Source organism: Salmo trutta, chromosome 1 (genome assembly GCF_901001165.1).
Source record: "Salmo trutta chromosome 1, fSalTru1.1, whole genome shotgun sequence".
In the NCBI taxonomy this organism is placed as follows: domain Eukaryota; kingdom Metazoa; phylum Chordata; class Actinopteri; order Salmoniformes; family Salmonidae; genus Salmo; species Salmo trutta.
In genome coordinates, this window is record NC_042957.1 from 18,548,955 (window position 1) to 18,837,312 (window position 288,358).

At 43.4% G+C, this 288,358-nt stretch overlaps 6 protein-coding genes, 1 long non-coding RNA gene and 2 other non-coding genes across 17 annotated transcripts in view; 5 read left to right on the forward strand and 4 right to left on the reverse strand.

Annotated features, from left to right (window-relative positions):
• The first annotated feature begins 6,050 nt into the window (after window positions 1-6,050).
• Window positions 6,051-9,909, forward strand: LOC115175511 (uncharacterized). The gene is made up of 2 exons (XR_003872055.1): window positions 6,051-7,124; window positions 7,235-9,909. It is a non-coding gene; the product is annotated as an uncharacterized LOC115175511 (long non-coding RNA).
• A 12,468-nt stretch (window positions 9,910-22,377) lies between these two features.
• wtap (WT1 associated protein) lies at window positions 22,378-35,874 on the forward strand. 3 transcript variants are annotated; one of them, XM_029734909.1, is made up of 8 exons: window positions 22,378-22,693; window positions 23,475-23,512; window positions 23,619-23,674; window positions 25,275-25,333; window positions 25,520-25,647; window positions 30,734-30,912; window positions 34,139-34,293; window positions 34,692-35,874. In XM_029734909.1, exons 2-8 carry the CDS (start codon window positions 23,483-23,485, stop codon window positions 35,330-35,332), a joined length of 1,248 nt encoding a protein of 415 aa, XP_029590769.1. In that variant the 5' UTR covers window positions 22,378-22,693; window positions 23,475-23,482; the 3' UTR covers window positions 35,333-35,874. The 3 variants fall into 3 exon arrangements, with proteins under 3 accessions (XP_029590769.1, XP_029590936.1, XP_029590858.1); XM_029734998.1 differs by having other exon boundaries at window positions 22,380-22,507; window positions 34,692-35,332; XM_029735076.1 differs by lacking the exon at window positions 23,475-23,512.
• LOC115147543 (small nucleolar RNA SNORA22) lies at window positions 34,383-34,517 on the forward strand. Its single transcript, XR_003866390.1, has one exon. It is a non-coding gene; the product is annotated as a small nucleolar RNA SNORA22 (small nucleolar RNA).
• Window positions 35,875-36,867: 993 nt separating the features above from the next.
• Window positions 36,868-43,113, forward strand: acat2 (acetyl-CoA acetyltransferase 2). The gene is made up of 9 exons (XM_029735327.1): window positions 36,868-37,112; window positions 37,790-37,924; window positions 39,626-39,807; window positions 39,965-40,082; window positions 40,618-40,761; window positions 40,980-41,102; window positions 41,865-42,019; window positions 42,131-42,241; window positions 42,327-43,113. Exons 1-9 carry the CDS (start codon window positions 37,064-37,066, stop codon window positions 42,495-42,497), a joined length of 1,188 nt encoding a protein of 395 aa, XP_029591187.1. The 5' UTR covers window positions 36,868-37,063; the 3' UTR covers window positions 42,498-43,113.
• Window positions 43,114-43,196: 83 nt separating this feature from the next.
• tcp1 (t-complex 1) lies at window positions 43,197-54,678 on the reverse strand. Its single transcript, XM_029735198.1, has 12 exons — window positions 54,541-54,678; window positions 53,673-53,758; window positions 53,437-53,565; window positions 52,929-53,026; window positions 50,191-50,301; window positions 46,546-46,727; window positions 45,851-45,977; window positions 45,343-45,518; window positions 45,044-45,167; window positions 44,636-44,828; window positions 44,243-44,406; window positions 43,197-43,628 (listed from the first exon to the last, which is right to left on the reverse strand). Exons 1-12 carry the CDS (start codon window positions 54,611-54,613, stop codon window positions 43,415-43,417), a joined length of 1,677 nt encoding a protein of 558 aa, XP_029591058.1. The 5' UTR covers window positions 54,614-54,678; the 3' UTR covers window positions 43,197-43,414.
• Window positions 53,926-54,066, reverse strand: LOC115147548 (small nucleolar RNA SNORA29). Its single transcript, XR_003866391.1, has one exon. It is a non-coding gene; the product is annotated as a small nucleolar RNA SNORA29 (small nucleolar RNA).
• A 1,162-nt stretch (window positions 54,679-55,840) lies between the features above and the next one.
• LOC115175843 (pleckstrin homology domain-containing family G member 1) lies at window positions 55,841-173,864 on the reverse strand. Of its 3 annotated transcripts, none has more exons than XM_029735440.1 (17): window positions 173,666-173,864; window positions 90,530-91,065; window positions 83,968-84,068; window positions 83,221-83,290; window positions 74,491-74,537; window positions 70,265-70,415; window positions 69,778-69,909; window positions 68,521-68,703; window positions 68,293-68,388; window positions 67,481-67,567; window positions 67,004-67,037; window positions 66,796-66,888; window positions 66,628-66,686; window positions 65,058-65,249; window positions 64,756-64,878; window positions 62,711-64,604; window positions 55,841-59,374 (listed from the first exon to the last, which is right to left on the reverse strand). In XM_029735440.1, exons 1-17 carry the CDS (start codon window positions 173,745-173,747, stop codon window positions 58,350-58,352), a joined length of 4,905 nt encoding a protein of 1,634 aa, XP_029591300.1. In that variant the 5' UTR covers window positions 173,748-173,864; the 3' UTR covers window positions 55,841-58,349. The 3 variants fall into 3 exon arrangements, with proteins under 3 accessions (XP_029591300.1, XP_029591473.1, XP_029591388.1); XM_029735613.1 differs by lacking the exon at window positions 173,666-173,864 and adding an exon at window positions 126,004-126,359; XM_029735528.1 differs by lacking the exon at window positions 173,666-173,864 and adding an exon at window positions 112,065-112,573.
• Window positions 173,865-219,975: 46,111 nt separating this feature from the next.
• Window positions 219,976-223,777, reverse strand: LOC115175989 (osteopetrosis-associated transmembrane protein 1). 4 transcript variants are annotated; one of them, XM_029735974.1, is made up of 7 exons: window positions 223,671-223,770; window positions 223,302-223,502; window positions 222,640-222,754; window positions 222,282-222,379; window positions 222,023-222,136; window positions 220,623-220,788; window positions 219,976-220,175 (listed from the first exon to the last, which is right to left on the reverse strand). In XM_029735974.1, the coding sequence occupies exons 1-7, from the start codon at window positions 223,683-223,685 to the stop codon at window positions 220,120-220,122; spliced, it is 765 nt and encodes a 254-aa protein (XP_029591834.1). In that variant the 5' UTR covers window positions 223,686-223,770; the 3' UTR covers window positions 219,976-220,119. The 4 variants fall into 4 exon arrangements, with proteins under 4 accessions (XP_029591834.1, XP_029591763.1, XP_029591678.1 ...); XM_029735903.1 differs by having other exon boundaries at window positions 223,717-223,745; XM_029735818.1 differs by having other exon boundaries at window positions 222,023-222,133; window positions 223,302-223,777.
• Window positions 223,778-277,641: 53,864 nt separating this feature from the next.
• LOC115176185 (nuclear receptor subfamily 2 group E member 1) overlaps window positions 277,642-288,358 on the forward strand; it is an 11,076-nt gene continuing 359 nt past the window's right edge. The window contains exons 1-9 of one of the 2 annotated variants that reach the window (XM_029736082.1): window positions 277,642-278,328; window positions 280,843-280,988; window positions 283,244-283,331; window positions 283,598-283,833; window positions 284,234-284,380; window positions 284,612-284,708; window positions 284,879-285,028; window positions 285,487-285,595; window positions 287,911-288,358. The exon at window positions 287,911-288,358 is cut by the window's right edge and continues 359 nt beyond it. In XM_029736082.1, the coding sequence (XP_029591942.1) occupies window positions 278,271-278,328; window positions 280,843-280,988; window positions 283,244-283,331; window positions 283,598-283,833; window positions 284,234-284,380; window positions 284,612-284,708; window positions 284,879-285,028; window positions 285,487-285,595; window positions 287,911-288,073 (1,194 nt within the window). In that variant the 5' untranslated portion in view covers window positions 277,642-278,270 and the 3' untranslated portion in view covers window positions 288,074-288,358. The remainder of the gene's footprint in view (window positions 278,329-280,842; window positions 280,989-283,243; window positions 283,332-283,597; window positions 283,834-284,233; window positions 284,381-284,611; window positions 284,709-284,878; window positions 285,029-285,486; window positions 285,596-287,910) is intronic. The other variant, XM_029736158.1, reaches the window with a different exon arrangement.

Consider the following 288,358-nt stretch of genomic DNA (forward strand, 5'->3'; position numbering starts at 1 on the left):
TTGTTATTATCATGAGCTTCTGAGATAAATACTCTGGTACGTCATTTGATTGGTCCATGCCAGGAGAAGCCCTAAAGTATGGTTACAAACTGTTTTCTTGATATAGTTAAACCACAGGTTTGGCAGCAGCCTCTTTCTTTGACAAGTTTATTGTTTTTGGAAGCAATTGTTACACATCTTAGTCCTCTAAACATTGGCGATCACAATCATGATGTTCGACGATGTTTCTGCGAGGAAATCGGTAAAGTTATTAAAATATTTACACTGCCTTGACAGTCAGAGGTCAGAGCGATGCCTCTTAATTTGTTCCTTTAGGGTTTCCATGGCAACCACAAGGGTAACAATCAGAGAGGAACAATGAGGGCCTAAGATGACCTGGGAATCAAACCCTAAACATTCTTCGAACAGAGCATAATGTTCACCTGTTGATGATCCCTCTGACGCTACTCCCTCTGTTCTTCTTATTATCCAGCAGCTGTAAAATAGATGTCTTCTTCTGTTTCTTTCCTTTTTCTCTCAGATGAATGAGAGGAGACGTGCTCACTGGGGGCTTCTCTTTCCGTTCTCTGCCTCATCACCTCTCTTCATCTCTTCAGCTAATTCCTCTTTTCTTTATCTGGACTCTAAAAACAACCATTATTCTGTTTCAGGGGGCTGACACCTTAGGCGAGTTAGATGATAGTTATTTTATTTAAATGGACCAACCTATTTAAAGTAAGTGAAGCCAGAGCAGCAGTTATTCACTTTAAGCTTTTTCAACATTGTTACTGTCAAACTTGATCTAATCTAACTCACCATTGATCTGTCCAATGGTTTATAATGTTTGGCAATGTGGCTCCATATCCAATGTCACACCGAAGGATGGCAGAATTAAAGTGAACACAGCCAAATGATTTGCACAGTGTGCTATAACTGTGCCAGTTATAGCTAGAAAGATGAAAAGTCACTTGAAAACATAAAGGCAGTTTTCCAAGAGCAAGGAGTTACTCGTTTCCCTCAGTCCTGAAGTGGGAAAAACTTCCCCTACAGAAATTGGTGAAAAGCAGTTGCAGAACAAAACACAGGCACCCATTTCATTCTCAGTATGGGACCATGAGATGGAAGAGGGTTCAGTATTCTCTCTCTCTTTCTCTCTCTTTCCACACTTCATCGGTGAAAGAGTGCACGGGAGAGGGGATATAAACGTGGGTTAAATGTGTTACAGGTGGAATATGTGCGTTATTCTATAGGAATTCCTGGATGCCCCTGGGCAAGTGACTGTTTCACTGCTACGGTCTCAAAGTATCAACCAGAAGTGTTGGTAGAGAGTGTTGATGAGGGCTTGGTTTGGGAAAAAAGAAAGAAGTCAAATTCAAGAGCGTCTGCATTCCCTCTGGCAATTGATCCTGTTATAATTGATTGATACCATATTACAGTATCGTTAATCAGAGAGCGAAGTGATTCACCTGGTTTTCCAGATCTCCCTCTGTCTAAAGTCATTTCACAGATGGTGTTCCACCGCAGTCCCGTGAACTGCAGTCCAGAGGCCAGTGACGGAAGGGCTAGATATTTACAGAGTGTGATTGAAACAGGATCAACTAGTGGTCTCTATTTCAGGAATACAATACAGGATTATCTCAATATGAACATCACCAGAGAGGTCAGGTCTCCAACAAACCACCCTGATTCTGATTGTTCAACCACATAATGGAACAAGTGACATCATGTCCAGGTAAGCACTTGCAGGAATTTGACCTTGGCTACTATTCACTTCCTTCACACAGTGTATAAATGCTTGAACTGTCACGCCCTGATCTGTTTCACCTGTCCTTGTTCTTGTCTCCACACCCCTCCAGGTGTCGCCCATCTTCCCCACTTATCCCCTGGGTATTTATACCTGTGTTTTCTGTTTGTCTGTTGCCAGTTCGTCTTGTTTGTTCAAGTCAACCAGCGTTTTGTCTCAGCTCCTGCTTTTCCTTAGTCTCTCTTTTTCCTCATCCTCCTGGTTTTGACCTTTGCCTGTCCTAACCTTGGCCCCACTGCTCTGGATTATCGACCCCTGCCTGCCTTGACATGTCGTTTGCCTGCCCCTGTTGCAATTAACATTGTTACTTCAACACAGTCTGCACTTGGTTTTACCTGAAACCTGATATGAACAGCAGTATTGGCAAGGTTACAGGATTATCTCTCCTCCATCCCTCTCTGCCTCTGCCTCCTACTCCCTTAATGTCTGTCTGTCTCTCCATCTTTATCTTGCATCATCTAATGTTATTACCATCCCAAGTCTAAGATTCTGCATGTTGCTGGTGAAGCCGTATTGTTTGGGAAAATCAGACACACAGACAGAGAAAATTGCATAAGCAAAGAAAACATCTGGAGTGATGGGTGATTGGGCTGCAAAGAAAACATCTGGAGTGATGGGTGGTTGGGTTGCAAAGAAGTCAGTCTTGTGGTTACACCATGAACAGACACCATTAGTTGTTATTTATGCCTTCCACTGGGACACACTAACAGTATGACCATATCTTTAGACCATGAGATTGCACCGAGGGAAACACGCACACACACACAGACACACGCACACACACAGGCGCACACACACACACACAAGGTGTCAGACTCACAGAGAGACAGATAGCTAGATACAGTAAGACCCCTCCTTGTCTTTCCCACGATCGGTTTGCTCTCCTGCTGATATTTGGCACTTGAGTGTAGGTGACTTGGGGCCACAGGAGCATCATCCGTTCCAAACACACACACACAGACACATGGTTACACACACTTTTACACATACATGCATAGAGGCACACTCACGTGCACAAATACATGTGTTTACTCAATGGGTGAACACTAATGCTTAGATTCAGGATACATAAAGCCTGTCTAGTATTATGACTCTGTGGGATCTGAGGGATTGAGGGATTGAAAATATGTATTTCTATCCTCCTCTTGGCAATTGCATCACAATACTAAATCTAGACAACAACAAAAAAACACATCTTGAAAAGCCATTTAACAAAACCAGGGAAGTCAAACATGGAAAAAATTCAAGTTCACTTCTCCAAGAGTTGCTTCCAAAGCAATATATTACCTAATGTCTTATTAATAACGGAGCACTAAAAACATCCTACATGTCAGGACCAAAACATTTTGTGAAAGAACAGGTCCTACTCTAGTCTGGCCGATAGGTTGACTCCCGCAGGCTGATAGGTTGACTCCCGCAGGCCGATAGGCGAACGGAAAAGTAATATGGTGGCCAGAGAACGAAAGCTCAAAGCGGGGGGGACGCACAGAGAGCCCAGTTCAATTGGTTGTGTCAGATCAACTTGACGTAGAACCTCGACAAGAGAGAGGACAATTAAGCCCCTTGTCATCTGCGACATCCCCCACCGCAACAAACAAACACACACATATGTATGCACACAAACTCTCCCACACTCTGGTTCGAATAACTTTTGGTAATTACAGTATGTTGGTAATTAGAGTTACAGATGTAGGATCTTAATTTGAGAAGTTTCTCACAGCAGGAAAATAATCCTGCTGCAATAGGAAATGTGAATTATAGTGTGGATTATAATTAATGGACATTTTTGTACAGGTTGATAAATGTTTAGTTAGGGCAAATCAAGTCTGACATTTTACTACCTTTAGAAACCTTTTTAAACCTTTAATACACTACAAGTTTGCATTTCCTGCTGTACAGGAAATGTCCTGCAACAACAGGGTGATCAAATGAAGATCCTACATCTGTAACAAGGTGATGTAATCCTGATAACAACAACACTCTCTCCACCGAAGTGGAGGAGCCCTGTATGTTGTTATGGTGCTTCTAGCAGCCAGGAGGACTGCTAAAATTCACTGTGTGTGAGAGCAATCAAGGCATCTCGTGTGTGTGTGTGTGTGTGTGTGTGTGTGTGTGTGTGTGTGTGTGTGTGTGTGTGTGTGTGTGTGCGTGTGTGCGTGCGTGCGTGCATGTTTCTCCCAACTTCCATTCCATAGTTCCGTTAGCGAGGAATCGTTCATGTGTGGCGTAACCCCTTTGGAGAAGTGTGGCTGCCGTACTCTGGTTGTGAAAACGCTGCCGTTTGTATGTGGGGCTGAGGTCATCCATGTGATGCCATGAAGAGTTAGACTGAAAAACACAGAGAGGGAGGGAGAGAGAGAGGGAGGGAGGAAGAGGGAGTGAGAGAGGGGGGGTAGGGAGGGAGGGGGAGAAGGGGATGGAGGAAGGGAAAGAGAGAGATTGAGAAGGAGACAGAGAGAGAGGGAGAGACTGCTAGCAGCTAATTAAGTGTTAAGCCGATATTTCCTCACCAAATAAAGGCTGTCATTAGGTTTGTCGGTTATTCAGGGGATTTGGTAATTATGAGAATGTGTGACCTTAAATTGACATAGTTAATTAAAAACCTATCCAAACCTTAATCCCAGCCCACACTAGTGGTTGAGCCATAGGTGAGGGGGAGGAGTGAGGAGGATTTGGTGTTATACACCAGATCAAACAGGAAGTACCAGTGATGCACTCATTACGGTAGTGGTCCGATGAATCAGACACAAGGCTACAAAACTGTTTTGCTATTACAGACTGGGATATGTTCCGGGATTCATCCAATAGCATTGAGGAGTTTACCACATCAGTCGCAGGCTTCATCAATAAGTTCATAGATGATGTCGTCCCCACAGTGACTATACGAACGTATCCAAACAAAAAACATGGATTACAGTCAATATCCTTGCTGGGCTAAAGGCTAGAGCTACCGCTTACAAGGAACGGGACATGGAGGCATAAAAGAAAGCCCGCTACGACCTTCGACAAGACATCAAACATGCAAAAGGACAATATAGGAGGAAGGTGGAATCCTAATGCACCGGCTCCGACGCTCGTCGTATGTGGCAGGGCTTGGAGATGATAACGGATTACAAAGGGAAACCCAGCTGATCTGGCTCTCTGTGGCCGATGTGAGTAAAACGTATAAACAGGTTAACTCTCGCAAGGCCGCCGGGCCAGACGGTATACGAGGGCGCATTCTCAAAGCGTGTGCTGACCTGTTGGCAAGAGTCTTCACCAACACTTTCAATCTCTCCTTCTCCCAGTCTGTAATACCAACATGTTCCCAGCACAAATTTGATCATATGAGACTCGAATTGATAAAAAAAATGTAATAACTTAAGACTTGACTTGGAGCTTTATGACTCAGGACTCGACTTTGACTTGAGACTGATGACTTGAAATTATTTGGCCAGGTTTTGTAACACTTTGTCATTCATTTTGTGTCACAGAAACTCTGAGGATTACTCTACACGCAGCCAGAGACAGTAGCCGCAGCATCGCTCTAGCAAAACAAACGTGTAACAGCAGATTGGCTGGTGAAATGCACACTCGACCCTCTGATTGGACCAGCAAACTGTCAATCAACACAAGAGCTAGAAAACAGATTGCCGATTTGCTGTACAGCTATTGGATCGGGTGCAGCGCAAATTGTAGGGAGATAGGATTTCCACAATAATGCAATCAAGCTCGATAGACCACCCGAGAGGTGGGGCAAGTACTGGATTTAGCAGAGTAGCGTGAGGCTGCCACTACCTCCGGCATCAGAGGATAGGAGACACCAAACAGATATATTAAACAATGATCTTTATTAAATACACAGATTTAAGACAGCGTGTATGAAATGTTAGATGACCTACTAAATTCCTGCAGTCTCTGTAACCCAATCCCAAGTGCTGCAATGACCTGAAGGTGTAAGGTTGTGTGCCTTACACCAATTGTTTTAACTCTGCACTGTTGGGAAGAGCTCGTAAGCATTTCACGATAAAGTCTACACCCGTTGTATTCGGCACATTTGACAAATCCAATTTTTTGTGATCTGCACCTTTTCATAGCGGCACAATACTGAGAGAACCCCAATAATCCAAATCCTAGTGAGAGATAAAGTAGGTGAGGTTAAGTTACGTTAAAAAAAATTAGAGAAATAAAAAGGAGAGAAAGAAAGTGGGTGAGTGTAAAAGACAGAGAGAGTGACAGAAGGGGGACAGAGAGAGTGACAGAGGGGTACAGAGAGAGTGACAAAGGGGGGACAGAGAGAGTGGCAGAGGGGGGACAGAGAGAGGCAAACATGCTTTGAGGGGTTATTTTTAAGGTTCTTCACCACAGTTTCCTGGCTGCAGTACAACTAAAGCATCTGGATCTGTATACGATAGGGCAACGGCCATGGAAAATCCCAATGGCTGAGAGTCTTCTCTCCCTCTTTTCCTCTCTCTCCCTCTCGCTCTTTCTCTCTGACCTCCAACCTCTGACCCCCACACCATGCCCCATCCTTGTCTACAATTTCCCCCTCTCACTTTATTACAACCTCTTTATTTAAAAAAAAAAACCTGACCTTTAACCTTTGATCTATGACCCCAGCCAACACTGTCCTGGCCTCGCCCATCGCTCCATTCTTTCTCACCTAACACCCCTGTCTCCTCTACACCACAGCAACGCCCAACAGTACATACAATACAATATTCCGTATTTTCTACCATTGCACCTATCAAAAGCTGGTTCCAATTACAAAGCTACAGTCCACTCCTCTCATTTTTAGTTAGCTTTTCTCTGTTGCGAGGGGATTTCATCCCCGCTTTTTATTCTATGCAATCTGGTCCTCATCTCTAATGGGACCCCTGAGGGCCAGACCACAGGTGAGTGAGGAGAGGGGAGACTAGCCAAGGGTCTTCCAACTCCCAAAGCCTTCCCCAGGGTCCTCTCAAAGACTCCCACCGAGGCTTCTGTTAGAAAACCGATCCTGCTTTTTCTACGGACAGGAGGTAAAAAAGTTACAGTCTGGGCATACAGAGTATTGACCTCATCCTTCTCTCTTTCTCCCTCAGTTTTCCATCCATCCATGGCCTGGTCCTGGACCACTAGTCCGTTCTGGTTCAGACAGTGTGTGAGATATTACATGCAGATGAATCTGTCTCAGGGGCTCAAGGAATTATAGTGCAAAAAGTCCAAATACAGTCCTGCATGCAGAGTTTAAATAACCAAGGGCTAGGGAGGGCTGGGCAGCCCTAGAACAATTGGAAGTACCAATGTGCCACCCAATGTCCTGTCCCTTCTGTGTGGACATTATGCAGTAGTTGGTGTCATCAATTGAGGGCACAAACAGGTAACACAAGTGTCACTGATTATGTTCCCGTAGCCTATATGTTATTATTGGCCTTTGCAGTTCTTTTGGTTTGCTGTCTCTTTTCTGACTCCTTATTTGTTTCACTGTAGTTCCCTCCCCCTTGTTGGTCACCATTGCAGCCAGCACACCTAGGAGAGCTGCCATACCTGAGCCTGATGAGCTAAACGACCCTGTGAACCATATAAAAGGAGCTCCCGCCGTGACTTTTGCCACGGCTGGGTGAGAGGACGCCTCCGTGCCACGGAGCCACAACTGAGACATGCTGCCACCTGGCAGGGGCTGGAGGATAGAGTCGAGCGAGGAGTTATATGATGCACAATGCCTGCTATTGATCAGATAAGCGGCGGTCAATTTCCTGGAGTGTTTGACTGTTTCCGAGAGAATGCTTCCCCTCTTGACCCCTGCTCTGTTCTTCCCCTCTTGACCTCTGCTCTGTTCTTCCCCTCTTGACCCCTGCTCTGAGATCTTCCCACATTTGCAAATTCTTATTGTGTCAGAGGAGGTGTCAGAAACAGACGTGGGCGCTCCCACAGCCCACTGCTATAGTACATGAAGACTCTAATGACCTTGAATGTAAATGTATAGTACGCTATATAGCCAACCACCAGACCTTATGGCATGGATGGAAGCCAGATTTGACAGTTATATTTGAGTTTGCATACCTAACACACTGGCTCTCTTTCAGAATGACCTGCGTGCCAGTAAATTCAACTCTTTCTTTGATCCTTGGAGCAGGTGGTTTGAAAACTTATGTTCCATCCCTCTTCCCAATCCCCTCAGTCCACAATCATTTGTTTTCAACCAGTTCAGTAAAACCATATGTTTATTTTATGGCTGTCAAACCGGCACCTCAGTGGACAACTATTGGTCAGAGGAAAGGGAAAACAATAACATTTATTGATGTTTCATGTCGTGAGAGGCAGGGATGGTTCACTTGCAGACAGGTTTCATTTTTTTATCTACATATGAGAAGAAATTACTTGACTAGCTCTGAATAAAATCCTGCTTTTGGGAGTGTATCGTCAAGAGTCATACTATCATGCCCAGACTATAGGTGCTGCATGAATGGATCATCCTGCCACATAGAAATGCTCATACTCGGACAGGAAATACAGTCTTCTCCACATGCCAGTATAATATGGCATCTTGGGAACATTTATAATATCCTGTCTCCAGGCGTCTTCCAAATTCTCCCCGTGTTTTCCTCTCCAAACTGTTTTCTTCCCCTACATCCTGAGGTCCATGCCAGGGAGGATCTGCTGACTCTTACCAAAGGACCTGAGAAGGCAGCCAAATCCTGCCTGAAAAACTTCTTTCATCCTCTTGATTAAATCCAAGGGAATTATTTCTTAAAATCCAACAGGCTTGATTGCCAAAATGAATAATACAGAGAGAGCGAGGGGGAGGGAGGGATGCCCCAGAGAGGAAGGACAGGAAAGAGAGGAGAGCGGGAGAGAACTCTTTTTCTCTCTCTCCTTCCTTGCAACAGATTTCTTCTCCACCTTGAGTGTTTAGGGCAACTAGCTCTCACAGTCTGATGTCAGAATCAAACGTTCATCCATGTTACTCAAAGTCAAATTTCGAAGTTGTTGCAAACATCACATTTCAAAGTGTTTAAGGTTCAATTCAGTCATTGACTCAGATTTGTTAGGGTTAAGTTTAGGCATTAACTCTGAATGGTTAAGGTAAGGGTTAAGGGTTGGGATAGTTAAAGAAAAAAAATCTCCAACAACTTTCTATCGGTGGATTTGAACTTGGAATCAGAGGCAGATGCTTGTGGGGGAGGCAGATGCTTACAGCTATCAGCCACGATTTGTATTTTATATTTCTTCCTTTCTTTTTTAGGGCTGACAAGGGAGAGAGGAGCCATTTGGACACATCCTTCAGAATATTTCAATGGAGTCATTGATTTCAGTGTGGATTTGTCAAGCTTGGACAGAACCCATGTAAACCCAAACAACCTCTGGGCTGCAGCAATTCATCATATTCACAGCTGAAATGATGTCCACCATCGCCCCGATTTTATTTCAATGGAGTATTTGTAACTGCCTGTTACATAACTGAGAATAAATGGTTTACAGGCTCTCTCTCTCCCTCTCTCTATCGCACACGCTAACTGAAGCTAGTTTTCCAGGTATGAATATTGTCCATGGGGAATCCAACCAATAACAGACAACTAAAGTTGATGAAGTCCACCCATCCCTCCATGGTTCTTCTCCTGTGCTTAGAGTTCTTGAAGGCCATGATAAATAAAGCAACCCTCTTGGGCTAAGCAGCAAGAAGAGGCAGGTAGCCAGTCACCTAAGCCCAGCAGCAATCAAGCAAGAGCCCAACACCCTCCTCCATACAATAACCTCCGTTCTCCCAGGTCCTTGGCTCCTCATACACAGACGGGGAGCTCCATCTCTGGGCACTCAGAACCAGGCGTGAGGCCCAAACGGGTGCCCTGTCTTCAGCTCCAAATGACCACCGCCCCTCTTTCATGCCAGGAACAGTAGAGCAACGGAGCTGGAAAGTCTTACCCTCCTCTTGTTGACGCTCCAGTTTAAACAGTTTTCCACTCAAACAGAGCTGATGGCAGCTTGTCGAGGACATAGTGAATGGTACTCCATCTTTGGGACAAGTAAGGGCAGCTTTGTGTCCCTTTAGCTTTGCTCAGCTCAGTAATGTGCTGAGAAAGACACAAGGCAATGGAAATTATTGAGGAGTTTCTGTAATTCCCTGGTAAACTACACTGAATAAAAATATAAATGCATCACGTAAAGTGTTGGTCCCATGTTTCATAAACCAAAATAAAAGATGCCAGAAATGTTCCATATGCATAAAAAGCTCATCTCTCTCAAATGTTGTGCACAACATTGTTTACATCCCTGTTAGTGAGAATTTGTCCTTTGCCAAGATAATCCATCCACATGACAGGTGTGGCATATCAAGAAGCTGATTAAACAGCATGATCATTACACAGGTGCACCTTGTGCTGGAGACAATAAAAGGCCACTCTAAAATGTGCAGTTCTGTCACACAGATGTCTCAAGTTTTGAGGGAGTGTGCAATTGGCATGCTGACTGCAGGAATGTCCACCAGAGTTGTTGCCAGAGAATTGAAAGTTAATTTCTCTACAATAAGCCGGCTCCAACGTTGTTTTAGAGAATTTGGCAGTACGTCCAACCGGCCTCACAAACTCAGACCAAGTGTAAACACGCCAGCTCAGGACCTCCACATCCGGCTTCTTCACCTGCTGGATCATCTGAGACCAGACACATGGACAGCTGATGAAACTGTGGGTTTGCACATCTGCACAAACTGTCAGAAACCGTCTCAGGGAAGCTCATCTGCGTGCTCGTCATCCTCACCAGGGTCTTGACCTGACTGCAGTTTGGCATCGTAACTGACTAGCGGACAAATGCTGACCTTCGATTGCCACTGGCACGCTGGAGAAGTGTGCTGGTCACGGATGAATCCCAGTTTCAACTGTACCGGGCAGATGGCAGACAGCGTGTATGGTGAGCAGTTTGCTGATGTCAACGTTGTGAACAGAGGTAGCGGTGGGGTTATGGTATTGGCAGGTATAAGCTACAGACAATGAACACAATTGCATTTTAACGATGGCAATTTGAATGCACAGAGATAACGTGACGAGATCCTGAGGCCCATTGTCGTGCTATTCATCCGCCGCCATTACCTCATGTTTCAGCATGATAATGCACAGCCCCATGTCGCAAGGATCTATACACAATTCTTGGAAGCTGAAGATTTCCCAGTTCTTCCATGGCCTGCATACTCAGCAGACATGTCACCCATTGAGCATGTTTGGGATGCTCTGGATCGACCTGTACGACAGCGTATTCCAGTTCCTGCCAATATCCAGCAACTTCGCACAGCCGAAGAGGAGGGGACAACATTCCACAGGCCACAATCAACAGCCTGATCAACTCGCGCTGCAGGAGGTAAATGGTGGTCACACCAGACGCTGACTGGTTTTCTGATCCAGTATCTGTGACCAACAGATGCATATCTGTATTCCCAGTCATGTTAAATCCATAGATTAGGGCCTAATGCATTTATTTCAATTGCCGGATTACCTTATATGAACTGTAACTCAGTAAAATCTTTGAAATTGTTGCATGTTGCGTATATATTTTTGTTCAGTGTATATACTGCATGAGATGGACCATTAGCATGAACAGCTGCTCTTTCACCTAGTCATACCACAGTCTGTATTTTTTTTAATTTAACCTTTATTTAACTAGGCAAGTCAGTAAAGAACAAATTCCTATTTACAATGACGGCCTAGGAACAGTGGGTTAACTGCCTTATTCAGGGGCAGAACAACAGATTATTTACCTAGCCAGCTCGGGCATTTGATCTAGCAACCTTTCGGTTACTGGCCCAACGCTCTAACCACTAGGCTACCTGTACACACATAGAAAGACAATTATAATTTGTAAAATGTGTAAAATGTGTGCGTGTGTGTACGTGTGTGTGTGTACGTGTGTATGTGTGCCTGCGTGTCCGATATAGAGACAACCCTCTCGTAGCATGACGCACATGGGGGAGTACAATGTATATATTTGTTAATGAAGTTACTCTCCTATATCTCCACTCTAAGTATTTAGAAATGTTTTCTAAGAAAGAAAGACAATATAAGCAAACGGAGCAATCCAGTTTGTTGGAGTAAGGTACCACTGTCAGAAAGCATTGACAAATAGTGCCACCTGTTGGTGAATAGAGATGACAGAAGTCATGATTCTCAGAGGAGAAGAGGCATCTTTTACAGTTAGTTAGTCAAGAATGACAAGGTCAGACAAACTGTCCTTTCAAAACAAGCCGGCGCTATGGGACACACAATACATGGCGAAAAGTATGTGGACACCTGCTCGTCGAACATCTCATTCCAAAACCATGGGCATTAATATGGAGTTGGTCCCCCTTTTACTGCTATAACAGCCTCCACTCTTCTGAGAAGGCTTTCCACTAGATGTTGGAACATTGCTGCGGGAACTTGCCACCATTCAGCCAAAAGAGCATTAGTGAGTTCGGGCACTGATGTTTGGCGATTAGGCCTGGCTTGCAGTCGTCATTCCAATTCAACTCAAAGGTGTTCAATGGGGTTGAGGTCAGGGCTGTGTACAGGCCAGTGCAGTTCTTCCACACTGATCTCAACAAATCATTTCTGTATGGACTTCGCCTTGTGCACGGGGGCATTGTCATGCTGAAACAGGAAAGGGCCTTCCCCAAACTGTTTCCACAAAGTTGGAAGCACAGAATCGTCTAGAATGTCATTGTATGCTGTAGCGTTTAAGATTTCCCTTCACTGGAACTAAGGGGCCTAGCCCGAACCATGAAAAACAGCCCCAGACCATTATTCTTTCTCCACCAAACTTTACAATTGGCACTATGCATTCGGGCAGGTAGCGTTCTCCTGGCATCTGCCAAACCCAGATTCGTCCGTCGGACTGCCAGATAGTAAAGCGTGATTCATCACTCCAGAGAACGTGTTTCTAATGGCGGCGAGCTTTACAAACAGTTCTTGTGCTGACATTGCTTCCAGAGGCAGTTTGGAACTCGGTAGTGAGCGTTCCAACTGAAGACAGATGATTTCTACACGCTATGCGCTTCCCTCGGTGGTCACGTTCTGTGAGCTTGTGTGGCTTACCACTTTGCGGCTGAGCCGTTGTTGCTCCTAGACGTTTCCACTTCACAATAAAGCACTTACAGTTGACCAGGGAAGTTCTAGCATGGCAGAAATTTGACGAACTGACTTGTTGGAAAGGGCTGACCCCATTCAGTCGACTGATCGATTGTTTGGTTGATTGGTCCATTGTTTGGTTGACAGGCTGCTGGTCGACCGAGATTTCTTTAGTCGAGCAGTCGCACATGTTTTTTTTTTTCATGGTGCACAAGACACCTGTCTGATTCGCGCCTGTCTCAGTGGACTAATCCATTGTGGAGGCCATAGTGATGGCACAGTCCATCACTCTGAGATGTGATACTGAAATTGTATATGGTTATATTATGTAAAAATGATGGTGCAACACTAATAAATCTAACATTATTTTATAACAAATGCGGTTCTCCCACGTTGGATATGGTCGCTGTCCGCGGTTCTGAAACAATCTTCAGTGTGCCGTAGAATTGACGCCTTTCCCTATGTTGCTATGTGCATAATAGCAAAGTTAACCAGCATATTGGGATTGAGAACAATGCAGCGTAGGCAGCAGCCGCAGAGATGAGGAAACAACCCTTGCCTTGAACCTAATTGTCTAAGAAAATTAAGGAGAGAGGAATCCCCAACTTAATTTGATCTATAATCAATAGCCTAACTGTTAAATGTGCCTGGCTTTATAAATGATCCATATATATCTGCAGAAAAAAGACAAATCTTGCTTCTGTTGCCTGTTTGAGTGTTTGTTTAATAGCCTACTGATTCCGTCAGCACCAAGCCTCATGCAACGGCAAAATGTCAGATTAAGTAATTTCACAGCTTTAGCTGTTTTTAATCTTTGCTCTGCTGTAATAAAAGCTTTTTTTTAAATCTGGTATTAATTATAATTTATTTAGTGTTGTTTACACTGTTCCAAACAGGCTGAAAAATGATATTGTAATCTAACAGCACCTGTTCGTCACACATAATATGAACGCAGCTCTTGCTCCTTACCTTTTTTTTCTTGGTTTCCTTCTTATTGTTATTATTCCAATTATTATTATGATCATCATTATAATATCAAGTAGTGTCGCTATCATTAATAGACTTTGTATAGTAGGTTTGTATAACCACCATTGAGCTTTAGGCCTAAGAGAGCGTCCTGTTTAGTCTTAATACCGTAACTTACTTAGACCTATATTTCAATATATTGGCTACTGTATCAATCAATCAATCACTCATGCCTTCATGCCATCACATGAAGGCATGAGACATTCATACTTTGAAATTGTTGTTTTAAAATTAAATAAGAAAGGAAGCTTTGAATAATTAGCCTAAACAATAACTAAACCGCAATTCATGAATACATGCAACTGTTTTTAGTCTGCTGTCATAGAGGCTTTATATATCTTATGTAAAGGCTTTATACATACAGGGTTGAGAGAATAGGGAATGTTTTTCCGAAACAAATTAGGGATTTCGGTAACAGAACTTTCCAGTCAGAAACAAGTAAGAAACTAAATGGCTGACATGATGTTGCAGCTTCAGCACAGACAGAGCAATAAACACTTACTGTGCTGTGGTGACTTTTCGCTGCAGTAGGGAGGAGAGCAAGACAACATGCGCCAGTCACACAGTGTGTCTTAATTATTTAATCAAACAGTGTGCTTAAAGCATCAGTCAAGCTCAGTTGATTAGTTGATTTATTATATGGAAAAATAAATTTCAACATTTTGACGATTCTTGGGGACAGCCCTGGGTGGCACCCTATGACGGTGCCACGTTGAAAGTCACTGAGCTCTTCAGTACGGGCCATTCTACTGCCAATGTTTGTCTATGGAGATTGCATGGTTGTGTGCTCGATTTTAGAAACCTGTCAGCAACAGGTATGGCTAAAATAGTCAAATCTATTCATTTGAAGGGGTGTCCACATACTTTGGCCCTTTGGTGTATTTTGGGTTACCTGTTGAAAGTATAGCACGTTACTGGTGAACTTAGCTGACTGCTGTTATGGTAATTGAGCCCAGACATCAAATAGGATGAAATTATGGATTCTATATTTTATGATTAATAAAAAAGTGAATTGTATCCATATGGCTTGGATAGTATTTCCTTCAGTAGAATATGAAAATGGTTTCCGAACGAGCTTTCTTGCCAGTGAATATCAATCATTATGGACTTTTCAAAAGCCAAGAGGCGTTTCCCCAGACCCGGTGTGTGTGGATGTCTGAGTTTAAATTAAAACAATAAGCAGCTCCACTTTACTGACCATCAGTTATACTCTATAGCTCTCAATATTCTTTGATCAATTGTTTTCATTTGTGGCTTTTTTTCACACCTTTCAACATCAGGACAGTGGCTATCTCAATCTTGCGGAATATTTGTACACAGACATACAAACAGCTTGGTAGTGTGACATTGTGTACGCTGATTAACTATGTTGGTATTAAAGGTCAAATAGGGGGTGCTTGAATGTGTCTTATTTCACTGCACGTATAAGTGGATAATGGAAATGTATTTTTAGCATATCCTAACTGTCCCTGAGACAGCTTTGGAGAGTGGGGTCACGGCCAGGGATCAGCCATTGACGGCGACCCTGGAGCAATTAGGGTTAAGTGCCTTGCTCAAGAGCAGATCGACAGATTTTTCACCTTGTCGGCTCGTGGATTCGAACTAACAACATTTCGGTTACTGGCCCAACACTAATAGCTAGGCTACCTGCAACCTAGACACTACATGTGAGTTACACTGACCTTCAAACAAAAACAACAAGCAGATACAACTCAAATTAAATATTTTATCATATTACATCAAACACATTTGCCTAATATTGGTGCACCAGTCAGACAAAAAGCTATGCAGACTAAAAATGCTCTCTGGTTATTACACTGAAAAAAAATGTACGCAACAATTTCTACGATTTTACTGAGTTACAATTCATATAAGGAAATCAGTCTATTGAAATGAATTCATTTGGCCCTAATCTATGGATAACACATGACTGGGAATACAGATAAGGTATCTGTGACCAAAGGGGATAAAAAAGGTAGGGGCATGGATCAGAAAACCAGTCAGTATCTGGTGTGACCACCATTTGCCTCATGCAGCGTGCCACATCTACTTCACATAAAGTTGATCAGGCTGTTGATTGTGGCCTGTAGAATGTTGCACCCACCATACATCATGTCTGCAATGGTCATGTTAGGTGAAATGTGTATATTTTGGGATGTGAACACTCAGTGTGCTTGACCTGACAAAGATCCAATAAAGTGGTGAATTGGGAGCCTTAACAGTGTGTGCGCCTTCTTGTCCTATACTAGTATTCTTATTAGCCCAGCGTCTATGTTTTTAAGGATGTGCTTATGACCACAACTTTTCTGTGGAATGTTGTCCCACTCCTCTTCAATGGCTGTGCGAAGTTGCTGGATATGGACGAGATCTGGAACACGCTGTCATACACGTCGGCCCAGAGTATCCCAAACATGCTAAATTTGTGAAATTTCTGGTGAGAATGCAAGCCATGAAAGAACTGGGACATTTTCCGCTTCCAAGAATTGTGTACAAATCCTTGCAACATGGGGCCTTGATTATCATGCTGAAACGTGAGGTGATGGCGGCAGATGTATGGCACGACAATGGGCCTCAGGATCTCGTCGCGGTATCTCTGTGCATTCAAATTGCCATTGATAAAATGCAATTGTGTTCATTGTCCGTAGATTATGCCTGCCCATACCCTAACCCCACCGTCACCATGGGGGACTCTGTTTACAACATTGATGTCAGCAAACCGCTCACCCACACATGCTGCCTGCCATCTGCCTGGTACAGTTGAAACCGGGATTCACAAAACGTTTGAAATACAATTATAAACTGGGTGGTTCAATCCCTGAATGCTGATTGGCTGGCATCCATGGTATATCAGACCGTATACCACGAGTATGACAAAACATTTATTTTGGTATCGTCGGATGGGGCCACAGTGTCTCCTGACCCCTCCTGTCTCAGCCTCCAGTATTTATGCTGCAGTATGTCGGGGGGCTAGGGTCAGTCTGTTATATCTGGAGTATTTCTCCTGTCTTATCCGGTGTCCTGTGTGAATTTAAGTATGCTCTCTCTAATTCTCTCTTTCTTTCTTTCTCTCTCTCGGAGGACCTGAACCCTAGGACCATGCCTCAGGACTACCTGACATGATGACTCCTTGCTGTCCCCAGTCCACCTGGCCGTGCTGCTGCTCCAGTTTCAACTGTTCTGCCTGCGGCTATGGAACCCTGACCTGTTCACCGGACGTGCTACCTGTCCCAGACCTGCTGTTTTCAACTCTATAGAGACAGCAGGAGCGGTAGAGATACTCTCAATGATCGGCTATGAAAAGCCAACTGACATTTACTCTTGAGGTGCTGACTTGTTGCACCATCGACAACTGTGATTATTATTATTTGACCATGCTGGTCATTTATGAACATTTGAACATCTTGGCCATGTTCTGTTATAATCTCCACCCGGCACAGCCAGAAGAGGACTGGCCACCCCTCATAGCCTGGTTCCTCTCTAGGTTTCTTCCTAGGTTTTGGCCTTTCTAGGGAGTTTTTCATAGCCACCGTGCTTCTACACCTGCATTGCTTGCTGTTTGGGGTTTTAGGCTGGGTTTCTGTACAGCACTTTGAGATATCAGCTGATGTAAGAAAGGCTATATAAATACATTTAATTTGATTCGATTTTTACTGCTCTAATTACATTGGTAAACAGTTTATAATAGCAATAAGGCATCTTGGGGGTTTGTGATATATGGCCAATATACCACAGCTAAGGGCTGTGTCCAGGCATCTGCGTTGCGCACAATTATATTTAAGGTGAACCAGGAAAAAACAATAAACAACACAACGAACAAAAAGTCTTGCAGGCTTCTAACAGCTATACAAAAACAAGATCCCACAACTGAAGGTGGGGAAAAGGGCTGCCTAAGTATGATTCCCAATCAGAGACAACGATAGACAACTGCCTCTGATTAGGAACCATACTCGGCCAAACACAAAGAAATAGAAAACATAGAATAGAACACTGAAATACAGAATCTAGAATGCCCACCCAAATCACACCCTGACCTAACCAAAATAGAGAAATAAAAGGGCTCTCTATGGTCAGGGCGTGACACCTCGGGCCTGATCGTTTAAATATATCATTGTTTTTTTTTAAACCTTTATATTTATTTTTATTTATTTTTATTTCACCGTTATTTAACCAGGTAGGCAAGCTAGTTGAGAACAAGTTCTCATTTGCAACTGTGACCTGGCCAAGATAAAGCATAGCAATTCGACACATACAACAACACAGAGTTACACATGGAATAAACAAAATATACAGTCAATAATACAGTAGAACAAAAGAAAACAAAAAGTCTATATACAGTGAGTGCAAATTAGGTAAGTTAAGGCAATAAATAGGCCATGGTGGCAAAGTAATTACAATATAGCAATTAAACACTGGAATGATAGATGTGCAGAAGATGAATGTGCAAGTAGAGATACTTGGGTGCAAAGGAGCAAGATAAATAAATAAATAAATAAATACAGTATGGGGATGAGGTAGGTATATAGATGGGCTGTTTACAGATGGGCTATGTACAGGTGCAGTGATCTGTGAGCTGCTCTGACAGCTGGTGCTTAAAGCTAGTGAGGGAGATATGAGTCTCCAGCTTCAGATATTTTTGCAGTTCGTTCCAGTCATTGGCAGCAGAGAACTGGAAGGAAAGACGACCAAAGGAGGAATTGGCTTTGGGGTGACCAGTGAGATATACCTGCTGGAGCGCGTGCTACGAGTGGGTGCTGCTATGGTGACCAGTGAGCTGAGATAAGGCAGGGCTTTACCTAGCAGAGACTTGTAGATAACCTGTAGCCAGTGGGTTTGGCGACGAGTATGAAGCGAGGGCCAGCCAACGAGAGCGTACAGGTCGCAGTGGTGGGTAGTATATGGGGCTTTGGTGACAAAACGGATGGCACTGTGATAGACTGCATCCAATTTATTACACAAGCAGGTGGTGTTTTTTCATTGTTTTGCCCACCAAGCAAGCAGTTTTTGTTTTGTTTTTTCTTTACCCAAGTTGCATTTTTCACGTTTACTTACCAAACTAGTCCATAATAGAACTTTACAGGTTAACTCGTGGCAATAACTGGTTGACACTTTTTTTTTTAATACTGTGTAATGCTACTTTTATTCTAGCTTTCAAATGATACTTCAACACATCTAACATTCCAGCTACCTGGCTGATGGCATAGGCACATAAAGCATAAAGTAGTGAATCATGCGAAGTTCCCCCGTTTTCTGAAGATGTTGAAACGCTATCTGGTTAGTTCAAAACATGAAACATGTTTGCTCAAAATGGTTTGCATGGATAGTAATTAAAATGGATGATATTCTGAGGTGATATTCTAAGCTAGCCTAGCATCTCTGCTAGTATGTGAACATACTCTTTGATGTGAACTCGTCCCGCCCCTTCTTCAGCACTGTTGGGTTGTGAGCAGAGAGCTTTGATTCGCTGCTGCGACGCCATATCCATACCAAAGATTTTTATAACTAAACCAAGATAGAAACGACAGGCTATGGTGCCTGTCGTTTCCAATGGGAACAAACATAGTGAACCCCACCTATGTGAAGAGCACGTGTGCAATAACTCAATTCGCCTTTGCACTTCTTCTAAACACAATTTTTTGTAAACTTTTGCAAAGGGTAAAATCTACAAAGCTTAGTCTGTTCATAACATACTGTTCTTGCTATTGAGATCAAATGTTTTATTGATTAGAAAATGTGAAGAATGTCGGCCAAAATCCATCTCGTTCAATCTTCTCCCACTGTCGGCCAGTGGGCTTCCTCTCACTACCATATTCGGTGAAATATTTGTCTCATTGTTCTGTGGCGAATTCGAATAGCAAGAACTTTAATGCGCCAACAATTCTACATCGCAAGCATTGCCAAGGCAGCTTCACAAGGGAGATCCATTATTTTTCTGCCACCCCACTTTAAACCGGGCAGATTCTTCTTCTTTAGGATTTGGATGGCAGATCGCATCCAACTTAAGTGCATACACCGCCACCTACTGTACTGGTGTGTGAGGCCATTCACAGCCTACCTACATTAAATTCTTGATATGGTAATACAAAATTGGGAAAAATAAAAATTGCCCTGCCAACAGTTAGCCCTCTCTCTAAGCACATATTCTTCCCATCACTCTCTCTTGGTCTCTGCCTACTCAGGAATCCGCTCAGTATTTCTCACCCTGTAACCAACATCCTCTACCACTTTCTTCACTGCTTCAGCATCCAACACTTTCTGTACTACTCTAACCCTTGCAACCTCAACTTGCCTTTCTCTCACCGGACACCTCCGATCTCCAGCCCTATGGGCACCCCCACAACTAAATACACACAACTTTCTCCACCAATACTACATATTCCTTCGTCTCATGCCCTTCTGCATACCTCTCACATCTAGGAATCTCCCTCCTACACACTGCTACAACATGTCCATAAACTTGACACCTAAAATATCGTAGTATTTTCGGAACAAAAGTTCTCATGGGATATCTTACACTTCCTAACTTGACCTTGTCAGGCAAAGATTCTACATCAAAACTCAGCAGGACGGACAATACCTTCTCTGTTTCTACACGCTCTCCCCCGGATATCCATCACACCAAACGGTTGACATCACAGACACCGGGAATCTTCCATTTCAACTGATCCTCCTCAACACTTAATGCCAGCCCGTGATCACTCCATTCCACAGCACCTTGCTCCGGAGAGCAAACCATGCCACATTTCTTGTCCCTAATCGCGTGATCCTGAGCGCCCACTCCCTCTGGACTGAAGAAACACAAATCATCACCAATCCACTCAGAGTTACTCCCACCAACTCAACATTCCCCAACCTCTTCTCCATCCAACCTGACACCACATATACAAAATGTAAGGATCCATTATCTCCATAAACCTCACTCTCACTGGGTCAGTATCATCCTTTTCATCCTCTGGACGAGGCCCAAACTTGGCTGTCCTCACCGCAGATACTACATCCATACTCTCGCCAGGTTCCATCTCTGAGCTACTAGAGCACGTATCCCTCTTTTTGCACTTGATGCCGACCCACCTCACCACACCGCTTCCCTCTACAGTACACCCAGCTCCTTTTCGGCGGTCATAACTGCACCTGCCACTACAATTTGTTAACTTGGAGTAATTTGGGGTGGCAGGTAGCCTAGTGGTTAGAGCGTTGGGCCAGTAACCGAAAGGTTGCTGGATTGAATCCCCAAGCTGTCATTCTGCCCCTGAACAATGCACTGTTCCCCGGTAGGCCGTCAATGTAAATAAAAATGTATTCTTAACTGACTTCCACCTGGGGCGGCAGGTAGCCTAGTGGTTAGACTCTAACCACTGCCTTGTTCAGGGGCAGAACAACAGATTTTTACCTAGCAATCTTTCAGTTACTGGCCCAACGCTCTAACCGTTAGAGCGTTTGGCCAGTAACTGAAAGGTTGCTAGGTAAAAATCTGTTGTTCTGCCCCTGAACAAGGAAGTTAACCCACTGTTCCTAGGCTGTCATTGTAAATAAGAATTTGTTCTTAACTTTTCTCCTCCTTTCTCCTTCGCCAGAGCTTCCAGAAGGCTTCTGCAATCCTCCATTCCATTTTTATTCATAATATGTACCATTTTTTTCCTTTTTTCCTTGTCCGCCATCTTCTTTCATGACCCACACCTCCGTTTCTATTATTTCCCTTCTTACCAATTTTGCTGGTGTAATTAGTTTAAAAAAAAAAAATCTGATATGCCTACTTGTGTCTTTGAAAATACATTTAAAAAATACATGCAAAAAGTTCAATGAAGCCTATGCATTTTTTGTAAAAATGTATGGACAGTGTTGAATATATGCTACGTCATAAAAGGAGATTAGGCTATATTGAAGTGCCCCTTGCCTCAAATATCCTGTTTTGTCATTTTAGTACTGTGCACAAGCTGCTAAGTAGAAACGATAGGCATAAATGCAAAATATCTTGCCTATAGAGTAAGATGATGGCAAGGTATTCATTCAATTTTTCTTGAATGTGGGGTAATTTGTCACATGAACATATTCAAACCCCCAGTATTTGGGAAACAGATCAGGGGTGGGCGCCTGGGAGGCCAACCCTCTTGGAGAACTACTATACCTCTAGGCAGGATTTTCTATGGTCAAATTTTAAAGGGATAGCTTACCCAAATGAATTACATATTTACATGTTGGTTTCTTATGGACAAAGAAAGACTGCAATCCATTCTATGGTTAGCCACTGCCACCAGCAATTAATATTAGCATTTTCTAACCAATAAACAATGTAATTCAATGTTCCCCAGTTAGCAAAAACTAAATGTCATGCCCAAATAATCTAAAATGAACTTCAAACCAAGTCGTCGAGTTTTGAGTGTGTATTCAACTTTAAAAGAATCTTGAAAACACTTGACCTGTGATGTTTTAACATGTTTATTCAATTCTGGTCATGGGCCTAAACCATGTGAAAATATGTAGAATTTCAGGAAATGTGCTTTAAAACAGATTGTTAAGGTGGGGGTGAGGGCCCCCTGGCTAAGGGTGGAGCCATTGACGATATGAAATCACACTCCAAGCTACTCCATTTTCAAAAGTTGGCAGCCCTTAACTAAGAAATTAGCAAATTCAGATTGTAAATTGCATATAGGTAGGTGGGCGTTCAATACATTTGGGTTTCGAATATTAAAGCAAACGCGTAAGTGTTCATTCGCAGCAGGGTTTTGCGCGAAAGAAAAAGGAATGTTCATTTGTGGACGGGGATAGGAGTCGTCTTTCTCCGCCATTTTGTGACAACAAGAAACGGAAAACATAGCTAGCAAAGAACCGACCACAGGTAATTAGCTAGCTGAACATTTGGGGGGAAAACATAATTTAAGCCGATGCATATTGACATTTATTTGAGGTCATAATTAAAAGTAGGCAACACTTCCTTGTAGACTGAATCCAAAAGTGGCTCGTAACGTGACGCTGGTCAATGCGAGGTGTTAATTGTATTTCTATTAAAAAACATTAACATGCTCGCTATTCCGTTAACGTTCAGCTAGCTAGCTAACTTTTAGCTAACAGTTGGATAGCCATTGTATATTTATCCTGCTAACCCGATACTTTAAAAGGACACATAGCTACATATTAACAGTTTTAATAGAATTGTGGTTTTTAGTTAGCTAACCTTGAATTAGCTAACGATAACACATTAAGAGATCAGCCAGCTAGCGTTACGTTTTGTTGATTTGCACTACTGTTACATGGATGCATGACGGCTAACGTTAGAGCTAAAGCAAGCAAAGAATGCATCAGACAGGCATATGCAAATTCAGATATTTGTATTATTTCAACTTGCTAACAACTGTACCTAGTTAGTTGGTGTATTGTATGGTAGCAGTAGCTAACTTAACTAGCTAGCTAATCGTGTTCACACTGAAAGTGAAACTGCCAACCCACGGTGCCGTAGCGGTGTGCGCCTCAAAGGAACTGCGAAAAGAAAGTTGTCCGAATATTTGCAAGATATGCTGTAGCTAGCAGTTCATTCGACCTCAAGTATCATTATTGAACCGAACGTCTTGCTTTTGAAGCTTCCGCTGAATTAATTGCTACTGCTTTCACTTTCCTTTCAGAGTTCAGAATGACGAATGAAGAACCCCTTCCAAAGAAGGTGTGAGAGAGAGTCTATTAGGAAACCAAGTGTCTCAGTATTGATCATGTTATGCAGCTAAAGACTTCTACTTGCTGACTAGAGTATTCCCATCTTCCTCATTCAGGTTCGCCTCAGTGAATCTGACATGAAGACCCTGACCCGAGAGGAACTGTGTGTGAGGTAAATGGATAACACTACTGTAGATGGAGGATGGGACAATTCTGTTTGGATATGAGGACAAGTGTGTTCAATGTTAGGCAGGACAATAGAACAAGTCAAAATTCACCCAAGGCTGAAAATGGCAAAAGAACGTTGGCTAAACTGCAACACTAACGCGAGCCCATAGCAAATGAATGTATTCGAATGTTCGCAGAGCCTGTTTTGGCTGGCACAACTACAATCTGTTCTTTGGATGAAACTGATAAAATAACAACTTGTGTAGAAAGTAACATCTGCACCTTGATGGTGCCAAGTGTGCTTATGTCTGCATAACGAGTAAGTAGGAGGAAAAATGGCAACTTCTGACTATTTCTGGTCTAGCGTTTGATGACAGAATACACTGCCCAGCCTTACATAATTAGAAAGAGGAGATTATCATGATTAAAATAGTGGCTGACTTGAAAACATCTAAATATACACATTGCGAGATATTTGGCAAAATATACCAGCATGCCTCTCCATAGGAAAACATTGGGGGGGAGCTCAGCGTTCCAAGGGCAAAAGGTATTTTGGGTCTAGCATTTGACAATGGAATACACTGCCCAGCCTTACATAATTAGAAAGAGGAGATTCTCATGATTAAAATGGTATCCAATTATAAAAAATCTAAATATACACATTGTGAGATATTTGGCGAAATAGACAGACATTCCTATATTTCCCTTTAGGAAACAATGGGACGACCTCAGTTCCATGAGTAATTTTTTTGTTGCTTACCTTTTAACTACAAACATCGTGGGCAGCTCTCCATTGCCAACAATAGCAAAGCAGGCATTGTGACGTAGAACAATTCGCCTTTCCTTCCAGTTCTCTGCTGCCAATGACTGGAACGAACTGCAAAAATCACTGAAGCTGGAGACTCATATCTCCCTCACTAGCTTTAAGCACCAGCTGTCTGAACAGCTCACAGATCACTGCACCTGTACATGGCCAACCTGTAAATAGCCCACCTAACTACCTCATCCCCATACTGTATTTATTTATTTATCTTGCTCCTTTGCACCCCAGTATATCTACTTGCACATTCATCTTCTGCACATCTACCATTCCAGTGTTTAATTGCTATATTGTAATTACTTCGCCACCATGGCCTATTTATTGCCTTACCTACCTCATTTGCACATACTGTATATAGACTTTTTCTACAGTATTATTGACTGTTTGTTTATTCCATGTGTAACTCTGTGTTGTTGTATGTTTCGAACTGCTTTGCTTTATCTTGGCCAGGTCGCAGTTGCAAATGAGAATTTGTTCTCAACTAGCCCACCTGGTTAAATAAAGGTGAAATTAAAATATTAAATAAAAAATAAGCTGGGAATAGAACGTTCGGAAGGGGAGTTAGTGCCACGGTGCTCAATAGAACTAATAGGATCTGGCAGGGTGAAAAAGATCCTAAAATAAGGCCTGTTTTTTTGTGATTACTTCAATACTACGGCAGGCAGCTGGGGCATTTGGTAATATTATAAAACTGGGCTCCACAGCGGATGCAATGAACTAGTTTTTGTCTGATAAAAGCATTGTTAAAAATGTAATGTGTTCATGTCTATTATTTGTCCTTTAGGTGGAAACAACATGAAGCCTATGTCCAGGTCCTGGAGGTGAAATATGCTGATCTGAATTGTAAGCGATCCACAAATGTTGGCCTCCTCCAACATTTCATCAAGTCATCATTCGATACCAAACTTTGGGGGGTACAAATCCACACTATTGAAGTTGATTTTTGTTATGGTATTGATGACTTGGCTCCTTTTCAGTTGACACATGATGGTGAGGTTAACTGTTATTTCTGTCCTTTCACTGTCTCAGCGAATGATGTGACGGGGCTGAAGGAGTCTGAGGAGAAGCTGAAGCAGCAGCAGCAGGAGGCGTCACGCAGGGAGAACATCCTGGTCATGCGGCTCGCCACTAAGGAGCAGGAAATGCAAGAGTGTACAGTACGTATCCCACTGCAATACGTCCTGTTGTTTTCCCAAATGAGCAGACTGCAGGATATGTAGTCCTTCCCCTTGGCCCTCCATTTACACGTTCATGCATGCCTCCGCCATACATTGCATTCCCAAAGTAATCAGATCCCTTTACTTTTTCCACATTTTAATACGTTAAAGCCTTATTCAAAAATGTATTTAAAAAAAATCCTCATCAATCTACACACAATATCCCATAATGACAAAGTGAAAACAGGTTTTTAGACATTTCTGCAAATGTATTTAAAAATAAAAGACAGAAATGCCTTGATATGAGACTTGAAATTGAGCTCATGTGCATCCTGTTTCCATTGATCATCCTTGATGTTTCTACTACTTGATTGGAGTCCACCTGTGGTAAATTCAATTGATTGGACATGATTCGGAAAGGCACACGCCTGTCTATATAAGCTCCCACAGTTGACAGTGCATGTCAGAGCAAAAACCAAGCCATGAGGTTGAAGGAATTGTCCATAGAGCTCCGAGACAGGATTGTGTCGAGGCACCGATCTGGGGAAGGGTACCAAAAATGTCTGCAGCATTGAAGGTCCCCAAGAACACAGTGGCCTCCATTCTTAAATGGAAGTAAGTTTGGAACCTCCCAGACTCTTCCAAGAGCTGGCCGCCCTGCCAAACTGAGCAATCTGTGGAGAAGGGCCTTGGTCGGTGAGGTGACCAAGAACCCGATGGTCACTGACAGAGTTCCTCTGTGGAGATGGCAGAACCTTCCAGAAGGACAACCATCTCTGCAGCACTCCACCAATCAGGCCTTTTATGGTAGAGTGGCAAGACGGAAGCCACTTCTCAGTAAAAGGCACATGACAGCCCGCTTGGAGTTTACCAAAAGGCAACTAAAGGACTCTCAGACCATGAGAAACTAGATTCTCTGGTCTGATTTAACTCTTTGGCCTGAATGCCAAGTGTCACGTCTGGAGGAAACCTGTCACCATCCCTACGGTGATGCATGGTGGTGGCAGAATCATGGTGGTGGCAGAATCATGTTTTTCAGCGGCAGGGACTGGGAGACTAGTCAGGATCGAGGAAAAGATGAACGGAGAAAAGTACAGAGATTTTTGATGAAAACCTGCTCCAGAGCGCTCAGTACCTCAGACTGGGGCGAAGGTTCACCTTCCAAGAGGACAACAACCCTAAGCACACAGCCAAGACAACACAGGAGTGGCTTCGGGACAAGTCTCTGAATGTCCTTGAGTGGCCCAGCCAGAGCTTGAACCTGAACCCGATTTGAACATATCCGGAGAGACCTGAAAATAGCTGTGCAGCAACGCTCCCCATCCAACCTGACAGAGCTTGAGAGGATCTGCAGAGAAGAATGGAAGAAACTCCCCAAATATAGGTGTGTTAAGCTTGTGTCATTTCCAAGAAGACTTGAGGTTGTAATCGTTGCCAAAGGTGCTTTAAAGTATTGAGTAAAGGGTCTGAATACTTATGTAAATGTGATATTTCAGATGTATTTTTTATAAATATGCAAACATTTATAACCTGTTGTTTCTTTGTCATTATGGGGTACTGCTAAAAACCGCTCCTCGCTTATAGGAAAAAAACTACCACTCCATTCATTCAAATGACCATTTAACCAACACCCATCTATTTTTATGACTACCTGGACCAACCATCTGGTTTTGAAGGATTGAAACCAAACCATATGATTTGAATGACAAGTATTTTAATTAACATGAAAAGGTGACTGTAAGAAGCGCTCAACATTTTAAATAGGCTACATGTCGTAATAAACAGCATATAAACACTAAATGGGTCAGGAGCGAAGGAAGAAATTTATTATTTAGGCTAGATTATTAAACTGTTATATCAAGGTTATAGCCTGCAGAGCAGCCAGCAGCGGCGTACCCTCTGAGCTTGCAGAGCCACTGGAGATGCAAACACCCTTCGGGCCACTCTTGCCAGGCTGGGCAGGGATGCAGATGTTTATTTTTTAATATATAGATGGGTAGGTAGGCCTAAAGGCTTTTAGCTAAAATAACCCTATCAAAATGGAAAGCTCCTTGAAAGAGGTAATATGTCAGGCCTATTGGGCCAAAATCAATGATGGCCTATTGTATAGATAATAGAACAAAAATGATCAGATTATTTTTGTTTGTTGTTGCTACAATGACCCACCTTCCTTTCTCTTATCATGTGAACGTAGTACACCATGCTTTTGGCATACGCAACTTTTCAGATTCCACAATGATTCTTTAGTTGTGAACACTACATCGCCACACTCCCTCACTTGGTCCTCCATCCTTGTAAGTCACCTTGATTTTGCACTGGTGTGTTTTATCAGTTTCATTATGAAAATATTTAGCTAACTCCATGACAGTAGCTTAAGCAAGGGGCTATAGCAGCACACAAGTGGCCTACAAATGCATGTTGGGACGGGCATGCCTTGAGCTTGTGAAGAGAGCGGCATTTAAGCGGGCGAGAAGGCCTTTGGCAAACTTGCTCTGCGCTCCAGTTAAATTAATTCACTGCTAGTTTAAGCTTTAAATATAGAAAGATATACAGTATATGGACAATGTGACGCCTTGGCAGAGCTCTGTCTCTGACTAACAGAACAGTGGCTCACCCAACAGCTTTACAGCAGCATATGCCATCCATTTTGTCCATCAACTGGGGTCAATCAAACTGACTCGACCAGTTGGGTGCATAAAATGTTAAGTTGATCAAATCAAATTTTATTGGTCACATACACATATTTAGCAGATGTTATTGCTGGTGTAGCGAAATGCTTGTGTTCCTAGCTCCAACAGTGCCGTAGTATCTAACAATGCACACATCTAAGAGTTATGGTGCACAAGATGAGTCCAGTAATCAATCCAAAGCTGTCTTTTAAACTAGTCTAACAAGGTGTCTTGAAGTCAAGCATTTTCAGTAATGATTTACAAAGGTATATGAGTATTGTGTAAGCATGATATTGTTTTCAGCTACAGTAATGGTCACTGTGATGTTATAGCTCTGTTAGGAGCCACATTCATTGCCTCTTATGCAGGGGTGAAAGTAAGGTGGTCCGGTATTGCATTCTGGAAAAATAAATAGTGGGGCTATGCCGTACCGGTAAAATGTGAGCTTATCACAATTAATACAACGTGCCCCAAAAAAACTATAGGCTACTACACCATTATTTGACACTACTGCATGTCCGCCACATGAAACAGTGAAATGTCTGGAAACCGGGTGGTATACACTCCAAATTGTGTTGTGGTTTGAGGAGAATGCTTACATTTTGCCAAGGCGGAGATGAGTGGCTGAGACACTTGTGGACATTGCGGGCTGATCAGTAGCCGAGACCAAGGCGAGCGGACAACAGTGGATGCATCAATTCAGGCTACAAGTGTAGGCGTAATGACAATTGCAGAATGTCATTACAATACACGTAGGTGTTTTGCAGTGGTGGAAAAAGTACCCAATTGTCATGACTCAAGTAACAGTCACCCAGTAAAATACTACTTGAGTAAAAGTGAAAAAATATTTGCTTTAAAATGTACTTAGGTATCTAAAGTAAATATAATCGCTAAAATATACTTAAGTACTAAAAGTAGAAGTATAAATCATTTAAAATTCCTTATATTAAGCAAACCAGACGGCACGATTTTTCATTTTTAAATTTACGGATAGCCAGGGCACACTTCAACACTCAGACATCATTTACAAACAAAGCATTTCAGGCTACAAGTGTAGTACGGAGAAAAAAATGTATGCATTCACTACTGTAAGTCAGTCTGGATAAGAGTGTCTGCTAAATGACTAAAATGTTTAGTGAGTCTGCCAAGTCAGAGGCAGTAGGGAGGACCAGGGATGTTCTCTTGATAAGTGTGTGAATTAGACAATTTTCCTGTCCTGCTAATCATTCAAAATGTAATGAGTACTGTTGGGAGTCAGGGAAAATATAAGGAGTAAAAAGTACCTTATTTGGATTAGAAATGTCGTCAAGTAAAGTTGACAAAATTATAAGTAGTAAAGTACAGATACGCCCAAAAACGACTTTAGTACTTTAAAGTATTTTTACTACTGGTGTTTTGTGACTGTCTCTTTCCATTTGTCAAATTGTGGATGCACTGCTAGGGTTTGGATGCTAAAATCAGTATGTAAGAAAGGGATGTACGTGGGTAACCTACAGGAGCGCCTTTGTTAAGTGATTGTTTGACAATCCGGTGAAAACATAATGACTTGTTGTTTATGCCACATTAAAAGGCATAGGCGGCATGTCCATAAGGCTAGGGGAAGCTTCCCCTAAAGTAAATTGAATGAAATTGCCAAAATTAAATATCCTAAAAGCTGACTCCTGTCTTTACAGAAATAAAATCATTCAAAATAGGCTACTACACCAGAAAGCATGATTTCGCCACAGGGGATCTTTATTTATTTATTTTTTCTTCATTTTTTGCATAGCCTACAGTTGGAAAGGCCCGCAGTTTGGGCAGCGTGTGCTGCAAATACCAAATAGATTGTTGAGTGAAAAGCAGAAAGAACCAGTCAAGCATCACAATATTTAAAAATACAATCGTGGAAAAACTGTTTGCTGTAAAGAGATGACAATGAAAAGACTCCAATCTGGTTTTTTTTAGTTATCAAAATGCTTAACTTAATTGAGCGAACAGTAGCCTATCTTATTGGTAACAGCGGAGAACATCGGTCATATCCCCGGTGAGTGTGCACGTTCACTGTCTATCATTGGGTCAGTGCCACTTGTTTGTTTTTGGACAATTTCCTCCTCCAGGTTAGATGGACGTCATATTGTATTTGTCTCCCATTTTTCGTAGGCCAATTATATGGATCCGACATCGTTTTTTAAAATCTGTTTGTCAGTGTCAGCATTTTAGGATACCCTGTAATTTTTGTTGTATTTATTTTTTTAAATGCGTGCGCGCACTTGGGTGTCACTTACCGATAAGAAATGACATCTACTTTCACCCCTGCTCTTTTGTAAATTCAGTCAATGTAATTTTATTGGGAACTTGTACAAACCTAAGGATGGATTTTCTAAATGGAGTTTGTGCTTGTGCCTTTTATTGACACCTGTCTCTTTTTCAACCTGCAGACCCAGATCCAGTACCTCAAGCAAGTCCAGCAGCCCAGTGCAGCCCAACTGCGGTCGTCCATGGTAGACCCGGCCATAAACTTATTTTTCCTCAAAATGAAGGGTGAACTGGAACAGACTAAAGACAAACTGGAGCAGGCCCAAAATGAACTGAGTGCCTGGAAATTTACACCAGATAGGTAAAGACGATCAAAATAACTCTTCCCCCCCCCCAAAAAAGCCAAGACCTCCTCACACCCCCCACCCCCACTGCAGGCATGCAGGAATCATGGTGGGGGGGGGGCAAGGCTGAGAAATGCTGTACTCACCACAAGACTCAAACTTTACCAAAAACTCAAACCCAACCCAAACACACACAAAAAACTGCCATCCATGTTTTGTGTACTCTTGTACTATCCCCCAGCTACATATCACATAATCTAAACTGAATGAAAAAGGCAGTATGGTCAGGTGACACTTGTTTCAGCTCTATCTCCCCCCTCACCGTCCAGGGGCCCTGAAGGAGTCGGAACTGTTCCTGAAGAGGTGGTCACGTCCGAGACGGATATGCCCCCCCTCCCCCTCTCAGCCGAAGCCAGACAGTTGCCTTATTAAATGTGGGGTTATGGTGGCGAATGAGGCAGTCTTGAGCAATCTGCCGAAGCAGCGAGAGCACCCCTAGCCTAAATCACCAATTGAACATTTGAAAGACAATGCCCCGCTAGCTAAAGACATTTTAACTGTGGAAAACAGCTCACTCATACCTGCTAGTGCTCCTGAGACTCTAAGACTCTTGGACAGATTGTAGAATACAATGAAAATACTGTGGGGAAAGTTCTAGAATAAGCTGTAAGACTTTGGAAGGAGGGGCCAGTAGAATGTTTAAGAATCTGGGGAAGGAGCCAGACCCTTAGTCCAGAAGTGACTATGGTTGAGGCGTGGGCGAGCGAGGGTCCGATCGCCTGTGTCTGATCATGCCCCGCATACTGGTAGAGTGTATTTACATGTTTTATTTTGTGAGTTTCATATGCTGCGGTTTCATTTACTTTCCTCTTTTGGTTCTCTGATGTGCTCTTGTGCTCGCTGCAGTGTGTCAACAGCCATTTGCTCTGTTAGATTTGGTGCCCTTGAAAAAATAACTGGTAGGCTACGATGATTCCAAATTGTTTTTTCTAAAACATATACACACTGTAGTTGGTGCTTGAGTGTTATTTTCTCATAGTGATTACAATTGTGTGAAACAAGTAATGTTACAACTTCATGAGAATATACAGTACCAGTCACAAGTTTGGACACCTACTCATGCCAGGGTTTTTCTTTATTTGTACTATTTTCTACATTGTAGAATAATATTGAAGACATCCAAACTATGAAATAACACATATTGAATCATCTAGTAACCAAAAAAGTGTTAAACAAAAATAATATATTATTCTTCAAAGTAGCCACCTTTTGCCTTGACAGCTTTGCACACTTTTGGCATCCTCTCACTGTATATGTCATTTGCCATAAAGGATCGCATAAGTAGGGCTGGGAATTGCTCACGATAAGATGTTATCACGGTACTTGGATGCAGATATGATATGTATTGCAATTCTCACAAATAATAGTGAAGACATCAAAACTATGAAATAACACACATGGAATCATGTAGTAACCAAAAAAGTGTTAAACAAATCAATGTATGTTATGTTTTGAGATTCTTCAAAGTAGCCACCCTTTGCCTTGATGACAGCTTTGCACACTACTTTGGCTACTTTGAAGAATCTAAAATATATATTTTGTTTAACACTTTTTTGGTTACTACATGATTCCATATGTGTTTTGATGTACAATGTAAAAAATTAAGAAAAACCCTTGAATGAGTAGGTGTCTAAACTTTTGACTGGTACTGTATTTATTCAGTGCAATATATTGTTATTTGTGTAATTTGTTGTTCACCTCACTTTCCCCCCCCCTAGCCAATTACCTTTTTGAGCTTTTTTTAATGTTTGGGGTGGGGGGATTCAATTCCTGTTAACATTCTAGGGATGATATGAATTGTTTGTCATAGTAATCTATGGGCAGTCTGCAATTCATTGATTTGATTTTTCAATTTCAAACAGCAGCACAACTAGGTAAACAGCCTATATCCAGCCTTGGATATCTGGCCATCAATATAGGCTAGTTACAACACTCGTACAGTTAAAATTACAAGCGCCACCCCCCCAAAAAAGAATGCACATGAGTTATAAGCATTTGTCTTCAGTTTTCTTTGCAGTATCCATTGATGTGCTTTGAATTATTGTTCCGGTAATGTATAATGCCTTGTATTGGATAAAGAGTTAAAGTAAAGATTGCGGTTGGGTGGGAACAACTGGTAAAATTGCAAGGATCTGAGGTGTGGTTGCTGAAGAAGCAATGATGATGTATGATTCAGTGGAAGTAACATTACATTTGCTAATGGCAAGCAAATATAGTTGATAGCCCTTTAACTATTCAGGTAGCAACCAAAGTAACAAGATTGAGGACTATAAAAACATACAATCGGCTGTTCCTTCAGTTTCTGCTAAAGGCTCGCACCAAATGTGGATCTAGCATTCGTCTGCTGATCGTTCAGCGCGCTGTGTTTTAGGGACCGTCCGCTGTAGATGTCTGACTGACAAACATTTTTCACCTGATTCTACATGTAAAATCAGTGTGCACTCTGTTCGCAAATTGCGTTGAGGTGCTAAGTATTCTCAGCCAGCAAACGCTATTGGTGTGTCTGAGCCCTAAGTACTATAGAAAAAATTTAATGTTTTGTCGTGGTTACTACATTTATATCTCCGGTGACCTTGACCAAAGTGCTGACTAACTCATTGGTTGATTGTGACAGACTGGGATTTTTGATGGTGTCGTTTGCTGTTGAAAGTACAATTGGGTGTGTAGAAACCAAAAGTATGGTTGCTGAAATTGGGTACTTTAACTTGGTGGGTCGTCATCCTGCTGGGCAGTGTAGGCCTGCTTCTAGTAGTAGAATGTGCATAGGGGTACTCAAAAGGTAAAGGTACTGTATGCTACTTTATAAGAATGTTGCTGTTTTATCATCTATGGGGACTTTGCTGGTATCCTTTGCTGAGCCCAAAACTGTCTCCGGTATCTTCAATTGTACTCTTTTTGGAAATGGAAACTTGCTGTATGGATGGACCAAATTCATAGTGTTAGTGGTGTTCCAGGTCTTCTTATTTGCAGTTGTGCTGGTGTACATCTGATTTAAATGTTGTTCCTGTAACGCTTAACATCTCTCTAATTTGATCATCTGTGGCTCATGACTGCAAAAATGACAACCTGGAACAACACCTGGTTGGGTCACTGGACTGATTGGGCTGTCCCTGTCCTTGCCTGTGGGCGGTGTTTGGCTGGGCCCTGGTTCATTTTGTGATTTGAGGCCTGTCTACCTTGCAGCCAGACGGGGAAGAAGCTCATGGCCAAGTGCCGGATGCTGATCCAGGAGAACCAGGAGCTGGGGAGGCAGCTGTCCCAAGGACGTATTGCCCAGCTGGAGGCAGAGCTGGCCCTGCAGAAGAAGTACAGTGAGGAGCTGAAGAGCAGCCAGGATGGTGAGAACACATAGCCCACCTCCATCTACCGTCAAATAGCATCTGCATTTATATTTTACCATAATGGTTAAGCTTGAAATGTAACATTTCAGCACAGCGAAGACCCATGTGTGCTTTGTAGCTCCCCTGGTTATTAAACTGTGCTACATTAAAGTGTGGTCTGTAACCTCTGCATTGGAGGAGCTGTATTCTCCTCCAAATGTATTCAGCAGACCAGTACAGCATTTCTTAGACATGTTTCTAATATTCAATTAAACCAAATGTATTTTCCCCCTGGCAAAAAAATATAACTGTTTGCCAACATTTAACTGGTGCTCTTTGTCTTGATCCTGACTGTGTTCTATCTCCCTGTATTCTGACCAGTGACTTCATCTGATGTTTGTTTCTGTCCCTCCCAGAGTTGAACGACTTCATCATCCAGCTGGATGAGGAGGTGGAGGGCATGCAGAGCACCATCCTGGTCCTCCAGCAGCAGCTCAGGGAGACCCGTCTGCAGCTCTCCCAGAACCCAGCTCAGGCTGCCTCTGATGGGGCAGGGCCCAGCAGGACTTCACCCTCCAGCTCCTCTGCCGAGCCCCCCAGCCAGGCCGAGCAGACCTTCACCCCCTCCGTCCAGCCAGGGAAAGACTGCGAGAGGGTCTCCAACGGACCTAGCAACTGTAGCTCGTCCTCCCAGAGGGGCGCAGCGGCCACCCCCAGCCTGTACCGCGAGGTCAGCAGCACAGAGGAAGACTTTCCTCCGTCTCCCATGGTCTCCAGCCCCGGCGAGGGCGAGACAAAACTCTCCAACCACTCAGAGGCGGCGGGGGGCCTGACTAGTGACGGTGCAGGGGGTTTCGGGAGCCAGCTGAGCGCAGGGTACGAGAGCGTGGACTCTCCTACTGGCAGCGAGACGTCCCTGACGCAGCACTCGAATGACACAGACTCCAACACCGACCCCCATGAGGAAAAGGCTGTTCCGGTCGTCAAGGGCAACAGGACTGCAGGGTTGCGGCACGCTCAGAACGGCCTGGACTCAAACGGGGGCACAGTTTTGTAATGTACTTTATAATAACACGTATGTCTTTCTTTTTATATGAGACCCAAACAAAAACAATGAACACATAGTCGGTAACAGTACTGTTGTCCAGAATTTGTGTATTTTGTTTCCCCCCCTCTTTCCTTTGCCTATTGTGATACCTCTGCCACAACTTAAAGAAAATAATTGCATTGCTAAACCGGAACATTACGTGATATATATGTAGATTTGAATTTAGTTTTTTGTATGATTCAAGATGGATATTATTTTTCTTCCATCTCTTGTTTGAACTCATGACAAACTCAAATTGTCACATCTAGTGGTGTATTCATGTTCAATAAGTCAAACCACAGTTCACTTTAGGAGCTTTGCAAGGATTTCATCTTTTAGATGTTGACCTGTGTTTTGTTTTAAACTCAGTTTGTAAGTTTCCATCCTTGGCAAAATAATGTTTCAGTTTGACTTGTGTAGTTTCTACGCAATGTACCTTGTTGAATTCATTATTCTGGAATCCATCCTTTTCATGTACTGACCAATATCAATAAAGACTTAAATATGACCATGATTGGATTTTTCTTGTTTTTCAACGTAGGTACTGTTAAGCCTTTCTCAATTGAATTGAAAGTGTACAAAACATTTAAGAACACCTTGCTAATATTGAGTTGCACCCCCCCTCTCAATTTGTCTCGGCATGGACTCTACAAGGTGTTGAAAGTATTCCACAGTGATGCTGGCCCATGTTGACTCCATTGCTTCCCACAGCTGTCAAGTTGGCTGGATGTCCTTTGGGTTGAGGACCATTCTTGATACAGGCGGGAAACTGTTGTGCATGAAAAACCCAGCAGTGTTGCAGTTCTTGACACAAACCAGTGCACCTGGCACCTACTACCATATCCCATTCAAAGGCTCTTAAATATTGTTCTTGCTCATTCACCCTCTGAATGGGCACACACAATCCATGTCTTGTCTCAAGGCTTAAAAATCCTCCTTTAACCTGTTTCCTCCCCTTCATCTACACTGACTGAAGTGGATTTAACGTGACATCAATAAGGGGTCATAGCTTTCACCTGGTCATGGAAAGCGTAGGTGTTCATAATGTTTCGTACACTCTTTCCTGAATTGTAGGGAAGCAGAGAAGCTACAGCTAAGTTCCTACAATTTTACACATTTTGTTATGGAGCGAAGAGAAAAATGTGCAGTTTTATAGCTATTCTAAAAAAATTGCCATGTGGCTGAGATTTTAGCATTTTTAAAACAAATTTCCTGCTATTCTACACATTTTGCCATGAGGCTAAGAGAAAATGTTGCATTTTTACAGCTAATTTCCTGTAATATTAATTTGTTTTGCCATGGTTTATGACGTGAGCATATGCTCTCTGGGGAAAGCAATGTCTGTCTGTACACCATGCTGGCATCAGGGGGTGTGTGGTACGCCATTGATGCCAGCATGGTGTACAGACTGAGCTATAGACAGACATTGCTTCACAGCTTGTGTGGCTGCCAAGATCATGTCTGAAGTCCTCCTAGCCATTGGGTGGTGCTTTCGTCAAATATATGTCCCTGCTACTGCCAGGGATCTTCGTACTGGTTGCCGAAGGAGGATCTCTTTTGTCATTAAAATGAATCAACATGCTTGAGTCCATTTACAAGTTCAGTGTTTCAGACAGATAGCAACCCGGCCACTAACACGGAAGACACAAGAGACCGAGCAGCACACAGTGAAATCTGAAGGATTACCAACTAGCTGTCAATATGAACACTGAGTCTGTTGTCATCGTTTCTGCTGCAAGGACCCCCATTGGTAAATAAGTACTGAATCTGTCTGATTCCACACTAAGGCAATATTTTTCAACATAGCTGGCTACCTGTATCAATAAGAATTGCCTGTATGTATATTTATTTGTTGCATTCCTTATCACACGAGATTGGTTTTGTAGCGATGCTGACGTTCCTTGAACGATCGTGCACATATTTCCAGTCCTGGTTTTGACAATGTTCTTATTTGTTCAACAATATGTTTTAATGTTATTGAACCTATGAATTGAACAGACCATTACTGTCGTTCATTATCGCGAGCTACCTCCTGACGAGGATTTTCAATGGATTCGCTTATACTGAAGCTTGATTGGTTGCCTCACCCTCTGCCCAGATTCTCGAAACAGCGATTGGCTGTTGGTCATAGTACCATGGACCTGCAGCTACAGTATTGGCGATAGGCTGGATGGGGTTGGGCGTATTTTAGTTGGACGTGTCTTTGCAACCTTGAATCAATCAATACATTTGTTGATGGTAATGTCTGTTATCTTGTTGTCTGATGTAATGCAGTGGGAGAGTGCTGTCACACCATGGAATCAGTACCAATGGCCAAGTGCATTTCTCAAAACCCAGCTACCCGTTATAAAGCAATCAATGCCCTGCTCTTTTTGTGGATACTGAATATAACGTTAGTTCTCACAACTTTATTCTCCTGTTTCACAGGGTCTTTCAATGGTTCTCTGTCAACCGTGCCCCTCCAAGATCTGTGCTCTGTGGTGATCAAGGATGTCCTGAAGAGAGCCAACCTGAAGCCCGAGGCAGTGTCTGAAGTCATCATGGGGCATGTTCTGACAGCAGGTGAAGAACACCTGGAATGGAACCCTGTCCGTTTATTATAGCTGCTTATCAGCGCTGACCTGCTAGCTACTTAGTTAATAGTCCCATGTAGCTCAGTTGGTAGAGCATGGTGCTTGCAGCGCCAGGGTTGTGGGTTCGATTGCCACAGGGGACCAGTATGATAAAGTACAAAAATGTATACTCTCACTACTGTAAATTGCTCTGGATAAGAGTGTCTCCTAAATGACACATTTAAAAAATGTAATTAGTTTGAAAGGGCAGAATTAAGTAATATTCATAACAACAATGCTGTGTCATGTGAACTAGTGCAGTGGTTCCCAAACTTTTTCGGTTACTGTACCACCAATGGAATTTAGCTCTGCCCGGAGTTCCTCTAAAGTACCCCCTCATGTACATCTTCCCAGTAAGTCTATGGTCTCATGAGTCTTCTCAATTACCCCCTGTGGATGGGCCAAGTACCCCCAGGGGTTCTAAACGTCCCTTTTTCAGGACCCTGTCTTTCAAAGATAATTTGTAAAAATCCAAATAACTTCACAGATCTTCATTGTAAAGGGTTTAAACACTGTTTCCCATGCTTGTTCAATGAACCATAAACAATTAATGAACATGCACCTGTGGAACGGTCGTTAAGACACTAACAGCTTACAAACGGTAGGCAATTAAGGTCACAGTTATGAAAACTTAGGACACTAAAGAGGCCTTTTTACTGACTCTGAAAAACACCAAAAGAAAGATGCCCAGGGTCCCTGCTCATCTGCGTGATGAGCAGGGAGGCATGCTGCAAGGAGGCATGAGGACTGCAGATGTATTGGATGGGCAATAAATTGCAATGTCCGTACTGTGAGACGCCTAAGACAGTGCTACAGGGAGACAGGACGGACAGCTGATCATCCTCGCAGTGGCAGACCACGTGTAACAACAACTGCACAGGATCGGTACATCCGAACATCACACCTGCGGGATAGGTACAGGATGGCAACAACAACTGTCCGAGTTACACTAGGAACGCACAATCGCTCCATCAGTGCTCAGACTGTCCGCAATAGGCTGAGAGGGGCTGGACTGAGGGCTTGTAGGCCTGTTGTAAGACACGTCCTCACCAGACATCACCAGCAACAACGTCGCCTATGTGCACAAACCCACCGTCGCTGGACCAGACAGGACTGGCAAAAAGTGCTCTAAACTGACGAGTCACGGTTTTGTCTCACCAGGGGTGATGGTTGGATTCGCTTTTATCGTTGAAGGAATGAGCGTTACACCGAGGCCTGTACTCTGGAGTGGGATCGATTTGGAGGTGGAGGGTCCGTCATGGTCTGGGGCGGTGTGTCACAGCATCATCGGACTGAGCTTGTTGTCATTGCAGGCAATCTCAAAGCTGTGCGTTACAGGGAAGACATCCTCCTCCCTCATGTGGTACCCTTCCTGCAGGCTCATCCTGACATGACCCTCCAGCATGACAATGCCACCAGCCATACTGCTCATTCTGTGTGTGATTTCCGGCAAGACAGGAATGTCAGTGTTCTGCCATGGCCAGCGAAGAGCCCAGATCTCAATCCCATTGAGCACGTCTGGGACCTGTTGGATCGGAGGGTGAGGGCTAGTGAACTAGTGTACTAGCCATTGTAAGCCTCTGATATCTCTCTTGCAATCATTTGCTTCTCACGCTCCCAATCCTTTCCTCTGCTCTTCTCTCCTCCCTAGGTCATGGGCAGAACCCAGCCCGACAGGCCAGCGTTGCGGCAGGCATCCCCTACCCAGTGCCTGCCTGGAGCTGCCAGATGGTGTGTGGATCTGGGCTGAAGGCAGTGTGTCTGGGCGTTCAGTCCATCCAGACTGGAGAGTCAACCGTGGTGGTGGCTGGAGGCATGGAGAGCATGAGCCGGGTAAGATGGAGGGAGCAGGCATGGGGGGAGAAGGAGGGATATGAGAGATGATGGAGAGGGAGGGGGGTGTAAGTGAGAGAAAGATGGGGTGAAATCAATACCATTCTACCAAATGTCCCCATTAATCTGCGATTACTCTTTCCCCTTTGACTCCCAGGCTCCCCACACAGTGCAGATGCGGGCTGGAGTAAAGATGGGCGACACCACCATGCAGGATTCTATCATCGCTGATGGACTGACTGATGCTTTCCACTGCTACCACATGGGCATCACAGGTCAGGGGACCAGAGTCAGAGTTATTGATATCAATGTGTAATGGGAGTTTCCAGGTGAAACAAAAGGAGAGCAGTCGCTGATATCAATCACATATCAATCCGGTTGCACCTTTTGGAGACAGGCCCTTTATATTCTAATCAGACAGTAGCAAGTGTTACCTTAACACCAGACCGAGAGGCTTGTAGGAAGTCAAAATACATTGATGTTGTCAGCTGCTACAGAATCAGTGTTTCACAGAATCGGTGTCCTTGTGTCCTTGTACCTCCCGTCTGGCGCCAATCACTATCAACAGATATGAGTTTAATTCATGGTCTAGTGACCATCAACCTGTCACAAACAGAACACTGGAAATCAGGTGTATTACAGAAAGGAAAATATGCTAAACATTGTGTTAATGACTCTTAACTGAATATGAACTTTATTCATCTTAAATATTCCCATTACAAAATGTACTGATATTTTTCAGTTCAATAAGGAGGAACATTGGGGTGTCTTCATCCAGTAGAGAATGTTGTCTTCATTTTCTGGATGTAGCTGAGAATGTGGCTAAGCAGTGGGGTGTGAGTCGCGAGGCTCAGGACCAGTTTGCCGCCCAATCCCAGAACAGGACCGAGGCTGCCCAGAAAGCAGGACATTTCGATCAGGAGATTGTTCCGGTCATGGTGCCGTCCAGAAAAGGCAAGGAATCTGTTGTGCTTGTTTATGAACCCCCTGAGACCTCGTGTGCTCAAATCACTTACTGCTAGGTGTATGACCCAATGTTTCTTATATTGCTAACCACCATTCCTTAGAAGTGAATTAGATGACCAACACCTATTATTTCTCTGCTTTATTAAATGATTATTACAAAATGTAGATGTTTCATGAACTATATTGTAACATTCTGCTCTCCTCAGGCCCAGTGGAGGTGAAAGCAGATGAGTTTCCTCGCCATGGCAGCAACATGGAAGCCATGACTAAACTCAGGCCCTGCTTCCTAAAGGACGGCAGCGGCACCGTCACCCCCGGCAACGCATCAGGTACGCAGGGGGCACTCATCCTTGACGTACGGTGATGTCACTGATCTCAACTCAATTAGCCTTTGGAAGGTGTGGGAGATAAGCAGTTGTGCTGAAGGGGAAAGAACATAAATATTTTGGCTATAGGAAGAGAAGAAGACATCTGGTTCTGATAGAGCAACAGGCCACGGTGGGAGGCATAGCGACCTGACAACCAGACTTGAGTTATGCAGAAAGGGCCCCAAATACTCAAGATAGCCAGACAAAGAAGTACAGAGGAAAGGATGAGCATACACTGCATGCATTATTTTTGTACCACATGAGGAGGCCCTGCTAGCATTATAACCTATACAGCGGTCAGATGTGGGCGTTAACAAGCAACAACTGATATGGAGAGATAATGGTAAAGAACGGTCAAGGGAAGCTATTTTCATATAGAGGGAGGGGACTCTATACATTATGCAAAGACAGAATCCTATAAAGATAGGACTCTGTAATATGAGAATTGTCTATTTCATGGAGGGGCTCGGCTCTGTTACTCTGTATTAAAGTCTATATTGAATTCACAAGTTCTTGTAAGAGTATTATGTTCTTAAGACGATTTTCCACGACAAAGGTTACCAGTTGACCATTCCAATTACATTATTTTGTCTGCTGTTTCTCCTGGCATAGTGATCTAGATTCTACATGGTCATGACCTTGAAATGTTTCAGGTGGGATACACAAGAGTTGCATACCGCCAAACTTTTTTTGTGTTATATTAATTGCCATGTATTCCCTCAGGTATAAATGATGGAGTTGCAGCAACTGTTCTAATGAGCCAATCAGAAGCTCAGAAGCGAGGCCTCAAGCCAATGGCCAGAATCACCTCCTGGGCTCAAGCCGGTCTCGACCCGGCAATCATGGGAACTGGGCCTATCCCAGCCATTAGGAAAGCGGTGAGAACCAATCAGAGACCAGTTAGCAAATGTTCAGATGTGTATAACTCTAGTATGACTGTAGTGTATAATCCTTCTCATTTTAAAGAGTTTTCACTGATTCGTTACCAGGTTGCGAAGGCCGGTTGGCAGCTGGATCAAGTGGACCTGTTTGAGATAAATGAAGCATTCGCTGCCCAGTCCATCGCTGTAGTGAAAGAGCTTGGACTCAACCCAGATAAGGTAACTTGATGAACCATTATTTAAACACTATTGTTTAGGGCAAACAGTTGAATTCCACCACATCTTTGGTCTCTCCCCTATGCAGGTGAATGTGAGTGGGGGTGCCATCTCCCTGGGACACCCCATAGGCATGTCTGGCTGCCGGGTTCTGGTGACCCTACTGCACGCGCTCCAGAGGACTGGGGGTCAGAGGGGTGTGGCTTCTCTCTGCATTGGAGGAGGGATGGGCATTGCCATGTGTGTAGAAAGGGTGTGACTGAATACAAGTACAGTGATGCTGCATTCAGGATCACCTTATTGGTCCTAAAGGGAACATTTGGAATGCTTTATTACACAACTTGTTTCAGAGTAGTGTGAATGGTGGTTGTATTAGATTGGTAATTCATTTGTCACTTCGCTGAAAATTGTGATTTGTGAATGCAATTAGGTGAGGAAAGCATCAAAGGTCTCTATTGTGCACCATCCAATACTGGTCCTTCATTTTCCATAGCATATGTATTGGAACATAAGGTTTTGAAGCAAAAGTCTTTCTGCCTGTGTGAACCTAGTAAATGGGCAACATATGCTAGTCTTCTTTCCATCAAATAACTCAACTGCTAAACAAAGATTTACATGACTGGACTTGTTCACACCCAACCTAATGAGAATTCAGCCTTCCAACATTCCTATTTGTCCTGTTTTTTCTCTCACGGAATGACAGCAATGTACCTTAATGCTCTATGAACTGTAGAACGTGTGGTTTAAGACAGCAGCCTTTCTTAAATATACAAGTGCCCTGAGACAGTAAGCTTGCAGTACTTTAGTGTATCCTGTTGTAGGTATGAATGTACTATTTACCTGTCCACTTTCCAATATAGAATAGATGAACTGAACTTGTGCTTTTTCAAAATTATGTATAGTTTGATTTGCTATGACGACTACATAAAACAAACTTATGACAATACAGACCAGAATAATAGACCATCAGGGTTTATTCGTGAGTGTCCAACAGAATCAGTTACAGTTCCCAGATTAACAGGTTACCACATGGGAACAAGCAAAGTGCACAACCTATGACAGAACAGCCAAGAGCTTATATGTATAAATACAGAGAAAGCCAAGCAGACCAGAACCACATTTTGCATCTAAGAAACCCAGGGCAGATTCCAGAACTGGAACCAGTTACAGGAATGTCTACCCGTCCATCTGTCCTGATGCAACGGCGTCCTGGTACGAAGGACCACCCTCCTTCTGGTCTGGGAACAACTTGATGAGGTCATCGATACGGAGGATAGTGATGGCAGCCTCTGTGGCGAACTTGAGGCTCTTGGTCTTCACCATGGTGGGCTCGTACACACCAGCCTGCTTGTTGTCCCTGGGTTTACCATTCACCAGGTCCAGACCAATCCTTCAGGGGAAAAGATGAGAAACACATATGTCACAGCCACACCAATGTAGAGCTGGGCTCCAACCCCGTTCCTGGAGAGCTACCAACCCTAATCTAGTGCACCAGACTAATAATGAGCTGGTTGATAATCTGAATCAGGTTAGTTCCAACTGGGGTTGGAACAAAACCCTTCAGGAGGGTAGCTCCCCAGGAACAGGGTTTGAAAGCTGGGATGCAGAGCTACTGCATTGAAAACTGCTGAACTGCAGGCACTTCTACAACTGAAGCTCATTGGGTTCACAACATGTTAAGGTGTGATGAACTGATACCAACGCAGAATGCGCAAACCATTGTGACGTTAAAAATGTCCAGGCCAGAGTAGTGGCATTACAGCTCAGGGGAAAAACTGCAGTCTCCACTCTGGGCCAGCATGCTTTCTCCCACGCGTATCACTGCATACACCACTGATCAGGTATAGCAGCAAATTTAAAATGGGAATGTTATGCATCCTTGTAGTAAAACTTGATCAAATGGGTCTCAAGCTCAATGGCATCTAAAAAAAAATAACATTCACTTAATGGCATCAACACGAACACGCATGTTGAAATTCATATCTAGTGATGTAGCACACTGACCATTTGAGGTTTTTGCGTTCGGGGTTGACCTGGGCCTCGTTGTGGAAGGCTCGGAGCTTGGCGACCAGGTCAGTAGAGTCCTGAGCAGCGTTCACAGCCAGGGTCTTGGGAATGACCAGGAGGGAGCGGGCAAACTCTGCTATAGCCAGCTGCTCACGAGAACCCTGAGAATGGACAAGACATTCACAGATCACACAAAACAATAGACACACCCCCCCCCCCAATCATTTAGTACACTTCACATCTTAAATTTCCCCCCAAAAAACAAGGCTTTTCCCAGATGGAAACAAGACATGAAACTTGATGGGCTTCAAAAGAAACAATACCTCTGATCCCATCTAGACAATCAGGACAGAGATAAGGAAGCAGTGATTCCCAGGTTTATTTCCTTACCATACTAGTGGCATAGTTCTCGAGGTAGATGGACAGGGCTGCCTCCACAGCACCACCTCCTGGTACAACAGACTTGGACTCCAGCACCCTCTTAACCACACACAGAGCATCATGCAGGGACCGCTCCATCTCATCACACATGAAGTCATTGGCCCCACGCAGGATGATGGAGGCGCAGGTACGGGCCTTGGTACTAAGAAGAACAGAGGGAGAGAGGGGAAGAGGAAGGAGGAGAAAAGGAAAAGATGGAGATGTGAATAGTAACAAGGGATAAGGAGAGAAAAAAGAACAGAATGTTACAAATAAATTATGTGCTAAAGCAAAACATTGGTAAAGATATGTAAGAAGGTTGTACATGAGCACAAAATGACTGTAGATGAGAATAAGACGACTTCAGTTCGTTCTTACTTTTTGACCAGGATGAGCTCATCGTCACACACACGCTCCTGCACCACCTCCTCACAGTGGCCCAACATGGCTGTCTCAAACGTCTCCTCTCCCTCCAGGTTAGACAGGGATGGGCAGATGGTGGCTGAGGGACAAACAGAACTACTCAATTATGGGTAACAAGTTAACTGGAAACAAACATGGTTGCTTTCAGAAAATAGTTTCAATCACTCACTGAAAAAGAGAACAGTTTTAGAACTTGTGTTGACCTGAACGGTTATGACACATTTATCAAAAGGTAAACATAACCTGTAGCTTACCTCCCGTTGCCTTGGCGATGCGTTTGAGGTCCCGCTTGAGGACCCTCCTGATAGCCATGGCTCCCACGTCCACAAAGTACTTGAGGCACATGTCGTCGATGCCCCCAGTTGTCAGGATGACGTTAGCACCAGACGCCAGAATCTTCTGAATCCTCTCTTTGGTGATGTCAGACTCCCTGGAACAGCAAAATCAACATGAAGACATTGTGTGGCTCTTGTATAAACCCTGTGTATGTCTCAACAAGCCATGATGACATGAACAAATCACCCTGTCTTTAGAAAATAACTGTTGTCCAGCCCAAAGTAGTCGTATTACAGCTCAGGGAAGAGCTGCAGCCTGAACTCTGGGGCAGAATTATTTCTCCCACGCGTATCACTGCTAACACCACTGAACAAGTATAGCAGCAAATTTAAATGGGAATAGTCTTACATTGTCATGCATGTGGCAAGACGATTTTAAAACAGTAGGTCTCGTACAAATAGCCTCTGTGTGGCATGTCCAACACACCTCTGTCTGATCTGGTCTAGTTTCTCTGGGTCATTGATGAGGACCTGGACTCCCATCTTCATCTTGGTCTTCTGCAGGCTGAAGTCCAGACACGCCACCTTGGCGTTGGTCAAACGCTTCACCATGCCTACGGGGGGGGGGGGCAGACCCAGTCATTTAGCAGACAATTGAACAAGACAGAATCTTAACCCTGGTCAAGATAAACCTATCCCCACACAATAACTGATTCCCCTTGCTGATCAGGGTATGTGAAATGTACAGATGGAAATCTATTTTACATAGAGCAAACCTGCCTCTGACAGAGAGTGAGGAATCATGTCAGCTGCTCTATTCATGACATTTCCATCTGCAATATTAGCCTACTACTGAACATGTCCCAAGGAAGGATTAACCTACTACAATAAAAACATTCAATAACACGAGATCTTTATATTATAAATCTGCCTAACAAGCAAATCTAGTCATGGTGGCATGTGTGGCCAGAAAAATAGTGCCACAGTTCATACAAGAAGCACTGCAACCATTACTTCTCAAAGCCAGCTTTCTGTCTCCCACGCGTATCACTGCATACGCAACAAGAACAAGCATAGCAGCAAATTTAAATGGGAGTCTGTCAATTGCATCAGATGGTCATTTCATGGTTGTACTATTATGGAATTGGCGCAGACACCATCAACAATGTTTTACACCTGTACCTTGAGACCCTACAGTGCAATTGAGTGCGTATCCATTGACCAGATAGCTCTCCTTCTGGCTGCGTCCATGGGCTTTGAGCACGTTAACCGAGTTGATGGGGTACCTCGCCACACCCTTCTGATCCACAAACTTCACTGCCAGAGTAGCGTCCACCACCATGTTGGCAAAGAAGTCTGCATCACTGAGGGGGTCACCGGTCAAGGATTCAAGCTTTTCTATAGGATGGAAGTAGAATTTCACAGCTTTCAATGGTAGTTCCTGCCGGACTACATTGCAGACGCATGCCAGATCCTACGAAGCCTGGATAGGTTAACCTGTCTGGGCTAGGGGGCAGTATTGAGAATTTTGGAAAAATATGTTCCCATTTTTAACTGCCTCCTACACCAACTCAGAAGCTAGAATATGCATATTATTGTTCAGGTTTGGATAGAAAACACTCTGAATTTTCTAAAACTGTTTGAATGGTGTCTGTGAGTATAACAGAACTCCTATGGCAGGCAAAAACCTGACAAGGTTTCAAGCAGGAAGTACCCTGTCTGACAAGGAGTCGTGCGTCTTGCATCTTTTTATTGAAAAGTAAGGATCTTAGCTGTAACGTGACAATTCCCAGGGCTCCAATAGGCTCTCAGAGCCCGCGAAATAACTGAAGGTTTACGAGGGAGCCTCAGGTTGAAACAGATTATCGCCTTTTGTAAGTGGATGCTCAGAGGACCTTTGAATGATGCGCGTGCATGAGTCGCTTCTGAGGAGAAATTTTATTCGGCTGTTTAGGCTCAATGCATACTCCCGGTCGGAATATTATCACTTCTCTACGACATAAATGGCATAAAAATTGGTTTTAAACAGCGGTTGACATGCTTCGAAGTACGGTAATGGAATATTTAGACATTTTTGACACGCCAATGCGCCATGCGCGAGACCGGGAAGAAGCATTCTAGAACTCACGAACAAAACGTCGCTGTTTGGATATAACGATGGATTATTTGGGACCAAACCTACATTTGTTATTGAAGTAGAAGTCCTGGCAGTGTATTCTGATGAAGAACAAGCAAGGTAAGAACATTTTTCTTATAGGAAATGTGATTTTGGTGGAGGCTGACCTGGGTGGGTATCTAAATAGCTAGCCCTGTAATGCCGGGCTATGTACTTAGATTATTGCAAAATGTGCTTCATCCGAAAAGCTATTTTAAAAATCGGACATATCGAGTGCATAGAGGAGTAATGTATCTATAATTCTTAAAATGATTGTTATGCTTTTTGTGAACGTTTATCGTGAGTAATTTAGCAAACTGTTAGTAAATTCAACGGAAGTTTGCCGGGGGTTATGCGTTTTCTGAACGTCACATGCTAATGCAAAAAGCTGTTTTTTGATATAAATATGAACTTGATTGAACAGACATGCATGTATTGTATAACACAATGTCCTAGGTGTGTCATCTGATGAAGATCATCAAAGGTTAGTGCTGCATTTAGCTGTGGTTTGGGTTTATGTGACATGATATGCTAGCTTGAAAAATGGCTGTCTGATTTTTTCTGGCTGGGCACTCTGCTGACATAATCTAATGTTTTGCTTTCGTTGTAAAGCCTTTTTGAAATCGGACAGTGGGGTTAGATTAACGAGATTCTTGTCTTTAAATAGCTGTAAAATAGTCATATGTTTGAGAAATTGAAGTAATAGTATTTCTAACGATTCAAAAATCGCGCCACTGGAATTTCAGTAGCTGTTACGTAGGTGGGACGAAATCGTCCCACATACCCCAGACAGGTTAACATATCAGCTAACCACATATATAGCAATCTGATGCATGATTGCACAGTAGATGACGTGGCATGCAACCATTGGTTGATGCAATGCCTAGGCATCTACTCTGCCAGAAACTCAACCAAAGCTACCAGGACATGAAGCTCAAGACACCATATAATTATTAGAAATAAAATAGTTACGTGTCGCAAAATTATTTTGGACGGTATTAGTCGATACTTTGACTCCAACTATCAATTTGTAAAAAATGTTTGTTGTTGCTAGATAGCGTTAGTCGGCTGTACCAAACTCAGTTTTTTTTTTATCCTATAGCTTGCTCATCATCTTTTTAAAACTACAATATGTAACTTTTTGGGCGACCTGACCAAATGCACATAGAAACGTGAGTTATAAATCTGTCACTCTCATTGAAAGGAAGTCTAAGAAGTGGTAGATCTGTTCCATGTGGGCCACTTCTATGCTTCCCGTTCTTAAGTTTAGTTTTTGCATACCAGCTTCAAACAATATTTTTAGTTATGAAAATACATTTCATAGCAGTTTAGATGATAAAATTATTCTCTACACTTGCTTGTCATCACAGAAACTAGGGATAACATATACACACACGACAAAACACATTGTGAATAGACTTGATACGGGTAGCTTCCAGCTTTAATTGTAGGCCAAATTTCCTTGCCAGCTTACAGCTGAAGCAAACATCAATTCACTACCCTAGTACTTTGTGATAATATGGTAACTATCACACACAAAAAAAATGCTGATTTCAAAGCAGACTGTCACCAAAAATGTGTATTAATTCACGTAGTCTCCCTTGCCACCAAAACCCATTCACTTCGTCTGGTTTCCACTAGATTCCATAGCCAAATTCTGCCTCATGAATGAAGTCACATTTCTTAGAGACAGCGCACACACTTTCATAAGAGATTGCTTCTCTTAAAATAAAATATATTCTTAGCAGTTGCCAATAAAATAAGTCCCGAATGGAAGGGATTGTTTGTCATCTGTAGCCCCATGAAATCAACTAAAACAAGCTCAATTACTCACCCCTATTGAATAATATGCATTGACCTGTATTGTGAAGAAACTTAATTTACCCAGTTTATCAATAGAGATTTACCATTCAAATACATTACCGTTGTTTTAGGTGTTAGATGATTGTACAATTGATTCAATTAATGCATACATGGCTGCCTAAAAAGTGAAAAAACTATTCCCAAATGTAATGACATCAAACTCAGACAACCAATGACTGAACAGAGCAATAGCTGGGTGGTTCTGTCTGGATCAAGTGCCATTCTGTGACAGGTTAATACAAAAAAAATGGTTGTATTGTTTTGGGATCAAATATTGTGATACTAAACCTGGTATCGAAGTCAAAATTGTGGTATCTTGAGAGTAAACCAACATGTTTCCTGCACTTATTTTCATGATTGATCAAAACTTATTTTATGCTCTCGTCTCTTCAGCCAACACACTGATCTATATGTTTGGAATACAAATCGTGAGAATTGCAATACATATCATATCCGCATCCAAGTACTGGGATAACATCTTATCGTGAGCAATTCCCAGCCCTACTTATGCGATCCTTTATAGCAAATGACATATACAGTGAGAGGATGCCAAAAGTGTGCAAAGCTGTCAAGGCAAAAGGTGGCTACTTTGAAGAATAATATATATTTTTGTTTAACACTTTTTTGGTTACTACATGATTCCATATGTGTTATTTCATAGTTTGGATGTCTTCAATATTATTCTACAACGTCGAAAATAGTAAAAATAAACAAAAACCCTTGAATGAGTAGATGACCAAACTTTTGACTGGTACTGTACATAGGAAGGGGAGGTTTCATGTTAGTCAGTGAGCAGGAAGAAAGGATACACTCCGATAATCTTGGAGGACATGGAGGTCTTGGCTGCGTTGACCAGACACTCCCTTCCCAGGTCATCTGTTGCGATGGTCAGGTTCTCATTGATGTAGCGTACTGCCTCCCTGGTGGGAATGAAAGATATGTTAACCTCTATGGGAACAGGGTGTCCGTAGTGCTAGTTAGCTAACGTGCGCTAATGTGATTAGCATGACGTAAGTAACAAGAACATTTCCCAGGACATACATGTCTTATGAGGGCAGAAAGCTTAAATTCTTGTTAATCTAACTGCACTGTTAAATTTACAGTAGCTATTACAGCGAAAAAATACCATGCTATTATTTGAGGAGAGTGCACAAAAACAAGAAACTTATCACGTCAACTGGTTTGATACATTCACCTCTGAAGGTAAATCAACTTTCAGTCATCCTGAGGGTACCATAGATAAAATGTAGCATAGTTTTGTTTGATAAAATCCATTTTATATTCAAATGTAGGAACTGGGTTCTACAGTTTGAACCCCTGCTGTGTTCAGCACATTTGGGCAGACTTGATACAACATTTTGAACAGCAATGCAATGGTTCATTGGATCAGTCTAAAACTGCTGCCATCTAGTAGCCAAAAACTAAACTGCACCTAGATTCCAAAGTGATATGTCCTTTCACTTGCATTTCAAAGATGAAGAAAAAAAATATGATATCACATGTTTTTTCTTTGTATCATCTTTTACCAGATGTGTTATATTCTCCTACATTCATTTCACATTTCCACAAACTTCAAAGTGTTTCCTTCCAAATAGTATCAAGAATATGCATATTCTTGCTTCAGGTTCTAAGCTACAGGCAGTTAGATTTGGGTGTTATCTTTGGCAAAAAAAAAAAATACAACTTTTTTTTAAAGGGGCCGATCCTTAAATTAAGAGCTCTGTTTACAGAACCAGGAATTTCACAGTTCAGCTTTATTCAGCCTTGTATTGGAGAACTTTCAGAAGATTAGAATCAATCAGATCTGTCAATAGCAACAAATAACCTTCCACTATCCACAGAAACACCGCTCTCGTCAACCCCCAACTTGTTTACGCATTAGTGCTATAATTGCTAGCTACAGTTGTGTGTTATTGAAGACGTTCTTATTGAAAGAAACAAGCGGTGACTCCTTCCAAAACAACCACTAGAGTTAATTTATGCTTTGGTTGACACATTCATTCTGGAGACAGTTAACTTTTTAAGGTATAGGGGGCAGTATTTTCATTTTCAGATGAAAAGTGTGCCCAGAGTAAACTGCCTAATACTCGAGCCCAGAGTCAAATATTTGCATATTATTAGTAGATTTGGATAGAAAACACTGAAGTTTCTAAAACTGTTAGAAGGATGTCTATGAGTATAACAGAACTCATATGGCAGGCAAAAACCTGACAAAAATCCAACATGGAAGTGGGAAATCTGAGAATTGTAGTTCTTTTGAATCCCTATCAAAATTACAGTGTCTGTGGGGTCACGTTGCACTTCCTAAGGCTTCCATTGGCTGTCAACAGCCTTTAGAAACAAGTTTCATCCTTCTGTTACTGGGCAGAAAATAAGAGCTCAGTCAATGAGTGGACTGCCTGGGACCAGTGAGTTTACTGCGCGGGCACGTTTGGCGCGCTGCTCCTTTTTCCTCTGTAATAATACGCTATTGTCCGGTTGGAATATTATCGACGTTTTATGTTAAAAAGACCCTAAGGATTGATTCTAAACAACGTTTGACATGTTTCTACGAACGGTAATGGAACTATTTGACTTTGTGTCTGGATTTACGCTCACGCCTTAGAATAGTGATCTGAACGCACAATCAAAACGGAGGTATTTGGACATAAATATGGAGTATTTCGAACAAAAATAACATTTCTTGTGGAAGTAGGAGTCCTGGGAGTGCATTCTGACGAAGATCAGCAAAGGTAATAGAATATTTATAATACTAATTCGGAGTTTAGCTGACCCCAGAACTTGGCGGGTATCTGTATAGCTTGCTTTGATGGTTGAGCTATGTACTCAGAATATTGAAAAATGTGCTTTCTCCGTAAAGCTATTTTAAAACCTGACACATCGGTTGCATTAAGAAGTATATCTATAATTCTTTCAATAACTGTTGTAAATTTTATCAACGTTTATGATGAGTATTTTTGTTAATTGATGTGCTCATTCACCGGAAGTTTTGGTGGGAATACATTTTCTGAACATCACTCGCCAATGTAAAATTGGGTTTTTGGATATAAATATGAACTTTATTGAGGAAAACATACATGTATTGTGTAACATGAAGTCCTATGAGTGCCATCTGATGAAGATAAAAGGTTAGTGAATATTTTAGCTGTATTTTTGGTTTTTGTGATGCATGTCCTTGCTTGGAAAATGGCTGTGTGGTTTTTCTTGTGAAGTTTATGTCCTAACATAATCTAATTTTATGCTTTCGCCGTAAAGCCTTTTTGAAATCGGACAATTAACGAGAAGTTTATCTTTAAAATGGTGTAAAATAGTTGATTGTTTGAGAAAATGAAATTATGAGATTTCTGCTGTTTTGTATTTCGCACTATGCTATTTCACTGGCTGTTGATAGTGTGTCCCACCTAGCCCATAGAAGTTAACAGGCAACACAAAAGCAAACAACCCTGTACTTGTAAACAAAGTAATGAACCAGGAGTGGAGGGGAAAAAGGATCTCAAAAGGCTGATAATATTCAAAACAATTGGATAGACTGTGGCAAGATTCTTACTTGCAGGCCAGGCGGTATCCACTGATGACTGAAGTGGGATGGATCTTCTGCTTCACCAGTTCATCTGCGCTCTTCAGCAGCTCTGCTGCAATGATCACCTTGAAAACAAAGGAAAGAACGATATGAATAAGCCAGGGACGATAATTTAATGAATAAGATCAATTTTTTTTTATATATAAATGTGCCGTTATTTCATATAGAGGTGGCAGAATGGAGGCCGTCCAACCCCTTCAGACAATGACGGACAGTCTCTCTATCCTGTTAGCATAGCCGAACATCTGTAAAGGAGGCAGATGGGCGGTACTAAAAACAGGAAGCAGGTAATTTGAACCATTAGTGTGAATAGGCAGGTTCAGGCCAACCTCCACCAATTATGTTTACTTGATCAAATTGAAATCTAACATTTTAAAAGAGTCTTTCAGGTAGGAATATATCAGACAACATTCTGGTCAGTGGCCACAGCTCCTTTCCCTTGACCTCTGTTCTTAGCAGCTGTTGAAGTACTCACCACTGAAGTTGTCCCATCCCCAACCTCCTTGTCTTGCAGCTCAGCCAGTTCACACAGCACCTTGGCTGCTGGGTGCTCCACCTCCAGCAGCTTCAGGATGGTAGCCCCATCGTTGGTGATAGTCACGTCCTAAACATTAGAGCATTTGTAAGAACTTCTTCCGTCAATCTGAATGGTACACAGGCCATATCCAATGAGACTGATGGCGGTGACTATAATTGGCCACAAGTATTTACCCCGATGTCATCCACCAACATCTTGTCCAGCCCGACAGGGCCAAGGGAACTCTTGACGATGTTGGCAATGGATGATGCGGCCATGACTGCAGAAGAGACGTGGGTACACAATCAAAGCTTATTCCCTTGCCACAAAAAGTATCTAACGTTACACTAGCTCTGGTATTAGCTAGCTAACTATTACAAATAACTACCAACAATTAATTTTATCAATCTAGAAACAATAGCACAATTCCGAAACTGTTCAAACTGATAGAAATTGTTCTGTCAGTTCTATTAGGAGGGGTGGACGAAGCCAGCCGCTCCGTCAAGACAATGACAGTGTTCTCTCTCTCCCATTAGCATAGCCGTTCATTCTGGGATGGATTAATGAACGGTACTGAAAAATGGGAAACGCCTAGGAACTATTTTTTGGGGGAAAATTATGTTGCGCACAGGGATAGGTAGCTGGTAGCGTTAGCTAGCTAACTGCGTTTGCAAGTCAATAACTAACGTTAGCGACTCCCTAACACCAATGACATATGCGTATTAGTAAGCTAACGTTAGCTAGCTAATATAGCAACTTAGCAAGCCTAACTAGCACGAATTAACTATAATATACTGTTAGATAATGTAGTTAATATTGATTTATTATACATGTTTTTATACGAATGTGGGCAACACAATATGCTTAGGTAGCTAGATGATTAACGTTATATATCTTGCAAGTTTAGGAAAAGGGAGGCGAAACGACGCATATTTTTTTCCCCGCACGTGCTGCGGAGTGCTAGTTAGCTAACCACTGAACTCCGTCTGCCACTCTCCCGCAGACACCGATTAAAACACCAATGGCATAAACTGCGACACAAGCGATAACAAAATAGCTCACCATTTTGAGAACGAACGGACTCGCCGGTCGTTCTCGTGCCGAACACGTTTAACGCTCCATCCATTAACGACATCTTGGACAAGCTAAAGAGACAGAAGAAAGGAAACGAAGTAATGAACTATGGGTAAACCGGTGGGGAACCTGGGCTTCTGGGTAAAGATTAAGAACCGAGAATAGACGAGAACGTTCCAGAAGATTAAACTTAAAAAAAAAAAATGGCATCAGACAAAAATAATTTTCATTACGAAACCAATGTATGCGTAATACTGTATATAGCGATATACATTTATCACTTTTTAATTCAACTGCTATATGATGAAATACATTTCCCAGCATTCAAAGATCCTTGTTCCTTTTTGTGGGTGTCTTGCTCATGGTCGGCGGGTGCCCCCTACTGGTTGGCTGTGCATATGACACTCACTTTGGACCACTGATGCCACAGATGTTATCAATTTGTTGAACAGAGAACTGTCAAATCCTATTTTAAAGACTGAGGGAGAGCTTGTTCAATTGTCCATTTGTCCAAGGTCTTCACAGCGCACTTATAGTGTTGGTGGCGATTGCTGTGCAATTGTTGTTGTAATTGTTAAATAATAGTGATGCATTTGATTTGTAATCAGTAGCCTAGAATGTTTTATTTAACCTTTATTTAACTAGAAGTAATGACAGTCTTGTGTTCTCAAGTGGCACAGCATTCTACGGCAATGCATCTCAGTGCAAGAGGTGTCACTAGTCCCTGGTTCAAATCTAGGCTGTATCACATCTAGCTGTGATTGGGAGTCCCATAGGGCGGCGCACAAGTGGTCCGGGTTTGGCTGAGATAGGTAGGCCGTCATTGTAAATAAGAATTTGTTCTTAACTGACTTGCCTAGTTAAATAAAGGTTAAATTAGAAAAAAATGTAGCAGCTCACTTTGGTAGGTGTTGTAGCACTTTCTTGTAGTCTCAAGCATTTTCCATACCAAAAACAAGTACAGCAAGTCACCAGTAAGTTTTCTATATCAGTTGATTCTGCAGGGGGGTTCATCCACTTTGAACTCATCCTAAAACCCTAATGAGGCACAACATAACCAGCTGTAATTTTTATACAATCTGTAGTTCTCTCAGCTAACAGTAGTCTTTGTTTACTGACTTGTTTTACTGTATTGCTTAGGCCTATATGGATGTCTATATCATTGGTCAGTTGATGCTCTGAATAGCTCTCATGCAACCTGGTGTATGAATTTATATTATCCATCATGGGTTTTTCAGTCATGGGTAGCTCACAAGTGTATTTGATCAGTGAATAATTGTTCAACAAGTCACGGAAATCCACATTGTCTTTTATTTATTACCTCAAATACATTTGTTTTATCGAGCAATGCCAACTAGCAGTTTAAAAAAATTACAGTACACTTAACTTAAACATGAAATCATCATATAGCAAACCTATGGCATACAAGAATAACTCTCCTAAAATGTACATCTTTACAAAGTGTTTACAAATCAAATGTAAAAAAAAAATAATAATTAAAAGTGCAAGAGTCAATTCAATTTCAATGAAGGTTGACAATCCCCACCAGTGAAACACGAGAAACAAAATATACAATGAATAAAAGAAACATACTTCATATTTTTAAGTTGTTTTGGATACATTTACATTGATATGAACAGTAGGCCATGATATTGTGCATTCCAACTTTTCATTTATTATTTTGATAAGGAAAATATAATCAAACAGTGCGTAAAACAAAACTACGTTTTTTTGTAACATTCACAGTAAACAAATGAACCAAATTTTATCCTAGTGTCCCGAAATTCATCAAGAAGCCAACCTTTTAATAAATAAACGTTATTATTCTAATTTACAAACTGGCTGTGGCGTTTCATAATAGCGATGTGTGGGGGTCAAGAATAGTTTTTTGTTGTTGTAAATAAACAAGACATTGTAAGTTGGAGACGTTGATGAGATCAAACATGAGACAAATTCTCAATAAGTGTGGATCCTCACTACTGAAACTGTAAAGTGACGTCCGAGTTAAAACAAAAAGTAAACTCAATGTATGTGACAATCTATCCTAACATGACATTATTGTGAATATTGTAATGAATCAGGATGATTGGATGATATTCAGGCATAACGTGTTTAGAAAGGGAGTGGGAGGGGTGGGGTGCTGATCAGTAGGTGAGGGGTGTCCCATGAAATAAACAAAAAATCTGACCCGAAATTCTGTGAGGTTGAAGAGAAATGTACATCAAAACACAGTACTGCACTCATTCAACGCTCTCCTCCATGGTCCCTCTTAGAAACAACGTTTTAAAATGAATAAGATAAAATAACATTTTAGGTTCTTCCTATTAAGATGCACTATGCCACTCAACCTACGTAGTGTATGCAGAAGACTAAAATATACTTATTACCATTTTCAGACGCACAGATTCAAAATAAATAGATAACTCCTATCGCGGCTGCTTATTGAATATCAGCACACTTTTCTCTTGATTTTAAGATTTTTCTGTTTAAAGCGTGATCCCCTAGTCATAACCAAGGCGTTTGAGCAGGTTGAGAAAACCCAATCATTATATTAAGACTGGTATAGGCTATCTACTGCTTTACATCACCACAGCCCAATGTAAAATATACTCAACCTAATGAACAGCAAGGTTCTATGTGTGGAGGCTCCATGTTTAAAAAGGCATGTGGATCCTCTTTATATTATTGCTGATAAACTGTCCATACCTAGCCTATAATCCTGAGCTAATTGCAAATTCATTAAGCTGCTTGCACAGATTGTGTTAAATTGGTTGTCACTGTATTATGCACAGTTAAAACAGTACCACTGACAACTAGTCACATAGGATCATCCCTCTGATAAGGGGTAAGCTCAGCTATAGGAAGTCAAATACGCTAAAACAACCTTTAAAAAGTAACTCAAACAAAGGTTGAAAACCTTAATTAGGTGGTTAACTAAAATGACATGGTGTTCAAAAGAGCAAATTACAGCAACATAACTCAAATTCAGCCAGTGCCATTTCCTCATCAAGAGATGCTAGCAGACTGCAGCAGTGTACCAGATTACATTTTTGGGATGTCAGTATTTTTGTTGAAGGGGGAACGGTTAGAATTAATGGATAGTTATCTATTTCTTACTATTTATAACAGAAATTAGCAGAAATATCTGTACAGTATATGGAATACTCATTTCCACCATCTCTAAAAGATGGTCTGTATGCTTCCCTTTAAATTGTTAAGTCCATACACTCTGCGCCACTTGCCACACTGTTGTACTCAGCAGTATCATCCACAGTTTGCTAAAATGATAACTTTGACCGTTTCATAGTTATATTTCAACTTATCTAAAATAGATACGGAAGTCAATCTGCTTGACATGGAAGATTGTAAGGAAGTGCTGTGGCGGTGGAGTGCCTCTGTAGTACTAATATGTTCCTGTACATGTATGTTGCCATGACTACTCAAGTGCAGTATTTGGCATGTTGTTTTGTGATATGTTGAAATTTGACCATGTGACTTTGGCAAAGCTGCAGTATTGCATGTAGCGTGTGACGTTGTACCGGTGAATCAGGCAAAAATGCATATTGGAACTTTTTTGTCCTGAAGACTCTGGCAAAGCTAAAGACCTGTGTCGTGTGTAGTGTTGTGCGTACAGTAGTGTGTTGAATTTACCATTTAGTGTGTCATTCCTTGTCAACAAAACTCCAGCTGTTTAGTGTTATTTGTTGTTATGATGAGACAGGCAAAGCTACAGACCTGCTTAAACTACATCTACTAGTATGTTCATATGGTGGTGTGTTATGGGTGGTCATGGCAACTCAGGCGAAGCTACTGGAGCTGAGGCATTGGAACTTCTCTCTGAGTGACTGGACGATGTTGGGCTGGTTCTGCTGTGCCGGCTGCTCCGCCCAGAGGTACTCCTGCAGACGCTCCCGGTCCGTCAGCCCACAGGAGGACCTCGACGGGGTGCAGGGCAGACTCTGGGTCTGGGCTGGCCCTCTGGAGCCACCACCACCACCGTTGTTACGCTGCCCAGAGCAGTCCTGATCCCGCTCACTCTCATCCTCAGAGCGGATCTCCACGTAATCGTCGTCATCATCGTCTCCCTTGTCCTTGAAGTTGGCCAGGTAGTTCTGGGTGGCTGTGAGCATGCTCAGTGCAGAGGCACGGTTCAGGACCACCACCTGCTGACCGTCTTGCAGGGTGAGGTCAGAGTGACCGTGACCGCAACTGGACCGCTCTGGGAGACTGCTCTGCCGACCGGCCCGGCCCAGACTACTGAGACCATGGAGTCTCTCTGAGGAACTCTGGACCACAGCCGGGCCACGGTTGGACCCGGTAAGGTCATTCTCCTTCTCCTGCTGCCGGTCGCCCAGTGAGCAGATAGACTGGCAGCGGCTGGTAGGTGGTTTAGAGGAGGACGAGGATGAGGAGGCGGAGTTAAAGGAGGTGTGTCGTTTAATAGAACTGTACACATGCTCCTCATTCTCACTGGGGGCGGAGACACAAGAGCTCCACCGCTGGGTGGGTGAGGTCTCTGGGGAGGGAGGTAGGATCTTTAGGGTGGGGACGGAGCAGGCTGCTGTGAGCCTGCTCTGGGGGGTGGAGGACCGTATCTCCGACACAAAGCTGGCCAGCTCCCCGTTGCTGTAGGTGGAGAGGAGCCAGTCATCCTCAAGCCCTAGGCCCAGGGAGGAGCAGGTCTCAGGCAGGGATGGGGAGGAGGCCAGCCCTGGGTGGGCATGGTGCGAGCCAGGAGGGCCCGGGCTGCTGGAGCCCTGACCTGGAGGGTCTTTAAACATCACCTGGTCATACAGCTGGGAGTACTCGGCTATCCTCGCACCTGAGAGAGAAAGAGAGAGAGAGGATAAGGAGACAGAGGGAGAAAGTGACCTTAATAAAATACACAGAATTCATGTCTAGTCCTTTTATTAACCAAACACAGTCAGGTCCAACATTATTGGCACCCTTGATAAAGATGAGCAAAAAAGATAGTATAAAATTGGGAAATACATTGCTCAGAAAAATAGATTTTGTTCAACAAGTAAAAAAAAACAATTCTAAAAATGATTGAGTGGTTAGAGCGTTGGGCTAGTAACCGAAAGGTTGCAAGTTTGAATCCCCGAGCTGACAAGGTACAAATCTGTCCCTGAACAAGGCAGTTAACCCACTGTTCCTAGGCTGTCATTGAAAATAAGAATTTGTTCTTAACTGACTTGCCTAGTTAAAGGTAAAATAAATACATATGTGGTCAATTAACCACTTTGTGGATTTTGATTAGTGCTTGGGGTTATTTGTCTTGCTGGAAGATCCACTTGTGGCCACTGAAGTGTCAGCTTCCTGGCAGAGGCAACCGGGTTTTTGGCTAAAATGTCCTGGTACTAAAGTTCTTGATGCTGTAGACCTTAACAAGGGCACCATGACCATTGGAAGCAAATGGCGATCTTGAATCCCATTAACAACCTGTGGTTTGAATTGAAGAGGGCAGTCCATAAGCTACCAAGCTTGCTAGGACAGAACAGATACAACTTCAATTAGCACTGTGGTGTGAAGTGACAGGTGTCAAAGCCTTTGAGCCCAACAATGGCAGGAGAGTCTCACAGCCTACCCCACCCAAATCCAGAGGCATTTGAAGCTCCCTCCCGCTGTTCAGAGACCATCCCCTGGCATTTTCTACAAGGAATCTGCCTCCGGAAAAAAGCTTCTCCAAAGTGGGTGTGACACCTACTCCCGTTGCCTGCTGCACTGCTGCTTAGATGCCACCTGATGATCTGTTCATCGTCTGCCCTGGCCTGTCTCCCTGTCTGGTACAGGTACCCCCACCACACTCCCCCCTCTCTCCCGAGCTTTCGCTCAGCTCCAGCACACACGCACTGTTGGGGTGAGTGACTCTGAACTTACAATGGCTAGCCACAAGCTGTTATATTGTTTTCTTGTGCTTTATGCTATTTGCCTTATGACTCCTGCATGCTTTGTTGACTATGAACTTGCTTGTTTACCCAACCGTGGCACAGACTGTTACACAGACTCTTGGCCTCCCATCCTGTTCTAACCACCGCTTTGTATTCATGTTACCTGATGAAATTGCTGTACAATATGATCTTGTTGCCATCTAATGCACATTCAAATGTCATAAATCATCACTGCAGAGCTCTCCCTGTTCTCTGCCGTGCCCTGATAATATACTGCTCAAAAAAATAAAGGGAACACTTAAACAACACATCCTAGATCTGAATGAAAGAAATAATCTTATTAAATACTTTTTTCTTTACATAGTTGAATGTGCTGACAACAAAATCACACAAAAATAATCAATGGAAATCTAATTTATCAACCCATGGAGGTCTGGATTTGGAGTCACACTCAAAATTAAAGTGGAAAACCACACTACAGGCTGATCCAACTTTGATAATGTCCTTAAAACAAGTCAAAATGAGGCTCAGTAGTGTGTGTGGCCTCCACGTGCCGGTATGACCTCCCTACAACACCTGGACATGCTCCTGATGAGGTGGCGGATGGTCTCCTGAGGGATCTCCTCCCAGACCTGGACTAAAGCATCCGCCAACTCCTGGACAGTCTGTGGTGCAACGTGGCGTTGGTGGATGGAGCGAGACATGATGTCCCAGATGTGCTCAATTGGATTCAGGTCTGGGGAACGGGCGGGCCAGTCCATAGCATCAATGCCTTCCTCTTGCAGGAACTGCTGACACACTCCAGCCACATGAGGTCTAGCATTGTCTTGCATTTGGAGGAGCCCAGGGCCAACCACACCAGCATATGGTCTCACAAGGGGTCTGAGGATCTCATCTCGGTACCTAATGGCAGTCAGGCTACCTCTGGCGAGCACATGGAGGGCTGTGCAGCCCCCCAAAGAAATGCCACCCCACACCATGACTGACCCACCGCCAAACCGGTCATGCTGGAGGATGTTGCAGGCAGCTGAACGTTCTCCACGGCGTCTCCAGACTCTGTCACGTCTGTCATGTGCTCAGTGTGAACCTGCTTTCATCTGTGAAGAGCACAGGGCGCCAGTGGCGAATTTGCCAATCTTGGTGTTCTCTGGCAAATGCCAAACTTCCTGCACGGTGTTGGGCTGTAAGCACAACCCCCACCTGTGGACGTCGGGCCCTCATACCACCCTCATGGAGTCTGTTTCTGACCGTTTGAGCAGACACATGCACATTTGTGGCCTGCTGGAAGTCATTTTGCAGGGCTCTGGCAGTGCTTCTCCTGCTCCTCCTTGCACAAAGGCGGAGGTAGCGTTCCTGCTGCTGGGTTGTTGCCCTCCTACGGCCTCCTCCACGTCTCCTGATGTACTGGCCTGTCTCCTGGTAGCGCCTCCATGCTCTGGAGGCACTACCAGGATGCTCCATGTTTTGGTCAAAAGTGACCAAAACATCAGCCAGGAAGCATAGGAACTGAGAAGTGGTCTGTGGTCCCCACCTGCAGAACCACTCCTTTATTGGGGGTGTCTTGCTAATTGCCTATAATTTCCACCTGTTGTCTATTCCATTTGCACAACAGCATGTGAAATTTATTGTCAATCAGTGTTGCTTCCTAAGTGGACAGTTTGATTTCACAGAAGTGTGATTGACTTGGAGTTACATTGTGTTGTTTAAGTGTTCCCTTTATTTTTTTGAGCAGTGTATTAAAAAAATGTAATCCCAGCCCCCGTCCCCGCAGGAGGCCTTTTGGTAGGCCGTCATTGTAAATAAGAATTTGTTCTTAACTGACTTACCTAGTTAAATAAAGGTTAAAAATATATAAAACATTTAAAAAATAATAATAAATATTAAGGATCTGGAAATATTCTGTATGGAACAATGGTCTAAGATCCCTCCCAATGTGGTCTCCAATCTCCTAAAAAAACAGTTTAGAAAATGTCTCAGTGTCGTTATCTTGGCGAGGGTAGGGAGTACTGGAAACAGGCTGCCAAACCTTTACACCCCTATCTTTTTTTATTACTTGTTAAACAAAATCTATTTCTCTGAGCAATTGTGTTAGTATAAAATAATGTATTTTCTATTTAAATTTTGCATGCAATATAGCTCAGTATTTGTATTAATTATATACAGTCTTTTTTGCTCATCTTTATCAAGGGTGCCAATAATTATGGCCCTGAATGTAGTTAGCTGTACATATCATGACTGTATAAGCAACTACTGAATATGTTTGTTACCTATGGCAGCGCCGCCTTGCTTCTTATCCTCCAAAATGGCTGCCAGGTCTTTCTGCTTCTTCTCCAGGTCTTTCTGCTGCTTCTTCTCCTCCCTGTTGCGTCCTCCTGACCCCATGTCGCCGGGGTCCATGCTCTTCATGCGGAGCAGCTGGTTGGCCTTCTTGATCTTCTGGCTGTATTGGCGAGCCATCAAGAACACACGGTTCTTGGTCTTGTCCATGAGCTCCTGGGAGAAGCTGTCCACTGAGTCCCCTGGAAGGAGAGAAGAGGAGGCCAGGGGGGAGTCCAGACCCCCCAGCCCGGCCAGCTCTCCAGGGAACAGGCTGTGGAGGTCCCTGATGGAGGGGTCCCTCTGGGTGGGGTCCCGTTGGGGCAGATCCCCCAGCTCATCATCATCCTCCAGACGGAAGCTGCCACTGCTGAGGCGGGCCAGTCTGTTACGGATGGTCTTGACTGTCCCGGAAGGGGCAGGGTCTGGGATGGCAGGGAGGGGGAGGGACGGGGGAGTGAGGGGAGAGGGGGAGGGATAATGATCTTCATCTTCAAAGGTAGCCTCTCTGAGCAGCTCTGGGAAGTTGAGGATGGGGATGGTGAATTGGTGAGGGGGGGTCACAGTGGGAGGGTTGAGATTGCGGGCTGGGGGGCTCTTGGTGGGGGAGCTGTGTTTTTGGGAGCTGTTCTTTTTGGGGCTGCTCTTGACCGACGAGGTCTTGAGGGCCTCACTGGCACTCACGGGAAACGCGGCGGGAAGGCGGTCCGCTTTCTTCTCGTTCTTCTTGATGTAGTTTTCCAAATCGTTCCATATCTCGTCCACCTGCTCCGACATCTGGTCACCGGTGTGGGAACGTTGGGAGAACGTTTCCGAGGCGGATGAGGAGTAGTAGTCCGGTTCGGAGGTCCCGTGGACTGGATGGGAGTTATCCTCCGTCCACTCGTCCGCCCCAAAATGTAGGCTCTCCTCGGACACGAAGCCCCCCAGGCTCTCACAGCCCGTCAGGTCAGGCTCAGAGGCAGACGGCAACAGACTGTCCCTCTCCTGTGCAGGTATGTCCCTATCCCTGTCACCCTTGGCTGGGGGCTGCCTAAAGCAGATAGTATCATAGATGTTCTCCTCCTCCACAATCTTCAGGGCACACGTCCCAAATGGCACCCCCTCCTGGGTGGTGGAGGAGTGGTTACTGTCAGACAAGCAGTCTGGCTCCATAATACTCCCAGTGACCCCTGTGTTTAGAGCCCCAGGGTCCTGTGTGTCTCTAGGGGCCTCTCTTTGGGCCACACGACCCTCCTGCTCCCTTCTGATCAGCCCCATGCTCTTCAGGTCCTCATAGCTGATGTTGTCGTAAATGTTCTCCATGTCGTCTATCGTCAGCTGCTCGGCCGACGACGATCCCGAGATGTCATTGCTGGACGATTCGCCGTGGATCATCCCTTCCTGGTCATCATCCTGACCAGGGGGGCTTTGTCGGCCACCAGTCTGTTTCTCCCCCACGCTGCTGGCTCTCCGCAGCATTCTGCTGTCCCCGGTGGATGGGGGGTCTATCTGCACCGTGGGCACCTGCTCCATGTGCCAGCTGCAGGGTCGTCCCTGGGTCTTGCTGGGAGACGATGTGACCTCTAACCTAACAGGAAGTGGTTCTGGTTCTTGCCCGCCGGGCTCGGTGGGGACAAACATCTGGTAGATGTCCTCGTCCTCCTCGTCGGGGTTCATGGTGCGCTGACGCGTAGGGAACATGGCTCTGCGGACACGGTGGTCCGCCCAGATGTTCCCCACCGTCTGGGGGTCACCCCCTGGGACCAGCATGGAGGGGACATGGGTGTCCGGAGGTTCCTCTGTCACACGGGGCGTCCTGAGGAGAGGAGGGTGGTGAGCTCCCTGAAGAGATTTGTTAGCCCTCTGGAGAGGAGAGATGGAGGGAGGGGAAATTACATTATTTTGTAAATGTGCAAATGTAGATGTACTAGCGATAACTTTATTAAATTTGCATTAAGTCCTGTACACAACTATTCCTACTAGTCATTCACATCACACTGTTAGGGTCAGTCACCTGTAGGTCTGAGGCGCTCATGTTGAAGGTCTTCCATTGGTCGATGCTGCTGTCCATAGACGCCTGTTGGTTCAACTTCTTCCTGCTAGACTTCTCTGGGACTCGCAGCCTCTTTCCCCCACCCTGCACACAGTTAGAAAATTGTGTAATTAACATGACTTTACCTATCTAATCCCTTCTTACCTGCAAAAAGGCTAGAGCAAGGGGCTAAGGATCGACATCAAATCAGGCAAATCTGATAAACTTGAATGAGATGTTCAGAGGTCAAACGGATGCATTGTGGGTAGGTAGGAGAGACTCACCAGGCCACTGTCATCCTCATCGTCGGCATCCTGCTGGTGTGGCTCCTCCCCGTCCTCCCTGTCGCTATGGTCAAAATGGTCGCCAGGGTCCAGGGACTCCTGTGATTGGTTGACCAGGCTGCGGCTGCGACCAATAGTCCCCAGAGCCAGCTGGGACACGGGGGAGAGCAGGGTGGCACCCAGACTCGTCCGCTACAGAGAGAGGATGATAAGCCAGAGAGTGTTAAATGTGTGCTTGATTGAGGAGTGTAGCAACCATTGAAAATAACACCTAAACTATCTGAAAATGTTACTCTATTATGGGGATATAATCATAGAATTAGGAATGATAATACTAAAATGGACATGAACCTTCTTATGACAGAATAAAAGTTCAGCCTTTTTGGTAAGGGAGCTGGTCAACCATGGTCAGCCAGTGCTGTGATAAGATATAGCGTAAAACAATGAATTTGAAGATTATCTGCACTGTATGTTTGTTAGCTAGCTAGCCAACCAGTTTAAGTTGAATGATTCCATAAATGTTTCAAATTAACTGCCAATATGCCAACATTCCATACAAACAACGCAGTCAATCCACAGCCATTCACTGGCTGAAATCTGTTGATGATAGGACTTAGACAAGTTGTAAATTCAAAAAACAGCTTTCCAAAAAAACACACATTTACAGTCTGTTTACATATATTTTAGAGACTATTTATACATAAATGTATATAAAATCAGTGTAAACTATTTATAATTACATGACAATATTTTAGGTTTACAATAATTGTGTTACACAGTTTCTGATATCACATGCCGAACACACCGCTCGCGTCACATTGCTAAATACATTTACATGTTATTCTATCATTGCATCCAAACTGCTCGCCAGCGTCTGCGTAGCCAGGCGCTAAAATAGAACTATTTGTGGCGCTTGATGTGCTGCAAGTCTCGCCTCTCCCATCTCCTCATTGGTTTTTAGGAGCATACTGTATACCCACGTGGGTGATAGAAAGATGAACTGAGGTCCACACTCCAATCCATTTGGTGGTGGTAATGCACCTTAAAGTTGGTTGCCAACAGCCATATAAAGTCCGAAGAAGAAGAAGAACAAAAAGATGAAGACTGGAGGAGGAGAGATTACTAGAAACGAACTAGGTTTACCCTTTTATCTGTGGATTAATTGTAATTAAAAGAACCTTGCATTTCAGGTAAAATAACAACAATGTTTATATCCCAGCACAAATTAGCTAGCAACAGCAAGTTAATATAGTTAATAAATTAATATAGTTGGTTCAGAGTTCGTTTTGATATTTCAACATGCATGTCCTGATCGCGTCTGATATGGATGGACAAAATCAATATGCGTGCGAGGGCACGTGTGTGTGCCCGGTCTAGACAGCATGTTAAGACAGCGATTTCTCCTTGACCACAACGGCACCCATTATCATACCATTCTGGAACTTTTGATTGTTCATGACATAGCCCCTCTATTCATTTAAGAGGATCTATATGGATATAACACTGTTTCTTTGTGTAATTGTAGCATTGTGTCACCATCCATAAATGACTAATGTGGGTTTAAGCTGACCTTTGAGCCATCTTCCTTGACACCATGTTTAGCGTTCTTCAGTAACTTGGACAGAGGCTCTGAGGAGAGACAGACAAGACATGAGAGACAGACAAGAAACTGGCCCAGTCCATTGGCATCAGCACTGATCATTTACAGTACCTTGTTCCTGTCCCTCCTGTTTCTCACCTGACTTCCTGCGGACCCGTCGAGGGGTGGAGCCCTCCTTGGTGTGGGGACTCCTCTTGTCCCCGTCGGGACTGTAGTGGAACCCTGGGTGGTCTGGAGAGGACAGAGGAGAGGGGGAATGTTATCAAACACCCAAATAAACTCCAACAAACTTAATGATCTGACAATCGTCACAAGAGGCTTCAACCAATATCAAATGGATACTTACGCATAACATCCATCTCCAAAATGGCCTGCTTGGCCTAAAAAACAGATAAAAAACACTAAAGTAAGCGCCATATTACAGAATTCAGCAAGCCTATAATTGAAGTTGAAGATATGGGGCTACCAGCCACTAGATGGCGCCAGACAGTAGTCTTTTCCAACAGAACCGGACTACTTTACAAGCATCAAGTTTAACGAGAGATCCCTTTCATGTAATTACTATGAACCCTCTCAAGGATTTCCCCCAGACAAAACCATAATTTTCCATTTGAACCAGAGCCAAAGAGAGGTGGAGAGAAGAAAGATAGAGAGAGAAAAATGGAGAGAGAGAGAAAGTGAAAGAGAGAAAGGAGGAGAGGAAGACCAAGCGAGAGGGGTGATCGAAAATGAAAGAGGGAGAGTGAGACCATTCCACCTCCTCCCACTCAAGGTTGTGTTAATGTCATTAGCGAGGACACACATTGCTTGCTCCGTGTCTCACCTTGGCTGGGATTTTAGCCGGGTGGTTTTCAAGTATGAGTCTCTTCAGGTGTAGGATCCACATGCGTTTGTCCTGCTGAGACTTGGCCTGGGGGCGGAACAGAGCACAACAGAGAGGATACAAGGAGAGAGACATTAAACTAGACTTTACATTTTGAATCCTTAGTTGCTACATTCATTTTGGTACTTATAAATGAATGATATATATCCATTGATTCTTGAAGAATATAACTTCTAAATGCCTCACAAGCTTAGTTCAACAGTCGGACCCCATTAGAACACAATATATAAGCTTGTTTTATTCCAATGTTTGTAAACAACAAATGTAAACAAAACACTGTATAGCCTCCAAACATGGTTAAAACTATTCATTTTATATAATGGATGGTCAGTCCTTACATCCATAGGTCTGTCTATGAATTTGAGAGTGGTTCCATTTCTCCAGGCCCATCCCTTAGCTTTTTAGCAAAACAGGAGCGGGGAGAAATTGTTTCAATTAAGGATTCTAGCTTGAAACAAAGTATATGATGACTATGATAAACCCATAACAACAATGGGATATGCCCTTCCACTCTTATGTGTTGTTACATAAAACAGATTATGGTGGTGTTTGAAGTCCCTTCCAAAACACTTATGTTGAGAAACAACAAGCCCTTCTCATTCACCATTAACAATTCAACATGTCTGGGCACGTAGGAGTGGTGGGCTTGGCAAAGCACAGGTGGGATAGCACAGGCTACTTTTACTCTATGCTGTAAAATCAACTGTTGAATATGCTGTAATTTTGGTTTGTGGGGTGTAGTTTTACTTTACCAGTACGGTGTGCTGTAGTTTGGGGTTCTTGTAGTGGAACACACTGAAGCTAAGTGGCTCCTTCGGAATGATTTCCACCAACATCAGGTTACAACACTATAATGACGGAGACATGGTTAGTACTATGGTTAGTCTCACTTTGGGTTAGAAGTATAAAGACTGCTACACCTTAGGAAGTTTTGGGAGGTATTTTCTGTCAAATATTTTAGCATTAGTGTTGTGACTGACCAGTATGTGGGCTTTGTAGGTGAAGGCCTCCTCGCGTTTCTTGGTGACCAGCAGCAGTTTGTCGAACAGAAAGAGTGTGCGCTCGTTCTTGGCCCGCTGCAGACGGAATGTCCCCTCCAGAACCAGCTCCCCGTAGCCAATCAGATCAGGCCCCTTCCAGTTGGTCAGCAGACTCTGGATCTCCTGAGAGAGGGGGAGGGAAGAGAGGGAGGAGGAAGAGGAGAGGGAGAGAGTGAGTGAGAGGAGGGAGAGTGAGTGAGAGGAGTGAGTGAGTGAGAGGAGTGAGTGAGTGAGAGGAGTGAGTGAGTGAGAGGAGTGAGTGAGTGAGAGGAGTGAGTGAGTGAGAGGAGTGAGTGAGAGAGTGAGTGAGTGAGTGAGTGAGTGAGTGAGTGAGTGAGTGAGTGAGAGGAGTGAGTGAGAGGAGTGAGTGAGAGGAGTGAGTGAGTGAGTGAGTGAGAGGAGTGAGTGAGTGAGAGGAGTGAGTGAGTGAGAGGAGTGAGTGAGTGAGAGGAGTGAGTGAGTGAGTGAGAGGAGTGAGTGAGTGAGTGAGTGAAAGAGTGGAGTGAGTGAGTGAGTGAGTGAGTGAGTGAGTGGGAGGACAGGGGCAAGAGGTCAGCTAAGCACTCTTCCTCAGATCCTAAGTAAATACTTCCACACACATTCCTTCACTCATCTGATCATCCTCCTCCCCACTGAATAAAGCTACTTTCTCTTTTATCTGCCGGCTGTGTTATGCAAGGCCATCATTAGCCCTGGAAAACAATGTCTTGCATAACCTAGCGGAGACAGACGGAGTCTACGTCCCAAATGGAACACTATTCCCTATATAGTGCACTACTTTGGACCAGGGCCCATAGGGCTTTAATAAAAAGTAGTGCACTATGTAGAGAATAGCATGCCATTTGGGAAGCAGCCTAGACTGGTGAAAGCTAGGGAAACAATGGGAGGATATGTGGACAGCCACTAATGTCACAGTCTAATTCAAACCACTGAGATGCAGACTATTCCAAATGTACTTTGTTGGAGCAGAATAAATGTGTGTGTTCGCCAACTTGTAACATGACAGGTGTGTGTGTGTATGTGTGTTCGCCAACTTGTAACATGACAGGTGTGTGTGTGTTTTTGTACCTGCTCTACATAAGTCTATTGCCATGACCAGACTATAGTAAAAATCCATATGCAGGTATGTGTGAGCATGTGTGCCTATGTGCATGTGTATATGTGTGTGAGCATGTTAATTTGCAAGTGTAGTCTTACCTGCAGCCTGACGGCGTGTTCGTGTTTCCTCTTCATGTCGTTGATGTGCCAGGCCACTCTCTGCATGGTGTCTATGGCCTCCTGCACCACCTCATATGTCTCTGTGTCCTTCTCCAGGTGGTTGGCTATCTCCTACAGGGGACAGAAAATACACCCAGTGTTAGAGTGGGTCATGTACATGGATAGCTGTACATTAGACTGGGTACCATCTGTTTCTGCAGTAGCCAGCTATGTTGGCCCAGTATTTCTTGGCAGTAGGGTTAGCTTGTTCAAAAATAGACTGGTGGCTAACTTCACATACAGTATATTACAGTACACACAGTTCTTCGTGGTCTGAGTGTTAGGCTTATGTGGGGTTTTGCTAGTGTGATGTAGGTGTCTGTGTGTGTGTGTGTGTGTGTGTGTGTGTGTGTGTGTGTGTGTGTGTGTGTGTGTGTGTGTGTGTGTGTGTGTGTGTGTGTGTGTGTGTGTTAGGCGTATTACTGACGTGCAGCAGTAGGTGGTACTTGAGGATCCTCTGCACTGGCTTGAGCAGGTAGGAGCCCAGAGGCAGGGAGTGTCTCAGAGATTCCTGACGCTCCCGGAAAAACTTAGCCAACGCCTTATTTCTCATACACTCAGTCAACACAGCCACTGACCTGCAGAGAGAGCGATGGAGGGAGAGAAGGAAAAAGAAAATCTGATATTAATCCTAGGAAAAAATGACAGATATTGTAGCCCAATTAAAATACAGAATGACAGATCCCACACACACAGTCCTGTCTAAGGGAACAGTGCAAGGTCACGTAAAGGCCCATGTAAGGGCAGAGTGTTTGTAAGTAGATGGATTGTGTCGAGGCACAGATCTGGGGAAGGTTGCCAAAAAACCTCTGCAGCATTGAAGGTCCCCAAGAAGACAGTGGCCTTAATCATTCTTAAATGGAAGACGTTTGGAAAAACCAAGACTCTTCCTAGAGCCAGCCAAACTGAGCAATCGGGGGAGAAGGGCCTTGGTCAGGTAGGTGACCAAGAACCGATGATCACTCTGACAGAGCTCCAGAGTTTCTGTGTGGAGATGGGAGAACCTTCCAAAAGGACAACCATCTCTGCAGCACTCCACCAATCAGGCCATTATGGTAGAGTGGCCAGACGGAAGCCGCCACTCAGTAAAAAGGCACATGACAGCCAGCTTGGAGTTTGTCAAAAGACACCTAAAGGACTCTCAGACCATGAGAAACAAGATTCTCTGGTCTGATGAAACCAATATTGAAACCTGGCAGCATCATCGTGTGGGGATGTTTTTCAGCGGCAGTGACTGGAAGACTTGTCAGGATCGAGGGAAAGATGAACGATGTACAGAGAGATCATTGATGAAAACCTGCTCCAGAGCGCTCCGGACCTCCGATTGGGCCGAAGGTTCACCTTCCAACAGGACAATAAACCTAAGCACACAGCCAAGACCACACAGGAGTGGCTTCAGGACAAGTCTCAATGTCCTTGAGTGGCCCAGCCAGAGCACAGACCTGAACATGATCGAACATCTCTGGGGAGACCTGACAATAGCTGTGCAGAGACACTCCCCATCCAACCTGACAGAGCTTGAGAGGATCTGCAGAGAAGAATGGGATAAACTCTCCAAATACAGGTGTGCCAAGCTTGTAGCGCCATACCCAAGAAGACTCGAGGCTGTAATCGCTGCCAAATGTGCTTCAACAAAGAACTGAGTAAAGGGTATGAATACTTACGTAAATGTGTTTTTTTTTCTTTCATAAATTTGCAAAAATGTAAAAAAAAAAAATGTTTTTATGGGGTATTGTGTGTAGATTGATGAGGGGGGAAAACGATTTCATCCATTTTAGAATAAGGCTGTAACGTAACACAATGTGGGAAAAGTCAAGGGGTCTAGGGCCTCCCAAGTGGCGCAGTGGTCTAAGGCTGTGCCACTAGAGATTCTGGGTTAGAGTCCAGGCTCTGTCGCAGCTGGCCGTGACCGGGAGACCCATGGGGCGGCTCACAATTGGCCCAGCGTAGTCCGGGTTAGGGGAGGGTTTGGCAGCGATGTCCTTGTGGCACCAGCGACTCCTGTGGCGGGCCAGGCACAATGCATGCTGACACGGTCACCAGGTACACAGTGTTTCCTCTGACACATTGGTGTGGCTGGCTTCCAAGTTAAGCGGGCATTGTGTCAAGAAGCAGTGCGGCTTGGTTGGGTTGTGTTTCGGAGGACGCACGACTCTCGACCTTCGTCTCTCCCGAGTCCATATGGGAGTTGCAGCGATAAGACAAGACTGTAACTACCAATTGGATACCATGAAATCAGGGAGAGAAAAAAAGTCAAGGGGTCTGAATGCTTTCCGAATGCACTGTATGTACGTGTGTGTGTGTGTGTGTGTGTGTGTGTGTGTGTGTGTGTGTGTGTGTGTGTGTGTGTGTGTGTGTGTGTGTGTCAACCACCATCTCACACAGCTGGTGACCCTAGCTGACGACTGGTGACCCTAGCACGACTGGTGACCCTAGCACGACTGGTGACCCTAGCACGACTGGTGACCCTAGCACGACTGACACACACACACACACACACACACACAATTACAGTAGGAACCGAGGCTGTAGATGTCTCTCCGTCATTCTGAGCTCTCAGGTTGGGTTTCTCAGAGATAACAATGTGAGGCCTGTGTGGAGCTGCACTGGAATGTGGACACACACACTATATTTAACTACTTAAATAATCACTTGTCAGTAGTAGCATGTAAAGTGTGTGTTTCATCACAATGCTAAAACAACACTTCAGACATGTCGCAGCCATTGGTGTACGGCTTGTAATGTGTCACAACCATTGTGAAACGCACTTCTCATTAGGCTTCATTGTGAAGAATTGTCTCACATTTTCGGCCCCAAGACACACCTTTCCTATGACAAGACGTCGGTCACACAAGGTGAAATAAAACATTAAAGCCATAATAATAATACCCATCTGTCAGAATAGTGGCTGTAACTCTGTCAACAGGCTCCCTTTCAAATAAATAACTAAATGGAGAGGGAGAGGCAGACAGACTCCTGTAGGGTTTGGATGTATATCAGGGCTACTCAGAGAGAGACCATGGGGCATTAACTGGCAGTGAGGCAGACAGACTCCTGTAGGGTTTGGATGTATATCAGGGCTACCCAGAGAGAGACCCTGGGGCATTAACTGGCAGTGAGGCAGACAGACTCCTGTAGGGTTGGGATGTATATCAGGGCTACCCAGAGAGAGACCCTGGGGCATTAACTGGCAGTGAGGCAGACAGACTCCTGTAGGGTTTGGATGTATATCAGGGCTACCCAGAGAGAGACCATGGGGCATTAACTGGCAGTGAGGCAGACAGACTCCTGTAGGGTTTGGATGTATATCAGGGCTACCCAGAGAGAGACCATGGGGCATTAACTGGCAGTGAGGCAGACAGACTCCTGTAGGGTTGGGATGTATATCAGGGCTACCCAGAGAGAGACCCTGGGGCATTAACTGGCAGTGAGGCAGACAGACTCCTGTTGGGTTGGGATGTATATCAGGGCTACCCAGAGAGAGACCCTGGGGCATTAACTGGCAGTGAGGCAGACAGACTCCTGTAGGGTTTGGATGTAAATCAGGGCTACCCAGAAAGAGAGGCTGGGGTACTGTAGCTCTATAAAGACAGTACAAAGATATACGACACTTTGAGAATTAAGAACGTGAACGTGAGATTCACCTGTATGCAAATCCAGATCACAAGGAGGAAGATTATACTTCTATATATGTTCATACTACACAGACTGTCAAACACGCACCAGAGGACGTTGGTGGGAAGAGCTATAGGAGGACGGGTTCATTGTAATGGCTGGAATGGAATTAATGGAATGGAGTCAAATGTGGTTTCCATATGTTTGATACCGTTCCATTTATTTCATTACAGCCATTACAAATTAGCCTGTCCTCCTATAGCCCCTACCACCAGCATCCTCTGACACACACTCACACACAATGAGTGGGGCAGACTACACTGAGTATACAAAACATAAAGTCCTGCTCTTTCCATGAAAGACTGACCAGGTGAATCCAGGTAAAAGCTATGATCCCTTATTGATGTCACTTGTTAAATTCACTTCAATCAGTGTAGATGAAGGGGAGGATACGGGTTAAAGAAGGATTTCTAAACCTTGAGACAAGACATGGACTGTGTATGTGTGCCATTCAAAGGGTGAATGGGCAAGACAAAATATTTAAGTTCCTTTGAACGGGGTATGGAAGTGAGTGCCTGACGCACCGGCTTGAGTCAAGAACTGCAACACTGCTGGGTTTTTCATGCTCAACAGTTTCCTGTGTGTATCAAGAATGGTCCTCAACCCAAAGGACATCCAGCCAACTTGACACAACTGTGGGAAGCATTGTCAATACGGACCAGCATCCCTGTGGAACGCTTGACACCTTGTAGTTCATGCCCTGACGAATTGAGGCTGTTCTGAAGGAAAAAGTGTGTGCAACTCAATATTAGGAAGGTGTTCCTAATGTTTTGTACACAGTGTTACATGTAGATAACTTTGTTAGAAAGAATACTATATTTCCCTTGACAGAGTGATGCACAATGTCAAATATTGCTGAACTTATCCCACAAGTAGAATACAACTTTGTCCACACAAATATAGACAATAGCCTTTGGTTTTACCACACAAGTAGCATAAAATAATCTTGTCTCAGAAGTCATAGTTGGGGTTGCTTACCTTGGATAGTTGGTGCAGTACTGAGTATAAATGTGGAACTCTTCACTCTGGGAAAGAAAGACAAAATAATTACATTGTTACATTAGCATCAGTCCCTGATCAAATAATTACATTCATGTTACATTGGCATCAGTACCTGAAATCACTCATACCAGTAGCAGCAGCAGAGGAAATAAACTATCCAACCTAAATTCCTCTATTGACTAGAGAATTTTTAGAACCTTGTAAAATGTGTGCCAACAGGGAAGAGTGAGAGTGAGTTTCCAGTAAATGGAGTGTTTGTGTCAAGGGGAAGGGGGGAGGTTACACTGGGTGAGTCAGTGGTCAAGCTTTCCTGAGGATAGAATAAGGAGGCCCCTCACATCAGTTAAAAGGCAGAGAATGAAAGTGAACCTTGATTATCAGTATCCATGTCTTAAAGCTTCAATCAGCAGTTGAAACGGTAACAAAGCGGTCTCTCTGCCCCTGTTTCGGTAAAAAGCTGAGGGACGGGGCTGGAGAAATGTAACCACTCTCAAATTCATAGTTCTCAACTTCTCAGCTATGGATGCAAGGACTGACCATCCATGATATCACATTTATAGTTTTAACCATGTTTTGAGGCTATACAAGTGTTTGTTTACATTTATTTTGTTTACAAACATTGGAGTAAAACAAGCATATATTTTGGTTTCTGATGGGGTACGACAGTTGAACTAAGCTCATGAGGACTTTATAAGTTATATCTTGAAGAATCAGTGGGTACATATCCTTAATTTATGAGTACCAAAATGTATGTAGCAACTTCTGATTGACCCTTTAAAGGCAATGTTGAGTGCTATATGCTGTAGACACTGATTTCCCCATCCCCACCCCTTTAATTTGTCCATTTCCACCTCTCATGCCTCCCTGCACTTCAAAGACATCAGAGGCAGCATGACTTATCAAAGCTGGAATGAACCTTGCTCTCCTCCCTATCCATTTTTCTCTACCTCCATCACGCTGAATGTCTCTGTCTCTTCTGGTCACGCTCTTTCACTCTTGATCACAGTCTCTCACTACTTATGCCATTACATATCTTCTATCACCTCTCCATACCTCCCTCTCTCATGTTCCGTCTCTAGCCCTCTAGCTTTCATATCCCTCTCCATCTCCTCCTTTCTTTGTCATCCCCCTCCACTTGTTGTCGATCATTCACATGACCCTGGAGTTGCGTAACTGATAATAGCCCTGATCCTGATTGTGTTCATCATGTGTCCATAAATACTCTGGGTTAGGCCAGAAACAGGAAGTGAACAGTTATCACAGGAAACAGCATCATAAACACAGAGGACAGATGACTGGAGAGCTGTCTGGTTCCTGTGGCTCTGCACATAAACACTCATACTCTACAAACACATATACCGTACACACTCGAGAACAAGAACAAGTGATGCCATCAACACACACGGGCATGTGACATACAGTCACAAAGGTACAATTATAGAAATATAGCAGAGGCCACACCCTTCTATTCATACCAAAAATAACTCACATGCACGCGCCCACACACATGTATGAGGACACCCTTTCAAATTTGTGGATTCGGCAATTTCAGCAACACCCGTTGCTGACAGGTGTATAAAACCGAGCACACAGCCATGCAATGCAATCTCCATAGCCAAACATTGGTAGTAGAATGGCCTTACTGAAGAGCTCAGTGACTTTCAACGTGGCACCGTCATAGGATGCAACCTATGCTACAAGTCAGTTCATCACATTTCTGTGTGAAGTGGAAACGTCTAGGGGCAACAAAGGCTCAGCCGCGAAGTGGTAAGCCACACAAGCTCACAGAAAGGGACCGGCGAGTGCTGAAGTGCGTAAAAATCATCTCACTGAGTTCCAAATGGCCTCTGGAAGCAACGTCAGCACAATAACTGTTTGTCGGCAGCTTCATGAAATGGGTTTTACTGGCCGAGCAGCCGCACACAAGCTTAAGATCAACATGCGCAATGCCAAGCGTTGGCTCGATAGGTGTAAAGCTCGCCGCCGTTGGACTCTGGAGCAGTGGAAACACGTTCTCTGGAGTGATGAATCACGCTTCACCATTTGGCAGTCTGAAGAACAAATCTGCGTTCGGTAGATGCCAGGAGAACGCTACCTGTCTGAATGCATAGTGCAAACTGTAAAGTTCGGTGGAGGAGGAATAATGGTCTGGGGCTGTTTTCCATGGTTCGGGCTAGGCCCCTTAGTTCCAGTGAAAGGAAATCTTAAAACGCTACAGCATACAAAGACATTCTAGATGATTCTGTGCTTCCAACATTGTGGCAACAGTTTGGAGAAGGCCCTGTCCTGTTTCAGCATGACAATGCCCCCATGCAAAAAAGCGAGGTCCATACAGAAATGATTTGTCGTGATTGGCGTGGAAGAACTTGACTGGCCTGCACACAGCCCTGACCTCAACCCCATTGAACACCTATCGGATGAATTGGAACGCCTACTGCGAGCCAGGGCTAATCGCCCAACATCAGTGACCGACCTCACTAATGCTCATGGCTGAATGGAAGCAAGTCCCCGCAGAAATGTTCCAACATCTAGTGGAAAGCCTTCCCAGAAGAGTGGAGACTGTTATAGCAGGAATGGGGGGGACCAACTCCATATTAATGCCCATGATTTTGGAATGAGATGTTTGAAAAGGCAGGTGTACACACACTTTTAGTGTACATACATACATACTAAAGTACACGTGTAAACACACACACACAAACACTGCCTGGAGGTTCTCCGTGGGAAAAACAGTAAATTGAAGAGCAGGCTTCTCTTTAGTCTCCAGCAGTCTGCCACCAGAGAGCCAGCTAAACACAACCAGATGTCCCACCAATACGCACACACTCCTAATACACACACACACACACACACACTCTCTCCCCATCCTAACATGCACTCTGTGACCCAAAAACCAGCAAACCAAAGTCACAGAAATAGAACAGATCTATAAAATATTGCCCTTGTAAAAGTAAATGAGCTCATCCACTACATATATACATATATATATGCTGAGCATGCACCCTTGTGGGGCCCCAGTGTTGAGGGTCAGCGAAGTGGAGATGTTGTTTCCTTTCCTTGTTTCCTTCACCCCCTGGGGTCGGCCCATCAGAAAGTCCAGGACCCAATTGCACAGGGCGGGGTTGAGACCCAGGGCCTCCAGCTTAATGATGAGCTTGGATGGTCTATGGTGTTGAATGCTGAGCTGTAGTCAATGAACAACATTCTAACATAAGTAGTCCTCTTGTCCAGATGTGTGCAGTGTGATGGCGATTGCGTCGTCTGTGGACCTGTTGGGGCGGTATGCAAACTGAAGTGGGTCTTGAGTGGCAGGTAAGGTGGAGGTGATATGATCCTTGACTAGTCTCTCGAAGCACTTCATGATGACAGAAGTGAGTGCTACGGGGCGATAGTCATTTATTTCAGTTACCTTTGCCTTCTTGGGTACAGGAACAATGGTGGCCATCTTGAAGCATGTGGGGATAGCAGACTGGGATAGGGAGCGATTGAATATGTCCGTAAACACAACAGCCTGCTCTGAGGACGCGGCTAGGGATGCGGTCTGGGCCAGCAGCCCTGTGAGGGTTAACACGTTTAAATGTCTTACTCAAGTCGGCTAAAGAGAAGGAGAGAGGGGGCCCGCAGTTCTTGTTAGCGGGCAGTGTCGGTGGCACTGAAATTATCCTCAAAGCAGGCAAAGAAGCTGTTTAGTTTGTCTGGAAGCAATTCATCGTTGTCCGTGACGTGGCTAGTTTTCTTTTTGTAGTCCGTAATTGCCTGTAGACCCTGCCACATACGTCTCGTCTGAGCCGTTGAATTGCAACTCCACTTTGTCCCATTTCGCTTGTTTGATTGCCTTGCAGAGAGAATAACTACACCGTTAATAACTACACTGCCATATTCCCAGTCCTCTTTCCATGGTTAAATACGGTGGTTCGCGCTTTCAGTGTTGCACAACACTGGGTACAACATCTCCAATGCACTTCCTTATAAAGTCACTTAGAGTCAGCGTATAGATCGATGTTATTCTCTGAGGCTGCCCGGAACATTTCCCAGTCCTGAAGCATGGATTCCAATTGGTCAGACCAGCGTTGAATGGTTCCAGTCACGGTTACATCCTGTTTGAGTTTCTGCCTATAGGACGGTAGGAGGGAGGGCCTTGTATGCATCGCAGAAGTTAGAGTAGCTGTGCCGCTGTGGTATCCGCTTGAGGAGGTATATATACAGCTGTGACGATAAATGACGAGAATTCTCTTGGGAGATAATATGGTTGGCATTTGATTGTAAGGAATTCTAGGTCAGGTGAACAGAAGGACTTGAGTTCTTGTATGTTATGGTTACACCATGAGTCGTTAATAATGAAGCATACACCCCGCCATTCTTCTTCCCGAGAGATGTTTATTTCTGTCGGTGCGACACAAACCCGGTGGCTATACCGACTCAGACAACATATCCGGAGAGAGCCATGTTTCCGTGAAACAGAGAATGTTACAATCTCTGATGTCTCTCTGGAAGGCAACCCTTGCCCTAATTTCATCCACCTTGGTGTCTAGAGACTGGACATCGGTGAGGAGTATACAAGTGTGGTTCCCACCGTGAAGCATGGAGCTGGAGATGTGATGGTACTTTGCTGGTGACTGTCAGTAATTTATTTATGATTCAATGCTAACTTAACCAGCATGGCTACCACAGCATTCTGCAGCGATATGCCATCCCATCTGGTTTGTGCTTAGTGGGACTATCATTTGTTTTTCAACAGGACAATCACCCAAAACACACCTCCAGGCTGTGTAAGGGCTATTTGACCAAGAAAGAGAGTGATGGAGTGCTGCATCAGATGACCTTGCCTCCACAATCACCCAACCTCGACCCAATTGAGATGGTTTTGAATGAATTGGACCGCAGAGTGAAGGAAAAGCAGCCAACAAGTGCTCAACATATGTGGGATCTCCTTCAAGACTGTTAGAAAAGCATTCCTCATGAAGCTGGTTAAGAGAATACCAAGAGTGTGCAAAGCTGTCATCAAGGGGAAGGGTGGCTACTTTGAAGAATCTAAAATATATTTAGATTTCTTTAACACGTTTTTGCTTACTACATGATTCCATGTGTGTTATTTCATAGTTTTGATGTCTTCACTATTATTCTACAATGTAGAAAATAGTAAAAAGAAAGAAAAAGAAAGAAAAACCCTTGAGTGTCCAAACTTTTGACTGGTGTGCGCACATGCACGCACGCGCACACACACCATCCAAAGTATATCCAGCACATTGGGTCCTCCTGATTGAGTCCAAAACCACAGCAGGCATTTACACAGTATGTATATACATGCTATTTAGCAGACGCTTTTATCCAAAGCGACTTAGTCATGCGTGCATACATTTTACGTATTGGGTGTTCCCGGGAATCGAACCCACTACCCTGGCGTGTCAAGTGCCATGCTCTACCAACTGAGCTACAAAGGACCATAGTAGAAACCCTGACATCAGAGACCTGGCCGTGTGGTGCCAGGACAACAACCTCTCCCTCAACCTGATCAAGACAAAGGAGATGATTGTGGAATACAGGAAAAGTGTCCACAATCAGAGGAGCAGGTTGAGAGCTTCAAGTTCCTTGGTGTCCACATCACCAACAAACTATCATGGTCCAAACACAATAAGACAGTCGTGAAGAGGGCACGACAAAACCTATTCCCACTCAAGAGACTGAAAAGATTTGGCATAGGTCCTCAGATCCTCAAAAAGTTCTACAGCTGCACCATCGAGAGCATCCTGACTGGTTGCATCACTGCCTGGTATGGCAACTGCTCGGCCTCCGACCCTCCGACCGCAAGGCACTACAGAGGGTAGTGTGTATGGCCCAGTACGTCACTGGGGCCAAGCTTCCTGCCATCCAGGACCTCTATAGCAGGTGGTGTCAGAGGAAGGCCCTAAAATTTTCAAAGACTCCAGCCACCCTAGTCATAGACAGTTCTCTCTGCTGCCGCACGGCAAAAAGTGACCAAAACATCAGCCAGGAAGCATAGGAACTGAGAAGTGGTCTGTGGTCCCCACCTGCAGAACCACTCCTTTATTGGGGGTGTCTTGCTAATTGCCTATAATTTCCACCTGTTGTCTATTCCATTTGTACAACAGCATGTGAAATTTATTGTCAATCAGTGTTGCTTCCTAAGTGGACAGTTTGATTTCTCAGAAGTGTGATTGACTTAGAGTTACATTGTGTTGTTTAAGTGTTCCCTATATTTTTTTGAGCAGTGTATATTCCCATTTTAAACAGATTCTTACACTGAAAAGGTATTTTCTAAATTAGATTCAAATATCCATGTGACGTTGTTACATTCAAAAGATATACCATGACATTTCTAATTATTAATTAAATAAAACAAAAACCTTTCCAATGTAGTTATGACAAGCATGGTGCACCATATAAAAAAAGGTAGCCTTCACTTGTGTAGCTTGTTGTTTATCTTGGCCAAAAAGGCTCAAGATAAATGTGTAGCAAGTGGAGTGAGAGTTCACTAATGCAAGACTGAATCAAATCTTAGTGAAATGAGAAGGAGTAGGCTATAACATGCAACCAACCAGTATAGCTGTTGTTTTATCTAAATGGGGTTGGGGAGAAAGCACAGCATGTGGCCTCAATTAGCCTGGCTAGCTATAGCTGGCTGGCTTTGCTATTTAGCTAGCTTCTCTAGGCTACTCCAGTCAAGACAGGCACTGTTATATGGGATGATAAATAACATTGTGGTTGCTCAAGTTAGCTATTCTTGGCTGTAGCCGAGTCGCCTTGGCATCTCTCCTTCCGTCTGCTCGCTACACACACATGTATTTCGAATATGCAACAACAATTCAGGATACTATTCGAACAGTGAAATTGTTTAAAACCCCCCATCCCTAATTAATAGTGAAGTTTAGATCATCTCAGAACAGCAAGGCAGAGACTGAACCTGAGGATTTCTGCTGAGCTACCATAGATTTAGATTTATATATAGTACATCTCCAGACTGTGCTGCTCATCATTATTATGATAGGACTAAACCATTATGGGATGTTATATAGTAATTGGTTTTGCTTCTGTATCGACCGGCTGGCATGCTGAGGGGTCTAGACTGGAGAGAGGAGCTAAGGGTTAGGAGATCAGCTAAACGTTGAAGTGGACTGAAGAGGAAAGATTCTTTTCTACCAGATGATAAAACATTATGTTCTTGTTTTAATTGTGCAACAGTGGTGCAGTCAGCATGTAGGGACCCATAAAGACTAGGCTGCTTACTCAACACATTTCACTGAAAGCAGGGTAAGGAACATAAGGACAGATAGACGATTACCTCCAAGAGGAGGAGGGAGGGAGGGATTTCTGGTATGTTTTTTCACTCCTTCAAACGCTTTGCCGAGTTGTGACTAAGTTGGGGGGGGGGGGGGGGGGGGGGATTGTATGCAACGAACAAATGTTTACAGGCAGTTGTCTGGCTACTGACCCAACACCAATTCATGACCCGCACACACACACACACTACAATAATCAGGGAACGTTTCTAAATGCATGCAACCTCTATTTTATGGTCACGTAACAGTGATGGCACACACTACTTTGGATAACTGCAATCAAAAGAGTGCATGATTGAAATTGTACTAAATATGTAAGTAAATACACATTTAACATATGTGTAAAGTGACTGTGATAAGGCCACCTACAAACCACGGAGGCCCTTGATTCATTACTAGTGTATTGTAAAATATACTAAAGAAAAATATAAAACGCAACATGTTAATTCGGCTTCATGTTTCATGAGCTGAAATAAAAAGATCCCAGAAATGTTCCATATGCACAAAAAACGTCTTTCTCTCAAATGTTGTGCACAAATTTGTTAACATCCCTGTTAGTGAGGATTGGATGGATTATCAAGAAGCTGATTAAACAGCATGATCATTGCACAGGTGCACCTTGTGCTAGGGACAATAAAAGGCCACACTAAAATGTGCAGTTTGTCACACAACACAATGTTGTCGCAAGATTGCGGGAGCGTGCAATTGGCATGCTGACTGCAGGAATGTCCACCAGAGTTGTTGCCAATCAATTTTGAATTCAGACTGTAAAGCAACAACATGTGGAATATGTCAAGGGGTATGAATACTTTTGAAGTGATTTATTGTGGTATGGGGATGATGAATATGTGGAGCATGGACTGGGTACAACTTCAACAAGAGCTACTATCGTACACACTGGCACAGACCACAGTGAAATGACTAGTGTGTTTGTGCATGTCCAGACTGATAAACTCTGTTTACAGACAGATTACTGTGTACTTATTGTGGTATTGGTAAAGATACGTCTGTTGAGTAAGTGTTAGTATGCAGTTATCATGAAAGAGAATGATTTAATGTAGAAAAGAAGACCAAACACAGTTATAGACACACACACACACACACACACACACACACACACACACACACACACACACGAGAAGAGAATCGTTTTTTTCTCAGTTGTTGAAGTTCTACCATTAGCCCTCACCAGTAAATGGTGATTATACATTTTGCCGGCCCTTAAATTTCCTCAGAAATTGTGCTTCTCTGTCAGTATGACTAAGTATGATTACAATTTTGGTTAGTTTGTAACCTAAATAATGTTGTGTGTGTTACATGTTTTGGAGTGTTTTATGTTCTGAACCAGCTGTTCAGGCAGGCTTCAACAAGAAAGAAAAAGATGAGAAAAGAAGAGAAAGAGACTTACCTTGGCTACGAAACACTCTGCAATGGCCACAGGGTCCGAATTACACTTTTCCAGGTCATGAAGCAGATCTCTGTAAACCCCAAAAATGATCACATCAGCATATCAGTACTTTAACCACTTGCACACCACACACTTAATTCAATCATTGGCATACAAACTGAGAGTTACCTTGGTACACACTTATCAAACTGCTCCCCATCGCTCTTTGTTATAAACAACAAAAATGTTCAGGGACAAATATAACTTGGGACACAGTATTAGGTCCTAGGGTACTCTGCTTACAACAAAAAGTAACTTCTGTGAATTGAAATGGGTTGTGTGTGTGTGTCCCTAATTCTTATTGGTTGATGGATACATGGTCAACTGGTGTAGCCATTGTTACAAGTCTAGGGAATGAGGTCATTGTAACTGTAAGGAGTTTGTGTCAAACCAAACTCCCTCACTATGTGAATTCTCTCTAGGTTTTTCTCTCCCTCCCTGTGTTGCTGTATGTCTTTATGTGACAGCTGACAGTCTGAGTGACTAGGCTTCCAGCAGGCCTGGTGGTTTTGAACATACACTCCTCAGATGGACAAAACAACATGGACACATAATGTTGATTGGTCACTGGCCCCCCACACATCGACAGGTGAGACAAACTATCCTCATTCTGTAGATTCCTTGGATACTGCAGTCTGTATTTGTTTTGGGTGTGTGTGTGTATTTCTGTGTGTATTTCTGTGTGTGTGTATGTCTGTGTGCGTTTACCTATTGAAGTGGTAGATGTCTCGGATGTTCCCGAATAGAGAGCCTCTCTCCTCTGAGCTCAGTGCTAGGCAAGACTGGTTACTGATACACTCCAGGTAATCCTACAGAGAGAGAGAAAAAAATGTTTTTTGAGAAACAATGTATGTGACTTCATGCAATTGTACTTTTGACTTCTAAATTTATGGTTTTTGAAATACATTGCCAATTACAGAATATATTTCATGCCAATAAAGCATATTGAGTTAAGTGAAAGTGAGCGAGAGCAACAGACAGAGAGAGAGAGAGAGAGAGAGAGAAAACAAGAGGCAGCGACACAGACAGACAGACAGACAGACAGACAGACAGACAGACAGACAGACAGACAGACAGACAGACAGACAGACAGACAGACAGACAGACAGACAGACAGACAGACAGACAGACAGACAGACAGACAGACAGACAGAGAGAGAGAGACAGACAGAGAGAGAGAGAAAGAGAGCGTGGTCAGTTATGACACCCACATCAAAGTGTTTTGAGGAATATCTCATCAACAGTCATGCGAGAGGGACAGTATGACTGACATGCTCCCTGGCGTCATTCTACCAACCCCCCACCAACACGCACTCTGAACACACACACTATGAAAACACTCTCCACTTATAAATACACACAGCATCGTAAACACTTTGAGACCACATACACTTATCACACTTATTCAGCACACATTCAATCTGCTTTAGATGAAGAGCATTCCTGTCTAGTAAAACAACTGGGCCCACAGCCCACTTCTCCCTGACTTCAGTCCAGTCTTAACCTGTCTACTTAACTAGAGACTATTCAGTGGGTACTCCTCTTTGTCCAGATGGCTGTTTGACCAGCACAGCAAAATGTCTAAGGGCCTACAGTATTCACAGATGGACAGTGTCCAAAGCTAATAGGATAGGATACACTGGTGAGAGGCTTGTAGAGAACTGTTTAAGGAACTGAGGCTGTGTCTGTTCAGACAGTATCTTATCCCACCATCTAAGCCATCAGTCATGACATGTTCAGCTACCAATAGTGATTATATGCCTCAGCTTTCTCTCCACGCGTACACAGACACGGTAGCGCACGCACGCGCACACACACACGCACACGCACACACACACACACACACACACATACACACACACACACACACACACAGTCTATCCCTCATCTTGTTTCTCTTCTCGTCTCCGCTCATTGACAGATGGGATAAGTACATTCTCTCACACTGACACCATCTACAACTGAAGTCGGAAGGTTACATATACTTAGGTTGGAGTCAGTAAAACTCGTTTTTCAACCACTCCACAAACTTCTTGTTAACAAACTATAGTTTTGGCAAGTCGGTTCGGACATCTACTTTGTGCATGACACAAGTCATTTTTCCAACAGTTGTTTACAGACAGATTATTTCATTTATAATTCACTGTATCACAATTCCAGTGGGTCAGAAGTGTACATACACCAAGTTGACTGTGCCTTTAAACAGCTTGGAAAATTCCAGAAAATGAAGTCATGGCTTTAGAAGCTTCTGATAGGCTAATTGACATAATTTGAGTCAATTGGAGGTGTACCTGTGGATGTATTTCAAGGCCTACCTTCAAACTTAGTTCCTCTTTCCTTGACATCATGGGAAAATCAAAAGAAATTAGACAAGTCTGGCCGTCATAATGCTCAGTGAGGAGACGCATTCTGTCTCCTAGAGATGAACGTACTTTGATGCGAAAAGTGCAAATCAGAACAACAGCAAAGGACCTTGTGAAGATGCTGGAGGAAACAGGTACAAAAGTATCTATATCCACAGTAAAACGAGTCCGATATCGACATAACCTGAAAGGCCGCTCAGCAAGGAAGAAGCCACTGCTCCAAAACCACCATAAAAAAGCCAGACTACGGTTTGCAACTGCACATGGCGACAAAGGTCATACTTTTTGGAGGAATGTCCTCTGGTCTGATGAAACAAAAATAGAACTGTTTGGCCATAATGACCATCATTATGTTTGGAGGAAAAAGGGGGAGGCCTAAAAGCCGAAAAACACCATCCCAACCGTGAAGCACGGGAGTGGCAGAATCATGTTGTTGGGGTGCTTTGCTGCAGGAGGGACTGGTGCACTTCACAAAATAGATGGCATCATGAGGGAGGAAGATTATGTGGATATATTGAAGCAACATCTCAAGACATCAGTCAGGAAGTTAAAGCTTGGTTGCAAATGGGTCTTCCAAATGGACTATGATCCCAAACATACTTCCAAAGTTGTGGCAAAATGGCTTAAGGATAACAAAGTCAAGGTATTGGAGTGGCCATCACAAATACCTGACCTCAATCCTATAGGAAATTTGTGGGCAGAACTGAAATAGCATGTGCGAGCAAGGAGGCCTACAAACCTGACTCAGTTACACCAGCTCTGTCAGGAGGAATGGGCCACAATTCACCCAACTTATTGTGTGAAGCTTGTGGAAGCCTACCCAAAAGGTTTGACCAAAATTAAACAATTTAAAGGCAAAGCTACCAAATACTAATTGAATGTATGTAAACTTCTGACCCACTGGGAATGCGATGAAAGAAATAAAAGCTGAAATAAATAATTCACTCTATTATTCTGACATTTCACATTCTTAAAATAAAGTGGTGATCCTGACTGACCTAAAACAGGGAATTTTTACGAGGATTAAATGTCAGGAATTGTGAAAAACTGAGTTTAAATGTATTTGGCTAAGGTGCATGTAAACTTCCGACTTCAACTGTTTATCTGCAGGCTACACAAAGTAGCCAACCTGCGTCTCACCCCCCCTCCCTCTCTCTAACACACACAACACTCTTAGATTGTTTGCTGTTTGGTGAGGTCATCCTCTCCCAGAGGGGGAACTCTGACTGAACCATTGTGTAAAATAGAAGCAGGGGTCAAGGTTCTGATGTAAGAGGAGATAGTTTGGAGGATTTAGGGGTGAAAGGGCAGATATGGGGGTTTCAGGGCAATGGTTTAGGTCCAGGTTTGGAGGTAAGAGTTGGGTTAGAGATATGGCTTTAAGTTAGGATAATGGTGGTCGGCGGAGTCACGGTACGGGACCAGGGTTATGTTTAGGGTTGGGGTTGTTGGCCATGGTTAAGGTGTAAGGTGAGACTTTATTAGCCATGTGACCTGCCCTGACCCAGTCAATCAACACAGCCTAATCTGAGCCTGATCACACACACAAGTGTTAAACCCCACCCCTTCTGGTCCCCACAAGGATAGCAAAACCAAACACGCACATCTTGAAACACACACAATTCCAAAACACACGCACACACACCTCCAGCTATGATTCTCAAACATTTGAGACTCTATATAAACTGAATTTGAAGATTGCCCATGGTACACATTAAGACATACACACTTTCTCTCAATTTCTCTAAATCTAACATACACCGACACCCAGTCTCCTGACTCCAACGCCCACATGAAAACCAGTTCACTAGGACATGCCAACTCCTCCATATTCCATTTCTGGAATCCCATAAGCCTCTGCTGAGAATTCCCAGAGGCGCTGTGATTTTTCCTGGTCAACATCGATGTGTCCCATGTCCGGGACTAGAGCAGGGGGAATGGGATAAAAGATGTTCCCCATGTCCGGGACTGGAGCAGGAGGAATGGGATGAAACATGTCCCATGTCCGAGACTGGAGCAGGAGGAATGGGATAAAAGATGTTCCCCATGTCCGGGACTGGAGCAGGAGGAATGGGATAAAAGATGTTCCCCATGTCCGGGACTGGAGCAGGGGGAATGGGATAAAAGATGTTCCCCATGTCCGAGACTGGAGCAGGGGGAATGGGATGAAACGTGTCCCATGTCCGGGACTGGAGCAGGAGGAATGGGATGAAACGTGTCCCATGTCCGGGACTGGAGCAGGAGGAATGGGTTTCTCCAGGTTTCTCTGTAAGTTCGTATGGAGAAGCCTGATATGCTGATTAAAACACAGTTATTCAGCTAGGGAAGGACAATCACAGTTTACAAACACACCATATATAGGGTGCATCTACCATGCACTACTCACATACAGTTACAGTGCATCTGGAACGTATTCCGACCCCTTGACTTTAAAAAAAAAAAAATTACATTACTGCCTTATTCTAAAATGTATTGAATAGTTTTTTTCACCTCATCAATTTACACACAATACCCCATAATGACAAAGCAAAAAAACTGTTTAGACATTTTTGCAAATGTATTAAAAATAAAAAACTGAAAAAGCACATTTGCATAAGTATTCAGACCCTTTACTCAGTACTTTGTTGAAGCACATCAGCCTTAAGTCTTCTTGTGTATGACGCTACAAGCTTGGCACACCTGTATTTGGACAGTTTCTCCCATTCTTCTCTGCAGAGCTTCTCAAGCTTGGTCAGGTTGGATGGGGAGCGTTGCTGCTCCGACACAATCCTGTCTCGGAGCTCTACGGACAATTCCTTCGACCTCATTGCTTGGCCTTCGACCCCATGGCTCTGACATGCACTGTCAACTGTGGGACCTTATATAGACAGGTGTGTGCCTTTCCAGATCCATGTCCAATCAATTGAGTTTACCACAAGTTGTAGAAACATCTCAAGGATGATCAATGGAAACAGGATGCACCTGAGCTCAATATCAAGTCTCATAGCAAAGGGTCTGAACACTTATGCAAATAAGGTATCTGTTTTGATTTGTAATACATTTGCAAACATTTCTAAAAACCTGTTTTCACTTTGTCATTATGGGGTATTGTGTGTAGATTGATGATGGGATGCACTGTACATATACATGCATCATGTGCCCCACACACAAACCACTGCACACATCAATGCACATACCAATACAAACACACTGCTTGTGCAGGCCACATCACCGTCCGTCGTTGACAGATGGAGCGCAGGTGAGCCCACAGGAGTCTGGTTAAATATTTGTGTTTGGGCCGTCACCCCCTCTAACCCTGCGGAAAGCACCACGCAAGGGATTCTGGGTAACGGGTGGAGGGTGACAGCTCTGATGCCGAGTGGCCACGGTGGATAGTAGCACTATACTGTACATTGGTGGTGGTGGTGAATATGATGGTGAATGAGTGCGATGTGTTACACCCACTTAATGTGAAGTGATATGGGACCTGCTGACAAGCGCTAGATATAGAAGGGCAGTCTGCTCTGAATGTAATCCACTGATGATGAATAGCATAAGTGTTGGAAGTCTTGACAGAGATTGACATTAATAAGGGGGGAGAAAGGGATAAATTATGGTTCTGTCTAAAAGTGTAGTGGAAGAGTGGGTGTCCGGCCGCATAGATCTGATAAGGGGGTCTTGTTGACTAGTTGAGTTAGGGGGTCCAGGTCTAAGGGGAGTCTACGTCTTTAAAGTGAGCTCTGCTCAGTGTTTAGCTAACCTACTTTAGAAATTGTTATTGCAGCTCTAAATCCCTCTTCCTACAGCACCGCTCTCCCATTCCTATTCTCCTCACCCTGAACGGAGCGAGGAGGGACATCCATCTTGGTCCCTGTGACAGGGTGGGAGGGGTGAGGAAACGGTTTCTCCGACAACTAACTCACCCACCCCCTCTCTCTCTTTCTGAAAGGACCAGTTTCCTGCTGGTTGGGACCTCTGATGACAATTATTCCGCCCAAATCAACTTCTCCTGTATATGGGTGTTGTCTATGAACACTCTATGGACACTCATCTTGACCCCCGTTCTTTCTTACACAGGTCCTGACTGGTATGATGCTGTTCAGTAATATACTACTATCTGTCCATCTCTGTTCATCTCCGGTCCTCCAACAGTCCCAACAGGGTTTCATCTCCGGTCCTCCAGCAGTCCCAACAAGGTTTCAACTCCGGTCCTCCAACAGTCCCAACAGGGTTTCATCTCCGGTCCTCCAGCAGTCCCAACAGGGTTTCATCTCCGGTCCTCCAACAGTCCCAACAGGGTTTCATCTCCGGTCCTCCAACAGTCCCAACAGGGTATCATCTCCGGTCCTCCAACAGTCCCAACAGGGTTTCATCTCCGGTCCTCCAACAGTCCCAACAGGGTATCATCTCCGGTCCTCCAACAGTCCCAACAGGGTTTCATCTCCAGTCCTCCAGCAGTCCCAACAGGGTTTCATCTCCAGTCCTCCAACAGTCCCAACAGGGTTTAATCTCCAGTCCTCCAACAGTCCCAACAGGGTTTCATCTCCGGTCCTCCAACAGTCCCAACATAACACATTGTTGTTGTAGCCCTGGGCAAACTCACCTGATTCAACTCACTGAGGGCTTGATGATTAGTTGACAAGTTGAATCAGGTGTGCTTGTCTGGGGCTACAACAACAATATGTATTGTTGGGGGTACTGGAGGACTGGAGTAGGGAAACACTGCATGCGCTGTCCTACTGTTTGCATCTCACCTAACAGTCTGAAAATATACCCCTGTGCTGTATGTAGGTGCAGTAATAGCTGGTGTCTCCCCAGTGGTGTTGTGTGGTACCATGTTCCTCACAGTACTGGACAGACTCCTGTAAGAAGGATAAGTACTATGTATGTGTCTCCCCAGTGGTGCTGTGTGGTACCATGCTCCTTACCTGTACGATGCTCTGCAGGTCCAGTACGTAGGTCCTCTCAGTGTCCATTATCTCCTGAACCACCCTGTCCACATACTGCACCCTGGGCCCCGGGGAGCTCCTCTCCCCAGCCTTGGTGTCTGACTGGGGGGTCTGGGCAGACACCAGTCTAACAGTCCCTTTTCCTGCATCTGTTCCTCCAATATTCCTCTCCTCCTCATCCCCACATCCCAGCTGCCTGGCTGGAACCAGCTCCAACCGGATTGCCCCGGAGTCCCGGTCAGGAGCGGGGTGACAGTGAGGGGAGGGGCCTAAGGTGGAGCGGCTGCCCAGTGAGCAGTGGCTGTCCCTGGAGGAGGCGGAGGAAGAGGTGGAGCCGTAGCTGATTGGGCGCTCAGCACTGTCTGGGGAGGAGTCCATGCTGTGGGCGGAGCAGTAGCGTAGAGGGGTGTGGTGGATGTCGGTGTGGCGAAAGCGGCCCGGAACGCCCACTGAGCTCAGGACCGAGCCGGCATCCGGAATCTCTGGGAGAGGAGGGAGGGCATCCGTGTAATCGTCTGAAAGAAGGAGGCGAGAGAGGGAGAGAAAAGGAAGTGTGAGAACTGAGACCTTTATCCTTGTCCTCTTATCAAGTTCAGAGTAAACATTGTTAATACTCACAAAACAGGAAGATGCTTAAACGCCTCAACCATCCTAATAAAAAAACAAAAAGTGAACCCCTTTATGTTCCCACAGTGTCCCTATCTGGATTCCAAGTGGCAAGCTTGCCAGGCCACAGTTTAACTAGACACTGGAAGCCACTCTCTCGCTCGTCTATCTCTCTCTCTCTCTCTTTTGTCTGTCTCTTGCTGTGTGCCTCTCTCGCTGTGTGCCTCTCTCGCTGTCTCTCTCAGCAGAAAGGCCAAAGTAGAAAACCCACACCTTGTTCATGTCCCCTGATCGGTTTAGGATTCCAACTGAAAAATGGGCCATACCACAGGCGTGAGAGTGTGGTGTCCAGCCTAACTGAAACTGACCACAACCATGTCCTCAACTCACACCATGGCCAGAAGGCTTTGAACACACACAAAAATAAGCACTCTACCAAGCCATGATGACCACACTAAGTAATTTACAGAGAGACACCAGAGAGAGAGACAGAGAGAGAGAGTGAGTAAGTGAAATAGGTATGAATCCCAAACCACCGCCTCGCCCCTACCAACTCGCCCTTGAGGGCCCTCTTATCACGTGTTGCTGACGAACATGAAATTCAAATGAACAAATCCTCTGTCATTTTACAAAATATAAACCTCAGTTACAGTTAAACATTTAATTTGGGAGGTATTTCATATTTTACATGTGTCAAGTCTCACCATCAGACATAAACAAATGCATGTGTCATATAAATTGGCACGCCGCTCCAATGTTTTGGGTGAAATTGCGCAAACTCAACAATAACGCGGTGCCTTATGGGATTCCAATTCGCTATGAAGTCGGCAGCATTAAAGGCTCAGTTGAAGTAACTGACGGTGGGGCTAATTAGCCCCTACACCCTAGATAATTTTCACTCCCTCAGCTTTGGGACACTTGTGCAAATGGCGCAAATGGAGGGCCAAGGGGGTGATTTTACAGTACTCTACTTTTCTTTACTGTTCTGTACTGTTTTCTACTGTACTGTACATCTTGCAAAACAAACGTCTATGATTGGTTCAGATTTGGTCTTGCCATGGCGGACTGACCAAATTGAAACAATTTTTCAAAGTCCATGGATGTCCGTTGTTGGTTGGTGCTCAGTGGTTGAGGATGCTTGTTACAGTAAATGGAAAGAGGTTAGGTGGTAGGAGTCAGTAAGAGCTGGGAGAGGTGACATTACATGGAGAGAGAAGAGAGAGAGAGCATGATTGTCCAGACTGTGAAAACTTCCATTGTAGCCAAATCAATTTCAGTAATTCCGACATGGTAACAGAAGTTACCAGAGTTTTACCAGAGTTTTAATCAAACTTGATATCAGTAAAAAAAAAATGTAAAAAAAAATGATACAACTAATTAGCAGGTCTATACCTGTACTTGTTATGTGGGTTTTTGGTAAGGGAATTAATGATTTGCCTTAAACTTACAGAAGGCAAATCATTCCTCCAAAACTAAATATAAGTGTTGATCTTAGTTGTGTTTTGATGTATTTCTAATACCTTTTAAGACTTTTCTGGTAGATGTTTCCTAAGACCCCTTTTCCATCTTATTCAACATTTTTGGGATGGAAAATGGTTGAAAAATGTATACAGTGCATTCGGAAAGTATTCAGACCCCTTGACTTTTTCCACATTTTGTTATATTATATCCTTATTCTAAAAGTGATTAAAAGTTTTTTTCCCTCATCAATCTACACACACCACCCCATAATGACTAAGCAAAAAACGTTACCATTCTTGCAAATGTATAAAAAATAAATAATGAAATAATGAAATAAATAATGAAATATCACATTTACATAAATATTCGCACCCTTTACTCAGTACTTTGTTGAAGCACCTTTGGCAGCGATTAAAGCCTCGAGTCTTCTTGGGTATGACGCTACAAGCTTGGCACACCTGTATTTGGGGAGTTTTTACCATTCCTCTCTGCAGATCCTCTCAAGCTCTGTCAGGTTGGATGGGGAGGATTGCTGCGCAGCTATTTTCAGGTCTATCCAGATATGTTAAAACCGGGTTCAAGTCCGGGCTCTGGCTGGGTCACTCAAGGACATTCAGAGACTTGTGCCGAAGCCACTCCTGTGTTGTCTTGGTTGTGTGCTTAGGGTCATTGTCCTAAGGTCCTGAACACTCTGGAGCAGGTTTTCATCAAGGATCTCTCTGTACTTTGCTCAGTTCACCTTTCCCTCGATCCTGACTAGTCTCCCAGTCCCTGCTACTGAAAAACATCCCCACAACATGATGCTTCCACCACCATGCTTCACCACCGTAGGGATGGTGCCAGGTTTCCTTCAGACGTGATGCTTGGCATTCAGGCCAAAGATTTCAATCTTGTTTTCACATTAGACCAGAGCATCTTGTTTCTCATGGTCTGAGATTCCTTTAGGTGCCTTTTGGCAAACTCCAAGCAGGCTGTCATGTGCCTTTTACTGAGGAGTGTTTGGAACACTCCTGTGCCTTTTACTGAGGAGAGTTTGGAACCTTCAAGACTCTTCCTGGAGCTGGCCGCCCGGCCAAACTGAGCAATCGGGGGAGAAGGGAAACACACACAAAGGCCTGATTGGTGCTGCAGAGATGGGAGAACCTTCCAGAAAGACAACCATCTCCACAGAGGAACTCTGGAGCTCTGTCAGAGTGACCATCAGGTTTTTGGTCACCTCTCTGACCAAAGCCCTTCTCCCCCGATTGCTCAGTTTGGCCGGGCGGCCAGCTCTAGGAAGAGTCTTGGAGGTTCCAAACTTCTTCCATTTAAGAATGATGGAGGCCACTGTATTCTTGGGGACCTTCAATGCGGCAGACAAGTTTTGATACCCTTCCCCAGATCTGTGCCTTGACACAATCCTGTCTCGGAGCTCTACAGACAATTCCTTGGACCTCATGGTTTGGTTTTTGCTCTGACATGCACTGTCAACTGTGGGACTTATGTAATGTGCATTCTCCCTACTTCCACTCATGCTACAACCAGAACTGCAGCTGCAATGAATGAGTATAGTAAAGTAAACTTATTAGCAGCTTGTGTCTAATATCAAGGAATATTTCACTTTCTCTGGTCATAGGAGAAACAACATGAATTGGTGCATGAGGCAGAAATAATGCAGTGACTTGAGTTTCACCATCAGCTGGGAGACTGTGTCCCCTTTTCTCAGCAGAGGGAGAGCGAGCAGAGAGATGGTGAGTCAGGTGAGAGGCAACCTCAACGCTTCTCCACTCCACGGTACTTACACCCATGAGATTGGAAGAACTCGCAGTGTGTTTCGTGTGTGTGTTTCTTACATGCATTTGGTTTATCACCCCTGAGATAAGGCTAACTGAGCTAATGGTTTTAGTGGGACTCCTTATAGCCATTAGAGCTATTAGACATGGGCCAGCAACATTCACACAAAGAAACCATGTGTTTCTACCCCTAGTGAAAACCAAACAACAGACGAAGACTTACTTACTTCTGTTTACCCAGCCCTTCCCCTGCACCTACCAGACCCCCTGTTCGGGACACACCTAACCTGTTACACGCGCGCTTGCACACTGCACACCCAAACTCTGTGTGAGTAACAGTGGTAAAATGTGACTAGAACAAGTAGAGAGAGTGAGTGAGGTGGGCAGGGGGGTTGGGGTTATCTTCAGCCCAGATTATGTTCAACCTGATCTGTGTAAATTATCTCTAATTACAGGCCTAAAGCCTCAGAGTTGGTACTGTTTCTCCAGTTGCGTGTGCATGTCTAAGTCTATGTGTCTAAGTCTGTGTGTCTGTGTCTGTGTGTCTGTGTGTGTGTGTTTAAGGATTAGACTGGGTTTTAGTGCTGCGAGCTCTACCTTTCCTGACAGAACAGCAACACAGTGAACCAGTGGCTCTCAGAGTCTGGCTTACATTTAGGCTAACTCAATAAGAACACAAAGCCCAGGCCTACATTTTTTTGCAAATTTATTGAAAATGAAAGAGAAATATCTCATTTACATAAGTATTCACACCCCTGAGTCAATACATGTTAGAATCACGTTTGGCAGCGATTACAGCTGTGAGTCTTTCTGGGAAAGTCTCTAAGAGCTGTGCACACCTGAATTGTACAATATAACACATATGGAATCATGTAGTAACCAAAAGAAAGTGTTAAACAATTCAAAATATATTTTATGAGATTCTTCAAATAGCCACCCTTTGCCATGATGATAGCTTTGCACACTCTTGGCATTCTCTCAACCAGCTTCATGAGGTAGTCACCTGGAATGCATTTCAATTAACAGGTGTAATTTGTGGAATTTCTTTCCTTCGTAATGCGTTTGAGCCAATCAGTTGTGTTGTGACAGGGTAGGGGGTATACAGAAGATGGCCCTATTTGGTAAAAGACAAAGTTCATATTATGGCTGTGGCAAGAACAGCTCAAATAAGCAAAGAGAATACGACAGTCCATCATTACTTTAAGACATGAAGGTTAGTCAATATGGAACATTGCGTGAACTTTGAAAGTTTCTTCAAGTGCAGTCACAAAAACCATTAAGCGCTATGATGAAACTGGCTCTCATGAGGACCGCCACAGGAAAGGAAGATCCAGAGTTACCTCTGCTGCAGAGGATAAGTTCATTAGAGGTACCAGCCTCAGAAATTTCAGCACAAATAAATGCTTCACTGAGTTCAAGTAAGACATCTCAATATCAACTGTTCAGAGGAGACAACGTAAATCAGGTCTTCGTTGTCGTATTGCTGCAAAGAAACCCCTACTAAAGGACAACAATAATAAGAAGAGACTTGCATGGGCCAAGAAACACGAGCAATGGACATAAGACCGGTGGAAATGTGTCCTTTGGTCTTGAGTCCAAATTGGAGATTTTTGGTTCCAACCACCGCCTTTGTGAAATGCAGTGTGGGTGAACGGATGATCTCCGCATGTGTATTTCCCACCATAAAGCATGGAGGAGGTTGTGTGATAGTGTGGGGGTGCTTTGCTAGTGACACTGTCTGTGATTTATTTAGAATTCAAGCCAAACTTAACTAGCATGGCTACCACAGCATTCTGCAGCGATACGCCATCCCATCTGTTTTTTTAGCTTAGTGGGACTATCATTTGTTTTTCAACAGGACAATGACCCAACACACCTCCAGACTGTGTAAGGGCTATTTGACCAGGAAGGAGAGTGATGGAGTGCTGCATCAGATGACCTGGCCTCCACAATCCCCAGACATCAACCCAATTGAGATGGTTTGGGATGAGTTGGACCGCAGAGTGAAGGAAAATGATCAGCATATGTGGGAACTCCTTCAAGACTGTTGAAAAAAGCATTCCAGGTGAAGCTTGTTGAGAGAATGCCAAGAGTGTGCAAAGCTGTCATCAAGGCAAAAGGTGGCTGTTTAACACTTTTTTTTAACTACATGATTCCATGTGTGTTATTTCATAGTTTGTCTTCACTATTATTTTACAATGTAGAAAATAGTAAAAAAAATAAAGAAAAACCCTTGAATGAGTAGGTGTTCTAAAACTTTTGACAGGCAGTGTATATTTGGCCTTGTGTTTTAGGTTACTGTCCTGCTGAAAGGTGAATTTGTCTCCCTGTGTCTGTTGGAAAGCATACTGAACCAGGTTTTCCTCTAGGATTTAACCTGTGCTTAGCTTTATTAAATGCATTTTTATCTATATAAACCCCATAGTCCTTGCCGATGACAAGCATACCCATAACCTGATGCAGCCGCCACCATGCTTGAAAATATGAAGAGTGGTACTCAGTGATGTGTTGTGTTATATTTGCCCGAAACATAGCACTTTGTATTCACAACAAAGTTAATTTCTTTTCAGTTTTACTTTAGTCCCTTATTGCAAACAGGACGCATATTTTGGAATAGTTTTATTCTGTACAGGTTTCCTTCTTTTCACATTTAGGAAAAGTTTTATTCTGTACAGGCTTCCTTCTTTTCACTCTGTCAATTAGGTTAGTATTGTGGAGTAACTACAATGTTGTTGATCCATCCTCATTGTTCTCCTATCACAGCCATTAAACTCTGTAACTGTTTTAAAATCACCATTGGCCTTAAGTTGAAATCCCCGAGTGGTTTCCTCCCGCTCAGGCAACTGAGTTAGGAAGGACACCTGTATCTTTGTAGTGATTGGGTGTATTGATAGACCATCCAAAATGTAATGAATAACTTCACCATGCTCAAAGAGATATTCAATGTCTGCTTTGTATTTTATTTCAACCCATCTACCAATAGGTGCCCTTCTTTGCAAGGCATTGGAAAACCTCCCTGGTCTTTGTGGTTGAATCTGTGTTTGAAATTCACTGCTCGACTGAGGGACGTTACAGATAATCGTGTGTGTGTGTGGGGTACAGAGATAAGGTAGTCATTCAAAAATCCTGTTAATCACTATTGTTGCACACAGTTAGTCCATATTATGTGACTTGTTAAGCAAATGTTTACTCTTGAACTTATTTAGGCTTGCCATAACAAAGGGGTTGAATACTTATTGACTCAAGACATTTCAGCTTTAAATTAGTTTGTTGAAATTTCTAAAATACATAATTCTACTTTGACATTATGGGGTATTGTGTGTAGGCCAGTGACACAAAATCTCAATTTAATCCATTTCAAATTCAGGCTGTAACACAACAAAATGTGGACAAAGTCAAGGGGTGTGAATACTTTCTGAAGGCACTGTTACAAGTCTACTTCAGTCACACACTTTATGGCCAGCTGAAGTGCCCTTCACCCGGGAGAGGTCAACAAACAACCGTGAGATCTGTGATTCCCCATCATTCAGAATCTTCACAGCCTCATGTGCTCCATCAACAAGTGGTGAAGCTTCATAACACATAGCACAATGAAACTTAATGTTATAGCATAATATACATTTAGTTCATCTCAATAGACCCTATATACACAATATATTTACTCTATTGCACATCATCCTGTAAAATGCCTCATTTCTTCATACTGTATATACAGGCACAATTCATAACGTAGCTTAGTGTGTTCATAGTGTAGTCCATAGTTTTTTGCTGTGTGTTGTGTACATACTGGATTGTGTTGATTCTGTGTCTCTATCTTGTCAGTATATTCTGTTTGTCTGTCCATATATTCTGTTTGTTTACTGTCTGTATATTCTGTTTACTGTCTGTCCGTATATTCTGTTTGTTTACTGTCAGTATATTCTGTTTGTCTGTCCATATATTCTGTTTGTTTACTGTCTGTCCATATATTCTGTTTGTTTACTGTCTGTCCGTATATTCTGTTTGTTTACTGTCTGTATATTCTGTTTACTGTCTGTCCGTATATTCTGTTTGTTTACTGTCTGTATATTCTGTTTACTGTCTGTCCGTATATTCTGTTTGTTTACTGTCTGTATATTCTGTTTACTGTCTGTCCATATATTCTGTTTGTTTACTGTCTGTCCATATATTCTGTTTGTTTACTGTCTGTCCATATATTCTGTTTGTTTACTGTCTGTCCGTATATTCTGTTTGTTTACTGTCTGTATATTCTGTTTACTGTCTGTCCGTATATTCTGTTTGTTTACTGTCTGTATATTCTGTTTACTGTCTGTCCGTATATTCTGTTTGTTTACTGTCTGTATATTCTGTTTACTGTCTGTCCGTATATTCTGTTTGTTTACTGTCTGTATATTCTGTTTACTGTCTGTCCGTATATTCTGTTTGTTTACTGTCTGTATATTCTGTTTACTGTCTGTCCGTATATTCTGTTTGTTTACTGTCTGTATATTCTGTTTACTGTCTGTCCGTATATTCTGTTTGTTTACTGTCTGTATATTCTGTTTACTGTCTGTCCGTATATTCTGTTTGTTGTGGCAGCACCATTTCACGAGTCAAATTCCTGTACATGCAAATGTATTTGGCGAATATAGGTGATTCTGAAGGATGACTGACAGTCAGATGTCCTATGGCTGCTGTATGAGACTTATGTGCCTTCGTAGTCAGCAGATGACACAGATAGAATCAGGTCTGTATAGGGTGTATAGAGCAGCTGCAGCCCTCTATCTTTTCTATCTCTCCCTTTTCTCTCTCCCCCCTCTATCACAATACAGCCTGAGTCAGCTTCCATCCGTCAGATCTCTCACTACATAAAGGACCCCCCCAACACACACACACTCTATGCACACCTCATCCTCTCTACCTACCACCATGATCCCACCCGCCAAAATAACAAACATCCACAAGCAGCTCCCGCATTCATATCTAATCTATCAAATCTGTCTGAGCCCAAGGAAAGGAGAGAGAAAGAAAGTTAAGATGGAGAGACAAAATAGAGAAGAAAGAGGGGAAGGATAAAAAAGAAGAGGGAGAAATGGAGGGAGCCCTTCCCCCTTTCCCCAATACCCTTGTTGAGTGCTACTGCTTAGAGACTCAGTCTAAAACATGACGTAATTTAATTCAGCTCCATTCAGGACAATGGCCTGGCCTGTGAGCTCTAGACCTCCCCTACTTCTCCCTTGTTTTCTTTCTCCCCGTGTCCCTCTCCTCTTTTCTTCCTCACTTTTCTCACCCTCTTCCTTTCTCCATCTGACTTTTTCCCCCTCTCCCCATCTCTCACTCCCTCCCTCCATTCATTAATTCATTACTTTCCTCCTTCCTACCTCATTTCCCCCAACTCATAAATATAACTGTCACCTCTTCAGGTCTTCCATGTCAGTGATATCCATAGAGACATGATGTTTAGGAAGTCATATAATGGCTCCCCTAACAGCTTTGCCAAGTCCAACATTCCCTATAAGTAGCCCTGCAGATTCCAGAGGGATTCTGAGGGTCATTCCGAACCACTCCAAGCATATACTTTCCCATATTAAAATATACACACACGGCAGAGCATATATACTTACAGACTAGGGCACATAGAATGCAGAGAACATGAGTGGGCCAAGCCTAGTTCACTTTCTCAAATCTCTAGATGTTCACCCACACTAACAGTTCTCTTACACTGGTAAACAACATGTCAATCACAACTGTTACTTGAAATCTTAAGTCCATAAACTTTATATGAGCTATATGACAGATAAACAGTTCTGATATTGATATGAAGTGCTAAATGGGTGCTGTGGGAGCCGTAAGAGTGCCATGAACAGACCTCTCCTCTCATAGCTTGGTCATCAGAGGTTAAAGGGGATTTCACCCGGATCTTATCAAGGTGAATCCACGATGTGCTGTCCTATCATACCAAGGAGTCAGTCTATACATAGAGCTACTATATATATAGAACGGGACAACAGAGAAAGTAGAGAGAATCTGGGACTGGGTTCTTAATCAAGTCAGAATAAATTCCAGCCCTTCTCTCACCAAGGGGCCAAATGTGGTTTCTTCACCCCAGAGAGGAGCACCTCTGACTGGGCAGGGTCTGACCACACATTCCCCTTCCATCAACCTTGTGTGTTCTTGTTTTCCGCATGGACAATAGAGAAGAACAACAGTGCCAACTGGTAGCAGTGTCTATGCCACACAATTGTTTACTGCCCTCTACTCATTGCACTAAATCTGTGGTGACAGTCAATCATAATGGATGGTGTCTGACATGTCTGCAATAACAGAGTTAAACACAAACAAAAACAAGTAACAACAACATCCAAGTACAAATAGTGGAGTGTGTGGAGTGTGTATTGGGCCTGGGAGGAGGGGCAGAGGACACTCATAGGGACATGAGTAGCTGTAATAGGCCAAAGGCGTTGCCGTGAGTTTACAGCAGTCTCTCCGCCTTTGCAACGTTATGGTAACAGTTTTAAATGTGATTAAATCAGATAAGGACTAACCCAAGAGGGAGAGAACACGAGACAGAGAAAAAAAGAGTAAAAAAAAATCTGTCACAAATGCCACCCTTCCTTTCGTTCCCTCCTTTTCCCCCCACTGTTTGGAGTCCTCTCTTGAAAGTTTAACTTAGTGTTGCACTATTAGACTTATCTACAACCTATCAGGATATTTAGGCTAGTATGGATCTAATAAACACCTCGGAGTGGATCCACTCTTCTCTCTCTGGCTCTGAAATATTGTCCTCCAAGTGTCTCTCTCTCTCTCTCTGATAGAGATGCAGGGCTGATCTTCACCGACGTTTAACAACTTAAAGTGTCACTCAGGATTTCACACTGCAGCCCAATGAATGCAAAAGGAACTGAAGGAATAGAGAGAGTAGGAGAGAGAATACCCGACACACACCTGCCATGAGTGGGCCATACATTACAGAACAGACGTTAGACATAGAAAGAAAAAGAGAGCGGAAAAGAGAGATAGAGAGAATCATAGAGAACTTCAGAGATTGCATGTGTGTTCATGAACACTCGCATGCTTGTGTGTCAGAGTGGGTAAAAAAAAAGAACATTCCACACTTAATGCTTTGGCTCTGCATGAGCATGCTGCAACAACAACAACATCTGCACGACAGTATTTCAACCTGAAGAGGGCCTGTCATGACTAAACACTGGAGATGATACTGATCATAAACCACTGTCTCTCTGGCACAGAGACAACAAGGTAAACTCATTAGATCTCAGTACAGGCAGCCAAGCAAGCCATGCACGTGCACACACATATTGATGGTGGGTGGAAACACACACAAGGCTCAAATCAAAATCAAATCATGATTCCTGCTTACAAGAAAAAACTAAAAACAGGAAGTACAAGAATACGAAAGTGGTCCAATGAAGTGGATGCTAAGCTACAGGACTGGAATATGTTCCAGGTTTCACCCGATAATATTGAAGCATTTACAACATCAGTCACCGGCTTCATTAAGTGGTGTTGGAAGGGCCAGTAGGAGGCATTCTTTACAAAAAAAACGAAAGAAAAGAATATCCCAATGCCCCGGGGGCAGTGATTGGGGTCATTGCCGTGTGTAGAATGTAGTCTTTTGGTTGGATGTTAAAACGGGTGTCCTGACTCTCTGTGGTCACTAAATGATCCCATGGCACTTATTGTAAGTGTAATAAGGGTGTTAACCCTGGTGTCCTGGCTAAATTCTCAATCTGGCCCTCATATGATCACAGTCACCTAATCATCCCCAGCTTCGAATTTGGCTCATTCATCCCCTTCCTCTCCCCTGTAACTATTCCCCAGGTCGTTGTGGTAAATGAGAATGTGTTCAGTCAACTTACCTGGTTAAATAAATAAAATACTAACTTATAAGTGTGTCGTCCCCACAGTGACCGTACGTGCATATTCCAAACAGAAGCCATGGATTACAGGCAACATCCACACCGAGCTAAAAGGCTAAAGCTGCGGCATTCAAGGAGCCGGACACTAATCCGGACGCTTGTAAAAATTACGCTACGACCTCCAACGAGCCATCAAAACAGCCAAAGCGTCAATACAGGACTAAGATTGAATCCTACTACGCCGGCTCTGACGCTTGTCGGATGTGACAGGGCTTGTAAACTATCACGGATTACAAAGAGAAACCCAGGCACGAGCTGCCCACAGGGATGATTAAATAACTGTGGGCAATATACAGTGCATTCGGATAGTATTCAGACTAGGGATGCACGATATATTGGTGAACATATTGGAATCGGACGATATTAGCTAAAAATGCCAACATTGGTATCGGCCCGATATTTAGTTTAACAGCAATGTGCAAAACCGATGTCAAAGCTGACGTGCATACCTATATAACGTAGGTACATGACATAATGATGCCACATAAAATGTTGTGCTACACGTGCAACAGAGCATTCCTAACCTACCACACAATGTCTGCTGTGTGGATCGAGCAATCAACAAGTCGAGCAGTCATTTGAAAGAGTAAGAAAATTTCAGCGAGGTAACTCAAAGTGGAATTCTTTGGAATTCTTTGCCCTTGACAATCAATCGTTCTCTGTCATGGGTGATGTTGGCTTTCGCCTACCGGAGTTACCCATGAATAGAGTCACTGCTATTTGCTTCACTCCATACTATGGAACGCCGTTTGGGTCTTCGCGTGTCAAAAACGATACGTCAAATAACACTATTTGACGAGTCAAATAAGCTTTTAATTTGACATGTCAAATTTGACAGTTCTATTATAGAATGTTGTGTGTTCTGAATTTGCACGTGCAAGCCAAGCGCCACCACTATCAGTAGCACTGTCAAAGCTGTACAAAAAAAGCCTGCAGACAAGCAAAAACCGGCCACGAACGATGTGTTTACAATACCACATTGATAATAAAGCATTATTTCGTCGACAGCAACTTCTGGGGGTAGCTAGCTTTAGCTTGGTACCTAGCTAGCACCAATACAACCAGCCTGAAAACAATGACCAGTAGAAACTGCAGTCATTTTCATTATTCTTAGCAATGATTTAGGAATCCTTGTAAGTATTAGCTAGGTAGGCATTTGTTCGCCTATTGAAATTGAACTTCAGTTCATGAAAATAAATAGCTAGCCAGCTACTTAACCCTGTTACCCAAAGCTAATGTTGTAAGCAGCCAGCTAGCTTTATCTGGCTAGTGAGGCTCTACCGGACCAGGTTATGTGTTGTGAAGCTAGCCACAATAAGGATTAGGCACAATAGTGGAATTTGCGGTTTGCCTTCAAAATAAATGTACCTCCTTTGAAAGTGATGCAGGAGGTTACAATTGGTGGAATCATGCCATATTTAGACTAGATCATGTTAAACAAGGTTGGAATGAGAAGCAATGAAATGGGGTATCAGTCTACTCGTTGACACAGACAGAACACAACTGTGAAGAGTTTATGCAAATATTAGCGTTGTAGCTCTTGTTGCGGGACTGTGACTGTGTGAAATCACCTCCCCATGTATGTATTGACATTCATATTGCAGTGTACAGCTTTACCTAAGGATTGGGGATCAATGAAAGGGCGTATCAGTCTACTCAATACCCAATATATTTTTCCCAACGTCCTCCTCAGAATTATCAGACTCCAAAGCATCCACGCAGTATTGTTTTTCCTCAGGAATAGTGTTCAATACCTATAGGTTGACAATAAATGTGGCTTAATTCACAGTTGTTTCAGAGTTCCACAATAAGAGCTACGACACTAATGTTCTCTGGGTGTCACTGAGGAGACTGATACCCCATGTCATTGATCTACAACCCATAGGTAAGGCTGTACAGTGAAATAAGTATGCACCCAATGCAATTCTAAAAGTATAATACATCCAGTGTTGACAAATTGTCTTTTGTTGATGTTGATTTTTAGTTTTTTATATAACATTCCAACCTAGTTTAGCTTGATCTATTCATTTATGGAATTTTTCTACTATTTGTATTCATTTGCATCACTGTCAATTACATACTTTTATTTTGAAGGATAACAACAAAGTCCACTATTGTGGCTAATCCTTATTGTGGCAAGCTTCACAGATGGGCCCAACCACCATTAATCAAATAAGAACGGTCTTATAAATTAGGGTTATTTCAGATGATGGCACCTAGCTATGAAGTTATCTAGCTAACTATATAGCTACTGAAACAGATGTCGTTTTGCAATGTTTTGGGAAAGAACATTGTTTGCATCCATGAGCTAGCTAGCTTTTCTTTAATGACAGGCACTGTAGGTGCACGAGACAACTTTACCAGCATCATAGCATATGTATCGATGAATCGTTGTGACATATGACATACGAGTGATAGTGTAATCAATGTGTAATAACTGCGTAAAAAATGTATGAATGCATTAAATAATTATGTGACGTGCAGTCATATTCAGGTCCTGATTGGTCAACAAGCTTATTTGACACGTCAAATAGACCCAAACGGCATTCCAAGTAAGTGAAAGAAATAGGTTTTGATTATGTTTTACTGGTAATGGGGACATACGTAAATGCCAACAAAATAACTTTTTGGTCGTGTGTGTGTGTGTGTGTAACCTTTGCTTAACTAGGCAAGTCAGTTAAGAACAAATTCTTATTTACAATGACAGCCTACCCCGGCCAAACCCAGACGACGCTGGGCCAAATTGTGCGCCGCCATATAAGACTCCCAATCACGGCTGGATGTGATACAGCCTGGATTCGAACCAGGGACTGTAGTGCAGTGCCTTAGACCGCTGCATCCATGTGGGTGTGTTAACTATTTAACTGTACTAGAATGCTTAAAATGCCGCAACATTTTGAAATATTGTTTTTTTTTAGCGATGAAAATATGGGATATCGGTATCGGCCAAAAATGTAATATCGATGGATCACTAATTCAGACCCCTTGACTTATTACACATTGTTACGTTACAGCTTTATTCTGAAATGGATTCAATGCCTTTTACTGAGGAGTGGCTTCTGTCTGGCCCCTCTACCATAACAGCCTGATTGGTGGAGTGCTGCATAGATGGTTATCCTTCTGGAAGGTTTTGCCATCTCCACAGAGGAACTCTGGAGCTCTGTCAGGGTAACCATTGGTTCTTGACCAAGGCCTTTCACCCCAGATTGCTCAGTTTGGCCGGGCAGCCAGTTCTAGGAAGAGTCTTGGTGGTTCCAAACTTCTTCCATTTAAGAATGATGGAGGGCACTGTGTTCTTGGGGACCTTCAATGGTGCAGAAATGTTTTGGTACCCTTCCCCAGATCTGTGCCGACACAATCCTGTCTCTGAGCTCTACGGACAATTCCTTTGAGCTCATGGCTTGGTTTTTGCTCTGACACGCAATATCAACTGTGGGACCTTATATAGACAGGTGTGTGCCTTTCCAAATCATGTCCAATCAATTGAATTTACCACAGGTGGACTCCAATCAAGTTGTAAAAACATCTCACGGATGCACCCAAGCTCAATTTGGAGCCTCATAACAAAGGGTCTGAATTTCAGTTTTTATTTTTAATACATTTTTTTTTTTATTTTACAAACCTGTTTTCGCTTTGTCATTATGGGGTATTGTGTGCAGATTGATAAGGGAAAACATTTATTTAATCCATTTTTAGAATAAGATTGTAACGTAACCAAATGTGTAAAAAGTCAAGGGGGCTAAATACTTTCTGAATGCACTGTATAGTGTGTATAACAACAGATGAACACCTCGTATCTTAGTAGTGTCTATAACATGAAAATAATAGTATGGACACATTAGTGTAGTGTTAATTCTGTGTTATTAAAACAGTGGGGGAGGGCTCAGAGGGGGGGGGTGGTATAGGTGAAAGTAGAGAGAGCTGCTGTATTCAGACAGACACACACACAAACACCTTTGGGACACCAACAAGCCCCCTGGCGCACACTCTCGCCCTTCCTATGACTATGTGACATACTGGGCTTATTCTCAAAAGTGATTGGATCTCACCACCACACAGAAATCCACACCATAGGAACTGAAATCGTTGCGTTCCTATCCTATCCCTCCCTCTCATCAAGCCTGACAGATTTTCACTTCTCTCTCTCACTAGTATGTATCCCTTACAACTTCCCACATTATTAATGTCTGCATCTGTCCCACTAGCCTGTGCTTGCCGTCCACAGCCTCCCTCGGTCTCCCTACCTCTCTTTTAACAATAGAGTTCGACCGATTAATCGGAATGGCCGATTAATTAGGATCGATTTCAAGTTTTCATAACAATCGGTAATTTTTTTTATTTTTTAATACCTTTATTTAACTAGGCAAGTCAGATTAAGAACACATTCTTATTTCAATGACGGCCTAGGAACGGGGGTTAACTGCCTTGTTCAGGGGCAGAACAACAGAGTTTTACCTTGTCACCACAGGGATTCGTTTTTGCAACCTTCCGGTTACTAGTCCAACGCTCTAACCACCTGCCTTACATTGCACTCCACGAGGAGCCTGCTTGGCAGGCTGACTACCTGTTACGCGAAGGCAGCAAGAAGCCAAGGTAAGTTGCTAGCTAGCATTAAACTTATATAAAAAACTATCAATCTTAACATAATCACTAGTTAAACTAGTAATATAATCAACCATGTGTAGTTATCTAACGTGTCCTGCGTTGCATATAATCGATGTGGTGCCTGTTAATTTCTCATCCAATCACAACCTACTTCAACAAACGGGTGATTTAACAAGCGAATTTGCGAAAAAAGCACTGTCGTTGCACCAATGTACCTAACCATAAACATCAATGCCTTTCTTTAAAATCAATACACAAGTATATATTTTTAAACCTGCATATTTAGTTAATATTGTCTGCTAACATGAATTTCTTATAACTAGGGGAGTTGTGTCACTTCTCTTGCGTTCCGTACAAGCAGTCAGGGTATATACAGCAGTTTGGGCCGCCTGGCTCATTGCGAACTGTGAAGTCCATTTATTCCTAACAAAGGCAGTAATTCATTTGCCAGAATTGTACATAATTATGACATAATATTGAAGGTTGTGTAATGTAACAGGAATATTTAGACTTAGGGATGCCCCCCATTAGATAAAATACGGAACGGTTCCGTATTTCACTGAAATAATAAACGTTTCGTTTTCGAAATTATAGTTTCCGGATTCAACCGTATTAATGACCAAAGGCTCGTATGTGTGTGTTATTATATTATAATTAAGTCTATGATTTGATATTTGATAGAGCAGTCTGACTGAGCGATGGTAGGCAGCAGAAGGCTCGTAAGCATTCATTCAAACAGCACCTTTGTGCGTTTGCCAGCAGCTCTTCGCAATTCTTCAAGCATTGCGCTGTTTATGACTTCAAGCCTATCAACCCCTGAGATTAGGCTGGTGTAACCGATGTGAAATGGCTAGCTAGTTAGCCAGGTGCGCGCTAATAGCATTTCAAACGTCACTCGCTCTGAGACTTGGGAGTGGTTGTTCCCCTTGCTCTACATGGGTAACGCTGCTTTGAGGGTGGCTGTTGTCGATATGTTCCTGGTTCGAGCCCAGGTAGGAGCGAGGAGAGGGACGGAAGCTATACTGTTACACTGGCAATACTAAAGTGCCTATAAGAACATCCAATAGTCAAAGTTATATGAAATACAAATCGTATAGAGAGAAATAGTCCTATAATTCCTATAATAACTACAACCTAAAACTTCTTACCTGGAATATTGAAGACTCATTTTAAAAGGAACCACCAGCTTTCATATGTTCTCATGTTCTGAGCAAGGAACTTAAACGTTAGCTTTTTTTACATGGCACATATTGCACTTTTACTTTCTTCACAAAAACACTTTGTTTTTGCATTATTTAAACCAAAAATTGAATATGTTTCATTATTTATTTGAGGCTAAATTGATAGTATTTATGTATTATATTAAGTTAAAAAATAAGTGTTCATTCAGTATTGTTGTAATTGTCATTATTACAAATAAATAAATAAATACCGGCCGATTAAATCGGTACCGGCTTTTTTTTGTTGGTACTCCAGTAATCGGTATTGAAAAATCATAATCGGTCGACCTCTATTCAACAATACACACACCAATAGACATGAGAGCTTTTGAGGGTGAAAGGGGAAGATATTGATTTGTTTTGTTTGAGCAATTTCCCCCAAATTGACCTCCCACCCTCCCACCATGCTCCCTCCCCCATCCCTACCCCAGCACGGCTAGCTAAGTATGGGGGCAGATGTCCTACTGAGCTGGGGTAGGTTGGTGATGTATTGTCCACTAAGCCTCTCAATAGTAATTATGCCCCCCTCTAGCCCCCCTGCCTCAACCCCTCGCGCCCTTCCTGCCAACCCTGAGGGCTCTAATTTGGGTCATGGGCTGCAGAATGGCATTTCAGCACTACCCAAACAGCTACTTTGTCAAACAGACAGACAGGCAGGTACGGAGAGGAAACCAACACACACCAACTAACAAAAGGCCCTCAGATACCAGGAGTGCAGAGATGGAGAAATTAAATAACACACCATTTAAAAAGAGAGTCAACATAGCCCAATGGTGTACAGTGGAGGGTATACGGCATTGCATATACTCACTTCTTAATCCCCACGATGCGTATCAAAGTAGGGTGGTGGTGGAATAGGCCGTATCAATTAATAAGGTTAATGGAACAGATCAGAATGTTTAGCTTAAAATGTTAATAAACTATTATTTCTTCACATTGTAAGAGCAGCAAATAGGCACACGGCCAGTGGGCCTTCGCGCAAATGTTACAAAATGCAATTGCGGGAAAATACCATGCACATACAAGCCGTTTCACAGACAGAGATGGAAATATCCGTTAGAAGTTTAGAAAGAGGGAAAATCTAAAGATGCAGCAACTATTATGGGTTGATATATGACTAGGATAATGTCTTTGGCTGCCAGACAATGAAAGAACAGGACAGCGTATACATGAAAGCCTTTATAAAATAATTTCCGCCACGTTTCTATGGTGGTATTTTGGCTATAGGTTACTTTGAAGCAAGGCAAGACATGCCTCATAATATGAAGTAAAATGTCCAGGTTTCAAACAATGAAGAAACGGGAAAAATATAGTGATGCTAATGATAGACCTAACCATCTTCTGGTAGATGGAAAGGCTTTCCCAGAAACCATCTCTATTAAATGTTAAGAAGCTACAAAGTAGCCTATGCCTACCTGGCAGAATGATACCATGATTATTTGCATCAATCCAGTGACCATTTATTTTGCAAACTCCATCTCATGTGTGCTACAGAAACAATGCTAACCACACAACATTGCTAGGTGCCTGCAGCACAGTTTAATTAAAGGGTAACTACATGAAAAATAAAAATGTCTTACATTTTTCCCAGACCTCAAAAGTCTCCCCGATGTGGTTCACGCATTGTTGTGGACTTAGAACACCCAATTTGGTTGTTTTTAAAAACCTCTGAATTTATGACTTAACTGACAGCCTAATGTATCTGTTTCAATTGTAGGCCTACTATTAGCCTACTTGCACAGTACAGGTTGGGTTGGCCTTCCCTTCGCCGGGCGAGCCGGTTAGGATTTTATTTTGCTAAATTAGAGTACCCACTTCTCCAGGCACTACACCACTGACATAGCAAATTCATGGCCCATGCGAAAAATAAACTCTACATAGAAACATTGCATGGAAATAAATCCGTGTCAATTTAGCAAACAGACACTTTTACACAGAAAACATTATTTGAGTATAAACTTCTGTCAACAGCCTCAGTGAGAAGCTTCCTCCATTGACTGATAGGAAAGTATCTATACCGGATATGCAGTTGAAGTCGAAAGTTTACATATACTTAGGTTGGAGTCATTAAAACTCGTTTTTCAACCACTCCACAAATTTCTTGTTAACAAACTATAGTTTTGGCAAGTCGGTTCGGACATCTACTTTGTGCATGACACAAGTATATTTTTCCAACAGTTGTTTACAGACAGATTATTTCACTATATCACAATTCCAGTGGGTCAGAAGTTTACATACACTAAATTGACTGTGCCTTTAAACAGCTTGGAAAATTCCAGAAATGTATGTCATGGCTTTAGAAGCTTCTGGTAGACTAATTGACATCATTTGAGTCAATTGGAGGTGTACCTGTGGATGTATTTCAAGGCCTACCTTCAAACTCAGTGCCTCTTTGCTTGACATCATGGGAAAATCAAAAGAAATCAGCCAAGACCTCAGATTTGTTTTTTAGACCTCCACAAGTCTGGTTCATCCTTGGGAGCAATTTCCAAATGACTGAAGGTACCACGTTCATCTGTACAAACAATAGTACGCAAGTATAAACACCATGGGACCATGCAGCAGTCAAACCGCTCAGGAAGGAGACGCATTCTGTCTCCTAGAGATGAACGTACTTTGGTGCGAAAAGTGCAAATCAATCCCAGAACAACAGCAAAGGACCCTGTGAAGATGCTGGAGGAAACGGGTACAAAAGTATCTATATCCACAGTAAAACGAGTCCTATGTTGACATAACCTGAAAGGCCGCTCAGCAAGGAAGAAGCCACTGCTCCAAAACCGCCATAAAAAAGCCATGGTGTGTCTGGTACAAACCTGACTCAGTTATACCAGCTCTGTCAGGAGGCATGGGCCAAAATGCTTGTGGAAGGCTACCCAAAACGTTTGACCCAAGTTAAACAATTTAAAGGCAATACACTCAATTAGTATTTGGTAGCATGTAAACTTCTGACCCACTGGGAATGTGATGGAAGAAATAAAAGCTAAAATAAATCACTCTCTCTACTATTATTCTGACATTTCAAATTATTAAAATAAAGTGGTGATCCTAACTAAACTAAGACAGGGATTTTTTACTAGGATTAAATGTCAGGAATTGAGAAAAACTGAGTTTAAATGTATTTGGCAAAGGTGTATGTAAACTTCCGAATTCAACTGTATCTCCACCTCTCAAATCAGTGAGAATAGGCTCTACCCACGAACAACGTCTGTGGGGGAGAAATTACAGGAGAGGAACTATGGATGATCTGAATTTTAAATAATTACTCGTAATCTGCAATGGAGTAACAACAATATCAAGGACCAACAACCCTGTGAAAAAGCAAACATGTTCCATTCAACTGCCTCAGCAGGAAAACTAGAAAACACTGTTCACAGCACAGGGGAGAGAACCATTCGACAAAGAGGTCACACATACTTCACACAACAGTGTCAGCAGGGAGAAGATATCACACCAACACACAAAAGGAGCCAACACACAACCACAACTGACAGCAATACGAGGGCTAGATACAACACACAACTAACTAACAAACAAGCAAGGACGACAAAAGCACACAACACAAGTTTCATTCAAATGACCTTTACCAGACGCAAGAAATACATGTGGAACTAAAACAGAGCCAGCTCTTACATCCATGTGAATAAAAACTTGAACAGGAGTACTCATTCCCACCAGACACACCATCAAGGCATTCACCTTCAAAGACTTTCAATATACCACAAGGCCCCCAGTTTACCACACAAACATTTTTTATATGAAAGATAAAGAAATATAAACTCTGCTGCACCTTTGACTGCAGATCAAACACCTGAGCCATTTTTTTACCATACAGAACCAACTGATGTTAAACCTTTACAGTTGAAAGAGCTCTCAAATGGCCTAGGACATAAAACAGTCTACATTAGAAATACCTGAAATAAATTCTGCTTACCAGTTGGCATAATGGCTTTGAATTTCCTTTAGCAAAAATAACAGAGGAGTGAATGGTTTGAAAGAAAACAGTCCAGGAAAATTCACATATCCACAGGGAGCAGACTTTTCTGAGCGCAGTATTCCCAGTTCCCGCAGCCAGCAGAATTCCCACAGCACACCTCACATTCTCTCAGTCAGCCCGATAAATGTCCTTCTTCAGGGAGCAAGCGTGCAGTCCGCTGCTCCCAACACACTCACTCTGCCACCTATCACAGACAGACTTCTCACTGGTGTAGCAGCTGAACACTTTTGCTGTCCTTTTCTTTCTCTCCGATGCTCTGTATAGCTTTCTCTCTCTTTCTCCTTCGCTGGCTTGGTAAAACGGTCTCTCATTGGGCTCTCGGTCGCTCTTTCAGACAGCCTACATTTCTCTTTCTCTCTCTCTAGTGGTAGCACATACACTCTGTATATGTCTGTATATCTCTGTGTGTGCATCAGACTGAATGGCCTTTGCACTCCCCTGTTCCCTCCCCACTGGGCTTCCCCTCCCCCTGACTCCTCCCCTCTCTCCCACAGCAAATTACAAGGACCTGAGTTCCACAGTAAGTGCCATCTCCAGGGCCGGCACCAGGTATAAGTGACATTAGCGGTCGCTTAGGGCCCTGGCCGCTAGGGGGCCCGTGACCACCAAAATGTTTTGGGGAACTCAGTCGGGGTCTCAATTGTCACTGCTGAGAGTTAGACTAGTAGAATATACAAGGTGCAATTTCAAAATGGGGTTGTGAATCAGCAGTTTCTCTCTTGATATGTCAGTAACTGACAGTGACTCAATTAGCCCATCTCAAGATTTTATTTTGGAGATTGGTTAAGTTAGTCTAGCCAGCTATATAAACTTGTAGTAATCATGGTTGAAGTATCAAAATCGGGCACGTACCAATGGGGGGGGGCTATATTTTTTTGTCAGTGGGCATTGCGTATACTCAGTTCTTAATCCCGACTGATGCGTATCAAAGTAGAATAGTGAACAACATTGGTAGGATTGGAAAGACGTTTCAACTTATATCTACCAGTAAATGCCAACTAAGACAACAATGGGTATGCAGGCCAGGCATTCAAAAAGTTTGGTCCGAAGTCTTGGTTGAAACTTTGCGATGCGCAATGCAGTCATCATGCGATGTTTGATTGAACATTTCTTTCCCAACAAACCTTCCCAATAAATGTTGACTGCAAAGTAGACCTACATGGCAGAATGATATCATGATGATTTGTATCAAAATCGGGAGGGCATTCAATGTAGGCCTACATTGTACAGCACTGCACAGAAACACCGCTACCCCTATAATGCGATTTCAGTGACAACAGAAACTGTATTTGAATTCCATAATTTAGAATTTGTATTAGGATACTGTATTTGAATGTAATATTTTTTTTATTTGTAATGCAAAAAATTGAATCCAGAAATGTAACTTGTATTTCATGATCTGAAACTGAATATTGCATTCAGTTCTAAAATTCTATTTAATTGAATATTCAAGTTCAATATCTATAAATTCATTTTCAATATGGTAGATATTGCATACATTTTCTGTGTATCAAGTTTACATACTATAATTTCAAGTGTATCCAAGTTTCAGACATGTATATTCAACTTCTCAGATGCATTCAGATTCAGTCTTTTAATTCAGTTCTCTAAATTCAGATTCAAAACCAGAGACAACATCCTGGTACTTTGACAGTCAGGAAAGGTAGAGGAAAACAGATAAAATCAAACGCTTACTGTGGTAACAGAATCTTCTGTTAGTATCTGAAGCCAATGTGGCATGTTTCATTTATTTTCTTACACTGAATTTGACTCTAGCATTTGAGCCATTCTGGCTATTAGCTATTATGACCCCATTCCTGAAAGCTAAGTCTCTCTGGAGCATGGACATTCCCCGCTATGATGATCACAGGCTGCGTTAGAAATTAGTGTCACAAAAAATATATATATACTGCTCAAAAAAATAAAGGGAACACTTAAACAACACATCCTAGATCTGAATGAAAGAAATAATCTTATCAAATACTTTTTTCTTTACATAGTTGAATGTGCTGGCAACAAAATCACACAAAAATAATCAATGGAAATCCAATTTATCAACCCATGGAGGTCTGGATTTGGAGTCACACTCAAAATTAAAGTGGAAAACCACACTACAGGCTGATCCAACTTTGATGTAATGTCCTTAAAACAAGTCAAAATGAGGCTCAGTAGTGTGTGTGGCCTCCACGTGCCTGTATGACCTCCCTACAACGCCTGGGCATGCTCCTGATGAGGTGGCGGATGGTCTCCTGAGGGATCTCCTCCCAGACCTGGACTACAGCATCCGCCAACTCCTGGACAGTCTGTGGTGCAACATGGCGTTGGTGGATGGAGCGAGACATGATATCCCAGATGTGCTCAATTGGATTCAGGTCTGGGGAACGGGCAGGCCAGTCCATAGTATCAATGCCTTCCTCTTGCAGGAACTGCTGACATACTCCAGCCACATGAGGTCTAGCATTGTCTTGCATTAGGAGGAACCCAGGGCCAACCGCACCAGCATATGGTCTCACAAGGGGTCTGAGGATCTCATCTCGGTACCTAATGGCAGTCAGGCTACCTCTGGCGAGCACATGGAGGGCTGTGCGGCCCCTGAAAGAAACGCCATCCCACACCATGACTGACTCACCGCCAAACCGGTCATGCTGGAGGATGTTGCAGGCAGCAGAACGTTCTCCACAGCGTCTCCAGACTCTGTAAAGTCTGTCACGTGCTCAGTGTGAACCTGCTTTCATCTGTGAAGAGCACAGGGCGCCAGTGGCGAATTTGCCAATCTTGGTGTTCTCTGGCAAATGCCAAACGTCCTGCACGGTGTTTGGCTGTAAGCACAACCCCCACCTGTGGACGTCGGGCCCTCATACCACCCTCATGGAGTCTGTTTCTGACCGTTTGAGCAGACACATGCACATTTGTGGCCTGCTGGAGGTCATTTTCCAGGGCTCTGGCAGTGCTTCTCCTGCTCCTCCTTGCACAAAGGCGGAGGTAGCGGTCCTGCTGCTGGGTTGTTGCCCTCCTACGGCCTCCTCCACGTCTCCTGATGTACTGGCCTGTCTCCTGGTAGCGCCTCCATGCTCTGGACACTACGCTGACAGACACAGCAAACCTTCTTGCCACAGCTCGCATTGATGTGCCATCCTGGATGAGCTGCACTACCTGAGCCACTTGTGTGGGTTGTAGACTCCGTCTCACGCTACCACTAGAGTGAAAGCACCGCCAGCATTCAAAGTGACCAAAACATCAGCCAGGAAGCATAGGAACTGAGAAGTGGTCTGTGGTCCCCACCTGCAGAACCACTCCTTTATTGGGAGTGTCTTGCTAATTGCCTATAATTTCCACCTGTTGTCTATTCCATTTGCACAACAGCATGTGAAATTTATTGTCAATCATTGTTGCTTCCTAAGTGGACAGTTTGATTTCACAGAAGTGTGATTGACTTGGAGTTACATTGTGTTGTTTAAGTGTTCCCTTTATTTTTTTGAGCAGTGTATTTGGACCCATAAGAATATAGGTTAAAATGCCCCTTCATAGCCCTTCTAAGGATAGTCTTTCCACTCCCTGTTTAATCTTGCACTTGTGACTGACTGGGTTCAAACCAACAAGACTGTGTTAGCCCATTTAGCTAAAGCCTATAGAGAAAAGTACATGAAGTTCATGTAAAGGACGGCACGCTGCTTGCTTAACGATTACAGTTCAAACTCAGGACATCTGCCTCGCAAACACACGTGACAGCCCTCCTGAAGCGTTCCAACCCATCATGTTATTAAAAAAGGCCTTCTTCAATTGTGCAAGGGGCAACACTTCAGAGTTTCACAGATCCCATCTGCTACACTAACACAAGTCTTCAAGATCCAGCAAGGTTACTCGCATGGTTTGGTGATCCATGCTTATGTGATGAGAACCTTGCCTGAGACCTGAAGACATGTTAGTTTGACATGTTTTATTTTGTCTTAAACATAGTCTAGGTTCAAGTCTCCGGCAAGGGTAGTCATTATAAGGCTAACATGTGACTGACTGGGTTAAGACTGTTAGTCTGTTGAGCTAAAGCCTAGGCATTGGTCCTGTGACTTGGATGGGTCTCATCAAAGAGGAGGTCAAAGGGGGGTGAAATGTATCAGGTGGTTTGTTGACCATGCTCGTGTGATGAGTAACTCTTAGAGCTCGGAGCTTAAGAAATTCACTGTTTCCTGCAATTATGACGCTGTGCATATGACTAACAAACTCATCTAATAAAACTTATCTGAGACCTGAAAAGTTACATAGTGTGGTGCACAGGAGACCACAGGAGACCCATCAGTCAAACTAACACGTCTTCATGTCTCAGCCAAGGATGCTCATCTCAGACCTATATCCATCCTGCCCTGCCTTTCTAAAGTCTTTGAAAGCCAAGTTAACAAACAGATCACCGACCATTTCGAATCCCACCGTACCTTCTCAGCTATGCAATCTGGTTTGCGAGCTGGTCATGGGTGCACCTCAGCCACGCTCAAGGTCCTAAACGGTATCATAACCGCCATCGATAAAAGACAGTACTGTGCAGCCTTCTTCATCGACCTGGCCAAGGCTTTCGACACATTCAATCACCGCATTCTTATCGGCTGACTCAATAGCCTTGGTTTCTCAAATGACTGCCTCGCCTGGTTCACTAACTACTTCTCAGATAGAGTTCAGTGTGTCAAATCGGACGGCCTGTTGTCCGGACCTCTGGCAGTCTCTATGGGGGTGCCACATGGTTCAATTCTCGGGCCGACTCTTTTCTCTGTATATATCAATTATATCGCTCTTGTTGCTGGTGATTCTCTGATCCACCTCTACGCAGACGACACCATTCTGTATACATCTGGCCCTTCTTTGGACACTGTTAACAAACCTCCAAACGAGCTTCAATGCCATTCAACACTCCTTCCGTGGCCTCCAACTGCTCTTTAATGCTAGTAAAACTAAATGCATGCTCTTCAACCGATTGCTGCCCGCACCCACCCGCCCGGCTAGCATCACTACTCTGGACGGTTCTGACTTAGAATATGTGGACAACTACAAATACCTAGGTGTCTGGTTAGACTGTAAACCCTCCTTCCAGACTCACATTAAGCATCTCCAATCCAAAATTAAATATAGAACCGGCTTCCTATTTCACAACCAAGCCTCCTTCACTCATGCTGCCAAACATACCCTCGTAAAACTGACTATCCTACCGATCCTTGACTTCGGCGATGTCATTTACAAAATAGCCTCCAACACTCTACTCAGCAAATTGGATGTACTCTATCACATTGCCATCCATTTTGTCACTAAAGCACCATATGCTACCCACCACTGCGACCTGTATGGTCTCGTTGGCTGGCCCTCGCTGCATTTCCGTTGCCAAACCCACTGGCTCCAGGTCATATATAAGTCTTTGCTAGGTAAAGCCCCGCCTTATCTCAGCTCACTGGTCACCATAGCAACACCCACCCGTAGCACGTGCCCCAGCAGGTATATTTCACTGGTCATCCCCAAAGCCAACACCTCCTTTGGCCGCCTTTTCTTCCAGTTCTCTGCTGCCAATGACTGGAGCGAATTGCAAAAGTCACTGAAGCTGGAGACTTATATCTCCCTCACAAACTTTAAACATTAGCTGTTAGAGCAGCTTACCGATCACTGCACCTGTACACAGCCCATCTGTAAATAGCCCACCCAACTACCTCATCCCCATATTGTTCTTTTTTTGCTCTTTTGCACCCCAGTATCTCAACTTGCACATCATCATCATCTGCACATCTATCACTCCAGTGTTAATGCTAAATTGTAATTAATTACTATGGCCTATTTATTTCCTTACCTCCCTAATCTTACTACATTTGCACACACTGTATATAGATTTTTCTATTGTGTTATTGACTGCACGTTTGTTTATCCCATGTGTAACTCTGTTGTTGTTTTTGTCGCACTGCTTTGCTTTATCTTGGCCAGGTAGCAGTTGTAAATGAGAACTTCTTCTCAACTGGCCTACCTGGTTAAATAAATAAATATATATAATAATTAAACATAGCCTCATGAGATGGCCTGATCCCGTGAGCTTACATGAATGGTTCGCTACACACGGTAATCAGTCTGGTAATTACGAGGCTACTCATCACCACCACCTCTGTTGCACTCATCTGTGCACTCATTAAATGGGGTGCACAGATCCTTCTGCCACAGAAAGTGTTGTTGTGCAGTAGGCGTCTGTCTGTCTGTCTGTCTGTCTGTCTGTCTGTCTGTCTGTCTGTCTGTGTGTCTGTGTGTCTGTGTGTCTGTGTGTGTGTTTTAGTCAAATCAACTATATATAGGCTACTGAGCTTGTCTGATGCTTTAAGCACATTGCGATTAAATAATTAAGACACAAGTTACTCAAGAGGGAGCCAGAGATCAAGATAGTTTTTCCTCCTTCTGGTTAGGCTGTTTCCGACCCTCCTCCTGCTGCTGCTGGCCTTAGCAGATTCTGCTGTTACGCTCCTGAAGTTGCAGGTCGATAATAGGCTACACCAGCTATCTCATTATCATGTGGTTAATCAAAACTCTAAAATGAACTTCTATTTCCAACTAAGTAAAAATAGCCTACATAAAGCCAACAAATAAAAGCATTGCAGCCTGCAGGTTGACAATATCCTGATAAAAATAAATATCCTATAAATCACATTGGATACGCATGGCCTGTCTGCAAGGAACCTGAAACATTATATTGTATCAACTATTAACTTTGGTCTGGCATGATGCTGGCAGTAGCAAACTTGCAACATTGTATAAATATTCTGGGCCCTCAGAGTTTCCTGCACCAGTGAGCTCCAGACAGGATAGACATAGCTGTAGGCAATTTACGCAAAGAACAAGTAATCGGGTAGGCCTATTTTATGATGTTTCCCCTGGATCAGAGCATTACATTTTTTCCCTCCCTTTCACACGAAGCGGTTATCAAAAGAGAGCTAGAAAGATATTTCAAATAGGCTACGTTGAGGAACTACTGTCATTCTCAACGGATGTAAAAACAGACTTTGTTTACTTGCTGTTTGAGGTGAAGAAAAAATTACTTTGAGAAGCTCCACAGTGATGTTAAGTTAACAAAATACTATCAGATCTTGGTCAATCAACAGCCTATTGACCAAACAATCGACCAGACGACTAAATGGGGTCAGACTCATTCTTATGGGGGACAAATTGCGTTTTTCTTTGACACTCCCTTCTAACTTGGCCTGTGATCATCATAGAGGGAAACAGAATGCACATCAAAACGCCAGATAGTCTTAGCTTTCAGGAATGGGGTCATAATAGCTCATAGCCAAAATGGTTCAAATGCTAGAGTCAAATTCAGCTTAAGAAAATTAATTCAACATGCCACAATGGCTTAAGAAACTGCCAGAAGTTTCTGTTTACCACAGTAAGCGTTTGATTCTATCTGTTCAGCTCTACCTTTCCTGACTGGCAAAGTACCAGTATGAGAAGTTGAATATACAGTTGAAGTCAGAAGTTTACATATACTTAGGTTGGAGTCATTAAAACTCGTTTTTCAACCACTCCACAAATTTCTTGTTAATAAACTATAGTTTTGGCAAGTCGGTTAGGACATCTACTTTGTGCATGACACAAGTAATTTTTCCAATAATAGTTTACAGACAGATTATTTCACTTATAATTCACTCCATCACAATTCCAGTGGGTCAGAAGTTTACATACCCCAAGTTGACTGTGCCTTTAAACAGCTTGGAAAATTCCAGAAAATTATGTCAAGGCTTTAGAAGCTTCTGAGGCTAATTGACATAATTTGAGTCAATTGGAGGTGTACCTGTGGATGTATTTCAAGGCCTACCTTCAAACTCAGTGCCTCTTTGCTTGACATCATGGGAAAATCAAAAGATATCAGCCAAGACCTCAGAAAAAAAATTGTAGACCACAAGTCTGGTTCATCCTTGGGAGCAATTTCCAAACGCCTGAAGGTACCATGTTCATCTGTACAAACAATAGTACGCAAGTATAAACACCATGGGACCACGCAGCTGTCATACCGCTCAGGAAGGAGACGCGTTCTGTCTCCTAGAGATGAACGTACTTTGGTGCGAAAAGTGCAAATCAATCCCAGAACAACAGCAAAGGACCTTGTGAAGATGCTGGAGGAAACAGGTACAAAAGTATCTATATCCACATTAAAACGAGTCCCATGTCGACATAACCTGAAAGGCCGCTCAGAAAGGAAGAAGCCACTGCTCCAAAACCGGCATAAAAAAAGCCAGACTAAGGTTTGCAACTGCACATGGGGACATGGGGACAAAGATACCAAATACTAATTGAGTGTATGTAAACTTCTGACCCACTGGGAATGTGATGAAAGAAATAAAAGCTGAAATAAAGCATTCTCTCTAATATTATTCTGACATTTCACATTCTTAAAATAAAGTGGTGATCCTAACTGACCTAAGACAGGGAATTTTTACTAGGATTAAATGTCAGGAATTGTGGAAAAACTGAGTTTAAATGTATTTGGCTTAGGTGTATGTAAACTTCCGACTTCAACTGTATGAAACTTTGATTAAATTGAAATTATGGTTTGTAAACTTGATACACAGACAATGAACGCAATATCATATCGAAAGTGAATATATAAATATTGAATTTGAATATTCAAATAAACTTATTTGATTTTAAAACAGAATGCAATATTCATTCAATTCTGTTTCAAATCAAGAAAAACAAGTTCAATTTATGAATTCAATGATTCAATTTGTGCAGTAAACATTCAAAAATATTAAAAACAAATTAAATATCCTAATACAAATTCATTGTATCCAACATTGTGCAAAGCGTTTCTGTGAAAAAACAGGTTTGGCCACCTCAAACGCTGTCTGTTGCCTCAATCGTATCTGGACGTTCTAAATAAGTGTTCTAAATCACACCGATTTGAGTGTACGCTGCAGGGAGAACTGTAGAATGATCACACCCATGTGTTCGTAAGCATCAAAGGTTTAACATGGCATAAGTCGTGGCAAAATGTATAGAATTACATGCCGTGTGGAAGGATATTTGCAACACAAACAAACATGGAGGAGAGTGAACGTGACACAGAGCACGGAGACACAGAGCTCGTACCTAAAAGAGGAGGTACTTCAGTCGTATGGATGTGGTTTAGGTATGAAATGTCTGGACACGGACCAGAAAACCATCCTCTGCAAAATATGCCACAGGCCGGTCCCAATAACAGGCAAACACCACTAACCTCTTTTACCACCTACGCAAGAATCATGTGAAACAGTACGGAGAAAGTCTACGGATGAGACCCAAAAAAGTACAGTCGGGTGCTCAAAACAAACCCCTGACTCAGACGTTGTTTGGTTTGGATATTTTAGACCATATTCACATTTTAGGCCTATTTATTTTATGTTTTCTACTTACCTTTTTAGATTTTATACATTAATATTTTGTTACATGCTTAATTGAAAATTTGTACAAAGGTTCTAAATAAAAGGAAAAATAATCAAATATGAGTAAGTACTTTTTATTTGTTGAGTATAATTCAAAATGTAATAAGAAATAGGCCTTTACATATGGTAATTTTATATAAACAATTTATTCATTGAATTTACAGAAAATGTGCTATATCGTGATATGTATCGTTATCGGGATATCGGAGATATGAGATTTTGGTGATATCGCCCAGTCCGAACTCCTCCCCATGGCAAAATGAGTAGAATTGCATGAAATCAGTTAAATTGCCAAACATTTTCTCCACTCCATGGCAAAATGTGTAGAATTCCAGCAAACTTGCTTCAAAACTGCAAAATTCTCTGCACCCCATGGCAAAATGTGTAAATTGAATTCTCTCAAATTTCACAGATTCTCACTCACACTCTCTTTACAAGGAGGATTAGCCCTAATCAATAGCTGGTAGCCGTCCCAAACAAAAGACCCCCCCAGCCCACTACTTGTGTTTAGTGTTCAGTTTTTCACCCTATATACACAGAATGGGTTTGTAATGTGACAAGTGTGAGAGTGTAAGTTTGCATACATACAGGTACACTGTGCATCAAACAAGAATGGAATGCAACAGGAAGTATATTTCTTTCATAAGCCAAGGTAATCGCCACATGTTCCAAATGAACACCATTTGTTTATTACAAACCGTTACAAATATTTAATTTCAATTTTAATGAGTGATCACCTAGTCTGTGGACAGTTCAGCTCACGTCAGGACAGACACCAGCTAATGACCACACGTTTCAGACAATAGCTGCTGCAACACACACACACACACACACACACACACACACACACACACACACACACACACACACACACACACACACACACACACACGAGTAGGTCGGCTATTTGTCCCCCCTTCTTCAGAGGAGAGGTACTGGTCCCAGCAGCAGGGCATCCCCTAAACCCACCCCCTTTTACTGACCATACAATAATACTGCCCCCCTCCCCTACCGGTCAGTGCAGCTTACTGGTCACTGGTCAGTAGGTTACCATACAACGCTAGTGAACCCTCTCAGTGGGAACTCTAACTAGAGCCCCCACCCCAACACGTCTCAGGAAACATCCAGTAAGTAGTCCATCTCCAGCAGCACAACCCCTCTAGTACTAAGGGGACCCACTGACCCATGAAGGCCTCTGCCTCCACCCTCTCCCCCTAACCCCAAACACCGACCGCCTTCTCCCCTTGCCACATAACGAGCACCCCCGGCTAAGCAAATACACAACACCATTGACCAGCGCTCCTGCTCCGAAGTCTGGACAGTTCATTAAGGACCAATCCCTACAGTCAGTCACAGCCTATCCTATCTGACACCCTCTCTTACCCTCGTTTCCTCCTAACTAATATAACTTTTACAACTCCTCCACTTTCCCTCTGGCTCTTCAGAAGCAAAACGATTCTTCTGAAAACAGCCCTCTTCACTTCATGGCTAACACAGGGCACCCACAAACACATGCACACACACACTTAGGGTTCGAGGGTTTGTGTGGTTGCCAGGATGATCGAGGCTATAGCGCTGTGGTCACCATGGTAACAGTCAGGCGCTCAGCTCACCCCCGAGCCTGAGGAAGGGAGTGAAGAGAGGCACCGAGAGCAGAGCGTCAATAAAGCTCTCTATTCCTCATAGCACTCAGACAGACAGACACTTGGAGTGGGGTAAGGATTCAATCACACACACACACACACAATCAGAGAGCTTGAACACAAGAGACCAACAAAACTTTGTGAAAAAGTTCTGCACGAAAGGAAAAAAGTGACTCGTTCCAACCCCCTCGGCGCTTTAGCATCTGTCCCAAGAGGAGGGGGGGGCTACAGACGGGAAGGGGGGGGGGGGGGTGGTTGTTATTGCAGTCGGCACAGAGTGAGCGTGTGTGCGCTTCCTCAGACGACCTGACAGCTCCTTCGTTTTCCCAGCTGTGCCAGTCACAATGAGGCCAGTGTGTTTCTACAGTAAACCAGTCTGGGAGCAGAGGAGGAGGGGTTCAGTACTGAGGGCTAGATGGAGGGGGAGGGGTCATTTATTTACAGATACCCTCCTCTCCTCCTTCTGTGACCCTGTTACACTGTCAGTCCAGAGATGGATCACTTGTAGATCTGAGGGAAGCTCCATTCTTCTCGTCCACATTCACCTAATGTCACTGTAGGAAAGTCAACATAATCATTCATTCTGCATACCTCACCTCTTACATTCTCTTTTGATATTTGACTGTACTGTTTGATACAGTATATCAACGTTCATTTCAACTACTTCAACTAAAGCCTAACAGTGCAACAAGAGTTTCATATGGGTTTTCAGAACGATTCAAGTCCATGTGAATAGCAGTGAATAAAAAAAATGATATCACTGAAACAGACCAATTAAAAAGCACTCTCCTCCACCTGGTGGCCTCCATAATGTGTCTAATTTATTTTCCTAAGATTCCTGCCTTATGAACTTCCCATATTCCCTGAGCAGCGTGCAGCAGTCTGGCCACGGTGCCGGGACAAGTCCAGGAATGTCTGAGTCCGGGGGACAGAATTCAGACTGTGAATATAGCTCCTATAAGAGCAGGGATCCCTCGGGATGACCAGAGGAACTGGAAAACCCATGAGGAAAACAAGGAGCAGCTTCCGCCTTACAGCAGACTAAACAACAACAACAACGAACAGCAGCAGCTCTTTGACCACAACAGAAACTACAACATCCAATACTATAAAAGGTAGTAACTAGTATATTGTTTAGTATTCACATAAACGGCTTAATGAGTAAACAAATCACTACAGGCAGAAGAGGAGTGGAAATTAGGGAGGGAGGGAGAGAGAGAAGTGAACTGGGGCACAGAACTTAAATAGGGGTCAAGAAAGAGAGGAGGCTGCCAGAGTTACAACTGGACATGGTAGTGTGTGTGTGTGTGTGTGTGTGTGTGTGTGTGTGTGTGTGTGTGTGAGACTGTGTGTGTGAGTGAGACTGTGTGTGTGAGTGAGACTGTGTGTGTGTGTGTGAGACTGTGTGCGTGAGACTGTGTGTGTGTGTGTGTGTGTGTGTGTGTGTGTGTGTGTGTGTGTGTGTGTGTGTGTGTGTGTGTGTGTGTGTGTGTGTAGGGGACATACGGAGGAAGCTGTGTTTAGACTCAGATTAAAAATGCAGGATGAGGGTCCAGCAGGAAGAGATTGTGAAAGGGCCTACCTCTCCTCCACCTCTCCACCCTCTCTCCCCCACCCTCTCTCCCCCACCTCTTCCCTCTCTACTCCCACCATTACAACACAACTAAACACAGCCCCCTGGACATAGGAAGAACAGACATGTCTCAATGAAACACACACACGTTTCCTTGGTAACTTAGAGTTTATGAAACTCAAAATGTAAACATAAACAGTACTATTCTATTCTGTAAGAAGTTGAAATAAATCAAGGCTAAATATGATCCAAAGACAAATTACTTTTCAACTTGTTCTGTCCACCTCCGTGTGTGACGCAGTTTGGCTGGATGCCCCAGTTACCCCTCTCACAATAAGGGCACGCGCGCGCACACACAACCCCCCCCCCCCCCCCCCCCCACACACACACACACACACACACACACACACTAGTGTTCGAAAGGTGAGATAGTCGAGTGTGAGGTTGACAGACAACAACCTCAACATGACAAAACAACAGGCCAAAACCCTATCAATCCATCATTATCCTCCACATCAAACAAATCAATCACATTTCAAATCATAGAAGGCTTAGAACATTAAGATCCAGACACACGTCTTCATTCCATTTCAATAAAACAAGACAAAAAACCCAGTAACATCTCAATACATTATACTACAACAACCCTCCATCACACACATCCTAGCACTCTAAACATAGGATACTGTACCTGCCAACCTGCAGCCCCGCATGATCATACACACAAACATGAAGCTTCAGAGAACCAGAAGGATGTATACACTGTTGGACACTAGTAGACACTAGACAGTGACACACAAACACACACATACCTTTACCTTAACTGCAGAAGAGAGGATAGATGCTATAATACCAATGGACTGACATCTAATTAAAGGGGGATCCAAGGCTACCATAAGCTCCAGGCTAAATTAAAACCTTGGACAGAGTCCTTTCAGATCAGAGCAGCCCAGGCGCATCAACCACCACAATGATGATTAAATGAGACTCCGGCAGGGGAAAACCATGTCTAGAGTTAATGTAAAGGAGACTCGTGTTGAGATCAGCTTCAGCATCACACATTATAGCTTATATTTCAGCCTTACAAATTCACTACTTTAAAACTGATATACACTTTCAAAAAGACCTCTGCTGTGAATCTCCCTGACAAAGTCTGATTCATAGTCACACAGTATAAGTGTACAGTATATATCGATATTACAGAACAACAGCATTAGGAAGTCCCTCCTCACCTTTGAGACTGTTCCAATGGCTAGTCTTTCCGTTGGGCAGCCAGTCGCTGATGATATCCCAGTATCCTTTAACTGTTTAGGTCCATCTCTACGCATCGGGAAGTTTTGCCTCACACACACACTAAAACTAGTACACGCTCTAAAGCGGAAAGCTATTCTGTATATTGGGATGGTCAGTGGAAAGACAGGTCCCCACCTCTATGAGGTCAGTCAGCTCAGAGAGAGAGGGGAGAGAAGCGAGGTGAGCAGATGGGAGCAGAACAGAAAGGAGCAGAGCCGACTGGGAGGGGAGAGAGAAGGGAGCGTTCGTCCAGCCAGCCCACATCCTGACCAATTACTGCTGCAAGAGAAACCTCTCTCTTTCACTTTCTCTATCACACTATCTCGCTCTCTCCATCACTCTCCCTCTCACAAATACACACGCTCCCTCTAACACACACACACACGCTCCCCTCTCGCACACGCGCACCCTCTCTCACACACACACGCACCCTCTCTCACACACACACGCACCCTCTCTCACACACACACGCACCCTCTCTCACACACACACGTACCCTCTCTCACACACACACGCACCCTCTCTCACACACACACGCACCCTCTCACACACACACACACATGCTCCCTCTCACATGCTCCCTCTCTCTCTCACACACACACGCTCCCTCTCTCACACACACACGCTCCCTCTCTCACACACACACACGCTCCCTCTCTCACACACACACGCCATCTCTCTCACACACACGCGCGCTCCCGCTCTCACACACACGGTCCCTCTCTCACACACACACGCTCCCCTCTCGCACACGCTCCCCCTCTCTCACACACACACGCACCCTGTCTCACACACACACGCACCCTCTCTCACACAAACACGCACCCTCTCTCACACACACACGCACCCTCTCTCACACACACACGCACCCTCTCTCACACACACACGCACCCTCTCTCACACACACACGCACCCTCTCTCACACACACACGCACCCTCTCTCACACACACACACGCACCCTCTCTCACACACACACACACACATGCTCCCTCTCACATGCTCCCTCTCTCTCTCACACACACACGCACCCTCTCTCACACACACACGCACCCTCTCTCACACACACACGCACCCTCTCTCACACACACACGCACCCTCTCTCACACACACACGCACCCTCTCTCACACACACACGCACCCTCTCACACACAAACACACATGCTCCCTCTCACATGCTCCCTCTCTCTCTCACACACACGCGCTCCCGCTCTCACACACACGCATGCGCTCCCTCTCTCACACACGGTCCCTCTCTCACACACACACACTCCCTCTCTCACACACACACACTCCCTCTCTCACACACGCGCTCCCTCTCTCACACACACACTCCCTCCCTCTCTCACACACGCGCTCCCTCTCTCACACACACACTCCCTCTCTCTCTCACACACGCGCTCCCTCTCTCACACACACACACACACTCCCTCTCTCACACACACACACACACTCCCTCTCTCACACACACACACACACTCCCTCTCTCACACACACACACACACTCCCTCTCACACACACACACTCCCTCTCTCACACACACGCGCTCCCTCTCTCACACACGCGCTCCCTCTCTCACACACACGCACGCGCTCCCTCTCTCACACACACGCACGCGCTCCCTCTCTCACACACACGCTCCCTCTCTCACACGCACGCGCTCCCTCTCTCACACACACACGCCATCTCTCTCACACACACGCACGCGCTCCCTCTCTCACACACACACTCCCTCTCTCACACACACGCACGCGCTCCCGCTCTCACACACACTCCCTCTCTCACACACACGCACGCGCTCCCTCTCTCACACACACGCACGCGCTCCCTCACACACACATGCTCCCTCTCACATGCTCCCTCTCTCTCTCACACACACACGCTCCCTCTCTCACACACACACGCTCCCTCTCTCACACACACACACGCTCCCTCTCTCACACACACACGCCATCTCTCTCACACACACGCGCTCCCGCTCTCACACACACGGTCCCTCTCTCACACACACACGCTCCCTCTCTCACACACACACGCTCCCTCTCTCACACACACACGCTCCCGCTCTCACACACACGCGCTCCCGCTCTCACACGCACGCGCTCCCTCTCTCACACACGCGCTCCCGCTCTCACACACACGCACGCGCTCCCTCTCTCACACACACACGCTCCCGCTCTCACACACACGCGCTCCCGCTCTCACACACACGCGCTCCCTCTCTCACACACACGCGCTCCCTCTCTCACACACACACTCCCTCTCTCACACACACGCACGCGCTCCCTCTCTCACACACACGCACGCACTCCCTCACACACACACACACATGCTCCCTCTCACATGCTCCCTCCCTCTCTCACACACACACGCCATCTCTCTCACACACACGCGCTCCCTCTCTCACACACACACACACACACACACACTCCCTCTCTCACACACACACTCCCTCCCTCTCTCACACACGCGCTCCCTCTCTCACACACACACACACACACTCCCTCTCTCACACACACACACTCCCTCCCTCTCTCACACACACACACGCTCCCTCTCTCACACACACACGCCATCTCTCTCACACACACGCGCTCCCGCTCTCACACACACGGTCCCTCTCTCACACACACACGCTCCCTCTCTCTCACACACACGCTCCCTCTCTCTCACACACACACGCTCCCGCTCTCACACACAAGCGCTCCCGCTCTCACACACACGCATGCGCTCCCTCTCTCACACACGGTCCCTCTCTCACACACACACACTCCCTCTCTCACACACACACTCCCTCTCTCACACACACACTCCCTCCCTCTCTCACACACACACGCCATCTCTCTCACACACACGCGCTCCCGCTCTCACACACACGGTCCCTCTCTCACACACACACACGGTCCCTCTCTCACACACACACACACACTCCCTCTCTCACACACACACTCCCTCCCTCTCTCACACACGCGCTCCCTCTCTCACACACGCACACACACTCCCTCTCTCACACACGCACGCACACTCCCTCTCTCACACACACACACACTCCCTCTCTCACACACACACACACACTCCCTCTCTCACACACGCACGCGCTCCCTCTCTCACACGCACGCGCTCCCTCTCTCACACACACGCACACACTCCCTCTCACACACACGCACGCGCTCCCTCTCTCACACACACGCACGCGCTCCCTCTCTCACACACACGCACGCGCTCCCTCAAACACGGTCCCTCTCTCTCACACACACACACACACACACACACTCCCTCTCTCTCTCACACACGCTCCCTCTCTCTCTCACACGCGTATGCTCCCTCTCTCACACGCACGCGCATGCTCCCTCTCTCACACGCACGCGCATGCTCCCTCTCTCACACGCACGCGCATGCTCCCTCTCACACACGCACGTGCATGCTCCCTCTCTCACACGCACGCGCATGCTCCCTCTCACACACGCACGTGCATGCTCCCTTTCGCACACGCACGCTCCCTCGCTCACACGCATGCTCCCTCGCTCACACGCACGCGCATGCTCCCTCGCTCACACGCACGCGCATGCTCCCTCTCTCACACGCACGCGCTCCCTCCCTCCCTCGCACCCCCACCGCTTGCGCTCCGCCCCCCCACCACCGCTTGCGCTCCGCCCCCCCCCCCCCACCGCTTGCGCTCCGCCCCCCCCCCCCACCGCTTGCGCTCCCCTCCTCGCGCACACATCTCTCTCGCATTACTTATTGTTTTATTTCACAGTAGAGCCCCCAGTCACCGTCAACATGCCTCAGATAGTGCTTTTGTCCCACCCCCCACACATGCAGAGACCTCACCTGGCTTAACTAGTGCCTCCAGAGATGCAACCTCTCTCATCGTCACTCAATGCCTAGGTTTACCTTCACTGTGTTATTGACTGTACGTTTGTTTATTCCATGTGTAACTCTGTTGTTTTTGGTCGCACTGCTTCGCTTTACCTTGGCCAGGTCGCAGCTGTAAATGAGAACTTGTTCCCAACTGGCCTACCTGGTTAAATAATGGTGAAATAAATCAAATAAAAAACATACCTGCATATCTGAGTGAATAGTCATTGTGAGTAGTAGGGACTCATTGTTCTGAATCCTCAGCGTAGTGTGCACAGCCAGGCCAGAGGAAAGTCCCCTCACTGAGAGCCAACGGCGTTCCTCACTCCTGACTTCAACAAGGCTGCCTGGGATCAGATACCTCACAGCCCAGTTCCCAACACCAGTTCACTTCCTCATTTCCATGTTCTCAGTGAAGGATTTTCATTTTCTAGAAATATGAAACTGTTAGGATGCCAGTCCTTGGACTGGACAATTATCCTTCTGGGGAAATCCCTCATGCACTGTATGTATGCACATGCATGTGTCACACACACACTACAGTAAGTAATGTTAACCATTGACTCTGACATATAGTCTGTGGCGATCCGACCATAGCCATCCATACTCTGTGGGCAGAGAGGATATGGGTCACCAGCTGTTATCTTAACCTGTATAATCACCAGGCTGCCACACCCAGAGAGCAGGGAATAACACTCACACAATACACAACAGCCTACACACTCCGTACAAACACTGCCTTTAAAAACATATATACCTATATGTGTCCGACACTAGGGCTGTGACGATGATGGAATTTTGGATGACTTATTGGTCAGCCAGATGACTGCGGACACGTTATATATCATTTGAACAGCACGATTTAGTTTTAAAGACGCACATTTTCTCCTCTGCTCCTGACGCCACTCCTGACTGCAGGGAAGGGGCAGTGCCTAGGCAACCAAAGACTTGTTTGCTACAACACCTTGCTTGTTTGAGCAAGGAGCAACAAAGCGTCATCACGTTGTAAAGAATCCATGTTAACACAGAAAAGGACACCGCACAAATACTGGCCGTCCCATCTACAGTCAGCTGTAATGCCCCCCCCCCCCCCCCAAAAAAACATTGTTGGTTATTTTAATTTCAAGACGGTCTTCATCCATAATCAACGGTTACCCAATTATACGGTAATTGTGCCAGGCCTGTACGACACACAATACCCCAGAACTACAAGAGATGAGGAGAATAATAGATATTAGCTGGTGCTTATGATATCCTTGGGCAATTTCCATGGTTGGGCTCCAGAATAATGTATTAGCACAACACAGAATGCCAAAGATGGGGAGTGAAGATTATATAGCCTAAACAACACAATAAGGACTGCTCCTGGGCGGTGGAATGGAGACGCCCCAAGGGTCTTATTATGAGGGGAATACTAGAATGACCTACAGAGAGGCAGATAGTGCATCCATTGACACAATGTTTTGACTACTTATATCATATGATCTACCTAACACGTGCACCATCCGAGAATATAGATGCATTTGGGAGAGACATTTGCCATCTAAGGTAGGTTAGGAGTGTAGGAGTCAAAAGGCACCCACCGTCATTGGCTGCGCACATGTGTTTGTCACAGAGAGGTGAGAAATTGCAGCACACTAGAGGTGGTATTGGTGGAAAATCAGTGGCCAGTCAAAATAAACCCCTAATATAGATGTAATGAGGAGCGAATAACGGCCTCGGACTTGCCCCAAACTTCCATAGGAAACTACTCCCCACCCCTTCCTGTCCCTCTCCGGATGTGATTAAGGAATCAAATAGGAAGTGATGTCATCCACCTGGGACATGAATCATCTCCATTTAGTAGCATTGTCACTCCAGAGGAGTCAGTGGAAACCACATCCTTTCATTCTCTCTCTAATCAGGGATCTTTTCATTCTCATGCGTTGTTCTGATGATGGTATCATTTAGCACGTCTCATTGTTTACTTCCTGGTTCTGCTGAATGAGCTCATGTCAGATTATGATGAACTTTGGAATTAGATTGTGTGTGACAGCAGTATAGAGAGATAACGTCATTGAATGAGTAAGCAAAATTTCAAGTGAAGTGGTCGACCATTTCAGGCCAAGCATGCACGCACGAAAATAACAGACAAGCCGTTTAAAAAATAATAATTAATAGAAAATGTCTCAAAGGGAGTACCTAGGGAGTACTAAGTCCCTCTCAAATACACCACACTATAGATGTGTAATTGGGCATCAGAGGGAACCCATGTGTTTGCTATTAAAATGTAAAACCTATATTACAGTGTAGAACAGAGTAGGCCACAACGCTACCACAGAGCTGTTCTCATGAAAACAGCCTTCTCCTCAGTAATCCTGGCCAAAACTCATTAGTGCCCGTTGAGCTTTGGTGAAGTTTCCTCCATTTGCTGGTGGTGAAGAGGGGGTAAAGCTAAAATTGTTCATATGTGTGCTACTGTTTGATAGCGAGTGTATTTATGCATGCCCCAGATCAAGAAGCGGGAGGAATGTTGGCAGTTTGCTTTTCACCTACAGTATGGGGGGTTATATTCTCTGATATTAATCCTAGGTTAACACCCCTGGTTTCCAATGCTGCCAGTGAACAGTGAAAACACATGCAACCTGGTCCTCTGCAGACCGGCCCTCTGCAGCCTTCAGGGAACCTAAGATGTCATTGTGAACAAAAGGAGCCCTGAAAACTGTCCAACTGAGAGGTCTATTATTTACAGTACCAAAAGAAACTCGCTCTCCCTCCCTCTCTCATTCTTCCTCACCCTCTCCCAAATGAGGAGGAAACAGTGGATTTTCTGACCAGAACAGGCCACAGAGGGAGGAAGCCCTTCTCTACAGCGGCAATACAAACCCCAGAGATATTCACAACACAGAGACATGTTTATGCTGATGTGTGGACTTTGTTAGCCATGATTCAGAGTAGCGAAGAGTGGGGTAAGTTGAGCCAAAGGGGTAAGTTGAGCCACCCTTGTTTCTTTGAAACCATACACAAAATTGATAATTTGACCAAATAACATCCTGAAATACACTGAGTGTACAAAACATTAGGAATACTTGCTCTTTCCATGACAGACTGACCGGGTGAATGCAGGTGAATCTACACTATATATATACACACACACACCAAAGTATGTGGACACCATGTCAAATGAGTGGACTCGGCTATTTCAGACATACCCGTTGCTGACAGGTGTATAAAAAAAAAAAGAAATCGGGCACACAACCATGCAATCTCCATAGACAAACATTGGCAGTAGAATGGCCTTACAGAAGAGCTCAGTGACTTTCAACGTGGTACCGTCATAGGACGCCACCTTTCCAACAAGTCAGTTCGTCAAATGTCTGCCCTTTTAGAGCTGCCCCAGTCAACTGTAAGTGCTGTTAATGTGAAGTAGAAAAGTCTAGGAGCAACAACGGTCCAGCGGTAGGGCACACAAGCTCACAGAACGGGACAGCAGAGTGCTGAAGCACGTAAAAAATCGTCTGTCCACGGTTGCAACACACACTACCGAGTTCCAAACTGCCTCAAAGCAACGTCAGCATAATAACTTTTCGTTGAGAGCTTCATGAAATGGGTTTTCATGAAGCTCAGTTCAGAATTTGTTCTGAACTGACCTAGTTAAATAAAAGGTTAAATAAATTAAAAATTAAAAATACAACCCAACATTGCAGAGTTCTGTGCATCCTTTCAAGCACACCCTTCTCATTAACCTGTGGTGAATGACTCACAATTTTTGATGAACAAATAAGGTTTTATATGGAAGATGGTTAAATAAAGAGCAAAATTATTGATTATTATTATTATTATTATTATTATTTGTGCCCTGGTCCTATAAGAGCGTTTTGTCACTTCCCACGAGCCGGGTTGTGACAAAAACCTCACTCATTCTTATGTATAAATGTATCACATAGTGTGTGGCAGGCTTATAATGATGGCAAAAAACATTTGAGAGTACGCCGCCCCTGGTGCTCGAGGGGGTACGCAGCTGGAGGTTGAATGTTTGAAGGGGTATGGGACTATAAAAAGTTTGGGAACCACTGGCCTAAAACATCAGTGCCCGACCTTACTAATGCTCGTGGCTGAATGGAAGTCCCCGCAGCAATGTTCCAACATCTAGTGCAAAGCCTTCCCAGAACAGTGGAGGCTGAACTCCAGGGGAGACCAACTCCATATGAATGCCCATGATTTTGGAATGAGATAGTCGACGAGCAGGTGTCCACATACACTACCTGACCAAAAGTATAATCCTTTCGTGATGTCATTTGTTAAATCTATATCTAAGTCAGTGTAGATGAAAGGGAGGAGACAGGTTAAAGAAGGATTTTTAAACTTTGAGAAATTTAGACATGGATTGTGTATGTGTGCTATTCAGAGGGTGAATGGGCAAGACAAAATATTTAAGTTCCTTTGAACGGGGTATGGTAGTAAGTGCCAGACGCACCAGCATGAGTGTCAAGAACTGCAACACTGCTGGGTTTTTCACGCTCAACAGTTTCCTGTGTGTATCAAGAATGGTCCTCCACCCAAAGGACATCCAGCCAACTTGACAACTGTGGGAAGCATTGTCAATACGGACCAGCATCCCTGTGGAACGCAGGGTATTTTTTTAAACTTACCCCACAAGTAGAATATAACTTTGTCCACCCAAATATATAATATAACTTTATTGTCCACCCAAATATAGACAATAGCCTTTGGATTTACCACACAAGTACCATAAAATAAATCTCATCACACATCATCCATTGTGACAGTATGATCAACAGTGGGGCCTTTCATAAAAAAGGAAGCAACACCATTAGAGAAAGAGAGCCTCTATGAAACAGCCTTTGAGAGACCTAATGACTGTACAGTATATGAGAGGCTACACAGTAGACCCATCGGTCTCAGTTTTCCAGTAGACAAGTAGTACTGTATGTCTAGTTGATGGGCTTACATCAGTGTGTTGGCCAGGGAACCAGACCACTGAGTGTGAGGTCACATGTCTGTTTAATGAGAGGTTATCTACACAGACGACCAGACTGCTCTTAAAGATCCCCTTTTAGACACACACACACACACGCAAAGAAAAACTCCATGATACACATCCATAATGCACATACAAAGCCCCGCCCCATGCAAGCACAAATACTCACTGACATTCACCTTTCGACCTATACACAGGCATGCATACACACAAATACACACATACGCACTAGGGCCAGGATCATACCAGTATCACGATGCGCGTTAGTATTGTGGCAAGGAAACAAAGCGTATTTAACTTCTTTCGAAAAACAGCCCTAACATTTGAAACAAACGTCACTGTTGTCATCCAGTCTCACATTCAGTTATTTTCCAAGCCATAGCACATAATATTTTACATTGAGTGTGTTTTAAAGGACCAAAGAGTTTGGTCTGCTTCGTGTTTACATTTTTCCCATGGAAAAAAATATTGCGATACTGGTATCATCCCGGCACTATTATAAACACACATAAAACAAGAGCAAAACCAGAGTAATACCTGCTTAAACCCAAAAGATGAAGAAACACATAGTTAACCAGATCCGGATGAGTAAATAGGTCTAAGTGAGGAAGGGCCTCAAAACACTTCAACATGGGGAGATATCCTGACACACCACTTCCTAAAGCAAATGGACCATAGAGGGGATGGAACGGTGGGTTGGAGAATAATCTAGCCTGAATCCTCAGACACAGAATGTCAATGCGGCAGCCAGGTCACCCGTGACACAAGTCAGTATTCGACATCCATCCATGTCTGAGGACATCAGATGATGACGTGGAAACCGGGCCACTAGGGGCAACAGTGTTACCTTCAAGTAGGTTTCGGTTTTGCAAAGGAATTGGGGATGGGGATAATCCAAAAGGTTGCATGTTCGAAAAAGGTTGCATGTTTTTTTTTGTGTGTTTTTTAAGCCTATCCCAAACCTTAACCATTTAGAGTTAATGCCTATACTTGAAATCAAATCACATTTTATTGGTCACATACACATGGTTAGCAGATGTTAATGCGAGTGTAGCGAAATGCTTGTGCATCTAGTTCCGATAGATTTCTTGTTAGATATTGCTAGACTAACAATTCCACAAAAACTACCTAATACACAAAAATCTAAAGGGATGGAATAAGAATATGTCCATATAAATATATGGATGAGCGATGACCGAGCGGCATAGGCACGATGCAGTAGATAGTATAAAAGTAGTTACGCACCGTTATGAGATTTTTGGCTGATACAGATATCCCATATTTTTCTTGACAAAAAAACTCAAAAACAATACCGATAACCGATATTTAAAATTATTGATGCCTTTTAAGCATTCTAGTACAGTTAAATAGTTAACACACACACGGACGCAGCGGTCTAAGGCACTGCATCTCAGTGCAAGAGGCGTCATTACAGTCCCTGGTTCGAATCCAGGCTGTATCACATCCAGCCATGAGTGGGAGTCCCATAGGGCAGCGCACAATTGGCCCAGTGTGGTCCGGGTTTGGCCAGGGTAGGCCGTCATTGTAAGAATTTGTTCTTAACTGACTTGCCTAGTTAAAAGGTCACACACACACCAAAAAGTTACTTTGTTGGCATTTACGTATTACTAGTAAATCAATCAAAACCTATTTCTTTCACATATTTGCTGTGCTGTTTCGTTGTTCAGTCGTTTCATTCTCAACCAGGATTTCTCATACTATGGAATGCTGTTCGGGTCTATTTGACGTGTCAAGACTATATTCAAGACCTGAATATGACTGCACGTCACATAATAATTTAACACATTGATACATTTTTTACATAGTTATTACACAATCACTCGTATTTCATGTCACAACGATTCATCGATACATATGCTATGATGCTGGTAAAGTTGTCTCGCGCACCTACAGTGCCTGTCATTAAAGAAAAGCTAGCTAGCTCATGGATGCAAACAATGTTCTTCCCCAAAAAGATAGCAAAATTACATCTGTTTCAGTAGCTATATAGTTAGCTAGATAACTATATAGCTAGGTGCCATCATCTAAAATAACCCTAATTTATAAGACCGTTCTTATATGATTAATGGTGGTTGGACCCATCTATGTGAAGCTAGCCACAATAAGGATTAGCCACAATAGTGGACTTTGTTGTTATCCTTCAAAATAAAAGTATGTAATTGACAGTGATGCAAATGAATACAAATAGTAGAAAAATGCCATAATTGAATAGATCAAGCTAAACGAGGTTGGAATAAACGAGGTTGGAATGTTATATCCAAAAAATATATATATTTTTAAATAAACAATAGACAATTTGTTCATTTGACAAAAATCTATTGAAATCACACTGGATGTATTATACTTTAGAATTGCATTGGGTGCATACTTATTTCACTGTACAGCCTTACCCCATGTCATTGATCTACAACCCATAGGTATCAGTCTCCTCAGTGACACCCAGAGAACATTAGTGTCGTAGCTCTTATTGCGAAACTCTGAAACAACTGAATTAAGCCACATTTATTGTCAACCTATAGGTATTGAACACTATTCCTGAGGAAAAACAATACTGCGTGGATGTTTTAATTCTGAGGAAGAGGTTGGGAAAAAATATCTTGGGTATTGAGTAGACCGATACCCCATTTCATTGATCCACAATCCTTAGGTAAAGCTGTACAGTGCAATATGAATGTCAATACACACAATGGGCAGACTGGGGAGGGGATTTCACACAGTCACAGTCCTGCGACAAGAGCTACAACGCTAATAATTGCATAGACTCTTCACAGTTGTGTTCTGTGGGTGTCACCGAATAGACTGATACCCCATTTCATTGCTTCTCATTCCAACCTTGTTTTACATGATCTAGTCTAAATATGGCATGACAACACCAATTGTAACCTTCTGCATCACTTTCAAAGGAGGTACATTTATTTTGAAGGCAAACCGCAAATTCCACTATTGTGCCTAATCCTTATTGTGGCTAGCTTCACAACACATAACCTGGTCCGGTAGAGCCTCACTAGCCAGATTAAGCTAGCTGGCTGCTTACAACATTAGCTTTTGGCAACAGGGTTAAGTAGCTGGCTAGCTATTTATTTTCATGAACTGAAGTTCAATTTAAATAGGAGTACAACAAGTGGCTACCTAGCTAATACTTACTCACAAGGATTCCTAAATCATTGCTAAGAATAATGAAAATGACTGCAGTCTCTACTGGTCATTGTTTTCAGGCTGGTTGTATTGGAGCTAGCTTGGTACCAAACTAAAGCTAGCTACTCCAGAGGTTGCGGTCGAACAAGTAATGCTTATTATCAACGTGGTATTGTAAACACATCGTTCGTGGCCGGTTTTTGCTTATTTGTGGACTTTTTTGTACAGCTTTGACAGTGATACTGATAGTGGTGGCGCTTGGCTTGCACGTGCAAATTCAGAACACACAACATTCTATAATAGAACTGTGTTATTTAACGGGTCAAATTTAAAGCTTATTTAATGCGTCAAACTGTAATTTGACCTATATATTTTTTTGACACATGCAAAAGACCCAAAGGGCGATCCATAGTATGTTGTGAAGCTAATAGCAGTGACGCCATTACTGTGTAATGGTACGGCAACTTGTGTACCGGTGCTCGACCAGTCGGTGAAAGCAAACATCCCCCACGACAAAGAACAGTTGATTGTGAAGGGCAAAGAATTCCATTATCTTGGTGTTAAAGGATTTCACCTTTGAGTTGTTTCGCTGAAATTTTCTTACTCTTTCAAATGACTGCTCGACTTGTTGACTGCTTGATCCACACAGCAGACATTGTGGGCTAAGTTAGGAATGCTGTGTTGCACGTGTAGCGCATAATTCTACGTGGTGACGTCACGTCATGTACCTACGTTATAGAAGTATGCACGTCAGCTTTGACGTCGGTTTTGCACTTTGGCATTAAACTAGACATCGGGCCGATGCCAATGTTGGCATTCTTAACTAATGTCGTCCGATTCCGATATGTTCACCGATATATCGTGCATCCCCCCCCAAAAATACAGTATATACACATATGAGTTAAGATATGTAAACATTAAAGTGGAATTATTAAAGTAACTAGTGATCCATTTATTAAAGTCGCCAATGATTTTGAGTCTGTATATAGGCAGCAGCCTCTCTGTGTTAGCGATTATTGTTTAGCAGTCTGATGGCCTTGAGATAAACAGCTTCTATCAGTCCCTCGGTCCCAGCTTTGATGCACCTGTACTGACCTCGCCTTCTGGATGGTAGCAGGGTGAACAGGCAGTGGCTCGGGTGGTTGTTGTCCTTGATGATCTTTTTGGCCATCCTGTGACATCGGGTGCTGTAGTTGTTTGCCCCCGGTGATGCGTTGTGCAGACCACATCACTCTCTGAGGAGCCATATGTTTGTGGGCGGTGCAGTTGCCATACAAGGCGGTGATACAGACCGACGGGATGCTTTCAGTTGTGCATCTGTAAAAGTTTGTTTTAGGTGACAAGACAAATTTCTTCAGGCTCCTGAGGTTGAAGAGCCGCTGTTGCGCCTTCTTCACCACATTGGCTGTGTGGGTGGACCATTTCAGTTTGCCCGTGATGTGTATGCCGAGGAACTTGAAGCTTTCCACCTACTCCACTGCTGTCCCGTCGATGTGGATAGGGGGGTGCTCCCTCTGCTGTTTCCTGAAGTCCACGATCATCTCCTTTGTTTTGTTGATGTTGAGTGAGAGGTTGTTTTCCTGACACCACACTCGGAGTGCCCTCACCTCCTCCCTGTAGGCTGTCTCGTTGTTGTTGGTAATCAAGCCCACTACTGTTGTGTCGTCTGCAAACTTGATGATTGAGTTGGAGGCATGCATGGCCACACAGTCATGGGTGAACAGGGAGTACAGGAGGGGGCTGAGCACACACCCTTGTCTTGAGGCTTAGCAAAGTGGAGATGATGTTTCCTACCTTCACCACATGGGGGGCGGCCTGTCAGAAAGTCCAGGACCCAATTGCATAGGGTGGGGTTGAGATCCAGGGCCTCAAGCTTAATGATGAGCTTGGACGGTACTATGGTGTTGAATGCTGAGCTGTAGTCAATGAACAGCATTTTTATTTTTCAACCACCCCCACTCTTCGAGGGACAAATAGCTAATTTTCATTTATTTTTTACAGATTATTTTGCTACATATACACTACCGTTCAAAAGTTTGGGGTCACAAAGAAATGTCCTTGTTTTTGAAAGAAAAGCACATTTTTTGTCCATTAAAATAACATCTAATTGATCAGAAATACAGTGTAGACATTGTTAATGTTGTAAATGACTATTGTAGCTGGAAACGGCCAACTTTTAATGGAATATCTACATAGCGTACAGAGGCCCATTATCAGCAACCATCACTCCTGTGTTCCAATGGCACGTTGTGTTAGCTAATCCAAGTTTATTATTTTAAAAAGCCTAATTGATCATTAGAAAACCCTTTTGCAATTATGTTAGCACAGCTGAAAAATGTTGTTCTGATTAAAGAAGCAATAAAACTGGCCTTCTTTAGACTAGTTGAGTATCTGGAGCATCAACATTTGTGGGTTCGATTACAGGCTCAAGATGGCCAGAAACAAATAAACTTTCTTCTGAAACTCAGTCTATTCTTGTTCTGAGAAATGAAGGCTATTCCATGCGAGAAATCCCCAAGACACTGAAGATCTCGTACAACGCTGTGTACTACTTCCTTCACAGAACAGCGCAAACTGGCCCTAACCAGAATAGAAAGAGGAGAGGGAGGCCCCTGTGGACAACTGAGCAAGAGGACAAGTACATTAGTGTGTCTAGTTTGAGAAACAGACACCACACAAGTCCTCAACTGGCAGCTTCATTAAATAGTACCCGCAAAGCACCAGTCTCAACGTCTATCAGTGAAGAGGTGACTCCGGGATGCTGGCCTAGGGATGCCGGCTAGGGATGCTGTCTGGGTCGGCAGCCTTGCGAGGGTTAACAAGTTTAAATATCATACTCAATTCGGCCACGGAGAAGAAGGGGGGGGGTGCAGTCCTTGGTAGCGGGCCACGTTGGCGGCACTGTATTATCCTCCAAGTGGGCAAAGAAGGTGTTTAGTTTGTCTGTAAGCAAGACGTCGGTGTCCGTGACGTGACTGGTTTTCTTTTTGTAGTCCGTTATTGTCTGTAGTCCCTGCCACATATGTCTCGTGTCTGAGCCATTGAATTGCGACTCCACTTTGTCCCTATACCGACATTTCGCTTGTTTGATTGCCTTGCAGAGGGAATAGCTAAACTGTTTATATTCCGACATATTCCCAGACCTATTTCCATGGTTAAATGCAGTGGTTCGCGCTTTCAGTTTTGTGCGAATGCCGCCATCTATCCACGGTTTCTGGTTAGGGTAACGCAGGGTGATATGGCCAAAATATATCATATGGTATTTTTCAAATTGACAATATGATGGTATTTTATGTTTTGGATTAATAAAAGTTCTACATTTGCTTTATGAGTAGCACTCATTTGAGATTTCCATTCCACATTTCCACACTGCCACGATATGGGCAAAAATACTAGACCTTATTTTTAACCAAATGTTGCAATTGCGATTTAGATCAAAACACTTGGGTGAACTTTTGGAATCATTGAAATAGAATGTTTATTCTAATTATATAGTTACAATATAAATAATAGTGGGCACTATGAATACAGTGTTTGACATGACAAAAGAAAATGCCATGGATGAGTTATTGTGGTCCCGTGTGGCTCAGTTGGTAGAGCATGGTGTTTGCAACGCCAGGGTTGTGGGTTCAATTCCCACGGGGGACCAGTACGGAAAACAAAGAAATGTATGCATTCACTACTGTAAATCGCTCTGGATAAGAGCGTCTGCTAAATGACTAAAATGTAAATGTAATTGTGACAGGGTTGGAAACAAAGTGATATTCAGGGTTTCCTAGGGGACTCTATAATCTTTGGCTACATTAAATCTTTATTCATGTAGCCAACATATTCATGCTTCGCCTATTCCTCTTTGATTTAGAAGATACTGCTGCACAAACAACATGCTGATTTAGGCCTCCACCAGCACTGGTATTAGGCTGTATTAGCTAGCTACGTTTCCTCTGACTCAGTACTTTTATTAGCTCTTTAGCTAGCCAGCTAACTAGCGATTAACATTAGTGGCTAACACGATTTAGCTTAACTTTCTAAGAAAATACAAACTAGCTGTTTGCAGATGTAAGAAACAAACGAATATTGTAATTATAGAACGCTTGTGGATTTATATTAAGATCAAAGTGGAAACAACATCATTGTCATCAACATTGTTGCATGTGCTGCATTGACCATGCAGACTGAATGAAAGTGTCTCGTGGTCAAGCAACAACAACATGCACTCTGTGAGTGACAGGTGGGACTAGGTCTGTGTGGAAAGTGGCATGGAGAGAGAGAGAGAGAGAGGAGAGAGGGAGGACTCAGGTAGCAGAGTAAACTATACAAATGGACGTTACACACGGCATATCACATTTAACAAACCAAACATTAAAATACCGTTATAGAAGGTAAAGTAAAAACCCAAACTGGTCCGTGCATCAATACCGGTATATAGTCAAATACGGTATTCCGCCCAGCCCTAGGTTAGGGTAGGTTTTAATAGTCACAGTGGGTACATCTCCAATGCACTTCCTTATAAACACACTCACAGAATCAGCGTGTAAATCAATGTTATTCTCTGAGGCTGCCCGGAACATTTCCCAGTCTGCGTGATCAAAACAATCTTTAAGCGTGGATTCCGATTGTTCAGACCAGCGTTGAATAGTTCTTGTCACGGGCACATCCTGTTCGAGTTTCTGCCTATAGGACGGTAGTAGCAAAAAATTGAGTCGTGGTCAGATTTGCCGAAGGGAGGGCGGGTGAGGGCCTTGTATGGTTAGCGGAAGTTAAGAGTAGAAGTGATCCAGTGTATTGTCCGCACAAGTGCTACAATCAATATGCTGGTAGAATTTAGGTAGCCTTGATCGCAAATTTGCTTTGTTAAAATCCCCAGCTACAATAAATGCAGCCTCAGGATATATGGATTCTAGTTTGCATAGAGTCCAGTGAAATTCCTTGAGGGCCGTTGTGTTATCGGCTTGAGAGGGGATATGCACGGCTGTGACAATCACAGACGAGAATTCTCTTGGGAGATATGGTCAGCATTTGATTGTAAGGAATTCTAAGTCAAGTGAACAAAAGGACTCGAGTTCCTGTATGTTGTTACGATTACACCATGAGTCGTTAATCATGAACCATACACACACACACACACACACACACACACACACTCCCAGAGAGATGTTTATTAGAATTCCGGTGGCTGTACCACCACCGACAACAGATCCCGAGAGAGCCATGTTTCCGTGAAACAGAGAATGTTAATCTCTGATGTCTCTGGAAAGCAACCCTTGCCCTAATTTTGTCTACCTTGTCTAGAGACTGGACATTGGCAAGTAATATACTCAGAAGCGGTGGGTGGTGTGCATGCCTTCGAAGTCTGACCAGGAGGCTGCGCCATCTACCTCTTCTGTGGTGACATTGTTTCGAGTCGGCCTCTGGGATTAGATCCAATGTCCTGGGTGGTGGTGCGAACAAAGGATCCGTTCGGAAAAGTCGTATTCCTGGTCTTAATGTTGGTAAGTTGACATCACTCTGATATCCAATAGTTCTTCCCGGCTGTATGCAATAAATCTTAAGCATTTCTGGACTAACAAATTAAATACTGCATAGTTTCCTAAGGAGATAGAAGGGAGGCGATCATCTCTGTAGGCTCCATCTAGCCGAGAGAACCACTTCAAAATTTTACGTTTGAGAAACATGGATGAACGTCTAATTCTGAAGTGAGAGTGTGAGAGCTTAATGCAATGCATACCCTTACTTTCCTACAGGCATCATGTGATAGACTGCTCCTCTCCTAGGAGCCCGGCACTGAACTCAAAACCTCTTTGACAGGTACTGTGAGAGTAGGTCAAGGGTAAGATTAACTAGGCAGCACTTTGGCCAGGGTGGATAGTGTGCGTGCGTGTGTGCGTGCGTTAATTGGATCAAGTCCTAGAGGTAACGAATGGGAACAGGAGCTCTCACACTGCATCATATCACACACAGATATGGGGGAACACAGTCAAAGGCTTTATTCACCATCACACCAGTGGTCACGATTTAATAGAAGGACATACAGTAGTTTGAATGTACGTTCTGACACTACTCCAACCTATAACCCACACTTCTCTCTCGCTCCCTCTTCCCCTTCATTCTCTCCCTAACTATTTATTAAACTGATCTGCAGCCTTGGCTACCTGTATTACGTTTCAGCCCAAGTGTGTTGCTAATATAGGACAACTGACTTCAATGACAACACCCAGATCTCCCAGCCCAAACCCACCCCTTCTCTAACCCTCCTCGCGTGGCTCCCTAAGGTGCTGTAACAGAACTCAGGATCTAGGACGCCCAGTGCTAAGAAAGAATGAAAGAAAGAAAAGAAAGAAAGAGTGCAAGAGAGAGCGAGCGCTGGAGAGCTAGCGTAACAGAGAGAGGGCGGGCGGGCGAGTGAGCGAGCAAAAGGGTGGGCGGGCGAGCGAGAGAAAGGGCGGACGGGTGAGCGAGAGAAAGGGCAGACGGGCGAGCGAGAGAAAGGGCGGGCGGGCGAGCGAGAGAAAGGGCGGACGGGCGAGCGAGAGAAAGGGCGAGCGAGAGAAAGGGCGGGCGGGCGAGCGAGAGAACGGGCGAACAAGAGAGAGAGGACGAGTGAGAGAGGACGAGCGAGCGAGAGGACGAGCGAGCGAGAGGACGAGCGTGTGTGTGTGTGTCTGTTTGTGAGTGAGGTGTGAGTGAGGTGTGAGTGAGGTGTGTGTGAGTGAGGTGTGCGCGCAAGTGTGAGTGAGGTGTGCGCGCAAGTGTGAGTGAGGTGTGCGCGCAAGTGTGAGTGAGGTGTGCGCGCAAGTGTGAGTGAGGTGTGCGCGCAAGTGTGAGTGAGGTGTGCGCGCAAGTGTGAGTGAGGTGTACTCGCGAGTGTGAGTGAGGTGTGTGTGTCAGTGTGAGTGAGTGAGGTGTGTGTGTGAGCGTGTGTAAGTGAGGTGTGTGTGTGAGCGTGTGTGAGTGAGTGAGTGTGTGTGTCAGTGTGAGTGAGTGAGGTGTGTGTGTGAGCGTGTGTGAGTGAGTGAGTGTGTGTGTCAGTGTGAGTGAGTGAGGTGTGTGTGTGAGCGTGTGTGAGTGAGGTGTGTGTGTGTGAGCGTGTGTGAGTGAGTGAGTGTGTGTGTGAGTGAGTGAGTGTGTGTGTCAGTGTGAGAGGTGTGTCCACCTGTCAACATCTCTAGATAGTGGGTGAAATTCGTTCACAGACTCAGAAATGCGTCTGTTCGGCAACAAAGACCTATCACTTCAATCTGCAACAATCTGAACGGGAGAGGAAATGCATAGGATTAATGAGGGATATATAGGGATGCAGAAAGGAGTGTGTGTGTTAGTATGGGGGTATGGGTTTGCAGTAACAGCTGCAATTAAGTGCTGATTAGGACATGAGAGCTCGTTTGTCACCACCCTACTGGGATCCACTTAGAATTTACCACAATAAGAGAGAGAAAAGGGGAGAGAGAGATATCGAGATCCACCTCATTGTCTCTTATAGATGAGCATAATATAATGCAGTACCATACCATAATCATTGTCTGCATTGGCGGGCTGAGGCTTGGCCTAGTTCAGCCCCAGATAAGAGGTGGCCTAGAAAACTGAGTAGGTGTGAGTGAGTATGTATGGCACTATATGTGGCCTGGATACAGGAGGAGAAGAGAGATGACCGGGGGACGAAGGGAAGGAGAGAAGGGGGGGGCAGAGAGAAGGGGGGGCAGAGAGAAGGGGGGGCAGAGAGAAGGGGGGGGCAGAGAGAAGGAGAGAAGGGGGGGCAGAGAGAAGGAGAGAAGGGGGAGGCAGAGGGAAGGAGGGGCAGAGAGAAGGAGAGAAGGGGGGGCAGAGAGAAGGAGAGAAGGGGGGGCAGAGAGAAGGAGAGAAGGGGGGGCAGAGGGAAGGAGAGAAGGGGGGGCAGAGGGAAGGAGAGAAGGGGGGGGCAGAGGGAAGGAGAGAAGGTGAGGACAGAGGGAAGGAGAGAAGGGGGGGCAGAGGGAAGGAGAGAAGGTGAGGACAGAGGGAAGGAGAGAAGGTGAGGACAGAGGGAAGGAGAGAAGGTGAGGACAGAGGGAAGGAGAGGAGGGAACAGAGGAAAGGAGGGAAGGGGGAGGTGTTTGGAGTATATTTAGCTGTGTTCCCTATCACACTTATAACCAGGATGTGATTTAGGACCTGGCTCCTAACAGGGCTTCAATCACCGATTATAAATAGGCCTCTTACATGCTGACCAGACCGCTCGTCCGTGTGTGCCATCGCGTGCATGTTGATTTTGTCCACCCACACCAGATGCGATCAGGACACGCAGGTTGAAATATCAAAACGAACTCTGAACCAACTATATTAATTTGGGGACAGGTCAAAAAGCAAACATTTATGGCAATATAGCTAGTTAGCTTGCTGTTGCTAGCTAAATTTGTCCTGGGATATAAACATTGGGTTGTTATTTAACCTGAAATGCATAAGGTCCTCTACTCCGACAATTAATCCACAGATAAAAGGGTAAACCAAGTTAATTTCTAGTAATCTCTCCTCCTTCAGGCTTCTTCTTCTTCGGACTTTATATGGCTGTTGGCAACCAACTTTAAGGTGCATTACCACCACCAACTGGACTGGAGTGTGGACCTCAGTTCATCTTTCAATCACCCACGTGGGTATACAGTATGCTCCTAAAAACCAATGAGGAGATGGGAGAGGCGAGACTTGCAGCGCGTCACAAATATAACCAAGTTCTATTTTAGCGCCTGGCTACGCAGATGGTCGTTGACGCGCACAAGCAGTTTGGATGCAATGATTGAATAAATTGTACATTTATTTTGCAGCGCACGCGACGCTAGTGGTGTGGTCAGCATGTTACACTTCAACACTGGGCCTATACACACACCGTCACAACTCAGAAATTGAGTGTTGCACAAAAAAACACGAATAAAAATCACACAGCCACACAAAATATTTCTGGGGCTTTCTGAAATTTAGTTGACCCATGTCTGTGAAACCAGCCCTAGTTGTCATCCTCCTGAGGGGATAGAAATCCAACACCTCCGACTACCTCTCAGTGTGTTCACCTTTGGATCCAGAGAGGGAGAGAAAGAGGCGGACAGGAAGGAGAGACCTGCAGGGCATCGTAAAAACTGGAGACATTTGCGCATGAGCAAGGTTCAAGCTTCTACCTTAACCTTTGAGACTAGTTTAGAATACTGCAGCTAGAGAACACTGCCATGGAACTTCCAAAACACATTCATTCATGTCACACAGGAACTACACACACACACACACACACACACACACACACACACACACTCCAAACATGCAGACGTAAGAGGCTATTTATACGCCACTTCCTTTTATTTACCCAGTTCATTGTTCAGGCCACATCTGCTGAGGGCCGAGGACACAATGGATAGGCCACACACACACACACACACGTCTCCATCATTCCTCCGTCTTACGTTCTCCCTTGCTCCCTCCCTCTCTCTACCACACACACATCTGTTGGGTTCCTGCTGCACAAAGAGCCAGAAAGCCAGCATTCACAGATATCCCCAGCTATTGTTCTCAGCTACACTGACAAACTCCAGAAGCTGATGCCACCTGTTACATACTGACACTGACCATTCACTCCCTTTCCCCTTCTCTCCCTCCATCTATCTCGGTCTCTCTCTGACACACACACACACACACACACACACACACACACACACACACACACAGAGCTAAGCAGTGGCTAGTATTAGTACAGTAGGATACCTAGCTAAGCAGTGGCTAGTATTAGTACAGTAGGATACCTAGCTAAGCAGTGGCTAGTATTAGTACAGTAGGATACCTAGCTAAGCAGTGGCTAGTATTAGTACAGTAGGATACCTAGCTAAGCAGTGGCTAGTATTAGTACAGTAGGATACCTACCTAAGTGCCACAAATGACAGTTGTTTATACCCCCAGTCTGTTTCATATCAGTCTTAATATTACAGGATGTCAGCTTAGCCTTCACCTAGGGGATCACACACACATTTAATACAGGGTACACAGTCACTATGCAAATACCTACGTGTACAGCCGTACACAAGCACAGATGAATGTGGCAAAACCAGCAATTAGCACCAAAACGGCATCCGCCCCGGTTCACCCCCCACTCTGTGCCATTTCCTGTGAGAAGCAACTGCCCCAAAATGGCCCCTGTGGGGTAAACACCAGGGTCATTACGACCGCCAGGGGTGGGACAGGGTCTGAGTGCAGGAAGGATGCCATTTTTTAAAATTATCTCTGAATCCCCACCAACCAAGCACCTACTCACCTCAGTAAATGAGTGCCGTCTTTAGGCATGTCACAATGCTTCCGATACCCTCTAAGGCAGTGTTTCTCAATCCTGTTCCTGGGGATGCATGAGGACCAACATTTTAGTTTTTGCCATATAACTAAACACACTTGAATCAACTGATCATCAAGACTTTGATTTGGATCAGGTGTGCGAGTGCTAGGGCTAAAACTAAAATGTGCACCCCTTTGGGTCCCCAGGACCAGGATTGAGAAACACCACTCTAGGGACCTTAACAACTGATTTAGGATCAGCTGTCAACTTCAGGACCAGCTCTCTTCATTGCAAACTTAACCTCAACGACTATGAGCAGAACAAGTCAAACAGGCCCTAGATCAGCTGTTGAGGGAATGCTGTACCTTCCCATCTCCCCTAGCACAACAGACACCATTTCGTGTTTCATGATGATACTTTGCTCAGCTGGCACTACAGGAAGGGCTACTGTTTTTGGCAATTTTTTTGCCTCCCCCGTACAGGAAATGGTCGATCGTCAACGCAACAAATAATAGCTGGGTGTGTCTGAAATGTCATCCTATTCCCTACGTAGTGCATTATACTTTGACCAGGACACAGACAGGTCTCTGGTCAAAAGTAGTGCACTATGTAGGGAATAGGCTTCCATTTCGGATGAAGCCACTGTATTTACTGTCCTCAACTGAGAGAGTGTTTTTCAATCCGTTTTTGGGGGATCAGGAAAACATTTGTAGTGAATCTTTCAACCATGTGTTTGAGTCTGAGGCATGAAAAGTGATACATCCATGGATATGCTACATCTTTCCTCTTCAAAGTCGTACTAAAAAACATTGGGTTTGAGTTGATATTTAGGCATAATGTGTAAGTCTTATCAGTTGAGCCAATCCACTATAATGGTTCCAATTTAGGCACTGACTAGCGGAACTCAAGAGTCCCTTTTTCCATAAACAACACTGAAACAACCACACAGCTGGGTGACAAACACTAACATCTAGTCAACATCAGGGTTGTGTTCAGTAGGCTGCACAGCGTAGTAAGATGTTTTAAAATGATTTACAACAGAAATCAAGTGTTTCATATTGGACAAGTTGAATAGTAGGTTACCTCCCTGTTTCAAACCGCTTTTTCTGGATACGGCCCAGGGCCAGACATTTAAAACACGTTCGCATTTCTGGTGCACAAATGTAACCGGAAATTAAAGTTTGAACAAAAACGCTATACAACAATATCAATATCATGAACCAGCTATGAAAGTATAAAGCAGGTGTTTAAGCCAAGGAGGGGTTACATGTAACATCTCCAACACACCACAGAGACGCCAAACCTCCATCCCTGTGCTAATCCTCTGCTTATCTCTCCATAAACACTGTTACAGACTAGCTACAGCCCAGTGTTCTGAGGGTTACTGGACCCCTGTGTCGTAGTGAGGGGGTTTCCATCCAAACACACAAAGCCATCAGGCAGAGGAGGGGGATTTAGGGAAGGGGGTTGGCGGGGGCAAAAGAAAGTGAGGGAAACAGCTGCTGAGTGGTAGAGGGGGGTGAAGGGGAAGCCAAAGAAAAAAAGGAAAACGAGAGGGAGGAGGTTCCTCTCTTTCTTTTCTATGTCAGTGAAATAAATTACTTTTATGTTTGTGCCCCGTCTATGATACTTTAGTAAGGTTGATCAACCCCGTCTTGGAACACTCTAGCCCCCAGAACACTGTCACAAACACATTCAATACACTCACCTGCTCTAAGAAGCACAACTGAAACTCATAGCAAAGTATCCTCTCCAGAACATACTGAAAACAATATCTGGGAAATTAAATAAAATGTCATTTTGTTTTTTTAAATCCAGACGACAGTGCACATTTCATCTTATCACATTCCCAGCTCTTAAAAGATCCACTACATGTCCACATTGAATCCCCACCTCCCATTAATTATATTCTATTCCCTTCTCTGTGGAATGTTCCTTATTAGAATGCTGGTGTCACTCCAGAGCTGGGACACGCACAGCGCTGACAGCTCTGCTTAACACAGATGGCGATGACAGCCCTAGACTGCCTTTTAACATGAAACCAGGAGGAGGGAGGGTACAGGTGGGACCCTCACCTTTAGCCCCATTCTAAACCTGGAATGTTCCTTTACATGTATGGTACACAGTAACAGGGCCTTCAGGCGTGCTGGAGTAACATGGCCTTCCGTATTAGTAGTAAAATGCACATGTGTTACTTAGAAACTTATTCAATTGTTACCCCAAAGAAAATGAGAGACGGTCATGCTTTTTCAATTTCAGTCAGCGGGAGGGTTACATTTTTATTTTTATTTATTTTTTCACCAAGGGAGGGTCATGTCATTTGTAAATCAATTAAAATGTCAGTATGTGTCAGCATATTGGAATTTACATAGAGTAAAAAAATACAAACCGAAATTAGCCTACAACCATGCTGTTTACAGTCCTAGACAATAATTGTGTACTCACTTGATAACAATAATATTTTCCTCATTGCACTGTGTTGTTGTAGCCTAGGTAGAATAATGTTGTCTAAAAACATAGGCCTAATCAATAGTGGAGTTTTGCATGCCCGACAGCTGCAGAGCGCAGCCTGGAGGAATGCACAACTCTACCATTTCATAATCCAACTTTTTTTCTTACACTTTGACAGGTAAATCTTTAACTAATTAGGCCACTCATATCTAGCTAATATTTTGCTCATTTCGGCTTCCCAACTCTAGCCTCGCTCTTCTAGCTATTCCCGTGCGCATTAGGCTATAGGCTACAAGCCTCTCCGCTGTCCAAATACAGCTGTTACTGCTGCATGGATCCCACTAACCAAACCGAGCAGCGGCACAAAACAGGCTTGCAACAGCAGGGCCAAAAGGAACGGTTTGTCGCAAAACAGCAAACCTCCACGCCCCACTGTTTATTTCTGTTTAAGAGGCTACTCTCCCCCTTTCTCTTTCCCCCGCTCTCCTGGCAGGGCCTTTCAAATTGACATTAAAATGACAGGTTGCCAAAAATAGTGCAGAATGTGTAGGAGACTGTAGACATGACAGGAGAGATGGAAAGAGGCCAGACAAATACAGGCCTTATGGACAGCAGTGAGTGAGTAGACATTCACATACTGTAGGCCAGAGCTTTTCATCAGAAACCTGGGCTCCCTTCATCCTGTGGGGACAGTTAGTGTTTCTCAAATGGTTTTTGTACCAAGAACCAGCAAGCTACGGTTCCTGCTTGGGGACAGAGCAGACTAAACTATATAGGTTAGAGACCATAAATTGATGGATTGGGGGGGAACATGACAAGTGGGTTTATTATGTCTGGTCAGTCCCAGCCTAATAACATGAATACAATCAAAACAAGACTTTCCATTGGATCAAACCAGCTTGTGATGGTCAAGATCCCTGATAACCCCATCTCTGCAGTCCCCTCTAACACTAACAGCTTCATCCCATGGTCACTTCGGGTCTGAGTTAATATTTTTAGGACGAAGGAATGCATTATCCCACAACATTAAAACCCACAGTTTCCCAGTTTGACTTCAGCTACAACTGATAAACTTAGAACGCTGGAATCTGCCCTACTTGCATAAAAATGCCACCAGTCGTCATGGGGAGATTCAACGCCAGGATAACCAAAATATATTTGCCCCATCTCAGATTGTTCTGGCAATTCTAACATAGAAACCTCATTGGCAGGAATGATGTTAGACATGATTTTACATTTATCACAAACAATGTTAGGAAATCATGATGAAAGTAGCCATTTAAGGCCTTTCTTAGACCTATACATGCCTCTTGTAAGACCCTATGATCCGTGAACCGTACATAATACAGACCACATCTTGCTGTCATTATACTCCATAGTGTGCTCTAAAATAAGGACTATGTCTAGATTCTGAAATACAATATTTCTCATTCATTTACTCAACATAAAAAAATATAAAATCTCTCAAAAGTGCCTTTTTTGATTTTGTTCATTTTTAAAGACAAATTGTTTGGAACAATATACTCAACAAGTACATCATTTTTTAGAGTGGGCTCTGTACTAATTTTGAAGTCAAGATAAATGTTATGAGCACCACCAACACAGTGAATGGGAAAATGGATTCAAAGGGAACTCCCTCTACTGGTGAATGTTCAATCCTAAAGGGGGGCTGTGATTGGTTAATGACCTGTATTGTCAATATCTATGTATAAAATGGGTCATATGTTCAAAAATACCAGAAAGCCCATTGTAGTAATTCTACGTGCTTGAAGTCTTCCCCCAGATTAAGTTTCTATGTGGGAATTGAAAGAACAATCTGAGTTGCCAAAAGCACTTTTGGGCTATGCTGGCGTGGAATCGCCCCATGGGAACATTCTCCAACTGCTAGTCCAGTCAGGCGGTGACCCTCTCTCTGGGTCAGATCTTATTGGTCATTAAATAGCCATAAAACTACTACTTATCAACATGATGAGGCCAATACGATAGGCCCCATAGGGATTGAGTTTAATCATTGGTAAGAGTGGGTCTTGAGAACTCTGCAGTGTGGAATAGGTTTGCCATTCTGTAGACTCACAAATATAAAAATGTCTGTTTAATGACTGTTTTTATTATCATACACAAATGTTTTATTAGGAATGTTTGTGGATTAAAATAGTGTGTTGTGGGTATGTAACTGGACTGGGATGGAGGGCAGGTTTTCAGTGGAAAATGGTAGAGAGATGGCATGAGACTCAAGAGTAGAGTACAAAGGGTGTCTTTTCACAAGCGGACATCTGAACAGTGCTGATCTCAAAGAAACATTTAATTGGCTTAAGCTGCTGTGTCAAATCCTATCGCCTGACTAACACAGTAGACACACACACCATATGGGTGTTAATCTTCAGCTGTCTGTGCCAACCTTTAACAGTTCTAAACGTACGCCTAGGATGGCCAATGGTGGGGGAGATCCGGGGGTAAATTAATATAGGGGAAATACTGCACACACACAATTAGAGTGTCTAAAGCCTGCCACGTTTCATGCTCAGGAGGAGAGAAGTAGAGGTAAATTACAGGGGTATAACTCGTCCCCCTGACAAGCACTCGCTGTTCTGTATAGGCCAAGTGGCCTCCTATAGAGAGGGGGGTGCTGTATAGGGGTTAAGACATCCCAAACTCTCAGACCTGTGGCATACATCCCTCACACAGAGAAGCACCAGTACATTGGGATAGAACACAGCTCTGTTAGCCAGTAGGCATGGCGTGACATGGTTGGAACTGAGCAGGATCCCTTAATTAGGGACAACAGAACAAGAGAGCTTGTCCAAGACCTGTCTGTGCATGCCGAACAGACACTCTCTCCCTCCCTCAAATATGTCAGGGCTGGGTTTATCCTCCATCTTGTAAAATGACATGTTAACATGTACTAAGTCCACTGTACTACCACCCCAACCCCATTACTGTATAGTAGGCTAAGTGGCCATGAACAGACAAGCCATCCCCTACTACACATAGACCTTCAAATAAGCATGCCTGCCTTCCTGCTCCTTGAATTAGCCTATTGAGTACGCTACAGTTCACCCACAGGGTATTTCAGTCTCACCCAGTAGGTGACCTCTGACCTTTCAGGATTGAATTTACATGGCCATGCCACCACCCTTTTTGGATGAACGAAAGGCAAGTGTATAGACACACCCTTGTCAAGGCCATCACAAAACTCACACACCATGCACGGGCACGAACACGCCTCAAGAAAGTTGAAGATGTGCGGATTGTACACACTCTCTCGCTTACAAACACACAATTTCAAATACATTTAAGAGATGCAGTTATAAAAATGTGCCTCTTCAAAAATTGTTGTTTAACAAGGGAAGTCTTTAGGTAGGCTAATCATCAAGGTATGTATTAAAGTTTTCGCAAAGGTAGCGATTTGAGACAGTAGAAGAATGGCTACAACTTTCTCTTCTTTCTAACCATGTCATTTTGTGACATGTTTTTACTGTAAACCCTTCCTACATGCTATAAGTGGTAGTTGGTATTGTATAGAACACACACTTATTTACAGTTGGGAGATTTTTTTCCTCAACAAAGAAAAACAGTCACTCTAACCACTGAGATTTGACATAACGTTAAATAAAATGAGTCAGGAGATTTGTGTCTGAACCTCTTCAGTACTGTAGTCACCTCTGACCTTTGACCAGTGAATTCCAGCCATGTCAGGGCAGTGTGAGCTCTCACCTCGAGACTAAGGGACCACCCACTGGTGGATGTCTGACTGCCGTCAATTTCACGCGATTCTACGTGTACTCTCAGCTGGCATACACTACCGGTGTGTCCATGCCTTAAAAGTGCATCAGACTGAAGTTTCCACCAGTAAATCGACTCTCTCCCACATAGCTACCATATGCACTTACACTACACACACACAATATATAGGTCATAGGATGCCATCTTTCCAACAAGTCAGTTTGTCAAATTTCTGCCCTGCTAGAGCTGCCCCGGTCAACTGTAACTGTTATTGTGAAGTGGTAACGTCAAGGCGAAACAACAGCTCAGCCGCGAAGTGGTAGGCCACACAAGCTCACAGAACGGGACCGCCGAGTGCTGAAGCGTGTAAAAATCATCTATCCTCGGTTGCAACACTCACTACTCAGTTCATTGAGAGCTTCATGAAATGGATTCCCATGGCCGAGCAGCCGCACACAAGCCTAAGATCACCATGTGCAATGCCAAGCGTTAGCTGGAGTGGTGTAAAGCTAGCCTCCATTGGACTCTGGAGCAGTGGAAACGCATTCTCTGGAGTGATGAATCACGTTTCACCATCTGGCAGTCTGACAGACGAATGTGGGTTTGGCGGATTCCAGGAGAACGCTACCTGCCCAAAAGCATAGTGCCAACTGTAAAGTTCGGTGGAGGAGGAATAATGGTCTGGGGCTGTTTTTCATGGTTCGGGCTAGGCCCCTTAGTTCCAGTGAAGGGAAATCTTAACGCTACAGCATACAGTGACATTCTAGACAATTCTGTGCTTCCAACTTTGCGGCAATAGTTTGGGGAGAGCCCTTTCCTGTTTCAGCATGACAGTGCCCCGTGCATAAAGCAAGGTCCATACAGAAATTGTTTGTCAAGATCGGTGGAAGAACTTGACCTGCCAGCCAGACGTAAACGCCCAACATCAGTGCCCGACCTCATTAATGTGCATGGCTGAATAGAAGCAAATCCCCGCAGAAATGTTCCAACATCTAGTGGAAAGCCTTCCCAGAAGAGTGGAAGCTGTTATAGCAGCAAAGGGGAGGACCAACTCCATATTAATGCCCATGATTTTGGAATGAGATGTTTGACGAGTAGGTTTCTACATACTTTTATTCATATAGTGTACATGTTTCATACTAGCACTCAGCTTTGTGGGTTAAAACTGAGACTTCCCTGCTTTCTGGAGCTTGAGACTCCCTCAGTGTGTGTGTGCACATTGTATTTAAATCAGGGCAAGGTTCTGTCTTTGGAGCAGTTTAACCGTCAACACGTTCAAAAATGTCACAACAGTAAACGTCTTCATCGCTGTCACTATAAGAAAAAATAAGGTTTAGAAGGTATTTACAGACTTTATCCTGCGGGAAAAAACTGTCAATACTCAGGTCTTAAAATACATTTTTAGCTTGTTAGGAAATACCTGTTTAAAATGAGGATGAAAGAGAGTGAATGACAAACTAAACAGTGCAGTTAAATGTTATTGCAGCAGCCTTATGACAGCAAGCTGTTCTATAGTGGACAATGATTTCCATCAGTCCTTTTGACGGCAAGCTGTTCTATAGTGGACAATGATTTCCCTCAGTCCTTATGACGGCAAGCTGTTCTATAGAGGACAATGATTTCCATCAGTCCTTATGACAGCAAGTTGTTCTATAGTGGACAATGATTTCCATCAGTCCTTATGACGGCAAGCTGTTCTATAGTGGACAATGATTTCCATCAGTCCTTATGACGGCAAGCTGTTCTATAGAGGACAATGATTTCCATCAGTCCTTATGACAGCAAGTTGTTCTATAGTGGACAATGATTTCCATCAGTCCTTATGACAGCATAAATACTTCAATTATTGACACAAAGCTCCCTCCTGCAGGGACATTCCAGACTCTAGGCCCCAAAAATAATTTGTCTCCAAAAGGAAATCCTGGGATGTTTGTACGGGGGATGGGGGGGTGGGGGCAAACCCTCCCTCTAGCAGTGCACTGCTCAGCGCTCGTACACAACAAACTAAAAATATCAGCGAGCGCTGAGCAGTGTCCAACAGGCCTCTCTCTGCCTCCAGTTTGGGCCACGGAAACAGTGGCTGGACACACACAGGCACATACATTTCTGAGGACTTCAGGAAACAAATGCTGATGCTCGTCAGTCCGCCATCCTTCGACAAACAAACACAAATGCGTGTGGGTCAGACGACAGAGTTTCCATAAATAGCAACAGGAAGCAGCACTCACAACAGATGTCCCCTTATCAAGGCTGCAGGTGACCACTACAACACACACAATACTAACAAACGTTAATGCAACACACACAAACAAAACAAACATCCTCCTGTCCATAAACTGTCCATCTTTACCTCCACATCATTATTAATACACAATCTGTTGCTATGGATGGAGAGTGAGTAGCAGGGCCATGAACCAAGTCACACTGATTTGCATGTTGGTTAAGAGCACACTTTGCATTGAGGCCCTTTTGCATGCAAAATCCCGACAGGAGCAGAGGGAGAGGAGAGGGTAGGGATGTTCTCTGCTTCAAAAGGCACCAGAGCCTTCAGTGCCTGGAGCTTCCAAACTGATATCTGCCATTTAGTCTTCAGAAGAATGGAGTTAATGAGAGGGGTATTAGTATGGCCTTTACATTCTCACAACATGTCTCAAATTATAATGCTCTGTACACAAGTCAGTGTGTGAGTGCATGCATAAGTGTTTGCATTCGTGCATTTAGTGTTATTGTGTGCAATAGCCAAAATGTCTGATTGTGGCAAGGAAAATGACAAGCTCAGGTTCAAGCTGAACGTCTTGCTTGTTGGCACAGCTCACTTCCTTTTCCTGTACGGCAAGCAGGAAAGGCCATTCAGCTGTGCAGGAAGACAAACTCAGGCCAGTTTGACAGGGCCAATCTGGTGTTTTCCTCATCGGCAAGGACAAACAGCGAAGCCCCCCCCCTCCCCACCCCTTTCTGGCTTAAAACACACACACAGTGCTCTGGCTAGGCGCAGAGATATCTTAAGTTAGAGATATCTTACAAAAGTTCACTTCCTCATCTTGTTGCTCCTATTTTCTCCTTCTAAGAGAGAAAAAAAAAACTTCCACAAACTGCTGAAGTCATGGCTTTGCCTGGAACAACACAGACAGGTGTGCGGAGACTGATTTCCTCCTATTCAATACCAACCATACCCCAACACACAAAACATCACAACACAGGCAGTATGTTGTACAGTATTAGAATCAAATATAAAGTCAAATCTGAACCTTAAATTGCAGACAATTTCTCGCTTGTGTCTTTTTGCCAAGCAAAACTTTTCGTGGAAGGTACAACGCTGCGCAGACCCCTCTTGCGCATTCAACGTCGTCCAGATATGTTGAGTTCTTCTTGTAGGCCTAATTGGCGGGGAAACTGAAGCGAGCTGTATAGTCTATTGCCTTTTTCTGAGTCTTTTATTAAGGAATGTGAAACAATGTGTCTGTTTGCTGCTTTTCATTAAATCATGCATAGCTCTTCTTTTTTTACCTAAAATAAGTTTGTTCATATGGGCAGAATATTATCTATAGGCTATAGCATACCAAATGTTGATCAGTTATGAAAATAAAACAGTTTGAGAGAGAGAAAAAATGGATCCTGTAAAGTACAGACATTTGGAAGGTTCAATTATACTCGGTCACATGACTAGCCTATAGACATTTTACATTTTATTTACATTGTTTACATATAGAAATGTAAACATTGTGATGTTAGAGAGTAAGTAACTATAGCTTATGAATTAAGGGACTACAGTCAATTTGTAACTGGGGTCTCACCATCATCAATGTCATCGTCATCATCATTAGGCTATTCACATAATTCAAATTGAATCAACTCAATCCCCACCATGTATTCATTGATATAAGTGAGGAGACACACATTGGGTCTAACAGCAATAGATCTAGGACAGTGGTCACCAACTGGTCGATCTCCGAGGCATTCATTTACTTTTGTGTAAAAATGAAAAATAAACCGTTTTATTTACTTCCGGTTTAGTGCTGTTGGCGGTAGGTGAACTTCATTCAGCAGCTCTAGTGCCGGGAAGGCAAAGAGTTCCCATTTTTAACCATTTCATGTGTCTGAAAGGCTGGTTATGGCTCACATCAACACAATCCTCCCAGAAACCACAGACGACGTAATCTCTATTGCACTCCGCACTGCCCTTTCCCACCTGGACAAAAGTAACACCTATGTGAGAATGCTATTCATTGACTGCAGCTCAGCGTTCTACACCACAGTGCCCTCAACGCTCATCACTAAGCTAAAGACCCTGGGACTAAACACCTCCTCCTGCAACTGGATCCTGTAATTCCTGACGGGCCACCCCCAGGTGGTAATGGTAGGTAACAACTAAAAATAAAAATAAATAAAATAAGTGAACATATCGGAATCGGAAGATATTAGCTTAAAATGCAAACATCGGTATTGGCCAGTTAGTTTAACGACAATGTTAAAAACCGATGTCAAAGCTGCCGTGCATACCTATATAACGTAGGTACATGACGTAATGACGCCACTTAAAATTTGGCGCTACACTTGCAACACAGCACCCCTAACCTAGCCCACAATGTCTAATGTGTGGATCGAGCAGTCAACAAGTCAAGCAGTCATTTGAAAGAGTAAGAACAGCGAGACAACTCAGGCGAAATCCATTAAAGTCAAGATAATTGGATTCATTGCCCCTAACAATCAACCGTTCTCTGTCATGGGTTATGTTGGCTTTTGGCGCCTGGTCGAGCACCGGTGCACACTACCAAGTGCGCTATTTTTCAGATGTTGCCCTACCGGAGTTACACAGTAATAGCGTCACTGCTATTAGCTTCACGACATATATACTATGGAACACCGTTTGGGTCTTTGCGTGTCAAAAAGGATACAGTAGCACTGTCAAAGCTGTACAAAAAAAGTCTGCAAACAAACAAACACCGGCCACGAACAATGTGTTTACAATACCGCGTTGTTAATAAGCATTATTTGTTTGACCGCAACTTCTGGGGTAGCTAGCTTTAGTTTGGTACCTAGCTAGCACCAATACAACCAGCCTGAAAACAATGACCAGTAGAAACTGCAGTAATTTTCATTATTCTCATCAATGATTTAAGAATCCTTGTGAGTCAATATTAGCTAGGTAGCCACTGGTTGTTCGCCTATTGAAATTGAACTTCAGTTCAAGAAAATAAATAGCTAGCTAGCTACTTAACCCTGTTGCCCAAAGCTAAAGTAATAAGCAGCCAGCTAGCTTCATCTGGCTAGTGAGGCTCTACCGGACCAGGTTATGTGTTGTGAAGCTAGCCACAAGGATTAGGCACAATAGTGGACTTTGTGGTTTGCCTTCAAAATAAAAGTATATCATTGACAGTGATGAAAATGAATACAAATAGTAGAATTATGCCATACTTTTATTTTGAAGGCAAACCGCAAAGTCCACTATTGTGGCTAATCCTTATTGTGGCACATAGATTGGTCAGACCACCAGTAATCAAATAAGAACTGTCTTATAAATTAGGGTTATTTTAGGTGATGACACCTAGTTATATAGTTAGCTAGCTAACGATATCTGTTTCAGTAGCATATGTCGTTTTGCTATGTTTTTGGGGAAGAACATTGTTTGCATCCATGAGCTAGCTAGCTTTGTTTTTATGACCAGCACTATAGGTGCGTGAGACAACTAGTGTTATTTGACGTGTATCTTCTTTGATATGCAAAGACCCAAACGGCATTCCATAGAAATCCTCGTTGAGAATGAAACAACTGAAGAAATGAACGAAACAGCACAGCAAGTAAGTGAAAGAAATAGGTTTTGATTATGTTTTACTGGTAATGGGGACATACGTAAATGCCAACAAATACATTTTTGGGTCAGTGTGGTGTGTGTAACCTTTATTTAACTAGGCAAGTCAGTTAAGAACAAATTCTTATTTTACAATGACGGCCTACCCTGGCCAAACCCTCCCCTAACCCGGACGACACTGGGTCAATTGTGCACCACCCTACGGGACTCCCAATCACGGCCAGATGTGATAGAGCCTGGATTCGAACCAGGGTCTGTAGTGACACCTCTAGCACTGAGATCCAGTGCCTTAGACCGATGCGCCACTCGGGATACAGCTGCTGTTTTTATAAGTAAGTTCATGTTTAAGTTGTTATTCAACACTGTCAACACTTTGTTAAACACTTTTTTATAAGCCGTAAAATGTGCGTTCTCCCCAATTCCACTCACGCTACAACCAGCACTGCAGCTGTAATGTATGAGTATAGCAAAGTGTTGTTTCAATAAGCTTGCGTTGTTATTATAAGCAGCTTGTGTCTTTTTTAATAATAGAGGAATATTTCACTCTCTGGTCATAGGAGAAACAACATGAATTGGTGCATGAGGCAGAAATAATGCAGTGCGACTTGAGTTTCACCATCAGCTGGAAGACAGTGTCCCCTTTTCTCAGCAGAGGGAGGGAGAGTGGAGAGAAGTGAGTCAGGTGAGAGGCAGCCTCAACACTGCTCCCTCCCCTCAGACTGAACATCAGTAAAATAAAAAAAAGCAAATGATGGTCCTTCAGCTGTGCTTCACAAGTAATACAAATGATCTATTACCATTATACACTTAAATTGTTAAATATAATTTCAAAATTGTCTGAGAAGAACAACATTGGCAGGGCAATTCAGGCATAGACAGTATGCAGTGATAATGTATTGGGCCTATAGCTTACTGCACAAACCTCATTGCTACAGAACTGTTTTTAATTGGTTAATGTTGCATAGGCTTATGTTTATTAAGTCATGTTTTTTCTTTTTATCTGAGCGGTAGATCTCGGCTTGCTTTTGGACTCAGAAAGTGATCTTGACTCAGAAAAGGTTGGTGACCACTGATGTAGGTCTATAATTTAATATTTCTTTGTCATGACATTTCATAACATGATTACCAGATATTGTTGTTTATAAAGCACACTTGGCAACTAATTTGCGGTCATTCTAAATAAAATGTTCTGAATAATGGAAAGGACAATACCAGTGTGTATTGCACAATAGGCTACACAATTGCACACAGTGGACTAGGTGTCCAATCCGACACACAGAAACATTTGAAGTTCGGAATGACAATTTCATCACCATACTGTGAGCTTTGCCGTTTCTAAAAATAAGTATTTGGGTGTTTTGAAGCCTTTGTTCATGTTTTTTTTTTCCAAGGCCCCCATACTGCACATCGAGGATAAGGAAGTGATTTGCTGTTTGTGGTAAGTTTCTCAAAAACCTGATTTCACAAAAAATGTGCCTGGACCCTTCTATAACATCTATTTCCATAAAACATTTAGATGTGGTTATAAAAAAAGAACACTTCTCCTTTAAATCATTACCTTGATGCTTTCTTACTAGAACCTGCTGTAAATAAAGCAGACAATATCAATTTAAATCACTCGACTGTCATTCAGAAAATGATTTACTGGATCAGCTGATGATGGTCGACAATAGGCCTATCACAATACATGCCAGACTAAACAACTGGCCACCAAAAGCGCATCTAACAAGTAGGCTGTTAGTCCATGTATAATTATTGAAGAACCACGTGAATGACGAATCAAGTTAAAGGTGACTTTCGGTTAGCGTAGGCTATAGAAACGTTCGATTTTGCAATCACATACAGTCGTGGCCAAAAGTTTTGAGAATGATATTAATTTCCACAAAGTTTGCTGCTTCAGTGTCTTTAGATATTTTTGTCAAATGTTACTATGGAATACTGAAGTATAATTACAAGCATTTCATAAGTGTCAAAGGCTTTTATTGACAATTACATGAAGTTGATGAAGAGAGTCAATATGTGTTGACCCTTCTTTTTCAAGACCTCTGCAATCCGCACTGGCATACTGTCAATCAACTTCTGGGCCACATCCTGACTGATGGCAGCCCATTCTTGCATAATCAATGCTTGGAGTTTGTCAGAATTTGTGGGTTTTTGTTTGTCTACCCGCCTCTTGAGGATTGACCACAAGTTCTCAATGGAATTAAGGTCTGGGGAGTTTCCTGGCCATGGAGCCAAAATATCAAAGTTTGTTCCCCGAGCCACTTAGTTATCACTTTTGCCTTATGGCAAGGTGCTCCATCATGCTGGAAAAGGCATTGTTCGTCACCAAACTGTTCCTGGATGGTTGGGAGAAGTTGCTCTCGGAGGATGTGTTGGTACCATTCTTTATTCATGGCTGCGTTCTTAAGCAAAATTGTGAGTGAGCCCACTCCCTTGGTTGAGAAGCAAACCTACACATGAATGGTCTCAGGATGCTTTACTGTTGGCATGACACAGGACTGATGGTAGCGCTCACCTTGTCTTCTCCGGACAAGCTTTTTTCCGGATGCCCCAAACAACCGGAAAGGGGATTCATCAGAGAAAATGACTTTACCCCAGTCCTCAGCAGTCCAATCCCTGTACCTTTTGCAGAATATCAGACTGTCCCTGATGTTTGGCTTCTTTGCTGCCCTTCTTGACACCAGGCCATCCTCCAATGTCTTCGCCTCACTGTGAGTGCAGATGCACTCACACCTGCCTGCTACCATTCCTGAGCAAGCCCCGATCCCGCAGCTGAATCAACTTTAGGAGACGGTCCTGGTGCTTGCTGGACTTTCTTGGGCGCCCTGAAGCCTTCTTCACAACAATTGAACCGCTCTACTTGAAGTTCTTGATGATCCGATAAATGGTTGATTTAGGTGCAATCTTACTGGCAGCAATATCCTTGCCTGCGAAGCCCTTTTTGTGCAAAGCAATGATGACGGCACGTGTTATCTTGCAGGTCACCATGGTTGACAGAGGAAGAACAATTATTCCAAGCACCACCCACCTTTTGAAGCTTCCAGTCTGTTATTCGAACTCAATCAGCATGACAGAGTGATCTCCAGCCTTGTCCTCGTCAACACTCACACCTGTGTTAACAAGAGAATCACTAACATGATGTCAGCTGGTCCTTTTGTGGCAGGGCTGAAATGCAGTGGAAATGTTTTTTGGGGATTCAGTTCATTTCCATGGCAAATAGGGACTTTGCAATTAATTGCAATTCATCTGATCACTCTTCATAACATTCTGGAATATATGCAAATTGCCATCATACAAACTGAGGCAGTAGACTTTGTGAAAATGAATATTTGTGTCATTCTCAAAACTTTTGGCCACGACTGTACACCATTTTGCTGATAAATGTTTGTCAGCAGCCGTCTGGTGCGCCATCAGAATATCATCCCATCAGGTGTCGATGGGATGATTTTCAGATGTTTTATTCGAATTAAGCTTCCATAACAGCGAAACTGTTCAAACAGCACAAAGTCTGGACACTTTCCTACCTGTGCAGGCCAGTACATTTCCATATCGAAGATAATGCAGCCTATTAACTGACAGACTTTCCATTTTGGTGCCGATCACTAGTAGCCTAATAATATTTCTCCAATCTATAGAGATATTCAGTATGTTGCTGACATACAATAATTAGATTTTAGAGCAAATTGAAATAATGAATTATTTAAAAAGTTCAAAATAACTGTCATGTAGGATATTAAATATTCTGCACAGTGGCTAACTCCTATTAGTAGGTTTACTTACAGATGCAATTTTTCAAGTATTCTGCCCGACTCGGTTTTATTTATTTTTTGTCAACAAGGAAGGCAAAATATAAACTAGATATAGCCTTCATATAAATTACAATAGCTACTGTTAGAAATATAAACATTTGGTGACAGCTTTCTCATTTTCTATTTTTAGAAGGTAGATATGGCCTTAGACTACAAAATAAAAACTAGATGAAGCGAAAACATTCTTAACAACAAAAAGTACATTGTGAAAACTACAGTGAACAAAAATATAAAACGCGATTTGTAAAGTGTTGGTTCCATGTTTCATGAGCTAAAATGATCCCCATAACTTTCCATACGCACAAAAAGCTTATTCAAATTTTGAGCACAAAATGTATTTACATCCCTGTTATTGAGAATTATATAAAATCATCCAGCATTCAATTTTTGCGAATGTATTAAGAATGTAAAACAGAAATACCTAAGTATTCAGACCCTTTGCTATGAGACTCGAAATTGAGCTCAGGTGCATCCTGTTTCCATCGATCATCCTTGAGATGTGTCTACAACTTGGAGTCCACCTGTGGTAAATTCAATTGATTGGAAATTATTTGGAAAGGCACACACCTGTCTATATTAGAGGTCGACCAATTAATTGGAATGGCCGATTAATTAGGGCCAATTTCAAGTTTTCATAATCAGTAATCAGGCATTTTTGGACACCGATCATGACCGATTACATTGCACTCCACGAGGAGACCGCGTGGCAGGATGACTACCTGTTACGCGAGTGCAGCAAGGAGCCAAGGTAAGTTGCTAGCTAACATTAAACTTATCTTATAAAATCTTAACATAATCACTAGTTAACCTGTTAGGGCTAGGGGGCAGTATTTACACGGCCGGATAAAAAATGTACCCGATTTAATCTGGTTACTACTCCTACCCAGTAACTAGAATATGCATATAATTATTGGCTTTGGATAGAAAACACCCTAAAGTTTCTAAAACTGTTTGAATGGTGTCTGTGAGTATAACAGAACTCATATGGCAGGCAAAAACCTGAGAAGATTCCTTAAAGGAAGTGCCCTCTCTGACAAGATCTTGTTCTTCTTGTCTCTGTTTATTGAAGACTGAGGATCTTTGCTGTAACGTGACACTTCCTACGGCTCCCATAGGCTCTCAGAGCCCGGGAAAAAGCTGAATGATGTCATTCCAGCCCCAGGCTGAAACACATTTGCGCTTTTGGCAAGTGGCCGATAAGAGGATAATGGGCTTAGGCGCGTGCACGAGTCGATCCTGTGCTTTATTTTCTTTTGTCTATTTACCTAAACGCAGATTCCCGGTCGGAATATTATCGCTTTTTTACGAGAAAAATGGCATAAAAATTGATTTTAAACAGCGGTTGACATGCTTCGAAGTACGGTAATGGAATATTTCGATTTTTTTTGTCACAAAATGCGCCGTGCTCGTAACCCTTATTTACCATTCAGATAGTGTCTTGAACGCACGAACAAAATGCCGCTGTTTGAACATAACTATGGATTATTTGGGACCAAACCAACATTTGTTATTGAAGTAGAAGTCCTGGGAGTGCATTCTGACGAAGAACACCAAAGGTAATCAAACTTTTCTAATAGTAAATCGGAGTTTGGTGAAGGCTAAACTTGCTGGGTGTCTAAATAGCTAGCCCTGTGATGCCGGGCTATCTACTTAGAATATTGCAAAATGTGCTTTCACCAAAAAGCTATTTTAAAATCGGACATATCGAGTGCATAGAGGAGTTCTGTATCTATAATTCTTAAAATAATTGTTATGCTTTTAATGAACGTTTATCGTGAGTAATTTAGTAAATTGTTAGTAAATTCGCCGGAAGTTTGCGGGGGGTATGCTAGTTCTGAACGTCACATGCTAATGTAAAAAGCTGGTTTTTGATATAAATATGAACTTGATTGAACAAAACATGCATGTATTGTATAACATAATGTCCTAGGTGTGTCGTCTGATGAAGATCATCAAAGGTTAGTGCTGCATTTAGCTGTCTTCTGGGTTTTTGTGACATTATATGCTAGCTTGAAAAATGGGTGTCTGATTATTTCTGGCTGGGTACTCTGCTGACATAATCTAATGTTTTGCTTTCGTTGTAAAGCCTTTTTGAAATCGGACAGTGTGGTTAGATTAACGAGAGTCTTGTCTTTAAAATGCTGTAAAATAGTCATATGTTTGAGAAATTGAAGTAATAGCATTTCTAAGGTATTTGAATAACGCGCCACAGGATTCCACTGGCTGTTACGTAGGTGGGACGATTTGGTGCCACCTACCCTAGAGAGGTTAACTACACATGGTTGATGATATTACTAGTTTATCTAGCTTGTCCTGCGTTGCATATAATCAATGCGGTGCCTGTTAATTTCTCATCGAATCACAGCCTACTTCAACTTCACCAAACAGGTGATGATTTAACAAGCGCATTCACGAAAAAAACACTGTCGTTGCACCAATGTGTATCTAACCATAAACATCATTGCCTTTCTTAAAATCAATGCACAAGTATATATTTGTCAACCTGCATATTTAGTTAATATTGCCTGCTAACATGAATTTCTTTTAACTAGTGAAATTGTGTCACTTCTCTTGCGTTCTGTGCAGGGTATATGCAGCAGTTTGGGCCGCCTGGCTCGTTGCGAACTGTGTGAAAACCATTTCTTCCTAACAAAGACCGTAATTAATTTGCCAGAATTGTACATAATTATGAAATAACATTGAAGGTTGTGCAATGTAACAGCCATATTTAGAGTTAGGGATGCCACCCGTTAGATAAAATACAGAATGGTTCCATATTTCACTGAAAGAATAAATGTTTTGTTTTCAAAATGATAGGTCATTAATATAGTCAAATCCGGAAACTAAGACTCGTATTTCTCTGTGTTATTATAATTAAGTCTATGATTTGGTATTTGATAGAGCAGTCTGACTGAGCGGTGGTAGGCAGCAGCAGGCTTGCAAGCATTCATTCAAACAGCACTTTCCTACATTTGCCAGCAGCTCTTCGCTGTGCTTCAAGCATTGCGCTGTTTATGACTTCAAGCCTATCAACTCCCGAGATTAGGCTGGCAACACTATAGTGCCTATAAGAACATCCAATAGTCAAAGGTATATGAAATAATAATGGTATAGAGACAAATATTCCTATAATAACTACAATCTAAAACTTCATACCTGGGAATATTGAAGACTCATGTTAAAAGGAACCACCAGCTTTCATATGTTCTCATGTTCTGAGCAAGGAACTTAAACGTTAGCTTTTTTTACATGTCAAATATTTCACTTTTACTTTCTTCTCCAACACTTTGTTTTTGCATTATTTAAACCAAATTGAACATGTTTCATTATGTATTTGAGACTAAATTGATTTTATTGATGTATTATATTAAGTTAAAATAAAAGTGTTCATTCAGTATTGTTGTAATTGTCATTATTACAAATGTATAAAAAACGGTCGATTAATCGGTATTGGCTTGTTTTGGTCTTCCAAAAAATCGATATCAGCGTTGAAAAATCATAATCGGTCGACCTCAAGTCTATATAAAAGGTCCCACAGTTGACAGTGCATGTCAGAGCAAAAACCAAGCCATGAGGTCAAAGGAATTCTCTGTAGAGCTCCGAGACAGGATTGTGTCGAGGCACAGATCTGGGGAAGGGTACCAAAACATGTCTGCAGCATTGAAGGTCCCCAAGAACACAGTGGTCTCCATCATTCTTAAATGGAAGAAGTTAGGAGAAAGACTCTTCCAAGAGCTGGCCGCCCGGCCAAACCGAGCAATCGGGGGAGAAGGACCTTGGTCAGGGAGGTGACCAAGAACCCGATGGTGACTCTGACAGAGCTCCAGAGTTCCTCTGTGGAGATGGGAGAACCTTCCAGAAGGACAACAACCTCTGCAGCAATCCACCAATCAGGCCTTTATCGTAGAGTTGCCAGACAGAAGCCACTCCTCAGTAAAAAAGGCACGTGACAGCCCGCTTGGAGTTTGCCAAAAGGCACCTAAAGGACTCTCAGATCATGAGAAACAAGATTCTCTTCTCTGAGGAAACCAAGATTGAACACTTTGGCACCATCCCTACGGTGAAGCATTGGGGGTGGAAGCATCATGCTGTGGGGATGTTTTTCCGCGGCAGGAACTCTTCCCGAAGGTTCACCTTCCAACAGGACAATGACCCTAAGCACACAGCCAAGACAACGCAGGAGTGACTTCAGGACAAGTCTCTGAAAGTCCTTGAGTGGCCTAGCCAGAGCCTGGAATTGAACTCGATTGAAAATCTCCCCATCCAACCTGACAGAGCTTGAGAGGATCTGCAGAGAATGGGAGAAACTCCCCAAATACAGGTGTGCCAAGCTTGTAATTGAAAAAAGCGACTAAACCTGTTTTGGCTTTGTCATTATGGGGTATTGTGTATAGATTGAGGAAAAAAACGATTTAATCATTTTTAGAATAAGGCTGAAATGTAACAAAATACGGAAAAAGTCAAGGGGTCTGAATACTTCCCGAATGCACTGTATAACATGTAACAGCAGTGCTTCACAATTTCTCAGGCTCAAGAAACAACAAATGCTTCCTCTCTGCTGGCATGCCCTTTTTTCACCCCACCTTCCAAACCTACCTTCCCTCTTGGGCTGGGAGGTACACCTTATGTTACTATATACACTCACACACACACACACACACACACACACACACACACACACACACACACACACACACAGGTATTGATGCACGGAACGGTTTGGGTTTTTACTTTACCTTCTATAACGGTATTTTAATGTTTGGTTTGTTAATGTGATATGCCGTGTGTAACGTCCATTTGTATAGTTTACTCTGCTACTTGAGTCATCCCTCTCTCCTCTCTCTCTCTCTCCCTCCCTCTCCATGCCGCTTTCCACACAGACCTAGTCCCACCTGTCACTCAAGGAGCAAATGTTGTTGCTTGACCACGAGACACTATCATTCAGTCTGCATGGTCAATGCAGCACATGCAACAATGTTGATGACAACGATATTGTTTCCACTTTGATCTTAATATAAATCCACAAACGTTCTATAATTACAATATTAGTTTGTGTTTCTTACATCTGCAAACAGCTAGTTTGTATATTCTTAGCAAGTTAAGCTAAATCGTGTTAGCCACTAATGTTAATCGCTAGTTAGCTGGCTAGCTAAAGAGCTAATAAAAGTACTGAGTCAGAGGAAACGTAGCTAGCTAATACAGCCTGAAACCAATGCGGGTGGAGGCCAAAATCAGCATGTTGTTCGTGCAGCAGTATCTTCTAAATCAAAAAGGAATAGGCGAAGCATGAATGTTGGTTACATGAATAAAGATTTAATGTAGCCAAAGATTATAGGAAACCCTGAATATCACTTGGTTCCTACCCTGTCACAATAACTCGTCCATGGCATTTTCATTCATTGTCATGTCAAACAACACTGTATTCAAAGTGCCCACTATTTATATTCTAACTATAGAATTACAATAAACATTCTATTTCCATGATTCCAAAAGTTCACCTATGGGTTTTGATCTAAATGCTAAATGACTAAAATGCTAAATGACTAAAATGTAAATGTAAATCTCAATTGCAACATTTGGTTAAAAATAAGGCCTAGTATTTTTGCCCATATCGTGGCAGTGTGGAAATGATCTCAAATGAGTGCAGGAAATGCAGAAATTGATGGAAATGCAGGGAATTATTTTAGGTTGAATAGAACAGTATAAAAGAATCAGAATGGAGAAAGACCCATTATATTCTAAATTATTTCAAACTCAGCAAAAAAATAAACGTCCCTTTTTCAGGACCCTGTCTTTCAAAGAGGATTCGTAAAAATCCAAATAACTTCACAGATATTCATTGTAAAGGGTTTAAACACTGTTTCCCCATGCTTGTTCAATGAACCATAAACAATTAATGAACATGCACATGTGGAACGGTCGTTAAGACACTAACAGCTTTCAGACGGTAGGCAATTAAGGTCACAGTTATGAAAACTTAGGACACTAAAGAGGCCTTTCTACTGACTCTAAAAAACACCAACAGAAAGATGCCCAGGGTCCCTGCTCATCTGCGTGAACGTGCCTCAGGCATGCTGCAAGGAGGCATGAGGACTGCAGATGTGGCCAGGGCAATAAATTGCAATGTCCGTACTGTGAGACGCCTAAGACAGCGCTACAGGGAGACAGGGCGGACAGCTGATTGTCCTCGCAGTGGCAGACCGCGTGTAACAACACCTGCACAGGATAGGTAAATCTGAACATCACACCTGCAGGCCAGGTACAGGATGGCAACAACAACTGCCCGAGTTACACCAGGAATGCACAATCCCTCCATCAGTGCTCAGCCTGTCCGCAATAGGCTGAGAGAGGCTGGACTGAGGGCTTGTTGACCTGTTGTAAGGCAGATCCTCACCAGACATCACCGGCAACAACGTCGCCTATGGGCACAAACCCACCATCGCTGGACCAGACAGGACTGGCAAAAAGTGCTCTTCACTGACGAGTCGTGATTTTGGTCTCACCAGGGGTGATGGTTGGTTTCGCGTTTATCGTCGAAGGAATGAGCTTTAGACCGAGACCTGTACTCTGGAGCGGGATCGATTTGGAGGTGGAGGGTCCGCCGTGGTCTGGGGCGGTGTGTCACAGCATCATCGGACTGAACTTGTCATTGCAGGCAATCTCAACGCTGTGCGTTACAGGGAAGACATCCTCCTCCCTCATGTGGTACCCCTCCTGCAGGCTCATCCTGACATGACCCTCCAGCATGACAATGCCACCAGCCATACTGCTCGTTCTGTGTGTGATTTCCTGCAAGACAGGAATGTCAGTGTTCTGCCATGGCCAGCGAAGAACCCGGATCTCAAACCCATTGAGCACATCTGGGACCTGTTGGATCGGAGGGTGAGGGCTAGGCCTCTCCCCCCAGAAATGTCTGAGAACTTGCAGGTGCCTTGGTGGAAGAGTGGGGTAACATCTCACAGAAAGAACTGGCAAATCTGGGGCATCTCCTCCATGAGGAGCAGATGCTCCGCAGTACTTATTGCAGCTGGTGGCCACACGATGATACTGACTGTTACTTTTGATTTTGACCCCCCCTTTGTTCAGGGACACATTATTCAATTTCTGTGGAACTTCTTTAGTTTATGTCTCAGTAGTTGAATCTTATGTTCATACAAATATTTACACGTTAAGTTCGCTGAAAATAAACGCAGTTGACAGTGAGAGGACGTTTATTTTATATATAGCCACCCTAAGGTCACACACTACTCAAAGCAAATTTAGAACTTTTATTAATCAAAAACATAAAATACCGTCAAATATTTGAAAAATACCATATGCTATTTTGGCCATATCGCCCAGCCCTACTTCCCCCTCACCTACATTCCCCTTCTCTCCTACCTTCCCCCTCCACCTTCCCCCCCTCCTGTCCACTCCATGCCTCAGCTCCCAAACGTGACCTCACAGCAGGGAGGCTAGCCAGTAGCAGGTGAAAGGTCGTGAACCACCATACAAAAGACCCTCTACTGCTCCTGTGGGGGGGGGGGGGTCTAAGCCCCCCCCCCACGCTCCCCAAAACCGTGTCAAACAGCCAAGACGAAAGCTCCTGAGGATTTGGTGATCGCACTGGGCAACAGATCATAGTATTATACAGGAAAAGTCAGGAAGAATAAACAACTGTATGACAGTACAGTTCAGTTCCGTTTAATCTCCCAAAGGCCATCTCCCCATTCATTCACCTACAAACGATCACCCCCCCTCTCTACCTTCAGTAATGATACTACCCCGTGTTGGAAAATATTTGCGATATGCCTTTCATGTCTGATGGCAGAGTCACAGTTGGGTCTCTTCCGTCTACAGTGTTTGAACTTGAAGCACAATCTGGAACTCTTTAAGAGAAGAGCGGAGATAAAAGTGTAGGGTTTCAGTGGACATCAGGGTGCCGTGTGTCATCTCACACACACAACACTCACACAAAAGCTCAACTTCAAGCTCTGCTTCCAGCAGGTTTTCTATCTGTAGTACAGTACACAGAGGGCAGGTTGAGGATTTATTGAAGATGTCATTCTGAGAGTGAGAAATTAAATGTTATACAACACAGACAGGAACAGGTCCAAAGACATGCTGTGGAAGTGGAGCCATCCCTGTAAAGAACCAACCTAGTAGCAGCTACAGAACACAGTGAGGGACGGCTGTGCTCTCTTAAATCTGCCCTGCAGGCTACAGCTCAGCATAGTCTTCCCAACTTTCCCACCAGACAGTGACCACTAAGTAAAAAACAGTGAGTGGTGATAGAAGGCTTATTCTAGATCAGGTGTTGTACATTAGAGAATAAAAGAGGGGCGGGGCCTGGAGAACGCAGAGTTCTTGAACACACGCTCCCGTCCACCTACCTCCCCCCACCATGTGAAACTGTCACAAATCACTGGAAGCGCACCCCCCTCCCCCCACGTATAAACCGAGCACGTCATTAGAGCACCAGTAAATCACTAGGGAGATGTCACTGGGAGTACTGGGGGATCCAGCCTGTCCCATCACCAGTCAGGGTGTAGCTTTACTGGGTAGAACACTGGGGGGGTGAGGTCACTTCCTCTCCGGTTACATTCTCACGAGATGTAAGTGCCAGTGTAAACACCTGCACCCCGGCCTGAAGAGCTGCAGGGCTCCTTGGCAGGTGGTGCTGTATCCCAGTGGTGTGACAGGCAGGTTTCCTATTCCTTCCCTTTATATCCATTGATATACAAGGACTTGATAGGTGTAATTTATGTTGACAAAACCTATCCAATCACTTTACAAGCAAGAGGCGATGAAGGAAAGTTATGGTTACTCAGGCCTGGTCCTACGCGTAGGATTTCTTTCTGATCTGTTATGCTGATGAAATCACCCCTAGCACTCTTCAGAGAAAGCAGAAAAGGCAATTTCTCTGCAAATCTTGTCAATGGCACAAAAATTGATAATATTTCCACCACAACAACAATCAATAAACTATGTGTATCATGTACAGAAACTACCTTTCTGAATCCAGAGCTAAGTATTATTACATTAACACATTATTACTATTAACTATTATTACTTTAACTTGTCTTTGAAATTTACACAAACACACCCTTGGAACACGCATGGAAACTTTTTATCCCCGACCACATGCAGAGTGGACTGGATATGACGATAATTCAGACGTCTGCAAGAATTTTGAGATGAAGTGTCAATCATCTAAACGTCACTGGGTCCTGATGAGGCAACTAGGGATGTCTTCATAGGTCCAGACACTAGCGGTTCTGGGGGGGGCAGTGCCCCTGTGACAAAAGTTTTGGACCCCCTTGTGGCCCCCCTAAATGTGGAGTATGAAATAAGTTTTACATAACACATTTTTGCTATCATTATTAGACAGAAAATGAAAATAAAAATTGTTGAATGATTATGAACATGGTCTTTTGCCTGCTAATGCCTGCAATGCAGTGAAGAAAACGATATGACAACAATAACATCTAATGTAACTGGCCCCTCTAACAGTACAACTTGGCATTTCAGATTAAACACGTATTTAGCACTTACTTGCTTTCTTTGGCCGACCTAACCTTCGACATCCTGTTCGTGAAAAATGATTCACTCTCACGGGAGAAAAGCTGTTCTTCATTGATCCTCCGTTTACCTGCAAAACTTCTGTAAACAACCGCCAGCAGCGACGCTCTGAGGAAACAATGTTTTTTCAACAAATGAATTGGCCATTTTCATGAATAGAAGTTCATAATCAAGGTATGTACTTTGACATGTAATATTCCGTTGAATACGCGCATGCGTACATTGATTATTTGCAGGTGTCAAGCTCAGGGGTCACGTGTGCTGAAGGAACGCGCTTCAATTAAAGATCCAAATAGCACCTCGGTCCACTGTTTCAAATACAGCCTTATTCAATCATTCATGTAGCCTACACCCAAAGCTGAATAAAAAAAAAAAAGTCTAAATACCATCCTTGAATTGGCATTCTTGTTGTATTCCATTTCTTTCCAATAATGATTCACTTGATATTTTATGATTTATTCAGGACATTAAATAATATAAAAAGGCACAAATATTAAGGGGAAAGTACAATCTGGAGTTCAACTAAACAAGAGATAAGGACCAAGAATGACATGACATTATTGCTTGCTGGTATGAGTGGCATTTCCATTTCTTCCATTTATGAAACAAACCTTTCTTCCCAGTGACATCACTTGAGCCTCTGGAATGCCTTTAACTCAATGTAGGAGATGTGCACACAAGATAAGACAGTAAGACATAGATCCAGAGGGTTTCAACATGACAGCCGAGTGATGTCTGATTCCTCTGACGTCTAGAGAGAGTATTATATGACAAGGTCTATTCATGTTAGTATTGATGACACTTCCACTTCTGTATAAGGACTTTGTGACGTGTAAAAAAGGGATATATAAATCAATTTGATTGATTTACTTACAGATTATTGTTTATCATCTTCTTCTATTGTTTGTGTGTTTCGCTTCACCAGTCACTCAATTGTGATTCAATTTTGCTCAACAGATCAGGAATATGGATATGACATTTTCTGTAATGTTTACCAGTTGTAAATCCTCCTGAAGAGGTCAATGCTATACTGCATTTGTATTGTTATCAGTTCAAAAGTTAGATGGCTAGTTTTGGACTTTGGTAAACAGAGGTCAGTAATACACTACCACAATGCCCCAAACCAACCCCCAAGCAGAACTGGCTAGCCTCAGTTCATGGCCAGTCCATTGGGGCCATCCATCCATGTAGTGCCTAAGGGTGTGTACTAGATTACATCGACAGAGCATTACATTAAATAAGTGGAACTGGCTGGGGGTACTGGAGGAGAGTTTCGGAAAACACCGAGTTAGGAGGACCATCCATGTTGAGCCTGAGGGCGTGTTGAGGCTTCAGTAATTCCAACTGTCACTAGGCACGGGCAGAGAAGGACACACCAATTACATCAATGAGATTCTCAATGGTCCTATGTAATTGTATAGACAGACAGTCTTTATTGAGTTCACAGTACTGAGCCATCACATTACCACTACGTTACTACACATTGCTACTCTTCTGTCTGAGTGCTATCATTCATGTGAGGTACATGCTCATTTTGAATGTACACAGGAAAACTGTCCTATATGATCTCAGTGTGTTCAGTGTTTGTGGTTGGCCTTGTCAAATGCACAAACAGGGATGAACCTAGGAAAGGTATTTTGTATTTTGTCTTTTTCATTCCAAAGTTAAAAAAAGAAAAAGTTAAAACATTAAACCAAATGATTGGAACGTATTCTATTAGCAAGTGCATCATTATGGAACATTATTCCATTGTTCCTTTGTTTGGCCTAAACAATGGGTTACATAGATAATCAAATGCACCCACATGAATTTAGAATGATGACAGCAATGCTGTCTATAAAATCATATATAAAAAAATCTAATCTATTTGATTAGATATGCAGTCCAGGTATGTTGCTACGGTCATTGCACAATGGAAGAAAAACATGATATTATTATCACGTGTGCTTCCTCTCTGGCCTCTAGGTCACCAGGCTGCTCATTATGGCACACACCTGTCACCATTGTTACACGCACCTGCGCGTCATCAGCCTCACCTGGACTCCATCACCTCCCTGATTACCTTCCATATATACAGTTGAAGTCGGAAGTTGACATACACTTAGGTTGGAGTCATTAAAACTTGTTTTTCAACCACTCCACAAATTTCTTGTTAACAAACTATAGTTTTGGCCAATCGGTTAGGACATCTACTTTGTGTATGACACAAGTAAATTTTCCAACAAATATTTACAGACAGATTATTTCACTTATAATTCACCGCATCACAATTCCAGTGGGTCAGAAGTTTACATATACTAAGTTGACTGTGCCCTTTAAACAGCTTGGAAAATTCCAGAAAAGGTCATGGCTTTAGAAGCTTCTGATAGGCTAATTGTTAATTGGAGGTGTACATGTACATGTGGATGTATTTCAAGGCCTACCTTCAAACTCAGTGCCTCTTTGCTTGACATCATGTGAAAATCAAAAGAAATCAGCCAAGACCTCAGAAAAAGAATTGTAGACCTCTACAAGTCTGGTTCATCCTTGGGAGAAATTTCCAAACGCCTGAAGGTACCACGTTCATCTGTACTAACAATAGTACGCAAGTATAAGCACCATGGGACCACGCAGCCGTCAAACCGCTCAGGAAGGAGACGCATTCTGTCTCCTAGAGATTAACGTACTTTGGTGCGAAAAGTGCAAATCAATCCCAGAACAACAGCAAAGGCCCCTGTGAAGTTGCTGGAGGAAACATGTACAAAAGTATCTATATCCACGGTAAAACGAGTCCTATATCGACATAACCTGAAAGGCCGCTCAGCAAGGAAGCCACTGCTCCAAAACCGCCATAAAAAAAGCCAGACTACGGTTTGCAACTGCACATGGTGACAAAGATCGTACTTTTTGGAGAAATGTCCTCTGGTCTGATGAAACAAAAATAGAACTGTTTGGCCATAATGACCATCGTTATGTTTGGAGGAAAAAGGAGGAGGCTTGCAAGCCGAAGAACACCATCCCAACCATGAAGTACGGGGGTGGCAGCATCATGTTGTGGGGGTGCTTTGCTGCAGGAGGGACTGGTGCACTTCACAAAATAGATGATATCATGAGGGAGGAAAATTATGTGGATATATTGAAACAACATCTCAAGACATCAGTCAGGAAGTTAAAGCTTGGTCGCAAATGGGTCTTCCAAATGGACAATGACCCCAAGCACACTTCCAAAGTTGTGGCAAAATGGCTTAAGGATAACAAAGTCAAGGTATTGGAGTGGCCATCACAAAGCCCTGACCTCAGTCCCATAGAAAATCTGTGGGCAGAACTGAAAATGAGTGTGTGAGCAAGGAGGCCTGCAAACCTGACTCAGTTACACCAGCTCTGTCAGGAGGAATGGGCCAAAATTCACCCAACTTATTGTGGGAAGCTTGTGGAAGTCTACCCAAAACGTTTGACCCAAGGTAAACAATTTAAAGGCAATGCTACCAAATACTAATTGAGTGTATGTAAACTTCTGACCCACTGGGAATGTGATGAAAGAAATACAAGCTGAAATAAATCATTCTCTCTACTATTATTCTGACATTTCACAATCTTAAAATAAAGTGGTGAACCTAACTGACCTAAGACAGGGAATTTTTACTAGGATTAAATGTCAGGAATTGTGAAAAACTGAGTTTAAATGTATTTGGCTAAGGTGTATGTAAACTTCCGACTTCAACTGTATGTCACTCCCTTTGGTTCCTTCCCCAGGCATTATTGTTTCTGTTCCAGTGTCATGTCTGTGCGTTGTTCATGCTTGGTATTATGTTACGTTTATTTATTAAAACACTCACTCCCGGAACTTGCTTCCCGACTCTCAGCGCACATGTTGCAGTTATTGTGAGAATTCCTTTGTTAACATTTAGAATAACAGAAACAGTTTTATCATAACCTTTTCATCTGATTTACTGATTGTGTTTTTTTGTTACATTTTGTATTAAATCAAACTCACTCATTTCACTGCCAACAGAGAGCACATAAAGTGTTTTAAAGGAGAACAGTGAGAAAAAGAGAGCTAAATCTAGTCCACTAGCCTACTTCCTGAAATCAAGTGGTCTGATTGTAGACTAAAGGGTATGAAAACAGTGTCAGTATGAGGGGAAGGACATGTCTATCATCACTGATCTAGCTGTGGGAAACTGGGTCACAACATTGAACTTGGGCCTGCATTCACAAAGCGTCTCAGAGTAGAAGTGCTGATCTAGGATCAGACTCCCCCTGTTCACGTCATTTTATTAATTATGATCTGAAAGGCAAAACTGATCTTAGATCCTGTCACTCCTGCTCCCTCCCTCTTGACGTCGCCAGTCTATTAACCACCAGTCCTGGCAACTACGACTACGCACACCTGGACTTAATTATTCCCCCTTTATTTAGCCCTCAGATGAAATGAGTCATTAGGTAGTATTGTTTTCTCCCACGTTCTGTATGCGGCTCATGTTTGTTCATCTGTATCATTTCAATAATAAACTCACCTTCTGCACCTGCTTCCTGACTCCTGGCATATTACGTTACAGATCCTAGGTTATAGGATTATCTTCAAGTGTTTTGGTGAGAGAGATCAGCTGAATCAAATGCATCTTAATGGTTGTTTCCCAAAGTATTCATTGCACTTAGGACAACATTATTCACAGTCTCCCTAGGGTCTGATAATGGTTTAAGAACTAAGAACAATTTAGGGGGTCCCATCGGAAGGATCAAATGCTCTGTTAGGTGGCATATTTGTAGCTCTGAGAAAATCCTTGACTCTTCTGGTTCATTCTTCACAGATGAAGAAGAGGGGAAAGCATTCCCCTTCATCACATGATTTACGGTCTAGGTCCCATGCCCTCTGCCGACAGCCAGGAGTAAGCTTGGGCTAGTGGGTAATGTGTTCCGGAGGATCTGGGCTGGATGGTGGAGGATGTGATTCCTCCACAGGGAGTAATCCTCAGAACCTGGCCTCACAACCTTTTCAACTCCATATTATCTTTCCTGTCGAGGGATGACCTCATAGTCAACTGGAGACAGGTGGATCCATGGAAATAACCAGAAGTCTCTGTGAAGGAGAAGCAGTTAGAGGCCCTACTCAGGTAACAGTCAGACAACAGCTAAGCCTGTTGTTGTACTGTGTGTCCTCCTTCTCGACAGGATGTAACCTCTCAAGAAGAGGGCTAACAGTCAGATAACTGCTAAGCTAAAAGCAGGCTAGCAATTAGACAACTACTCTGCTACCTCAGAAAGCTGAAAGTCCTGTTGCTGAGCTAATAGGCTATATGTCACATAGGCCCAAACTCCAACCTGTAGCGATCAGCCAGCTAGCAGGTAAATCTGTAAATTAGAAAGTCAGCAGATATTATCTACTATAATTGTCAGTTGCTAGCATGCTAACATAACAGATGATTAACACATATTTCATTTTAATATGAGGTTTCCACAGTGGAATATTACCCCGTATTGCATTCCAGTCTCATGGATAGGCCTAAATAAATTAAGCAATGGAATCACTATACAAATACAAGGAATGGAGGTCATTCGGATAAAATAATATCATAGAAGTGTAATGGCATCTGGATTGAGTCATCCACAACAAAGTGTATGGCTACAGACACTATAATGTAGCTAGATTCCCCTAGAACCTGAATAAGCAGCATTCCATAATGGAGGGAAATGAGGCTCTGTACAAATGGGCCTTTATCTCAGATGAGTCAGACCATGGGACTCAATGATCAGTTCCTGGATTGGAGATAAACATTGGTAAACGCACTGCAGGAAGTGTTTATGTCTGTGGTGTAAAGTACTTAAGTAAAAATACTTGTCGTTTTTGGGGTGTCTGTACTTTACTATTAATATTTTTTACAACTTTTACTTTCACTTCACTACACTCCTAAAGAAAATGTACTTTATACTCCATACATTTTCCCTTACATCCAAAAGTACTCGTTACATTTTGAATGCTTAGCAGGACAGGAAAATTGGCTAATTCACATACTTATCAAGAGAACATCCCTGGTCATCCTTACTGCCTCTGATTTGGCGGACTCACTAAACACATGCTTCGTTTGTCTGAGTGTTGGACCATGCCCTTGGCTATCCATAAATTTAAAAAACAAGTCTGGTTTGCTTTATATAAGGAATTTAAAATGATTTATACTTTTACTTTTATTTTAGCAATTACATTTACTTTGGATACTTAAGTGCATTTAAAACCAAATATTTTTAGACTTTTCCTCAAGTAGTATTTTACTGGGGGACTTACACTTTTACTTGAGTCATTTTCAATTAAAGTATCTTTACTTTTACTCAAGTATGAAAATTGGGTACTTTTTCCACCACTGGTTTATGCTCCCTTGTTACTATCAGTGCGTTCTCAAATGAAATTGTATTGGTCACACACATGGTTAGCAGATGTTAATGCAAGTGTAGCGAAACGCTTGTGTTTATAGTTCCGACAATGCATTAATATCTAACAAGTAATCTAACAATTCCACAACAACTACCTAATACACACAAATCTAAAGGATTGGAATGAGAATATGTACATATTAATATATGGATGAGTGATGCATTAGTTAGTTGTTGAGTGTTTTCTTGTTTCTGTTGATTCTTTTTCATCCACACTTATCCATATATACCCCTAGTCTATTCAAAACAAGTACTGTATAGGATTAGATGGACCAGAGGGCTTTGCTTTTAAGTGACTTCATGACTTCATCTCATAATGTAACTACACTATAAAAAGTGCTATCTAGAACCTAAAAGGGTTCTTTGGCTATCCCCATAGGAGAACCCTTTGAAGAACCCTTTTTCGTTCCATGTAGAATCATCTGTGGAAAGGGTTCTACATGGAACCCAAAAGGGTTCTCCCTGGAACCAAAAGGGTTCTCCCTGGAACTAAATATGGTTCTCCTATAGGGACAGCCAAAGAACCCTTTTGGAATAATTTTTTCTAAGAGGGTAGTGCAGGTTGTCAACAAGCCGGAACTAAAGAACATGTCAGTAGATCTAAGAACAGAATGATACACATACTGTTGTTATTCCATAATGCACACAGTCTTTCATTCAATAGCATATTGCATTACCCAGGCCCTGCTGGAAGAAGAGTCTGACAGTTACACAGGATTATCACCATTTAGGTAATTTACAGTGCCTTCAGAAAGTATTCACACCCTTTGACTTTTTCCACATTTTGTTGTGTTACAGCCTGAATTTAAAATTGATTAAATTGAGACTTTGTGTCGTTGGCCTACACACAATACCTGTCAGCGAATGCTAGGAGTGGTGGTAGGAGTCAGGCGCAGAGAGCAGAGGTAAGGAAAAAATTAATTTATTCCTTAAATACAAAAAAACGGTCGACGCCAACAACCGGCGTGAAATGCGAAGTGCCCAATTACAACGGGTCCACAGTACGCATATAAAATAACCCAAGTAGATCGCCAGCACATCCATCAACAAAAACACTCTGACGAAAATAATCCCGCACAAACCTGGGCGGGCTAAACAGGCTTAAATAACCATAAATCAAGAGACACAAATAAGGAACAGGTGCAAACAATAAGACATACCAAACGAAAAGGAAAAAGGGATCAGCGGCGGCTAGTAGGCCGGCGACAACGACAGCCGAGCGCCGCCCGAGCAGGCAGGGGAGCCACCTTCGGTGGGATTCGTGACAATACCCCATAATGTCAAAGTGGAATTATGTTTTTCGAAATGTTTACAAATTAATTAAAATGAAAAGCTGAGATGTCTTGAGTCAATAAGTATTCAAACCTTTTGTTATGGAAAGTCTAAATAATTTCAGGAGTAGAAATTTGCTTAACAAGTAACATAAGTTGCATAGACACATTCTGTGTGCAATAATAGCATTTAATATGATTTTTGAATGACTACCTCATCTCTGTACCCCACACATACAGTACAATTATTTGTAAGGTCCCTCAATCGAGCAGTGAATATCAAACACAGATTCAACCACAAAGACTAGGGAGGTTTTCCAATGCCTCGCAAAGTAGGGCACCTATTGGTATATATACTGTACATTTTTTTAAAAAGCATCCCTTTCAGCATGGTGAAGTTATTAATTACACTTTGGATGGTGTATCAATACACCCAGTTACTACAAAAATACAGGAGTCCTTCCTAACTCAGTTGCCGGAGAGGAAGGAAACCGCTCAGGGATTTCACTATGAGGGCAATGGTGACTTTAAAGCAGTTACAGAGTTTAATGGCTGTGATAGGAGAAAACTGAGGATGGATCAACACAATTTTTGTTACTCCACAATACTAACCTAAATCACAGAGTGAACAGAAGGAAGCCTGTACAGAATACAAATATTCCAAAACATGAATCCTGTTTGCAATAAGGCATTAAAGTAAAACTGCAAAATATATGGAATAGAAATTAACTTTATGTCCTGAACACAAAGCATTATGTTTGGGGCAAATCCAACACAAGACATCACTGAGTACCACTCTTCATATTTTCAAGCATGGTGGCAACTGCATCATGTTATGGGTATATGCTTATCCTCAGCAATGACTAGGGCCTTTTTTAGGATAAACATTTATGGAATAGAGCTAAGCACAGGCCAAATCCTAGAGGAAAACCTGGTTCTGTCTGCTTTCCAACAGACACTGGGAGACAAATTCACCTTTCAGCAGGACAATAACCAAAAACACAAGGCCAAATATACACTGGAGTTGCTTATCAAGATGACATTTAATGTTCCTGAGTGGCCTAGTTACAGTTTTTACTTAAATTGGCTTGAAAATCTATGGCAAGACTTGAAAATGGCTATCTAGCAATGATCAACAACCAACTTGATAGATCTTGAATCATTTTTTTTTTCAAATATTGTACAATCCAGTAGTGCAAAGCTCTTAGAGACTTACCCATAAAGACTCACAGGTGTAAACGCTGCCAAAGGTGATTCTAACTTCATGACATGTTGTCTGAAAGACACAGAAACTCACGAGGTGGGGTCTGAGACACTGGTTGAAGTGAATGTGGCAGTGCAGCGACGCTATAAAACCCCAAAAGCCTGTAAAGCTTAGTCCAGACTCCATACAACCATTATCAGAGCGTTCTGTGTGTGTGTGTGTGTGTGTGTGCTTGCGTGTGTGCTTCGCGTGTGTGCCTGCGCTTACTAGTGTAGTTGTGGTGAAAGGGTGGGTTAAGATGCACATTATCTGTAGCAGACTCTGGAGACTGTAGAAAGAGAGGACCTCTGGGTGAACTAAGTCAGAGAAAAATGGTGTCTGATATTTGCATTATTCCACACACATAAACACATTTAGACTATTTAACTCTATCACACACACAAGCACGCACGCATGCACACACACACACACACACACATTCACACTAACACACAGCTGCCAGACTGTATAGCCATGGGCTGTGAGATCTGTAACATTTGTAGTTCACACACACACACACACACACAAACACACACAAACACACACACACACACAGGGGAAGCTTATCTCCACCATCGGCTCAGAAACACTGGGAGCCCAACGCTTTCAGCGAGAGCCTTTCAGTAAGAGAGAGCCTTTGTGAGATCAGCGTCTGATACAGAGAAAGCCGTCAGAGAGAGAGGCTAGTAAGGATTGATGACCATTAATTCAGAAAGAGAGAGAGAGCAGGAAACACCACAGGAAATGCCTTAGAGGGAGTGTAATGCTATCTCTGATGAATGCTGGGACATACTACCCACTACACCATTCTGCCAGCAGATAGGGTGGCATACGAGCAAGGGTGAAATGCCATGTGTATGGGCCATACATATAAAGAGTTATCTTCACACCCCAAGCATTTTTATGATTAAGGATGGTTATATTACCCTGATAGAACTGGAGTGTTTATAGACAGGTAATGGTGTACACCCTGCATAAGATATCAGTGTTTGCTATCATTCGGCTTGTTAATATGACTGACACGGTGTGACATAACTGGGCCTATCCCTTTAAATGATCACCCATGAGGGGGTATTTGATTAAGCTATACTCAAGTCAACGGGACTGACATATTTATTAGTCGCTAGTTGCTCAATTCAGATTGTTGTGCCTGAAGTTTAACTGATAAACAGAAACTCTATCGTGTGCTCTTTTACCCCCATATTCCCCAGGTGTCTGTAACAAACAGTAATACAACTAAAACCTGTTCCCTTCCCCTATGTGTATCTCACACTCAGTGGAGCAGAAAGAGAGAAAACAGGTCCTATCTGATTGACACAGGAAGCAGATACCTTACCCCTGTCATCACCATCATTTTGCCGATATACAACAATCTTCAGACAGTTTTCCGTTATGATTCGCCTTGTTGGGGGTGCATTGGTCAATAACTAAATTATCTTCTTTTCATCCCAGTGGTAGTGAAAGGATGGCATTGTTGGTCTTCCTGTAGCTGCACTATTGTCTCCACATACTGGTGGTGTTGGTGGAAAAATATGTCTGTGAATATTGTGTTTCCTGGGAGGTGATTGCTATTGGAACAAGTGGCCATACTGTAAATCCACTCTCTATGGCGTTTCAACAATAATAAGTATCCTTTTCTGTTTTAAATCTAACTTGAAAGGCAAAGCAACACGGTAACACCTTCCAATGTCAATATTGTCAGAGAGGGTGAGAATATGATGAAGTGATTTCATCAACAGTGCTAAACTTTGAAATATGGTGTTAGGGTTGGGGTTGAAGTTGGTGTGAATGATGGGTGAGTGCATGTGAGAGGGGTGTGTGTGTGTGTGTGTGTGTGTGTGTGTGTGTGTGTGTGTGTGTGTGTGTGTGTGTGTGTGTGTGTGTGTGTGAAACAGGAGCGGACAAGAGACTACAGACACACACACCTGAGGGCAGGTGTTCTTCCGTAAGTGTTTGATCATCCATCAAACCTCCAAACAGAACAGTAGGTAATAAAGTCATATCTAATCCTCAGATCACTGTTGTTCTTGGGGGTGCATGCTTGCCGCCCCAGCCCCCTTGCTTTCATACACTGTGTCTTACATCATAAGCTGGTGCCAAGCACTGTCCACAGATGATGATGTCATCACCATCACAATTTCCAGTTACAACGGGAAAGTGGTACAGACAGAGATTCCCTTGAGAAGTACCTATCCCTCTCCCCCGTTCTCCTCTTTTCTAGCCCTCTCTCCTTCATACCTCTTGTCTCTTCTATCCTACCCTCCTATTTACTCTCTCTCCCTGGTCGTGAGTGGCCACAGATGAGTTTATCTGGAACAACAGGCCGGTGAGCTACAGTGACCACTCCTTTAGTGTTACTGTATGAGATCAGTGTCCAACAGTAACCCTGCCCTGAGTGCTGCTGTGGGAGAGTCTCAATTTACACCTGCAATCAAAACTTCCCCGCAGAGTACTACCTCAGATCAGAATATCCTGTGACACTGTATGCTGCATGTGTAACCGATGTGAAATGGCTAGTTAGTTAGCGGTGGTGCGCGCTAATAGCGTTTCAATCGGTGACGTCACTCGCTCTGAGACCTGAAGTGGTTGTTCCCCTTGCTCTGCAAGGGCTGCGGCTTTTGTAGCTTGATGGGTAATGATGCTTTGTGGGGTGTCAGTTGTTGATGTGTGCAGAGGGTCCCTGGTTCAAGCCCAGGTTGGGGCGAGGAGAGGGACGGAAGCTATACTGTTACACATGTTCACGTAAATACAGTTAGCAATTTAAAAGTAGAGTGCTACTGGATGCTACTCACCCCCTCTTCCCATCCTTTCTCTCCCCCACTGACCCCCTCTCTTCAACCCAGATATCTGATATACTATCCTCAACCTGACCTGTACCCACCTCTCCACTCTCTCTGTCTCCCTCCCTCTCCTACCCTTCCATGTCATCTGCATTTCCCATTATCCACAATTTGAGGAATCCCCCCACCCACCTCTCCCGCCCACCCTCCCCCGTCCCTCCACGCTCTGACTGTCAAGCCCCTCTCAGCATCAGAGGGGGCCAGGGGAGGGGGCTCTGCTTTTTCCATAATCCCAGTCAGGAGAGGGGGATGTCGGGCAGGCTAGGTCGCAGACTTCCCCGGGGCTAGATCACCTCAGACCAACTTTGACTACTGTCTGTCACAAAGAGACTCGTGTTAAATGCCATTCCATTCACAATGAGACAGGGAGACGTGTGTAAATTGAGACATTAGGTGTCTGGGTGAGTGTGGAAGGCGGCTCTTATTAGCTACAATACTGCACTGTTTGCAATTTGCAATGCTGTGGCGTATTAAATATTCCCCACTTTTTATGGGAAGTTTTTATGGGAAGAATGCGGTTCATTTTCTGATACTCTTGATAAAATCAAATCAGGCCGATGGGAATAGGTAAAAAGTGAAGTTTCTGTATTGAATACAACCGTTCGTGGGATTTCACATATTCTGCAACTATGTCTGTGCAAGTGGTGGGTCTCCCTCTCCCCCTTCAGTGTACATTCATCCAACTCACACAGATTGAGTTCAACTAGGAGAAGACCCACTATAACCAGTTCCCCTGGCAATAGAACTAGCTAGAACATTCTAAAAACAGATACCGTGTCACTGATAGGCTAGCTCCCTCAACATCCTTTTTATAGAGCTGACAGATGGAACTAGGCTGTCGCTAGGCTAAAGTTAGCATTGCAATTAGTTCACACGTTAATTAGCAGTGAGAGGAGCAGAGGCACACCAGATTTCCCCGGTGTCAAAAACCCGTTTTCCGGACCTGAATAAAAACGAATGAGGACCAAGCAAGAGGCAGATGGAAAATCCCAAAATAAAGGGGAAAACATGGGAAGCTGAAACACAAAGTTGATGAAAGTGATGATGATGTTATTTCCTGAAGGAAATGGGGGCTTTAGCGCTTCTATTTGTGGCATGAGGTGCATAATATGACATCATGGCTTCTTATCTAAAGGACAACAAAACACCTTTACTGAAAATTATACTCCGGCTGATACACAGCCAGTGTAAAACAATATTCAAATGTACACAGGCCTATACAGTGCCTTGCAAAAGTATTCATCCCCCTTGGAGTTTTTCCTATTTTGTTACAAACTATAATTTACATTTATTTTTATTTGGATTTCATGTAATGGACATACAAAATAGTCCAAATTGGTAAAGTGAAATAAAAAATTACTTGCTTCAAAACATTCGAAAAATTCAAAAACGCAAAAGTGTTGTGTGCATATGTATTTACACCCTTTGCTATGAAGCCCCTAAATAAGATCTGGTGCAACCAATTACCTTCAAGGGTCACATAATTAGTTAAATAATGTCCACCAGTGTGCAATCTAAGTGTCACATGATCTGCCACATGATCTCAGTATATATACACCTGTTCTGAAAGGCCCCTGAGTCTGCAACACCACTAAGCAATGGCACCACCAAGCAAGCGGCACCATGAAGACCAAGGAGCTCTCCAAATAGGTCAGGAACAAAGTTGTGGAGAAGTACAGATCAGGGTTGGGTTATAAAAAATATCTGAAACTTTGAACATCCCACGAAGCACCATTAAATCCATTATTAAAAAATGGAAAGAATATGGCACCACAACAAACCTGCCAAGAGAGGGCTGCCCACCAAAACTCACGGACCAGGCAAGGAGGGCATTAATCAGAGAGGCAACAAAGAGACCAAAGATAACCCTAAAGTAGCTGCAAAGCTCCACAGCGGAGATTGGAGTATCTGTCCATAGGACCGCTTTAAGCCATACACTCCAAGGAGCTGGGCTTTACAGACGAGTGACCAGAAAAAATCCATTGCTTAATAAAGAAAAAAATAAGAAAACAAGTTTAGTGTTTGCCAAAAGGCATGTGGGAGACTCCCCAAACATATGGAAGAAGGTACTCTGGTCAGATGAGACTAAAATTGAGCTTTTTGGCCATCAAGGAAAACGCTATGTCTAGCGCAAACCCAACATCTCTCATCACCCCGAGAACACCATCCCCACACTGAAGCATGGTGGTGGCAGCATCATGCTGTGGGGATGTTTTTCATCAGCAGGGACTGGGAAACTGGTCAGAATTGAAGGAATGATGGATGGTGCTAAATACAGGGAAATTCCTGAGGGCAACCTGTTTCAGTCTTCCAGAGATTTGAGACTGGGACAGAGGTTCACCTTCCAGCAGAACAATGACCCTAAGCATACTGCTAAAGCAACACTCGAGTGGCTTAAGGGGAAACATTTACATTTCTTGGAATGGCCTAGTCACAGCCCAAACCTCAATCAAATTGAGAATCTATGGTATGACTTAAAGATTGCTGTACACCAGCGAAACCCATCCAACTTGATGGAGCTGGAGCAGGTTTGCCTTGAAGAATTGGCAAAAATCCCAGTGGCTAGATGTGCCAAGCTTATTTTTTATTTTATTTTATTTATTTCACCTTTATTTAACCAGGTAGGCTAGTTGAGAACAAGTTCTCATTTACAACTGCGACCTGGCCAAGATAAAGCAAAGCAGTGCAACACAAACAACAACACAGAGTTACACATGGGATAAACAAACATACAGTCAATAATACAGTAGAAAAAGTCTATATACAGTGTGTGCAAATGAGGTAGGGTAACGGAGGTAAGGAAATAAATAGGCCATAGTGGCGAAATAATGACAATATAGCAATTAAACACTGGAGTGATAGATGTGCAGAAGATGAGTGTACAAGTAGAGATACTGGGGTGCAAAGGAGCAAATATAAATAAAATATATAACAGTATGGGGATGAGGTAGTTGGATGGGCTATTTACAGATAGGCTATGTACAGGTGCAGTGATCTGTGAGCTGCTCTGACAGCTGGTGCTTAAAGCTAGTGAGGGAGATATGAGTCTCCAGCTTCAGTGATTTTTGCAGTTCGTTCCAGTATTGGCAGCAGAGAACTGGAAGGAAAGGTGGCCGAAGGAGGAATTGGCTTTGGGGGTGACCAAGGAAATATACCTGCTGGAGCGTGTGCTACGGGTGGGTGCTGCTATGGTGACCGGTGAGCTGAAATAAGGCAGGGCTTTACCTAGAAAAGACTTATAGATGACCTGGAGCCAGTGGGTTTGGCGACGAATATGATGCGAGGGCCAGCCAATGAGAGCATACAGGTCGCAGTGGTGGGTAGTATATGGGGCTTTGGTGACAAAACAGATGGCACTGTGATAGACTGCATCCAATTTGCTGAGTAGAGTGTTGGAGGCTATTTTGTAAATGGCATCGCCGAAGTCAAGGATCGGTAGGATAGTCAGTTTTACGAGGGTATGTTTGGCAGCATGAGTGAAGGATGCTTTGTTGCGAAATAGGAAGCTGATTCTAGATTTAATTTTGGATTGGAGATGCTTAATGTGAGTCTGGAAGGAGAGTTTACATTCTAACCAGACACCTAGGTATTTGTAGTTGTCCACATATTCTAAGTCAGAACCATCCAGAGTAGTGATGCTGGGTGGGTGGGCAGGTATGGGCAGCGATTGGTTGAAGAGCATACATTAAGTTTTACTTGCATTTAAGAGCAGTTGGAGGCCACGGAAGGAGTGTTGTATGGCATTGAAGCTCGTCTGGAGGTTAGTTAACACAGTGTCCAAAGAAGGGCCAGATGTATACAGAATGGTGTCGTCTGCGTAGAGGTGGATCAGAGAATCACCAGCAGCAAGAGCGACGTCATTAATGTATACAGAGAAAAGAGTCGGCCCGAGAATTGAACCCTGTGGCACCCCCATAGAGACTGCCAGAGGTCCGGACAACAGGCCCTCCGATTTGACACACTGAACGCTGTTTGAGAAGTAGTTAGTGAACCAGGCGAGGCAGTCATTTGATAAACCAAGGCTGTTGAGTCTGCCGATAAGAATGTGGTGATTGACAGTCGAAAGCCTTGGCCAGGTTGATGAAGACGTCTGCACAGTATTGTCTCTTATCGATGTTGGTTATGATATCGTTTAGGACCTTAAGCGTGGCTGAGGTGCACCCATGACCAGCTCGGAAACCAGATTGCATAGTGGAGAAGGTACGGTGGGATTCGAAATGGTCGCTGATCTGTTTGTTAACTTGGCTTTCGAAAACCTTAGAAAGTCAGGGTAGTATAGTTATAGGTCTGTAGCAGTTTGGGTCTAGAGTGTCTCCCCCTTTGAAGAGGAGGATGACCGCGGGAGCTTTCCAATCTTTGGGGATCTCAGACGATACTAAAGAGAGGTTGAACAGGCTAGTAATAGGGGTTGCAACAATTTTGGCGGATAATTTTAGGAAGAGAGGGTCCAGATTGTCTAGCCCGGCTGATTTGTAGGGGTCCAGATTTTGCAGCTCTTTCAGAACATCAGCTATCTGGATTTGGGTGAAGGAGAAATGGGGGACGCTTGGGCACGTTGCTGTGGGGGGTGCAGGGCTGTTGACCAGGGTAGGGGTAGTCAGGTGGAAAGCATGGCCAGCCATAGAAAAATGCTTATTGAAATTCTCAATTATAGTGGATTTATCGGTGGTGACAGTGTTTCCTAGCCTCAGTGCAATGGGCAGCTGGGAGGATGTGCTCTTAATCTCCGTGGACTTTACAGTGTCCCAGAACTTTTTGGAGTTTGTACTACAGGATGTACATTTCTGTTTGAAAAAGCTAGCCTTTGCTTTCCTAACTGCCTCTGTATATTGGTTCCTAACTTCCCTGAAAAGTTGCATATCACGGGGGCTATTCAAAGCTAATGCAGTATGCCACAGGATGTTTTTGTGCTGGTCAAGGGCAGTCAGGTCTGGAGTGAACCAGGGGCTATATCTGTTCCTGGTTCAATTTGTTTTTAATGGGGCATGATTATTTAAGATGGTGAGGAAAGCACTTTTAAAGAATAACCAGGCATCCTCTACTGACGGAATGAGGTCAATATCCTTCCAGGATACCCGGGCCAGGTTGATTAGAATGGCCTGCTCGCTGAAGTGTTTTAGGGAGCGTTTGACAGTGATGAGCGGTGGTCATGAGCGGTGGTCACCGCACATCCATTTCGGACGCAGGCAATGAGGCAGTGATCGCTGAGATCCTGGTTGAAGACAGCAGAGGTGTATTTGGAGGGCAGGTTGGTTAGGATGATATCTATGAGGGTGCCCGTGTTTACAGATTTGGGGTTGTACCTGGTAGGTTCATTGATAATTTGAGAGAGATTGAGGGCTTCAATCTTAGATTGTAGGATGGCCGGGGTGGTAAGCATGTCCCAGTTTAGGTCACCTAACAGCACAATCTCTGAAGAAAGATGGGGGGCAATCAATTCACATATGGTGTCCAGGGCACAGCTGGGGGCAGAAGGTGGTCTATAGCAAGCGGCAATGGTGAGAGACTTGTTTCTGGAAAGGTGGATTTTTAAAAGTAGGAGCTCAAATTGTTTGGGCACAGACCTGGATAGTAAGACAGAACTCTGCAGGCTATCTCTGCAGTAGTTTGCAACTCCGCCCCCTTTGTCAGTTCTATCGTGTCGGAAAATGTTATAGTTAGGGATGGAAATGTCAGTGTTTTTGGTGGTCTTCCAAAGCCAGGATTCAGACACAGCTAAGAAATCCAGGTTGGCAGGGTGTACTAAGGCAGTGAATGAAACAAACTTAGGGAGGAGGCTTCTGATGTTAACACGCATGAAACCAAGGCTTTTACGGTTACAGAAGTCAACAAATGAGAGCGCCTGGGGAATGGGAGTGGTGCTGGGGGCTGCAGGGCCTGGATTAACCTCTACATCACCAGAGGGACAGAGGAGGAGTAGGACAAGGGTACGGCTAAAGGCTATAAGAACTGGTCGTCTGGTACGTTGGAACAGAGAGTAAAAGGAGCAGGCTTCTGGGCACGGTAAAATAGATTCAAGGCATAATGTACAGACAAAGGTATGGTAGGATGTGAATACAGTAGAAGTAGACCTATGCACTGAGTGACGATGAGAGAGATAATGTCCATAGAAACATAATTTAAACCAGGTGAGGTCACCGCATGTGTGGGATGTGGAACTAAAGGGTTAACTAAGGCGTATTGAGCAGGGCTAGAGGCTCTACAGTGAAATACGGTAATAATTATTATCCAAGACAGCAATGGACAAGGCATATTGACATTAGGGACAGGCACGCGTAGCCGAGTGATCATAGGGGTCCAGTGAGTGGCTCGGGCCGGAGACACGGCGATTCAGGCAGCTAACGGGCCGGGGCTAGCATACCCCAAGAGATTTGCAGCTGTAATTGCAGCAAAAGGTGGCTCTGCAAGTATTGACTTTGGGGGGTGAATAGTTATGCACGCTCAAGTTTTCCGTTTTTTTGTCTTATTTCTTGTTTGTTTCATAAGAAAAAATATTTTGCATCTTCAAAGTGGTAGGCATGTTGTGTAAATCAAATGACACAAACCCCCAAATAATACATTTTCATTCCAGGTTGTAAGGCAACAAAATAGGAAAAATGCCAAGGGGGGTGAATACTTTCGCAAACCACTGAACATCCTTGGGTAGCACTTGAAACCCCTAAGAACTTATCAAGTGTAGGCTTACACTTAATGAGGCCAACTACAAGGTACACCTGAGTACTGGTATGAAACACAGTGATCAGGCTGGGTCAAGTTTTTCTGTTTTATGTGAATCTTTCTCTCCCTCCCCTTATAGCTTGCCTTGCTGTCTGGTTACAATGTGGTTCTACTTTGGGGCCAAGGGTTCCTGAGAAGGCCACATTCCCACATGCTCTCAGTATTTGTTACCGCTGCCAAATTTTTAAAAGTACAGGTTCGATGAATGTTCATCAATCAGCGTGTATGTGTTTGCATGTTAGTGCCCGCGTGCCTGTGCGTGTGTACGTGCATGTGACTGTGATGTAGGGATTCTGGGATATGGATTTATCTTGCCATATTTGTGTATGCGTCCATGTCTGTGCATGTGTGTGTGTGTGTGTGTGTGTGTGTGTGTGTGTGTGTGTGTGTGTGTGTGTGTGTGTGTGTGTGTGTGTGTGTGTGTGTGTGTGTGTGTGTGTGTGTGTGTGTGTGTGTGTGTTGGGGTGAAACCACAAGCTGAAGAATGTGGAAAGGAAAATAAAACAATTAAAGCACTGTAAGGGGAGTGTAGAGCTGGCAGCAGACTCTGTCAGGTGCAACGGTCAAGACGGGTACCCAACAATGGAGCACTCTGGAGAAGAGATCAATGTCATATGTATCATTTACCATGAACAAGACCTAACATTTCACTTGACAGGCAAGTTGAACACATTAGGGCATTCCTATTGGTCAAGAGTCACTGGAACGTCACCATGATACAATCCACTGAAAAGACTGCACTACAGTATACACCATTTGATACTCATACCCGGGTTGGAAATTAAGCTAGCCCGTTAGCCCGAGGCTAACACTTTTTAGACTGCTCTAGTAGAAAAAGTGCCAAACTAGACCAAAAGGCCAGTGAAATTTCAGCTTTTCACACATCGCATGGCACAGATTTTGGACCCGAATGTTACCCAGGCTAGTAGAAATCGCGGTCTACTAGCCTGGCTTACCGGTGCCTGAAATCCTGAAGTTCCATCTCTGCTCATACCACATGCTCATAATGCCATACACTATTTGTATGATACTGTTACCAGTATGACAACAAATCACACATTTTCCATGTTAAGACCTGGAGATTAGCTGGCAATTTTAGGTCAAGTACATCACTCCACAATGTCAGTGTTCTCCAACTGGGTCAAAAGTCAGTCCACTCTCCTAACCAGAATGACAGATCATTCTCAATTTCACTTCTCCCTTGTACTGCTGATTCCTAAATACCATTGCTGCTCCACCGAAACAGAGGAGGAAATACCCTGGCATCAAATGAAAGCAGGACAACTCTCCCTCCATGGACAACTCTCCCTCTGCGATTCATACACTTGTACTCCCCCACAGCGTTTGAATAGGGATCCCGCCCATTTACGAGAAACAGCAGCATCACAGGGAGAAGGATCTAACAATTTGAAGTATCCAGGGTGGAACGCTGTGTTGTTGTTTATCTCTAACTCTCAATTCCTCAGTTACCTGTTAGTTACCTGTTAGTTACTAGTTAGTTACCTGTTAGTGACCTATTATTAAAATGTTAGTTACCCATAGTTACCTATTAGTTACCTGTTAGTTACCCATTAGTTACCTGTTGGTTACCCGTTAGTTACCTGTTAGTTACCCGTTAGTTACCTGTGAGTTACCCATTAGTTACCTGTTAGTTCTGTTAGTTACCCGTTATTTACATGTGAGTTACCTGTTAGTTCTGTTAGTTACCCATTAGTTACCTGTCAGTTACATATTTATTACTTGTTAGTTACCTGTTAGTTAACTTTTAGTTACCCATTAGTTACCTGTTAGTTACCCGTTAGTTACCTGTGAGTTACCCATTAGTTACATGTTAGTACTGTTAGTTACCTGTCAGTTACCTATTAGTTACTTGTTAATTACATGTTAGTTACATGTTAGTCACCCATTAGTTACCTGTTAGTTACCTATTAGTTACCTGCTAGTTACCTGCTAGTTATCCATTAGTTACCAGAGTAGAGTACTGAGTTGTGATTTCTGAGTCACACTTTATTTTAAAACGAGAATGAAAGTAAAGTTTCACTGAGATTGCAGTGTCCCCATTGTGTCTGTCTGCACAATGGCTACAAGGAGGCCAAGGACTGCTCTGCAGAAGATATTCAAACCCTGGAAGCACTTTTCAAACTGATACTTTTAACACAGTCATTCCACAGACACTCCACATTTTCAGACTGCATTCACTGGGGAGAAATCAAATACATACAGACACTGAACTCCACCATTACTTTACTGTAGAACCCTCATAGTCCCTCGGGTGATTTTCAGGTGTGTGTCTGGAGGTCAGACTCATACCCCACACACCAACCCCCGACCACAACTACACCCCCCCACTTCCGCTAAATCTCTCCCAAGGCCAGCAAGAGTCGTAGCACAAGGACGCCATCTTGAACTCAACATCCTGAGCGTCAACAGTGTACCCACAGCACCAGATGAGCACCTGGGAGAGCCCATAAAGCAGGCAGCAGAATTGAGGGGGGAGGCAGCTAGGCGAACCCCTGGTCTATGCCAATGACTGTATATATGAATGGTCAAAGCCAATGATCACGTGACACCATTCATTCCTATGTGATGACTCAACTCATGGTGACATAACATGCGCCGTTTGAGCTACTCCAGGAAGTGATGTTGCAGGCTAGCTCAGTTCTGCCCCCTCTCGTTGAGTAACTCAAGTTGAAGGCCGACCGTGGTACTGCAGGTTGCCATTAGCAACTCAATTTTCCGTATAACTTCTTCTGTGTAAACATTTTTAGTAATCGGTTCAAGAACATTAGAAGCAATTATTTGTACCATTAAACATTGTCTTTGAAACCATTTTTCTATACACTACTGTTTTCTGCAAACAATGCCTGCAGTACGGCGGTCGGCCTTGAACTTCCTCAAGGAAATTGAAAGGGAAAGGGGGAAACCTATTCAGTTGTACAACTGAATGCATTCAACTGAAATGTATCTTCCGCATTTAACCCAACCCTTCTGAATCAGAGAGGAATGGGGGGGCTGCCATAATCGACATCCACGTCTTCGGCGCCCGGGGAACAGTGGGTTTACTGCCTTGCTCAGGGGCAGAACGACAGATTTTTACCTTGTCAGCTCGCCCAAAGAGGGCTTGGGCCCAAACGAGTCATTGCCCATAACTCTTCCATTTTTTGTGGCAGTGCTTTGTCCATTTTTATGTTCTCATTATTTCTGGAGTAAATCACGCTAGGGAAAACGCTTGTTGAATGGTGGCTGTTACTACTGCTGTTGCTAGCTGGCTGTCTGTCCTTAAGTCCCTACAGAGAGTAAAACAAGATGTCAGGGTGGGTCGTGTGAGGGAGAGAGAGAGAGAGAGAGAGAGAGAGAGAGAGAGAGAGAGAGTCAGTCAGAACATAGTGGAGAGAAGTGTGGACCACCACACTCTGTCTACTCTGTCCACACATAAGTTCTTCTGGGAGGTTTGACCCGGTTTGTTTTCACCTGGTTTGATCTGGCACTCAGAGAGTTTGGTTCAGTATTTGTTCTTGAGCACTAGCCTCCATTTTGCCTATGGCTGATTTTCAGTGAGCGCTGTATTATCAGGGTGTGGTTAAGATACTATAGTACTAGTGGGAAATGAATCCTTATGACAGTGTGAATGTCTATGAGACTTTAACATCACTGTATGAATGCTTATGACATTTTGATGTAATAAACCCCTTTAACCCTTTGACCGCCGTTATAAGAGCTTGACCGTCGTCATGGTCTGCGGGGTGGTTGCCCCGACCGTGTTTCTCCTAAGCCCCCTGTGAGTGAATCTATTTTCTGAGGCACCTCTGACACTCTTCTGGACCATAACAATGAAGCCTTTCTCCTCTCCACCTCGCGCTTGGTTGGCCTTTCTGAATAAGGCCCGGGGCAAGATCATCCATATTCCAGAACCCCTACATCGCAGTAACACACAGACATACGCACGCCCACGCACACTCATATGCATACACACACAGACTTAAATGGTCACACAAACTCACACACACTCGTAGTGACAACTTTTCTTAAACATGTAAACATACAGCACACACAATCCAAACTAATTTACCTTGCTGAAAACCTCAATATTGCCCCCTTGTGGTGATCTGAGGAAGCATAGCAATCAGTGCTATTCAGTTGTGAGTCCTGTCCTACATGTTTAACCTGGATTGAATGTACATGCATATATTAACTTCCTAATAACCTGTGTTGGAAAGAACAACAGAGAACAGACCCTCACCAGAGTCAACAATGATGTTTAATAGACCAGTCCAACATGGGTGCATGATGTCACTGAGCATAGCTCTGTCCTAAACACAGATTGATGCAGATGTTTCTGAGCATAGCTCTGTCCTAAACACAGATTGATGCAGATGTTTCTGAGCATAGCTCTGTCCTAAACACAGATTGATGCAGATGTTTCTGAGCATAGCTCTGTCCTAAACATAGATTGATGCAGATGTTTTCGGCTGAGTGCCTCTTAATTGGATCTGCTGGAGCCTAACACACCATGTGTGACAGTGTGTACACTGGCGCTCCATACTAACATGTGTAAAACAGAACCATGGCAAGGAAAGATACATTGTTACAACATGCCTCTGAAAATGAGGGGCAATTAGGCTTGACAAAGAGTTTGTTTCACTGTGTCTGTGTGTGTTCACAGAGAGAGTGATTGCAGATTGTGAATGGGGGCTGCCTGCACATATGCTTGAGTGTGTGTGTTTGTGTGGATTGGTGGTAGTTCTATATTTTTGACCGGACATTACTTCGAAGTACTACTAGGTGGGTGTGTGTGTGTGCCTGCGTGTGTGTAGCTGCCATGGTGTAGTGGGATAAATAAAGAGTGGGAAGAAACAGTAGCCATTTTGTCTGTGGAATGCCTGAACAACACAGTCATGTTTGGACAGGAATCCCTCTGCTGCCCGGCAACAGCAAGGGCATCAATCTAAACATGAATCTGTATCCATCTATTCATTCATCCATCTGTACACTGAGTGAACAAAACATTATAAACACCTGTGCTTTCCATCACACAGACTGACCAGGTGAATCCAGGTGAAAGCAATGGTCCCTTATTGATGTCACTTGTTAAATCCACTTCAATCAGTGTAGATGAAAGGGAGGCCATGGGTTAAAAAAATATTGTTAAGCCTTGAAACAATTGTGACATGGATTGTGTATGTGTACCATTCAGAGGGTGAATGGGCAAGACAAAAAAGTGCCTTTGAACGGGGTATCATAGTAGGTACCAGGTGGACTGGTATGAATGTGTAAAGAACTGTAATGCAGCTGGGCTTATTTTTACACTCAACAGTTTCCCATGTGTATCAAGAATGGTCCACCACCCAAAGGACATCCAGCCAACTTGACACAACAGTGCGAAGCATTGGAGTCAACATGGGCAAGCATCCCTGTGGAACACTTTCAACACCTTGGGGTGCCACTTAATATTTGTTTTGTACACTCAGTGTATCTACATAGCTATCCACTGATTACACTCCAATAGGTCTGTATGAGCCTCTCCTAAGCAACATGGAATAATGAGTGATTTAATCTGAAATGGTCCTAGAGCAGCAGAGCACCTTGCATCCCACTGCTGGCTTGTCTCTGAAGCTAAGCAGGGTTGGTCCTGGTCAGTCACACTGCTGGCTTGTCTCTGAAGCTAAGCAGGGTTGGTCCTGGTCAGTCACACTGCTGGCTTGTCTCTGAAGCTAAGCAGGGTTGGTCCTGGTCGGTCACACTGCTGGCTTGTCTCTGAAGCTGAGCAGGGTTGGTCCTGGTCGGTCACACTGCTGGCTTGTCTCTGAAGCTAAGCAGGGTTGGTCCTGGTCAGTCACACTGCTGGCTTGTCTCTGAAGCTAAGCAGGGTTGGTCCTGGTCGGTCACACTGCTGGCTTGTCTCTGAAGCTAAGCAGGGTTGGTCCTGGTCAGTCACACTGCTGGCTTGTCTCTGAAGCTAAGCAGGGTTGGTCCTGGTCGGTCACACTGCTGGCTTGTCTCTGAAACTAAGCAGGGTTGGTTCTGTTCAGTCACACTGCTGGCTTGTCTCTGAAACTAAGCAGGGTTGGTCCTGGTCGGTCACACTGCTGGCTGACCTCTGAAGCTAAGCACGGTTGGTCCTGGTCGGTTACACTGCTGGCTTGCCTCTGAAACTAAGCAGGGTTGGTCCTGGTCAGTCCCTGGATGGAAGACCAGATGCTGCTGGAAGTGGTGTTGGAGAGCCAGTAGGAGGCACTCTATCCTCTGGTCTAAAATATATAACCTAACCGTGATTGGGGACATCACCCTGTGTAGTGTATTGTCTTTTGGATGGGATGTTAAACAGCTGTCCTGACTCTCTGTGGTTACTGAAGATCCCATGGCACTTATTGTAAGACTAGAGGTGTTTACCCCGGTGTCCTGGCTACATTTCCAATCTGATTATCATGGCCACCTAATCATCCCCATCTTCCAATTGGCTCATTCATCCCCCTCCTCTCCCCTGTAACTATTCCTCAGGTCGTTGCTGTAAATGAGAATGTGTTCTCAGTCAACCAACCTGGTAAAATAACTACAAATAAAAGTCAAATAAATTATGTACATATGTATCATCAGTACACATTACAACACGAATAAGTAATAGTATAACAGAAAATCTGTGGAGGACTGGGTGTGTTTGTGGTTTGAATCATCTCTACTCTACACAAACGCTGTCTGTTTGGCTAATTATAATTTCTCTGGTTGTCCACATATGTCTGGAGTGTTGTGGTTTGTCTCTCTGTCTGCTTGTCTGCTTGTCTGTCTGTCTGTGCACAGGCCCGTTCTGTCTGTCAGGATATATCCAGGCATGTTTGGGGCTCATGTTCAACCTGTCAGGGTTTGACTGACAGAACTGGAGTGGTCATTAACATACACACCAGACAGTAAGCTGGGGGAGATGACATGATGGAGAGAGAAAGAGAGGCGTGGAAAAAGTAGGTATGATGGAAAGGGGGAGTAGTTTGCTAACAAAGTGACTGACTTGTGAGTACGTACGTGTTTTAGCTGTCTGATCTTCTCGGCCATCTGGCCCCGCCTCCTCCTACACAGAGCGTTTGATTGGCCCGACCACAGTGTGATCCAACACATTTCCGCTTGTTTGGCTCCAAACAACTGACAGACAGTAAGGAAGAGGTGGTAATGGCTTGATTTTCAAGGTCTCTCTCTAATGTCATTTCTCTGCTCTGACGCTTCTGTGAGGATTAATAATATCACATGATATCATCACTCAGCTCCGGGCCGGACTCCTATATACTGTTATCATACCTGAACATGACCTAGTTATCTGAATCTTAACTCACGTACAGTGTTTGTTAACGTCAAGCAGAGGACACAGATCCATTTCTGCCTGTGCTTGATAAAGAACCTGAAAGTCGGAGGAGGTGTGTGTGTGTGTCTGTGTGTGGACGTACGTGTGTCTGTGTATGCGTGCATTTGAGGGTCACTTATACCCAACACATTTCATAAACCACTACCTCTCCGTAGCTTTAGGAATGGGGAGTGCCTTTTTAGAGTCTTTTCAGTTGAAGGAGGGTGCAAAACAAAGTTGTGGATTTGCCAGGGTTAGTCTTTTAGTGCCCCCTAGTGGGCGAAGGAAAACACAAAGATTCTAATCTAGAAATGTGCTCGTCTTAATCTCTCTGACTGAATCAATGAAACCAAGAGAGGGCAGCAGCATACCTTCTGATACACTACATGACCAAAAGTATGTTGACACCTGCTCATCGAACATCTCATTGCAAAGTCATGGGCATTAATATGGAGTTGGTCCCCCATGTTCTGCTTTAACAGCCTCTACTCTTTTGGGAAGGCTTTCCAGTAGATGTTGCAACCAGTAGAGGCTGGTGGGAGGAGCTATAGGAGAACGGGCTCATTGTAATGGCTGGAATGGAATGAATGGAACGGTATCAAACACATCAAACATATGGAAACCAAATATTTGGCTCTGTTGCATTAATTCCATTCCAGCCATTAGATTGAAACCTTCCTCTTATAGCTCCTCCCACCAGTCTCCACTGTTTGGAACATTGCTGCGGGGACTGGCTTCCATTTAGTCACAAGAGCATTAGTGAGGTCGGGCACTGATGTTGGGCGATGAGGCCAATTCATCCCAAAGGTGTTCGATGGGGTTGAGGTCAGGGCTCTGTGCAGGCCAGTCAAGTTCTTCCACAACGATCTCGACAAACCTTTTCTGTATGGACCTCGCTTTATGCACGGGGGCATTGTCATGCTGAAACAGGAAAGGACCTTCCCCAAACTGTTGCCACAAAGTTGGAAGCACAGAATCGTCTAGAATGTCATTGTATGCTGTACAGTTAAGTTTTCCCTTCACTGGAACTAAGGGGCCTAGCCCGAACCATGAAAAACAGCCCCAGACGAATATTCCTCCTCCGCCAAACATTACAGTTGGCACTATGCATTCGGGCAGGTAGAGTTTTCCTGGCATCCGCCAAATCACTCCAGAGAACGCGTTTCCACTGCTCCAGAGTCCAATGCCGGCGAGCTTTACACCACTCCAGCCGACGCTTGGCATTGCACATGGTGATCTTAGGCTTGTGTATGGCTGCTCAACCATGGAACCCATTTCATTAAGCTCTCAATGAACAGTTCTTGTGCTGACGTTGCTTCCAGAGGCAGTTTGGAGAGAGGGGGTGTCCACATGTGGCACCCTATGACGGTGCCACATTGAAAGTCACTGAGCTCTTCAGTATCGGCCATTTTACTGCCAATGTTTGTCTATGGAGTTTGCATGGCTGTGTGCTCAATTTTGTCAACGGGTGTGGCTGAAATAGACAAATTCACTAATTTGAAGGGGTGTCCACATACTTTTTTATATATAGTATAGAATAATACCACCATCATATTATGATGGGTCAGTGCAGCTTCATTAGGAGTGGGGGATGAGCTAAGAACAGAGGCTTTCACTGCACAGCGATGACAGAGGCAGACCTACAGCTCTGGGACTCATTGGTATCATGGCATCCCCATTCCCTTCATCTTTCTAGCAGCTAGAGTCCTTCATTGAGACAATAACAAAGTGTTTTCCCCTCCCCTGTTTCGCTAAAAAGCTACGGGATGGGGATGATGTAACCACTCTCACATTCATAGACAGAGCTATGGATGCAATAGCTAACCATTCATGATATGAAATATATCGTTTTAACCATGTTTCAAGGCTGCACAGTGGTTCGTTTACATTTATGTTGTTCACAAACATTGGAGTAAAACAAGCTTATATATTGTGTTCTAATGGGGTCCGACTGTTGAACTAAGCTTGTGAGGCATTTCTAAGTTATATTCTTCAAGAATCAATGGGTATATATCATTAATTTATAAGTCCAATAATGGATGTAGCAACTAAGGATTCTAGCTTCAAGACAACCTTACCCCATTTCTGCTGTCTGTACAGAAACACAACCCTGCCATCCCTATATGAAGATGTCTGTTCAAGCTGATGGCAGAGAGCCTGGCCCATCCTGTCCTCCTGTCCTGTCCACAGCACCACCCACAGAGGTCAGATGTTCTTGCCCTAAAGAGTGCCCCCCCACCTCCCCAGCCTCAGCAGCACTTACAGAGTCTGACAGATTCCCTCCTCACCCCCTGGGGCACTGCTCTCGCTCCGTTACGATTTGAGTGGCCCTCTCTCTCCTGTCCTCACTACCGAGCCACAAGAGAACATAAGTCAGCCAGCAAAGATTTCTGACATATGATCCGACATCTGTTTTGTCACCAACAGCTGACCTGTCATAAGACCTTTGTAGGATGGAGGCAGGGGGAGTGGAGGGGGGAGGCAGGGTGAGTGGAGTGGGGAGGCAGGGGTAGGTTAAAGGAGGAGAGAGGGCCTTGTTTTCAATGGCCCTTCAGCAAGAGGGTTGAGGGGTTTATTTTGCATCTAGCTGCCTAGCTGTATGCGATTACAAACTGAATGACTGCTGCCATAGGAGTGTGGTTCTATAATCTATCATAATACCATAAGCCAGCCAGTGGATCTACAGACTTTGACCCCTCGCAGGTGCATAATAAGCACCATTCACTCCGTTGCACATTCTCTGCTCGCTCTTTGTGTGTGCGTGTTCGTTCTCCTAATTCTACACACACACCCGCCCCACCCGGGCATATGTTTACCCCCTGCAACAAACAAAGCATCATATTCATCTCTCAGGAGTTGAGAGGTAGCTTAGCTTAGCCTGACCTTTAGCCAGTTAACTAATTGACAGCTCAATGGGTGGTTGCATAACAACTTATATCCTAACTAACAGTTTCTTAATATTGGCATAAAGAAGGAAATGTTGGCTACTGGGCATTTCCATGTAAAAGGACCCATGAGCACAAACAGGTTAAGTTCATATGAGCATGTCAAATCTGGTGTCAAATGAAAGCTAAGAATATATATAAAGGCATATATACATTTTTCAACAATTTTCTATATTAAATATTAGGAATAAGCAAAGGCTTTGAATTCTGGCCAAATAGATGGAAAATGGGTCTAGAAAACATCTACCAGACAAAGTCTTAAAAGGTATTAGAAATACATCAAACACAACAACATTGAAGGAAAGACCCCTGCCAGCTGATATCAACATTTACAGTGCATTCAGAAAGGATTCAGACCCCATTTTGTTACATTACAGCCTTACTGTAAAATGGATGAAATAAAAAATGTTCCTCTTCAATCTATACACAATATCCCATAATGACAAAGCGAAAAGTTTTTATTTTTATTTTTTGCAAATGTATTAAAAATAAAAAAACAGAAATATCTTATTTACATAAATATTCAGACCCTTTGCTATGAGACTCGAAATTAAGCTCAGGTGCATCCTGTTTCCATTGATCATCCTTGAGATGTTTCTACAACTTGATTGGAGTCCATCTGTGGTAAATTGAATTGATTGGACATAATTTGGAAAGGCACACATCTGTCTATATAAGGTCCCACAGTTGACAGTGCATGTCAGAGCAAAAACCAAGAAATAAGGTCAAAGGAACTGTCCGTAGAGCTCCAAGACAGGATTGTGTCGAGGCACAGAACAAATTTCTGCAGCATTGAAGGTCCCCAAGAACACAGTGGCCTCCATCATTCTTAAATGGAAGAAGTGTGGAACCACCAAGACTCTTTCTAGAGCTGCCCGGCCAAACTGAGCAATCAGGGGAGAAGGGCCTTGGTCAAGGAGTTGACCAAGAACCCGATGGTCACTCTGACAGAGCTCCAGAGATCCTCTGTGGAGATGGGAAAAACTTCCAGAAGGACATCCATCTCTGCAGCACTCCACCAATCAGGCCTTTATGGTAGAGTGGACAGATGGAAGCCACTCCTCAGTAAATGGCACATGACAGCCCGCTTGGAGTTTTCCCAAAAGGCATCTAAAGACTCTCAGACCATGAGAAACAAGATGAAACCAAGATTGAACACTTTGGCCTTAATGCCAAGAGTCACGTCTGGAGGAAACCTGGCACCATCCCTACGGTGAAGCATGGTGGTGGCAGCATCATGCTATGGGGTTATTTTTCAGCGGCAGGGCCTGCGAGACTAGTCAGGATCGAGGGAAAGATGAATGGAGCAAAGTACAGAAAGATCCTTGATGAAAACTTGCTCCAGAGCACTCAGGACCTCAGACTGGGGTGAAGGTTCACCTTCCAACACGACAATGACCCTAAGCACACAGCAAAGACAATGCAGGAATGGCTTTGGGACAAAGCCATTTGTCCTTGAGTGGCCCAGCCAGGGCCCTGACTTGAACCTGATCGAACATCTCTGGAGAGACCTGAAAATAGCTGTGCGGCGACTCTCCCCATCCAACCTGACAGAGCTTGAGAGCATCTGCAGAGAATAATTGTAATGGCTCTCGTTGGTGGTAGGAAGAGTAGACCAAAGCGCAGCGTGGAAAATGTTCATGATTCCTTTATTCACAAAACACTCAAACAAAATATCAAAAGGCAAAAACGAAAGCGTACAGTTCTGTCAGGCACAGACACTAAACAGAAAACAAGATCCCACAAAAACCAAAAGGAAAATGACAACTTATATATGATCCCCAATCAGAGACAACGATAGACAGCTGCCTCTGATTGGGAACCACACTTGGCCAAAAACAAAGAAATAGAAAACATAGACTTTCCCACCCGAGTCACCCCCTGACCTAACCAAACATAGAGAATAATAAGGATCTCTAAGGTCAGGGCATGACAATAATGGGAGAAACTCCCCAAATACAGGTGTAGCATCATACCCAAGAAGACTCAAGGTTGTAATTGCTGCCAATGGTGCTTCAACAAAGTACTGAGTAAAGGATCTGAATACTTATTATAAATGTGATATTTCCGTATTTGTTTTTTTCTATACATTTGCACAAATTTCTAAAAACCTGTTTTTGCTTTGTCATTATGTGGGATTGTGTGTCGATTGATGAGGGGGGAAAACAATGTAATACATTTTAGAATAAGGCTGTAACATAACAAAATGTGGAAAAAGTCAAGGGGTCTGAATATTGAATTGGCTACAATGGGAAATCTCATAGTAGCCACAAACCACCACCGTTGGGTCAACTGCTACACTACTCCTTTCCACTGTATCTGTCTGTTCTGACACTTACCCATGAGCCCCCTCTCTTTCCATTTACTATAACCAGCATCCTTACCCACTGAGCACCGACCGACAACTGATGTCCATGGACGTTGCAAAGCAGTTGAAATTTGGTCAGTCCGCCCTGGCCTTGATTTCAACATCCACAGATGTTGATTTTTGGTCCGTTCCTTGATTTGGCCCAAACATAGACGTCCATCATCAGACTTGGTCAAGTCCAGAGCGGACCAAATCTGAACCATTCATAGGCGTCTATGTTTCACAAGTTTGGAAAGCACCGTACAGTAGAGCACAGTAGAGGACAGTAAAGCAAAGTAACAAATATTGAGTACAGTATAGTTCAGTGCAGTACAGTAAAGTAAAGTTTAAAAATAAAATGTAGTATAGTTCAGTACAGTACACTCTCGTAATGTACAGTATAGTAGAATATACTTCAGTACAGTACACAGTAGAACACACTACAGTTGAGTACACTAATGTATTGTACTGTACGGAACTCTACTCTACTATACTGTTCTGTACTGTGCTGTACTGTACGGAACTCAACTCAACTCCACTCTATTCTATTGTGCTTTCCTTTACCGCTATTCTGTTGCCGGGTGTATATCCACTTCACTTACTGTAGTTAAATAACCAAAATATTAATTCGGAGCAGATTCTTACGTTTTTGGAAAATGTGGTTACATAAAAAACTGAGGGAGATTTTACAGAAAATCTGTTACCAAACTTTGCATCTGCACAGTTCTTCCAGTAAAGGTGTTTTTGCAAAATGTTCAGTGTAAATGGTTAAAAGTGGTCCTTGTGAATAGAGTTGAATGCTTTGTTAAGGTTTGAAATCAATTATTTTTATTTGGCATATATTTAAAGTAAAAAATCGGAGTCTAAGCACAATTCCGTTACAGTGGAATTGCCCTACTTCATAACTTGTCATGAGAGAGAGATGGTGAAGGGGTGAAGATTTGGGAGGAATTAGCTGCTGAATAGGGCATGACATTGTTGTGAAGAGGACATCAATTTAAAAAATAATTTAGCATCAATTGGATTGAAAAATAATCATCAAATGTGAAGGCCAAGTTACAATAAAGACAAGGAGCAGAAATACATTCCCCCCTCTACTTTCATGAATGAAATTAGCAGTATTGTCTCTCAAGGTTTCTCTTGAGTTTTTTTGCAAGCCTCAGTCACCTTGTGCTTAAGATACCTGGGGGCATAGGATTCTTGTTAGAAAATTATATGTTGAATGAATCACTTTGTGCAACAAATGGGAGAAAGAGAGCAACATCACCTTTGCAAAATATGCATTTGCTAGTTATTCAAATTAAATCCAATCTTATTCGTTGTATGCGCCGAATACAACTGCAGTGGCGACCCGTCATTCAGGGCATGTGGGGCTGAGCCCCACCTGTTTTGAGCCCCACATTTTTAGCAAAAAATAAATAAATACACATTTTGGGGGGGGGGGGGCTTTCCTGTTTTGCATGTTATTGAGGCATTAATACGAGTCACATATCAGTTTGCAAACAATGTAAAAATATATAAATCATTGAGTTAGTAAAACCACATACAAACATGATCCCCTTTTTGTTTTTTTGAGTAAGGCAGCTCCAAAATGTAGGTGTTTCAGCCTAGCTCAGTGCTTTCTGTGGTGGTGGGACAAGCCAGCAGAAAATACGGAGCGTTGCGCCGTGATTGGCTCAGTGTTCTGTCACTCATGGGGACACTACATCACCACCAAGTCTAAGCGTAGAGCTAGACAATTCAAGCCCCTTGGGTGCTGCCATAGAGTTACATTAGAAGTGCCCATCCAAGAAGGCTCAAGGTCATTGGCCACAGTTAAAATGACAACAAATCACATTATATCTACAGTAGCTTTGATTGGACTGATCATGTCAACATCATACTTTCAAAATCTTAGCTAGCAGTCATCATCATGAATCAAGTCGACAATCTACTGGCAAATTATTTTTAACCCTTGTCATATGAAGATAAATAATGAAGAGAAATTATAGATAAAACGTATCGGTGCTCATCAGCCATTGGACATAAACATTACACAACAACTTGGAAATCGCAAATTCAACAATGAGTGGTTTGGAAGGAATCAGTGGCTGACTGCAAGCGTTGCAAAGCAGTTACTAGACTGCTATTCAGTGGAGTGGGTGTGTGGTCCAAGTCTGGGTTTAAGGGTCTCTTTTTCTAGTTTAAAATTATAAACATTCAACATTGGCCATGATGTCAATAAAGCATGACTTGTGCCGCGCTCAAAACAACTGTTAACTCGGAACTGCAAAATCTGATTTTAGTGAGTTCAAGACAGCTGGGAACTCTGGAAAAATGAGCTATGACTGGGAAAATACGTTTTGAACTTCCATCCAACTCGGAATTGGAAATTGGAAAACTCTGGACTCTTTCTAGAGCTACGACCTGAAGATCACTGACGTCATCATGATTCAACCTTTTTTTCCCCCCGAGTTCCCAGTTGTCTTGAAGGCATCAAAAATCCAGAGAATGCCAGACTTTGATGACAAAGTTTGACAACAAAATTTGCCCACGAAGGACCACCGCACCACCTTCCTGTTCAAGTGAGCACAGCACAACACAACAAGGTGAGTCCAAAAATGTATTGTATGCTGCTGCATAAATGTTGTAATATGCCAGGGAGGTATGTATACTGTAGCTAAGAAAGTAATACTAAGTGTATGTTGTGTAGTAAACTGTTAGTAGCCCACGTGCCTCACCCTAATAATTTGGTCTATTTTCACCTCTTAATTCCACCTACTGTTCTGACTTGGTAGTGCACATGTAGCCAATAACCTGTTTTTGAGAAATGGAATCATTGAATATTGTAAGAGCTTTCATTGTCTGCTTATATGCCCCCTTTATTTATCCTACGGTTCTGACTTGGTGTACAGGGAGAACACTGTAAGAACGGGCCATGATCTGAATTTCAAAAGTGCTGAACAAATAGTTATATTGACTATGTCCATCCTAGCTCGCTCATTTATGTTTAATCGAAATTATGGATTGCCTCTTATCCGCTTCTCGTACCCTTATGCCATAGTTTGTAAGTACATCTCAATTGTCAGTAGAAACCACATTTGTTTATGCAAGTCAGCCATATCAGCTGTTTTTTTAAAAGGTTGAATGAACTGTTTCGCTGCCAGACAAGGTTTCGCTGATAGCCAGGTGTAGTAGTGGTAAGGTGTTGGGAATGCTGTTGGGACTCTGCTGTTAGGACAGCTTTATGTAGGCCCTAACAGTTTGTGGGAACCATTTGTCACTGTTATAGTGCAATAAATATATATTTTTTGTGTTGTGTTGTGTAGTGGCTTTGCTGGCATGCATCCCACAATTTTTTTGCCCCACCAAGATTTGTAGACTTTACCGTGAAATGCTTTCTTATGACCCCTTTCCAACAATGCAGAGTTTAAAAATAGTAACACGAGGAATAAAATAAAATACACAAGAATGAAGCCATATACAGGGAGTACCAGCACCAGATCAATGTGCAGAGGTATTAGGTATTTGAGGTAGATATGTACATGAAGGCAGGGTAATGTGACTAGGCATCAGGATAGGTAATAATAAGAGTACATTTAAGAACAGGGCCCAGTTGCATACATCTTAAATGTTTCCCTTAACGGTTTACCTTAAGGAATAATTTCCCTTACATAAGGTACTTGTTTAAGGGCGTTGCATAGAGCCACTCAAACATTTCCTTTGGCAAGAGTGTAATTTAAGGCATGTAAGGGAGAAAGAGTATCTGGTTACCATGGAGATGACCTGATTCACTGAATGAACATCTAATCAAAGAGATCGCGTTTATTTTGGGAGACCGCAAAATAGAACTTCTACGTTCAAGGCAGGATAAACAAATTGATTCAGAAGATAAAACATTTATTTTAGCTACTTTTTTCTCAACTTGTTTCTATTACTTTCTAGCTTGTCAAGCTAACTTACAGAATAGGTAGCTAGCTAGCCAGCTAGCTTTGGAGACGTGGATTGTGCACCTTCCATTGTTAGCTACCTAGCTAGTTAGCTGGTGGATGTTTTCCTTTTGAAACCAGGGCAGAGGAAAGCAATATTCACCTCCACAAATGCTGTTTACATTGATATCCATACTGAATGAAGCACTTAAGGGACTTCATGGGCACAGTTAACTTTTTCACTTAATGGGGAAATTCGCCTTAAAATGGTTTGTACAGCTGACTTAAAGTGAAGGAAACTTACATTTGCAAAAAAAAGTTTGCTTTGTCATTATGGGGTATTGTGTGTAGATTGATGAGGAAAAAAATGTTTTAATCAATTTTAGAATAAGGCTGTAACGTAACAAAATGTGGAAAAAGGGTATGGGTCTGAATACTTTCCAAATGCACTGTATAGTCTAGTGAATGTCCATATATATATATATATATATATATATATATATATACTGCTCCAAAAAATAAAGGGAACACTAAAATAACACATCCTAGATCTGAATGAATTAAATAATCTTATTAAATACTTTTTCTTTACATAGTTGAATGTGCTGACAACAAAATCACACAAAAATAATCAATGGAAATCCAATTTATCAACCCATGGAGGTCTGGATTTGGAGTCACACTCAAAATTAAAGTGGAAAACCACACTACAGGCTGATCCAACTTTGATGTAATGTCCTTAAAACAAGTCAAAATGAGGCTCAGTAGTGTGTGTGGCCTCCATGTGCCTGTATGACCTCCCTACAATGCCTGGGCATGCTCCTGATGAGGTGGCGGATGGTCTCCTGAGGGATCTCCTCCCAGACCAGGACTAAAGCATCCGCCAACTCCTGGACAGTCTGTGGTGCAACGTGGCGTTGGTGGATGGAGCGAGACATGATGTCCCAGATGTGCTCAATTGGATTCAGGTCTGGGGAACGGGCGGGCCAGTCCATAGCATCAATGCCTTCCTCTTGCAGGACCTGCTGACACACTCCAGCCACATGAGGTCTAGCATTGTCTTGCATTAGGAGGAACCCAGGGCCAACCGCACCAGCATATGGTCTCACAAGGGGTCTGAGGATCTCATCTCGGTACCTAATGGCAGTCAGGCTACCTCTGGCGAGCACATGGAGGGCTGTGCGGCCCCCCAAAGAAATGCCACCCCACATCATGACTGACCCACCGCCAAACCGGTCATGCTGGAGGATGTTGCAGGCAGCAGAACGTTCTCCACGGCGTCTCCAGACTCTGTCACGTCTGTCACATGTGCTCAGTGTGAACCTGCTTTCGTCTGTGAAGAGCACAGGGCGCCAGTGGCGAATTTGCCAATCTTGGTGTTCTCTAGCAAATGCCAAATGTCCTGCACGGTGTTGGGCTGTAAGCACAACCCCCACCTGTGGACGTCGGGCCCTCATACCACCCGCATGGAGTCTGTTTCTGACGGTTTGAGCAGACACATGCACATTTGTGGCCTGCTGGAGGTCATTTTGCAGGGCTCTGGCAGTGCTCCTCCTAGTCCTCCTTGCACAAAGGCGGAGGTAGCGGTCCTGCTGCTGGGTTGTTGCCCTCCTACGGCCTCCTCCACGTCTCCTGATGTACTGGCCTGTCTCCTGGTAGCGCCTCCATGCTCTGGACACTACGCTGACAGACACAGCAAACCTTCTTGCCACAACTCGCATTGATGTGCCATCCTGGATGAGCTGCACTACCTGAGCCACTTGTGTGGGTTGTAGACTCCGTCTCATGCTACCACTAGAGTGAAAGCACCGCCAGCATTCAAAAGTGACCAAAACATCAGCCAGGAAGCATAGGAACTGAGAAGTGGTCTGTGGTCCCCACCTGCAGAACCACTCCTTTATTGGGGGTGTCTTGCTAATTGCCTATAATTTCCACCTGTTGTCTATTCCATTTGCACAACAGCATGTGAAATTTATTGTCAATCAGTGTTGCTTCCTAAGTGGACAGTTTGATTTCACAGAAGTGTGATTGACTTGGAGTTACATTGTGTTGTATAAGTGTTCCCTTCATTTTTTTGAGCAGTATATATATTTGTTTATTTAACCTTTATTTAAACTAGGTAAGTCAGTTAAGAACAAATTCTTATTTACAATGACGGCCTACCCTGGCCAAACCCTAACCCGGACGACGCTGGGCCAATTGTGTGCCGCCCAATGGGACTCCCAATCATGGCTGGTTGTGATACAGCCTGGAATCGAACCAGGGTCTGTAGTTATGCCTCTAGCACTGAGATGCAGTGCCTTAGACCGCTGCCTCACTCGGGCGTATAGTATATGTGTGTAGGGTCAGTGCAAGATAAAGCAGCCAGGTCACCCTTGAAACAAGTCAGTATTCAACGTCCATCCATATCTAAGGATGACAGGAGATGACATGGAAACCAGACACTAGGGGCAAAAGTGAGCGTTGTTACCTTCAAGTAGGTTTGGGTTTTGATAGGGCTTTGTGGATGGAGATGGCAGATGGGTGTAAGCATCTGCCTCTGTTGCATGTTTGAATCCAGTGATAGCAAGTTGTTTTTGCAGTTTTTGTTTTAAGCCTATCCCAAACCTTAACCCTTACCTTAAACATTTGGAGTTAATGCCTAAACTTAACCTTAACACTTTTACATTTGAAACAACTTAGAAATGTTATGTTTGAGAAACATGGATGAACGTCTAATTCTGACGTGAGACTGTTTGAGCTTGTTGAGATAGAGTTAGTGCAGATAGTTTGGGTACCATTAATAATGTACTATTTAGCAGTCTGGCTATTTAGCAGTCTTATGACTTGAAGGTAGAAGCTGTCTCGGAGCCTGTTGGTCCGAGAGCCGATGCTCTGGTACCGTTCGACGGTAGCAGAGTGAACAGTGCTTGGGTGGCAATATTCAGTTAGTAAATCCTGAATAAAACATTTTAATAATAGTGTAATATGGTGTATACAGAAGCAAAAGGAGTTCCCAGAAATCAAACAGACAGCTACATAGATTACATACTAATACACCACTGTTTGGTTAATAAAGATTAGGCCTACTTGACCAACGGACCCAGTTCCATTTATTTTCCTGTAGTCCCTACCCAGATGCAGTACCCGTGTTTCTCTGTTGTTCCATCATGTTGATCCCTAGCCTCTTCCTCTGGTTCCTGTGTTGTTCCTCAGCTTCAAGAGTTGATCAGGGTCAACCAAGAACAAACAGAACATCTAACTTTAATGGCACTCTTCATATCTTTATGTCCCTAACAGTGGATCTAAGATCTATTTTAACTTCAGTCTTAATTTATCTTGTGCAAAGAGTTTACATAAGAAACAGAAACACTGTCATCGAAAAATCACCTGCAGTGGAAGGTCAATGTTCAACCTACTAGTGTTCAACCTACCCAATTGGTCAGAAAGAGGTCAGGGTGTTAATAAACGCTATAGGGGGGAAAAGAGTCGGTTTACAGAATCGTATTTATTTTTCTCAGATAAACTTGTCGCTTACTGCAGAATTATTTTCACAGTTAATTCCTATCAAAGCTTATTGGGAAGGGATTATAAATTGGCCCTAAGGGAATTCTGCCCTGTAGGAATATAACATGCCATGCCCAATGTGGCATTGCATCAATGTTGTGCTGCCAGGCTGGCCTCAGTGCTGCACTGGTATAAGCCTTTATGTCAGAAGGGTTGTCATCAATGTTCTGAATGGAAAGTTAGTTTTCTTTAAAAATTACAACTTTAAAAGTTGTAGGCCTACTTTCATGAAATGGAGCATTATCATCTTGTAGCCGTAGACACACACAAGTCAGTGATGTAGGCCTACGCTGCATAAAATATATATATATATAGTACCAGTCAAAAGTTTGGACACACTTACTCAATCAAGGAATTTTCTTTATTTTTACTATTTTCTACATTGTAGAATAATAGTGAAGACATTAAAACAATAAAATAACACATACGGAATCATGTAGTAACCAAAAAAGTATTTAACAAATTAAAATATATGATATATTTGAGATTCTTCAAAGTAGTCACCCTTTGCCTTCATGACAGCTTTCAGGATCGGGGGAAAGATGAACGGAGCAAAGTACAGAGAGATCCTTGACGAAAACCTGCTCCAGAGCTCTCAGGACCTCAGACTAGGTCAAAGGTTCACCTTCCCACAAGACAACAACCCTAAGCACACAGCAAAGACAACGCAGGAGTGGCTTCGGGACAAGTCTCTGAATGTCCTTGAGTGGCCCAGCCAGAGCCTGGACTTGAACCTGATCTAACATCTTTGGAGAGACCTGAAAATAGCTGTGCAGCGACACTCCCCATCCAACCTGACAGCTTGAGAGGATCTGTAGGAAAGAATGGGAGAAACTCCCCAAATACAGGTGTGCCAAGCTTGTAGTGTCATACCCAAGAAGACTCAAGGCTGTAATCGCTACCAAAGGTGCTTCAACAATGTACAGAGTAAAGGGTCTGAATACTTATGGAAATGTGATATTTCAGTATTTTTTATTTGATAAATTAGCAAAAATTCTTAACCTGTTTTTGCTTTGTCATTATGGGGTATTGTGTTTAGATTGATGAGGGGAAAAAACGATTTAATCCATTTAAGAATAAGGCTGTAACGTAAGAAAATTTGGGGAAAAAATCAAGGGGTTGGAATACTTTCCGAATGCACTATATAAGGCCTTCAGAAAGTATTCATACCCCACGTCTTATTCCACATTTTGATGTGTTACAATCTAAATGGATTAAATATAATGAACAAAGATATAAAACGCAACATGCAACAATGTCAACAATTTTACTGATTTACAGTTCATATAAGGAAATCTGAATCAAAATAAATTCATTCAGCCCTAATCCATGGATTTCATATGACTGGGCAGGGGTGCAGCCATGGGTGGGGCCTGGGAGGGCATAGGCCCAGCCACTGGGGTGCCAGGCCCAGCCAATCAGAATACATTTTTCCCCACAAAAGTTAAGTTCACATGCAAAAGTACAGTGAAATGACTTTCTTGCAAACTCAAAACCCAACAATGCAATAATCAATAACAATGTATTACTAGAAAAAAAACAAGAGAAATAATAATAAATACACAATAAAGCAAATAAGTAAGCATACTATATACAGGAAATATTTTTCAAAAAAGGTTGGTTCCAATACCATATTTACAACGGGCAGGAATACTGGAGTGATGGACGAAGATATACTTTTGGTCATGCAGTGTGTTGACACCTACTCGTCGAACATCTCATTCCAAAATCATGGGCATTAATATGGTTAGTCCCCCCCCCCCCCTTTGCTGCTATAATAGCCTCCACTCTTCTGGGAAGGCTTTCCACTAGATGTTGGAACATTGCTGCGGGGACTTGCTTCCACTCAGCCAAAAGAGCATTAGTGAGGTCGGGCACTAATGTTGGGCGTTCCAATTCATCCCAAAGGTGTTCAATGGGGTTGAGGTCAGGGCTCTGTGCAGGCTAGTCAAGTTCTTCCACACCGATCTCGACAAACCATTTCTGTACGGACCTCATTTTGTGCACGGTGGCATTGTCGTGCTGAAACAGGAAAAAACCTTCCCCAAATTGTTGCCACAAAGTTGGAAGCACAGAATTGTCTAGAATGTCATTGTATGCTGTAGCTTTAAGATTTCCCTTCACTGGAACTAAGGGTCCTAGCCCAAGCCATGAAAAACAGCCCCAGACCATTATTCCTTCTTCACCAAACTTTACAGTTGGCACATTGCATTCAGGCAGGTAGCGTTCTCCTGGCATCCGCCCAACCCACATTCGTCCGTCAGACTGCCAGATGGTGAAGTGTAATCACTCCAGAGACGCGTTTCCGCTGCTCCAGAGTCAGTTTTAAACTCGGTACTCAGTGTTGCAACCAAGGACAGACGATTTTTACGCACTACACGTTTCTGCACTCGGCGGTCCCATTGTGTGAGCTTGTGCGGCCTACCACTTCGCAGCTGAGTCGTTGTTGCTCCTAGATGTTTCCACTTCACAATAACGGCACTTACAGTTGATCGGTGCAGCTCTAGCAGGGCATAAGTTTGACGAACTGACTTGTTGGAAAGGTCCTATGACGGTGCCACGTTGAAAGTCACTGAGCTCTTCAGTAAGGCCATTCTACTACCAATGCTTGTCTATGGAGATCGCATGGCTGTTTGCTCGATTTTATACACCTGTCAGCAAAGGGAGTGGCTGAAATAGCCGAATCCACTAATTTGAACAAGCTCCTCTGTGGAAATTGGAGAACCTTCCAGAAGGACAACCATCTCTGTAGCATTACACCAATCAACATATATATTTTTTTATATATAGGGTATGTATAGGGGTAAAGGGACTAGGCAACAGGTTATAACATAAACAGAGTAGCGGCAGCTTGTATGTGAGTGGGTGTGCAGGTGTGTAAAGTCAGTATAAATGTATTTGCATATTATGTGTGAGTGAGAAAATGATGGAGTGAGTGTTTGTGTGTGTGTGTTGGAGTGACAGTGTGTAGAACCCTGTGAGTGTGCATAGAGAAAAATAAAAGAAAGAAATAAGAAAGAAAGAAATAAAGGGTCAATAGAAATACAAGGTTAACTCCGTCTGTGTAGCTACTTTGTTAGCTATTTATTTATTTTTATTTCACTTTTATTTAACCAGGTAGGCAAGTTGAGAACAAGTTCTCATTTACAATTGCGACCTGGCCAAGATAAAGCAAAGCAGTTCGACACATACAACAACACAGAGTTACACATGGAGTAAAACAAACATACAGTCAGTAATACAGTAGAAAAATAAGTCTATATACAATGTGAGCAAATGAGGTGAGATAAGGGAGGTAAAGGCAAAAAAGGCCATGGTGGCGAAGTAAACACAATATAGCAAGTAAAACACTGGAATGGTACTATGTATGTATTTATCAGTCGTATTGCTTGAGGATAGAAGCTGTTCAAGAGCCTTTAACGTGTGGTTGGAGCCTTTAACGATTTTCCAGGCCTTCTTTTCTCACCGCCTGATATAGAGGTCCTGGATGGCAAGCTCGGCCCAGTGAGGTACAGGGCTGTCCGCACATCCCTCTGTGGCGCCATGCGATCGAGGGCAGTGCTACTGCCATACCAAACAGTGATGCAGCCAGTCAATATGCTCTCAATGATGTAGAACCTTTTGAGGATTTGGGCTTTATTACAGACAGAAATACACCTCGGTTTCATCAGCTGTCCAGGTTGCTGGTCTCAGACAATCCCGCAGGTGAAGAAGCCGGATGTGGAGGTCCTGGGCTGGCATGGTTACACGTGGTCTGAGGTTGTGAGGCTGGTTGGACATACTGCCATATTCTCTAAAATGGCAATGGAGGCAGTTTATGGTAAAGAAATTTGCATTACATTGTCTGGCAACAGCTCTGGTGGACATTCCTGCAGTCAGCATGCCAATTTCACGCTCCCTCAAAACTTGAGATATCTGTGGCATTGTGTGACAAAACTGCACATTTTAGGGCCTTTTATTGTCCCCAGCGCAAGGTGCACCTGTGTAAAAATCCTGCTGTTTAATCAGTTTACTGATATACCACACCTGTCAGGTGGATGGATTATCTTGGCAAAGGAGAAATGCTCACTAACAGGGATGTGAACAAATTTCTTCACGAAATTTGAGATAAATAAGCTTTTTGTGTGTGTGGAAAATTTCTGTGATCTTTTATTTCAGCTCATGAAACATGGGACCAACACTTTACATGTAGGGTTTATATATTTTTTCACGCATCTACACCCGATACCCAATGAGAAAGTGAAAATGTTTTTAGCAATTTTTGCAAAAGTATTAAATTAAATACAGAAATGTCTACTTTACATAAGTATTCACACTCATGAGTCAATACTTGTTAGAATCACATTTAGCAGCGATTACAGCAGTGAGTCTAAGAGCTTTGCACACCTGATTTTAAATTTGCCCATTATTCTTTTCAAAATTCTTCAAGCTCTGTCAAATTGTTTTGTGATCATTGCTAGACAACCATTTAAGACTTTCCATATATTTTAAACAGATTTAAGTCAAGTCTTCTCGGTAAGCAACTCCAGTATAGATTTGGCCTTGTGTTTTAGGTTATTGTTATTTCAGCTTTTCCATCGTTTTCTCCATCACGTGGCGGCCTCCAGTTCACTTGCTTTCTCCATAACGACTCAGGAGTTCCATGACTTTCAGCCCCGCTTAATGAAGAACCCGGTGTGCCTAAGAAAAGCCACGGGGCTTAACGGAATCAAAGCTGACATTCTCGAGCTCCGGGCCCCGCAAGAGCCGCTCAACGCGTTGTCCAGTTCCGAGAGCGCGAGTGAAAGGCCACGTTTCAGCTGTTCTGCAGGCGCAATGCGATCATATGATTCAGCATATTCAGGGGCTGAACAGTAATGCTATTAGAACCAGTGTGATAGGCAGTGGTGGCTGCACTCCATAAGACCAAAAAGCCAAGGGAGTTTAAACGGATGTGTTGCTGCGATTATTCGGCCAAATAGGCCTATCTTTATCCCACATCTAGATAAGCTGCTAATGACGGAGGTAAAGCGATCTCGTTGCAATCCAACGAAAAGGCCACGCAACCCTAAAAACAAGGGGCCTGCCTTGTGAGAAGAAATAGCTTTTTATCCAGAACAAGAAATAGGCATAGTGAAACAGCAGATGAAAAATCAACAGAGCACCGTGCCAGGAATGCCCATAGTTGAAAAACAGTGACTAGTCTACAAATCGCAAATTTAGACTTTTCAGTGAGGAAAACGTTTTGTTACAAAAACGAACATAATTTAAGACATGGTGTTTGAGTCTAAGGGGCTGAGCTTCTAAGCTAACATATGGAATTGACAATATGGTCATACCAAAAATCATTAAGCTATTGGATTTTGAATTTTAGGCCCCCTTTAAGTATAAAAAATAAAAATTTGATGAAAGATTGAATTAGGCTTTAGTGCCATTCGTCCATAGAAACACATTGAATAACAGATGAATGCATGGCAAAACAGATAGTAAAAAAAAAATCAAAAGGAAGTATGTTTTGAAGTGTCTGTTCTATATCTGAGACAAGAAAGCTCAGGATGACCCATATACCTTTGACGTGGAAATGCCCCATACACTTCCATAAATTTTTCGGTCCGGTAATGGGTTGGTTACCTTCAGACAAGTCCCCAGACACGTGTGGGTCATAGAGCAAAACGGAAAACACCATCTTGTTTGTTAGAGTCTCATTTTTCCAGAGGGGTCATATTAATTTGTAGCCCAAACCGTTCCGACAAACACCGCTCTAGCTCTTCCATCGCAGATGCAGAAGGCCGACATCCGCCGCCTTGTAAAACATTTTTTTGTTAAAATGTAACAAGCCAAATAGAAAAGTAACATATCTAGGGTTTTGCGTGACGTATTAATTGTATCTGGCAGTGGTTCTGCAAAGCAGGCCTAAAGCATGCTGTACAATTTTTGACAAGTGCTACAAGAGGGATTTTACACCTGTAGTTTCTATTAACACATCTAAAAAAAAAATTGCAAAAGTAGTTGGCACAGTGTTTTTGGTCAGTAAAACCCCTATTACAGCTGAAATAGGCCTAGTTTGTTAAATGTATCTTTAAGCAAAAGAGAAGCCACTTCTATGAGGTAAATATACAGATACATAATTACAACAAATTGCATCTATTGCCACAAACTACTCACATTATCAAATATAACAAAAACACAAATATAACACAAAAAACAAGTCCAGCATGTGATAACCAGTGGAAAAGGACAAAGACATTAACAGCTCTGTGCAACAAAAAAAACAAATTGGATTGAAAGAGCTGGCTCACTCTCGCTTCTGTGATATCATGAAGTGCTTTCACCTTGCTGTTTAAAAAAAACATTATTTTAAAAATGTCTCTCCATCTCAGCTGTCATCCACTTTTACACGGCAGGCATGTCACAACTAATAGACATCAAGTGCTTTCTGCCTGTCTGTCGTCTATCTAGTCACACAAACAAAATAATAATGCACACAAAAATATACTTCAACTACCCATTACTGATAAATCAGTAGTCATCATGGTGCATCTCCAGACTGTCTTTCATTGTAGAAGCAATGGGTGAGGTGGAGCTAAGTGGTTCAAATTTCATTTCAGTAAAAATAAAATAAATATATTTTAAAAAAGGATTGGTATCCTCTCCCACAGGGGGTGCTCATTACGTGAATTCTGTTGCAAAATGTTTTGCAAAAGAAACCGTTTACGCCAAACGGAAAACATTTTGCAATGAAAACAAAGACTTTATATTGGACAAATTCAGGTAGGTCCCTCCCAGTTCCATTCAATTTCATTTGCTCCTGTTTGGTTCTTAAACGGTTTCTGTTGAAAGACGTAATGAATACACCCCTGGCAGAAACCACAGCCAAAGATGAAATGACATGTTACCTTTGCAGCCAGGTGCGGTTTTGGACAAACCAAAGGAACAGGGGGGAGGACGACAAAGATTCCTCCTCTTTGTCTGGTATGGAAATTGTAATTTCCGCTCCTGAGTGGCGCAGCGGTCTAAGGCACTGCATCTCAGTGCAAGAGGCATCACTACAGTCCCTGGTTCGAATCCAGTCTGTATCACATCCGGTCGTGATTAGGTGTCCCATAGGGCAGCGCACAATTGGCCCAGCGTCGTCCGGGTTTGGCCGGGGTAGGCAGTCATTGTAAATAAGAATTTGTCCTTAACTGACTTGCCTAGTTAAATAAAAGTTCAATTTAAATTAAATTGTAAAAAATGATGTCTAACAGAGAAATTGTAAGCTCTGCTAGTAAGGTGCTAGAGTTCAAGCAGACAGGTCTGGAGGTAATTTATGATATAAGAGCCCTCAAAACCCCACAAGGCACTGATGGACTCCAGACATCCTCTTTATCAGGAATTTTAGCTACTCTGCTCGAGGAGACGTTACAGGAAACCAAAGGAATAGAGCCAAATGATCCTTTGTCCAAGCGGTAGTAAGGCTCCTGAATGTTTAAACCACATGTAGTAGCAGCGGGCTGGCCTATCAGTGGAGGCTGCTGAGGGGAGGACGGCTCATAATAGTGGCTGGAACGGAGTCAACGGAATGGCATCAAACACACGGAAACCATGTTTGATGTATTTGATACCATTCCACCTATTCCACTCCAGCCATTAACACGAGCCTGTCCTCCCCAATTAAGGTGCCACCAACCTCCTGTGTGGCCTATATCTAACATTGTAGTTGACAGTGTGTTCTGTTGTCTATAGTGTATGGATGATCATTGATCACTCATGAACTGTACTTTTCTACCTGTATTTATTGTCTGTATACTGTACGTCCTTTGTCTATTGTTGATTATATGTTTATGTATGCACAGAGCGACAACCAACATTTCCCCACGGGGATAATAAAGTCATTATCTGATCTATTTCTCCCTCTCCTCAGCTGAACTTGTCCTGGATGTTAATGAAGCTGGGGTTGGACTTGGCTCGTTTGGCTGGAGAGGAAAAAGAGTAACTGTTAGCCACCACACAACATTTAGTCTAAACCGTTGCTTCACCATTATGCCACGCGTCAAATAAACAACGTAATGTATTGCTCTTCCACTCCCCGGCCTAGATCATTAGTAGGCCTAAACCCACTATTTACAAGGGCACCATTAAACCTCCCTCCTCCCCCACTCCTAACCCTTAAGAAGAACTACCTCACCCCTCCTTTACAAGTCCACATTATTTGGGACACTCCTACCTCCCCTATGATACAATCTCTATAAACCAGGAGCCTATAATTCAGGAGACACCCTGGCTTCCATACATACTTCACTTGAAAAATCTGTGACCCCCCCTCCCCAGCATACATCCTCCCACCCCCACACACCCCCCTCCAACCAACCCGTCAAAGAATCTCTCCGCGCAACAATGGGTGAATTAAGCTGGTTACTCACGGTGTATGAGCTTGCGTTTCTTTTGTTCCGAGTGAAGGAAGCTGCTCAAGTAGAAGATGATGGGCAGAAAGAGCATGAAGCTGGACACAGCGATGACAGGAACAGTCTCCGCCCGGGGGAAAGAACAATTGAAATTCTTGCTCCACAGTATGCGGGTCATATTCATCTGAAACAAGACAAGATCCCCCCCACAATCAACACAACAACACAGGAGCTTAAATAAATACAAAAGGAGACAGTCTCTCTCGTCTATTTGAGTCTCTCTCTCTCTTTTCTATCCATCTGACTCCATTCTGTCCCTAGTGCCCTTCTCGTTTCTACGTCACCTCCTTTGAAACTCACTGGCACTACCAGAACTGGGGTACGTCCCAATAATCTCGCCTTGTGCACACGTTCACTACTCCCCACAAGTTTAAAAGCATTGGATTGATGTTGGCATGGGCAAGATGGGAGTTTCCATACCAGTCATTTCCTTTCAAATCCATGTAGGGAAGTGAACAAGTGCACACTTCGGGAGAAAGAGAGAATTGGGATGCAACCCTGGTGACATCTCTCTCCATTTCTTTCTCAATGGCTGCGTTTACACAGGCAGCCCAATTCTGATCTTTTGCTCAATTATTGGCAAAAGATCTGATTAGTCAAAAGACTAACTAGTGGCAGAAAAAAAATCTGAATTGGGCTGCCTGTGTAAATGCAGCATAACAGTCCCCTAGGGGGTGCTGTTTCACATCTTCCACATTTCTATTAGTAGTGCTCTCACTGAGGTGGGGAGCATTGCTAAACTCTACATTCTCAAATGTATTCTGCACTAGTGCGCAAACAGATTTCTACCAGTGGTCCTCTGTAGCTCAGTTGGTAGAGCATGGCACTTGCAACACCAGGATAGTGGGTTCACTTCCCCATACCTAAAATGTATGCACGCGTGCCTTTAAATCGCTTTTTTTTTTTTTACTCTGCAAAATGGCATTTATTATAATATTACCACAAATTGCATGAAAAGCTTTGTGTGACACAGGTTCATATTAATCTGAAAACAAGACAAGGTCCCCCCAAAGATCAACACAAGCGAGGCATTTCCTTGTTTTGTCCCTGTCTCTTTTCCTACCATGTCTGACAAAGTTTGAGTACCATATGCGTCAAAAGTTTTGCATCTTATGCATACTGCCTTGTCGCAAGTCCGACATATTTTTTTTAGTGACAAACTCTGTTTGGCACTCCACCCATGCAAAAGTTGAATGGCAACATGTCAGTAGTTTCCATCTAGACTATCATACCCCACCCCTTTTCATCGTCTTTCTGAGGAGAACTTTACCAGGCACATGGGAAGCCTGGGCTTCCAAGGCTAACATGAATGAAAAAGCGGAAGTTGTAATGACAACCTGTGGCTGAGAAATACATACCGAGTCCTCGATGTCGATGCAGAGGGTGTGATTCTTCTCCATGCGGCTGTACAGCTCATTCAGTTCTCTGTATGTGGCCTTACATTCCGTACAAAGCTCTGAGTGGTTACCCTGCTAAATCACACAAAGTGGAAACAGTTCAGTTATAAACTTCATATCAGAACATAGCTTTATACTCCCCTCTCCCTCCCTATTGGCTTTAGATGGGTTTTAGTACCGACTAGATTCAAAATCTCTTTGACCTACAATAGGGACCCACCTTCTGGTACTTCTCGAAGCAGCTGAGGGACTGGTTCAGAGTTTCCATGAAGTAAAGGGTGTCATTGGTCAGGCTGTGGTGTCTTTGGCTTACACAACCTTAGAGACGGAGTCATATCATTCAGAAATGATGAACCATGGAAGGGTTAAAGATCAAACTTGTATATTCTGCCTCCTGGCTTTCACATAGCAATTATTTTCATAGCATCGATCACAAAGGAAAGGAGTCAAGGAGAGGAAGTAAAAAAACGTATTGAGCCATAGCAAATAGCAAAGCTAATGATATATACAGGAGTACATGGAGTATCAGCATATAACAAATAACTAAATGTGTTGATAATACTAAGCAGTCCACCTACGGTTACATTCTGAAGCGGTCCAGATGTCCTCCAGGTTACTGTAGAGCAGGAACACCAGCATCAGCCTATCAGAACGCAGTAGGCTGTCTCTGCAGCTCACATTCCCTGGGCCCATCTGGAAACAGACACACACCAGCATCAGCCTATCAGAACGCAGTAGGCTGTCTCTGCAGCTCACATTCCCCGGGCCCATCTGGAAACTGATTGTGTCTGTTTCACTGAGGGTGTTCAAGATCCCACGTGTTTAGGCCTACTGGTTAGAATATATCTTACACTGAGGATTCCGTGGAAACAGCTTGAAGTGCTGAGAAACTGAAATAGGTGGCAAAACAGTGCCATTTGGCCAAAGCACACAGAGATTATTTGATCTCAATTATGGCAGCAGTAAGGCATGGCTTGTGTCCTCCTAGTCACTGAGCATGTTTATTTGTCATTAGTTTCCAATTCATTGTTTCCTGAATAACTAGTCTTGTGATTTTCAATTTCCCCTACTATCCACTGGCGTACCCTACTAGCAACAGTCACAAGACATGACGCATGTGACCATGGCACGCCAATTATCCCGCAGCACAGGGCAAAAACATGGCGATGCATACTCTAAATAAAAACTGAATGACAAACTCAGATAGAAAACCACGGAAAAACACATGTTTTCACGCTACCTGGTCTGATATGTTTGTGTAGATTTCCATAAGGTTGCCGTAGGTGCCATAACAGTTTTGGCACACTTTGACAGGACGCGCCGCGGACACCAAACAATTCACATACGTTGAATATCGCTGCCCAAAGATAGCCAGCAGCGCGACGCAGTAATCGCTGACCTCCAGATCTTCTGGAAACGCCGACAACAGGTTGAGAGAGAACTGTGAACGGAGACTGGGGTGAAACACGGGCGACTGAGGCACAACAGCCGCGGCGAGTTGCCTCAAGCCGCTTGCGCTCAGCTCTGAACCCGGGATGGTGGCGTTTACAGCGACAACAGACGTTTGAGCATTGGCGTAATATATCAACGCTATTAATAACGCACCCACCTGAACAATAAACATGTTTGTGAAATAGGGAAGTTTTAAGAAGCACCTTCCAAAGCTCACACTTCATAATAGTCCATCACTTCCTGTTCCTGTCTGCTTACTACTGTGGTCATGTGATAATGAGGATCTCGAGAGAACTGGGTGGGAGCAAGCGCTTTACTGTGCTGATTCAGAATGTTATTCCGAAACCAGTTATTTTTACAACATACTCGATTAAGCAATGTCAACTGATTGTAGAACTGTAATTGTATCATTTTGCAGTGAACACATGCATGTGTTATACTGTAGCGAACTTTGTAACCCTCTCTCTGTCTCTCAGATTAGTTTCTCTGCTGTGCTAAATAAGGTCAATGTCAAGGTGGCTATTTAGAGATCAGAGAAGATATGATCACCTTTAGTGGCCCCTTACTGGATTGGAGAAGGATTCTGCTCCTCTCAAAACACCAACACAACACACACTTACACACAAAATGCACCTGCATCCAGCAAGTCCTCATATTGGGAAATTTGGCCAATTGGGTCTTTGATTGCTTATTTTATGCTTCAAATTAGTGAAATATTATAATGTTCATTTAGACAAAATAAATAACTAATATATATACTATATAGTATATGCAGAAAAAGTGTGTGTGAGAGAGAGAGAGAGAGAGAGAGAGAGAGAGAGAGAGCGAGAGAGGAAGCCAGTTAATGACGGAGTGTGTGAAGATGAGTGTGACCCTGCGTGTTGAAGAGGAGAGCGGCAATATGGAGATATGTGCACCTCCTGATCCCGTATCGCTCGCCTCCTCATTATTTAGGCCTACAGCCGCCGCGCGTTTTGACACCATGCAATTTTCAAATGTGCGCATGGCACGACGCAAATAATCACGGAGTCAAGGTAAATTATCTGGGCTCAAATTCTGATTGTGATAATTGTCAAAAAACACTCGAATCAAGCCACTGCAGTCAATGGTCTTTAATGTGAAATTAGTGGCTCTTGATAACTTGCAGTCCGCAGCAATTTCGCAGTCATCAGAGCCTAATGGAAATAAGGGGGAGAGAATGCGTTGCATTAGGGCCTATTCTAATGCCTGCTGAGAAGTCTGGCGATAATATGCCGTTTTTATATGGATTCTGGCCTCCGGAGCACCTTCTGCTCATCATAAACCGTGTTCATTTAATTGTTCAGATGTTCATCCCTTTAGTGATTTTGAAAGGAAAGTGACTTGAATAGTTTATCATGTGTAGGCTGGTAGATAGTAATCTCACCCCCCAAAATCCTGAACAATATTTGCAATGGCTCTGCAACGCCTGGATGCTACACTGCAACGATAATAATAATATACATGTATTTGCCATTCTCTATAAACCCATTGTGCATCAAAAGTAGCCAACGCTTTCCAGTCTTTTTCTGAGCATTTATTTTTTCATTGTCATATTCAGGAAAGGACCTCAACTAAAATCGGAATACCATTAGCCTAAGAGTTGAGTAGTCTAATGTCTAAATCTCCCCGAATCCCCCTCCCCTAATTAGCCTACTATAGTAGGTATGAAATATTTTCATGCAATATACAGCCAAAATATTAGGCCTAACTGGCAGTAGTAGGCTACATGATCTGTGTCAGTGTGCGTGAGTATGTCTTTCCGTTTCCTTCTTACCTTGACTGCACCACAGCAGATGATCTGTCAGGTTCATGGGCCGTTGGCAGTGTACATAATTGCTATATACTGTATATATAATTATAACTTTTTTTGTACATTTCCAACAGCCCATCCTAATTAAATATGTTCTGGCTCTTCTGGCATTTGCCAGAATTGCCAGAAGGCCAATCCGTCCATGGCAGCAGCTCTGTGGAGATGAGATGACTCAAGTGATGATAAAGTGAAGTCATGTGAATAAATGATGGTTAATAAGCAGTAATGGACAGTCAATACCACCATGGTACTTTTATTCATTGTTTTATTCTGTGTTGTTACAGCATTCAACCCACATAATGCACAGTGCATTTCATGTTTTTAAAAAAGAATCGAAAACCGTGATTCTTTAAAAAAAAAAATAAACCGACATGATCCGACCTAAAAAGCACTAATCGCTCAGCACTTTACACACAGACAAAAATTGCTTGGACCTTGCTTGGGCCTGCGAAACTATGCTATGCCACTGGTCTGTGCGTGTGTCTGTTTGTGTGCCTGCATTTCACTGCTGAAGGAAATTCATTATTTAGTGTTGGCAGGTATTATAAAGCTGGTTAGGCTTCAGACACACCTTCTGTCTCATATTGTTTGTGAACTTGACCACAAAATCTATATTAATGAATGGAAATGAGTCAATGATCACAGTTCTGTTGTGTTGTTATTGGCCTTAACCCGTTAGGATAGGCCTAACTGAAGAATGTTATTGATATGTTTTTGTGATGGAAAATGATATACTTAAGCTAAGCATAACGATAACTGCTATCATGATTAAGCTATATCTGCTTTAGAATCATAGCCTTCTCAACAATTACACATTTCTCATAATTGTGTTTATTGTGCGCTAAACGACCCCCCTCCCCTCTCATGCTAATGATTATCATTTATACTTTATTTGTGGTCTTTAGGATCATAGCCGTGTCAACAATTCCATATTTTTCAATATTGTGCTTATTGTGCACTAAACGGCCCCCCTCCTGTCCCTATACTAGACGGGTCTTTGCGCTTCAAAAGTGTATAGCCCACATGGCACCTTATTCCCTATACAGTGCACTACTTTCGACCAAAACCCTATGGGTCCTGGTCAAAAGTATTGCACTAAATAGAGAATAGGGTCCCATTTTGGACGCATATTGGACTGACGGCCCGGAGGCACTAACCACATGAAGAACCTGTTCAGGGAAACCAAATTATTCTATCACTGCAATGTTTCATTGCTATATTGTAATTATTTCGCCACTATGGCCTATTTATTTCCTTACCTCCCTTATCCTACCTCATTTGCACACACTGTATATAGACCTTTTCTATTGTATTTGCGTATTATTGACTGTATGTTTGTTTATTCCATGTAACTCTGTGTTGTTGTTTGTGTCGCACCTCTTTGCTTTATCTTGGCCAGGTCACAGTTGTAAATGACAACTTGTTCTCAACTAGCCTACCTGGTTAAATAAATAAAATAAAATAAATAAACGCACTCGCTGGGCTAAAGAGACTGAGATTCAGAAGCGAATAAACATTGATAAAATAACTAAAATACACAGTCCTCGAATGTACATTTATTGTAATACATGATGACTTGTGTTTAGTAAAAAAGCACTGTATAAAGATCTAGGAGATGACTATTGCCTTATGTGTTATTAAAGCCAATCTAAGAACTTGTTCGGCTGTCTTGCATGACTGTCCGTTAATTCCGTAGTGAATTGAAAGGATGGAACCCACTGAAGGGGTTCATTAGCATGTGATAGATACCGAATCCGGCTCCACGAGCACAAAAATCCCTAATTAGGCTCGCAGTGTCTCCCATCGCCTCAAGGGCTCATCAGTAAGGTGATGAGGCAGGAGGAGAACCGCCTCGTGATTCCACGTTCGATAAGAAAACATTAGTAAGCCTATAAGACCACGACAGTATCATCTTCTTCTTAAACGGATAAAAATGTATATAGCGTAGGCCAATTAATTGATTAACCTTAATATCCTTAATATAAATGACAGAAAATACACACAAGCTAAGAGGACTGCATGCATAAATGTAATTTATATTTTTGAAATGTATTACGCTACATAGCCTTTAGCGCTATTTTTTCCCTTCTAAACTTCAGGAACATTTTCTAAACTCAATTTTTCAAATCTTTCAAGGAATTTTGGGGATTATAATTGTTGGCTGGTGATGGGGAGTAGTGAATTACATGTAGCCCTGTTCAACTAGTAATATAATTACATTTTGCTGTAGCTTGGTGGTAGATTAACTTAATTCAAATCTTGGTAGTGTTTTTAGCAGTTAATTACGTTTTTGCATATAATGGCGTACAGCAAATAATGGGTAAAGTAGACAATATTTGCTATCTTTTTCGGCATCAGACCAGCCTAATTTTTACTTGAAACATATTTGTTGTGTTTAATAGGTTAAAATACACATTATGTTAACATCTGACACCAGAGTGATATGTTGTTGCAATGTGTGGTCTATGACATTTTAGATTTAGGTATGATCATTTTTCACGAAGTAGTTTGCATGCAGTGAGCTACTTTTTCAAAGTAACTTTAGTTATATAAATGACATGTTTCTTACGGGTAGCTTTATTGTATCTTACCTATCTTAACTGTATCTTAATTGGTAGCTTGGTAAACAATATTTTCAGAGTAGCTTCCCCAACACCGTTTGTAACTGATAACAATAGGCCTATCAAATATCCTACACGGTATGGGGTTGGTATGAATTAACAGTATTTTACAGACAGGTCGGTGGCTAGTAAAATTCTGTATTTCATTTTACAATACATGTACTGTAATATAAATACGGTATCAAAGCAAGTACTTTGTAATGACACACAGTACAATACCATAACATGTACTGTATAATACTGTAAAAAAAAAGGGGGGGGAAAAAGTAAATACTACAATAATCAGAATGAATTAATGAAATTATTTGGGGGAGGGGTTTGTATTTTATTCTAATTACAAGGGATTGGTGCAAGCAGCTTAATACAGTATATTAATGAAAATAAATGTTTTTATATCACTTGCACTTCTAGAGGCCTTCACAAAGGCTTCCAAACTGGCAGCAACCAAAGCAGATCCAAAGGACATGGCAAAATGCTCAACCATTTAAGGTTTAAGACTTGTTGCCACTCCAATCTGTCACCATATAAATTGATGGGACACTATAACCACATAGGAGTTAAATTGATACAGCATTCTTCCTCACTGGGGCAACAAATATAGCCTCTTACAAGGCACGCCTCAAAATATGTTAATGACCCAGAAACAACAATAACATGCACCCACTAGTGGTCAAAAGGTTTGCGGCACAGTATGGTATTGTATTCTGTGGGGTGAAAGGTACCATTTGAAATACAGCAATTTTCCCTCAAAGCACCATAATTTACAGTATGCTGCAGTAACACATTTTTTTTACTGTTGATAATACCTCAAATTATCGTATACAGTTTTCCGTTACAGTTTAGGCCTACTTATAGGCATGTGATATTAGTCATAATAACTACTTATTCATGTCGAGTTATAAATAGAAAGCTAGGCCAATATGATATAAGACAGATATTTTGAAAGCATTTAGGCTAGATCTGATGAAGAAGTTTATGAAAAATGATTGCGTAAAAAATGTACGATTTTTGCATAAACCAACATGAATTTGTTGCAAGGAAATCTGGGAGAGTGGATGCAATAAGGGGTTAAACTTAAACCGGTTTAGCAGTAAACTTGGCTCTTGCAAGCAAGGGGAGAAAATAGCTGTAAAGTTATGCAGAAGTTATTCTTCATCCTTCGGGCCGTCCCTAATCCTCCAAAACCCCATTCTTTCATTGGAGAACTGTGCCTCTTTTCTTGTTTGTCGCTCTCTATACAACATAAAGTCAGTCTGCATTTAATGGTTATGTCGGGATGTGAGAGGGATTTTGCAAATGCGAGGCCCCCTTTCACCGAAATATTGCCCTCTTCATCGTGTGAGTCTACCAACCCAGCGCGACCCCATATTCTTCCCTGGGCGTCTGACTCGACTCACAAACTAGCCTGATTTTCACTAGATCGCTGGGAAATGCAGGGAGTTGATAATAGAGATTTCGCTTTCATTTTTTACGCTTGACTTGGTTATTGTTGCTTTTCTCTTTCCCCGTGATTCCCTTTCCAGGGATTAGCCCTGACTTCGCCCACTGGCGGCCAAAGTGTCCCGAAACCCGCGATGACAATTGATGCTGATCAAGGCGAGGCTATTCGGCGCTATTCTGCGCTCTAAAGAAGTGATCTGAGCGGGAGAGAGAACCATCAAGTTGGGGCTCAATGAAGGCGTTCAGAGGACTGACGTGCACTTTCACTTTCTGGAGAAAAAGACGGATGCTCCCAAACTGCTTCCCAAGACCGCAGGGACTGAACTGCCAACAGATTAATTGCCATTCACTGACTATTTCCAAAGTTAGAATAGACTGTGCCAAACCGATTAAGAGTTTTGGGTATGGTTATCTGAGTGGGTGCAGAATAAGCCTAGTTTCCTTTTAGCCCCAAAACTGCTGGCCAAGATCAATTTGATAAGGAGTGAAGTACAGCCAGTGGGCAGCCCTTATACCTCTACAGAGGCTGCTGCTGATATTAATATTATCCGCCTCATCATAATTGCAAAGCATCTGGATTGGTTTGGTCACTAATGATCAACAGGTGTAGACCTATATGCCTATACCCCAAACTGCCTTTCGGTAGGCCTAAATGTCACACTGCCTGTTAGCAGCCAAAAATCCACTCCATGGTGATGGAAACTTCCTTCACCATGGAGTGGAGTTTAGTCCGCTAACTGCCTGTGTGTAAATAGGCAACATAAACAGGAAAATGTAGTTTGAATATTTGAGTCTATTGGTAGCAGTTCACACAAGATAGCTCTTTGTTTTGCAGTGTCTTCCCATTCAGACACCTTGGTGCATGGCTCTGAGAGATGTTAATCTTTGTTGACGTTGTGTTGTGCGCTCTTCCGTCGACTGGGTTGGTTGGCTCTCTCGGGGAGCCCAAGTTGTCTGAGCACATAGACGGGATAATTAACAAACATGCAGCCAGCAGAAGCGACACAAAAGCTGCTTTGACTTCCTCACTGCTGGTCGCCTCTAGGGATGGGCCTGGCGCGGAGAGCGCTCTGCTCCCCCAGCTCGCCGCGACCACTTCTCATCGCTCCCGCGAACTGGGAGGCAGAGACGTCTTGTTTCATAACAAGACACGAAGCTGACTTCTTTCAGCTTCAGTGAACTGAACATAAACCCCGGCTGACAACCTCCAGTGCCCAAACAGAAGGAAGGGCGAGCGGGCGAGGGAGAGAGAGAGAGAGAGTTTGGTGGGTATGGAGGCGCACCAGTAATAAAGTTGTTATGCCCTGAAGTATAGGCCTATTGGCCCCAGTCTGTAATTTTACAGGTGGTCATTTCGTCATATTATAAAGAGAAAAATAATGCCTTAACTAATCCCTAAAACCATTGAGATACATTTAAAGAGTAAATTCCCCCATCTGTTTTTTGCCCGTAACTTATTTTCTCACCAGTTGTTTACGCACGGCCTGTTCAACTAAAACATTTAGGGCCAAACACTGCGGTTAATGGTTTTCTAGCTTTTGGCCGGAACAGTGTAACTTGGTATCACTTAAAAAGAGAGCCCCTCTATACCACCTTGTTAGTGACTAACTCTGAACTTTTTCACTGTGAAGAGGAGTTTTGTGCGAGTCTCTTCTCATTCACTGCGCGCTGTTCTTTGTGGGCCGCCTCCCCCGCCTCTCAGCGCTCACTCGGTTACACCAATTAAAGTACGACGTGCTGTAAATGTAATGGCCCGAGGAGTGATTGTTTTTGACAAGCAACAAAACACATAGGCCTAGATCCTCCCCTCCGATTAGTCCATGGGTGGGGGTGGGGTGAGGGGTTCACGTCACTCCGACCCCTGCGAGACGGCGGGAGAGGGTGGAGGAACTATCCTCATCATGGTTAAACGGGATGTGTGTGGAGTTCAGTGATAGAGAGGAGTTGTTGACTTTGCTGACTTGGTGTTCAGCTCAGGTTCATGACCTGATAAAACCATACACATATCATCATCCACATCACCATCTTCATTGCATGGCTCAAACTAAGTCTGTCTGTCCTGAATGTGTGTATGATTTCACGTGTTGCTCCTGACAAAATGCAAAGCAGGCAATGTAACCCAACTGGTTCAAATATCATGTGGTATGGAATAGGCAGCCTGCAATCTGAACTGTTAAATGGTCAAATTGTGTGGAAATGTTCCACATTCAGGCTGTTCTGAAAAATACAAAATCACAAATATTTGAACTACCTAGTGTGGAGGATGTGGAAGATGTGAACTAGCTAGATATTGTGAAGGATGTGAACTAGATGGTGTGGAGGATGTGAACTAGATAGTGTGGAGGATGTGAACTAGCTACTGTGGAGGATGTGAACTAGCTTGTGTGGAGGATGTGAACTAGCTAGTGTAGAGGATGTGAACTAGTTAGTGTGGAGGATGTGAACTAGCTAGTGTGGAGGATGTGAACTAGATAGTGGGGAAGATGTGAACTAGCTGGTGTGGAGGATGGGAACTAGCTAGTGTGGAGGATGTGAACTAGATAGTGGGGAAGATGTGAACTAGCTGGTGTGGAGGATGGGAACAAGCTAGTGTGGAGGATGTGAACTAGCTAGTGTGGAGGATGTGAACTAGCTAGTGTGGAGGATGTGAACTAGATAGTGTGGAAGATGTGAACTAGCTGGTGTGGAGGATGGGAACTAGCTAGTGTGGAGGATATGGAGGATGGGAACTAGCTAGATAGTGTGAAGGATGTGAACTAGTTAGTGGGGAGGATGTGAACTAGCAAGTGTAGAGGATGTGAACTAGCTAGTGTGGAGGATGTGAACTAGCTAGTGTAGAGGATGTGGAGGATGTGAACTAGCTAGTGTAGAGGATGTGAACTAGATAGTGTGGAGGATGTGAACTAGCTAGCGTGGAGGATGTGGAGGATGTGAACTAGCTAGTGTGGAGGATGTGAACTACCTAGTGTGGAGGATGTGGAAGATGTGAACTAGATAGTGTAGAGGATGTGAACTAGATAGTGTGGAGGATGTGAACAAGCTACTGTGGAGGATGTGAACTAGCTTGTGTGGAGGATGTGAACTAGTTAGTGTGGATGATGTGAACTAGCAAGTGTAGAGGATGTGAACTAACTAGTGTGGAGGATGTGAACTAGCTAGTGTGGAGGATGTGAACTAGCTAGTGTAGAGGTTGTGAACTAGTTAGTGTGGAGGATGTGAACTAGCAAGTGTAGAGGATGTGAACTAGCTAGTGTGGAGGATGTGAACTAGCTAGTGTGGAGGATGTTAACTAGCTAGTGTGGAGGATGTGAACTAGATGGTGTGGAGGATGTGAACTAGCTAGTGTGGAGGATGTGGAGGATGTGAACTAGCTAGTGTAGAAGATGTGAACTAGCTAGTGTAGAGGATGTGAACTAGCTAGTGTGGAGGATGTGAACTAGCTAGTGTGGAGGATGTGAACTAGCTAGAGTGGAGGAAATGAACTAGCTAGTGTGGAGGATGTGAACTAGTTAGTGGGGAGGATGTGAACTAGCAAGTGTAGAGGATGTGAACTAGCTAGTGTGGAGGATGTGAACTGGCTAGTGTGGAGGATGTGAACTAGCTAGTGTAGAGGATGTGAACTAGTTAGTGTGGAGGATGTGAACTAGCTAGTGTGGAGGATGTGAACTAGATAGTGTGGAAGATGTGAACTAGCTGGTGTGGAGGATGGGAACTAGCTAGTGTGGAGGATGTGGAGGATGTGAACTAGCTAGATAGTGTGAAGTATGTGAACTAGATGGTGTGGAGGATGTGAACTAGCTAGTGTGGAGGATGTGAACTAGCTAGTGTAGAGGATGTGAACTAGTTAGTGGGGAGGATGTGAACTAGCAAGTGTAGAGAATGTGAACTAGCTAGTGTGGAGGATGTGAACTAGCTAGTGTAGAGGATGTGGAGGATGTGAACTAGCTAGTGTGGAGGATGTGAACTAGCTAGTGTAGAGGATGTGAACTAGATAGTGTGGAGGATGTGAACTAGCTAGTGTGGAGGATGTGGAGGATGTGAACTAGCTAGTGTGTAGGATATGAATTACCTAGTGTGGAGGATGTGGAAGATGCGAACTAGCTAGATATTGTGAAGGACGTGAACTAGATGGTGTGGAGGATGTGAACTAGATAGTGTTGAGGATGTGAACTAGCTACTGTGGAGGATGTGAACTAGCTTGTGTGGAGGATGTGAACTAGCTAGTGTAGAGGATGTGAACTAGATAGTGTGGAAGGATGTGAACTAGATAGTGTGGAAGTTGTGAACTAGCTGGTGTGGAGGATGGGAACTAGCTTGTGTGGAGGATGTGAACTAGCTAGTGTAGAGGATGTGAACTAGTTAGTGTGGAGGATGTGAACTAGCAAGTGTAGAGGATGTGAACTAGCTAGTGTGGAGGATGTGAACTAGATAGTGTGGAAGATGTGAACTAGCTGGTGTGGAGGATGGGAACTAGCTAGTGTGGAGGATGTGGAGGACGTGAACTAGCTAGATAGTGTGAAGGATGTGAACTAGATGGTGTGGAGGATGTGAACTAGATAGTGTGGAGGATGTGAACTAGCTACTGTGGAGGATGTGAACTAGCTTGTGTGGAGGATGTGAGCTAGCTAGTGTAGAGGATATGAACTAGATAGTGTGGAGGATGTGAACTAGCTAGTGTGGAGGCTGTGGAGGATGTGAACTAGCTAGTGTGGAGGATGTGAACTACCTAGTGTGGAGGATGTGGAAGATGTGAACTAGATAGTGTAGAGGATGTGAACTAGTTAGTGGGGAGGATGTGAACAAGCAAGTGTAGAGGATGTGAACTAGCTAGTGTGGAGGATGTGAACTAGCTAGTGTGGTGGATGTGAACTAGATGGTGTGGAGGATGTGAACTAGCTAGTGTGGAGGATGTGGAGGATGTAAACTAGCGAGTGTAGAAGATGTGAACTAGCTAGTGTGGAGGATGTGAACTACCTAGTGTGGAGGATGTGGAAGATGTAAACTAGATAGTGTAGAGGATGTGAACTAGATGGTGTGGAGGATGTGAACTAGCTTGTGTGGAGGATGTGAACTAGCTAGTGTAGAGGATGTGAACTTGTTAGTGTGGAGGATGGGAACTAGCAAGTGTAGAGGATGTGAACTAGCTAGTGTGGAGGATGCGAACTAGCTAGTGTGGAGGATGTGAACTAGCTAGTGTAGAGGATGTGAACTAGTTAGTGTGGAGGATGTGAACTAGCAAGTTTAGAGGATGTGAACTAGCTATTGTGGAGGATGTGAACTAGCTAGTGTGGAGGATGTGAACTAGTTAGTGGGGAGGATGTGAACTAGCAAGTGTAGAGGATGTGAACTAGCTAGTGTGGAGGATGTGAACTAGCTAGTGTAGAGGATGTGGAGGATGTGAACTAGCTAGTGTGGAGGATGTGAACTAGCTAGTGTGGAGGATGTGAACTAGATAGTGTGGAGGATGTGAACTAGCTAGTGTGGAGGATGTGGAGGATGAGAACTTGCTAGTGTGGAGGATGTGAACTACCTTGTGTGGAGGATGTGGAAGATGTGAACTTGCTAGATATTGTGAAGGATGTGAACTAGATGGTGTGGAGGATGTGAACTAGATAGTGTGGAGGATGTGAACTAGCTTGTTTGGAGGATGTGAACTAGCTAGTGTAGAGGATGTGAACTAGTTAGTGTGGAGGATTTGAACTAGCAAGTGTAGAGAATGTGAACTAGCTAGTGTGGAGGATGTGAACTAGCTAGTGTAGAGGATGTGGAGGATGTGAACTAGCTAGTGTGGAGGATGTGAGCTAGCTAGTGTAGAGGATATGAACTAGATAGTGTGGAGGATGTGAACTAGCTAGTGTGGAGGCTGTGAACTAGCTAGTGTGGAGGATGTGAACTACCTAGTGTGGAGGATGTGGAAGATGTGAACTAGATAGTGTAGAGGATGTGAACTAGTTAGTGGGGAGGATGTGAACAAGCAAGTGTAGAGGATGTGAACTAGCTAGTGTGGAGGATGTGAACTAGCTAGTGTGGTGGATGTGAACTAGATGGTGTGGAGGATGTGTACTAGCTAGTGTGGAGGATGTGGAAGATGTAAACTAGCGAGTGTAGAAGATGTGAGCTAGCTAGTGTGGAGGATGTGAACTACCTAGTGTGGAGGATGTGGAAGATGTAAACTAGATAGTGTAGAGGATGTGAACTAGATGGTGTGGAGGATGTGAACTAGCTTGTGTGGAGGATGTGAACTAGCTAGTGTAGAGGATGTGAACTTGTTAGTGTGGAGGATGTGAACTAGCAAGTGTAGAGGATGTGAACTGGCTAGTGTGGAGGATGCGAACTAGCTAGTGTGGAGGATGTGAACTAGCTAGTGTAGAGGATGTGAACTAGTTAGTGTGGAGGATGTGAACTAGCAAGTTTAGAGGATGTGAACTAGCCAGTGTGGAGGATGTGAACTAGCTAGTGTGGAGGATGTTAACTAGCTAGTGTGGAGGATGTGAACTAGATTGTGTGGAGTATGTGGAGGATGTGAACTAGCAAGTGTAGAGGATGTGAACTAGCTAGTGTGGAGGATGTGAACTAGCTAGTGTGGAGGATGTGAACTAGTTAGTGGGGAGGATGTGAACTAGCAAGTGTAGAGGATGTGAACTAGCTAGTGTGGAGGATGTGAACTAGCTAGTGTAGAGGATGTCGAGGATGTGAACTAGCTAGTGTGGAGGATGTGAACTAGCTAGTGTAGAGGATGTGAACTAGATAGTGTGGAGGATGTGGAGGATGGGAATTTGCTAGTGTGGAGGATGTGAACAACCTAGTGTGGAGGATGTGGAAGATGTGAACTAGCTAGATATTGTGAAGGATGTGAACTAGATGGTGTGAAGGATGTGAACTAGATAGTGTGGAGGATGTGAACTAGCTTGTGTGGAGGATGTGAACTAGCTAGTGTAGAGGATGTGAACTAGTTAGTGTGGAGGATGTGAACTAGCAAGTGAAGAGAATGTGAACTAGCTAGTGTGGAGGATGTGAACTAGCTAGTGTGTAGGATGTGGAGGATGTGAACTAGCTAGTGTAGAAGATGTGAACTAGCTAGTGTAGAGGATGTGAACTAGCTAGTGTGGAGGATGTGAACTAGTTAGTGGGGAGGATTTGAACTAGCAAGTGTAGAGGATGTGAACTAGCTAGTGTGGAGGATGTGAACTAGCTAGTGTATAGGATGTGGAGGATGTGAACTAGCTAGTGTGGAGGATGTGAACTAGCTAGTGTAGAGGATGTGAACTAGCTAGTGTGGAGGATGTGGAGGATGGGAATTTGCTAGTGTGGAGGATGTGAACTACCTAGTGTGGAGGATGTGGAAGATGTGTACTAGCTAGATATTGTGAAGGATGTGAACTAGATGGTGTGGAGGATGTGAACTATATAGTGTGGAGGATGTGAACTAGCTTGTGTGGAGGATGTGAACTAGCTAGTCTAGAGGATGTGAACTAGTTAGTGTGGAGGATGTGAACTAGCAAGTGTAGAGAATGTGAACTAGCTAGTGTGGAGGATGTGAACTAGCTAGTGTGGAGGATGTGAACTAGCTAGTGTGTAGGATGTGGAGGATGTGAACTGGCTAGTGTAGAGGATGTGAACTAGCTAGTGTAGAGGATGTGAACTAGCTAGTGTGGAGGATGTGAACTAGCTAGTGTGGAGGATGTGAACTAGCTAGAGTGGAGGAAATGAACTAGCGAGTGTGGAGGATGTGAACTAGTTAGTGGGGAGGATGTGAACTAGCAAGTTTAGAGGATGTGAACTAGCTAGTGTGGAGGATGTGAACTAGATGGTGTGGAGGATGTGGAGGATGTGAACTAGCAAGTGTAGAGGATGTGAACTAGCTAGTGTGGAGGATGTGGAGGATGGGAATTTGCTAGTGTGGAGGATGTGAACTACCTAGTGTGGAGGATGTGGAAGATGTGTACTAGCTAGATATTGTGAAGGATGTGAACTACATTGTGTGGAGGATGTGAACTATATAGTGTGGAGGATGTGAACTAGCTTGTGTGGAGGATGTGAACTAGCTAGTCTAGAGGATGTGAACTAGTTAGTGTGGAGGATGTGAACTAGCAAGTGTAGAGAATGTGAACTAGCTAGTGTGGAGGATGTGAACTAGCTAGTGTGGAGGATGTGAACTAGCTAGTGTGTAGGATGTGGAGGATGTGAACTGGCTAGTGTAGAAGATGTGAACTAGCTAGTGTAGAGGATGTGAACTAGCTAGTGTGGAGGATGTGAACTAGCTAGTGTGGAGGATGTGAACTAGCTAGAGTGGAGGAAATGAACTAGCGAGTGTGGAGGATGTGAACTAGTTAGTGGGGAGGATGTGAACTAGCAAGTTTAGAGGATGTGAACTAGCTAGTGTGGAGGATGTGAACTAGATGGTGTGGAGGATGTGGAGGATGTGAACTAGCAAGTGTAGAGGATGTGAACTAGCTAGTGTGGAGGATGTGGAGGATGGGAATTTGCTAGTGTGGAGGATGTGAACTACCTAGTGTGGAGGATGTGGAAGATGTGTACTAGCTAGATATTGTGAAGGATGTGAACTAGATGGTGTGGAGGATGTGAACTAGTTAGTGGGGAGGATGTGAACTAGTTAGTGGGGAGGATGTGAACTAGCAAGTTTAGAGGATGTGAACTAGCTAGTGTGGAGGATGTGAACTAGCTAGTGTGGAGGATGTTAACTAGCTAGTTTGGAGGATGTGAACTAGATGGTGTGGAGGATTTGGAGGATGTGAACTAGCAAGTGTAGAGGATGTGAACTAGCGAGTGTGGAGGATGTGAATTAGCTAGTGTGGAGGATGTTAACTAGCTAGTTTGGAGGATGTGAACTAGATGGTGTGGAGGATGTGGAGGATGTGAACTAGCAAGTGTAGAGGATGTGAACTAGCTAGTGTGGAGGATGTGAACTAGCTAGTGTGGAGGATGTGAACTAGTTAGTGGGGAGGATGTGAACAAGCAAGTGTAGAGGATGTGAACTAGCTAGTGTGGAGGATGTGAACTAGCTAGTGTAGAGGATGTGGAGGATGTGAACTAGCTAGTGTGGAGGATGTGAACTAGCTAGTGTAGAGGATGTGAACTAGCTAGTGTGGAGGATGTGGAGGATGGGAATTTGCTAGTGTGGAGGATGTGAACTACCTAGTGTGGAGGATGTGGAAGATGTGTACTAGCTAGTGTGGAGGATGTGAACTAGCTTGTGTGGAGGATGTGAACTAGCTAGTGTAGAGGATGTGAACTTGTTAGTGTGGAGGATGTGAACTAGCAAGTGTAGAGGATGTGAACTGGCTAGTGTGGAGGATGCGAACTAGCTAGTGTGGAGGATGTGAACTAGCTAGTGTAGAGGATGTGAACTAGATAGTGTGGAGGATGTGGAGGATGGGAATTTGCTAGTGTGGAGGATGTGAACAACCTAGTGTGGAGGATGTGGAAGATGTGAACTAGCTAGATATTGTGAAGGATGTGAACTAGATGGTGTGAAGGATGTGAACTAGATAGTGTGGAGGATGTGAACTAGCTTGTGTGGAGGATGTGAACTAGCTAGTGTAGAGGATGTGAACTAGTTAGTGTGGAGGATGTGAACTAGCAAGTGAAGAGAATGTGAACTAGCTAGTGTGGAGGATGTGAACTAGCTAGTGTGTAGGATGTGGAGGATGTGAACTAGCTAGTGTAGAAGATGTGAACTAGCTAGTGTAGAGGATGTGAACTAGCTAGTGTGGAGGATGTGAACTAGTTAGTGGGGAGGATTTGAACTAGCAAGTGTAGAGGATGTGAACTAGCTAGTGTGGAGGATGTGAACTAGCTAGTGTATAGGATGTGAACTAGCTAGTGTGGAGGATGTGAACTAGCTAGTGTGGTGGATGTGAACTAGATGGTGTGGAGGATGTGAACTAGCTAGTGTGGAGGATGTGGAGGATGTGAACTAGCTACTGTAGAAGATGTGAACTAGCTAGTGTGGAGGATGTGAACTACCTAGTGTGGAGGATGTGGAAGATGTGAACTAGATAGTGTAGAGGATGTGAACTAGATGGTGTGGAGGATGTGAACTAGCTTGTGTGGAGGATGTGAACTAGCTTGTGTGGAGGATGTGAACTAGCTAGTGTAGAGGATGTGAACTAGTTAGTGTGGAGGATGTGAACTAACAAGTGTAGAGGATGTGAACTAGCTAGTGTGGAGGATGTGAACTAGTTAGTGTGGAGGATGTGAACTAGCAAGTGTAGAGGATGTGAACTAGCCAGTGTGGAGGATGTGAACTAGGTAGTGTGGAGGATGTTAACTAGCTAGTGTGGAGGATGTGAACTAGATGGTGTGGAGGATGTGGAGGATGTGAACTAGCAAGTGTAGAGGATGTGAACTAGCTAGTGTGGAGGATGTGAACTAGCTAGTGTGTGGGATGTGAACTAGTTAGTGGGGAGGATGTGAACTAGCAAGTGTAGAGGATGTGAACTAGCTATTTTAGATGATGTGAACAAGCTAGTGTAGAGGATTTGGAGGATGTGAACTAGCTAGTGTGGAGGAGGTGAACTAGTTAGTGTAGATGATGTGAACTAGCTAGTGTGGAGGATGTGGAGGATGGGAATTTGCTAGTGTGGAGGATTTGAACTACCTAGTGTGGAGGATGTGGAAGATGTGAACTAGCTAGATATTGTGAAGGATGTGAACTAGATGGTGTGGAGAATGTGAACTAGATAGTGTTGAGGATGTGAACTAGCTTGTGTGGAGGATGTGAACTAGCTAGTGTAGAGGATGTGAACTAGATGGTGTGGAGAATGTGAACTAGCTAGTGTGGAGGAAGTGAACTAGCTAGTGTGGAGGATGTGAACTAGCTAGTGTGTAGGATGTGGAGGATGTGAACTAGCTAGTGTAGAAGATGTGAACTAGCTAGTGTACAGGATGTGAACTAGCTAGTGTGGAGGATGTGAACTAGCTAGTTTGGAGGATATGAACTAGCTAGAGTGGAGGAAATGAACTAGCTCGTGTGGAGAATGTGAATTAGCTAGTGAGGAGGATGTGAAATAGCTAGTGTGGAGGATGTGAACTAGCAAGTGTAGAGGATGTGAACTAGCTAGTGTGGAGGATGTGAACTAGCTAGTGTGGAGGATGTTAACTAGCTAGTGTGGAGGATGTGAACTAGATGGTGTGGAGGATGTGAACTAGCTAGTGTGGAGGATGTGGAGGATATGAACTAGCTTGTGTAGAAGATGTGAACTAGCTAGTGTAGAGGATGTGAACTAGCTAGTGTGGAGGATGTGAACTAGCTAGTGTGGAGGATGTGAACTAGCTAGAGTGGAGGAAATGAACTAGCTAGTGTGGAGGATGTGAACTAGTTAGTGGGGAGGATGTGAACTAGCAAGTGTAGAGGATGTGAACTAGCTAGTGTGGAGGATGTGAACTAGCTAGTGTGGTGGATGTGAACTAGATGGTGTGGAGGATGTGAACTAGCTAGTGTGGAGGATGTGGAGGATGTGAACTAGCTAGTGTAGAAGATGTGAACTAGCTAGTGTGGAGGATGTGAACTACCTAGTGTGGAGGATGTGGAAGATGTGAACTAGATAGTGTAGAGGATGTGAACTAGATGGTGTGGAGGATGTGAACTAGCTTGTTTGGAGGATGTGAACTAGCTTGTGTGGAGGATGTAAACTAGCTAGTGTAGAGGATGTGAACTAGTTAGTGTGGAGGATGTGAACTAACAAGTGTAGAGGATGTGAACTAGCTACTGTGGAGGATGTGAACTAGTTAGTGTGGAGGATGTGAACTAGCAAGTGTAGAGGATGTGAACTAGCCAGTGTGGAGGATGTGAACTAGCTAGTGTGGAGGATGTTAACTAGCTAGTGTGGAGGATGTGAACTAGATGGTGTGGAGGATGTGGAGGATGTGAACTAGCAAGTGTAGAGGATGTGAACTAGCTAGTGTGGAGGATGTGAACTAGCTAGTGTGGGGGATGTGAACTAGTTAGTGGGGAGGATGTGAACTAGCAAGTGTAGAGGATGTGAACTAGCTATTTTAGATGATGTGAACAAGCTAGTGTAGAGGATTTGGAGGATGTGAACTAGCTAGTGTGGAGGAGGTGAACTAGTTAGTGTAGATGATGTGAACTAGCTAGTGTGGAGGATGTGGAGGATGGGAATTTGCTAGTGTGGAGGATGTGAACTACCTAGTGTGGAGGATGTGGAAGATGTGAACTAGCTAGATATTGTGAAGGATGTGAACTTGATGGTGTGGAGAATGTGAACTAGATAGTGTTGAGGATGTGAACTAGCTTGTGTGGAGGATGTGAACTAGCTAGTGTAGAGGATTTGAACTAGATGGTGTGGAGAATGTGAACTAGCTAGTGTGGAGGAAGTGAACTAGCTAGTGTGGAGGATGTGAACTAGCTAGTGTGTAGGATGTGGAGGATGTGAACTAGCTAGTGTAGAAGATGTGAACTAGCTAGTGTACAGGATGTGAACTAGCTAGTGTGGAGGATGTGAACTAGCTAGTGTGGAGGATATGAACTAGCTAGAGTGGAGGAAATGAACTAGCTCGTGTGGAGAATGTGAATTAGCTAGTGTGGAGGATGTGAACTAGCTAGTGTGGAGGATGTTTACTAGCTAGTGTGGAGGATGTGAACTAGATGGTGTGGAGGATGTGAACTAGCTAGTGTGGAGGATGTGGAGGATATGAACTAGCTAGTGTAGAAGATGTGAACTAGCTAGTGTAGAGGATGTGAACTAGCTAGTGTGGAGGATGTGAACTAGCTAGTGTGGAGGATGTGAACTAGCTAGAGTGGAGGAAATGAACTAGCTAGTGTGGAGGATGTGAACTAGTTAGTGGGGAGGATGTGAACTAGCAAGTGTAGAGGATGTGAACTAGCTAGTGTGGAGGATGTGAACTAGCTAGTGTGGAGGATGTGAACTAGATGGTATTGAGGATGTGAACTAGCTAGTGTGGAGGATGTGAACTAGCTAGTGTAGAAGATGTGAACTAGCTAGTGTAGAGGATGTGAACTAGCTATTGTGGAGGATGTGAACTAGCTAGTGTGGAGGATGTGAACTAGTTAGTGGGGAGGATGTGAACTAGCAAGTGTAGAGGATGTGAACTAGTTAGTGTGGAGGATGTGAACTAACAAGTGTAGAGGATGTGAACTAGCTAGTGTGGAGGATGTGAACTAGTTAGTGTGGAGGATGTGAACTAGCAAGTGTAGAGGATGTGAACTAGCCAGTGTGGAGGATGTGAACTAGCTAGTGTGGAGGATATTAACTAGCTAGTGTGGAGGATGTGAACTAGATGGTGTGGAGGATGTGGAGGATGTGAACTAGCAAGTGTAGAGGATGTGAACTAGCTAGTGTGGAGGATGTGAACTAGCTAGTGTGGGGGATGTGAACTAGTTAGTGGGGAGGATGTGAACTAGTAAGTGTAGAGGATGTGAACTAGCTATTTTAGATGATGTGAACAAGCTAGTGTAGAGGATTTGGAGGATGTGAACTAGCTAGTGTGGAGGAGGTGAACTAGTTAGTGTAGATGATGTGAACTAGCTAGTGTGGAGGATGTGGAGGATGGGAATTTGCTAGTGTGGAGGATGTGAACTACCTAGTGTGGAGGATGTGGAAGATGTGAACTAGCTAGATATTGTGAAGGATGTGAACTAGATGGTGTGGAGAATGTGAACTAGATAGTGTTGAGGATGTGATCTAGCTTGTGTGGAGGATGTGAACTAGCTAGTGTAGAGGATTTGAACTAGATGGTGTGGAGAATGTGAACTAGCTAGTGTAGAGGAAGTGAACTAGCTAGTGTGGAGGATGTGAACTAGCTAGTGTGTAGGATGTGGAGGATGTGAACTAGCTAGTGTAGAAGATGTGAACTAGCTAGTGTACAGGATGTGAACTAGCTAGTGTGGAGGATGTGAACTAGCTAGAGTGGAGGAAATGAACTAGCTCGTGTGGAGAATGTGAATTAGCTAGTGAGGAGGATGTGAAATAGCTAGTGTGGAGGATGAGAACTAGCAAGTGTAGAGGATGTGAACTAGCTAGTGTGGAGGATGTGAACTAGCTAGTGTGGAGGATGTTTACTAGCTAGTGTGGAGGATGTGAACTAGATGGTGTGGAGGATGTGAACTAGCTAGTGTGGAGGATGTGGAGGATATGAACTAGCTAGTGTAGAAGATGTGAACTAGCTAGTGTAGAGGATGTGAACTAGCTAGTGTGGAGGATGTGAACTAGCTAGTGTGGAGGATGTGAACTAGCTAGAGTGGAGGAAATGAACTAGCTAGTGTGGAGGATGTGAACTAGTTAGTGGGGAGGATGTGAACTAGCAAGTGTAGAGGATGTGAACTAGCTAGTGTGGAGGATGTGAACTAGCTAGTGTGGAGGATGTGAACTAGATGGTATTGAGGATGTGAACTAGCTAGTGTGGAGGATGTGAACTAGCTAGTGTAGAAGATGTGAACTAGCTAGTGTAGAGGATGTGAACTAGCTATTGTGGAGGATGTGAACTAGCTAGTGTGGAGGATGTGAACTAGATAGTGTGGAGGATGTGAACTAGCAAGTGTAGAGGATGTGAACTAGCTAGTGTGGAAGATGTGAACTAGCTAGTGTAGAGGATGTGGAGGATGTGAACTAGCTAGTGTGGAGGATGTGAACTAGCTAGTGTGGAGGATGTGAACTAGATAGTGTGGAGGATGTGAACTAGCTAGTGTGGAGGATGTGGAGGATGAGAACTTGCTAGTGTGGAGGATGTGAACTACCTTGTGTGGAGGATGTGGAAAATGTGAACTTGCTAGATATTGAAAAGGATGTGAACTAGATAGTGTGGAGGATGTGAACTAGCTTGTTTGGAGGATGTGAACTAGCTAGTGTAGAGGATGTGAACTAGTTAGTGTGGAGGATTTGAACTAGCAAGTGTAGAGAATGTGAACTAGCTAGTGTGGAGGATGCGAACTAGCTAGTGTGGAGGATGTGGAAGATGGGAACTAGCTAGATAGTGTGAAGGATGTGAACTAGTTAGTGGGGAGGATGTGAACTAGCAAGTGTAGAGGAGGTGAACTAGCTAGTGTGGAGGATGTGAACTAGCTAGTGTAGAGGATGTGGAGGATGTGAACTAGCTAGTGTGGAGGATGTGAGCTAGCTAGTGTAGAGGATATGAACTAGATAGTGTGGAGGATGTGAACTAGCTAGTGTGAAGGCTGTGGAGGATGTGAACTAGCTAGTGTGGAGGATGTGAACTACCTAGTGTGGAGGATGTGGAAGATGTGAACTAGATAGTGTAGAGGATGTGAACTAGTTAGTGGGGAGGATGTGAACAAGCAAGTGTAGAGGATGTGAACTAGCTAGTGTGGAGGATGTGAACTAGCTAGTGTGGTGGATGTGAACTAGATGGTGTGGAGGATGTGAACTAGCTAGTGTGGAGGATGTGGAGGATGTAAACTAGCGAGTGTAGAAGATGTGAACTAGCTAGTGTGGAGGATGTGAACTACCTAGTGTGGAGGATGTGGAAGATGTAAACTAGATAGTGTAGAGGATGTGAACTAGATGGTGTGGAGGATGTGAACTAGCTTGTGTGGAGGATGTGAACTAGCTAGTGTAGAGGATGTGAACTTGTTAGTGTGGAGGATGTGAACTAGCAAGTGTAGAGGATGTGAACTAGCTAGTGTGGAGGATGCGAACTAGCTAGTGTGGAGGATGTGAACTAGCTAGTGTAGAGGATGTGAACTAGTTAGTGTGGAGGATGTGAACTAGCAAGTTTAGAGGATGTGAACTAGCTATTGTGGAGGATGTGAACTAGCTAGTGTGGAGGATGTGAACTAGTTAGTGGGGAGGATGTGAACTAGCAAGTGTAGAGGATGTGAACTAGCTAGTGTGGAGGATGTGAACTAGCTAGTGTAGAGGATGTGGAGGATGTGAACTAGCTAGTGTGGAGGATGTGAACTAGCTAGTGTGGAGGATGTGAACTAGATAGTGTGGAGGATGTGAACTAGCTAGTGTGGAGGATGTGGAGGATGAGAACTTGCTAGTGTGGAGGATGTGAACTACCTTGTGTGGAGGATGTGGAAGATGTGAACTTGCTAGATATTGTGAAGGATGTGAACTAGATGGTGTGGAGGATGTGAACTAGATAGTGTGGAGGATGTGAACTAGCTTGTTTGGAGGATGTGAACTAGCTAGTGTAGAGGATGTGAACTAGTTAGTGTGGAGGATTTGAACTAGCAAGTGTAGAGAATGTGAACTAGCTAGTGTGGAGGATGTGAACTAGCTAGTGTAGAGGATGTGGAGGATGTGAACTAGCTAGTGTGGAGGATGTGAGCTAGCTAGTGTAGAGGATATGAACTAGATAGTGTGGAGGATGTGAACTAGCTAGTGTGGAGGCTGTGGAGGTTGTGAACTAGCTAGTGTGGAGGATGTGAACTACCTAGTGTGGAGGATGTGGAAGATGTGAACTAGATAGTGTAGAGGATGTGAACTAGTTAGTGGGGAGGATGTGAACAAGCAAGTGTAGAGGATGTGAACTAGCTAGTGTGGAGGATGTGAACTAGCTAGTGTGGTGGATGTGAACTAGATGGTGTGGAGGATGTGTACTAGCTAGTGTGGAGGATGTGGAAGATGTAAACTAGCGAGTGTAGAAGATGTGAGCTAGCTAGTGTGGAGGATGTGAACTACCTAGTGTGGAGGATGTGGAAGATGTAAACTAGATAGTGTAGAGGATGTGAACTAGATGGTGTGGAGGATGTGAACTAGCTTGTGTGGAGGATGTGAACTAGCTAGTGTAGAGGATGTGAACTTGTTAGTGTGGAGGATGTGAACTAGCAAGTGTAGAGGATGTGAACTGGCTAGTGTGGAGGATGCGAACTAGCTAGTGTGGAGGATGTGAACTAGCTAGTGTAGAGGATGTGAACTAGTTAGTGTGGAGGATGTGAACTAGCAAGTTTAGAGGATGTGAACTAGCCAGTGTGGAGGATGTGAACTAGCTAGTGTGGAGGATGTTAACTAGCTAGTGTGGAGGATGTGAACTAGATTGTGTGGAGTATGTGGAGGATGTGAACTAGCAAGTGTAGAGGATGTGAACTAGCTAGTGTGGAGGATGTGAACTAGCTAGTGTGGAGGATGTGAACTAGCTAGTGTGTAGGATGTGGAGGATGTGAACTAGCTAGTGTAGAAGATGTGAACTAGCTAGTGTACAGGATGTGAACTAGCTAGTGTGGAGGATGTGAACTAGCTAGTGTGGAGGATATGAACTAGCTAGAGTGGAGGAAATGAACTAGCTCGTGTGGAGAATGTGAATTAGCTAGTGAGGAGGATGTGAAATAGCTAGTGTGGAGGATGTGAACTAGCAAGTGTAGAGGATGTGAACTAGCTAGTGTGGAGGATGTGAACTAGCTAGTGTGGAGGATGTTTACTAGCTAGTGTGGAGGATGTGAACTAGATGGTGTGGAGGATGTGAACTAGCTAGTGTGGAGGATGTGGAGGATATGAACTAGCTAGTGTAGAAGATGTGAACTAGCTAGTGTAGAGGATGTGAACTAGCTAGTGTGGAGGATGTGAACTAGCTAGTGTGGAGGATGTGAACTAGCTAGAGTGGAGGAAATGAACTAGCTAGTGTGGAGGATGTGAACTAGTTAGTGGGGAGGATGTGAACTAGCAAGTGTAGAGGATGTGAACTAGCTAGTGTGGAGGATGTGAACTAGCTAGTGTGGAGGATGTGAACTAGATGGTATTGAGGATGTGAACTAGCTAGTGTGGAGGATGTGAACTAGCTAGTGTAGAAGATGTGAACTAGCTAGTGTAGAGGATGTGAACTAGCTATTGTGGAGGATGTGAACTAGCTAGTGTGGAGGATGTGAACTAGTTAGTGGGGAGGATGTGAACTAGCAAGTGTAGAGGATGTGAACTAGTTAGTGTGGAGGATGTGAACTAACAAGTGTAGAGGATGTGAACTAGCTAGTGTGGAGGATGTGAACTAGTTAGTGTGGAGGATGTGAACTAGCAAGTGTAGAGGATGTGAACTAGCCAGTGTGGAGGATGTGAACTAGCTAGTGTGGAGGATATTAACTAGCTAGTGTGGAGGATGTGAACTAGATGGTGTGGAGGATGTGGAGGATGTGAACTAGCAAGTGTAGAGGATGTGAACTAGCTAGTGTGGAGGATGTGAACTAGCTAGTGTGGGGGATGTGGAGGATGTGAACTAGCTAGTGTGGAGGATGTGAGCTAGCTAGTGTAGAGGATATGAACTAGATAGTGTGGAGGATGTGAACTAGCTAGTGTGGAGGCTGTGGAGGATGTGAACTAGCTAGTGTGGAGGATGTGAACTACCTAGTGTGGAGGATGTGGAAGATGTGAACTAGATAGTGTAGAGGATGTGAACTAGTTAGTGGGGAGGATGTGAACAAGCAAGTGTAGAGGATGTGAACTAGCTAGTGTGGAGGATGTGAACTAGCTAGTGTGGTGGATGTGAACTAGATGGTGTGGAGGATGTGTACTAGCTAGTGTGGAGGATGTGGAAGATGTAAACTAGCGAGTGTAGAAGATGTGAGCTAGCTAGTGTGGAGGATGTGAACTACCTAGTGTGGAGGATGTGGAAGATGTAAACTAGATAGTGTAGAGGATGTGAACTAGATGGTGTGGAGGATGTGAACTAGCTTGTGTGGAGGATGTGAACTAGCTAGTGTAGAGGATGTGAACTTGTTAGTGTGGAAGATGTGAACTAGCAAGTGTAGAGGATGTGAACTGGCTAGTGTGGAGGATGCGAACTAGCTAGTGTGGAGGATGTGAACTAGCTAGTGTAGAGGATGTGAACTAGTTAGTGTGGAGGATGTGAACTAGCAAGTTTAGAGGATGTGAACTAGCCAGTGTGGAGGATGTGAACTAGCTAGTGTGGAGGATGTTAACTAGCTAGTGTGGAGGATGTGAACTAGATTGTGTGGAGTATGTGGAGGATGTGAACTAGCAAGTGTAGAGGATGTGAACTAGCTAGTGTGGAGGATGTGAACTAGCTAGTGTGGAGGATGTGAACTAGCTAGTGTGTAGGATGTGGAGGATGTGAACTAGCTAGTGTAGAAGATGTGGACTAGCTAGTGTACAGGATGTGAACTAGCTAGTGTGGAGGATGTGAACTAGCTAGTGTGGAGGATATGAACTAGCTAGAGTGGAGGAAATGAACTAGCTCGTGTGGAGAATGTGAATTAGCTAGTGAGGAGGATGTGAAATAGCTAGTGTGGAGGATGTGAACTAGCAAGTGTAGAGGATGTGAACTAGCTAGTGTGGAGGATGTGAACTAGCTAGTGTGGAGGATGTGAACTAGCTAGTGTGGAGGATGTGAACTAGATGGTGTGGAGGATGTGAACTAGCTAGTGTGGAGGATATGAACTAGCTAGTGTAGAAGATGTGAACTAGCTAGTGTAGAGGATGTGAACTAGCTAGTGTGGAGGATGTGAACTAGCTAGTGTGGAGGATGTGAACTAGCTAGAGTGGAGGAAATGAACTAGCTAGTGTGGAGGATGTGAACTAGTTAGTGGGGAGGATGTGAACTAGCAAGTGTAGAGGATGTGAACTAGCTAGTGTGGAGGATGTGAACTAGCTAGTGTGGAGGATGTGAACTAGATGGTATTGAGGATGTGAACTAGCTAGTGTGGAGGATGTGAACTAGCTAGTGTAGAAGATGTGAACTAGCTAGTGTAGAGGATGTGAACTAGCTATTGTGGAGGATGTGAACTAGCTAGTGTGGAGGATGTGAACTAGTTAGTGGGGAGGATGTGAACTAGCAAGTGTAGAGGATGTGAACTAGTTAGTGTGGAGGATGTGAACTAACAAGTGTAGAGGATGTGAACTAGCTAGTGTGGAGGATGTGAACTAGTTAGTGTGGAGGATGTGAACTAGCAAGTGTAGAGGATGTGAACTAGCCAGTGTGGAGGATGTGAACTAGCTAGTGTGGAGGATATTAACTAGCTAGTGTGGAGGATGTGAACTAGATGGTGTGGAGGATGTGAACTAGCAAGTGTAGAGGATGTGAACTAGCTAGTGTGGAGGATGTGAACTAGCTAGTGTGGGGGATGTGAACTAGTTAGTGGGGAGGATGTGAACTAGCAAGTGTAGAGGATGTGAACTAGCTATTTTAGATGATGTGAACAAGCTAGTGTAGAGGATTTGGAGGATGTGAACTAGCTAGTGTGGAGGAGGTGAACTAGTTAGTGTAGATGATGTGAACTAGCTAGTGTGGAGGATGTGGAGGATGGGAATTTGCTAGTGTGGAGGATGTGAACTACCTAGTGTGGAGGATGTGGAAGATGTGAACTAGCTAGATATTGTGAAGGATGTGAACTAGATGGTGTGGAGAATGTGAACTAGATAGTGTTGAGGATGTGATCTAGCTTGTGTGGAGGATGTGAACTAGCTAGTGTAGAGGATTTGAACTAGATGGTGTGGAGAATGTGAACTAGCTAGTGTAGAGGAAGTGAACTAGCTAGTGTGGAGGATGTGAACTAGCTAGTGTGTAGGATGTGGAGGATGTGAACTAGCTAGTGTAGAAGATGTGAACTAGCTAGTGTACAGGATGTGAACTAGCTAGTGTGGAGGATGTGAACTAGCTAGAGTGGAGGAAATGAACTAGCTCGTGTGGAGAATGTGAATTAGCTAGTGAGGAGGATGTGAAATAGCTAGTGTGGAGGATGAGAACTAGCAAGTGTAGAGGATGTGAACTAGCTAGTGTGGAGGATGTGAACTAGCTAGTGTGGAGGATGTTTACTAGCTAGTGTGGAGGATGTGAACTAGATGGTGTGGAGGATGTGAACTAGCTAGTGTGGAGGATGTGGAGGATATGAACTAGCTAGTGTAGAAGATGTGAACTAGCTAGTGTAGAGGATGTGAACTAGCTAGTGTGGAGGATGTGAACTAGCTAGTGTGGAGGATGTGAACTAGCTAGAGTGGAGGAAATGAACTAGCTAGTGTGGAGGATGTGAACTAGTTAGTTTTGAGGAAGTGAACTAGCAAGTGTAGAGGATGTGAACTAGCTAGTGTGGAGGATGTGAACTAGCTAGTGTGGAGGATGTGAACTAGATGGTATTGAGGATGTGAACTAGCTAGTGTGGAGGATGTGAACTAGCTAGTGTAGAAGATGTGAACTAGCTAGTGTAGAGGATGTGAACTAGCTATTGTGGAGGATGTGAACTAGCTAGTGTGGAGGATGTGAACTAGATAGTGTGGAGGATGTGAACTAGCAAGTGTAGAGGATGTGAACTAGCTAGTGTGGAAGATGTGAACTAGCTAGTGTAGAGGATGTGGAGGATGTGAACTAGCTAGTGTGGAGGATGTGAACTAGCTAGTGTGGAGGATGTGAACTAGATAGTGTGGAGGATGTGAACTAGCTAGTGTGGAGGATGTGGAGGATGAGAACTTGCTAGTGTGGAGGATGTGAACTACCTTGTGTGGAGGATGTGGAAAATGTGAACTTGCTAGATATTGAAAAGGATGTGAACTAGATAGTGTGGAGGATGTGAACTAGCTTGTTTGGAGGATGTGAACTAGCTAGTGTAGAGGATGTGAACTAGTTAGTGTGGAGGATTTGAACTAGCAAGTGTAGAGAATGTGAACTAGCTAGTGTGGAGGATGCGAACTAGCTAGTGTGGAGGATGTGGAAGATGGGAACTAGCTAGATAGTGTGAAGGATGTGAACTAGTTAGTGGGGAGGATGTGAACTAGCAAGTGTAGAGGAGGTGAACTAGCTAGTGTGGAGGATGTGAACTAGCTAGTGTAGAGGATGTGGAGGATGTGAACTAGCTAGTGTGGAGGATGTGAGCTAGCTAGTGTAGAGGATATGAACTAGATAGTGTGGAGGATGTGAACTAGCTAGTGTGAAGGCTGTGGAGGATGTGAACTAGCTAGTGTGGAGGATGTGAACTACCTAGTGTGGAGGATGTGGAAGATGTGAACTAGATAGTGTAGAGGATGTGAACTAGTTAGTGGGGAGGATGTGAACAAGCAAGTGTAGAGGATGTGAACTAGCTAGTGTGGAGGATGTGAACTAGCTAGTGTGGTGGATGTGAACTAGATGGTGTGGAGGATGTGAACTAGCTAGTGTGGAGGATGTGGAGGATGTAAACTAGCGAGTGTAGAAGATGTGAACTAGCTAGTGTGGAGGATGTGAACTACCTAGTGTGGAGGATGTGGAAGATGTAAACTAGATAGTGTAGAGGATGTGAACTAGATGGTGTGGAGGATGTGAACTAGCTTGTGTGGAGGATGTGAACTAGCTAGTGTAGAGGATGTGAACTTGTTAGTGTGGAGGATGTGAACTAGCAAGTGTAGAGGATGTGAACTAGCTAGTGTGGAGGATGCGAACTAGCTAGTGTGGAGGATGTGAACTAGCTAGTGTAGAGGATGTGAACTAGTTAGTGTGGAGGATGTGAACTAGCAAGTTTAGAGGATGTGAACTAGCTATTGTGGAGGATGTGAACTAGCTAGTGTGGAGGATGTGAACTAGTTAGTGGGGAGGATGTGAACTAGCAAGTGTAGAGGATGTGAACTAGCTAGTGTGGAGGATGTGAACTAGCTAGTGTAGAGGATGTGGAGGATGTGAACTAGCTAGTGTGGAGGATGTGAACTAGCTAGTGTGGAGGATGTGAACTAGATAGTGTGGAGGATGTGAACTAGCTAGTGTGGAGGATGTGGAGGATGAGAACTTGCTAGTGTGGAGGATGTGAACTACCTTGTGTGGAGGATGTGGAAGATGTGAACTTGCTAGATATTGTGAAGGATGTGAACTAGATGGTGTGGAGGATGTGAACTAGATAGTGTGGAGGATGTGAACTAGCTTGTTTGGAGGATGTGAACTAGCTAGTGTAGAGGATGTGAACTAGTTAGTGTGGAGGATTTGAACTAGCAAGTGTAGAGAATGTGAACTAGCTAGTGTGGAGGATGTGAACTAGCTAGTGTAGAGGATGTGGAGGATGTGAACTAGCTAGTGTGGAGGATGTGAGCTAGCTAGTGTAGAGGATATGAACTAGATAGTGTGGAGGATGTGAACTAGCTAGTGTGGAGGCTGTGGAGGATGTGAACTAGCTAGTGTGGAGGATGTGAACTACCTAGTGTGGAGGATGTGGAAGATGTGAACTAGATAGTGTAGAGGATGTGAACTAGTTAGTGGGGAGGATGTGAACAAGCAAGTGTAGAGGATGTGAACTAGCTAGTGTGGAGGATGTGAACTAGCTAGTGTGGTGGATGTGAACTAGATGGTGTGGAGGATGTGTACTAGCTAGTGTGGAGGATGTGGAAGATGTAAACTAGCGAGTGTAGAAGATGTGAGCTAGCTAGTGTGGAGGATGTGAACTACCTAGTGTGGAGGATGTGGAAGATGTAAACTAGATAGTGTAGAGGATGTGAACTAGATGGTGTGGAGGATGTGAACTAGCTTGTGTGGAGGATGTGAACTAGCTAGTGTAGAGGATGTGAACTTGTTAGTGTGGAGGATGTGAACTAGCAAGTGTAGAGGATGTGAACTGGCTAGTGTGGAGGATGCGAACTAGCTAGTGTGGAGGATGTGAACTAGCTAGTGTAGAGGATGTGAACTAGTTAGTGTGGAGGATGTGAACTAGCAAGTTTAGAGGATGTGAACTAGCCAGTGTGGAGGATGTGAACTAGCTAGTGTGGAGGATGTTAACTAGCTAGTGTGGAGGATGTGAACTAGATTGTGTGGAGTATGTGGAGGATGTGAACTAGCAAGTGTAGAGGATGTGAACTAGCTAGTGTGGAGGATGTGAACTAGCTAGTGTGGAGGATGTGAACTAGTTAGTGGGGAGGATGTGAACTAGCAAGTGTAGAGGATGTGAACTAGCTAGTGTGGAGGATGTGAACTAGCTAGTGTAGAGGATGTCGAGGATGTGAACTAGCTAGTGTGGAGGATGTGAACTAGCTAGTGTAGAGGATGTGAACTAGATAGTGTGGAGGATGTGGAGGATGGGAATTTGCTAGTGTGGAGGATGTGAACAACCTAGTGTGGAGGATGTGGAAGATGTGAACTAGCTAGATATTGTGAAGGATGTGAACTAGATGGTGTGTAGGATGTGAACTAGATAGTGTGGAGGATGTGAACTAGCTTGTGTGGAGGATGTGAACTAGCTAGTGTAGAGGATGTGAACTAGTTAGTGTGGAGGATGTGAACTAGCAAGTGAATTGAATGTGAACTAGCTAGTGTGGAGGATGTGAACTAGCTAGTGTGTAGGATGTGGAGGATGTGAACTAGCTAGTGTAGAAGATGTGAACTAGCTAGTGTAGAGGATGTGAACTAGCTAGTGTGGAGGATGTGAACTAGTTAGTGGGGAGGATTTGAACTAGCAAGTGTAGAGGATGTGAACTAGCTAGTGTGGAGGATGTGAACTAGCTAGTGTATAGGATGTGGAGGATGTGAACTAGCTAGTGTGGAGGATGTGAACTAGCTAGTGTAGAGGATGTGAACTAGCTAGTGTGGAGGATGTGGAGGATGGGAATTTGCTAGTGTGGAGGATGTGAACTACCTAGTGTGGAGGATGTGGAAGATGTGTACTAGCTAGATATTGTGAAGGATGTGAACTAGATGGTGTGGAGGATGTGAACTATATAGTGTGGAGGATGTGAACTAGCTTGTGTGGAGGATGTGAACTAGCTAGTCTAGAGGATGTGAACTAGTTAGTGTGGAGGATGTGAACTAGCAAGTGTAGAGAATGTGAACTAGCTAGTGTGGAGGATGTGAACTAGCTAGTGTGGAGGATGTGAACTAGCTAGTGTGTAGGATGTGGAGGATGTGAACTGGCTAGTGTAGAAGATGTGAACTAGCTAGTGTAGAGGATGTGAACTAGCTAGTGTGGAGGATGTGAACTAGCTAGTGTGGAGGATGTGAACTAGCTAGAGTGGAGGAAATGAACTAGCGAGTGTGGAGGATGTGAACTAGTTAGTGGGGAGGATGTGAACTAGCAAGTTTAGAGGATGTGAACTAGCTAGTGTGGAGGATGTGAACTAGATGGTGTGGAGGATGTGGAGGATGTGAACTAGCAAGTGTAGAGGATGTGAACTAGCTAGTGTGGAGGATGTGGAGGATGGGAATTTGCTAGTGTGGAGGATGTGAACTACCTAGTGTGGAGGATGTGGAAGATGTGTACTAGCTAGATATTGTGAAGGATGTGAACTAGATGGTGTGGAGGATGTGAACTATATAGTGTGGAGGATGTGAACTAGCTTGTGTGGAGGATGTGAACTAGCTAGTCTAGAGGATGTGAACTAGTTAGTGTGGAGGATGTGAACTAGCAAGTGTAGAGAATGTGAACTAGCTAGTGTGGAGGATGTGAACTAGCTAGTGTGGAGGATGTGAACTAGCTAGTGTGTAGGATGTGGAGGATGTGAACTGGCTAGTGTAGAAGATGTGAACTAGCTAGTGTAGAGGATGTGAACTAGCTAGTGTGGAGGATGTGAACTAGCTAGTGTGGAGGATGTGAACTAGCTAGAGTGGAGGAAATGAACTAGCGAGTGTGGAGGATGTGAACTAGTTAGTGGGGAGGATGTGAACTAGCAAGTGTAGAGGATGTGAACTAGCTAGTGTGGAGGATGTGAACTAGATGGTGTGGAGGATGTGGAGGATGTGAACTAGCAAGTGTAGAGGATGTGAACTAGCTAGTGTGGAGGATGTGGAGGATGGGAATTTGCTAGTGTGGAGGATGTGAACTACCTAGTGTGGAGGATGTGGAAGATGTGTACTAGCTAGATATTGTGAAGGATGTGAACTAGATGGTGTGGAGGATGTGAACTATATAGTGTGGAGGATGTGAACTAGCTTGTGTGGAGGATGTGAACTAGCTAGTCTAGAGGATGTGAACTAGTTAGTGTGGAGGATGTGAACTAGCAAGTGTAGAGAATGTGAACTAGCTAGTGTGGAGGATGTGAACTAGCTAGTGTGGAGGATGTGAACTAGCTAGTGTGTAGGATGTGGAGGATGTGAACTGGCTAGTGTAGAAGATGTGAACTAGCTAGTGTAGAGGATGTGAACTAGCTAGTGTGGAGGATGTGAACTAGCTAGTGTGGAGGATGTGAACTAGCTAGAGTGGAGGAAATGAACTAGCGAGTGTGGAGGATGTGAACTAGTTAGTGGGGAGGATGTGAACTAGCAAGTTTAGAGGATGTGAACTAGCTAGTGTGGAGGCTGTGAACTAGATGGTGTGGAGGATGTGGAGGATGTGAACTAGCAAGTGTAGAGGATGTGAACTAGCTAGTGTGGAGGATGTGGAGGATGGGAATTTGCTAGTGTGGAGGATGTGAACTACCTAGTGTGGAGGATGTGGAAGATGTGTACTAGCTAGATATTGTGAAGGATGTGAACTAGATGGTGTGGAGGATGTGAACTATATAGTGTGGAGGATGTGAACTAGCTTGTGTGGAGGATGTGAACTAGCTAGTCTAGAGGATGTGAACTAGTTAGTGTGGAGGATGTGAACTAGCAAGTGTAGAGAATGTGAACTAGCTAGTGTGGAGGATGTGAACTAGCTAGTGTGGAGGATGTGAACTAGCTAGTGTGTAGGATGTGGAGGATGTGAACTGGCTAGTGTAGAAGATGTGAACTAGCTAGTGTAGAGGATGTGAACTAGCTAGTGTGGAGGATGTGAACTAGCTAGTGTGGAGGATGTGAACTAGCTAGAGTGGAGGAAATGAACTAGCGAGTGTGGAGGATGTGAACTAGTTAGTGGGGAGGATGTGAACTAGCAAGTTTAGAGGATGTGAACTAGCTAGTGTGGAGGATGTGAACTAGATGGTGTGGAGGATGTGGAGGATGTGAACTAGCAAGTGTAGAGGATGTGAACTAGCTAGTGTGGAGGATGTGGAGGATGGGAATTTGCTAGTGTGGAGGATGTGAACTACCTAGTGTGGAGGATGTGGAAGATGTGTACTAGCTAGATATTGTGAAGGATGTGAACTAGATGGTGTGGAGGATGTGAACTAGTTAGTGGGGAGGATGTGAACTAGTTAGTGGGGAGGATGTGAACTAGCAAGTTTAGAGGATGTGAACTAGCTAGTGTGGAGGATGTGAACTAGCTAGTGTGGAGGATGTTAACTAGCTAGTTTGGAGGATGTGAACTAGATGGTGTGGAGGATTTGGAGGATGTGAACTAGCAAGTGTAGAGGATGTGAACTAGCGAGTGTGGAGGATGTGAATTAGCTAGTGTGGAGGATGTTAACTAGCTAGTTTGGAGGATGTGAACTAGATGGTGTGGAGGATGTGGAGGATGTGAACTAGCAAGTGTAGAGGATGTGAACTAGCTAGTGTGGAGGATGTGAACTAGCTAGTGTGGAGGATGTGAACTAGTTAGTGGGGAGGATGTGAACAAGCAAGTGTAGAGGATGTGAACTAGCTAGTGTGGAGGATGTGAACTAGCTAGTGTAGAGGATGTGGAGGATGTGAACTAGCTAGTGTGGAGGATGTGAACTAGCTAGTGTAGAGGATGTGAACTAGCTAGTGTGGAGGATGTGGAGGATGGGAATTTGCTAGTGTGGAGGATGTGAACTACCTAGTGTGGAGGATGTGGAAGATGTGTACTAGCTAGATATTGTGAAGGATGTGAACTAGATGGTGTGGAGGATGTGAACTATATAGTGTGGAGGATGTGAACTAGCTTGTGTGGAGGATGTGAACTAGTTAGTGTAGTGGATGTGAACTAGTTAGTGTGGAGGATGTGAACTAGCTAGTGTGGAGGATGTGAACTAGCTAGTGTGTAGGATGTGGAGGATGTGAACTAGCTAGTGTGGAGGATGTGAACTAGCTAGTGTAGAGGATGTGAACTAGCTAGTGTGGAGGATGTGGTGGATGGGAATTTGCTAGTGTGGAGGATGTGAACTACCTAGTGTGGAGGATGTGAACTAGCTAGTGTAGAGGATGTGAACTAGTTAGTGTGGAGGATGTGAACTAGCAAGTGTAGAGGATGTGGAGGATGTGAACTAGCTAGTGTGGAGGATGTGAACTAGCTAGTGTAGAGGATGTGAACTAGCTAGTGTGGAGGATGTGGAGGATGGGAATTTGCTAGTGTGGAGGATGTGAACTACCTAGTGTGGAGGATGTGAACTAGCTAGTGTAGAGGATGTGAACTAGTTAGTGTGGAGGATGTGAACTAGCAAGTGTAGAGGATGTGAACTAGCCAGTGTGGAGGATGTGAATTAGCTAGTGTGGAGGATGTTAACTAGCTAGTTTGGAGGATGTGAACTAGATGGTGTGGAGGATGTGGAGGATGTGAACTAGCAAGTGTAGAGGATGTGAACTAGCTAGTGTGGAGGATGTGAACTATATAGTGGTGAGGATGTGAACTAGTTAGTGGGGAGGATGTGAACTAGCAAGTGTAGAGGATGTGAACTAGCTAGTGTGGAGGATGTGAACTAGCTAGTGTAGAGGATGTGGAGGATGTGAACTAGCTAGTGTGGAGGATGTGAACTAGCAAGTGTAGAGGATGTGAACTAGCTAGTGTGGAGGATGTGGAGTATGGGAATTTGCTAGTGTGGAGGATGTGAACTACCTAGTGTGGAGGATGTGGAAGATGTGTACTAGCTAGATATTGTGAAGGATGTGAACTAGATGGTGTGGAGGATGTGAACTATATAGTGTGGAGGATGTGAACTAGCTTGTGTGGAGGATGTGAACTAGCTAGTGTAGAGGATGTGAACTAGTTAGTGTGGAGGATGTGAACTAGCAAGTGTAGAGAATGTGAACTAGCTAGTGTGGAGGATGTGAACTAGCTAGTGTGGAGGATGTGAACTAGCTAGTGTGTAGGATGTGGAGGATGTGAACTAGCTAGTGTCGAAGATGTGAACTAGCTAGTGTAGAGGATGTGAACTAGCTAGTTTGGAGGATGTGAACTAGCTAGTGTGGAGGATGTGAACTAGCTAGAGTGGAGGAAATGAACTAGCTCGTGTGGAGAATGTGAATTAGCTAGTGAGGAGGATGTGAAATAGCTAGTGTGGAGGATGTGAACTAGCAAGTGTAGAGGATGTGAACTAGCTAGTGTGGAGGATGTGAACTAGCTAGTGTGGAGGATGTTAACTAGCTAGTGTGGAAGATGTGAACTAGATGGTGTAGAGGATGTGAACTAGCTAGTGTGGAGGATGTGGAGGATGTGAACTAGCTAGTGTAGAAGATGTGAACTAGCTAGTGTAGAGGATGTGAACTAGCTAGTGTGGAGGATGTGAACTAGCTAGTGTGGAGGATGTGAACTAGCTAGTGTGGAGGATGTGGAGGATGGGAATTTGCTAGTGTGGAGGATGTGAACTACCTAGTGTGGAGGATGTGAACTAGCTAGTGTAGAGGATGTGAACTAGTTAGTGTGGAGGATGTGAACTAGCAAGTGTAGAGGATGTGAACTAGCCAGTGTGGAGGATGTGAATTAGCTAGTGTGGAGGATGTTAACTAGCTAGTTTGGAGGATGTGAACTAGATGGTGTGGAGGATGTGGAGGATGTGAACTAGCAAGTGTAGAGGATGTGAACTAGCTAGTGTGGAGGATGTGAACTATATAGTGGTGAGGATGTGAACTAGTTAGTGGGGAGGATGTGAACTAGCAAGTGTAGAGGATGTGAACTAGCTAGTGTGGAGGATGTGAACTAGCTAGTGTAGAGGATGTGGAGGATGTGAACTAGCTAGTGTGGAGGATGTGAACTAGCAAGTGTAGAGGATGTGAACTAGCTAGTGTGGAGGATGTGGAGTATGGGAATTTGCTAGTGTGGAGGATGTGAACTACCTAGTGTGGAGGATGTGGAAGATGTGTACTAGCTAGATATTGTGAAGGATGTGAACTAGATGGTGTGGAGGATGTGAACTATATAGTGTGGAGGATGTGAACTAGCTTGTGTGGAGGATGTGAACTAGCTAGTGTAGAGGATGTGAACTAGTTAGTGTGGAGGATGTGAACTAGCAAGTGTAGAGAATGTGAACTAGCTAGTGTGGAGGATGTGAACTAGCTAGTGTGGAGGATGTGAACTAGCTAGTGTGTAGGATGTGGAGGATGTGAACTAGCTAGTGTCGAAGATGTGAACTAGCTAGTGTAGAGGATGTGAACTAGCTAGTTTGGAGGATGTGAACTAGCTAGTGTGGAGGATGTGAACTAGCTAGAGTGGAGGAAATGAACTAGCTCGTGTGGAGAATGTGAATTAGCTAGTGAGGAGGATGTGAAATAGCTAGTGTGGAGGATGTGAACTAGCAAGTGTAGAGGATGTGAACTAGCTAGTGTGGAGGATGTGAACTAGCTAGTGTGGAGGATGTTAACTAGCTAGTGTGGAGGATGTGAACTAGATGGTGTAGAGGATGTGAACTAGCTAGTGTGGAGGATGTGGAGGATGTGAACTAGCTAGTGTAGAAGATGTGAACTAGCTAGTGTAGAGGATGTGAACTAGCTAGTGTGGAGGATGTGAACTAGCTAGTGTGGAGGATGTGAACTAGCTAGAGTGGAGGAAATGAACTAGCTAGTGTGGAGGATGTGAACTAGTTAGTGGGGAGGATGTGAACTAGCAAGTTTAGAGGATGTGAACTAGCTAGTGTGGAGGATGTGAACTAGCTAGTGTGGAGGATGTGAACTAGCTAGTGTGGAGGATGTGAACTAGATGGTGTGGAGGATGTGAACTAGCTAGTGTGGAGGATGTGGAGGATGTGAACTAGCTAGTGTAGAAGATGTGAACAAGCTAGTGTAGAGGATGTGAACTAGCTATTGTGGAGGATGTGAACTAGCTAGTGTGGAGGATGTGAACTAGTTAGTGGGGAGGATGTGAACTAGCAAGTGTAGAGGATGTGAACTAGCTAGTGTGGAGGATGTGAACTAGCTAGTGTAGAGGATGTGGAGGATGTGAACTAGCTAGTGTGGAGGATGTGAACTAGCTAGTGTAGAGGATGTGAACTAGCTAGTGTGGAGGATGTGGAGGATGTGAACTTGCTAGTGTGGAGGATGTGAACTACCTAGTGTGGAGGATGTGGAAGATGTGAACTAGCTAGATATTGTGAAGGATGTGAACTAGATGGTGTGGAGGATGTGAACTAGATGGTGTGGAGGATGTGAACTAGATAGTGTGGAGGATGTGAACTAGCTTATTTGGAGGATGTGAACTAGCTAGTGTAGAGGATGTGAACTAGTTAGTGTGGAGGATGTGAACTAGCAAGTGTAGACAATGTGAACTAGCTAGTGTGGAGGATATTAACTAGCTAGTGTGGAGGATGTGAACTAGATAGTGTGGAGGATGTGAACTAGCTTATTTGGAGGATGTGAACTAGCTAGTGTAGAGGATGTGAACTAGTTAGTGTGGAGGATGTGAACTAGCAAGTGTAGACAATGTGAACTAGCTAGTGTGGAGGATATTAACTAGCTAGTGTGGAGGATGTGAACTAGCTAGTGTGTAGGATGTGTAGGATGTGAACTAGCTAGTGTAGAGGATGTGAACTAGCTAGTGTGGAGGATGTGAACTAGCTAGTGAGGAGGATGTGAAATAGCTAGTGTGGAGGATGGGAACTAGATAGTGTGGAGGATGTGAACTAGCTAGTGTGGAGGATGTGGAGGATGTCAACTAGCTAGTGTGGAGGATGTGAAGAAACTAGTGTGGAGGATGCGAACTAGCTAGTGTTGAGGATGTGAACTAGCTAGAGTGGAGGTAATGAACTAGCTGATGTGGAGGATGTGAACAAGCTAGTGTTGAGGATGTGAACTAGCTAGTGTGGAGGATGTGGAGGATGTGATCTAGCTAGTGTAGAAGATGTGAACTAGCTAGTGTAGAGGATGTGAACTAGCAAGTGTGGACAATGTGAAATAGCTATTGTGGAGGATGTGAACTAGCTAGTGACGAGGATGCGAACTAGCTAGTGTGGAGGATGTGAACTAGCTAGTGTGGAGGATGTGAACTAGCTATTGTGCAGGATGTGAACTAGCTAGTGTGGAGGATGTGAACTAGCTAGTGTGGAGGATGTGAACAAACTAGTGTGGAGGATGTGAACTAGCTAGTGTGGAGGATGTGAACTAGCTAGTGTGAAGGATGTGAACTAGATGGTGTGGAGGATGTGAACTACATAGTGTGGAGGATGTGGAGGATGTGAACTAACTACTGTGGAGGATGTGACCTAGCTAGTGTGGAGGATGTGAACTAGCTAGTGTGGAGGATGTGGAGGATGTGAACTACATAGTGTGGAAGGTGTGAAATAGCTGATGTGGAGGATGTGAACTAGCTAGTGTGGAGGATGTGAACTAGCCAGTGTGGAGGACGTGAACTAGCTAGAGTGGAAATTGACTAGCTGATGTGGAGGATGTGAACTAGCTAGTGTGGAGGATGTGAACTAGCTAGTGTGGAGGACTTGAACTAGCTAGTGTGGAGGATGTGAACTAGTCAGTGTGGAGGATGTGAACTAGATAGTGTAGAGGATATGAACTAGCTAGTGTGGAGGGTGTGAACTAGCTAGTGTGGAAGATGTGAACTAGCCTGTGGGGAGGATGTGAACTAGCTAGTGTGGAGGATGTGAACTAGATAGTGTAGAGGATATGAACTAGATAGTGTGGAGGATGTGAAGAAACTAGTGTGGAGGATGCGATCTAGCTAGTGTGGAGGATGTGGAGGATGTGAACTAGCTAGTGTGGAGTATGTGAAGAAACTAGTGTGGAGGATGCGAACTAGCTAGTGTTGAGGATGTGAACTAGCTAGTGTGGAGGATGTGAATTAGCTAGTGTGGAGAATGTGGAGGATGTGAACTAGCTAGTGTAGAAGATGTGAACTAGCTAGTGTAGAGGATGTGATCTAGCAAGTGTGGACAATGTGAACTAGCTATTGTGGAGGATGTGAACTAGCTAGAGTGGAGGAAATTAACTAGCTAGTGTGGAGGATGTGAATTAGCTAGTGTGGAGGATGTGAAATAGCTAGTGTGGAGGAATGGAACTAGATAGTGTGGAGGATGTGAACTCGCTAGTGTGGAGGATGTGGAGGATGTGAACTAGCTAGTGTGGAGGATGTGAACTAGCTAGTGACGAGGATGCGGACTAGCTAGTGTGGAGGATGTGAACTAGCTAGTGTGGAGGATGTGAACTAGCTAGTGTGCAGGATGTGAACTAGCTAGTGTGGAGGATGTGGAGGATGTGAACTAGCTAGTGTGGAGGATGTGAACAAACTAGTGTGGAGGATGTGAACTAGCTAGTGTGGAGGATGTGAACTAGCTAGTGTGAAGGATGTGAACTAGATGGTGTGGAGGATGTGAACTACATAGTATGGAGGATGTGGAGGATGTGAACTAACTACTGTGGAGCATGTGACCTAGCTAGTGTGGAGGATGTGAACTAGCTAGTGTGGAGGATGTGAACTACATAGTGTGGAGGGTGTGAAATAGCTGATGTGGAGGATGTGAACTAGCTAGTGTGGAGGATGTGAACTAGCCAGTGTGGAGGACGTGAACTAGCTAGAGTGGAAATTGACTAGCTGATGTGGAGGATGTGAACTAGCTAGTGTGGAGGATGTGAACTAGCTAGTGTGGAGGACGTGAACTAGCTAGTGTGGAGGATGTGAACTAGACAGTGTGGAGGATGTGAACTAGATAGTGTAGAGGATATGAACTAGCTAGTGTGGAGGGCGTGAACTAGCTAGTGTGGAAGCTGTGAACCAGCCAGTGGGGAGGATGTGAACTAGCTAGTGTGGAGGATGTGAACTAGATAGTGTAGAGGATATGAACTAGATAGTGTGGAGGGTGTGAACTAGCTAGTGTGGAGAATGTGAACTTGCTAGTGTGGAGGATGTGAACTACAGTTGAAGTCGGAAGTTTACATAAACCTTAGCCAAATACATTTAAACTCAGTTTTTAACAATTCCTGACATTTAACCCTAGTAAAACTTCCCTGTTTTAGGTCAGGTAGGATCACCACTTTATATTAAGAATGTGAAATGTCAGAATAATATTATTTCAGCTTTTATTTCTTCCATCACATTCCCGTGTGTCAGAAGTTTACATACACTCAATTAGTATTTGGTAGCATTGGCTTTAAATTGTTTAACTTGGATCAAATGTTTTGGGTAGCCTTCTACGAGCTTCCCAGAATAAGATGGGCGAATTTTGACCCATTCCTCCTGACAGAGCTGGAGTAACTGAGTCAGGTTTGTAGGCCTCCTTGCTCGCACACACTTTTTCAGTTCTGCCCACAAATTTTCTATGGGATTGAGGTCAGGGCTTTGTGATGGCCACTCCAATACCTTGACTTTGTTGTCCTCAAGCCATTTTGCCTCAACTTTGGAAGTATGCTTAGGGTCATTGTCGATTTGGAAGACCCATTTCTCTGCTGCCAATAACTGGAACGAACTACATAAATCTCTGAAACTGGAAACACTTATCTCCCTCTATAGCTTTAAGCACCAGCTGTCAGAGCAGCTCACAGATCACTGCACCTGTACATAGCCCATCTATAAATAGCCCAAATAACTACCTCTTCCCCTACTGTATTTATTTATTTATTTATTTTGCGCCTTTGCACCCAGGTATTTCTACTTTGCACACTCATCTACTGTCAAATCTACCATTCCAGTGTTTTAATTGCTATATTGTATTTACTTCACCACCATGGCCTATTTATTGCCTTTACCTCCCTTATCTCACCTCATTTGCTCACATTGTATATAGACTTATTTTTCTACTGTATTATTGACTGTATGTTTATTTTACTCCATGTGTAACTCTGTGTTGTTATATGTGTCGAACTGCTTTGCTTTATCTTGGCCAGGTCGCAGTTGTAAATGAGAACTTGTTCTCAACTTGCCTACCTGGTTAAATAAAGGTGAAATAAAATAAATAAATACATTTGCGACCAAGCTTTAACTTCCTGACTGATGTCTTGAGATGTTGCTTCAATATATCCACATAATTTTCTTTCCTCGTGATGCCATCTATTTTGTGAAGTGCACCAGTCCCTCCTGCAGCAAAGCACCCCAACAACATGATGCTGCCATCCCCGTGCTTCATGGTTGGGATGGTGTTCTTCGGCTTGCAAGCCTTTGCCTTTTTCATTCAAACATAACGATGGTCATTATGGCCAAACAGTTCTATTTTTGTTTCATCAGACCAGGGGACATTTCTCCAAAAAGTACGATCTTTGTCCCCATGTACAGTTGCAAACCGTAGTCTGGCTTTTTTATGGCAGTTTTGGAGCAGTGGCTTCTTCCTTGCTGAGCGGACTTTCAGGTTATGTCGATATAGGACTAATTTTACTGTGGATATAGATACTTTTGTACATGTTTCCTCCAGCATCTTCACAAGGTCCTTTGCTGTTGTTCTGGGATTGATTTGCACTTTTCGCACCAAAGTACGTTCTTCCCTTGGAGACAGAACGCATCTCTTTCCTGAGTGGTATGACGGCTGCGTGGTCCCATGGTGTTTATACTTGTGTACTATTGTTTGTACAGATGAACGTGGTACCTTTAGGTGTTTGGAAATTGCTCCCAAGGATGAACCAGACTTGTGGAGGTCTACAATTTTTTTTCTGAGGTTTTCTGAGGTGTTTATACTTGCGTACTGTTGTTTTTACAGATGAACGTGGTACCATCAGGCGTTTGGTTCATCATTCGGAGCAATTCCCAGACAAGGATGAACCAGAGTTGTGACCGTCTACAATTTTTTTCTGAGGTCTTGGCTGATTTCTTTTGATTTTCCCATGATGTCAAGCAAAGAGGAACTGAGTTTGAAGGTAGGCCTTGAAATACATCCACAGGTACACCTCCAATTGACTCAAATGATGTCAATTAGCCTATCAGAAGCTACTAAAGCCATGACATAGTTTTCTGGAATTTTCCAAGCTGTTTAAAGGCACAGTCAACTTAGTGTATGTAAACTTCTGACCCACTGGAATTGTGATACAGTGAATTATAAGTGAAATAATCTGTCTGTAAACAATTGTTGGGAAAATTACTTGTGTCTTGGACAAAGTAGATGTCCTAACCGGCTTGCCAAAACTATAGTTTGTTCACAAGAAATTTGTGGAGTGGTTGAAAATGACTCCAACCTAAGTGTATGTAAACCTCCGACTTCAACTGTAGCTAGTGTGGGGGATGTAATCTAGCTAGTGTGGAGGATGTGAACTAGATAGTGTAGAGGATGTGAACTAGATACTGTAGAGGATGTGAACTAGCTAGTGTGGAGGATGTGAACTAGCTAGTGTGGAGGATGTGAACTAGATAGTGTAGAGGATGTGAACTAGCTAGTGTGGAGGATGTGAACTAGCTAGTGTGGAGGATGTGAACTAGTTAGTGTGGAGGATGTGAACTAGATAGTGTAGAGGATGTGAACTAGCTAGTGTGGAGGATGTGAACTAGCTAGTGTGGAGAATGTGAACTAGCTAGTGTGGAGAATGTGAACTAGATAGTGTGGAGGATGTGAACTAGATAGTGTAGAGGATGTGAACTAGCTAGTGTGGAAGATGTGAACTAGATAGTGTAGAGGATGTGAACTAGATAGTGTGGAGGATGTGAACTAGCCACAAGAAAACTGTTCTGATGTTTATGCAGTCAACTAAAATGATTACTGTGCAAAATCAAAAGATACTTAACTGCATGTTAATTCAAACATGTTTTTATTGCTGCAGGATAAATGTTAATTTTGACTTAACTAAGCTTAAGGGTTTATCATTTGACTATGACTATGGATAAGACTATGGAGAAAGACAGAACAATGTATTGAAAGCAAGCATACCTCCTGTGTGTGAATGTACGCACTAATTTGTTAACTTACATGAGTATTTGACTCTGAATTCAATAATTAGTTATTGAGGAGTTATCCGTAAAACAGGTGATGCTCTGGTTTGTAAAAAGGTATTGGTGGTGGAGGGTGTGTGCGTAGGAAAGCCTCTCCCATCTCTGCAAAAGAAAAGGACTTAGCCCAGATGCAGGCAGCAATGTTAACTTTGAGTGGCCCCTGTGGCTTGAGCTTGGTATGCTTCCCTCCGCCCCTCACACACCCTTGCCGCCGCCTCCTCCCCTCAAGTCCCCAGGTTGCCTTTGCATGACATCATCTTTAAAGTATGCCCCCCATACTCATGTGAATCTGAGCTGTCACAATCAGAGGCTCCCCCCATTAAACTGTACCGCACTGGAAACCCATACGTTTCTTCTTTTTCTTCTCCTTTTTTTCCCTTCTTCTCTCTCTCTCCTCCAACCCCACCAATCTCCTCCCTTTTTCTTCTTCTCGTTCTTTTTTAACCCCCAGAAAAGGCATTGTTTGAGGAAGGGCTTGATCAAAAAACTGTTGCCCGCCAACTGCGGGGCTTTCTGTAAATTCAATAAGGCCACCTTAAAGATTTTCCTAATTAATGGATGACATCTTTGGCTGGAGGAGAGGCGAGGCATTCTGCTCCGGCTCGCTCTTTGTTAACCTCCTAATTAACTTTCGTAGGTCACTCAGGTCCCAGCAACCTGAGAGTGAAGAGCCCCCATTGAGGAGGGAGTTGTAAACTTACTTTTTTCCCTCTCGGCACTTAAAAGGGGGAAAGCGACTATAGGGAACAGAAAATATCCTATTTAAGTCCTTTGTGAGTGAACTGCCTGCACATGTTCCAATAAAGGAAGTCTTCTAAATAAGCTGCCGTGTTGCTCTCCTCCGCTCCCCCTCACCTCCCTCCCTCCATCTCTCCTCTCTCTCTCTTTACCGCACCTCTCTCTCAGGCCACCACAGAAAGGTTATGAATGATAGTTCTGGGTTGAGGCAGGGGGGTAAGGACTGAAGGACAGCATCTGTGTATTGTTTGATTGTTCGTATCTGAAACTTTGGTGGGGGGATTTAAGGATGGGAAAGAGACTGCACTGACTTGAACAATAAGAAGGGAACTTTAGAAAGAAAGACGGAAAGAAAAAAACGACCTCTTTGACTGCATAATTGTTTTGGATTTTCAATGACACTGCATTGTAAAATTCCAATCTTAAAAAAAAAACGTTACTGTACCACTGATTAGTTTGTAGGTAACTTAAAAGAGGGAGTACTTTTTGTGCTTTTGAAATTAAATATCTTTATCCCATTTTCAATGTCCTTGGATTTTGACCAGCAATCACTGAGCATCCATCAGTGAGAATCCAGTCAAGGGAAGGGCTGTTTGATGCTTTAATATCGAAAAATGTATAGTTCACACACCTATAGCGTTGTTTGAGGTGCATGGTTGGAAAATAAATATATTTGAAAAATAAGATACTCCAGCACACTGGTATTTCTAGAATACTCCACAAGCAAGTCAAAGGACCTTGTTTGTGAGTATTCAAGAATACCAGTGTGACAGAGTTTCTTCTCTTTCAGAACCTGTCACATCCCTAGCAACAGTAGGAATACCAAGAGTAGAAACACCAAGCGCAAGACCACCAAGAGTAGAAACACCAAGCGAAGGAACACCAAGAGTAGAAACACCAAGCGTAGGAACACCAAGAGTAGAAATACCAAGAGTAGAAACACCAAGAGTAGAAACACTAAGCGTAGGAACACCAAGAGTAGAAACACCAAGAGTAGAAACACCAAGCGTAGGAACACCAAGAGTAGGAACACCAAGAGTAGGAACACCAAGAGTAGAAACACCAAGCATAGGAACACCAAGAGTAGGAACACCAAGAGTAGAAACACCAAGAGTAGAAACACCAAGCGTAGGAACACCAAGAGTAGGAACACGAAGAGTAGAAACACCAAGCATAGGAACACCAAGAGTAGGAACACCAAGAGTAGAAACACCAAGAGTAGGAACACCAAGAGTAGGAATACCAAGAGTAGGAACACCAAGAGTAGAAACACCAAGAGTAGAAACACCAATAGTAGAAACACCAAGCGTAGGAACACCAAGAGTAGAAACACCAAGAGTAGAAATACCAAGAGTAGGAACACCAAGAGTAGAAACACCAAGAGTAGGAACACCAAGAGTAGAAACACCAAGAGTAGGAACACCAAGAGCAGAAACACCAAGAGTAGAAACACCAAGAGCAGAAACACCAAGAGTAGAAACACCAAGCGTAGGAACACCAAGAGTAGAAACACCAAGAGTAGAAACACCAAGCGTAGGAACACCAAGAGTAGAAATACCAAGAGTAGAAACACCAAGAGTAGAAACACCAAGCGTAGGAACACCAAGAGTAGAAACACCAAGCATAGGAACACCAAGAGTAGGAACACCAAGAGTAGAAACACCAAGAGTAGGAACACCAAGAGTAGGAACACCAAGAGTAGAAATACCAAGAGTAGAAACACCAAGAGTAGAAACACTAAGCATAGGAACACCAAGAGTAGAAACACCAAGAGTAGAAACACCAAGCGTAGGAACACCAAGAGTAGAAACACCAAGCGTAGGAACACCAAGAGTAGAAACACCAAGAGTAGAAACACCAAGCATAGCAACACCAAGAGTAGGAACACCAAGAGTAGAAACACCAAGAGTAGAAACACCAATAGTAGAAACACCAATAGTAGAAACACCAAGCGTAGGAACACCAAGAGTAGAAACACCAAGAGTAGAAATACCAAGAGTAGGAACACCAAGAGTAGAAACACCAAGAGTAGGAACACCAAGAGCAGAAACACCAAGAGTAGAAACACCAAGAGCAGAAACACCAAGAGTAGAAACACCAGTCTGCTCTGTATTAAGACACACTAAGTGACTGTGAGGGTCTTGATGACAGCTCCAATGCCGTAGGGTTACATGGAGTTAATGACAGGCAGGACCGTAACGCCAAGGTATGATCATTTAACCTAGGCAGTGTCCGAATTGCACCCGATTCACTCTATAATGCACTACTTTTGTCCAGAACCCTATGGGTAGTGCACTATATACAGTTGAAGTCAAAAGTTTAAATACACTTAGGTTGGAGTCATTATAACTCGTTTTTCAACCACTCCACAAATTTCTTGTGAACAAACTATAGTTTTGGCAAGTCGGTTAGGACATCTACTTTGTGCATGACACAAGTACATTTTCCAACAATTGTTTACAGACAGATTATTTCACTTATAATTCACTGTATCACAATTCCAGTGGGTCAGAAGTTTACATACACCAAGTTGACTGTGCCTTTAAACAGCTTGGAAAATTCCGGAAAATTATGTTATGGCTTTAGAAGCTTCTGATAGGCTAATTGACATCATTTGAGTCAATTGGAGGTATACCTGTGGATGTATTTCAAGGCCTACCTTCAAACTCAGGGCCTGTTTGCTTGACATCATGGGAAAATCAAAAGAAATCAGCCAAGACCTCAGAAAAAAAATTGTAGACCTCCACAAGTCTGGTTCATCCTTGGGAGCAATTTCCAAACGCCTGAAGGTACCACATTCATCTGTACAAACAATAGTATGCAAGTATAAACACCATGGGACCACGCAGCTCTCATACCGCTCAGGAAGGAGATGCGTTCTGTCTCCTAGAGAGGAACGTACTTTGGTGCGAAAAGTGCAAATCAATCCCAGAACAACAGCAAAGGACCCTGTGAAGATGCTGGAGGAAACAGGTACAAAAGTATCTATATTCACAGTAAAATGAGTCCTATATCGACATAACCTGAAAGTCCGCTCAGCAAAAAAAGAAGCCACTGCTCCAAAACTGCCATAAAAAAAGACAGACTATGGTTTACAACTGCACATGGCGACAAAGATCGTACTTTTTGGAGAAATGTCCTCTGGTCTGATGAAACAAAAATATAACTGTTTGGCCATAATGACCATCATTATGTTTGGTGGCAAAAGGTGGAGGCTTGCAAGCTGAAGAACACCATCCCAACCATGAAGCACGGGGGTGGCAGAATCCTGTTGTGGGGGTGCTTTGCTGCAGGAGGGACTGGTGCACTTCACAAAATAGATGGCATCATGAGGTAAGAAAATTATGTGGATATATTGAAGCAACATCTCAAGACATCAGTCAGGAAGTTAAAGCTTCGTCACAAATGGGTCTTCCAAATGGACAATGACCCCAAGCATACTTACAAAGTTGTGGCAAAATGGCTTAAGGACAACAAAGTCAAGGTATTGGAGTGGCCATCACAAGGCCTTGACCTCAATCCCATAGAAAATTTGTGGGCAGAACTGAAAAAGCGTGTGTGAGCAAGGAGGCCTACAAACATGACTCAGTTACACCAGCTCTGTCAGGAGGAATAGGCCAAAATTGTGGGAAGCTTGTGGAAGGCTACCTGAAACGTTTGACCCAAGTTAAACAATTTAAAGGCAATGCTACCAAATACTAATTGAGTGTATGTAAACTTCTGACCCACGGGAATGTGATGAAAGAAATAAAAGCTGAAATAAATAATTCTCTCTAATATTATTCTGACATTTCACATTCTTAAAATAAAGTGGTGATCCTAACTGACCTAAGACAGGGGATTTTTTACTAGGATTAAATGTCAGGAATTGTGAAAAACTGAGTTTAAATGTATTTGGCTAAGGTGTATGTAAACTTCCGACTTCAACTGTAGGTAATAGGGTGCCATTCGGTACGCTGGCCTGGTGAGCTCTGCTGCACCTGAAGGTCGAACGTGACATGACCGCGTCCAACTTTGAACTGATTGACTGAGGACCGCAGCCACTAGAAATAAACGGTTTGAGTATAATGACTCTCACTTTACCATGATGATTGAAGTTGAACCCAGAGATGACCGTGACAATAGTTGTGGTCAAACCCAATGGCAACCATTGTTTAGCTCATCTATTTGACAACTGCGACCAGTCTTTACTGTAACCACTAACCACAGATGGCTTGACTGGTGTTGGTGTTCACAGACATGATAGAACGGCAGTGATGGCATTTAGAGTGTGTGTGTGTGTGTGTGTGTGTCATTTATTTTGCACTTATCTTTAATGCTATTTTGTCTGACATAAATGTTGAGATACTGTGAATCTACTCAATATAGTTATTGTACTTCTTTAGAATACACTGTTTCATTCTGGTTTTATAAAAGGTTTTGAACCCTGAACATTACATAAATAATATGGAATAGAAAATGTACTGTATAAGCCTCTGTTTTTTTTGTAAATTCTACTTATCATAATCATAAACAAATGCCTCATTGTATAGTTTTGGCAGTCTCTGTGACTATGTGTTTACAGTAAACATTTATTGTGTATACAGTAGATGCGTAAAAGGATGCATAGATAGATCAATGAAGTCATGCAGCAGCTATAAGCAGCCAGCCCAACAGTGTTCCTTGCTCTTCTATATTGCAGCCTGCTCTCCTGCCTCCTGGGCTCTAACCTGTTTATCTTTTCAGCGTGAACGGCTTTAGCCTCTCTACTCAGCTGTCATAATTTGTTAACGAGCCTTTTGAGAGAAAAAAAGAAAAAGCAAAGACAGGAAAAAAGAAAGAAAAAAAGGAGCTCTTCACCAGTGACTGAAAGCAGAGGTCCGTCCAGAGGGAACCCAGGGGCTCTTCACCAGTGACTGAAAGCAGAGGTCCGTCCAGAGGGAACCCAGGGGCTCTTCACCAGTGACTGAAAGCAGAGGTCGGTCCAGAGGGAACCCAGGGGCTCTTCACCAGTGACTGAAAGCAGAGGTCCGTCCAGAGGGAGCCCAGGGGCGACATCATACCGATTTCAGAGTGGCCCGTGATGGCATCTCTGTATATTTTAATATTTATGGGCCGCGGGCCGCAAAGCTGCAGGCTGCAGGCCTAAGCTTCCAACAGGTGCCTTACAGCTCCACTCCAGTCTGAAAACCCCAGCTGAGTGTCCTTCAGATCAGGCAGGGGTATAGCACCTTCCCACTACCCACCATGGACCTCAGATAGACACCCAGAAGGAAGAAGAGAGAGAACAAGAAGGGGGGAATGAGAAAAGTATAGGAAGTTAGTTAGTGGAGTTATTCATCCCTGGCAAATAATGTTTTTAGTCACTTTCCCGAGCGGAGCAGAGAGGACAACAAGGCCCAGGTCGATATTTTCCCCCCTTGAGAAAGAGATTGACTTTTGTTTGGAGTTTGTGAGAAGTGGGAATCAGAAGGTGGACAATGGGACTCCCCACGGTGAGGGCCCGAGAGGAGCCATCTCAAATCAGTCAGCCAGGGGACGGACTAATCCGCCCATTGTCCCTCCCTAGCCACCGGCCGCACATCAACACATTCAACCCCATTGTCCCCACCCTCATGCAGCGGGATTTGCTCTCCCCAACAGCCAGTTTTGTCCGAGGCAGTTCGAGCGGAAGTTTCTCACTGACAATTTGCCCCAAATAGATTTGTCAGAGCATCCTACCGCACCGACCGCACCAGACGGCATCGACTTGTGGCGGGTTTGGGTTCTGGCATGATGAGTTTTTGGGGGGTTTCTTTTAGGTACATTTCAATAACTGTAGCCTGGTGTATTGTATAGGTAGAGGGGTGTAGGTGTGTCTGGGGTAGAGGATATGTGCCTGTAGGTGTGTGCTGTGTGCATGTGTGTTGGACCAGGGAGCTGACTGTGTGTTCTCTCCGTGTTTGTACCAATCCCAAAGACCCAGACTGAGAGAGGGATGCCCTGTGTTGACTCCCTGCAAGGCAGGGTTTGGTGTAGGGAGGTGGGGGGGGGGGGGGGGGGGGGGGGGGGGTTGTGGTGTGCCAGGGATGGTAATCTGGCCACCCATCATTCAACAAGTCAAGGGGGTGTTCCATTCCACTGGCTGTCTGGGAGGTAGTAAGGGAACTGGGACACTGGGATGGTAGTGATAGGGGAATGGAAATAGAGACCGTTGTATGTCCAGACCAATCCACTCAAGTGTAATGACAGCTACAGGTAGTCAGTATGATGGAACCATCCATTGAGGCATGTCAGTGTGGGGCCACAAACATGTGTAGGGCCAAAATGTGGGACCACAGGATGGTACATAAATGATGATGTTTTGAGGTTGCTGTTAATTATTTTATTTTATTTATCATTCCAAATTTGTTTTCCGGAAAGGACCTTCAAGACCATGAACACAGAGTCCCCCACACATCCCTAAACTGAAATTGTGAACACAGTGCAAGGTCTGGGTGATTCCCCCCCACCCATAGCCCTCATCCCCACTCCCCAGTCCGTCCTACATGCCAGGTATCTGTTTCTCCTCTTTAGTCGACCCTTCCCCAGAGCTGTCCACGGTGCTGAAATGTAACCTGTTACTACTGTAGCCTATGCTAGCAATCTGTTATTGACTCTGATTTGTAATGCTGATTGTACAATTTGAGACATGCATATTTTAAAACTAGCAAATAAGAGCTTCAACTGTTTCAAAGGCCCATACCTTTTTCACAGACTAATGTTTCCTGTTCATAATTTATTTAATAATTGAAACACTGTAAAGGGGTAACCATGAATTTGACAGTATTTTACTGTAATTACAAGGAATTGGTGCAAGCAGGTTGGCAGCTAGATAAAGTGTTTACACGTTACAGCATATTAATGAATATTTTATTTTTTATATCACTTGCGCTTCTAGAGGCCTAAACAAAGGCTTCAAAACTGGCAGAAACTACAGGGCAAAACAAACCATAAGGACAGGGCAAAATGTGCAACCATTTAAGTCTGAAGATTTGCTGCCTCTCCAATCTGTCCCCTATACTTTTTGAATTGATGGGACCTTATAACCATATAGTAGTTAAATTGGTATAGCATTCTCACACGGGTGCAACAAATATAGCCTCTTACAAGGCATGCTTTAAAATATGTTAATGAGACAGAAACAACAACACCATGCACCCACTAGTGGTCAAAAGGTTTTTGGCACTCCAAAGATACGGTATGGTATTGTATTTTGTTGGGTGGAGTTACCGTACCATTCAATATATAGACATTTTCCCACAATGCACCATAATTTACAGTGTACTGCAGTAAAAAGTTTCAAAGTTTTTAACTGTTGATAATACCTAAAATTACCGTGTAAATTTCATTTTCCCGTTACAGTGTATGCCTGTTTAGATTGGTTGAGATACAGTGCCTTCATAAAATATTCACGCCCCTTGACTTATGTTACAGGCTGAATTACATTTTGTTGTGTTACAATCTGAATTTAAAATGGTTTCAATTGAGATTTTTTTTCCACTGGCCTACATGCAATAACCCATAATGTCAAAGTGGAATTGCTTAAATAAGTTCAAGAGTAAAAATTTGAATGACTACCTCGTCTCTGTATCCCACATATCTGTAAGGTCTTTCAGTTGAGCAGTGAATTTTAAACACAGTTTCAACCACAAAGACCAGGGAGGTTTTCCAACGCCTCGTAAAGAAGGGCACCTATTGGTAGATGGGTAAAAAAAGCAGACATTGAATATCTCTTTGAGCATGGTGAAGTTATTAATTACACTTTGGATGTTGTATCAATATAACCAGTCACTTCAAAGATACAGGTGTCCTTCCTAACTCAGTGGCCGGAGAGGAAGGAAACCGTTCAGGGCTTTCACCATGAGGCCAATGGTGTTCTTAAAAAAGTTACAGAGTTTAATGGCTGTGATAGGAGAAAACTGATGGATCAACAACATTGTAGTTACTCCACAATACTAACCTAATTGACAGAGAGAAAATAAGGAAACCTGTACAGAATAAAAATGTATATTGCAACAAGGCAGTAAAGTAATACTGAAAACAATGTACTTTTTATCCTCAATAAAAAGTGTTATGCCTGGGGCAAATTCAATACAACACTTTACTGAGTACCACTCTCCATATGTTCAAGCATGGTGGTGGCTGCATCATGTTATGGGTATGCTTGTAATCATTAAGAACTGGGGGAGTTTTCAGGATTAAAAAGAAACAGAACTGCGCTAAGCACAGGCAAAATCCTAGAGGAAAACCTGGATCAGTCTGCTTTCCACTGACAATAACCTAAAACACAAGGCCAAATCTACACTGGAGTTGCTTACCAAGAAGACAGTGAATGTTCCTGAGTGGATGAGTTACAGTTTTGCCTTAAATCTACAGTAAAATCTATGGCAAGACCTGAGAATGGTTGTCTTGCAATTATCAACAACCAATGTCTACACTATATGGAATTGTTTTAAGAAGATCATACCAGGGATCATTTAAATATTTGATTTTGAATTTTAAGACCCGTTGAAGTATCAAAAAATATATTGAAAAAACATATTTGAGGAAAAATTATTTTGGGCCATACTGCTATTAGCCCATACAAATGCATTGAATAACAGATTCATTACATGGAACAACAGATGATCCCAAAAGAATATCAAATGGAAGTTTGTTCTGAAGTGTCTCTCCTATATCTGACAGCTATAAGAAAGATATATATTTTTTTACCTGTATTTAACCCTTCTTTTTTTGCCACTAAACAGTCTATGCCCTGTCTAGTATATGAAACGTAATATATCATACTAAATGTAGTGTGTTGGATTTACATACAGAATAATACGAAATGCTCTGAGTCCAGGTTGCAGCACTAGGTCTTTGGTGGACTTGGATCTATTATGTTCGCTGTCTTTTTTTTGTAATATTGTATTTGATTTTTCTGACAATACAAAATCATACATAGACAAAGACAGTAGACAACTTAACATTTATGTACATTCATTTCTACAAACATTAATGACATCACACTTGCTCAGACCCACATATTTGTTCTCTACGGCGCTTACTGACTTCTCTCCATAGGTTTACGCACATCTTGTTAGTGCTACCTTTCGATTGATTTCATATAAAAGAATGCAGCCTAGTTGATAGCCTTCATATGGTTTTCATTACTAATAACGGTGGAAAATTTCACGGTGGTAATATCGGCTTTCTATAGCCTATAGGGTTATTCGAATAAGTAAGTGATGTGACACAGGCCTATGCCTCTCGAATATTTAAAGACTATTTAAGTAGTTGCATACTGATGCTGTCAAGCCAAAAACCAGATACACAATTCACTGGTCCTTTGTTAACGATTTTTCATTGACTGCTGGAGAAGAAGGGAGTCACTAATACAAAAAGTGAAAGCAAGCAGCCCAGGCAACCATGATGTTGGTTATATTTGTGTAAAGGCTATCAGTGATTGACGAGGATTAGAAAGAGTTAAGGAGATTATCTCGCACATTCAACTGCCACCCCCCCCCCCCAGCCCCCCACTCACACCCTCACATATGCATTTCAAAATCAAGCCACACCAAAAGTAGCAAACATAAAAAGAAGTGTGTGCAATAAAGCTCATTATACTAAATGTGGAATATCAATATTGTGAAGCAATTATTTCCATTTTAAGACACGTTTACTAAATAGTCAAAGTTTTAGTTTTGATAGGCCTGATGATATCCACCTGCGTAGTTTGCTATTTAACACATTCATTGTATTTATATATAATAAACTTAGAGAAGTTGATACTTGGACCAGCTCGAGCATGTTCAAAACTGACTAAACCAAGCGAGCCATACTGAAGGCAGGTTTAAGTGTGAAAGACTTGACAACGACTAATTGCAATTAATTACGAAATTGTACCCCGCCCTTGTCCGTTTAAATCGACACTTTCAACATCCATATGTCCTCTAGGGTACCGTGGGAATGTTCATAATTAAAAAACAGAATTATGGATTTCTGAAGTTAGCGGGCGAAAGCGCAGCAAGCTGTCAAGGTCAGGGTGTCACTGTCAATGATGCGGTCTACGGGTGCGATCGTCCCCTCGCCCTGGCACACCCTGCTCCTCAGACAGAGAGGAAAGGCTGCATCTTTCCGCCCCGGCGACAGGGGGGCCAAGGGAGGAGACCACCACACTGTTCTAGTCTACATTAGCGTGTGCATCCCCGACCCAGAACCCCTGCTTCGTTCCCGACTACTAAAGGGCGATGGGAACCACTGTCTCTGTCTGTCACACAGCCCTGGTAGATGAGGGGGATGCCCAAACCGTCTACCATTGACACTCACTCAATGATAATCGATCGACATTCGTTTTAGGCAATACTAGTAACAACACACTTGCATATTCTTAAACTCAACAGGTGCACATTCAATTGTGCTCAAACTCTACCCAAAGAACCATTGGATAAGGCTATGTGGAGTTGACAAAAGCAGCTCAACTTAACCAAACCTATCAAACACTTTATAAATATGTTAAGTAGCCTATAAAGAGAAAGTTGCACCTATTGATACATGTCTATTAAAACAGCAGAGACGCAGCAATCAGATAGAGTGTAGAGAGATGAAGAGAGATGAAGAGAGAATCGTTCAATAGCCATGCACAACACCCCTTATTAATTCACAGAAATCTACAGCGCGGTGTATTCTTTCCACTCCCAGTTACAACCTCTGCGCGAGCCTTCGGAACTCTTACTTCACTTGCCTCAGAGCGAGCCGCCTGAGTCGGCTGACGTCATCCTGGCACACAAGAGTTGGGAGTAGAAAGCAGGGACAAGCTAAGTGGGTGAAGGAAGTGGAGTTCTCCACCCTCCGCCTTCTCTGACACTTCTCATAAATATTACTAAGCTTTCATCTAACGACTCACAGCAGAAAGTCACCTCTGCTTCGGGTTTGAACAAGCATTATTTTACCAGTCGTTGTTTATCAGTTAAGAAGAGCATTGTTTTTTGTTGGTTTAGACCATTTGTGTTCCGTGGCTTCTGGACTCTCTTGGTAGACAGTCCGTCTGTTTTGGTGCGCCGCTACGGCAGTTTTTTACCCAACTTTGTGCGCCTTGTTGCGCTCTGCGCACCCAAGGAGCCGTTGCCTCTCGCCGGGTGTAAACGGCTCTCTATACGGCTATCGCGCTGCTGTCCGCACAGCCAGGACTTTGTGAAACTCAACGTCCAGTACTTGCAGATACTCCAAAATCCATCTTGATAGCTGGAATTTTATAATCCTTGGAAAATATACAGTTGGGCGACTCAGGAGTCAGGACTTTACATACATCTATTGGTTTCAGCGAAAACTGTACATTTCATGTTTTGATATCGTTCAGCTGATGCTTTTGTACAGACAGAGGATTTTGATTCTGAAAATAGAAAATAAACGACAGTGTCCACGATGAGCAAACCCGCCGGGTCAACAAGTGGGTGTTTGGATATTCTGAATGTTAAATCAAGTAAGCATACTAAAGTTTATCTTTCTTCTTAAATTATAATTGGTTAGTAAGGTATTTATCATTGTTATAATGCAAACATGTATGAATTGAAAAGTAATAGGATATTATGTGAAAGGCGTTGAAACATTCCGAAATTAAGTCATCGACAGTTTGCGTTTACCTTGGAGTTGCGGTAGGATACATCTGGTAACCCATTTTATAACTTCAACTATGAAGTCGGTTTTGTACAATAATTGTGCATGCTCTTAGGCCTACTTAAAAAATGTTATTTTTATTTTACAATGTATTTCATAGGAATGGTACTAGGCCTAGCCTATCCATTAATAAAACTAAATTGAGCGCTGTAGGCCTATGCTTCTTCGTTTTCCAGTTTAATTCCAGTTATTTGTTGTTGATAAGTACGGCATTATTCTCTCATAAAAATAACACTGCATATTTCTGCTTGTTTTGCGATGTTTATTTCTAAAAAGATGAGTAAAGGTGGACTAAATGTTCCTGAAATTTTGTGCGAAACACCCAAACTATCAAACTATGATTATGTCTATTTGTCAGTATGTCTATTTGTCAGTATGTCTATTTGTCAATGTGTGTGTTTGAGTGTGTGTGTGTGTGTGTGTGTGTGTGTGTGTGTGTGTGTGTGTGTGTGTGTGTGTGTGTGTGTGTGTGTGTGTGTGTGTGTGTGTGTGTGTGTGTGTGTGTGTGTGTGTGTGTGTGTGTGTGTGTGTGTGTGTGTTTGTTTGACATACACAAATAATTTCCCTTGCATTTTTTTATTTATTAATTATGTTCTATGGTTGAAAAAAATGCAGGACTTTATGGGACTTTGTACATCATAAATTAAAGAAAACATGTGTGTGCAAATAACTGGAATAATGAGACAACAACAATTAGCCTGTATTGTATATTCTGTAGCTTAATGCATGTATTTTTGTGTTTGTTATTTTGTTAAGTGTTGCTAAACTGCATTAAGCACGTAGAAACGAAATATGCCTATAACGCATATAGGTTATTATTTGTTTCACCAACGGCAAATCTCAGAAAGCAATCTACAAGTATTCACTTTCATACAGCTTTTAAATTAGAAAAATTCACAATTGTTGTAGCCTAATATTGCATGCTTTCCTCCAAGTTCATTGCACACATTGTGGGTGGTCACAAAAACATTTCCCTCAGTTAGTAAAACTCACTCTAACTTCTTTCAGCAGGTTTTGGGGTTGATGGTAATTACGGTAATGGAATATGCCATATATCTTTAAGCAATTACGGCACACAATGGCGACGACTGGAACCCCTATTGAGAGAAGTTAAAGACGTGTTCCCCCCACACACCAAAATCAAACTTCATTTTTATTTCATAAAATGTTCCTCCAACAGCTTTATGGGAAATGTGCCCGTTATTAGTGCATAATTAGAATTGTCTAACGAGGACATTGCGATATTGGATTCATTCCTTATGTGATGCCTATACGCCTACTTCTTGGCGTATAAACTTTTCAGTGGCGCAGTTAGGCTATCGCCCAACGTTTATTGATTGTTTCGACGGTTTATAGAGTTCTTTTTTTTAAACGAATAGTTTTGAGCAACTTAGGCCTATTTATTCGTTTTTGTTTTCAATCCTTTATAAAACCACGTGATATAGAAATGTAATTGCCAACGACTTCTTTGGTACTCTTTGCATAATTGGTGTGTTGAAGTCCCAACTCCTCGCCGAAGTCGATTGTTTTTGATGCTCTGTCGTTATGGGGTCGTATCCGAATTCCCATGCTACCCTTTTTGACGGGTCACTGCATGGTGAATCAATGAGCAGGTGGCAAAACGTCAGTGTAATTACATAGCCTTCTTTTCCCTCCATAAAAAAGACTCCCTCATATACATACAAATATACTTCTTTTAAATAGATTTGAATAAAAAATCTTTACAGAAATCACTTTTTTTCAATTTCTCCGGGGTCGATTTACATACACTTCATTTGAGTTGGTGAAACGAGTTGGTGCGCATTATTCTCTGTGCCGTGTCACTCCCTAATCCGCAGGCCTACAGACCTGCGGGATAAAGCAGCTGTCGAGTCCCATTATGAGGGGGAGTTGGCAGCTTGTAGAGATCGGGGCAGTCAGACGAGGTTCAATGGGGAAAATCATTAAGTTAACACTTTCCCTAATGTCTCCATTGTGTGCCCCCTGGAATTGTCTTTAGAGACCTCAGATATGACGCTTCCCACAACCGAACTCACAAGAAACTTGCGGGTGCATTCCCATGGCCGGGCGGCATATGAAGACACTGTACACTGTCTGTTGTCACGTTACTGTGTATTTTGTTTTGTCCTCTTTCATTGAAAGGGAGGGAGGGGTGATGAGGAGGAGGGGTACAGGGCATGAGTTTGGATGCAGAATTTATTCAGATGGTGCTCTTTCCAAGCGCAAAACACCTTTCTGAATCTTGATCTTAAGGAACAACGTACATTAACTTTCAAAATGAACAAATATCAATGAATGAATTTGTATTTATTCTTTCCAGGTCGTATCTTGGATATCCCGTGTAAAGTGTGTGGCGACCGGAGCTCTGGGAAACATTATGGCGTGTACGCGTGTGACGGCTGCTCTGGCTTCTTCAAGAGGAGCATCCGCAGAAACAGGACATACGTCTGTAAATCAGGTTCTCAGGTAATATGCCTAACTACAGTGTTTTTCCAATTTAATGTTAAACCTATTTCAAATGCAGGTGGGGACTTTATCCTAATTGTATCCAAACATGACGCACTCATTGAGCATTTTACGCATGGTCATGTTGCGTCTTTATCGGCCAGTCTTGAGTCTGCAGGGTTAAATCTCTCCTAAGACTTGTCTCTGTGAGCGGCCAGCCACCCAGGGCACGACAGGGCCTAATTGCATCGCCACCCAAGGCCATTGACTGGCGCTAAACACAGTCCTGCTTTAATGTATCAGGTGTAATCCAATCTAATGTAATGACACTAACCCGAGGATTTAGCCAACAGTGGGCGGAATAGCCCTACTTATCCTCGGAGATGAGACTGCTGCTGAGCCGCGGGGGATCGAGTCAATAGCTGTGATAATAAGACATCCTTCACCTGTAGAATTGCGTCCCAGGAAAATAACTGTTTAAAGGTCCAATGCAGCCGTTTTTATCTCAAAATCAAATCATTTCTGGGTAACAATTAAGTACCTTACTGCGACAATTACAATTGTCAAAAAGAAACCAAAACAGCTTGTGAGGAAATAGCAAATCCTCAAGCAAGAATTTGCTAGGACTGTCTGTGAGTGGTCTGAGTGGGGAGGGGAAACTGAAAACTATCTGTTATTGGAAGAGAGGTTTGGAACTCTCTTAGTCTATTAACTAATTTACTGGCTGGTGATATCACCAGGTAGGCCAAACTCCATCCCAACAAGACAATAATATTTTCAAGCTCTTATAGTAAAAGGGCATTATCATAGTTTTCACATTTCACAGTATTATCCAACCGCATTGCGTGGAAATATATATAAAACACGTGAACATCACGTTTTTGACTGCACTGGGCCTTTAACAGCCATTCGCTTCTCCCTCAAACACAGCATGTCATTCACTCACTGTGCCAGAGCCTTCATAGTGTTAAGACCATCGTTGGGGCGGCAGGTATCCTAGTTGTTAAAGTGTTGGACTCGAAACCGTAAGGTTGGTTGCAAGATCGAATCCCCGAGCTGACAAGGTAAAAATCTATAGTTCTGCCCCTGAACAAGGCAGTTAACCCACTATTCCAAGGCCCGTTGTTGAAAATAAGAATTGATTCTTGACTGACTTGCCTAGTTAAATAAAGGTTAAAAAAACATCTCACTATGTATCTTTAGTAGCCGATCTGTTTTCCAGAGTCTTCGTTAGTAACGTTGCTCTTAAAAACATTCCCAAATCTACGAGTGATCCAGACCACTCATTGAGCAACCAAAGAGCAGCATTAGAAGTTTTTTGCCCTTCCGCATCCCTTTATCTACAGAGGATCTCCGCTAAACATAGAATCAAGATGTTTAGGCTTTAGGTATATCTGTCTGACTGACCGCGGATAAGTTCAGAACAAAGTTGACTATAAATACAAAGTTGCCAAAGTACTTGCAATTTTTGCAAACAAGTGAAAGATAAAACGATGCTTCAAATGAAATCAAAGATCACTGCATTAAAATATAAATAGGCAACATGGGCCTATATATTTAAATAGTATTTAAATCATACTCCGTTATTTTTTGCGACTAGGCTACTGTCTGTAATGTTGCCTGAATATGTTTCCTGATGTGTGACAATATACATTATTATTGGGTAAGGATAATAACCGCTTCAATATTTGCAGACATAGGTGGTAATATCTCTCTAGTCTAGGAGCCGATCCGTCGTCGGTATTGTGGAATAATTATAATGTTAAAGAGAGCAGCGTTGCTTTTCTTTAGATCCTATCAGTTTCGACACATGGTTGAACGACGCAATTAGCGAAAGTTTTTTCTACTTGCTTAAAAAGTTGCCTCGTAAATAACGATACAACTGGTAGGCTACGATCATCGTAATGGTTAATTTACATCCCTACAGGGAAACGAGGCCCAGAGCAATAACATTTAACTGTGATTCTCTCTCTCTCGCTCTCTCTCCCCCCCTCTCTCTTTCTCTCTCTCTCTCACTCTCTCTCCCCCCCTCTCTCTTTCTCTCTCTCTCGCTCTCTCTCTCCCCTCTCTCTCTCTTTCTCTCTCTCTCTCGCTCTCTCTCCCCCCTCTCTCTTTCTCTCTCTCTCTCTCTCTCTCTCCCCCCCCCCTCTCTCTTTCTCTCTCTCTCGCTCTCTCTCCCCCCCCCTCTCTTTCTCTCTCTCGCTCGCTCTCACTCTCTCTCCCCCTCTCTCTCTTTCTCTCTCTTTCTCTCTTTCTTTCTCTCGTTTCCATTATAGGGAGGATGCCCCGTGGACAAAACGCACAGAAACCAATGCAGAGCGTGCCGTTTGAAAAAATGTCTTGACGTGAACATGAATAAAGACGGTAATAGGCTTAATTTAATTATTATTTTGGCTACACGCCGGCAGTGACATTTCGGTTTGAGGCGATCAAATCGGATGGAAAAGTGTATTTAACGTAATCAGCTGAGAGCGGGGTAAACAGAGGACGTATTCATAACATTCTCATAAGAGGCAAAGCCTTTTACCTCACCGAGCTTTGAACAAAATAAGAACTTTGATAAATAAGGCATTCACAGACGAGTAGGTCTAGTTTACTAAAGAGTATTGTCCCTGCTCTCAATTTGACAGCCGTTCAGCACGAGAGGGGTCCCAGGACGTCCACCATACGCAAGCAGGTCGCCCTATATTTCCGGGGGCACAAAGAGGTGAACGGTTCATCGACCCACTTCCCGGGCTCGAGCCTACCGGGGCCACCGTTTTTCACTACAGTCACGCAATTGGAGCCACATAACTTGGAAATGAGCGCCGTAGCCAGCACGCCGGAGAGGCAGGCCATCGTTGGACTGGCCCAGCCCACCCCGAAGGTAAGCCCCTGTCCTCGGCTCACCCTTCACTCACGGAGCTGCGCTATGTGCCCAATGCCTCAAGGAGTACAACCAAGCAAGTTGGAAAAACACAACGTGCTTCTTTCTCAACTTTTAAGAGGTTTAGAAGTTGACATTCCGGTCCCGATTCAGCAGCTTCGAGTCACACAATATCTAATTCATATTTTCACCTCCATCCAACGCAGGCAACATGAGCTTATAATTAGACCCACAGCTTAATCTAGTGTTGGTGCTTTGACTTTTATGAGATACACACATATTAGTCACAAATGTGGCACCAATGTATTTGATCACGCTATTTATTAGTCCTATAGCACATTACTTTATTCAAATGGAACACCGAGGCCCTATTTGTTTATATTGACCTCCTGCGTTGCAGTACCCTCACGAGGTCAGCGGCACGCCCATGTACCTCTACGAGGTCGCTACGGAGTCCGTGTGTGAGTCAGCTGCGCGTCTGCTCTTCATGAGCATCAAGTGGGCCAAGAGCGTGCCCGCCTTCTCCACGCTCCCCTTACCTGACCAGGTAAGCCACTATATTCAGTATGGATATTATAGGATAGATATTAGCCAATAAGTTACATTATTAGGCTATCCATTTCCAAAAATAAAATTTGCAATTGCATAGGCCTAAATACAGTAATCAAATAAAATAACTAATGTGTTCAAACCTTAATTCTCTATCAATATTTTCTTGGAAGTATTTTAGGCATGCTCATTGTGCGGCGCTGACTGAGGTTTGTAATCTGTTTTACAGCTGATCCTGTTGGAGGACGCCTGGAGGGAACTGTTTGTTCTGGGCATAGCGCAGTGGGCCATTCCGGTGGACTCCAACACCCTGCTCGCTGTTTCCGGTATGTAACCCATATGACCAATCAACAGGTTAACTCTATTTAACCGATTAGATTTAGGCTACTTACTATCATACGTTTAGATTATTTTCGTTTCGATTCCATGGGATTTAAAGGTGGCGTTGGAAGGAAAGCGAAAATAGAGACAGATTCTCCATTCCATTTATTTGAAGGTATGAACACAGACAACACAGAGTCCCAGCGGTTGAATAACATAATCTCAGAAATACAAGCCCTGCAGGAGGTCGTTACTCGCTTCAGACAGCTGCGTCTGGACGCTACCGAGTTCGCCTGTTTGAAGTGCATCGTCACGTTCAAAGCTGGTGAGTTGAAGGGGGGGGGGGTCATAAAAAATGATATTAAAATAAATGATCCTCACTAAAATCACAAGAAGGCAGGGTTGGGGTTAATTTAATTTGAATTGCAGTCAATTCAGCAATTAATTGAAATTCCAATTCCCAATTCCAACTATCTTCCATGCTTTTTAATAAGAAAAATGTGGAATTTAAATTTGGTTTACTCTCTGAATTTACTGGAATTTAAACGGAATTGTCCCCAGCCCTGCAAGGTCAACAATAGTTTAGAAAAAAAAAAAAATTAATAGCCAAGGATGTTAATGCCAAAAACAAAATAGATATGTTTTTTTTTTACATTTCAATGCAGATGTCTGAAGTACTTTGACCATCAATATGAAATGTGTATTGACAGTTATGCATTTGTCAGGTACATGTGAATATAATGGCAGTCAGTAACCATATTGTCTGTGCCTTTTCCCTTCAAGCTGTGCCAACGCAGGGCGGGTCAGAGTTGAGGAGTTTCCGCAACGCCAGCGCCATCGCTGCGCTACAGGATGAGGCACAGCTCACCCTAAACAGTTACATACACACCAGGTCAGACATTTGATAAAAACTAACAGTTTAGAAATGATTTATTTCTTAACAGATATGCAGACACTTGTTTATTTAAGCTATTTGTTTACTATACCAAAATACTTGGCACACAAGTGTCCAGCCAATATGGGCATATTTCTGTACAGTAGGCTATTATGCACAGCAAGATAGGCTACCCTGCAAACAAAATGTAGCTGTTAGAACATCACGAAATGGTCGCCTAATGCCATCAAATGTTGTGCCATGGTCCTGTGGAGGTTTTGTCTAGTTTCTGGTTTGTTGCGTCATTGCCCTGTGGATGTTTGCTGATTCCTACAGATTTTTGGGTTCTAATACCATTATATGGTTAACAGTAATGTGCATTATCTTGAAAACTGCAATGAAAGTATATGCACTGTCCCTGTTTTGCTCCCTTTGTGCTCACGAAGTAGAGGAAGAGGTGCATTAACTGAAATGTTTCTTTTTTAAAGTATGCAAGTCAGTTAAGAACACATTCTTATTTTCGATGACGGCCTAGGAACAGTGGGTTAACTGCCTTGTTCAGGGGCAGAACGACAGATTTTTACCTTGTCAGCTCAGGGATTCGATCTAGCAACCTTTTGGTTACTAGTCCAACACTGACCTTTCCATTACCTGAACGACGAAGGATTGATTTATTCCCAGTTTTTGAGTCTTAACTTTTTAAAAGATACTTGATGAGAAGAGTATGGTCCAACCCATCGGGTATCTCACTGCATCCTCATATGTCATGTCTTGAAATATACAGACAGACGAATGAAAGGTACATTTACACTGCAATTCTTCTGACCTCCATCTTTCCAACTCCGCCCATAACTTTTGAATTTTGTAACATTCCCAGAAGGCATAAATTCAGCTTTGTGTCAGTATAACATTTATTTGATCAACTCTCAATCTTGAGCAAATGGCACCAGGCTAATAAGGTTTAGAGATGATGCACCAAGCGGAGCGTATAGTGCCCCATTCACAATGAACACATCAAGTAGCCTAGACCTATAGACGGAACATATTTGTAGGACATTACATTTACTGATAGATTAATCAACAATCAACGCTAACTAGCAACAAAATCACATTTACAGTTAGCAATCTAGCTAGTGTAGCATAGGCCTATAGCTTAGGCCAATATGCACAAAAAAGATATCTGTTGAGCAAAAATATAATATTTAGAGTTAGCAATCTAGTTCATGTGTTTTCAGTTCCCACTTCCTCAGGTGGTGCATTTTGTAGCATATAGGCTAGCCGAGGTCAATATGAACAAAAAAGATGTAGGCAAATGAATCACTAAAGAGCCCTAAAGAAATCGGATCATTCTGAATACCAATTTGACAGATGGCACATGAAAATATCAATCATACATTCCTTGGAAATGTTAGATGAACTAGCTAACTTATTTCTTGAATCATACAATCTCAGTTGAATAAAATGTATTCTAGAGATCTGCCGCTAATGGAAAGTAATTGTGATATAACTTTTTGTCCATATCGCCCAGCTCTATGAGCGCATCCTAAAAACATACTTGATTACATCTCGATCCCCACAACTAACAGGGTAGGAACTAGACAGACTCTTATTGGGGACCATGACACAACGTCTTGCCTGAGCAAACTAGGAACTGTATGAAACATCCCTGTGTGGTCATTGAATGTCATGAGGACCTCCTGTCAGAGCCAAACGGGGACGTTCTCTAATGGTCATTAAAATCATTTATTGTAACCTTCTGTCGGTAGCAGACCAGGACCTTTACTGCATGTCCCCTTGAGTTTACTGAATGTCCTGAATATAATGTCCCATTGGAACAACCCGGGGACCTTTTTGTAACGTGCCCTAACGACCATGCTGCGTCCTTATTGTAACGTTTTGTCTGTAATAATCCAGGACCTGTCTGAAACATTCCCTTGCAGTTACTGAATGTCCAGAGGATGATGTTCTGTCAAAACCAAATAGGAACCTATTTGTAACGATTCCTGGTCATCAAAATACTTTATTATAACGTTATAGTGCGACCAAACTAGGACCTGTACTGAACGTCATCTTATGTTCCCGAGGTTAACGTAATGTTTTGATGTTCAAAGAACGTCAGTGCGAAAACATCTCACCAAAACCCTAAAATGGACCTAATGGGAACGTTGCCTAATGTCCTTAGGATGTTCCGTTTGCTGGGTACTTGGTCAATTCATATAAACAGCTACATGCAAGCAAAATGTTCAGGGAGTCACTGTGCAATTAGAAAACAGTCACAAATTAAATTTAAAGGAAATGAAATAATTGCATCTTTCTTGTTTTTGTTATTGTAGATATCCAACTCAGCCCTGCCGCTTTGGGAAGCTGCTCCTGCTTCTACCAGCTCTGCGGTCAGTCAGCCCGTCCACCATAGAGGAAGTATTTTTCAAGAAGACCATCGGGAATGTGCCCATCACAAGGCTCCTGTCTGATATGTACAAATCAAGCGATATATGAGTTTATTTCCCCTGCTTTCAAGTGTCTGCAAATGCTCAGACACAAATGTTCTAATGAGCGCATGGCAAGTTGAACTTTAAGAACTGAGTAATTTGTAAATTATATGCATATTGAAGACAGTAAAAATGCTTGATTTTACCAAGTAGAACAATCATCTTTGGGTTAGGCTTAAGTTTTGAGGATGTAATTTCCCTAATAGAATTGCCTAGCCAATTTAAGTAGGTTACAATTTCACAAAATACTGCAATCTCTGGTTTTTACAAAATAAGGATAATCTTCAATTGT

Bases quoted from the DNA above. Each gene is read 5' to 3' on its own strand.
- wtap (XM_029734909.1), top strand. From the start codon at position 23,483: ATGACGAATGAAGAACCCCTTCCAAAGAAG. The intron at 30,913-34,138 runs GTAAAGACGATC...TCTACCTTGCAG, and splicing joins TGGAAATTTACACCAGATAG to CCAGACGGGGAAGAAGCTCA. The intron at 34,294-34,691 runs GTGAGAACACAT...TGTCCCTCCCAG, and splicing joins GCTGAAGAGCAGCCAGGATG to AGTTGAACGACTTCATCATC.
- acat2 (XM_029735327.1), top strand. From the start codon at position 37,064: ATGAACACTGAGTCTGTTGTCATCGTTTCTGCTGCAAGGACCCCCATT. The intron at 40,083-40,617 runs GTCAGGGGACCA...TTCTGGATGTAG, and splicing joins CTACCACATGGGCATCACAG to CTGAGAATGTGGCTAAGCAG. The intron at 42,242-42,326 runs GTAACTTGATGA...TCCCCTATGCAG, and splicing joins TTGGACTCAACCCAGATAAG to GTGAATGTGAGTGGGGGTGC.
- tcp1 (XM_029735198.1), bottom strand. From the start codon at position 54,613: ATGTCGTTAATGGATGGAGCGTTAAACGTGTTCGGCACGAGAACGACC. The intron at 53,027-53,436 runs GTGAGTACTTCA...TTTGTTTTCAAG, and splicing joins GGGATGGGACAACTTCAGTG to GTGATCATTGCAGCAGAGCT. The intron at 50,302-52,928 runs GTAAGAATCTTG...CATTCCCACCAG, and splicing joins GGATACCGCCTGGCCTGCAA to GGAGGCAGTACGCTACATCA.
- LOC115175843 (XM_029735440.1), bottom strand. From the start codon at position 173,747: ATGAAGAACAGCTTTTCTCCCGTGAGAGTGAATCATTTTTCACGAACA. The intron at 67,038-67,480 runs GTGAGACACGGA...TCTGTTTTTTAG, and splicing joins CGGCTAAAATCCCAGCCAAG to GCCAAGCAGGCCATTTTGGA. The intron at 64,879-65,057 runs GTGAGTCTCTCC...AACTGTGTGCAG, and splicing joins ATGAGGATGACAGTGGCCTG to GGTGGGGGAAAGAGGCTGCG.
- LOC115175989 (XM_029735734.1), bottom strand. From the start codon at position 223,685: ATGTTTATTGTTCAGGTGGGTGCGTTATTAATAGCGTTGATATATTAC. The intron at 222,380-222,639 runs GTAGGTGGACTG...TCCGTCTCTAAG, and splicing joins GACCGCTTCAGAATGTAACC to GTTGTGTAAGCCAAAGACAC. The intron at 220,789-222,022 runs GTATGTATTTCT...GTCTTGTTTCAG, and splicing joins GCATCGACATCGAGGACTCG to ATGAATATGACCCGCATACT.